The sequence below is a fragment of the Leiobunum rupestre genome, chromosome 4 (genome assembly GCF_980474605.1).
Source record: "Leiobunum rupestre chromosome 4, qqLeiRupe1.1.hap1, whole genome shotgun sequence".
Taxonomy (NCBI): domain Eukaryota; kingdom Metazoa; phylum Arthropoda; class Arachnida; order Opiliones; family Sclerosomatidae; genus Leiobunum; species Leiobunum rupestre.
Genome location: NC_143387.1, coordinates 9,719,380 through 9,980,867, shown reverse-complemented (window position 1 = coordinate 9,980,867; position 261,488 = coordinate 9,719,380). Strand labels below are relative to the sequence as shown.

Below are 261,488 nucleotides of genomic sequence, written 5' to 3'. Positions count from 1 at the left end.
AGAAATAATTCGCCAAAATCGGTTGAAGAACCTACCTACCTACCTACCTACCACCCAACCAACAGCTTTTTATTATATAGATACTCGATAACCCGATTCATTAAAAATATTACTCGAGGTTTTTTCTGAATTACTTAAGTCGAATAAGATAAAATTTCACCTTAATCAAGTACTCGATTACTCGACTCGACTTCAATATAACAAAAAATTTCGTACTCGATACCCGACTCGATTGCCTTAAACCACTACTCGCAGAGCCCTACAAAGCATGTATTACACGATCGTGTTAACACCACAGTTTGGTCCTGGGTGCCAGACAACATTATGAAGGTTTCTCATTCGTGACAGTGGAATGAACAGGATTCATTAAATTTATATCCGGAAATACATCTTATTGTGAAAACTGTGAGTGCGTTTTATTTACTGGCGTACTAGTAGGTTTCATGCACTGTGGAACCAAAGAAATTATTACACATCTAAGTACAAAATAAACCCAATTATCGTTCTTTTAAGATAAAATATTTACGGTTACTGGTTAATAAAATTTATATCTTTCAAAAAAATACTTGTTTGTTACTTTATCAAGAATATGTTTATTAAAAGTTCAAAAATAACCATATTGGTCTATTCAAGCAAAATATTTTCGCGTTTCTGACCTTTCTAGTTCTCAGGGGTGCCGAAGAAATATATAATTTACTAAATGTTAGAGATACATATCCACGCTTATAAGTTTAAAAATGTTAAGCTCCACTAATTTTCGACTTTTATTTTTGTTGTAATTTATGTATTGAAATATTTAACTTTCAAAATTGATACCGTTGGATATGCACTAATTGGGGAAACAATTTAAGCTTCTATAAGGCATGAGGCGTGGATGCCAGAGACTCGAATCTTGCAGAGTAAGAATAAATGGACTTTACTTAAACCCTTTATGGTCTTTTCATTTTGGTCAGAAAACCAGTCAGATTAGAAATAAATCAGTAAATGTTTCATTTTTATTTTAGGCCTTAATAAATCTCTTATTGGTTTATTTAAATACTCAAAAGGGCTTAGCATTGAACCCGAAAAGTGCTTACTGAGTACTCACAAGTTAATTATTACTTAAAAAAATAATTTCCTTTTAAGATATCCAAAAGGATTTAACAAGTTTCGAGCAAACGATATTTTGCTGTGTTATGGTAAATGAAATCGTACCTAGGATATTCAATATCCGGGGGATGTTTTAAATATTAAACATAACATGTGTTTTACTTTTCTTATAGAAGATATGTGAAGTATTTAATTTTCAGACGGTTAAAATCCCAAAGCTACGATCAAATACTAAAGCTTTTCCTGTCTGATTTGGATATGTCGCGTAAATATATATTAACTAGTAAACCATCTATGTTCACCTATGTATTAATGAAAGAATCGAACTGCTGTAGATGGCTCTTCATTGTTTAGTGTAAAGGTTAATTACATTTATGATTCATGATAAGCTGATTGATACCACTCACGTCGTCAGTTTCAAAAGCTGAGAAAGAAAACGGCTTCTATTGTTGCAAGACGAAAGTGCTAACCACTTTAATTTGTTCTTAAGGAATAGTTATAAACGGCTCATTGAAGCCGAAAACAGAGATTCCATTTTCTCGTGTGCGAATTTTGACCCCCAGATATCTGAACTTTCTCGAGGAGTGACAGCTTGGACAGCTTGACCGACGGCTCAGACTGTTTTTGAATTGTACAATATCCAGAATTGCCCAAGCAGTCACGCAATTTGTCAGAGCTGTCAGTTACACTGTCACTCGTTAAAACATTGAGTACAGGATTAGAGGGGTAGGAATTCGCCGTGATCTCGGTCTTTAAGTAAAACATGTCAACAGGAAAATTTCAAATTTTAAACGGAAACGTCCAAATTTAGGAAAATTAAGCTCTTATCAAAACAAAATTGAGATTTTTGAACATCCTCGAAAAACCTGAATTAAATATTCAACTTTTCTCTTTACGTCGATAATGGATTTGAACAAGCTTTTTCGAAATACTATTTGTACATTTATAAATGTTAATAAAACGTAAAATATAAAATTAATACCAAATTCTTTGGTGAAAATATTTTTAGTGTTTTTATATTTTTAAATATTTTCGAACCGCGTTAACCATTTTCATTATCGACAGATTTCTTGACCAAAATAAGATCCAAGTCTTTCAAGTGCGTACTCGTATGTTGGCTCCTATTTGCATCTGTGTTTTCTCGAGCGTATTCCGGAAACTTCAAAAGCGAACTTTTACTGCCGAAGAAATCTTTTATAAACACCTTTGAAGATGTGAAACGCAGATATCCAATGTACCTCCTTATGCCTTCAACTTCATTCTGCATTCAAGTAAGTTATTTTTTCAAGTATCATTCAGAGTCAATATTCCATCGAGGAAAAAACGACCTCTTGCTGTTGCATTCACCTCTTTCAAAGTAGCTGAAAGAAACTGATATCAATGAAACCTTTAATTCAAATAATAATTTTAGATTTGAGTTTTCCGTGTGTTTAAAAAGTTTCTCAAAATTGTAATCAAACAAATTTATTTCGGGTCATTTCTTTTTGAGCTAGATTGCATTTCCATTACTACCATTGTTTATTTTGTGTCGATAATAATCATTACTTATCCAGGAAAAAAACATTTGTTCAGAACTCGGCCACCAAAAGTACATCAAACAATATCATAGAGACGTTCTCGATACATTCGTTGAAAAAGGAAAACATTGCCTCTTACTTGCGGATCAGAAATCAAAGGAGACTCTATTGACAATTTGTAAGAAGATTGAAATGATGAAATCAAGGAAGAAAGTTTATCTGGGTGACAAGAAGTACGGCAGTGGTTACATGCATTTGAGCTACAGTAGGCGAATCCCAAATAAAATTCTTGAGGAAATTGATTACTTGTAAGCGCATTTATATTTTTTCTAATTTAATCATATCTTATAATAAAATAATAGTAAAAGAGACGGGATACTACATGACTAAAATTTTTAAAATTTTAGTCATGTAGTATCCCGTCTCTTTTATTATTATTTTATTATATTAAATAAGCCATGACTGGGAAAATTAAAATTTACTATTTATCAGATCTTATTGAGAAATATTTTGTTAATCAAGAATCCGTCACGTACATCAGAATAATTTTAGAAATCCAGAAAGACTAATTGGTATTTAATTCAAAGATCATATATCCTTGCATATTAAGTTGTTACAATCAATAAAAACGTAAAAATTCGCTGGTTTACGAGAGTTCAAAAATCTTAAATTTAAAGGCCTTCATCTAAAAGGAAATATTGAAAGTTCGCTTAAGCAGATGTTGTTTCAATTTTCAGGGTGGCTCGATTTGTGGAAACGGGCCAAACAATGTCAAGTTCAGAGACAAAATGGTTTAATATGAAGGAATGTCTTTACAATAAAAACGATGTAGTTGAATATCAGCCTCTGACCGTATCATTTATGAAGATCGTGTTTTGGTTTTTCGGTTGGGGTATGCTTTCCTCCATTTCGATTGGTATCATTGAAATTATCCAATCATGTACTCTGCTCAACAGATGAAAATTCGATAAAAAGAATGTTTGTTAAATTACCAAAACGTTTAAATTATATATGTATCTAACTGATCTATTTTACAGCGTTTTATAAACTTTAGTTTGTTATGGATCTCAATTTTCAGATTATTATCAAATTGGAATTAAATATTATGTATCGCTTAAATATAACTGCTATATGTATTCAATCAATAAACATAAAAAGCTTGACGGGAAACTAATACGAGAAAAATAAATGCTTTAAATTGAAATATGTATCTTGTAAAAAGATGCGAGTGAGTTCGGGAAATTCTTATTTCACTATAGGTCAGGCTTAGACTCTGACCAAATTCTACCATCGGCGTTTATAATTCTTTTAAGATGCACATAACTGACTACACGGTATATTTTTATTAAGGTAAAAAATTTACTTACTTATGGATTTGTTAAGTTTTTTTTAAGGTTTTGTTTCTGTACATGATGCTCCAGGTCTCGCAACATATAACGAGTTCGCATCCTAGCTTAATCCTTCCTTGGTGAGCTGACCACAATGCTTATCATTGAAATTGATTAGCGCGGAAAACAATTGAGCTCAAAATATCGCTCTGGCCTTTATAATACGGTTGAATTATCATTAGAGTCAGCTGCCCCTGGGGTTTTAGTGTGTTAATATATAAAATGCACTACACAGAAAAATAGTTTGTTACATAAATAAAACTTTACAATTTAAATTTTCGTAACTTTTTTTCTCGTTATTGAGTTAAACGGTTATCAGAAGTTTCAAAACATTTTAAACATGGTTGGAGAGTTGTTTTGGAGTCAATGTTCCCCTTTGCAATTTAAAAAAAGCTAATTCTTTAGTAATAGTAAATTACAAAACAGGCGATTTCGCCAAAAAAGCAAAATTATTACGGAGTTTTGGCACTTCTTTCCGAGTCTCTCAATTTGTTTAAAGACAACACGCTGCAGATTTTATACGAGACAAAAACCAGACGCCCCGATTCCCTTGAAGTGATTTTGAAAATTTTTCCTACAGCCACCCGATAGGTCACCGCTAGTCTGGTTTTTTTTTTGTTTTTTTTTTTTTATTTTTCAGCAAGTTGAAGTAAACGATTAGCCAATTTTTACATATTTTATATAGTCATTCTTTAGTTCACTAAAAATGTCACCAAAATTAAAAATAGGGGGGCTACTTAAAGTCTACCAGCACTGTCGCCCATTTTCTCGGTGCATCTCCTTATAGCACCTTCTATATAAATTAATTCCGTTTTTAAAAGTGCGCGTGACTTAATTTATAGCATCACTGAGGTCACAGATGCTAGTTAATTTGGCGGGCTCGTATGTAAATAAGATTTATTTCATGTCGCTAATGTATTCATTTAGACTACAGCAGCGCCAACCGTGAAATAATTATTCCCTGGTTGAAATGTTTCTTTCATACAGATGGGGTAAAGATAGTTTAATCCACTGGTATTTAAAACCATGATACGGTAATCAGAGCCCTCTATTTCTTAATGTTTAGTATGTTTTCACCGTACAACGCGATATAACTGGTCCTGGAAATTTGGCTTTTTAATTTTTAGGGTGTAGCCAAACGTAGCCATACGTAATCGTGACCTAGCCAATTGGGCGGTTTGAGTAAAATATATTTTGTTTGGCTTCTTCTACGTCACACATTCAAGATCTCGTGTTTTCAGGACAATTGAAAGCGGAAGTTTGTCTGCTAAAATTCATAGTTTCTATTCGGAATAACTAAAATAATTAATATTTTAATATGAAATTTTGACAGTGTTGACAACTATACATAATCTAATAAAATATTAAATTTTAATTTTTGGGTGCAGGTAGACTTTAAGTTATACACTTGAAAAATGCAATGTTATAAAGGCGTCTGAGGGTCTTTAAGTGGTGTGGTTGGGTGTACAGTCCCCCTTTAAGGAATAAAAAAGTTCTAAAAAGAGTGTCTTGAAGGAGGGAAAGAGCTTAAAAGCGTAGCAGTAAAGTGTTATAATATTTGTATAAGAATAAATGATCGTATATTTCTCCAATAACAAGTAAATAAAATCAGCAATTGTGCCGATAAGATATAATTTAATCAAAAATATAGGTGAAATAAAATTGAAATTTTGATGACGTTCGATCATATAGATAGCCGATCCATAAAAAGTGTATTTAAGAAATTGAATGAGCTCCATTTGAAGAACACAAAAGGCGTATTTGAAGAATACAAAAGGGTATTTTTAAAGGCACCATAGGAGTATTTGGGAGACACAAAAGTGGTATCTGAAAGACTACCAAAAGGGGTATTTGAAGGGCACGCAAGGGGTATTTGAAAGACACCAAAGGAACATTTGTAAGGAATAAAAGGGTTCTTTGAAAGAAACAAAAAGGTTAATTGAGAATACAAAAGGCTTATTTGAATAATACTAAAGGGGTATTTGAAAGACACACAAGGGATATTTGAAAGACAGAAAACGGGTATTTGAAAGACATAAAAGTTGTATTTGAAAGACATCCAAGGGCATTTGAAAGACACCCAAGGGGTAGTTGAAAGACACGAAGGGGTTCTTTAAAAGACACAAAAGGGTTCTTTTAAAGACAGAAAAGGTGTGTTTGAAAGACATCCAAGGGCATTTGAAGAACACAAAAGGCGTAATTGAAAGACAAGAAAGGCTATTTGAAAGACCACGAAGGGGTATTTGAAAGACATCCTAGAGGCATTTGAAAGACAAAAAGGGGGTATTTGAAAGACATCCTAGAGGCATTTGAAAGGCACCCAAGGGGTATTTGAAAGACACCAAAGGGGGTATTTGAAAGACGTTGAAAGGGCATATGCAAGACACCCAAGGGGTATTTGAAGGACACCCAAGGGTTATTTGAAAGACAGAAAATGTGTTTTTGAAAGAAACAAGAGGGTTCTTTGAAAGACAAAAAAGAGTTCTTTGAAAGACACAAAAGGGTTCTTTGAAAGACACAAAAGGGGTATTTGAAAGATATCCAAGGGGGCATTTGAAAGATATCCAAGGGGCATTTGAAAGGCACCCAAGGAGTATTTGAAAGACAAAAAATTTGTATTTGAAAGACACCAAAGGGGCATTTGAAAGACACAAAGGGGTTCTTTGAAAGAGACAAAAGGGGTATTTAAAAGGCATCGAAAGGGCATTTGAAAGGCACCCAAGGGGTATTTGAAAGACACCAAAGGGACACTTGAAAGACACAAAAGGGGCATTCGAAAAGCACCCAAGGGGTTTTTGAAAGACACCATGACGTATTTGAAAGACACAAAAGTGGTATATGAAAGGCACCCAAGGGGTATTTGAAGGACAACAAAGGGGTTTTGAAAGACACCAAAGGCGTATTTGAAAGACACAAAAGGGGTATATGAAAAGACACCCAAGGGGTACTTGAAAGGCACCGAAGGGGAATTTGAAAGACACCAAAGGGTAATTTGAAGAACACAAAAGATGTATTTGAAACACTTCCAAGGTGCATTAGGAAGGCACTCAAGGAGTATTTGGAAAAAAAGGGTTTTTGGAAAGACACAAAAGGGATATTTGAATGACACCCAAGGGGTATTTGAAAGACACCTAAGGGGTTTTTGAAAGACACCAAAGGCGTATTTGAAAGACACAAAAGTGGTATATGAAAAGGCACCCAAGGGGATTTTGAAAGACACCAAAGGGTTATTTGAATGACACCCAAGGGTTCTTTGAAAGACACAAAAGGGGTATTTGAAAGACACGAAAGGCGTATTCTAAAAGCACCCAAGGGGTATTTGAAAGACACCAAAGGGGTATTTAAAAGACACCCAAGGGTTATTTGAAAGACAAAAAAATGTGTTTTTGAAAGAAACAAGGGCGTTCTTTGAAAGACAAAAAAGGGGTATTTGAAAGACATCCAAGGGGCATTTGAAAGGCACCCAAGGAGTATTTGAAAGACACCAAAGGAGCATTTGAAAGACACAAAGGGGTTCTTTGAAAGAGACAAAAGGGGTATTTAAAGACAACCAAAGGGCATTTGAAAGGCACCCAAGGGGTATTTGAAAGACACCAAAGGGACATTTGAAAGACACAAAAAGGGCATTCGAAAAGCACCCAAGGGGTTTTTGAAAGACACCAAAGGCGTATTTGAAAGACACAAAAGTGGTATATGAAAAGGCACCCAAGGGGATTTTGAAAGACACCAAAGGGTTATTTGAATGACCCCCAAGGGTTCTTTGAAAGACACAAAAGGGGTATTTGAAAGACACGAAAGGCGTATTCTAAAAGCACCCAAGGGGTATTTGAAAAACACCAAAGGGGTATTTAAAAGACACCCAAGGGTTATTTGAAAGACAAAAAAATGTGTTTTTGAAAGAAACAAGGGCGTTCTTTGAAAGACAAAAAAGGGGTATTTGAAAGACATCCAAGGGGCATTTGAAAGGCACCCAAGGAGTATTTGAAAGACACCAAAGGAGCATTTGAAAGACACAAAGGGGTTCTTTGAAAGAGACAAAAGGGGTATTTAAAGACAACCAAAGGGCATTTGAAAGGCACCCAAGGGGTATTTGAAAGACACCAAAGGGACATTTGAAAGACACAAAAGGGGCATTCGAAAAGCACCCAAGGGGTTTTTGAAAGACACCAAAGGCGTATTTGTAAGACACAAAAGTGGTATATGAAAGGCACCCAAGGGGTATTTGAAGGACACCCAAGGGTTATTTGAAAAACAATTTGTTTTTGAAAGAAACAAAAGGGTTCTTTGAAAGACAAAAAATTGTTCTTTGAAAGACACAAAAGGGTTCCTTGAAAGACACAAAAGGGTTCCTTGAAAGACACAAAAGGGGTTTTTTGAAGGACACCCAAGGGGTATTTGAATGACACGAAAGCCGTATTCGAAAAGCACCCAAGGGGAATTTGAAAAACACCAAAGGGGTTTTGAAAGACACAAAAGGGGTTTTTGAAACACTTCCAAGGGGCAATAGGAAGGCACTCATTTAATTATTCAATTATTAATTATTAATTTTTAATAATAATCCCTTATCACTCAAGGAGTATTTGAAAGAAAAAAGGGTTTTTGGAAAGACACAAAAGGGATATTTGAATGACACCCAAGTGGTATGTCAAACACTTACAAGGGGTATTTGATAGACACCTAAGGGGTTTTTGAAGGAAACCAAATGCGTATTTGAAAGACACAAAAGTGGTATATGAAAAGACACCCAAGGGGAATTTGAAAGATACCAAAGGGTTATTTGAAGAAGACAAAATGTGTATTTGTAAGACGCAAAATGTGTATTTGTAAGACACAAAATGGGTCTTTGAAGGACACAAAATGGGTCTTTGAAAGACACAAAAAGGGTATTTGAAAGACACAAAAGGGGTATTTGAAACACTTCCAAAGGGCATTAGAAAGGCACTCAAGGAGTATTTGAAAGAAAAAAGGGTTTTTGGAAAGACACAAAAGGGATTTTTGAAAGGCACAAAAGACGTATTTGAAAGACACAAAAGGTAGCATGTGGGTGATAACACTACTTAGATCGAAAATTATTCAAAATTGATATATATTCTTTTTAGCTGGTGGACGTGTGGTTCAAGTTGTCTTTATTAAGAAAACATAACAGGTGACGATAAACAGGGCTGTAAAATATTTGGAATGTGTTAGTTTAAAATGATAAGAAATGAATATAAAGAGAATGGAATATCGGATAGAGCGTGATTTCGAATGATTTGTAAACGCGTTAAGTGAGGTTTTGAAGAAATTAAGAGTCAGTTGAGTTTTGAATTTTAGAGAGAGAGTTGACGTGTAAAGAATTAAGTACACAAATGAAAGAGTTATAAGCAGTTTAGCTTGTGTTACCCACTTATTTAACATTGGTGGCAGAAGTGGGATTCCTCGTTTATTCGTGAGTTTAAAAATACGACTTTTCCCCCCGTTAAAAATGCCACGTCGAGTCGAACGTAAACGCTGCCCCCGAAAAGTACAATGGTGAAGGAGATTTTGCAGTATGGATGAAGTATTTTGAAGTATGTGCAGCGGCGAACGAATGGGATGACGCTAGGAAATACAGAGCTTTACCTACGTTCTTATACGGTCGAGCGTTTAATATCTACGACAATTTAACACCGCAACAGAAGATTATGTACGCCTTATTGGTTCATACTTTGATGGATGCCTTTTTACAACCTGAACGACAAAGACTACAAGTAATGGGATTCCGAGCAAGATTCCAGCAACTGACCGAGCATTTAGATGATTTCTGTCAGGACCTTCGAAGACTCGTTGAGAGAGCCATGTCTGGATTGAACCCTAACGCGTATGAAATTTTGGTTTTCGAACAGTCTCTATACGGTCTGCAATCTGACCTACAAGATGGGGTACACCAAGCAAACCCTACTGATCTCGCTGAGGCGTTGTCGGTGGCAAAATGTCTGCAGGCTTTTCAAGAAGTGAAGCGAAATGATCCACGTCGACCGGAGACGCTTTAGGGTATAATTGAAAACTTACCGGATGACCCGTCTACGTCTTCGACAAACAGAGATTTCAACTCCTTGCAAGCTACCGTTTCTCAACTTGCCAGTGAAGTCGCCGCCTTGCGCCTTGAACGATATCATCAACCGGCGAACGCTCTTCACGATTTGTATCGTCCGAACAACCCACCTCAATACAGTTCCGCAAGTTACTACGGCAATCCATACTACCCCACTCGTTATAACGCGTCTCGTAACGCTGCACCTGGGTACTATTTTTCGCGTTGTGGATCCCGGAGGAACCGAAGTTCCCGACCCTACCAGCAACGTTACGCTGTACCAAATTACGGCCGGTCTCAGCAGGAAAGTTTGAATTCAAGACCCACATGTTTTTATTGTCAAGAGAAAGGTAACCTCCGAAGAGATTGTTACTACCGCTGGCGAATGGAGGATACCGATAGCGTAAATACTCGAGACCCAATTGAGCATCGTCAAGGAGCTTCAAGTGTTCTCGATCGCAATCAAGAAAATACCGAATCAAAACGTCCAAACCAGGCAATGCAGGTAATGCTGGAATTACCTATTACTCGATGGTGGAAGTCAACGGAACGCCAGTTTCTAGTCTTATAGACAGTGGGTCTTCTATTGGCATCATCAGGGCCTCTTTGGCTTCTGACCTTGGATTAAATTCAGAGCTTAGTACCGACCGACGAAAGTGAAGCTAAAATCTATTCAGTAACGGGATAAGTAATAAAGGTTTTGGGCAGTGTTACAATAGAGTACGGTTTCGGAAATATTAAACAGTCGTGGCCCGTCTACATCGCCGAAGGTCTTGTAAATAATTGCGTTATTGGATGTGACCTGCTCGACTTTTTGGAACTCAAGCTCGATTTTGAGAGAAAGGTACTGCAAATCAGAGATGTTGCGCTTCCATTGATTAAAACTTTGCATTCGGCTGATACGGTTATATGTAGAATAGCGTTAGCTGAGGAAATGGAAATTCCCGCAAATCATTAAATCGTGGTTAAAGGGACGATAGACAAGGACAACCCCAACTTTCAATTACGCAACTTTGGAACATCGTGCGGTGTGATTGAACCCATTGAAAGTTTCCGTCAAGTGAATACCTTGGACCTAGGTAGGAGTCTTGTCAATACGTCCACGGACTCATTATTCTTCATATTAATGAATACCGGCTCGGCGCCAACCAAAATATACAAAGACTGTGTAATTGGAACTTTACACGAAGTGCGAGAGGTTCAAGCTGCGTTGCCGCTGCCCACCCGAGAAATACAAACAACTACCTTTAATTTCGACAATTTAAATCTGGAAAATACTTGTTTACAGCCGCAAGAAACAGAGGACCTACTGAAATTACTCTGTCGTTACGACAATATTTTTTCGAAAAACGAATATGACCTAGGATTTGTGACACACGTCCAACATAAAATCAATACGGGGGGAGCTCAACCTATCAAAAAGCGACAGTATCGCGTTCCAGATTCGCAGAAGGAGATTGTTAACAATCAACTAAATTTAAAGTTGGAAAACGGAATATTATCACCGAGTTTCAGTCCTTGGGCTGCACCTGTAATATTAGACAAGAAAAAAGACAATTCATGGCGATTTTGCATCGATTTCCGTTCTTTAAACGACATGACGAAAAAAGACCCTTTACCTCGAATAAGTGAAACACTGGATTCTCTCTTGGGAGCTACGATTTTTACTACTTTGGATCTGGCGCCCGGATATTCGCAGATTGGAATGGTACCGAGAGATAAGGAAAAAACGGCATTTGTTACAACGAAATGTTTATTTGAGTTTAATAAAATACCCTTTGGACTCTCGAACGCCCTCAGCACGTCTCAAAGACTTATGGAGTGTATTCTACGTGGGCTTCAATGGGAGATTTGTTTGATATATTTGGATGACGTCATAGTGTTCTCGTTTAATTTTGCTGGACATTTGGAACGATTAGAAAAAGGTTTTCCTTCGTTTCGAGTCCAACGGTATAAAACTTAAACCAAGCAAGTGCTTTTTCTGCAAGACCGAAGTCGAATATTTGGGACATATCGTCTCTGGTTCAGGAATAAAACCTAACTTGAAAAATACATCGAAGGTTGCTGATTGGTTTACTCCACGATCAACCAAAGATGTACAGTCGTTTCTCGGTCTCTCGTCGTACTACCGAAAGTTTGTCAGAAATTTCGCTTACATCGCTGCACCACTTAACGATTTATTGAAACCGAAAAATGGATTTAAATGGACAACGGAATGCCAGGAAGCGTTTGACATTTTAAAACAAAGATTAATATCACCACCGATCTTAGCGTACCCAGATTTCCAAACTGAGTTTCGAGTTGAAACCGACGCCTCCTGTCGCGGAATTGGTGGAATACTGTCGCAAATTCAACACGAATAAGATTGAGTCATGGGGAATACCTTTGATGATGATCACAGATCAGGGTATTAACTTTGGTTCTGAAATGTTTAAAAAAAATTGTGAAAACCTGGGCATCCAAAGAAACCGAACGTCGCCTTATCATCCTCAGTCTGAACCGAACTTTGGAGGAAAAAATAACCATGTACATCGCCAAGGAACACAATGACTGGGAAGATTGGCTACCTTATATGTTGATGTCTCTAAGAGCGAGCACTCACAGTTCGACGGGAGTCACCCCGGATAATTTGGCGATTGGCCGAGAAGCGAAGCTTCCACCAGAACTCTTTCTTGAAGTAGAAATGAATAGACCACAATCACCGGCCACGTATTTGAAAAGTATGGAAGAGGAAATGACTCCTGTTAATGACTTTGTCGCTAGTTGAATTAATAAGAAACAAAACGATCAGAAGAAACAATATGACACTCGCGTCAATTTCACTGCCTATCAACCCGGAGATCGAGTTTGGCTTTACAATCCATACAGTTAAAGAAATCATCAGGATCGTGAGAGATTCCGATGACAAGATTAGCGTTGTCCATCACAACAGATTGAAGAAATGCTACGTTTAAAAGATGATTCGAGGAAAAATACAACTAACGATTTTGAAAATGGACTTAAAAATCGTATTAAAGGAAGAAAACTTTTCACAAAACTTAAGAAATGCATCGGTATTTGTTTTTGTGTGTTTTGAAATATATAAAAAAAAACAAACACGAGGACGTGTTTATTTCTGTTTAATACACTCTAAGAAATTACCGTAACCGAACGGTTATTACACAGTTAAATTTACAGTAATACGATTGTTTCAAATTGTGCCGTTAAAAAAACTGTCAAATTAATGTTGTGCTATTTACCAGTAATCTGATATTAAAAATTACGGTGAAATGAATCTTGGGTTTCTTTACCGTTAATTTAATGGTCAAATTAATTTTGCGCTATTTAACAGTAATTTGATGTTTAAAATTACGGTAAAATAAAAGTTGGATTTTTGTACTAATAAAAAACGGTAAAATTTTTGTTATGCCATTTAACAGAAATCTGACATTTATAATTACGGTGAAATTAATGTTAAATGCTACTTAAAGGTAATCTGATACACTGTTAAAAAAAATTGTTCTAATTCGAACAAATCGCCGTTCAGAAGGTTGTCCCTGTAACAGAACGCCATTTTGTTCTAATATGAACAAAAAATATTCGTTCGATAAAGAACGATGGTTGATGGTTCAATATTGAACTTAGATGTTCTATATTGAACAAACCTTCTTTGTTCAAATTAGAACGCTTTGTCGTTCGTCGTGGATGATTTTCTCGTTGGAATGCTTTATCATTATCCAATACAGAGGGAACATAAAGTTATTGCTTTCAAAATTATAGCTCATGTCTCCTGCCGGCGGTTCATCATGCTAAATAAATTAAAGTAACCTAACCTAATTGCCCACCGAAAAGGAAAAACCAGGCATATAACTGGATTATTTGAATTTAGTTCCAACCTTAACTACAATTATCTTATTAAGCGTATAATATCTACCATGAAAGAGATATGCGAAATATAAAAATGACCTTTACATAGCGCAATTGATATTACATTCTATTCTCAGCCGAAAAGCCGAGAACTGGTAACAAATGCTCTTTGAATTTATTTCTATGCTGAAAACGTCAAACCAAATTGCAGTATATTACGAAATATTTTCTGTAAATTTTATTTCTGGAATTTGGGCAATTACATTTCCGAACGAATTTCGTCTACCTTGCCAATCAAATAAAAATATACTTAAAAAAAAACGGTGCGTGTCGTATAAATTCGGACCTTTCACAACCATTTTTCGTTTTCCACTTCGTTAGGACACGGAGGTTATTTATATCGTTATTGGTGTGAAGTTTCTTTTCAATGGGTGGGGTACTTTCTGAGAAACAGCGTTACAGACCTAACGCCATTTGAGTCACTTTTGAAGGAGCTAGGCTCCAACAATGAAATTGAATCTTCGGTAAATTTCCAAACACACTGTACATACAACTACAAAAACAACTTCATTACAACATGTTCTAACTCACCCTGTAAATAAATTACTACGAGTAATAGTTTAATCAACCAGTACACTAACTTAAAACAACATAATAATGTACGAAACAACTACCTATAACAAAGCGCACTCTAAACCACTCATTTATTACTTTATGGATGTTATACTTGTTTGTTACTTTTGGCCATACGACATTTTCCGCAAAATAGTGTCACACTTATTTGTTACTTTTGGTCATACATTGGAAGTGTTACGCTTATATGTACATGTACATGAAACCAATACAAAGAAATCCATATAGGATTGTGTGTAAAACCTGTTCTAAGGGGAACGAATCTATTCTATTGTGTAGTTTACAAGCCTTCCTCCAGAGGGCGAAAGAGCATTCGTTCTTATTTGAACGAAATAAAATATCTTGAACACACCGTTCTCTGTTACATACCTTTAGAACGCTATCGTTCATTTTTGAACAGACTGTTCTAAGTTGAACGTCTTCTGAACGAATTTTTTTAACATTGTATTTAAAATTACGGTGAAATGAAACTTGCATTTTTAACGTAAAATTAACGGCCAAATTAATGTTATGCTACTTAACGGTAATGTGACATTTAAAATTGCAGTAAAATTAAACTGGATTTTTTTACCATTAAATTAACGGTCGAAGTAATGTTGTATTACCGTACTTAATGATAATCGGATATTTTTAGGTATGATGAAATCAAAATTGGATTTTTTACCATTAAATTAACGGCCAAATTAATGTTATGCTACTTAACGGTAATGTGACTTTTAAAATTGCAGTAAAATTAAACTGGATATTTTTACCGTTAAATTAACGGTCGAAGTAATGTTGTGTTGCGTCTCACGAGTCGAATCTATGAAGTATCTTGGCGTATTAATCGATGAAAGACTTTCATTTGGTCCACATACCGTCCATCTCTCCAAGAAACTGAACCAACGACTGTGGTGCATTCGTACTCTTAAGCCCGCCCTTGACATTAAACTTTTAAACACAGTTTTTAAAGCCCTTGTGCAGCCTCTATTTGACTACGGGGACTTATTCTACAATGTCGCTCCAAACTATTGTTTAAAACCACTTCAGATTTTGCATAACAGAGCCGCAAAAACCGTCATTGGAGCCAAAAGTCGATCCTCGTCTACTGTCGCCCGTTCAACTATTAAGTGGCTCACCATTAAGCAACGCTACGTCTTGCACATACTCGTCTTTATGTACAAAATCTACTACAATCAAGTCCCGGAGTATGTGGCTCGACGATTTACGCGTGTTTCGTCGGTACATAATTATAGAACTATGAACAGTGCGTCATCATTCTACTTGGAAAAATTACCTCCCGCGTTTGCCAAAGTTAGCCCAAGATGTCGTGGAATAATTCTATGGAACTCTCTTCCGTCTAAACTAATCTCCAGCAACCCCTCTCTTTCAAAGTTCAAAAATCTTATTCGTGACTTCATTTTAACATTTGACTAACTTATCTTTTATTGTTATGTCTATTGCTATTTGTATCTTAAAATTTTATGTACACTGGACCCAACTGGAAATCAGTATAGTCATACTGAGTTGGATATCCATAATAAAGCCTTATTATTTATTTATTTATTTATTTATTTACTTAATGATAATCGGATATTTTTAGGTATGATGAAATCAAAATTGGATTTTTTACAATTAAATTAACGGCCAAATTAATGTTATGCTACTTAACGGTATTCTGAAATTTAAAATTACACTGAAACTAAATTGCACCGTTAAATTAACAGTGAAAATAAAGTTTCTTTACTTAAATGGAAAATCATTTGGAACCCTTTTTCGTGTGTAGTGCCGGAAGTTTTAAATTTTTCATGCTCAACTTAATAGTTATGGCTGCATTCTTTTCAATTTTTTTTAAATTTCGCAGTCTTTTAGGAAACCTCAACGTAACTCTATAGTCCGTGTTGTTAGTCAAAAAAATATTTCACTTCCGATTACCAGTACCAAATTTTGCACAGTGCATAAATACCCCCTAAGGTTCCAACATCCGCCGGGAGTTAATCTCTCAGTGGTGGCTGACCCCCTGATGACGTCATCAGAATTTTGTGTCTGTATATAGCAATTACCGTTAGTTCTATCGAAAATATGCATACCGATGTTGTAGAGTATATTATTTCCTTCAAATTGATATACGATAAACTAACGTCGGATAACATGTAAATGAGATACGAGCGTTTAAAAATACGAAGGTTACGTCATCAGGTGGGGGTCAGCAACCACTGAGAGATTGTCTCCCGGCGGTTTTTGGAACCTTAGGGCCTTGCTTAGGGGGTATATATTCACTATGCAAAATTTGGTACTGGTAACCGGAAGTGAAATATTTTGATAAAAACTGAAGCTAACGCCACGGACTACTAGTTGACTCTTTTCAAGGATGCTATATTTTATCAAATGGAATCCTTTAATATAAAAAGAATACATAATTTTGAATCAGAAAAAAGTTAATAAATCGATCTAAAGCAGCCATAGAAATCTCATAATCTGGCACACTGCTCGTGAAGAAAACCAATTAACGTAAACAGTGTGGTTTTTTTTGGCTGAGTGGGCTAAAGTGATTTTTATGTGAAAATTATTAATTTTGTGGGATTTTTTTTTAAGGATTTTGACCTTTTTTTTTAGAATAACCACTATTTCGAAAAATTGTCTAGTTTATCTATTGCATATGATCTACAGATTTTTGTATTTTGTAAATAATTTTAATAATATTTGTTATTTTTCGGCTGACTTTTGGGAGATAGCGCGGCTATAATCGTTTTGGGGGTTTGGTATGGTTGAAAATTTTGTAACTCCAGCGTAAAGCAGAGTTTCTAGACAGTATTATCGTGCATCATGCATGACGATATTTTCAAGCTGGTTTCGAGGCGTACTACAATTTCAACTGTGTAGTACCATAAGTAACACAATAACAATAGGTATGACCATTAACGAGATTTACAACGGGACAATCAAGATTTTTATCAGCACAAAGCCCCCTAGTGTTTAAAACACCTAAGCCGAAATATCTGGTTTCGGATAGATCGGGGGAATATTAGGCCAAGCACTATATTTGAACTACGCCTATCATTTTCGAATTTAGCGGGAAACCGACTAAACTACTAACCAAAGATACGTTACGTGGTGGCATACCTAGACCCTTTGACGCCCGGGGCGGATCATGAATCCCGATGGAGGCTTCTCCCGCTAGTTTTGTAGCTTAAAAAATCTACCTATGTTACGATAAAAGATATGGCAAAAAAACGGTGATACTGTCTCATCTACAATGGACGCTTCAATAAAATATACTCGGTTTTTACTCCCCTCTCCCAATTCATCTGGGAAGGAGCTATTTCCGGTCAGTTGGTTGAACGGTTAGAATGGCTAGCCAAAATCATATTTAAGACGATTGGAGACGCGTTTTTGCCCTCACGAGATTTTTGCGTCAGATAAGAAACGCGTCGGCTCACGTGTATAAGGAACATACTAATGTAATTTTCGATAATATATTTTAAGGTAAAATATATAATGTTACTAAAACTAAGTATAAGAAGATAATATTACTATTATTATCATCCTCTTATGGTATAAATAATTAAAATTATATGTAATATTTTTATAATACACCTATCTTCATTTACTTTTGGGGAAGATGGAATGTAAGGGGTAGTTTCATTTAGGACAAAATTTTTACGATAGTTCCTACGTGAGATGGCCCATAAGTGAAAATCTCGTTTCGCTCTTCTCGAAGAAATCGTCTGCTTTTTTTTTCAAAGATGGCGAGAAATGTTAGTGGGTTAATTTTTCCTATTACAGGATATGTTTCTTCTTTCAAAGATCTACCAAATATTTCTCATATAGATATAAAAAACTATTACAAGTCAAAAAATGATACAGAGAACCATTTTAAAAAAAGGTTTTCGATTTTTCATCGAGGAGTACATTGAAAGGAAAACCTTGCTTTCATTTACCAATAGGTAAGCCTTGTCATTAACCTTAAATATGTAACCAATGTTGAAGGTCTTTACTTACATTAATAAAAATATTATTTATCTGTATTAAAGATAACGTGTTCTACGTTAAAGGAAAATGTTTTAGGAGTCAGTTAAGCACCATACACCGTTGTTGCAGCTCTAAATTTACAAGAAGGAATCGTTTTAGATTCATATTGTGAATGTGTTGCGGGTTTAGGTGGTACGTGTAATCATCTCATGGCTCTGTTGAGGCTTTTAGAATTTATAAAAAGTGAAGAACGAAACGGAATAGAAAACACTACCGTGTCTAAAACTTCGGTAAAGCAGACCTGGAATAGAAGAAGAGGTGATAAAATCCAGCCTTTTAAACTACTTGACGTGAATTTTCAATCACCGAAGGAGAACCGAGAGATCAAAGACATGAAGTGTAAACTTTACGAAAGTAGGAAAAAAACTAGGGGCAAGGATGATTTAGAAAATGCTGTGTCAAAACTTGCAATTCATTTTGAGTTTTTCGCCAATACATCTCAAGCCAATGTGGATTGGAAGGAAACAAAATTTGGTTGTGCTCCAAAAGGCTCGCCCTTATTTTATCATCTACAGACGGTTAATGGAGAAGTAATTCATAACCTAAAAGTGTACAAGCCTCAGCTTTCAAATTCACAGTATGAAGACATAGCTTAAGTAGTTATACCCGGACATTTTGTGACCACCACCCTACAAACAAACTTTTTCCCATTGCCAGAGAAGGAATCATCAATTGTTGAGGTAATTAATTATTTCAGATTTGGGGTCATTCACAAATTACATAACATGATAATGGGGTAGAGGGTATTATATTTAGGTCTTAGTTTTAAATTATTTTCATTTAGGCACAATTTAGAGATTGAATTTTTTTATTTAAAATAGGCACTGCAACTTTCACAAGAAAAAGGTGTACTAATGGAAAAAGTTACAAGAACCCAATCAAAATGAGAAGAGTGGCTAGCTGCGAGAAAATTCCGTTTAACTTCGTCATCATTCGGACCTGTTTGTGTTAACAAACGGAATGGTCGTTGGACGGAGAAAGGATTAAGAAATATTATATTTCCTTCTGACATTGGTAACCTTAGAGCGGTTAAGTATGGTACCAAAATGGAACCCATTGCGAGAGAGTCGTATTTCAATCATATGCATGATTTAGGTCACAATATTCAAGTACGGGAATGTGGAATACTAATAACTCCGGGAAGGGTTTGATTAGGATCATCCCCTGATGGTCTAGTTTATGACCCGAATGAGGATCCACCATTTGGTGTACTTGAAATTAAAAGCACGTACACACTAAAAGATTTAATTCCCTCCGAGGCAATTAGAGATAAAAGAGAGAAGGGTTACCCCTGGGGGATTGAGATAATGAATCTGATATCTTATCTCAATCCCCCAGCGGTAACAACAAGATTTTCTCTCTCTCTCTGCTCTCCCCCCTTTCATTCCCCCAATCCCCCAATTGTAATCGCAAGATTTTCTCTCTGCTTCCCTCCGAGTTATCACAATCCCCCAGATATCTTATCACAATCCCCCAGCGGTAACAACAAGATTTTATCTCTCTCTCTGCTCTCCCCCCTTTCATCCCCCCCAATCCCCCAATGGTAATCGCAAGATTTTCTCTCTGCTTCCCTCCGAGTTATCACAATCCCCCAGATATCTTATCACAATCCCCCAGCGGTACCAACAAGATTTTCTCTCTCTCTCTGCTCTCCCCCCTTTCATTCCCCCAATCCCCCAATTGTAATCGCAAGATTTTATCTCTGCTTCCCTCCGAGTTATCACAATCCCCCAGATATCTTATCACAATCCCCCAGCGGTAACAACAAGATTTTATCTCTCTCTGCTCTCCCCCCTTTCATCCCCCCCAATCCCCCAATGGTAATCGCAAGATTTTCTCTCTGCTTCCCTCCGAGTTATCACAATCCCCCAGATATCTTATCACAATCCCCCAGCGGTACCAACAAGATTTTCTCTCTCTCTCTGCTCTCCCCCCTTTCATTCCCCCAATCCCCCAATTGTAATCGCAAGATTTTCTCTCTGCTTCCCTCCGAGTTATCACAATCCCCCCAGATATCTTATCACAATCCCCCAACGGTAACAACAAGATTTTATCTCTCTCTCTCTGCTTTCCTCCTTTCCTCCCCCAATCCCCCAACGGCCCCACCGCGTTTACCATAATTTCCACTATCGCTTCCGAACCCCATAATTTCTAATCTCTAGGCAATAAAAACAAGTTATTTACATTTAATTTTTTATTTTAGAACTTTGTTTTACATGTTAGTAGGTACTATCAGATATTCCATTAGATGGTTATCTTGTACATTACACAATTTAAACAAATTAAAGTAGTTGAGTTTACAGGCATTTAAAGGGGTGAAACGATCTCCTGCAACTTAATTTAATTTACGTATTTGTAGTGTTTAGCAGCAGTATCGTCTGACATACGAGGGACAGTCACAAACGTCTTCTTCTTCTTCAGGTACAGGTGAGATGCATTTGTCAGAGACCGTAGTTACTTTTGGCGTCGGGGGCAGTGGCGTAGCTGATGGTCCGCAGGGCCCGCGGTGCGGGGGGGCCTCGAGCTTCAGGGGGCCTCGAGCTTCGGGGGGGGGGGGCGCTAACCATAAAAAGAATTAAAAAGGGGTGCCTCATAGAGATTTTTGCGGGGGGGCCTCTGAGTTCTCAGCTACGCCACTGGTCGGGGAATGTCCCATTCTAGCGAGATGTACTTTTTTTCCGATGGTGAATTATCCCTCGACGGACAGTTTGGAAAGCATCTGGCGTGTTCAAGTTCTGGTACGTCTCCTGATTTCCAGTGTTCTAAGATTCCATGGCATTTGTAACATCGTACTTCATCGCCCCGCTGAATATAGTAGAATCCAGCCTTCGCTAGTTGTTCCTTAGTGACGTGTGGATTTCTCCAGTGGTGAAACGTTTCAAGTCGATACGCTTCGATGTCCATACTGTAAACTGATAGTTTCTATAAGCTATTGCAGACATTCTTAAGCCTAATTGGTTAAGCCTAAATTTCAATAAATTATGTTTTTCTATTCAATTTAAACAAAGCATAATTAACCTCTACAGTAAAATAATAAAGTCACTTACTTTTACGGAAATCCTTAAGCCTTTGCCTGTAAATAGAGTCGAGAGGTCAGCGTACGGAGCGCAAAAATCTACGTGTCTCTTCTCGAGGGGGTCCAGGAACTAAAAGAACGCTGAGTCGTATATCTAGAGATCAAATAACACTCGAAACTACAAGTAAATCCTGATTTCTCCTTGGCTGAAACAAATTGACGTCACGGGAGATTGTAAAGCATAACCAAAAATAGAGGTTACTGCTCATCGGTTAGAGGACAGCACCAAGCCTGACGCATCAAGTATCATAAACCCGAAAACAATAAACAAAACCAAAAAAAAAACCAAAGTACCTATTGTTAAAAATAGCCCAAAGGACTTCGTTAACACGTGTGAAAAATTTACAATTTCAAGCATTTGCGAGGGTACGAAAAGTTCTTATCGACTGAATTTCAACTTGTGCAATCGAAAACAGACTATTGGCGCCACCCCAACCCCATTCTTGCTATCACGATGGGCCGTCTATAACGCGACCTAGAGGACATTACCTAGCCATAACGCATCAAGTATTCTCCAAATACGCGGAAAACTAAAATAGTTAATTTGTGTTCAATGCTTCACATTGGCCCAAATAATTTATTGATATTCAATTAGTATAGACCAAAATGAAAGTTTGTTTTCATGTGTCCTACTCTATCTCGGGGTAGAACAGCCAGTGAAATCTCCTGATAATACCAGTGAAAATTGAAAAATCCCATTCCCGATAACTTTTAATTTATATGTTTGCGGATAATAATTAATACACCATTAAATTCAGCGTAAAAAATGCTACCTATAAATCGAATAAAAATCGAAAAATAATAGGGGGGGCTATTTTTCACATTGGCCAAATAGGAAAGTCACTTACTTTTACGGAAATCCTTAAGCCTTTGCCTGTAAATAGAGTCGAGAGGTCAGCGTACGGAGCGTAAAAATCTACGTGTCTCTTCTCGAGGGGGTCCAGGAACTAAAAGAACGCTGAGTCGTATATCTAGAGATCAAATAACACTCGAAACTACAAGTAAATCCTGATTTCTCCTTGGCTGAAACAAATTGACGTCACGGGAGATTGTAAAGCATAACCAAAAATAGAGGTTACTGCTCATCGGTTAGCGATAAAAAATTCGTCACGTGTTAAATTAGGCAAATTAGAATAGCTGAAAATACATTGCGCTTACTTCGCCCTAATTTACTTCTGATACAACTTTGATAAAAATTAATCCTGTTTCGGGGCTCCCACGGGAGGAAATCTTAATGTTCCACCCTAGTCCTAAATTTACCTAATGTGTAATCAGCTAGTTTGTCTTACTCACTTCTTCTATATGATAATTATTTCATTAATTTGCCTAAAACAAAATAATAAAATTAATTTTTAACCCTAATTCAGATTCCTATCGGGTAGGCCTAAATTAAGCATACTTAGTATAATATGCCTTAAAGTTCAAATACTGACTAATACAATAAACATTAATGAAAAATACTTACTTTGTATGTACAATGAACGCTCCAGAAGATTAAAAATGTACAGAAAAACATGGAGCAAGAAAAGAAAAGAATTTCTACTCTAACCGTCCCGATTGTATAGCGTCAAATAATTCAAAGTTCAGTGGGAAACATGGCTCCACGTAACAACTCTTAAAGATCTAGTCCAACAATGGAGAACGAAGACTGTTACATAATTTTCTCTCAGAGATTCAGAAAAAATTAACATTTACCTATATACAATGATCAAAGGGATTACGTTATATTTGACGCGACCGATTCCTTAAAACGATATGTTAAGTCTTTTCTTCCATGGTGGAGGTAGGATTGAGGTGGGACTGAGCTTATGATTTTGACGGGAGATTTTTCCGAGTACCGACGCGTTTTCCGCGATATTTTCCGCATATGAGCGCGTTTTCCGCATACGGTAGGTGTACAGATAAATAAAAGAACTCAATCCTCATGGTATTACACTCAGCTAAAAAAATTAGTTGCATTATGTTTTTATATTTCTTTCTTAATTACAGTGATGTTTAAAAGCAAACCTCAAATCTAGAAAACGGAGAATTTGTATGAGAGCCTTATATTCCGCTAATATTTAATCTTCTTTTAATTAAACCACCATTTAACAAATAAATATATTTCATCATAATCATTTTTTAATTTCAAGTTTAAGATAATGTTTTCAAAGCTATAATATTTTCCATTGATAGCCCAACCATTCGACGTTCAATCTTAATGATTGAGATTTAATGAAAACACGTTTTAGAATGTCACTTAGAAAATGGTCCTACCTTAATAAAATAAAAAAAATGGTCCTACCATAATAAAATTTTTTGAGTTCGGTCCCATTTGCTCAAAAAGTTTCTTAATATTGACGCGCGTAGCTAAATGCACATCGATGTAGCGTTTACTTTGGTTAACATCAATTTTTATAAGATACCAATTTTGATAGTTTTCAACTATAATTTCAAGTGCTCGAAAGGTAAATTGGAAATCTGGTTTTCCCTCAACTGTTTCCTTAAGTACCGAAAATCTAAGTACCTGCTTCGTCACGTCCATGTCTACTGGTGTTGCTTCTCCCATGATGCTGCTGCTACTGTTACTTTCACTCGATAGAAGGGAAAGAATGAATAAATTTAATGAGGATTCGCGGCTTTTTATACTAAAAAAACCTAAATCACTTGAGAGGACAATCGGTCCCTTGAAAACTTTCCAATTAAATTAACAGCTCCAATGTCTTCGTCAAATGATGGAATCACTGTTTAAGTAGTTTTCTTTTTTAAATATGAAAGTGGATTTCTTTTTAAAGAATATTAAGTATTTTAAATAGCTTCAAAAGATAATCTCATATTAATTCAAGGAGATAAACACATTGACATAATCAAAGATAATAAAAACTTTCATGGGAGCACACCGCGCTCTGCTCAGACCCACCCGAGGTAACTTTTATCTCAGCGTGAGAGAACTATATCACGTGGTGGAGGTGTGGTGGAAGTGTATGTTAAATGTGCATAGAGTTTTGCTGGGTGAGAGTTCTAAATCAGGAATGGTTGAGAGTGAAATTTCGATAGAGCTAGGTGATAGTTCGAGACTATAGAGAAAAGTTTATAAGATAAGAACTTGATTTCGCGCGTGTATTTACTATGAGATAATACCGGTATATAAGACGCGTCGGGAGAGACAAAAACATCATTCCGTTAGCTTTTATAAATTATTCTTTAAAGAAAGCAAAGTGAAGTAAGTAAGATTCGCAACTATAAAGTTGCATTGTATATTTTGTAATAAAAGTTGTTCTTTCCCCTAGAAGATGCCGTGCATTATCGATGGGAACTTTCTTCGTGCGAACGGCGAGTACGCTGTAAAAGAGGTGGCGTTTTTCATAACGGAAACAGGAGAAAATGGAGTCTTCCACTTCAAAGCTCCGTTCCCATACGGAGACTTAACTATCAACGATAAACGTACAAATTCGTGGATTTCCCGTAATATTTGCCGTCTACTGTGGAACGAAGGGGAAGATGACTTATCAGGTGTATTCTCGCTCATTTCCGTTAAGTCGACGAAGTTTTACGCCAAGGGCTCAGAAAAAAGTGTAATTTTTTCCAAACTCTTAAATCGCAATGTGGGAAACTTGGAAGATAATGGATGTTCGAAATATAGTTATCTCAATAAATTAGATTTTAAATTTAATTGTAAATATCACACTGGAAATAAGAATTGCGCCTTGTATAAGTCGCTGCAATTAGCGCAGTTTTTCAATGAAAGTAGTAAAACCGAATAAAAATTGTTTATTCCATTTTAAATATTTTTTTAATTAAACACATTTTGATTGGCATACTATCAATTTATACCGCTAGAACCGAAACCTCCACATCCTCTTTCAGTTTCATCTAACAGCTGTCAATTAAAGAAATCACGTATAAGTCTTTTTTATGTTGATATTAAATTGAATAAAACTTACATTACATTCTACAGCTGATGGGTATATAATACATTCACAAATCAGTTGTGCTATCTTATCCCCCCTCTTAATTCTATATTTGGAATTTCCATGGTTGATGAGAATGACACAAACGTTCCCAGTATAGTCTCGATCAATTACACCCGCAAGTACATCGATGCCATAATGTAGCGCAAGACCGGAACAAGGTGCTTTAAATTATTATAATGATAATATTAGAAGCGTGAACTAAAAATCTTAACTAAATAGTAATGTAGCGCAAGACCGGAACGAGGTGCTTTAAATTATTATAATGATAATATTAGAAGCGTGATCTAAAAATCTTAACTAAATAGGAAGATAAATGCTAACCTATGCGACCGTACGTCCCCTGCGGTACTTTAATAGACAAATCCGTCTTCACCATAGTCCTATCCCCAACGCCTATCACATAATCATAAGCGGATCTCAAACCCATACCGGCCGACTGTGTAGAAGCGCTTGAAGGTGTAAACGCAAATTCAGTTAACTTAACGAAATTAACTTCCATTATAACGAAATTAACTTCCATTATAACGAAATTAACTTCTATTATAAAAATGAGAGAAAGAATAACTCGTTTTTTTAACGTGAAATCCTCATATACAGGTTTGGAGGAAAACTCAAGTGTTTTCCATTAACAATTGTATATTTTACGAGCTTAATAAAATGGTTCTGATTAATATGAGATTATCTTTTGAAGCTATTTAAAATACTTAATATTCTTTAAAAAGAGATCCACTTAAACCGCGATTCCACCATTCGACGAAGACATTGGAGCTGTTAATTTAATTGGAAAGTTTTCAAGGGACCGATTGTCCTCTCAAGTGATTTAGGTTTTTTTAGTATAAAAAGCCGCGAATCCTCATTAAATTTATTCATTCTTTCCCTTCTATCGAGTGAAAGTAACAGTAGCAGCAGCATCATGGGAGAAGTAACACCAGTAGACATGGACGTGACGAATCAGGTACTTAGATTTTCGGTACTTAAGGAAACAGTTGAGGGAAAACCAGATTTCCGATTTACCTTTCGAGCACTTGAAATTATAGTTGAAAACTATCAAAATTGTTTTCTAATAAAAATTGATGTTAACCAAAGTAAACGCTACATCGATGTGCATTTAGCTACGCGCTTCAATATTAAGAAACTTTTTGAGCAAATGGGACCGAACTCAAAAATTTTTATTATGGTAGGACCATTTTTTTTTATTTTATTAAGGTAGGACCATTTTTTTTTTCTATTTTATTAAGGTAGGATCATTTTCTAAGTGACATTCTAAAACGTGTTTTCATTAAATCTCAATCATTCAGATTGAACGTCGAATGGTTGGGCTATCAATGGAGGAGGCGAATCAGATGGAGACGGTTCTAGCCGTTTTTAATGGAGAAGGTACGAGCTCTTCGCATACCACCTCCGCTGCACCCGACGATGAGTTTGAGGACTATATTTCCCCAGCCTTAATTTCAGTAATCAACGAAATAAATTCACCCTCCCCACCAGGAAAGGATGGAAAAAAGAGACGCTCGGAAGATTTGCAAAACGACTCTAAAAATTTAAAAAACAAATATTGTAAATAAAAATCTTGAAAATATTATAGCTTTGAAAACATTATCTTAAACTTGAAATTAAAAAATGATTATGATGAAATACATTTATTTGTTAAGTGGTGGTTTAATTAAAAGAAGATTAAATATTAGCGGAATATAAGGCTCTCATACAAATTCTCCGTTTTCTAGATTTGAGGTTTGCTTTTAAACATCACTGTAATTAAGAAAGAAATATAAAAACATAATGCAACTAATTTTTTTATCTGAGTGTAATACCTTGAGGATTGAGTTCTTTTATTTACCTGTACACCTACCGTATGCGGAAAACGCGCTCATATGCGGAAAATATCGCGGAAAACGCGTTCGCATGCGGAAAATATCGCGGAAAACGCGTCGGTACTCGGAAAAATCTCCCGTCAAAATCAAAAGCTCAGTCCCACCTCAATCCTACCTCCACCATGGAAGAAAAGACTTAACATATCGTTTTAAGGAATCGGTCGCGTCAAATATAACGTAATCCCTTTGATCATTGTATATAGGTAAATGTTAATTTTTTCTGAATCTCTGAGAGAAAATTATGTAACAGTCTTCGTTCTCCATTGTTGGACTAGATCTTTAAGAGTTGTTACGTGGAGCCATGTTTCCCACTGAACTTTGAATTATTTGACGCTATACAATCGGGACGGTTAGAGTAGAAATTCTTTTCTTTTCTTGCTCCATGTTTTTCTGTACATTTTTAATCTTCTGGAGCGTTCATTGTACATACAAAGTAAGTATTTTTCATTAATGTTTATTGTATTAGTCAGTATTTGAACTTTAAGGCATATTATACTAAGTATGCTTAATTTAGGCCTACCCGATAGGAATCTGAATTAGGGTTAAAAATTAATTTTATTATTTTGTTTTAGGCAAATTAATGAAATAATTATCATATAGAAGAAGTGAGTAAGACAAACTAGCTGATTACACATTAGGTAAATTTAGGACTAGGGTGGAACATTAAGATTTCCTCCCGTGGGAGCCTCGAAACAGGATTAATTTTTATCAAAGTTGTATCAGAAGTAAATTAGGGCGAAGTAAGCGCAATGTATTTTCAGCTATTCTAATTTGCCTAATTTAACACGTGACGAATATTTTATCGCTAACCGATGAGCAGTAACCTCTATTTTTGGTTATGCTTTACAATCTCCCGTGACGTCAATTTGTTTCAGCCAAGGAGAAATCAGGATTTACTTGTAGTTTCGAGTGTTATTTGATCTCTAGATATACGACTCAGCGTTCTTTTAGTTCCTGGACCCCCTCGAGAAGAGACACGTAGATTTTTGCGCTCCGTACGCTGACCTCTCGACTCTATCTACAGGCAAAGGCTTAAGGATTTCCGTAAAAGTAAGTGACTTTCCTATTTGGCCAATGTGAAAAATAGCCCCCCCTATTATTTTTCGATTTTTATTCGATTTATAGGTAGCATTTTTTACGCTGAATTTAATGGTGTATTAATTATTATCCGCAAACATATAAATTAAAAGTTATCGGGAATGGGATTTTTCAATTTTCACTGGTATTATCAGGAGATTTCACTGGCTGTTCTACCCCGAGATAGAGTAGGACACATGAAAACAAACTTTCATTTTGGTCTATACTAATTGAATATCAATAAATTATTTGGGCCAATGTGAAGCATTGAACACAAATTAACTATTTTAGTTTTCCGCGTATTTGGAGAATACTTGATGCGTTATGGCTAGGTAATGTCCTCTAGGTCGCGTTATAGACGGCCCATCGTGATAGCAAGAATGGGGTTGGGGTGGCGCCAATAGTCTGTTTTCGATTGCACAAGTTGAAATTCAGTCGATAAGAACTTTTCGTACCCTCGCAAATGCTTGAAATTGTAAATTTTTCACACGTGTTAACGAAGTCCTTTGGGCTATTTTTAACAATAGGTACTTTGGTTTTTTTTTGGTTTTGTTTATTGTTTTCGGGTTTATGATACTTGATGCGTCAGGCTTGGTGCTGTCCTCTAGGTTGCGTTATAGTTGGCCCATAGCTTTTTTTAGTATGGGGTTGGGGAGGCGCTGCGCGCCCCCAGCGCTCGAGCGAAGTGAGTGCGCGGCGCCGTTAGGCGCCAATACTTAGAGTACATTCGACGTTGTATAAGTCAACATCACACAGAAGTCATAGTATGGTTAAAAAAAAACTAAAATGCGTTGAAATACGAGAAAAATTCCCAACCCTTAAAAGTTAGTACTGTTCTGCATTTCAGCCTTTTCCTTTTTCGTCATCAGTCCTACGTTCTCCAAAACGTATTAAAATCTAGACATTTAAAGAATCGTCCACCTCATCAGTCCTACGTCATCAAATAAACAAACAAATCTCGAAATATGTCGTATTTCCCGTTGTAAAAATTGCTGGCAAGTAACAATTTTACATTGATCATATCTTTTAAAACAATAAATTGCGATTAAAACTTTTTGCATTGTTAAAAAATCCCGTTCTTTGAGGTACATATCATTAACATATTCAGTTCCCTCCCAAATCTTTTATTTGTAAGAGTTAAGTATAGTCTACACTACCACTACAAATTTCATTTTCAGTATTACTCCTTAGTACACAACAAACTTAAAGTTTGATTTCACGTGTCCTGCTCTATCTCGGGAGAAAAAGTATAGAACTCACATTAAACTATTGTCGAAAATGCCTTGAAATTGACGGTTTTCAAAACGCGTTAACTTAACTAATTCTCATTTGCGGTAACTAAAAAAAATACCTTCGTACTCCTTACACACTGGGCTTTCATCTAAGAAAATAAAAAACCAATAAAAGGAGGGGGGGGCTGTTCTTCACTTTTGCCGCTTATAGAAACTATCAGTTTTACAGTATGGACATCGAAGCGTATCGACTTGAAACGTTTCACCACTGGAGAAATCCACACGTCACTAAGGAACAACTAGCGAAGGCTGGATTCTACTATATTCAGCGGGGCGATGAAGTACGATGTTACAAATGCCATGGAATCTTAGAACACTGGAAATCAGGAGACGTACCAGAACTTGAACACGCCAGATGCTTTCCAAACTGTCCGTCGAGGGATAATTCACCATCGGAAAAAAAGTACATCTCGCTAGAATGGGACATCAGATTCATTATCTCAATCCCCCAGGGGTAACCCTTCTCTCTGATAAAAGTTCGTATGTTAGCCTAGTAAATGGTAGCCCACACCTAAAAGAATCTCAGAAGTATATTATCAGCAAGTGATGGGGCAGCTAGGTCTATCAGGATTCAGCTGGTGTGATTTTGTGGTCTACTTTGAAAAAGGTCTGATAATAGAACGTATTAAATTTGATAATAATCTGTGGGAAGAGATGCTTGTGAAAATTGATCACTTTTATTTTGATTTAATGCTTCCTAAACTAGCTGAAGTGTGACTTTTCAGTTTAAAAAAAATTGTGATAATTCCTTTTCCTACTAAATACGTACAAATATACCCAATGTTTACCTTGTGGATTTTAACTAATTTCATATTAATGATCATTAATATGGAACTTAATATTAAATTGTCCAAAGTATTTAACAGGGGTATAAATAGTGATTTGTGTTAAAAATTTCAAAGTAATAAAGCTTTGTGATATTTTTTATAGAAGGAACATGAAGTTTATCCAAGATAAACACGTAACACTAATTGTACTTTCTGACACTCCAAATCGATACGCCAAATCTTTAACAAAAAGTCCTAGTCGCATCCTAATTAAAACTACCAAAAACTGGTCTAAAACATTCAACTTCCCAGGTCTTCCCGCTGGCGATGTAGATTTTACTTTAGTATGCTTGCCTCTCCACCATACTATATTTTCTCCATTTTCACCAGGATTTAAAAATTGGTACAGTGCTTGGTATAATTTGGAATTCTGGTACAGAAATATACATCCGAATCACTATCTTTAATAGTGTTTATAGCAAATTTCTTTTTTTTTAAATTGTATTTGAAGATTTTGGCAATTTATTCTCTCTTCTTCCAGTAGACGTTCAGTTTCTTTTAGTTTGTATTCAAGAACACTGGTACGCCTCTCTTGAAGCTTTAGCTTATCATTAAGATCATTCAATAATTTTTTCAAACTTTCATTTTCTTATTTTAATTCATTTTGTAGCGCTGAAACGGGTGGTTCTTTAGTACCCGCAGTCATTTCTATGTCAGAAACTTCCATTATTTCAATACTGTTATCTTCAGCTTCGGCTGAACATTTACTTCGACTATAAGGTGCTGAATTATTGGTAGACACTTCAGCTGTAGACTCAGTATCTACATTATCCGTATTGATTGAAGGTATAATTTGACTATCACTCCTTTCTTTCGCATACATTTTCTTGGTTTTCAAAAGGTTTCCATTTAAATTTGGATTGAACTACACCATCGAGAAGACGTCGTTTGTTATTAGCTACACCTTTCATAAAGTCAGCTTCGTCAAAATGAAGTGAACAAACAAATATATTAGATATTGAATTGTAGAGATTTTTCTAATCCACAGCTTCCTTTGGGGTTCATTAGATGGAACTCTATGATAGGTCACCTAGAAATGAAAACGAATTTAGAGAACTAGTTCGTAATTTTAATATAATTTTATAATGCATTTAGGTTCTTACTTTATTTCCAAATTTATCTGTGGGTCCTTTCTGCTGACAATACAAAACTCCACAGTACCTCGTGATTAGCCTTAACAACTGTGGCTTAAGCCTTATATCCCAATGTAAATTATATTATATTCTGATATATAAACGAGAAACCGGGTAGTTGAATTACTGTTCAAAATTTCTAAACGTATTGCAAACCAAAAATATTAAATTCATAGAAAATATCATACATTTAAATTTAAGAACAACAGTTAAAACATTTTTTACAAATAGGAGGAAAAACTGCTAGACTTGAAGTAGACAGTGATTTGAATTTAACCTATCGTAAGCTTGAAAATATTTTCCGGAAAATATGGCTCGCACTGCCATCTACACGCGGGACCATTCTTTAAAATATTGTCTTATATGGATACTGCCCCTGGAGTTCACATTACGTGTAGGGAATATGCGGATAGGTGTATACCAGGCAATTTCAAAGCTTATCATGGAGGCAGAGTTAATTTATTTCGTATAAAATTTTCTTTTGGAAAAAGATGAAAACTCTTTCCTTTAGAACTAAACATATTACTTTTTTCAGTACGGTATGCAACAAGTGTTTCCTTTTAACCAGGTAACCTTTTTGGCATGTTAAGGCTTAGCAATATACTGATGTTACGTTCGAGAAAGTATCCAGCTTTCTAATATTTCAACAAGCACTATATAAATAATAACTTATGAGTCCTGGCTGTCGGGAATATTACTTCTTGGTAATTTCTGGGAATATGTTTTATTTAAGCGCCTATTGCAAGAATTGTTCTAGTTATTTTCTGATTTCTATGGTTGTCATACATTTATTAATGAAAAACCAGTTCAACAACAAACATGTCTGGTAGTCCTGCTAAATTATCGTCTGCTACTTCAATTTCCTTCAAAATCAGCAAAATAGGAATAATGTACGTCCAGTGAAAAGTAACTTTTCTTTAAGCTTTTTCGGTAATAAAAAATGAAGATTACTCTTAAAAACACACACCAAAGCCAACGACACGCTAATAAACGGTCCAGAATTCATATTTAGAGCCAATTCTTGTTGCTTAGCGAAGGTGTAAATGTTTTTTAGGGTTTAAACGACTTACGGTCATTAGTACAATAATATGATTTTCGGGACCTGGCAGCACTGCCTCTCGTGTCATTTTTACTCCTCAAACATTGGCAACACTGAATGTGAGGAATTTACACACGTAACACGTTGGCGTTTTCTGTGCTGTGTGGCTATTTCAAATTAAGGTAATCATAATGATTTAAATTTTAAAATACATGTTTTATATTATAATATATTAATTTAACTTAAATTTAGGAAGGCTATACAACTAACAAAGTGTACTCATTTTAGTAGTAACTGGTAGAACAGATATTGTGCACTCCAGTGGACTCGTGGTTCGTTGTAAGTAATTTTAATTAAGGCCTATTATTAGAAAGGTCAGATTTCTTTAGCTCCTCAAAATTAGGCCCCTAAAAGTAAATCCGACAGCAACCTTACTAAAATCTTTCTGCTAGGCTACAGGAGGTAAAATATTTTATAAAAAATTACCAAGGGTTACTACCATTGGTAGTTCTAAACTTCTACACTACATTTTTTGTAGCTGAAATAGTTAATTAAATTATTTTACCTCTTCTTCCTCTTTAATTTCCCTAACAATATTGTATTACATGTAAGTGCATATCATTTAAGAAACTGAACGTCGGTTTCTTTAATTATAAATATAAATATATGAAATTATATTTTTTTTTGTTAAGGTACCTCAGTGGAGGTAGCAATAAATAGATATTGCTTTGTTTTTTTGGGAGTTGAGTTAGTAAAATATTTGATCTGGCAAAGGTACCAGAGTGGAAGTAGCTACTAAGTTAGTTTTAAGTACACCACCCTCGTGTGGTGGATATTAATTATTTTTTGGGAGTTGGGCGAATAAATTATATTTTGTTGGCTAAGGTACCAGAGTGAAGGTAGCAACTATGTTAGTTTTAAGTACACCACACATGCACACTAGTGTGGTTTATATTGCTTTCAGGGCCCTCTTTAGATATTTTGTAGCTTTGGGCTAAGCAATTTGCCGCCCTCTCTTTGTGGTGGCCTCATAGCATTGGACATCAACTGCTGCCTTTCGGCATGCGGTGCCCCTTGGCTGCAGCCCACTTAATCCAATGGATAATGAGGCCACGATTATTTTTTGGGGGGCATTTGGGTAAATAAAATAATTGAGTCTGCTAAGGTACCAGAGTGGAAGTAGCGACTACGTTAGTTTTAAGTATACCACACGGGTGTAGAGGATCGTAAGGGGGGGGGGGGTGACCCCTAAAAATGTTTCGAAATATAGATTCTCCTTAGGTGTAAATAAATTCATTCTTTGTAAAATATTAAATTATTGTATTAAAATGTTTTGGAAATAATGACTAATTTTTACTTCATTACGTTTTATCTAACACTTTGTATTTAATATCATGTTTATTGCCCCTCTCAGTGGAATAGTAAGGTTTATTTACATAAAGGTTCTATAATTTCCAGATCTCTTTCTTATATTTGTTACTCTTAATTACCTTGTCTAGAAGAATGAAAGTGTGTAGTTGTCTTCCTTATCTGTTGGTATATTTCTTACTTTATACATATTTTATATTTGCGCCGAGGGGCAGGTCACTTCCTTGATTAACGACGCACCCCTCAAAAGATTAAATCCGATTTAATCGTGATTATTTTGATTAAATTCAATTTAATCAGATTAAGTTGATTAAGTCGCGTTTCATCATGATTAGAATTTTTAAATCTGATTTAATCATGATTACATGATTAAATCTGTTTAAAATGATTAAATCCTGGTTAAAAAAATTATATCGTGATTAGTATGATTAAATCGTAGTTTACTTTTTATTTTAATGATATATTCTCTATTCGACCGATTATATTGATTAAATCGTGATTAAAATGATTAAATCTAATTAAAATGATAAAATATAATTAAAAAGATTAGATCATGGTTAGAATGATTAAATCTAGTTTAAATGATTAAATCCTGATTAAAAAGCACCCAAAATGGAAGTGACCTGCCCCTCGATTTGCGCTACTTATTGTGCCACAATAAGGTATCTATTCGTGATGATAACAGCGTAGTCTAGTCTCGTAATTTAAAGAATTATGACTAAAAGGGCAAATTTCGAAAAGGAGAGAGATCTGGTAATCATTACAAGCCTTTGTTCAAAATAATATGACAATTGTATTTTCAGAAGAAACTCGTGTTCCTGCAAATTTTGATGGCTATACTAGTTATATTTTTGTTTAATTTAAATGTAAAATTGTTGCATTAAAGGTTTTATTTACAGAAGATATGCAGTTTGATTTGTTTAATACCAAATTGAATATGGATCATATTTTGAATATATAATTATGATGTATTATTACTGTTGATCATGTAAAGCAAATGACACCAAAGTAATTACCCTTTTTGGAAAAGAATAATTTTAATTAACTAAAAATGTCATTTAATAATAATAATAATAATCAGCTAGGCTAATACCCAAGGCACCACCTTAGGCCTAAGTCGTCAAGCGACTTTTGAAGCCTTTAATTCAGGTGGCCGGGTTACAATGCGTAGGAGGGTGGTGGCAAGCCCTGCATGCCACGCGATCGAGCCACCAGCTCCCTACAATAACTATTACCGTTAACCTCAACAAGTTTTTAGGGAAGAAAACCGAAGAACTCGGGGGAAAACCCCTTAAACCAGTGGGGAGAGAACTTGCAAACTCAACGCGGAGGAGTTGTTCCGAGTTTTCACCCAGTGCCACAAGCTGGGATCGAACCCGGCTCCTCTTGCTGCGAGGCGAAAGTGCTAACCACTCTGCCACCCCATTTACAGTTCAGTTGCTTAACATGTCAATGTGTGATTGAAATAAGACGGTTTCATTTAAATTAATCATAGTTCTGTAGCTTTTATACGGTTTGATTAAAAATTGAATTAAGTATTAGCGTGAAATGTACAAATACATTGCAATTAACGGTTTTTATGATTTTAATGTTAAACATTGAAAAATGTAGGTTTGAGAAAAGGGTAATTTACAGTTTGAAAATATCTAATTTTACTGGTCAATGTGCAATTGATGTTACTATAACAGTAATATGAAACCTGTCTTAACCGTTACTTATACTGCAAAATCAATGTAAAATAACTGTTATTTCAACGTACAATGCATAATCACGTCACAGTAACATGCACAGTCATGGCACCGTACAATACACAGTCACGTCACAGTACACCGCACAGTAACCATACAATGCACAGTCACGTCTCCGTATAATGCGTAGCTTAGTAACTGTAAAATTCACAGTTACCGTGCAATGCACGGCCACTTCACCGTACAACGCACAGTAACCGTAAAATGCACAGTTAAGTAACTGTAAAATCTACAGTCACTGTGAAATGCACAGTCACGTCTCCGTGAAGTGCACAGTTATGTAGCTGTAAAATCCACAGTTGCCATACAATGCACAGTCACGTCAACGTGCAACGCACAGCTACGTCTATGTAAAATGCACAGTCACATCACCTTAAAGTGCACAGGCGTGTCACCGTACAATACAGAGTTACGTGAAGAGCACGTTTCTTTTGACACCTTTCTGTCCTGTGGTTAATGATATAATTTATTTTCGTTTGGCAGTTTTTAAAATTTTAACTATCACATGGTTTTACTTCAAACATTGGGACAATTTTAATTTCGCTCTGGCTTTTATAAACTTAAAATGTTAGGATTCATTGTGTAATATTGTACTGCCGCCAGGTCATATCTTACCCAAGTACTGCGATTTGAATTTTCTAAAAAGTCAGTGTTCTCAACTATTTTGAAATATAAGAACTTTTCGTCAGATCGCGTCATCGCGCATAGACTTTAATTTGGAAAATTTCCAAGATTCAACAAAATTGCCAGGTAACTCCTAAATGGCGGCTCCGTTTCATTTCGACAGGGGGCGGTGGCAGTAAGTGTACTCGCGTCTTTTATTCCCTCGACCGCATCTACCTCGGCCTGAACGCTTATTATGACATTGTGTGTGGTCACATTCTTTGTGGTTATTGTGAAAGAAGAAGGTACCGCTCTCCCATTTAACATTAGTCAACCATTACAGATGTAGTGAGCATAGTCAACCGGCAGGCCGTAAATATTGATACCCTCCTCAGAATAGAATCAAATATAATCAGTTTAAGCAGTTCATGTTAATGTGACTTCAAACTGATGCATTGAATGAGCCTTTTCCAATATTTAAATTTGGTTGTCTCTATTGAAGTAAGATCATTTCTAAGCTAGCTAATAAACGATTTAAATGGTTATATTACAAATCTTTATAAGCTGGCTAAAAACAATTTAAATGGATATTTTATAAATTTATTTGCTATTTACACGAATAGCACAAGCTATAATATCCGCCTCCGATTGCTCTTTTGATTTCCGAGATCGATGGTTACTTGGAATTAAAACTTTAGCAGCGTGTCTTCAAATTAGTCTGCATCGCTCTACGAATAAAAATTGTCGAACACAGAAAAATGGAGGCACTTAACGTATTACTACTGAAGTTATAAGAATCTGATTTGGGTTCATTTTCTGGCACCGATTTTTCGTCGTGAATATTTAATTTTTTTTCGAGTTTTTACCTTAACCCTCGTGAAAATTAAGAATATATTTATCACGCAATGACAGATGACTTTTGACTCCGAGGAAGGTTCCGATAAACTCGCGTACGGTTATACACTTTGGCCTCAAATATTTCAAAACACAAATTGAATTGTAATATTAGTGCTTTGTCAGAACAATGGTTTTGGGTATAAGGAAGTTTCCCTTTAAAACTTATTTGAAAAGTAAAGTAGTGTCTACAGTCCGCAAGAGTGTCAATATAACAACGTATCGTAAGAAATTAAAATCTTACAGTAAGATTACATCAAATGATTTCAAATTTGCAATAATAATGTTAAGAATTTGAAACGCAACACTGTTGATTTCTTCCCTATTTTTCGTTTCACCTGCGGGGCCAAAACATAATTTTAAGTGGACAGGAATTTAAGAGGAGTTCCAATATTATTTGTCTAATAGAATGACATTCGTAAGTAAACTAATTGTTAGGCGTACCTAATCGTAAATGACACCGACTATAATGTCCGCAGTAATTGTTATGAGCTCGGCGATTTATTAGAATGATTAAAAACTTAAGTAAATTAAATAAATTAATGTTAAAACCCATTAAATTACGATTCAAAGTTAGTCAATTCAAATTTGAATTTAACGAACGCCAATTTTTACCTATCCGACTGAACAAAGTCCCCTAGGAGGGATATCACAAACACCGTGTCTGTCGGTGGGTGTGTTGGTCTGTCTTGTCTGGGCTGAAAACGCATTCGCATTTTCGGAGCAAAGTGTAATCGCTGCGTCGACAGAAAAACACTTATTTGCCCTATACTCAGATAAATAAAAATAGGTACTACATTAAGAGTATCGCAGAGACTATTGGCTGTAAATGAATTAGCATTTCCGGAATACGTGACATAGACAATGGCGATCAAGACGAAATCTGTGGAGGTCTTTTTGCGTTACTATCCCTCTTTCAAAAAGATGCCAAATTGAAAGCAATAATCCAAACAATACCCGCCAACACTTCTTACCCTTCACCAGGAATACGACATGAAGTGATTCACATAATGTCTTCTATGGTACTTGAGCAAATCAAATCATTGTATAAGGAAAGTGATATAAACTCATTTTGTTTGAAAACTGATGAAACATTAGATACAGTTGGGATTGAAAACTTGTAAATTGTGGTGCGATTTGTGAAATGCGGTATGCCCGTGGAACGCTTTTTGGGTTTTTATAAAATTGTCTAACTTGAAAGCTGTTGATATGACTGACTACATAATGGAAATATTATGTAGATCTGGATTTGCGCCCGCAGAAATTATTTTTCAGTGCTATGACGGGGCCAATGTGATGTCGGGAAATGGCGGTTCAATTCAAAGGGTAATGCAAAATAAAATGAAGAAACCGATACCCTACGTTCACTGCTACAATCACCAACTCCATCTGGTGATAGCGCATGCGTGTAAAAGATTTCCGATATTGACAAATGTTTCACTCTTTATGGCTCTCTCTAAAACTTCTTTAGAAAATTCACAGTTAGTCAGGTCTACGAAGGCGTACGATTAAAGTGACTCTTAGATCAAATTTGGTTGGCTCATTTGGCCACATCTCGCGTCATTGTAGAAAACCTGCCCGACATTATGTCAGTTCTTAAATATTTACCTTCGCCCCTAAAATTCTTTAAGCTACTGGTCTTTTACACAAGTGTGGAAACTTATAATTTGTTGTACTAGCCATCATTATGAAAGAAACGTTAACCATTTTTGAACCGGCAAACCAGACACTTCAAGACAAAGAAATGCATTTGGCGGTTGCTGTACAACAAGTTTAATCGTGCATTAGTATCATGGAAGAAAACAGAAACATCGACTCAGTTTTCGAAAAGCAATATGAATACAAATCTGTAAAAATCTTAATATCACTGAAAAGACAACAAGATCGATTCCAAAACGAAAAAGAGCGCGATTGCCTATAGAGAACTCTATTAGACGTATTTCAAACGAAGTACGACGTCCCTAACGCAGAAGAATCTGAGCTGTTTTCTAGTCGAAATATTGATTATTTAAATGCACTTGACGCCCAGTTTCCATGTTCTTAATCATTTTTGGACCATATTTAACTAGAACCGCCTATTAAACAATCATTGGTGGACGCAACTGTATTTAAAACAGAATCTGCAGTATTGAATAAGTCTATATTTTTAGACCAGAAAATCAATTTAGAAAAGGAAAACAGTATTCAAAACGCACTAGTCACATTATGTCCATATAAAATCATTTTCCCCAGCGTATATAAGGTTTTCGCAGTTGCAGTTTCATTTGTAGCTTCTACCGCTACGTGCGAATCTACGTTTTCTTGTCTTTTGCTCCTCACCGACGCGGTATGTCACATGAAAGAAAGAACCAGTTAACTCTATTGGCATATGAAAAAGATTTGACAAGAGACTTTGATTTAGAATTGTTGTTGATAACTTCAAAAAAGAAAAACCCCATCGTCCCCGTTTATAAATGTAATTTAAAAGTTACTTTTTAAACTTTTAACCGCAAGAGATGTTACCGTACCTGAACAAAACATATAAATTCCAGAAACAAACGAAACCAGATTTTTGTTAATACCCCTTGCAGACGAGGCTTATAAAACCGGGTTTGGACTCCATTTATTTTCTATACTGAAATTTTAAAAATCAAACTACAGGTTTTGCAGTATAACCACCTGTAGCAAATTTTCGAATTTTTGATATTGGAAAGGTACAGCCCCCTCAAGGAAATTTTTCTGGTTACGGGCCTGATTCAACCGGCGACCGACACGCTTCAACTAGGTGTTTGGAATATCAAAAATGAGAGCACCTTTTTGATATTTCAAACACCTAGTTGAAACCTAACTTCACGCATCAGCCTGGTATTTAAATGTTACGCTTGGCCGCCCATGGTTTAGATATTTACATTCCACATTTTATTGAAGAAAATGATGATAGCAAGACCGTATAAAGGTCACTGAGAATGGAGATGTCAGTATTCCACACCAAATAATACGATCTTTTACCAAACGCGGGAATTCTGAGAAAAATTCTTTAAAATAAAGTAAAGAGTGAGCTAGACACCCCTCAAGTTACACCGTAAATAGCGTTTATACGAAAGAGGCGAGCGATCAATACTTTTTTTCTTATACCACCCCCATGAAAACACAACCCAGATTCACACTTGGTGTACGTACTCAGCGCAGTAGCTCAAATATACGACCCTGTTGGGATCTTAAGCCCATACACAATCAGGGCGAAGATGTTGCTTCATTACGAAACCAACGAATTCCGCAAATGGTGCCAAGAGATTCCAAAACTCAAGGACGTCAAACTTCCACGACACTACTTCGGTCTAGAAGACAAGATAGTAGATTTCGAAATCCATTGCTTCTGCAACGCATCAATTAAGGCGTACGCAGCCGTTGTCTACGTTCGATATACTACGTACTTCGAACTTGAAGTGTTACACACTGCTTACACATCTTACGTAAGCCGGGAGATGCGTAGGCCTAGTAAGTATGCACCTTCAGTTTGATCTTTTAAATTTCATTATTTACAACCTTTACAATTTTAAGATTGTAATAAGCCTAAGCCAAAATTAACTTAATAAAAATGGTAATGATACTGTACCATTTTAAGGCGATACCGATATGCAGCATATTGACAATTTTTTATATGGATTTATAACTCCACTGGTTTTCGAAATAGAGTTGTCTTACCATCTTGCGCTGTACTAAAAATTCGTGAAACATTTCCATCCACAAATTTAGTTTTTAACAATTTTATGTGCGAGTATTATAATTTTAATATTAGTTTTTACGTTCTATATTTAACATTTTGTCATAACGTGCTTTTAAATTATCTTTGTTGTATTAGTCATTAACCTATTTTTAACTAAGTAATAAATTAGAAGTAATTTTAAATGAACCTGTTATAAAATTAGTCATTTTTAATTTTCATTTGTGATAAATTAGTCATTTTAAAAGTTATTAACCCCTTAATAAGTATTAAATGTGATAAATGTACGTTATTATAAGTATATTTGTTAAAATTGTACGCAATTATTTTAAAGTCTAGACATTATGCGAAATTATTTATTTCCAGTTAATTTACTAATTATACATAAGGTTTATGTAAACATGGTTCTCTATTACCACTGATTTTTCAAGGTGCTCTTACGTACTAGACATTGGACGCGGTACCAAACGGTTTTAATTTAAGCATGTCTTCGGCAATTTTGTATGTAGGAGCCATTTACATGATCTTGGGAAAATGATATGCAAGAAAAAATCAACGAAAAGCTTATTCAGTTCATATTAACTTTGAAGGAGATCGTTTCCTCCTCGTTTTAACGGCTAAACACAAACAGAACGGCATGTCCAAACCAAAAGTTATATTTGTTTTTGCTTATAAATGACACTTCCTACTAAATTTAATATGATGTGAATATGCAATATGGAAAATAAAATTATACATTAATGTGATATTTGTGTAGTTTACATTATAAATACAGTAAATTTGCGTAATAGAAAATATTATTAGGGGCATTTCGCGTGATATCCGTCACTTATGCCACCATAAAAATCGATTTTGATAAAATTTGCTGCGCGTGTTAATGTGGTAAAGAAACGCTAGTTGGTAATACATAGGATCTCAAACACAGCTTGTACAAAAGTGGGCTTAAAGATTATAACCAGAGATAATTTAGATAGGAAGAGGTAGCTGATTATTATAAAGTACAAAAAGGCATGTCGCCCAAACACGGTCGCGTCGAGATTATCTGGCCAGGTTAACTTCCTGTCACGTGTCAACTCGATTTTCTCCTAGATTCTTAGTGGTTGCTTTTCTTTTGATTTTACGCGAATAACTGCATCACCATTTGATCATTTTCATCCGCATTCCATCGAGCGAGCGAATTTAAATTTTCTCTGAAATATATTCAAATTTGCTTACGAATTGAAAGGTTTATTTTCTAAAGGTAAATTTTCATTGCGTTTAAATATATTTCGACTTTTTCCAATATTAATAACATTATTTAATGGTTGTATCTTAAAGGCGAGTCAAATTTATTTAACTATCCAAGGCTTAAAAAAAACCTCGGGGTCTTGTAGTTCCAAACAAAACTCGACTAATAGACAGGTTAATGGAGCCCACGGAGTCTTTTTCATAAATTTTCCATCAGCTTAAAAGGAAACCGAGAAATGTAAACGGTGGGTTCAGGCATGTGGTCGAGAAGACTTTACTTTATCCGATGTTTCTCTATGAAAATGAAAACGATGAACGTTTGAACCTTAAGGTAAATGAAACCATTTTTCGGATGCTTCAAGAAAATAAATGTCATTTTTAAATTTTAGTGGCTAGGAAAAGACTTCATGAAATATTTAGAAGATTGGGAGAAAGATATTACCAATCGGCATGGAGATTTTGGAAACTGCGACAGGAAATGCTTTTGAGCGCAGCAACAATTAAGGGTCTACGAATGACTGGTACAGCTATAATAAACATTTATTATTTTAGTGATAGTAAGATTCTTTTTTCTCAATTACAGCCGTTAAATTCCTTTTTAGAAAAGGGGCAAAATAAGTGTTGATGCAGCACTTATATCAAGATCCTCTTCAGCAATACTTTGGGAAGCAGTGATGCTCGGGTGGTCGAATCAGTTATCCTTTCGTTGCGTTGTTTGAAGCCAACATGGATAAACTTAAAGCCTGATCAGGACTAGTCATAGAAGTGGTTAATGGCAATACCAGAATTTCCGAAAAAATTGTTACATAATTTTATTTCAATTCAACTCCAAACATCATCACAGTTTTGAAAAATAAAAAATATAATAGTGATTATTTGTGAATCAAAATAATGCGTTCTTTGTAAGGTAGTTTTACAATACAAATTTGATTATGTAAACAAAATTAGACTTAATTAATCTTTACATAACACAAATTGTAAAATTTTATATAACTAGAAATATCACTCAATATTTTCGTTGTAACACTATTCTGATTGTTCACTCAATCATTATGAATAGGAACATTTTTTAGGAATACATATTGTAGTGGGAAATTTCATGATGAAGGTAAAAATTGTTGAAAAAGTTCCAAATCTGGGTATCCATTTAAAAAATTATACATTGAATTATCTTCAATTTAAATTGTGCTTTGAGATGAGCTTGAACTGTTATTTGTTTTAATTTCTGGAATGTGAATGGTGAGAATTTCTTCCTTTGTTGGGGATCCTTTGCTTATTTTGTTTTTCATCAAAGGAGATTCTAGCTTTTCCTTCTGCGATTTTTTCTTTCCAATATTTTCCACTACAGGCTTTTTCTTTGGAGAGATGAGTTTCGTAGACTCTTTGGACGTTTCCATGATACTCTTTCGTAACGATTAATTAGCTTTGAGGGCTTCTTTGGTTTCATACTGATATTGCTCTAATATGTCCCGGACTAAACATTTTCCTCTAGTATTTACAAATACATCCAAAAATAATTTTGGTTCATTTAGCTTCTCGAAAGTATACTGTAGACAATAATATGCAGCTCCTATATAAGTAATATCATAAATAAAAGCATAACCAAATATTTAAAAATAAGAAACAAAATAATTATCTTTTAAGATGAAACACATGGCTGTTCAAGTTTGCTTAGGCCAGAGAGACGAATTTCAAATTTGATGCTTCTAACGTCAATCGTTTAACTGCACCTCTTTAAGGAGGTTACAAAAGCATCATACCGGAAACCGACCTGGCCTGTTATTTCACTGCTACGAATCTACTTTAACCGACTGCTGTGAGTACGCTACAATTGGAATTTGTGGGTAGGGATGAAATAAGGAGATTTATTTAAACATACCAACTGACCAATATCAATTACTAGTATATTCGCTACGACTACTACTACTATATCTAAATTATCTCTAGTGGAACAACTAAATGGAATTGAAATAATGCCCCAAAACCTAACTTGCAAATTAAAAGACCGAAGAACTAACCTAAATCTACCGAGACAAACGCGAAAAACACGAAAAACACGTGGGACGTTAGCGTAGCGTGCATTTTCAGAAAGGATGCATGTCCTAGTCAATGAATTGGGAATAGTACCGCTAGAATGACAATTTTATTCATATTTAAAACATTTTCTGTATCAAAAGTCAAGTCGACATGAAAGGTTGCTATCCGCCAACAAGTGCTAAGAGAAACATATTGTCTGAAATAGAAGCATTCTTTAGCTGTCAACTGAAACTGACATCGAGTGCGAAGAACTTTCGTTATGCTTAAAATCCGCGACTTTGGATTTTGTTTTATTGTCGTTTTCTTCGGAACCAATAGAACGGGTTTCAACTGGAAAACGGTTATGGAAAAGACATGCATCAGATTTATAGCCCGGTGTACCGGTAAGATTGAAACCACACCACCGGAGGTCCGTCATCATAATGCCCTACGCCAGCGTCCGCAAGCCCGGACAGGTGACAAAACCAGCATGGGTAGCAGAACCCTACTACTGACGGTCGCACCCTCGACGCAAGCTACTCAACCCAGCAGAAGGTGCAGCAATGAGTCGACCAGCCCCCACTTCGCACACAGCAGTGGGAATAAGAGCGGATGCTCTGGCAACTCCGGCCGGCACCCTACCTAGGAAGGTAGAGAGCCAAGCCCTTTGGAAAGAGCTCCTAAAGGGGAACGGTGGGCACACGGCAGCCCGCATAACCCGGCACAGCTGGCACCGGATATCCCGGTGGAACTCCAAAAGGCCTGGAGATGGGTCCGCCGTGCCCTCATACGGAGGCCTGCAGCCCCACAGCAGGCTACTCAATCCACCGAGACGGCCAGTTTGCCCGCCCCCTCTCCGTTAGCCTGGGGTTATGTAAAGAAAACAATACTGTGGAAGTAATGACGTGACTCACGTGCTCGAAGTTTGATTGGTTGTAAAGACAAATCTTTGGTTTCTTAAGCGTTGGCCGGGTTCTTCTATTTTTTTAAATTAGACAACATAGTAATTCTTGAACATGCCGGGAGTAGTGGCGTTCTACTGTAATACCAAGCGTCTGGGTAGCAGACTTTGTGGATGGCCATTTGAGGACGACTCCGATCCCCCAGCGGGTGGTCGGAATACTTCCGCCACGGGTGTCCCACCCCTGTCCGCTAGTATCCCCCCGTTGTCGTGGCCTTTGCCCCTGATTAATCGCATAGCGGTTAGTGGGCTGCATTGATCCATCTGATCTATAAAAAATGCTTGCATATGGATCACTTTTCGAACATATGAATTTCCTCTACAAGCGGTTGAAAAATATAGCGAAAGAAATAGGCGCAGAAATTTTTGTCCGGGACTGTACCAGCCAGCGAGGCCGAGAAAGCGAGCCTTGGAGGATTGGGTAGCCTGCTGTGGGGTGGTGGGTCTCCGTATGAGGCGCAGTGGTCCTGTTTCCTGGCTTTTTAGGGCACACCGGGATATCCGGTGCCAGCTGTGCCAGGTACGCCCTTATGAAAACTTTCTATGTTTTTCTATAGAACATTATAAAGTGCTTTAATCTAGTGAAATTCAAATACCGATAAGTACGACTTAAAAGGACGGAGTGATCATTATTTTTTCATTAAAAAGACAATTGGGCAACACTAATTTCAATGTAATAAGTTTTATTTCCACAAATAAAACTTTGAAAAATTTTGTAACGTTTCTCTTCAAGTAAAATTGATTTCAAAAGGAATTTGAAGGCATAATTAGCATAATTATTAATTAAATATCGCTTTTTGACAACTTGAAAGGTGTTTTCAATTAGCCAGTTTTCAAATTCTTGGAATACGCTAAAAAACAAAGATACAGAGACAACATTCAATTTTTAAAATAAATTAATTATGTTAGAAATGTTCGAAGATGCAATTTTTTTTTAAGTTCGAAAATGTTGACAACAAAGTATTCGTTATTATTACAGCTTACACAAATCATTTGCTAAAATGTGTTTTAACTGAACTACCTTTAACATCGTAAAAATATAAATTAAAAAATTATTTTTCAAATTATCTGGCGCCTTTTAAAGAGAGTAGAAATATTAAATGTGTTTTTTTTACAATTTCAATGAATTTTCGAGTTTTCAACAACCTTAATTTTCTTATGGTTTTGTACAAAAACATATTTGTATATCGTTTTCCGTTTAGTATAACCTTCTGAATGTTTAGTCACATTTTTTGGCAGCATATGGGGATGAAACCTCTCAGCATGGCGCTGTGACGTTAGGATAGCGCTCAATCAGAGGGGACGGTAGTCCCCACAGCAAAGTCCGGGAAAGTGACTAGCTTTTCGAGACCAAGCTAGTATTATCCCGAAGCAACTAAGGGACAATTTCAGCCCCTTGTATCTCCTCAACCACTCAGAGTAGCGATACAAGCAATAAACCATTGGAAAGACCAGGCGCATACGACAAACATACAATAAAACTATAAATCTAGGGCGGTTATGCTAATAATGCGACGTAGTTCAAAGATAGCCAAAATGTCAAAAAAAACTTTCTTTTTCTTGCAGACCGCTGTAGAGCAAAAACTACTTATCCGATTTGCATAAAAATTGGTGACCACCTTCCACTTGCTTCCCATTGTGGCGTTCCAAAGGAAAGGTCTCAGTGCATAACCGTCGTCGAGTTGATGAGGAAAACCATTAGCCCCACCACAATATTTTATCAAATTTTTGCGTCCAAACAGAACCTGTTTGTTTCCGTGGTTTCGTGTCTCCGCTATATCTACAAATGTATTATCATCACGATTTAGACCTAAACTATAGAACGCTTCGTCACGTTTCATTTTAAAATAGTATTTACGACTTTTTATTTAATATACCTTCTCAGGCTATTTTTAAGAATAGTACCTTTTGTTTTTTTTTGTTTATTATTATAGGTGTATTATTTGACAAGGATTACAGAAATGCCAAAAGTTTTAAGCGCAATTTATTGTTTAGAAAGATATGATAAATATAAAATTGTTACTTACCCCCAATATTTACCTCTGAAAATACATAATATTTCGAAATTTTTGTACGTATTGGGTGAGGTAGGACTGATGACGAATTAGATTTAACGGCAAGAAATTTAAAAAAATAAGTGCTAAGTGAAATGTGTTTTTTTACGGCGAATTCAATTCGCTAGATACTAGGTACGTTTTCACTGGATATGATGTCCGTATGTGGAGTTAATAGAAGGAGAAAGTGTTAAGTGAAATGTGTTTTTTACGGCGAATTCAATTCGCTAGATACTAGGTACGTTTTCACTGGATATGATGTCCGTATGTGGAGTTAATAGAAGGAGGGAAAACTCCTTCGTGTGGGATCTATTCATCCTCTAGGTTGCGTTATAGATGGCACAGCTTGATTAGCAAGAATGGGGCTGGGGTGGCGCCACGCGCCCGCAGCGCTCGAGCGAACTGAGTGCGCGGCGCCGTAAGGCGCCAATACGAGTCCAGTTTAACTTTTAGTTAGGAACTGTGCCCAAAGAATAATTCCCATTTTTCACATTTTCTAATTTTATCCTTCATCAGTGCTACTTTACCCAAAAGCTTTGTACCATTAAAAAGCCCATTTTTTCAAGATTGCAATTTTTTGGCTTCTTTATTTTCTTTGTAAAAACATGTTTCCGCAAAATAATTTTATTTTTTTAGATTCCTTGACCACTAATTAACAATTAGAAAAAAATTAATAAAAAAAAACAAATTGAATTCGCCGTAAAAAAAAACATTTCACTTAAAACTTTTTTTTAATTTAGTAGTATCTTGCCGTTAAATCTAATTCTTCGCCGGGAGTAGTGGCTCACTCCTGTAATCCCAGGCGTCCGTGAGGCAGAGTTTGTGGATGGCCGTGTGAGGGCGACCACTAATCCCCCAACGGGTGGTTGTCATACTTTCGCCACGGGTGTCCCAACCTTATCCCTAAGTATCCCCCCGTTGGCGTGGCCGTAACACTATCTCGCACCTGATTAATCAAATGGACGAGCGGACTGAATTGTCCCACCCGTTACAATCGCTCATAACGAGCTTCTAAAAAAAAATATATGTATATATATATATAATTCTTCATCAGTCCTACCTTACCCAATACGTACAAAAATGTCGAAATATTATGTATTTTCCGAGATAAATATTGGCGGTAACATGAAGGAACTTCATGGCGGTGAGTAACAATTTTATATTTATCATATCTTTCTAAATAATAAATTGCGCTTAAAACTTTTGGCATTTCTGTAATCCTTGACAAATAATACACCTAAAGACAATAAACCAAAACCAAAAAAAAACAAAAGGTGCTATTCTTAAAAATTCCCCATTCTCATATAATAAGAAAAGCTTGCCATAACTCCCACTATATTTATTTAGCTGAATAATTTGAATATTCAATATTATTATTGAAATAACAAGACGTGCAAGGTAAGAAATTGTAAAATGGTTAGTGTACTTTTAGAATCTAAAATCATACACGTTTGTTAAGGAGGGGGGTAGCTTAAACTCTCTATTGTCCCAAAATTATTTAATTTGGGATGTGGAAGTTTTAGGATCAGATTTCCAAACCGCAAAGAAAATTCACTCGCGTTGTCTAATTCTTTTCTAGAAGTGGCAATTCAGTAGGAGAGGTCTAGGTCCCAATTTCCCAAAGTGTCGGGATGATTGTTTGTAGTTTCTTATGATTAAAATAGATCTTGCAAATCATAAAAAAGGCCGCGCAAGGTCTATCGTAAATGATATCAAGTAGCGTGATATGCTAGCTTTTCTTTACCAAGAGTTATGATCAGGCCCATATAGAACTAGTCCATATTTCTTTTTTAAGACTTTGCCCATGGTTTGTTTTCACTACGTTCATTAGGACATAGATCCTTGTGGAAATCCGCAAGTGCGTCTTCATGTTCAATAAATGAATTTCCCTGATTTTTCCCAGACCTTAATTAGATCAGCGGTTCCCAAAAGGTGTTCCGCGGAACCCTAGGGTTCCGTGGAAGGATCACAGGGGCTCCGAGAATTCGCAACGCGGCCATCTTTGTTTGTGTCAAGAGTCTTTTAAGATAAGTAAAAAAATTAGTTGGGGTTCCACCAGAATTAGGTGGATAATTTAGGGTTCCATAGAAAAATAAAATTGGGAACCGCTGCTTTAGATACCTTTTTCAAATTCCCTGACTTAATGAGGTTATTCAAGTCGTGTACGAACCCTGTTCTGGGAAACCAAATCCTTGTACACCTTTTTATTCCGTATAACTTAAATGGTGCAGTTTACAATTTTGCCAAAACTAATTGTACCGTTAATTTCCAAGATTGTTGTAAATAAGGACGACGAATTTCAAGATGATGTAATTTTTTAAAATATAGACTCTGCCACATTAAAGCAGAGATGCAGCGGAGATGTAACGGAGATCTAGCAGGGATGTAGCCGAGATGAGGGAGTTTACTTTATTCGTGAATATCACGGAGTATGGATTGCACGGCGAAGACCGGTTGAAAATCCAGGTGGATCCCCTGTTTTCGACTTATTACTTTTGCGTGGGGTCACATTAAAACAGTCATTTATCAGACACCGGTCACGGACCTTGAAGATCTGGCAAGGATAATTGTGGGCTGCTGCTGAAATATAATACCAGAATTATTAATGCTTGGTCTCCAATAGCGCGCGTTATAATGGATTTTTCTTAACGTGTGATAAACGTTTGTATGTCTCAAAGTTGAGTGATGCACAGGTAAACGCGCTAGTGGAAACCAAGGCATAGTCAAGAAATGAAAAATTTGTTTTATTACTGCTTACAAATTAATGGATTGAAATTTGAATATTTATTCTATTACTTGAAATCCAAAGTAACAAATTTATAGATTTTATTTATTTATGTTTTATGAAAATGAAATCAAATGTTAAATAAAAAAGCTTATCCCCAATTAACAAATCATTCGTTCAAAATTTTAATTAAATCTTTATGGTGCGTAATAAATTAGTTTATTTACAATGCTAGGTTTCTTTCCAAAAAATAATTTCTTTACGTACATTATAAACACTGGTCAATAAAATAAAAATATTGTTGGTTCGCAATTTTCAAGTTTTTCATACCGCCAAACCTAATGAGCGAATGACATAATTAATAGGTTTTTAATTTTTGAACCACTTGGCCGTTTGAAATGATTCTTGCATCATTAATCTCCCAATGCGTCGCGCCATTCAGGGTACCTCACTTGACATACCTTTCCATTCAAAAGGTTTATGAAAAGTCTGCTGAAACAATTTAGCGCAGATTTTAATTTCCTAGCTTAAATATTAGAGTATCGAAATTCATAGTCTTCGTCTTTTGACGTTTCTAAATCAGAAAAATTGTTTTCGAAGGAATTGATAGGACTTTTGAGATAATTTTGGAACATCCGGTATATAAATATCGACGATGATAAATTTATATTTATAATTTTAAATAGTTTTTAATAAATAATTATGGTTCTTTATTAAAAAGTGTTCTGAACAGATTTTAAAATATTTATCGTTTATAAATATAAAACACCCATTTATCTCACGCCATTCTCATAAAATTTGGATTTATAAATTTATAAATATATTTATTGTTTTGAGTTCTTTCCTTAAGTTAGATAATGTTTTTAATGGAAATATTTCTAGTTTCAAACGTTTTAAGATATGCTCTAATATACTGATTGAGTTAATCGTTATAAGATTCATTAAATCGTGATTAGATTGATTAAATCGTTATTATATTGATCAAATCGTGATTAGATTAATTAAATCGTAATTAGATTGATTAAATCGTGATAAGATTAATTAAATCGTGATTAGATAAATTAAATCATGATTAGATTAATTTAATCATTTTACTTTTTTTATAACGCAACCAAACGAGGAGTGAGTTATCCCTCGATTTAGCCTTATACGAATCAAACTCTAAACGAACACCTGAAACATGCATGACTCATCCAAAATTTTCCATCACGTGTTTATTTTTCTTTCTTTTTGGCGAGCTTTAAATTAAAAAAGGTTCTAAGCTTTTTTTATACAAATTGTTAACTAAAAACGTTACAGGGCTAATAACTCCAAATGTGTTTTAACTAGGAATTTGAAATTTTCAGGACGCTTAGAACATGTAGGGGGCACTTGGAAATAGAAATTTCCATGACCTTAGCCAGGTTTTCAAGGTCTTTCAAAATATAATCGCGAGAACCATTAGAGATAAAAAGCTAGATTCAATTAGATAAGTGTTCACATTTTAGGATTAAATAATTTTGGGTTCACCTAATTTAATCAATAACGTAAAAATCTCGTTCTATATATGTGTTCCCTACCATATATTGGCATCCCTACCATATATTTGCGTTTATATTCAGTTTTTTCCGGTGATATAACATTTTCCTAAAAAACGGTATTTTTAAAATAAAATAAATTATAACTCAGCCCACCCTAATAATATAAAAATAGGTTTAATTAAAAAATTTAAATATAAAATTAAAAAAAAATTAGTGATGAAACCAAGAAAGACAATAAAATGTTAACAAACCAACTAATAAAATGTGATTATCCATCCTAAAACTTTATTAGAAGATATTTTAATAACAAGGTTATTAATAATGACCGATCTCTTAAATACAAAAAAGTAAAAGAGATAAAAGAAAAGCCTAAGATTGTCGTGCCATACTTAAAAGGAATTAATGAAAAACACCAGGTGGCAATTGGCAAAATATAATTTCAGCGTAACCAATAATAAATTTTCAAATTTCGGATCTATAATGTTAAAAAAAACGAAAATAGATGTTGACAATGAAACAGGAATACACAGTGTTCCAAAAGCCTGATTTTTTGGCCAAAATTCCAGAGAGTGCATATAATCAATATTTGCACATATTTCGTTTATTCAGAATCCTAATATTTTTTCATGCGACCCGTAGCGGCTAAGTAAGTTAGCTTCCTATTGCGTTTTGGACAATTGTTACTATTTATTATATAAAAAAAATTTGCCATAAAGTATCTTGTCTTTCAATTGAAATTTATTTCTAAATATTAAATTCCATGGCTTATAATAGGATAAAAATGTATGATTGTATCTGACAATTCCAATTTGAAGACCATTTGAAACAGTATTAAATCTTGTAAAATTTCATTGATGAACTTCTCTCAATTGTTATTAATTTTCTCGCCTCACCGATAAAAACCACTGATGATTGTAAACATACAATTTGGCTCATGGAAGAAGTCCTTAAGGCTGTGGATCGGTTTTCGGGGTAGTCCTTCGGGAGGTTATACATCTGAAACAAAACACTTAATGACCAATGTTCATTAAACATTTTCTACTCTATAGGATACATAGAACACGCCATAGAGTTTCCGACATATTTAACGGAAACACCCTGTGTTTGTTTTTGTTCTCATTTTTTCAGTTTCAAAATCTTTAAGAAGTATTCATTTATTGTAGTTCTTAACCTCTACACAATAGCTGATATTGCTAAAAAAAAGTAATAATAATTTTATTTTACAGCAGTGAGACATTAACCATATATAAAATTATAAAAACACAAAACGAATGCTATGCAAAAAAAGTAATCAAAACGCTTCAGATCAAAGAAATATAATTAAATAGAGAATAAATACAACCTTTTTACCCGGGTTAACGGCATTGCAGGATAAAGAAATAATAGCGATCAAGCCAATTAGCTATTACGCTACGTTAAAGAGGCCTGCTTGGAAACGACCACAAAATTATTTTTATTTCTGATGCACGCTTAGATATATGATTTAGTCCCGATAAAATAATTACTTTCTAAAATGCCATCTTTTATGCGATAGCTTTCTCGTAAAGAATCTTGTTTTGAGATTGTAATAATTTTAAAACGACTGAGGGACATTGTATTATTGTGACAGATGTTATTATTCCGATTAAAAAAGATAAAAAAAGCTTTATAGTTAATAAAAAATTACCCAATCACTGATTTACCGTTTTTAAGGAACAACTCAAGATTGCAATAACTAATTACACGTGTTTTATATCAGTCCATAATGTTGGAATGTGGTAGCTAGGAGCAACAAACACAACACCCCACACAAGGAGAATAGTCAGTTCTCAAACTTGAAAAAATCATGCGTTTTGTGATAAAAGCATGAAAATTTGTATACATACATATTTTTATATGCTAAATCGATTTAAGACGAGAGGCCATTCGTAACTATTACGTAACGGCTGTAAAAAGCCCATCGAAACGCTCGTAGGGTATGTCAACTTTTCAGAATGCGGTATCCTGACAGATTTCCCAGTCACAACACCGTTCTCGAAGCTTTTCGAGATTTCCAGAACCATGGAGATGTCAATCCAAGATACTGAGGAGCTGGTTGTCAAAACATCGACGAAGAAGAGCTAGTTTTAGCGTACTTCGCGGCATATCCTCAAGCAAGCATTCGAAGTGCAAACGTAAAGTTGGGTTCGCCCAGAATCCGCTTTCCATCGTTATCGAGCAACACTTTATTAAGCTCTCCATGGCGGAGATACCGTTCGTGGGTTTGACTTTTGTAACTGGTTAAGCAACATGGAGATCGAAATTCCGAATTTTTTTAATCTGCTCTTGGTGACCGGTGAGTGTTCGTGTGAGAGACGGACCATTTAACCACCAAAACAATCACATGTGGAGTGATGTGATTCCACGATGGGGATTTTCTCACGACCAACAAAAACAATTTCGGTTAAACGTGTAGGCGGGTCCGGTTGGATATAGGGTCATGGCTCATTTTGTTCTGCAAACCGTCTAAATGGGCCAAGTTAATTATCTTAACCAGGGAGTTGGGGTCCGGCTCTTGTAACCCATGAGGGCGGTGGTGCACTGGGAGATGTTAACTCTGATCAAATGGTCCTATCTCCACCTCCGACTTGGGTCAGGTTTGGGCTGGAAACTGAGCTTCGGTACAGACTAACGGAGAGGGTCCAGGCAAACTGGCCGCCTCGGAGGATTGGGTAGCCTGCTGTGGGGCGGCGGGTCTCCGTATGAGGCGCAGCGGTCCCTTTTCCCGGTCTTTTGGAGTCCACCGGGATCTCCGGTGCCAGCTGTGCCGGGTTATGTGGACCGCTGTGTGCCTGTCGTTCCCAATGTAGGTAGGGTGTCGGCTGGAGTTGCTAGAGCAGCCGCTCTTATTCCCACTGCTGTGTACGAAGTGGGGGTTGTTCGTCCCATTGTTGCACCTTCTGCTGGGTTGAGTGGCTTGCGTCTAAGGTGAGACCATCAGTAGTAGGGTTCTACTACCCGACACACTTTCGTTACTTCGATTAAAAATGATTTCTTTAGATTGATTGGAAAGTACTTGTTTATCTTTCTCTCACTTGTTTGTACCAAATAAATGTTTAACTTATCGTACATTGCCATGTTATTCTTAAAAATAATTAATTTAACTAAGCTTTGTAAAACAACCCTTTGACCTGCTATGGCGTACTTCATATTTTGCCGACCTCATTATCTAAGGGAAAAATTGTTCGTTTGTGATCGAACAAACGTTATTTGTAGGTTTTCAATTATGTTCTACAACTTTATCGTTGAAAATTGTTCCCTAGCACCTAGCGGTCAAAAAATAAATAAAAAAAACGTGAACACGTATTCGAGATTTCTGCGATTCGCAGTTCAAAGCGTTCCTAACTAAATACGCATACCCTGAAAATTACAAAATTATATCTCAATTAGTTTTTGAGCCCGGTCAGAGCAAATCGAGCCACCCTAAAGATATTTTTACCTCTCCGAGGGGACAAAGTCCCCTAGGAGGGGTTATACAACCACCGTGTCTGTCCGTGGGTCTGTGGGTCTGTCTGTCAGGCCTGCGAACGCGTTCGCATTTTCGGTGCAAAGTGTAATCAATGCGTACGCAGTTTCTCGAAGGGTTGGCAAAACCACCGCGTGACGGTGAGCGTTAACGGATTCATTTGCGTTTTGGTTTGGATGGTGTTTTTCGCTCACCGTCGTGACGGTTTGGTGTTTTACGTTTTTGTAATGTTTATGCGTAGGTTGTGAGTGTTGAATTTGTTGTGTTTGTCTTCTTCTTAATGACTTTGGGACGGACTGAGTGCTGATTGTAATGCTACCTCTCAACGACCAATGGCAGGGTTTCCACCAGTTGTACACGGTATTCGTCTTAGTATCAATTTGCGATCGCATCGGGCGGGATATGAACCCGAGACCTCCTGCTTGACAGGCGGACGTTCTACCACAGAACCACCGACACCAGTTACGCATTATTGAAAATTAGACCTTCAGCTTTATCGGAAGCGTATTTAATAGAGTACGAAATTTTGGTTTAATTGAAATAGAATTGAAATTGAAATTATTGCATCGAACAAAATCCTAATTTAGCGTTTCTCTAGTGATTAAAAACAAATGCGCCACCCAGGTTTCGAACCCAGACCATTCGGCTTGGCAGTCGAGCGCTCTACCACAGAACCACCGATAGCTCCTTAGATTCACTGAAATTAAGACACGCATCGTAAGCATAATAGGTAATAAAGTTTTTTTTATTAATGAATTTATGAAGGCCTAATCTGGTTTTTTTACGAATTAAATTTTAAAGGTTAAATCTTGTTTTAGCGCAGTCAGCCGAGATAAGAGGGTTAAAGGGTAGACCCTGTGGGTGGTCCACTTTGTTAGTTTTTTTGTTATTTATTTACGGGTATTCTTAACGACCTATATATAGTTGTGTTAATTCAAAGGATATAATTTAACGTTAATTGCTTCAAGAGCTGGCGGTTAGTCAAGTAGCTCTCTGTGCTTTGTTGATGGTAAGGTTTTTGCTTCTTGTAAATATATTTGTTGTGGATATTTGGATATCTACGATTTCTAACGCAGTCAATGATTTCCTGGGTGTGCGAGTCTTTATATGATATTGGAAATTGGACGGCATTGGTCTTTTTCATGCGGTATGTGTCACAACGTCAACTGGAAGTCTACGAGCGTTGAAATAAAATGAGCGTTAAAGATGCGGCAAGTATTTCGTAAGCGAGAAAAATACAAATACCATCTGTAGATATTTCTTTCATTAAAATTTGCGTAGTATTATATTCAACTGATAAACATGTACTGTAAAAAGGGTTAAATTCAATTGTGCATTGTTTTAGTAAGTCGAACTCGCTGTTGTAACTACTGAATTAATAATATTCTGAACAAATTAAACTCGATTGTTTCGTCTCAATTATTTAAATTAAAATTTTATACCGGGCAGGGTTTGAACCGAGAATACGTTTTTCGTAAATAACTCTGAATTGCGGAGATATCTTTGGGGGTCGTGTCGAGAAACTAATACCACTAGGGACCATTCTTCCGAGGAGAGGTATATTTTGGCTTGCCAACTTGTTTTAGATTAATATGTAGCATATACAAATATCTGGAATTTAAATATATAACGTAAATTAAGTGATAACTGTTATATTTGAGAAATTTCTAACCTCGATAAATAATGTATAATAATTTAAGAATATATATTCTTCTTTACAATTTTGTTTTATTTCCGATTTGAAAATTTGAATTATAAATTTACGTGTTTTATACTAAAAACCGACCAAGTAGAGAAAATGTACAAAATTTCTTTTATGGATGCCCCCTTAAACAAACCCCTCTCCTTCTCATACGAACGAGTCACGTGGTCAGGCGCTTTTAGAGTAGGACGATTGCACTTTACGACCCGTTTTAATCGCTTTTTACGGCCGTTACGTAATAGTTACGGATGGCCTCCCGTCTTAAATCGATTTAGCATATAAAAATATGTATGTATAGAAATTTTCATGCTTTTATCCCAAAACGCATGATTTCGTCAAAATCTTACAATTTGCGACCTGACTAGAACGCAACCCGTCAAAAGTCGTGGATTTTCTTGTGTACGTTTTTCATTGGCTAGACGCTTTAGCGCCTGCTGCCGTCGGAAGGGGAAAATTCGGAAATTGTCTTCCCCCCGCCCGTAAAACGTTTAGCGTAAAGGCTCGTGACGCTCGGCCAATGAAATTCGTACACAACCCTTCGTTAGCGTGTTTAAAGGCTAGCTGCGTTCTCCTTGTGTTTCTTGCTCCTAGGTGGCAGAAAGTTATTTATTACAATTAATACAATAAAAACAACTTAAATACTGAAGTTTCAATTATAACAATTCGTATTTATTGCAAAGATCTTTATTTCATTATTATATAGTAGGTATATCCATCATTTTATACCTTTGACTTATAAAAAATATATCCGGATGGTGCAACTAGTTATTGGCCTCTTGTAAAATCCATTTTTGGTTGTCATGGTCAACACACGAGTAAGTATGGACAGTGCCGCCATCTTCATGGGATTTGCCGGTAACATCGAGACACAGACCGCTGTGTTTCGCCTTAATTTCGTACACGGATCCGTTCTTGTTGACTAAAATCCAATGTTGATTATCTCGAAACTTGTAGTCATCGGTACGAACCACGGTTCTGTCGTTGCCCTGAACTTGCACCACCAGTCCGCTACTTTGCGCTATTATCTTAAACGTGTCAGGCTGAACCTCCTCGAACAGAAAACGGAAGTTATCTCCAGGTAGAAGAGTCCACTGCACCAACGGGCCTTTGTAGGTGGTTCTGCCGTTGACGGCTAAGGCCTTTCCACTGTGCACCGCGATGATATTGTACCAATGACCAGCTTTTGGTTTTCCAGCGTACATAGCCTGACCTTGATGAGGCCTGGCATTCAAATTCGCAATACCATTTGGTGCTCGATACCACGCTTCCGCGTTCGTTAAAGCAACATTCATTGAAAATGTTGCTAATATTAACGAAACGGCTATAATTTTATGAGGCACCTAATTTATACGAAAGGAAAATGATGTTTAGTAAAAATGTTGTAGACATACTGGAGTACGGTTACGAGGTTTAATTATAAAGTTTGTGATTATAAAGAGGTCATATTTTAAAATAATATACGCCTATATTCAAAGGTGGTTAAAAATGCCGACCCACGCAACAAAATCTACATTTATATGAAAGACCAATAAGAAACTGCTATTTCATTACAAGTCATCTGAAACGCGGATGATTTTAAACCGAAAACACGAAACTACGCGAGACAGGAAATTCGTCTCCATATAAATTCAAATTTCGTAGGGGGGGGGGGGCGACATTTTTACCCACCTTTTAATATAGGCGTATACGTGTTCATAAATATTTAAACCCATTAGAACGTACAATTCCCTAAAATCCTAGATACTATCGTCCACCAATTATTAAATTAAAATGTGCACACCAGGAATTGATAATTTTAATTTACATTTTCAAAATTGTCACATTTCGAGGGGCTAACCACTTCTGTAAATTCTGTACACCAAGTACAAAGAATACAGCCTTTGGTCGTACAGAGTACGCGTACTATTTTGAGTAAAGTCAAAGCTACAATTACGCGTAGTGGTCAAGCCTTCGCTAACGCTATGTTTATCTGCCATAAGCGAATTTAATTTTAGCTCTAATGGAAAACTTAAATTATATCCCGCTTAACCACATTTAAAAGTTGAAATAAATAATATTCCTTTCTAATGCCATAAGAATATCAAATGAGTAATTCGTTAAATAGAGCCAAGCTAATAAAAGCAACCAAGAAAAATAAATACCTCCATCAGGTTAGGCGTGGCTAAGAGATTATGATTTCGAAATCCGCAAAATTGTGCTAAATCATTCTTACTTTTTCAGATAAAAGAAAAATCGATATCGATAAATAAACATCTGTACCAACTTATTGATAACTTATGGAAACCGAAGCAAGTGTTTATCTTATTACGTACAAATTAAGATCTTTCAAATACTATTATTATTTATTTCATAAAACAACAGGTACTTGACGATTAAGATAATATTATTTCGATAATTTTGTTATGCTGGAATCTCTCTCTAATAGTTTGGAAAAGCCTTAACGAACGTGACTTTTACATTCTTAATGTTATACACTGCTTAATACTATATAATTCGCAAAATAAAACTAAGTTTATGTATTTTGAGTCTATTTTATTGTCAGATTATCAACTATTTGACGTCATAAAAAAATTAAAGGAAGTTTTCTGTGAAATATAAAAACGATGAACCAAGGATAGGCGCGAACAAGTATAAAATCTCTGGAATATTTTAGCTAACAACTCTAACAACACTAGATAAAAGGGCGCAAAGAGACCTACGAAAAACTAAAATTACTGACTAATCAATTTTATTCCGATGTAAAAGTATCTACGATCATTTTTCTAATCATTATGTCTCTTTAGAAAACCCAGCGAGAAAACGAGGAGAATGAATAAGCTGTTTAGAATAGTATAAACTTAATTCAAATAATATATTATAAACAAACCTTCTTAAATAAATCCTAGTGTCTTATGGAAATTGAAGTATTTTGACTCGTTTTATTCCTATTTTCTACATAAAAGAAAAATGTATTTGTTTCCGATCTAGGTTATCAAAGTGAATTCTTATTTCTCTCCCTCATTTAAGACAGTTGTTTTTGTCACAATTTAAAATTTTTACAATAAAAAGTATCTTTTTAATTAAGCCCACTTAGAAAAACGTTTTTAATTTCAATTAATTAATAAATTTCGACTTATTTTTGGAGTTTGAAGAATAAAGATTAGTAAATCGTTTGCTTAGTGGTAATACTAAAAATCTTTACATATCTAAATTATCACGGTGATTTTTCTAAAGTTGAATTGACAAACCTAATTTTTTTAATATTTTGTAATTTTCCTTTTTGGAAATTTATTAGAAACTTGGCAACGTAAAGTGGAAGGCCGTATCGTATAGTGGTTAGTACCTTGCGTTGTGGCCGCAATAACCCAGGTTCGAATCCTGGTCACGGCATTAAACCTTGTTTTTTAAATATTTTGTAATTTTCCTTTTTGGAAATTAATTAGAAACTTGGCAAAGTGAAGTGAAAGGCCGTGATCGTATAGTGGTAGGTATCTTGCGTTGTGGCCGCAATATACCAGGTTCGAATCCTGGTCACGGCATTAAACTTAGTATTATTTTAATAATTTGTAATTTTCCTTTTTGGAAATTTATTAGAAACTTGGCAAAGTGAAGTGAAAGGCCGTGATCGTATAGTGGTAGGTATCTTGCGTTGTGGCCGCAATATACCAGGTTCGAATCCTGGTCACGGCATTAAACTTAGTATTATTTTAATAATTTGTAATTTTCCTTTTTTGGAAATTTATTAGAAACTTGGCAACGTAAAGTGGAAGGCCGTGATCGTATAGTGGTTAGTACCTTGCGTTGTGGGGGGCGTTTTGTTTTTGGAGAGTGCGGTTCGTTTTTCTTTGCTCTCCTCGTCTTCTCGCTAAGCCTTAGTTTCGGTTCTTTTTCTAACATTTTGTTTGCTTAATTTAAAATTTACTAATTCGCGCAGTTTCTTTTTCGTTTTTCGTGCCCTCCTGGGTTTTCTTCTGAATTCCAGGATGGATGTTTTAAAACGTTCCATTTTTGTGGAATGCGTCGTGAAAGAAGTTTCGAAGCAAGAAAATTTGACGGCATGTATTTTGGATTACGGGCCTAATACGGTCTCGTCGGTTGTTGCTACGGAGGGTGGCTATTACGTCACCTTCTTACGCGAGGAAGAAGCGGAATTGTGTCTTGATGCTGGGATTGAAGTAGGAGAGACGCGTTTTGCTGTGTCTGGGATAGCGAGGAAAACAGTTATTGTCCATATCTATGGTTTACCTGAGTTTGTGAGTGACGAAGCGGTGAAGGCGAAATTGGAAAGCTTACAATGTGAGTTGCGTGGCGAAATTATCTGGACTAAAAATGACGCCGGAATTTATTTTGGAATTCGTTCGGTCAAGGTTCGCCTTGCCGAATGTGTCAGTTCGTTACCGTACGGTCTAAAGATCAAAGACGTTTTAGGTCGGGAGACTTTTTATCAGGTTCGTCACTCCTCTCAGAGTAAAGTTTGTAATGGGTGTCTCTCTTCGAGCCACCTGTATAGAGACTGTCCCTCTTTTATCTGTTTTCGTTGTAAGAAGCAAGGTCATGTGGCTCGGTCCTGTCCAACTCGCGCTGAAGTTGTTGAATCCAAGGATCCGGTCGCTGATAGGATAGTCGAAGAACAGGATGCGGGCCTGATTACTGATCCGGTTCTTTTAGCCAAAGAGTCCTCTCAAGGCATGGTTGCCCAGGGGGGCGACAATGTTGATCGGCCGAAATTTCCCAAGCACGTTACGAAGGACGTTGGTAAGAGAATTTTGACTTCGACGAGTGGCTCGGATGTTGATAAACGCCAGCCTCCTCCTAAGAAGACGAACGTCTACTCTACGGAATCGCATGCCATCGCACCTGCCAAGTTGTCTTCTACGTCCCTGCCAACCGTTGTCACGCCTGTCCCCGGTTCCTTTAATGCCGTTAAAAATCGTCTCTCTTAACGTTAATGGTCTTCGGAATGTTAATAAGATGTCGGAAGTGCTTATTTTTATGGACGCGTATGATGTGGTTTTTTTACAAGAGACACACTGGACGAATGAACATGTGAGTACTTTTCGGAAAATTTTTCGCGGCCGCGTTTTTTGGGATAATGACCCTACTACTACTTTTTGCGGCGTAGCGACCTGCTTTCGGGCTGGGCTGGATATTGTTCCTTCGCGAGTTTTTCGAAGCGACTGCGGCCGATTTCTTTCCGTCTCCGCGGTTGTTGACGATGTTCCTATGGATTTCGCGAATATTTACGCTCCGAATGACGCGCCGTCGCGTTCTCTTTTTATGTCTTCGGCGAAGTTGTGGTGTTCGCTTTTACCTCGTCCGATTATAGCGGGGGATTTTAATGATATTTTAAACTCATCTCTTGATCGTCGCCCCGTTTCTAATCTTCGTTCCGTTGTTCCGCCTACGAGTTTTAAGCTTTGGCTTACCAGTCTTGATCTTTATGATCCCTGGAGGGCTTCTCACGCCGATCATTTTGATTATACTCGTTCCGGTTTCGTATTCGGGAACTTTGTCATGTCGCGGATTGACTATTTATTTATTCGCCCAACGGATGCGCATAATTGTTCGCGGAATCTAATCTTGAATGTTCCTTTTTCTGACCACAAGGCCGTGTCTTTCGTCTTTGATCCCAGTGGCGTCCAGCGCGGCCCTGGGGTCTGGGCGTTTAACTCTACGTTACTTCAAGAGGAGCGCTTCCGTACGGGCATCCAGCGTATTGTTGATCGGAGTCGCGACACCGTCGAGTACCGTGTAGATATTTTTCAATGGTACGAAAATCTTAAAGTTTGTATTAAGGATTACGCCATGTTCTACGGCAAAGCTCGCGCTCAGAAGTTGAGAAGTTCTCGCGCTGCTTTATTGGTTCGGATTTCTCACCTCGAGTCTCGCTACGCGTCCGATCTTACTTGTTTGCCGGAGTTGCTGGACGCTAAGCAGGCATTGGCGGATTTCGATTCTGAGGTGCTTCGTGGCCAGGTCGTACGCGCTAAGACGGATTTTAAAGAATTGGGTGAGCGGCCCACGCGCTATTTTCTGCGCCTGGAGACTCATCGTCAGAGTATCAAATCGATTGGTCGTTTAGTGTCTCCATCAGGAGAGGTCTTTCGCGACGGGCGTCTCATCCGTCAGCAAATTTTTGATTTCTATAATGCCCTTTATACTCAGGAGCCTATTTGCGAGGCCCAGAGTCGAAGTTTTAGCAATCGGGTCCGGGACCGGGTATCGAAAGCTGATCGTGACGCGGTTGAGTTGCCTGTCACCTGGGAGGAATTCGAGCGGTCCTTGGGGTCTATGAAGCCCAATAAGAGTCCGGGACTTGATGGTTTGACGGTGGAGTTTTGGCGGTTTTTTCTTCCGCTTATTAAGGATGACTTTCTTCGCCTAGCCCATATCGCCCGTGACCAGGGTCAAATTCCGCGCAGCATGAAAATAGGTCTTATTATCCTTTTGCCCAAGACTGGTGATTTAACTCTTTTAAAGAACTGGAGGCCTATAACGTTACTCAATACTGATTATAAAATTTTATCCAAAGTTTTTGCTCTCCGAGTAGCGTCGCTTTTGCCGAACATTACGTCAGCTACTCAAACGGGTGCGGTTCGTGGTCGGGACATTTCTACCTCCACGAGACTGTTGTCAGATGTCGCCGAGAACCTCCGCCTTCGTGAAGAGGGTGGCATTATGGTCCAGCTGGACCTTATGAAGGCTTTCGACCGGGTGGCATGGCCATATTTATTTGAGCTCTTAGCGGCCATGGGGTTTGGCCCGTTTTTCTGCAAGTGGATTCAAGCTTTTGTCGCGGGTTCCAGGGCCTGTGTCAAAGTCAATGGTCATTTGACTGATGTCTTTTCGTTAGGGCGGTCGGTTCGCCAAGGGTGCCCGCTTAGCCCTCTGCTATATGTTTTAGCCTCGGAACCTCTGTTTTCCGCGGTCACGTCGCACGAATCCATCCCGCCGGTACGGTTATCCGCGCATTCGGTATTGCCGACTCTCTTTCAACATATGGATGACACCACGGTTGTAACCACAACAGCGGCCGCGATTCCCGCGATCTGCGACGTTTTTGCGAATTTCGGTCAAGCCTCCGGAGCGAAATTGAACCCGTCAAAGTGCCACGCGAAATGGCTTGGTCTATATCATGGTCGGGACCCTATCGAGATCAGCGGCGTAACGCTTTCTAGTTCACCTTTGAAAATTCTCGGTATTTGGATAGACTACGATTCTGTGCATTCGGCTCGCCTTCAATGGGAGGAGCGCTATGGCAAGTTCTCTCGGGTCTTACGGTCTTGGAAAGGTCGTACTCTCTCGGTCGTTGGCAAAGTTTTGGTTGTCAATGTGCTCGCTGCATCTATGCTCTGGCATATTTTAAAAACAGTCGATATTTCGCCTTTTTGGCTTCGTCAATTTCGGGAAGCCATTTTGAACTTTATTTGGGGCAATGGCCCTCATCTGGTCGCCTATGAGAGTCTTGTTCGGCCAACGCTGATCGGAGGGTTCGGGCTAGTAGACATTTGTACCAAAGTTAAGGCGTTTCGCGTTCGCGAAGCTCTTACGTTGTTTGCAGAGACTACTCCGGTTTTCGCTCGGGATCTTTCGTCGCAGATTCTTAATCTTTATGGCGGCGCCTTGCAATTGGGCCTACACGTTTTCCGGTTATCTATCACTTCTCGTTGCGCCGCCGGTCTTCCGTCTCGGTATGTTTCCATGCTGCTTGCTTGGAAGGATTTTCATCACATTCATGGCTGGACCTTTCCCGCTCTCTCGAATTTTTTGGACGAACCGCTTTTTTTAAATCCGCGTCTGTCGTTGCCACATTTCGGTCGTCTCGAGCGTGGGTTTTTTTCGCAAGCGGGTTTTCGGACAGTACGCGATCTGTGTTACGAGTACGTCCCCGGGTTCTTGCCGCCACAGGCGTGTTTCGACGCTACAGCCGATTCATCGCTCGTTTTGCCTCGGTCTCGGGTCTTGCTACTCTACCAAGAACTTATTGATGCAGTTCCTCCGATTTGGTCCATGAGCATTCAACAAGGGGGGCGTCAATTGCGTCGCCCTCCGGTCGCGCACGAGGTCGGTTTATCGGTTATTGACGTGTCGGGCGAAAAGGTGTCTCTCGCTATCGCAGTGAGGCCCATTTACGCTGCGTTCGCGGAATCATTGTCTATCGAGTCGAGTGGAGAAGAACGCTGGCGTCGCTTTTTCGGTGGCCCTCTTCAACGGATTCGCTGGAATTTCGTGCGCTCCAATTTTTTGGGTCCTTCGCTCTCTGCCATAAATTTACGCCTCATTCATCATGGTTTCTCGGTGAAGTCGCGTTTGGTGCACGCTCTAGTGGTACCGGATGATACGTGCATATATTGTCGGATAGACTCAGAGACGGTAGAACATCTCTTCGTAACGTGCCCCGTGGTTTCTCAATTATGGACTTGGCTATTCTGTGATATTTTGGAACTTAATCGTGATTTATATGGCGTTTCTTCGTCTACGCGAAATTCTTTCCTTATTTTTGGTTTAATTCATAAAGACTTGCATAACTCTAAAATGTTTTGGACAGTGGTCCAGTTCCTTTGTGCTGTAATGAAAAGAGAAATTTGGTTATACCGGTGTTATTGTTCTTTTAATGATATTCAATTTAATCACTTTTTGTGTCAAAAGAAATTCCATGCAGTTTTAAAACTAGAATGTCGTTATAAGCAACAGAAATTACATTTAGATTTACCGTCAGATTTAATTTTATACAACATGTTAAACAAAATATTTAAATAGAATGCTTGTTGATTGCTTGTCCTCAATTCTATTTTGTGTTTTATAACCTCCAATCTTTATGATTGTATTGTAATTTTAATACTGTGAATAAAGGGTTTTTAAAAAAAAAAAAAAAAAAACCTTGCGTTGTGGCCGCAATAACCCAGGTTCGAATCCTGGTCACGGCATTAAACCTTGTTTTTTAAATATTTTGTAATTTTCCTTTTTGGAAATTAATTAGAAACTTGGCAAAGTGAAGTGAAAGGCCGTGATCGTATAGTGGTTAGTACCTTGCGTTGTGGCCGCAATATACCAGGTTCGAATCCTGGTCACGGCATTAAACTTAGTATTATTTTAATAATTTGTAATTTTCCTTTTTGGAAATTTATTAGAAACTTGGCAACGTAAAGTGGAAGGCCGTGATCGTATAGTGGTTAGTACCTTGCGTTGTGGCCGCAATATACCAGGTTCGAATCCTGGTCACGGCATTAAACTTAGTATTATTTTAATAATTTGTAATTTTCCTTTTTGGAAATTTATTAGAAACTTGGCAACGTAAAGTGGAAGGCCGTGATCGTATAGTGGTTAGTACCTTGCGTTGTGGCCGCAATAACCCAGGTTCGAATCCTGGTCACGGCATTAAATCTTGTTTTTTAAATATTTTGTAATTTTCCTTTTTGGAAATTTATTAGAAACTTGGCAACGTAAAGTGGAAGGCCGTGATCGTATAGTGGTTAGTACCTTGCGTTGTGGCCGCAATATACCAGGTTCGAATCCTGGTCACGGCATTAAACTTAGTATTATTTTAATAATTTGTAATTTTCCTTTTTGGAAATTTATTAGAAACTTGGCAACGTAAAGTGGAAGGCCGTGATCGTATAGTGGTTAGTACCTTGCGTTGTGGCCGCAATAACCCAGGTTCGAATCCTGGTCATGGCATTAAATCTTGTTTTTTAAATATTTTGTAATTTTCCTTTTTGGAAATTAATTAGAAACTTGGCAAAGTGAAGTGAAAGGCCGTGATCGTATAGTGGTAGGTATCTTGCGTTGTGGCCGCAATATACTAGGTTCGAATCCTGGTCACGGCATTAAACTTAGTATTATTTTAATAATTTGTAATTTTCCTTTTTGGAAATTTATTAGAAACTTGGCAACGTAAAGTGGAAGGCCGTGATCGTATAGTGGTTAGTACCTTGCGTTGTGGCCGCAATATACCAGGTTCGAATCCTGGTCACGGCATTAAACTTAGTATTATTTTAATAATTTGTAATTTTCCTTTTTGGAAATTTATTAGAAACTTGGCAACGTAAAGTGGAAGGCCGTGATCGTATAGTGGTTAGTACCTTGCGTTGTGGCCGCAATAACCCAGGTTCGAATCCTGGTCATGGCATTAAATCTTGTTTTTTAAATATTTTGTAATTTTCCTTTTTGGAAATTAATTAGAAACTTGGCAAAGTGAAGTGAAAGGCCGTGATCGTATAGTGGTAGGTATCTTGCGTTGTGGCCGCAATATACTAGGTTCGAATCCTGGTCACGGCATTAAACTTAGTATTATTTTAATAATTTGTAATTTTCCTTTTTGGAAATTTATTAGAAACTTGGCAACGTAAAGTGGAAGGCCGTGATCGTATAGTGGTTAGTACCTTGCGTTGTGGCCGCAATATACCAGGTTCGAATCCTGGTCACGGCATTAAACTTAGTATTATTTTAATAATTTGTAATTTTCCTTTTTGGAAATTTATTAGAAACTTGGCAACGTAAAGTGGAAGGCCGTGATCGTATAGTGGTTAGTACCTTGCGTTGTGGCCGCAATAACCCAGGTTCGAATCCTGGTCACGGCATTAAATCTTGTTTTTTAAATATTTTGTAATTTTCCTTTTTGGAAATTAATTAGAAACTTGGCAAAGTGAAGTGAAAGGCCGTGATCGTATAGTGGTAGGTATCTTGCGTTGTGGCCGCAATATACTAGGTTCGAATCCTGGTCACGGCATTAAACTTAGTATTATTTTAATAATTTGTAATTTTCCTTTTTGGAAATTTATTTGAAACTTGGCAACGTAAAGTGGAAGGCCGTGATCGTATAGTGGTTAGTACCTTGCGTTGTGGCCGCAATAACCCAGGTTCGAATCCTGGTCACGGCATTAAACCTTGTTTTTTAAATATTTTGTAATTTTCCTTTTTGGAAATTAATTAGAAACTTGGCAAAGTGAAGTGAAAGGCCGTGATCGTATAGTGGTAGGTATCTTGCGTTGTGGCCGCAATATACCAGGTTCGAATCCTGGTCACGGCATTAAACTTAGTATTATTTTAATAATTTGTAATTTTCCTTTTTGGAAATTTATTAGAAACTTGGCAACGTAAAGTGGAAGGCCGTGATCGTATAGTGGTTAGTACCTTGCGTTGTGGCCGCAATATACCAGGTTCGAATCCTGGTCACGGCATTAAACTTAGTATTATTTTAATAATTTGTAATTTTCCTTTTTGGAAATTTATTAGAAACTTGGCAACGTAAAGTGGAAGGCCGTGATCGTATAGTGGTTAGTACCTTGCGTTGTGGCCGCAATATACCAGGTTCGAATCCTGGTCACGGCATTAAACTTAGTATTATTTTAATAATTTGTAATTTTCCTTTTTGGAAATTTATTAGAAACTTGGCAACGTAAAGTGGAAGGCCGTGATCGTATAGTGGTTAGTACCTTGCGTTGTGGCCGCAATATACCAGGTTCGAATCCTGGTCACGGCATTAAACTTAGTATTATTTTAATAATTTGTAATTTTCCTTTTTGGAAATTTATTAGAAACTTGGCAACGTAAAGTGGAAGGCCGTGATCGTATAGTGGTTAGTACCTTGCGTTGTGGCCGCAATATACCAGGTTCGAATCCTGGTCACGGCATTAAACTTAGTATTATTTTAATAATTTGTAATTTTCCTTTTTGGAAATTTATTAGAAACTTGGCAACGTAAAGTGGAAGGCCGTGATCGTATAGTGGTTAGTACCTTGCGTTGTGGCCGCAATATACCAGGTTCGAATCCTGGTCACGGCATTAAACTTAGTATTATTTTAATAATTTGTAATTTTCCTTTTTGGAAATTTATTAGAAACTTGGCAACGTAAAGTGGAAGGCCGTGATCGTATAGTGGTTAGTACCTTGCGTTGTGGCCGCAATAACCCAGGTTCGAATCCTGGTCACGGCATTAAATCTTGTTTTTTAAATATTTTGTAATTTTCCTTTTTGGAAATTAATTAGAAACTTGGCAAAGTGAAGTGAAAGGCCGTGATCGTATAGTGGTAGGTATCTTGCGTTGTGGCCGCAATATACTAGGTTCGAATCCTGGTCACGGCATTAAACTTAGTATTATTTTAATAATTTGTAATTTTCCTTTTTGGAAATTTATTAGAAACTTGGCAACGTAAAGTGGAAGGCCGTGATCGTATAGTGGTTAGTACCTTGCGTTGTGGCCGCAATATACCAGGTTCGAATCCTGGTCACGGCATTAAACTTAGTATTATTTTAATAATTTGTAATTTTCCTTTTTGGAAATTTATTAGAAACTTGGCAACGTAAAGTGGAAGGCCGTGATCGTATAGTGGTTAGTACCTTGCGTTGTGGCCGCAATAACCCAGGTTCGAATCCTGGTCACGGCATTAAATCTTGTTTTTTAAATATTTTGTAATTTTCCTTTTTGGAAATTAATTAGAAACTTGGCAAAGTGAAGTGAAAGGCCGTGATCGTATAGTGGTAGGTATCTTGCGTTGTGGCCGCAATATACTAGGTTCGAATCCTGGTCACGGCATTAAACTTAGTATTATTTTAATAATTTGTAATTTTCCTTTTTGGAAATTTATTTGAAACTTGGCAACGTAAAGTGGAAGGCCGTGATCGTATAGTGGTTAGTACCTTGCGTTGTGGCCGCAATAACCCAGGTTCGAATCCTGGTCACGGCATTAAACCTTGTTTTTTAAATATTTTGTAATTTTCCTTTTTGGAAATTAATTAGAAACTTGGCAAAGTGAAGTGAAAGGCCGTGATCGTATAGTGGTAGGTATCTTGCGTTGTGGCCGCAATATACCAGGTTCGAATCCTGGTCACGGCATTAAACTTAGTATTATTTTAATAATTTGTAATTTTCCTTTTTGGAAATTTATTAGAAACTTGGCAACGTAAAGTGGAAGGCCGTGATCGTATAGTGGTTAGTACCTTGCGTTGTGGCCGCAATATACCAGGTTCGAATCCTGGTCACGGCATTAAACTTAGTATTATTTTAATAATTTGTAATTTTCCTTTTTGGAAATTTATTAGAAACTTGGCAACGTAAAGTGGAAGGCCGTGATCGTATAGTGGTTAGTACCTTGCGTTGTGGCCGTAATATACCAGGTTCGAATCCTGGTCACGGCATTAAACTTAGTATTATTTTAATAATTTGTAATTTTCCTTTTTGGAAATTTATTAGAAACTTGGCAACGTAAAGTGGAAGGCCGTGATCGTATAGTGGTTAGTACCTTGCGTTGTGGCCGCAATAACCCAGGTTCGAATCCTGGTCACGGCATTAAATCTTGTTTTTTAAATATTTTGTAATTTTCCTTTTTGGAAATTAATTAGAAACTTGGCAAAGTGAAGTGAAAGGCCGTGATCGTATAGTGGTAGGTATCTTGCGTTGTGGCCGCAATATACTAGGTTCGAATCCTGGTCACGGCATTAAACTTAGTATTATTTTAATAATTTGTAATTTTCCTTTTTGGAAATTTATTTGAAACTTGGCAACGTAAAGTGGAAGGCCGTGATCGTATAGTGGTTAGTACCTTGCGTTGTGGCCGCAATAACCCAGGTTCGAATCCTGGTCACGGCATTAAACCTTGTTTTTTAAATATTTTGTAATTTTCCTTTTTGGAAATTAATTAGAAACTTGGCAAAGTGAAGTGAAAGGCCGTGATCGTATAGTGGTAGGTATCTTGCGTTGTGGCCGCAATATACCAGGTTCGAATCCTGGTCACGGCATTAAACTTAGTATTATTTTAATAATTTGTAATTTTCCTTTTTGGAAATTTATTAGAAACTTGGCAACGTAAAGTGGAAGGCCGTGATCGTATAGTGGTAGGTATCTTGCGTTGTGGCCGCAATATACCAGGTTCGAATCCTGGTCACGGCATTAAACTTAGTATTATTTTAATAATTTGTAATTTTCCTTTTTGGAAATTTATTAGAAACTTGGCAACGTAAAGTGGAAGGCCGTGATCGTATAGTGGTTAGTACCTTGCGTTGTGGCCGCAATAACCCAGGTTCGAATCCTGGTCACGGCATTAAACCTTGTTTTTTAAATATTTTGTAATTTTCCTTTTTGGAAATTAATTAGAAACTTGGCAAAGTGAAGTGAAAGGACGTGATCGTATAGTGGTAGGTATCTTGCGTTGTGGCCGCAATATACCAGGTTCGAATCCTGGTCACGGCATTAAACTTAGTATTATTTTAATAATTTGTAATTTTCCTTTTTGGAAATTAATTAGAAACTTGGCAACGTAAAGTGGAAGGCCGTGATCGTATAGTGGTTAGTACCTTGCGTTGTGGCCGCAATAACCCAGGTTCGAATCCTGGTCACGGCATTAAACCTTGTTTTTTAAATATTTTGTAATTTTCCTTTTTGGAAATTAATTAGAAACTTGGCAAAGTGAAGTGAAAGGCCGTGATCGTATAGTGGTAGGTATCTTGCGTTGTGGCCGCAATATACCAGGTTCGAATCCTGGTCACGGCATTAAACTTAGTATTATTTTAATAATTTGTAATTTTCCTTTTTGGAAATTAATTAGAAACTTGGCAACGTAAAGTGGAAGGCCGTGATCGTATAGTGGTAGGTATCTTGCGTTGTGGCCGCAATATACCAGGTTCGAATCCTGGTCACGGCATTAAACTTAGTATTATTTTAATAATTTGTAATTTTCCTTTTTGGAAATTTATTAGAAACTTGGCAACGTAAAGTGGAAGGCCGTGATCGTATAGTGGTAGGTATCTTGCGTTGTGGCCGCAATATACCAGGTTCGAATCCTGGTCACGGCATTAAACTTAGTATTATTTTAATAATTTGTAATTTTCCTTTTTGGAAATTTATTAGAAACTTGGCAACGTAAAGTGGAAGGCCGTGATCGTATAGTGGTTAGTACCTTGCGTTGTGGCCGCAATAACCCAGGTTCGAATCCTGGTCACGGCATTAAACCTTGTTTTTTAAATATTTTGTAATTTTCCTTTTTGGAAATTAATTAGAAACTTGGCAAAGTGAAGTGAAAGGCCGTGATCGTATAGTGGTAGGTATCTTGCGTTGTGGCCGCAATATACCAGGTTCGAATCCTGGTCACGGCATTAAACTTAGTATTATTTTAATAATTTGTAATTTTCCTTTTTGGAAATTTATTAGAAACTTGGCAACGTAAAGTGGAAGGCCGTGATCGTATAGTGGTAGGTATCTTGCGTTGTGGCCGCAATATACCAGGTTCGAATCCTGGTCACGGCATTAAACTTAGTATTATTTTAATAATTTGTAATTTTCCTTTTTGGAAATTTATTAGAAACTTGGCAACGTAAAGTGGAAGGCCGTGATCGTATAGTGGTTAGTACCTTGCGTTGTGGCCGCAATAACCCAGGTTCGAATCCTGGTCACGGCATTAAACCTTGTTTTTTAAATATTTTGTAATTTTCCTTTTTGGAAATTAATTAGAAACTTGGCAAAGTGAAGTGAAAGGCCGTGATCGTATAGTGGTAGGTATCTTGCGTTGTGGCCGCAATATACCAGGTTCGAATCCTGGTCACGGCATTAAACTTAGTATTATTTTAATAATTTGTAATTTTCCTTTTTGGAAATTTATTAGAAACTTGGCAACGTAAAGTGGAAGGCCGTGATCGTATAGTGGTAGGTATCTTGCGTTGTGGCCGCAATATACCAGGTTCGAATCCTGGTCACGGCATTAAACTTAGTATTATTTTAATAATTTGTAATTTTCCTTTTTGGAAATTTATTAGAAACTTGGCAACGTAAAGTGGAAGGCCGTGATCGTATAGTGGTTAGTACCTTGCGTTGTGGCCGCAATAACCCAGGTTCGAATCCTGGTCACGGCATTAAACCTTGTTTTTTAAATATTTTGTAATTTTCCTTTTTGGAAATTAATTAGAAACTTGGCAAAGTGAAGTGAAAGGACGTGATCGTATAGTGGTAGGTATCTTGCGTTGTGGCCGCAATATACCAGGTTCGAATCCTGGTCACGGCATTAAACTTAGTATTATTTTAATAATTTGTAATTTTCCTTTTTGGAAATTTATTAGAAACTTGGCAACGTAAAGTGGAAGGCCGTGATCGTATAGTGGTTAGTACCTTGCGTTGTGGCCGCAATAACCCAGGTTCGAATCCTGGTCACGGCATTAAACCTTGTTTTTTAAATATTTTGTAATTTTCCTTTTTGGAAATTAATTAGAAACTTGGCAAAGTGAAGTGAAAGGCCGTGATCGTATAGTGGTTAGTACCTTGCGTTGTGGCCGCAATATACCAGGTTCGAATCCTGGTCACGGCATTAAACTTAGTATTATTTTAATAATTTGTAATTTTCCTTTTTGGAAATTTATAAGAAACTTGGCAAAGTGAAGTGAAAGGCCGTGATCGTATAGTGGTTAGTACCTTGCGTTGTGGCCGCAATATACCAGGTTCGAATCCTGGTCACGGCATTAAACTTAGTATTATTTTAATAATTTGTAATTTTCCTTTTTGGAAATTTATTAGAAACTTGGCAACGTAAAGTGGAAGGCCGTGATCGTATAGTGGTTAGTACCTTGCGTTGTGGCCGCAATAACCCAGGTTCGAATCCTGGTCACGGCATTAAACCTTGTTTTTTAAATATTTTGTAATTTTCCTTTTTGGAAATTAATTAGAAACTTGGCAAAGTGAAGTGAAAGGCCGTGATCGTATAGTGGTTAGTACCTTGCGTTGTGGCCGCAATATACCAGGTTCGAATCCTGGTCACGGCATTAAACTTAGTATTATTTTAATAATTTGTAATTTTCCTTTTTGGAAATTTATTAGAAACTTGGCAAAGTGAAGTGAAAGGCCGTGATCGTATAGTGGTTAGTACCTTGCGTTGTGGCCGCAATATACCAGGTTCGAATCCTGGTCACGGCATTAAACTTAGTATTATTTTAATAATTTGTAATTTTCCTTTTTGGAAATTTATTAGAAACTTGGCAACGTAAAGTGGAAGGCCGTGATCGTATTGTGGTTAGTACCTTGCGTTGTGGCCGCAATATTCCAGGTTCGAATCCTGGTCACGGCATTAAACTTAGTATTATTTTAATAATTTGTAATTTTCCTTTTTGGAAATTTATTAGAAACTTGGCAACGTAAAGTGGAAGGCCGTGATCGTATAGTGGTTAGTACCTTGCGTTGTGGCCGCAATAACCCAGGTTCGAATCCTGGTCACGGCATTAAACCTTGTTTTTTAAATATTTTGTAATTTTCCTTTTTGGAAATTAATTAGAAACTTGGCAAAGTGAAGTGAAAGGCCGTGATCGTATAGTGGTAGGTATCTTGCGTTGTGGCCGCAATATACCAGGTTCGAATCCTGGTCACGGCATTAAACTTAGTATTATTTTAATAATTTGTAATTTTCCTTTTTGGAAATTTATTAGAAACTTGGCAACGTAAAGTGGAAGGCCGTGATCGTATAGTGGTTAGTACCTTGCGTTGTGGCCGCAATAACCCAGGTTCGAATCCTGGTCACGGCATTAAACCTTGTTTTTTAAATATTTTGTAATTTTCCTTTTTGGAAATTAATTAGAAACTTGGCAAAGTGAAGTGAAAGGCCGTGATCGTATAGTGGTAGGTATCTTGCGTTGTGGCCGCAATATACCAGGTTCGAATCCTGGTCACGGCATTAAACTTAGTATTATTTTAATAATTTGTAATTTTCCTTTTTGGAAATTAATTAGAAACTTGGCAACGTAAAGTGGAAGGCCGTGATCGTATAGTGGTAGGTATCTTGCGTTGTGGCCGCAATATACCAGGTTCGAATCCTGGTCACGGCATTAAACTTAGTATTATTTTAATAATTTGTAATTTTCCTTTTTGGAAATTTATTAGAAACTTGGCAACGTAAAGTGGAAGGCCGTGATCGTATAGTGGTTAGTACCTTGCGTTGTGGCCGCAATAACCCAGGTTCGAATCCTGGTCACGGCATTAAACCTTGTTTTTTAAATATTTTGTAATTTTCCTTTTTGGAAATTAATGAGAAACTTGGCAAAGTGAAGTGAAAGGCCGTGATCGTATAGTGGTAGGTATCTTGCGTTGTGGCCGCAATATACCAGGTTCGAATCCTGGTCACGGCATTAAACTTAGTATTATTTTAATAATTTGTAATTTTCCTTTTTGGAAATTTATTAGAAACTTGGCAAAGTGAAGTGAAAGGCCGTGATCGTATAGTGGTTAGTACCTTGCGTTGTGGCCGCAATATACCAGGTTCGAATCCTGGTCACGGCATTAAACTTAGTATTATTTTAATAATTTGTAATTTTCCTTTTTGGAAATTTATTAGAAACTTGGCAACGTAAAGTGGAAGGCCGTGATCGTATAGTGGTTAGTACCTTGCGTTGTGGCCGCAATATACCAGGTTCGAATCCTGGTCACGGCATTAAACTTAGTATTATTTTAATAATTTGTAATTTTCCTTTTTGGAAATTTATTAGAAACTTGGCAACGTAAAGTGGAAGGCCGTGATCGTATAGTGGTAGGTATCTTGCGTTGTGGCCGCAATATACCAGGTTCGAATCCTGGTCACGGCATTAAACCTTGTTTTTTAAATATTTTGTAATTTTCCTTTTTGGAAATTAATTAGAAACTTGGCAAAGTGAAGTGAAAGGCCGTGATCGTATAGTGGTAGGTATCTTGCGTTGTGGCCGCAATATACCAGGTTCGAATCCTGGTCACGGCATTAAACTTAGTATTATTTTAATAATTTGTAATTTTCCTTTTTGGAAATTTATTAGAAACTTGGCAACGTAAAGTGGAAGGCCGTGATCGTATAGTGGTTAGTACCTTGCGTTGTGGCCGCAATAACCCAGGTTCGAATCCTGGTCACGGCATTCAACCTTGTTTTTTAAATATTTTGTAATTTTCCTTTTTGGAAATTAATTAGAAACTTGGCAAAGTGAAGTGAAAGGCCGTGATCGTATAGTGGTAGGTATCTTGCGTTGTGGCCGCAATATACCAGGTTCGAATCCTGGTCACGGCATTAAACTTAGTATTATTTTAATAATTTGTAATTTTCCTTTTTGGAAATTTATTAGAAACTTGGCAACGTAAAGTGGAAGGCCGTGATCGTATAGTGGTTAGTACCTTGCGTTGTGGCCGCAATAACCCAGGTTCGAATCCTGGTCACGGCATTAAACCTTGTTTTTTAAATATTTTGTAATTTTCCTTTTTGGAAATTAATTAGAAACTTGGCAAAGTGAAGTGAAAGGCCGTGATCGTATAGTGGTAGGTATCTTGCGTTGTGGCCGCAATATACCAGGTTCGAATCCTGGTCACGGCATTAAACTTAGTATTATTTTAATAATTTGTAATTTTCCTTTTTGGAAATTTATTAGAAACTTGGCAAAGTGAAGTGAAAGGCCGTGATCGTATAGTGGTTAGTACCTTGCGTTGTGGCCGCAATATACCAGGTTCGAATCCTGGTCACGGCATTAAACTTAGTATTATTTTAATAATTTGTAATTTTCCTTTTTGGAAATTTATTAGAAACTTGGCAACGTAAAGTGGAAGGCCGTGATCGTATAGTGGTTAGTACCTTGCGTTGTGGCCGCAATATACCAGGTTCGAATCCTGGTCACGGCATTAAACTTAGTATTATTTTAATAATTTGTAATTTTCCTTTTTGGAAATTTATTAGAAACTTGGCAACGTAAAGTGGAAGGCCGTGATCGTATAGTGGTTAGTACCTTGCGTTGTGGCCGCAATAACCCAGGTTCGAATCCTGGTCACGGCATTCAACCTTGTTTTTTAAATATTTTGTAATTTTCCTTTTTGGAAATTAATTAGAAACTTGGCAAAGTGAAGTGAAAGGCCGTGATCGTATAGTGGTAGGTATCTTGCGTTGTGGCCGCAATATACCAGGTTCGAATCCTGGTCACGGCATTAAACTTAGTATTATTTTAATAATTTGTAATTTTCCTTTTTGGAAATTTATTAGAAACTTGGCAACGTAAAGTGGAAGGCCGTGATCGTATAGTGGTTAGTACCTTGCGTTGTGGCCGCAATAACCCAGGTTCGAATCCTGGTCACGGCATTAAACCTTGTTTTTTAAATATTTTGTAATTTTCCTTTTTGGAAATTAATTAGAAACTTGGCAAAGTGAAGTGAAAGGCCGTGATCGTATAGTGGTAGGTATCTTGCGTTGTGGCCGCAATATACCAGGTTCGAATCCTGGTCACGGCATTAAACTTAGTATTATTTTAATAATTTGTAATTTTCCTTTTTGGAAATTTATTAGAAACTTGGCAAAGTGAAGTGAAAGGCCGTGATCGTATAGTGGTTAGTACCTTGCGTTGTGGCCGCAATATACCAGGTTCGAATCCTGGTCACGGCATTAAACTTAGTATTATTTTAATAATTTGTAATTTTCCTTTTTGGAAATTTATTAGAAACTTGGCAACGTAAAGTGGAAGGCCGTGATCGTATAGTGGTTAGTACCTTGCGTTGTGGCCGCAATATACCAGGTTCGAATCCTGGTCACGGCATTAAACTTAGTATTATTTTAATAATTTGTAATTTTCCTTTTTGGAAATTTATTAGAAACTTGGCAACGTAAAGTGGAAGGCCGTGATCGTATAGTGGTTAGTACCTTGCGTTGTGGCCGCAATAACCCAGGTTCGAATCCTGGTCACGGCATTAAACCTTGTTTTTTAAATATTTTGTAATTTTCCTTTTTGGAAATTAATTAGAAACTTGGCAAAGTGAAGTGAAAGGCCGTGATCGTATAGTGGTAGGTATCTTGCGTTGTGGCCGCAATATACCAGGTTCGAATCCTGGTCACGGCATTAAACTTAGTATTATTTTAATAATTTGTAATTTTCCTTTTTGGAAATTTATTAGAAACTTGGCAACGTAAAGTGGAAGGCCGTGATCGTATAGTGGTTAGTACCTTGCGTTGTGGCCGCAATAACCCAGGTTCGAATCCTGGTCACGGCATTAAACCTTGTTTTTTAAATATTTTGTAATTTTCCTTTTTGGAAATTAATTAGAAACTTGGCAAAGTGAAGTGAAAGGCCGTGATCGTATAGTGGTAGGTATCTTGCGTTGTGGCCGCAATATACCAGGTTCGAATCCTGGTCACGGCATTAAACTTAGTATTATTTTAATAATTTGTAATTTTCCTTTTTGGAAATTTATTAGAAACTTGGCAACGTAAAGTGGAAGGCCGTGATCGTATAGTGGTTAGTACCTTGCGTTGTGGCCGCAATAACCCAGGTTCGAATCCTGGTCACGGCATTAAACCTTGTTTTTTAAATATTTTGTAATTTTCCTTTTTGGAAATTAATTAGAAACTTGGCAAAGTGAAGTGAAAGGCCGTGATCGTATAGTGGTAGGTATCTTGCGTTGTGGCCGCAATATACCAGGTTCGAATCCTGGTCACGGCATTAAACTTAGTATTATTTTAATAATTTGTAATTTTCCTTTTTGGAAATTTATTAGAAACTTGGCAACCTAAAGTGGAAGGCCGTGATCGTATAGTGGTTAGTACCTTGCGTTGTGGCCGCAATAACCCAGGTTCGAATCCTGGTCACGGCATTAAACCTTGTTTTTTAAATATTTTGTAATTTTCCTTTTTGGAAATTAATTAGAAACTTGGCAAAGTGAAGTGAAAGGCCGTGATCGTATAGTGGTTAGTACCTTGCGTTGTGGCCGCAATATACCAGGTTCGAATCCTGGTCACGGCATTAAACTTAGTATTATTTTAATAATTTGTAATTTTCCTTTTTGGAAATTTATTAGAAACTTGGCAACGTAAAGTGGAAGGCCGTGATCGTATAGTGGTTAGTACCTTGCGTTGTGGCCGCAATAACCCAGGTTCGAATCCTCTTCACGGCATTAAACCTTGTTTTTTAAATATTTTGTAATTTTCCTTTTTGGAAATTAATTAGAAACTTGGCAAAGTGAAGTGAAAGGCCGTGATCGTATAGTGGTTAGTACCTTGCGTTGTGGCCGCAATATACCAGGTTCGAATCCTGGTCACGGCATTAAACTTAGTATTATTTTAATAATTTGTAATTTTCCTTTTTGGAAATTTATTAGAAACTTGGCAACGTAAAGTGGAAGGCCGTGATCGTATAGTGGTTAGTACCTTGCGTTGTGGCCGCAATATACCAGGTTCGAATCCTGGTCACGGCATTAAACTTAGTATTATTTTAATAATTTGTAATTTTCCTTTTTGGAAATTTATTAGAAACTTGGCAACGTAAAGTGGAAGGCCGTGATCGTATAGTGGTTAGTACCTTGCGTTGTGGCCGCAATAACCCAGGTTCGAATCCTGGTCACGGCATTAAACCTTGTTTTTTAAATATTTTGTAATTTTCCTTTTTGGAAATTAATTAGAAACTTGGCAAAGTGAAGTGAAAGGCCGTGATCGTATAGTGGTAGGTATCTTGCGTTGTGGCCGCAATATACCAGGTTCGAATCCTGGTCACGGCATTAAACTTAGTATTATTTTAATAATTTGTAAGTTTCCTTTTTGGAAATTTATTAGAAACTTGGCAACGTAAAGTGGAAGGCCGTGATCGTATAGTGGTTAGTACCTTGCGTTGTGGCCGCAATAACCCAGGTTCGAATCCTGGTCACGGCATTAAACCTTGTTTTTTAAATATTTTGTAATTTTCCTTTTTGGAAATTAATTAGAAACTTGGCAAAGTGAAGTGAAAGGCCGTGATCGTATAGTGGTTAGTACCTTGCGTTGTGGCCGCAATAACCCAGGTTCGAATCCTGGTCACGTCATTAAACTTAGTATTTTTTTAATATTTTGTAATTTTCCTTTTTTGGAAATTTATTAGAAACTTGGCAACGTGAAGTGGAAGGCCGTGATCGTAGGGAGTTCGCTGCTAGGTTTGGTAGTGAACGGTTCGTAATTTTTCGCTCCGTTTTCGCTAAGCCTGTTTGCCGCCTTTAAGTTGTTATTTTAGTTCAAGTTTTTTTTTTTCTCTGTTAAAACCTTTTTTATCTAGTTTCGGTTTCTTGCGGGTGATTTCCCTCCTGGGTCTTCTGATCCAGGATGGATATTATTAAACGGTCGGTTTTTGTGGATTTTGAAGGAAAATTACCGAAGTTTGACGATGTTGCGGAGGCTGTGAAAATTCAATATGGTTTGGATGCGGTGAAATCTGTTGTTCCGTCCACGGGCGGCTACATTTTGGTATTTTCGTCTGAAACTTTGATTAATGATGCGATTGACACTGGGATGGAGGTAGACAGCATTACTTATGCCATTTCGAGCGTCACCAAAAAAACTGTTACGGCAAATTTTTTCGGCCTTCCGGATTATGTTACTGATGAGGCGTTGCTGGCGAAGTTGACGATGATGGGCTGCGAAGTCAGAGGTACGATTTCGTGGCGGGAAAAAGCCGGGTTCTATTGTGGTATCAGATCAGTCCGTTTGACGCTCCCGGAAGGTAAATCAGCGTTACCTTACAGTCTTCGAGTTCCGGATGTCTTAAATAGAGAAAATTCTTACCGTGTCACTCATGAATCGCAAGTTAAAGTCTGTAATATGTGTCTGGCATCCGATCATTTATATAAGGATTGCCCTCAATTTATTTGGCGTAAATGTAAAACACAAGGTCATGCTGTGCGTAATTGCCCTACTTGGGAACGCCCTGCAGTGGAGATGAAGGGACAGGAGCGTGGACAACCCCCTGTCATTGTCGCGGGGGGATCGATTGATGAATTCGCTGAGGGTCGTAAGGATGCCGTCGATGGTCCTGGTTCATTGGGTGCCGGACACGAAGAAGTTCATATTGCCACTCCTAACGCAACGCCGATGTCTCAGGGAATGGGCGCTGACCAAGTGGGCCGCGTCAAACCGACTGGTGAAGCTCAAAGGGGTTCCAAGCACCGGATCTCATCTGGTGACACCGATTCAGCTACTAATCCGTCTACAGGTCCTCCGCACAAGATATTTCAGAAGTTGCCATCGGGTAAATGGACCCAAATTAATTTGAATCCAAATGCCGGTGAAAATTCTGACGATTAATGTAGGCGGTTTGCGCGATGTAGAGAAGATGCGAAAGTTGGTTTTGTGGGCGAAGCATTATGATGTGTTGTTGTTGCAAGAGACTCATTGGGAGGCGTGTCATGTAAGTACTTTTCGGACTTTTTTTTCGGGTGCGGTCTACGTGGACTTGAACTTGGACACCAAGTTTTGCGGTGTGGCAATTTGTATTTCGCGGTTACTTGATTTTAAAGAATGTAATTTGATAAGTTCTAACGAGGGCCGGTATATTTTTATTTCCGCTGAAATTGAAGGCGAGAAAGTTGATTTAGGTTCTGTTTATGCCCCAACCGATGCGGTCAATAGATCTATTTTTATGCAAAATTTAATTCCCATTGTTCGTGTGTTAAATCGTCCGCTATTGGGCGGTGATTTTAATGATATTGTTTCTCGAGTTTTTGATCGGCGGTCGCCTGCCAAGATTACGGTGAGTGGAATGACGAATCTTCATCGCTGGGTCTCTTATCTCTCGTTGGTAGACATTTGGCGGTTGCAACATAAAAAAACATTCGATTATACGCGATCGGGGGTGGTTTTTGGTAACTTTGTGAGTTCTCGAATTGATTATTTTTTTGCTTTACATTCAGACGTATATAATATTTCAAAGTGTATGCATGTTTTTTGTAGTTTCTCTGACCATAAGGGTGTTTCTCTGATTTTTGAACCTAGTGGTATTCTTAGGGGGCCCGGTACTTGGAGTTTTAATTCTACTTTTTTAGAAGACGCACTTTTTTGCACGGCCATCGAGCGGACAGTTAAAAATAGTTATTCTTGGCCTTGTTATTTAACCGATATCTTTGAGTGGTATGATGCTTTAAAAGTTAAAATACGGGAGTACTGCATTTTTTACGGGCGTCACAAAGCGTTGATGAAGCGGGCTGTATGGGCGGACCTACAAAATAGGCTTCGAGACCTACAAGATTCGCCATTAAAAACAGATACGAATTTAGACGAAATAGCTGCGGTAACGAGTAAATTACGAGATATGGAAGAGAACGATTTGCAGGGTGCATTAGTTCGTTCGAGGTTGGAGTGGAGAGATTTGGGGGAACGCCCCACTCAGTATTTTTTGCGGCTGGAGAAATTTCGTCAGCGTCAACGTCAAATGACTTCTCTGACTCTCCCTTCGGGGGAGATTATTAAAGATCCTGCGTTAATAAGGGAGGAAGTGTTCCGTTTTTATTCGGAGTTGTATACACGAGGCGTTACGTCTCAAGCCGCTACTGACAATTTGAAGAATTTAATCTCAGGGAGGCTTACTGAAGGTGACCGCGATTCCTGCGAAGCCGTCGTGACCTGGAGCGACATTTACACGGAGTTAACTAATTTGGCCGGAGGGAAGGCCCCCGGTAGAGATGGCTTTACTAATGAGTTCCTGCGTTTCTTTATCCCTCTAATTAAAGATGACTTTATGCGCTTGGTTGCCGAATGCGAAGCCCGTGGCCTTTTGCCGAATAGCATGCGAGAAGGGATGGTGGTTTTGTTGCCTAAATCGGGGGATTTGACTCTTCTGAAAAATTGGAGGCCAATTACCCTATTGAATGGCGATAGGAAACTCCTTGCTAAGGTTTTTACTCGCCGTGTTTCGCCGCTTTTACCTTTAATTACGTCACCGTGTCAAACTGGTGGCATTCGTGGGCGTACCATTTCCGATACTCCCCGTTTTCTGTCTGATGTCATGGAGTTTTTAAAAATGGAAAATAGGCCAGGGATTTTTCTTCAACTCGATTTGTTAAAAGCGTTCGATCGGGTGGAATGGCCGTATCTATTTGCAATCTTAGAAGCCTTTGGTTTCGGCGCACGCTTCCGCGCTTGGATTCAGATGTTTTTAGTTGGCGCCAAGACAGCTATTAAGCTTCATGGATATGTTACCGATTCTTTTGTCATTAGCCGCTCGGTTCGTCAAGGGTGTCCGCTCAGTCCTTTGCTGTACGTTCTATCATCTGAACCTTTTTGCGCCTTACTCGAAACGGACAAACGTATATGTCGGATAATGCTCACGGACTTAACACCGTCCCCTGTGGTGTTTCAACATATTGATGACACTTCCATTCTCGTCACTGGGCCTAGGGATGTTACTTACCTTTTGGAGGATATTGAACTTTATTGCCAGTCTTCGGGAGCTGCCATCAATCTTGCAAAAAGTTCGGGTTGTTGGCTCGGCTCCTTGCGATTTCACGCGGACCAGACTGTGGCTGGGCTTGTTATTAGCGACCGTTCAATAAAGGTATTGGGCGTGACCTTGGGCTATGACCATGACGTCGTTGCCACGATGAACTGGGAGGGCCGGTATGAAAAATTTAAAAATGTCCTACACGTTTGGAAGGGTCGTAGTCTGACCATTTTTGGGAAAGTCATTATCATTAACGTGTTAGGAGCGTCGATATTGTGGCATATTCTGGAGGTTTTTGATTTACCGGACCGCTGGTTCTCTGATTTTAAGCGGCTCCTGTTGGATTTTATTTGGAAGGATCGCCCACATTCTATATCGTACGAAACCTTAACTCGCCATAAGAGTCAAGGCGGGTTTGGATTAATCAATCTTCGGATCAAACAGAAGGTACTTCGTCTGAAGGAATGTTTGAAGCTCGCTACCGGGTCCAAGCCTTCGCATGTCGCATGCGTTGCGTCTCGGTTCTTTGACGAATATGGCGGCGGACTTCGCCAGGGTCTCTCAATGCTACGGATTAGAATTGAACGTCGTCTGCTTTGCGCTATCCCGAAACGCCATGGATCAATGTTATTGGCTTGGAAAGAGTTCTTGGCTCTCACGCGATGGACCTTGGTTCCTTTGACCAACCCTATTATGGAGCCCCTATTTTATAACTCAAATCTTTTAATCACGAACATTTCTTTGGCTGAGCGGCGTCTTCTTGCTTCTTGTGGCGTGGTCTACCTGAAAGATATTTGCTACGAGGTCATCCTGGGGTTTCTTCCGGATGAAGCCTTTTTGGAATTGACCGCAGATTCCGGAATCGGTCGCCGTCGGTTGTTGCAAATTTTTCAAAGGATCAAAGATTCTCTCCCTCCCGCGGTACATCGAGTGATACATAGTAAAGAGGTCTACGAGCTTGAGACACGGCCAACGTTCGCGCTGGTCGCGGACACAGGGATATCTGTGGAATTGGACAAAATTACATCTACGTCAATTTCCAAAACTTTCAATGCCGTAACCCCGATTCCGGAATCGAATGGTGAAGAACGTTGGCGGGCTTTCTTCGGGGGCCCTTTACAGAAGTTCCGGGTTCCATCACTTGTCAATTCTACGTTGGGTCCCCGATTGTCAAGTATGAATCTCCGAGTGTATCATATGGGGTTCATGGTCAAGCAGCGGCTATTTCGCGCCGGCATAACAGACGATGATCAGTGCCCGCTATGTGGCCTTGAAAAGGAGTCAGTTTCGCATTTATTTTTGAAATGTCAAGATACGCACGAATGGCTCGATTGGTTATTTTCTTCAGTGTTGTCGCTGTACACGCTGTTTGGTGAAAAGGACATGTTGACGCGTTATATCGTCTTTGGACTCAAGCCTAAAACTGCGGACTCTAAAGAGCATTGGGAGGTCGCTTCCATATTAACTGCTAGTGCCAAAGAAGCCATTTGGAGTAATCGTTGTTTGTACAATTTGGGGCAGATAACCAATAAGCGTACGCTTTTTTCCCGTTTTCGTGCTCTCATAAAAACTGAGGCTCGGTACCGCGTGCAATGGCTACTCCTTCATAAGCCGGGTTGTACGGCCGCAATAGATATTTTTCGTAACATATGAGGGGTCAATAATCTTGGAGATATCCTTATGGTCATTAATATTTAAAGTACTTTATTGAAATGTGTATTTTGTTGTATTTGCAGTAGTTATTATTTTCTATAACTGAGGATTTTTTATCAATGATATTTTGCTTATTTATTTTTCATGTTGTTTCTAACTTCAATTGTGTAATGCTTTTAATAACACTGCTTCACATATATATAACATTTCTGGATGTACGTAGGTTTAAATTGTTAAATTTGTTTTAAATATTAACACTGTGCAATAATGCATGTAACAAAATAAAAATTTTATAAAAAAAAAAAAAAGTGGTTAGTACCTTGCGTTGTGGCCGCCATAACCCAGGTTCGAATCCTGGTCACGGCATTAAATCTTGTTTTTTAAATATTTTGTAATTTTCCTTTTTGGAAATTAATTAGAAACTTGGCAACGTGAAGTGGAAGACCAAGATCGTATAGTGGTTAGTACCTTGCGTTGTGGCCGCAATAACCCAGGTTCGAATCCTGGTCACGGCATTAAACTTAGTATTTTTTTAATATTCTGTAATTTTCCTTTTTGGAAATTTATTCGAAACTTGGCAACGTGAAGTGGAAGGCCGTGATCGTACAGTGATAAGTACCTTGAGTTGTGGCCGCAATAACCCAGGTTCGAATCCTGGTCACGGCATTAAACTTAGTATTTTTTTAATATTTTGTAATTTTCCTTTTTGGAAATTTATTAGACGCTTGTTAACGTGAAGTGGACGGCCGTGATCGTATAGTGGTTAGTACCTTGCGTTGTGGCCGCAATAACCCAGGTTCGAATCCTGGTCACGGCATTAAACTTAGTATTTTTTTAATATTTTGTAATTTTCCATTTTGGAAATTTATTAGAAACTTGGCAACGTGAAGTGGAAGGCCGTGATCGTATAGTGGTTAGTACCTTGCGTTGTGGCCGCAATAACCCAGGTTCGAATCCTGGTCACGGCATTAAACTTAGTATTTTTTTAATATTTTGTAATTTTCCTTTTTGGAAATTTATTAGAAACTTGGCAACGTGAAGTGGAAGGCCGTGATCGTATAGTGCTAAGTACCTTGCGTTGTGGCCGCAATAACCCAGGTTCGAATCCTGGTCCGGCATTAAACTTAGTATGTTTTTAATATTTTGTAATTTTCCTTTTTGGAAATTTATTAGACGCTTGTTAACCTGAAGTGGACGGCCGTGATCGTATAGTGGTTAGTACCTTGTGTTGTGGCCTTAATAACCCAGGTTCGAATCCTGATCACGGCATTAAACTTAGTATTTTTTTAATATTTTGTAATTTTCCTTTTTGGAAATTTATTAGACGCTTGGCAACGTGAGTAGGATATGCCCCAATCATCAGGGTTTTTCAATGTAGAGGTAGAAAGGGGGTCGGCACCGGAAGTCCCCGCTTCCTTCCCCCTTCCGGCAGGTGGCGCGGGGGGGTCGGCATTTTCCTCGGGGATCGGGGTCATTGACCTCCGCAGAGTAGCGCGCGCGCTGATTGGCTGGCGCGTAACTACGCGGCGCGGGAACCACGTGGTTACCTGCGCGCTGATTGGCTGGCGCGTAACTACGCGGCGCGGGGACCACGTGGTTACTACGCGCGTGTACTGCGCGCTTATTGGCTGTCGCGAAATTATTCAAAATGGCGCTGACTGGTTGGTGTTTTGGCGCGAAAAGGGGTCAGTACTCCTTTAAAGGAATTCCCAGGCTCGCTATACTCGGGCATTGTTAAAGTGGTGACAGGTTTGATTGATTACGAGCAGGTGTTTATCGAGGAATGCGCCGTTGCTAGGTTACCCCGCTCGCTGTTAGAGGAAACTCCAGATTTGTATTCGGGACGATTTCGTTGTATACGTAAATTTCGAAGAAAAAATGGCTACGGTAAATAGCCACGACGGTAGCTTACTTGGTAGGACGAACAACTTTGTAAACAGCAAATTCAAATAGTCACGAGTTCGAATCCCCTCCAAATAAGAAACCGTCATTCTTTTTATAAAAATGGACGACTTTTACGTAACTCTACCGAGTAACGCCTCTAGCGACCTCTATCCGGCGAATACTCAGTCAAACTTTAAAGTAAACTTGGGTCGTTCTATAACACTACCGGACAAATTTGTTGTTGGCGTGTCGGAAGTAATTTTGCCTCCCAACTAGGAAAATATCACGGATAAAACTAATAATTTTCAATTAAAAACGGTGGTAGCAGATTATTATAAAAAACGACCTTACATTTATAAAATCTCATTAAAAGTCGCTAAATTGGAAGCCGAAAAAGACACTGCCGGATTTGTCATCAAATATAGTCTGGTTAAAAAAGTTGTACGCGCTATTAACGAAGGAATAAGGGAAAATGGACTGGACGCCTACATTTCGTTCAAAATCTGGGAAAAACCCGATGGACTTTATTGGATTTACGATCCGACAATACATAATCCGGCTGACCCGACCAAGAAAAAGAAGACCAATTTCGAGTTATTTATTCCTGACGGACCTTTGAAAGAACTGTTATGTTTCGAGAGCAAGGATGACACGGGATATCAATCGGGGGTATATCAGCTGTCAAAACCGGTAACCCCCTATACGAGGAGCATAATTTTAAATCATCTAAATTATATTGAAATCAAAGAAAATCATCTACGCGATATGACTTTTACACGCAACGTAGAAGTTGACTGTAATATTCCGATTGGAACTTATTTAAGTATTCAAGCAATATTAGACGCCATGTCAAACACTATCCCTGATCACGTGAGAAACCTTGTTCATTTCGGTATAAACCCCAATGGCACAATCCATGTAGGAGCTGATCACGGGGCTGTGACTATTTTCTTCAAATCCAGTAAGAAAGGCTTAGGCGAATTATTAGGATTTACGGATTTTGATTTTGACCTGGTTGGTCACGACAGTACTTATCCGGCCGATTTATCTAGAGGCGCGAGTACGCTTTATCTATATTCGAATTTAATATATCCCCAGTATACCGGAGATACTTTCGCTCCTCTCATGAAAATTATACCGTTAGCGAGCAATGATCAGTCTAGTAATAAGTCTATTATATACGACAAAATAGACTATTACCCGGTTAAAGCAAGAGAGCTAGAGTTGATCGAGATAGACTTAAAAACTGATTTTGGAGAAAATTTGATATTTAACGCGGGGAAGACGGTCGTTCGACTTCATTTCAAGAAAGATGTCAGAGAGTGACAGTTATTTCCGTTACTATAAGTCTCAATATGGGGGGCGAGTGTTTGCCGGCCCCGTTTACCAGAGAGGGCGTGGTTTGGGTGGAATATTTAAGAAATTAATGAGATATATTACACCGATGGTAATACCTTTACGCAGCGAAGCGCTAGGTCTCGGAAAGCGTATGTTCGGTGATTTGGAATCCGGTGTAGATCCGCAATTGGCTATCCGCAACAATTTACGATTAGCCGGAAGCAATTTGTTACATAAAGCCGCTGACAGAATGAGTAAGCCCCAGTCAGGCAGTGGAACTCGTAAGAGACGCGCGCCTCCTAGACAACGGAAAAAGAAAACGAAAAAATCAAGGACGAAAGACGATTTTTTGGGATAAGAAACAATGGCGCTTCGAGAAGGCATGCTAAGTTCGTTAGACTTGTTCGAACGACCCGTGTTAAATACCAATATATTAGCTACAACCGAAATACGATATCTGCCCACGAATAACATAACCGACAATGGCCCTCTCGAATTTTTTATTCCGGCATCTGATGACTTATACATTGATTTATCCAAAACTATGCTCAAACTAAAAATGAAACTCGTGCATTTCGACGGTACAGACGTACCAGCCACTGAAGTGAAAGTCGGGGTCACGAATAATCTTAATGGAACTCTTTTTTCGCAAATCGACGCGTATTTGGGCGATACGTCGGTACAGTCTACAAATAATCTTTCGGCGTATAACGCGTACTTGGCGAAATTGCTGAATTTTGGTGAAGATGCTAAGAAAACGCAACTGGAGAATGGAATGTATTATATGAACGCGGCCTGTAACCCGCAAGACATGTGGGAACCTGCTTTTAACAATGATCGTAACGGAATGCTGAAGAGATGCGCGCGAACGAAAGAATCGACCACGTTTGAGTTAATGGGCCATTTACCCCTCGATATTTGTCACATGAATAAGTTTATTGTCAATCAACTACCCGTAAGATTCCGCTTAGTAAGAAGCCCTCGTTTAACTTGTATAATAGCTTTAGAGCAGGGAAAAGATTATAAGCTAATTTTAGAACAGGCGTATTTATACGTTACTAAAGTCAAGGTGGCTCCGCAGATAAGTTTAGCCCACGCTAGGATGCTAGAAAGCGGAATACCAGCGATTTATCCCATTACGCAAACAATTATGAAAAGTTTTTCTATCGCTCAGGGTCTAAAAAACATAAATCGCGATAACGTTATACTCGGGAAAATACCAAAAAGGGCAGTTGTAGTTTTTGTCAAAGAAGAAGCTTTCAACGGGTCATTGACCACAAATAGCTTGAAATTTGAACATTTAAATATCACCGACTTATCTTTGTCAGTCGGACCGGATAGATACCCTCCTGACGGCTTTCAAATGGATTATGCAAATTCAAATTACTGTTTACCTTACCAGGCTTTATTCGAGTCAATGGGCATAGCTTCCGAAGATAGGGGTAATTATCTAAATTTTGCGAATTTTAAGGAGGGGTACACCATCTTTACTTTCGATATGTCGCCGGACCAGAATGCTTCGGCTGATCATACGAGTATTCCTCGACAGGGGTCTCTACGTTTAGATGTTCAATTGAAAGACCCCCTACCGACTAATGTCGTGTGTATAATGTACTTTGAATTTGATAACGAGATTTTAATTACCCGGGACAGAAAGGTGATATATAGTATCGAATAAAATGAGCCACCCTGTTTTCTATGCGATTAGTTCGACGCGAGCTTTTGTTTGAGAATGACACGCCCCCATTTTCTCTCCAACCAACTCGACATTTTTTATCGGCGAATCTCGCGGAGCCTGAAATTTTAATTAACCGTCAAGGACATAGAAAATATGTCAATTTTAGCGTAAAAGTGTGGAAGAATCTCTGGAACTATGAACAAGAAATTGAAAGATTTTTCAATACCACTACCGAAGCTATACGTTTTCACAGCTGGTTGTCGGATAGTGTCAAGTTGGAAGGATTCTTCTGTCAGCGTGGAAGAATTATTGATATTCGCGGCTATATTCGCGGGTCTAATTCAAATTACGACGTTGTGTATTCCTCCGCCAACGGGGTCGCCCTAGATAAAGAAGCCTGGGACCGTTTGAAGATTATCCGTACGAGTCTCGACAAAGAAATAACTGACCGAAAAGACGCTTTTGAAGGAATGAAAATGTCTATTTTAGACGAATTAAAAAGTGTATTATTTACGTTAACCGAGGCGTGCCCAAACCTGCCCTGCCATAATCAATTGGCCCATCACATTAGCTGCAAACCGATCGCGTCACATTTCTGCGAAAGACTTGAAAAAAGTGTCAAGATGGCGATACCCCTTATGAACTATGACAACGTAATTAAGGCATTTTACGTCAACTTTCCCGACTATAAACTGGGGGTAGAAAATTTATATCATAATATCATGCAAAATGAATCTGAAATTTTATCAGAGCTGATGTATTAAAAATTTCCATTAAAATGTATAAAAATGTAAACTTTGCTGGTCTTTCATTTAATAATGTAGCACACTTTGAACTGTCAAGACATGAATATAGAATCTATTTATTTTGACCCAGAAAATCCCGGAAGTCTGGGAGGACTAAAACGTTTATCCGAACAATTACCCTCTATTTCCAAGAAAAAAATTAAAGATTGGGCGTTGACCCAAGACGCCTATACGTTGCACAAAGATAGAAAATTTAATTTTCCTAGAAATAGGACTTATGTCACGAGCTTGAACGAAGAACACCAGGCTGATTTAATCGAGTTAAACGAATTAAAAAATATTAATAAATTTAATTATATTCTTACTAATATCGATATTCTGTCCCGATATTTATTCGCTATTCCCGTGAAAACTAAGAGAGCGAGCGATATATTAGCTGCTTTCAAAAAAATCCACAAACAACGTAAGCCTTTGAAAATTAATACTGATCAAGGTTCTGAATTTTTAAATCGTAAAGTGCAACGCTATTTCAAGGACCAGGGAATTAAGCATTTCGTTTGTTACGGCGATAAAAAAGCAGCGTATGCGAGAGAGTGAAAAGGACGCTTAAAAATAAAATTTACAGATTTCTTACCAAAAGTAAAGGAAAAAAATTTATAAAAGAACTACCAAAAATTGTAAAGTCCTATAACGACAGCATTCATCGCACGACGGGATATAGACCTAGCGAAGTAACCTTAGCCAATGAGCATCTTGTTTGGCAAAAATTATTTGGAAAGAAAGCGAAAAGAGAGGAACCGAAATTCAAGAATGGCGATCACGTGCGCCTGTCAAAAACCAGCAAAGTATTTCGTAAGGGATTTAAAGGATATTGGGGTAAAGAGGTTTTCACCATATCGAAGGTGATAAATAAACCCCGCCCACTCTACCATATCAAGGACAATAATAACGAGAAAATATTGGGGTCATTTTACCCCGAAGAAATTCAAAGGGTTTTGCCATGAATACTTTTCAATTGGACGCTTTTTTAAAATGCGACCCGAGAACCAAACCTTTTTTTATGGGCACATTTTCCAAAGATACTTTACCTCGAGATTGTCCGAAAAAAAAGCCCTTTTGTTTGGTGGCCAATGTACAAGACTCATCAATGCCGGGAAGCCATTGGATAGGAATCTTCGTCAGTGCTAAAAATAGGAAAGGACAACGCGTGGGAGATTTTTTTTGTTCTTTCGGTCAACATTTTGATGTCTACGGTTTTAAATTGGATCATTTAGCTCAGAAATGGTTTTATAATAAAAATATAATTCAAGATATGAACCAAGAAACTTGCGGTTTGCACGTTGCTTCGTTTCTGTTAAATAGGTCTGCTGGATTAAGCTTTAAGAAAATTTTAAAAATGTATAATAATGAAATATATATGAACGAAGTAATTTCGCTATTGGCATTGTGTGTACATTTATTTAATCACGAAAACAGATTTTGTAATCAATAGTGTTTATTAAACATGGTTTTACAAAAAAACATTAATTTTCCCATTCATTAATTTCCCAATCATTAATTTCACGATCTTTAGAATACGCCCGGCGTCTTTCTTTGCGACCTTGTCGGGTTGGCAATTCCTTTCTTGTCAAGAGCGGTCCTACGAAAGGCAAGGAAACAGGTTCGGTCGTATTGCGAAGGGTGGATTCCGAAGGCTTATAGCTGCTGTCTTTGAAAGTTGGCGTGCTATATTCATCGAGACTCGTTTCGCTTCGAGATTTACGTAGCTCAGCTCGAGCGGGCGAAGTGAAAACGTTGCTAGCGCCGTTCTTCCATCTTCCCTTTTGGTAGCCTGGAGTACTCGCAAAGTCAGGCTTGAATGGAATATTTCGTGACGTCACGAGATGCTGTGGGGCTGCAATTAAAGTTTTATGGGCGTAATCGGGCGATTGACTTTCGTCCAACCCCGAAATGCCGGAGACACTCTGCCATGGTGTAGAAATTCCAGGATTTATCGGTGATGCTGGGAGGGGCCTGTTAATAGCCATTTCCAGTTGGTGGAGAGGTTGCTGTACGGCTCTTTGCACCTGTTGCGGCGCGGCGAATAGTTGATGGAGCTGATTTGGCGTTTGGGGAGGCGAAAAAAAACTTGGCGAGGCGAGCGGCGGGTTACCGAATGAACCGTTAGGTACAGCGGGAGGCTGGTAGATCGCACCGTGTGCTAACTGTATCGGCGCTAACGTACTCGAAGAAGGAGGTAAAGGGGGCGGTTTTATTTGAACGGCTGGAGCGCCGTCATAGTCTTTAATTCTGAGATACCGCGCCAACATTGCCAGATATTCTCGTAGTTTTTCTTCTTCACTACCGTCTCGAACGGGTTTGTTAAGAATACTATTCATGTGTTCTTGTATTAAATTTAGCAATTTTTCGGTATCGGATAAATAGCTATCCGCGGGTAGCAAGACAAATTTCTTCATCGCGCCGGATTAATTATACGACCCAAGATTGGCGGGATGAGCGAATCGAGAATCGCTCCCCAAAAACCGCCCGTTTGCGAGACTAGAATTCTTCGTCGATAACAATCACTGAGATCTCTTTGACCTAGTTTTCTAATAGATTTTTTATATCGTTGTAATTGCCGTCGTTTATGCTCGCCAACTGGTAAAGCTCCGCGGCAAATATTATGACAGATATTCGCGATTGAGCCAACCTGATCTCGCGTGGCGTTCTTCAGTAAAAATCGTCTTTGATTTGGGGAAGCCTTTTTTAATAAAGTTAGATACGGGCGGCTTTCTATAATTGACCTGGGCAAAGGCATTTTACAGAATGACGTAAAATTCGAATAAACACTTTGTTATATATTCTGATTATTACAATAATATACATTTTCCTCTACCAAAAATGATAAATACATAAAATAAAAAATTAATTTTCGGTAAATACTAACATTGGTCCTTCTTCCATGAGGCATTGCGTTCTAACTTTTAGAAATTCGGGAGTTTTTTGTTGCAGGTCAACAACCACGTTAGAATAGGGCGTATCCGACGTTACGTAATTATAAACGTTGCTCAGAAAATTAGGGTTATGCGGAAAGATCTGACGACTTAAATGTTTTATTTGTGATGGATCACGGGGGCTTCGGTACAGGACTATAAATGAGGCGTTAAGCGAAATGTCGCGAGAAAATCTGCCCTGACCAAAGACGTTCTGGCATAAGAATACAATACTCAGATTCAGATGATGCGAACACACTCGAAAAAGTTCAGATACCAGCGCGTTGTCTAAGCACTCGCTCGAAAGATCGTCTAGCACCAAGAGGTTGTTTTGTCTTTTGTCAAACAAATCTTCGGGTTTTTCACTAAAGAGTCCCTTATGGAATTCAATTTCGGGGGCGAGGGTTTTTAATTCGTCAAATTGATCGTTCCAAAGATTGTAGCAATATAAAATTTTTTGGGGTGGATTGTCGAACATTAAATTTTTATTTTTCAAGAGATTAAACGTCCAGTGACTTTTTCCCGACTTACTGGGGCCAGCCAAAAGAAAGGTACAGGGGGTTTGAAATTTTAGGCGTGTGAGTGACATGAATATCCGTAGGGAATAGAAGTACCGTCTTTGAAAAATATACGTTTCGTCGACGTAAATCCCACTAGTTTTTCGGCTTGTCTGAGATACAAGTGCCCGGTTTTTTGTCTTTTCACGTTAAAGGGAATCTCGACACGGTATTTTAATTCGCGGTTCTCGAGCGCCAACTGCTTTATCGTGTCAAAGTTTAAGATGGTCTGATTTTTTTTAGTAAGAGTGACGCCTTTTATCTTGGTTAAAATTTTGCCCGATTCGAACAAGATAGAGTAACCCTTGGGGGCTATCGTGGTAAAAGCTTTAATGGGGTCATTAGGATATTCATCCGTAAGTCCGCCCAAGCTGCTTGATAAAGTTAAATCTAATTTCTTATCGTGTATCAGAATACAACTGTCCGTATCGCCGTAGGCCAAATTAGGCCCGATTTTAGCCATTAGATTGTATAATTTAATACGCCCATAAGAGGCGACGAAAATGCCCACAGTTGGGGAACCTTTACGATAAGCCGGGACGTGGTCTTCGTGATATTTGGTCGTCACGAGAGCCATTCCGTTTTCTAGGAGTTTTAAATCGGTCAGCTCTTTCGTTTTATCAGTTAAAATTTTAACCAAGTCAGCGTAGGAGTTTATAAAAGAACTATTATTTTGACGTAATTGAATTAGGTGACGCCCCCAAAGCTGGTTAAGGGAAAGCTTGCCAAGCGCTTTGAGAGCCGGGTTAGAGCTAACCTCTTCTAGGCCTATTTTTATCCCGTCTTGTTCCCAAAAGTCGTTTAAATATTTTTGTTTTTCTTCTAAGGAGTCAACGTTTTTAGGAAAACCAGCGTATTGGGTTTTCATTTTGTAAAAATCTCTGACATAATCGTCAAAAAGGGGGCAGTCAGAGTCGAAAGTTTCGCGATAATGCTGCACTTCGTGAATTTGTAAAACTTTATAATTATATTGAAGGGATAAATAAAACTCGGGGGTAGTGTACGTATCCGTAATCGCGCGTTCCGCCTCGGTATGACGACAGTCGGCTAGATTATAGAGGGCGCACGTTCTGCATAGCGTAAACATTAATTTATCGCCAATCAGGGAGCCCAAGACGGGGAGATATAGATCTTGGGGTGGGAGAAGAGTCGCTTTGATTAGCCCGAAATAGAAATCGGGTTCGTAATTAAAGTTGCTAGTTAAGATTTCGGGGACCCCTTTGGGGTAGCGGTAATTTTTGGACATGGAGACCGATGGATACATACTGTTAAAATCGTAAAATTTAATCGGCCTCTCGGGGGTGGATTCTATATACAGTAAAAAATTTTCAACGCGCCCACCCCTCAGAGCGCTTCGCGAATTGATCGGATCGGAGAAAGCCAGTTCGTCGCAAAACGAATTTATTTCGGGGTTATCTTTTAAAAACGTGTCCCATTCACACTCCCATATGGTAATTAAACGCGCGTTGGGGTAATTTTGACGATAAAACTCGATTTTGTCGAGAGTTTTTAAGTAATTATTGATGTTAGATTCTTTAAGTTCGTAATTGTACCCATTATGGTCAGTGTGATTGTGACACCCGTGCCAGAAACACCCGAAAAATTCCCCAATTATTAAAGGGTCAGCGCTGTAAATGTCGGGGTGGTAAGGAGCTAAATACTTTTCTCCCTCCAACGATCGCGCCGTTTGAAACTTTACGTGCATTTTTTGCTCCAAGTAAGCCGCCCATCAGAGCTTTAACGGAATGCTTACCCCTGTACCCTGCTGGCGGGATAATAGCTATGGTATTTGGTTTCAGATACCGGCTCAAAAATAAATCGGTTAAAGCTCCGGGTAGAGTCACGCTTTTTCCCGCCAAAATGTCGAAATTGACCTTTTCTCTAAAAAGATTTCTGAACCGGTCAAAACCCCTCTGTAACAGCTTGACGTCATCAATGGCGTACTTTGTCAACACTTCTTTTAAATCAAAAACGGTACATTTTTGGGCGTCGTACCAAGTGTCGAAATTTGCCAATTGGTCGGGGGTTAATTTATCTACTTCGAAAAAGGATTTTTCCGGTACGACGCCGATATAGTCTAAGGTGTCTTTTTTTAAGAAAGAATACGGGAAAAATCCCTTGCTTTCGCTTAAATTAAAGGTTTTGGAGAAGCTTCTGAGAGGGGCTGGAAAATAAGAAAAGCTATCTATAAATCTTATATTGTATTTGGAAAGAAACATCGCGAGAAGTTTGCAGCCTTTAAAGATAACTTCGGGGATTATTGGCCGGGTCAGAACTCCTTTTAAAACGAGTAAACTATCAAATCCAGACCCAAAATGCGAAATGCACGTAATGTTTTTAAAAACTGGTTCGACCTTTGAATATTTGGTCTTACCCTTTTTTGCAACGACCTGACTCTCCAATAAGTAATCTAAAAACGTCTCGACGCAATTAAAGCCGGTAAAGGTACGGTAATCGTACGTTTCAGAGTAAGGACTGTCTTGCATAGCGGTAATTAGCAGAACGGGTTTAATCTCGTCATTGTCGACTAAAGTTTCAAAATCAAAGTAAAGGATTCTGGTGGAATTTTCTGGTAACGTGATAGGTTGAACAAAACACGCATTTTTCGGGTGCTCAATTTTGCAGTAATGACATTTCAAATCACATACGTGGTCTCCTTCAAACTCTTTACCGCAAGTTAGGCAACGTTTGAGTTTGTCGCACGTCCCTAATTCTATATGCTTTTGGAAGCACGTATTCCCCGCAAAATATCTAAAGCAGTTGGCGCAACGTTGACTAGTTTCGGTATGCGAAACATACGTGTCGAGACACCGCTTACAGCTAACGCCCCCCTCGCAATTGTGCTGCTTTTTTACTTTGTTATTCGTAAAAACTTTCAAACAAAATGGACAGTACCCTTTTCCCCCGAACATGGCGGCGTAAGACCTCACTACGTGAACGTGGTTTCCTAATTTAAGGAGAAAGATTTGTTTGGGTTGAAAGTGGCCTAAATAAATGGGGTCAAAATTGGAATCGGAATCGAGTAGGATAATTTGATAATCGGGCAAGACATTTTGGAATTTAGGAATGTCTTTTATTTCAACAGGACCTGGTGGCACTTTTGATAATCTGTGTAATGCTAAGGCCGCTTTTTTTTTGTTTTGGATGGTTGACATTACGAATATGATCTAGATCATTCATATTAAAATTTTTGGATTGGCCTTTATTTTTTAATTCTTGGTAGTCAGCGAGACACTGTCCTACCGCTACCGCCCTAGCAAAGCACAGATTATCAGAATTGCGAATTGGAATAAAGGTATTGCCCTGTTCAATATAATTATCTAAGCACTCTATAATCCTGCTACGAATATTTTTTCGACTACCACTCATATTGGTGTCTTGTAGAAGAATTATGTCGAATTTTAGGGGGGCCTTAAAGTATAAATTTTTATGGGACTGGGCTACCTGCTCGATACCGCTTAAAATTCTATCGGCCGTCAACTCGTTTAGGTTCATAAATTGGAAATTAATGGGCTCTTCGAGTTCGTCCGAACTGACCGCTATTCTGATACGACTATAACCCTGATTTTCATCGCTAATTTCGTTTAATAGGGATTGGAAAATTTGGTTTAATTGGGTTTCTATTCGCGCGTGGTTGAGATCGTCCAAGTTTTTGAACTCGCACTTGAATTCTAAAGTTTTACATTTGTATTTTTTGGAAGTCCGAGAGATAATTTTAGTAACCGAATAATAGTTCTCAGGTCGAAACCTGGTGCTTAAATCGAGAGGTGCTTCTTGAGTCATTGTAATTTACGAATTTCGTCGTAGCGTTGAGTCACTTCCCTCAATAACCGCAGGACGTCGTGAATGTCTCTTCTGCCGTATAGGGTCAGCGATTTTGCAAATGAGGAACCAGAATTTTTGGTCAAGCAAGTGTGACCGGTGGCCTGGCTATGGCGAATTTCTATTTTATCACCCTCAATTAGGTAAACGGCGTCTTGGTCCTTGACGTCTTCTAAGGCTGCTTTAAGCTGGGGTCCTGATTCTAGTTTAACGCATACACCCTGTTTAGTCGGTTGCGGAAGACTGGATGCTACGTGCGTGGCGTAACGCCTTATATCTATATATATTTTTTGGTCAAAGGTCGCTGTTTTAACGCCCAAATCTCCGAGCTCGGAGAATTCTAATACAATATCGTGCCAAGTGGTATTCTTTGTTAATTTTTCTATGTCTTGGTTAGCCCCTTTCGCCGCGAATAATTGTCGAGGTTTATTTTTTTAAATTACTTCGCCGACTTTTGATTTTCTAGCGTATACTTCGGGCAACTTCACTGGTGCTGTTGGGGGAGTGTCATAATCGAGCTTAATGTCGTCTCGGGCTGCCTAAGACATATAGAGATTAAAAACTAATCTCGCTTAAAAAATTTCAAAAACATAATTACCATCTTGCTGATCTTCTTGAGTCGTCGGAGAGTGGGTGCGCTGTTAGTCGCTTCTGCGAAATTGACCGTTGGGCGGTTTCTTTTATACTCGCAAGGTAAGGGGGGGGGGAAAGAACAAAATAATCGCGTGACAGTCCTATTGTCAATTTGTCAAAATGATTAATTACTTAACGAAAGCGGAATGAACCGGTTCTACCATGACTATGCGAAAGGATTGTTCACTAACGCATTTCCAGCGCGACTCAATTTAATTCGATGACATAATTAATAAGTTTTTCTCTCGGTATTGTCACTAAAGGTATTTGCGCCGCTAAGTTATTTCTACACCTGCTCAATCAATCAAACCTGTCACCACTTTAACAATGCCCGAGTATAGCGAGCCTCGGAATTCCTTTAAAGGAGTACTGACCTTTTTTCGCGCCAAAATACCAACCAATCGGCGCCATTTTGAATAATTTCGCGCCAGCCAATAAGCGCGCAGTACACGCGCGTGGTAACCACGTGGTTCCCGCGCCGCGTAGTTACGCGCCAGCCAATAAGCACGCAGGTAACCACGTGCTCCCCGCGCCAGCCAATCAGCGCGCGCGCCACTCTGCGGAGGTCAATGACCTCGATCCCCGAGGAAAATGCCGACCCCCCCGCGCCACCTGCCGGAAGGGGGAAGGAAGCGGGGACTTCCGGTGCCGACCCCCTTTCTACCTCTACATTGAAAAACCCTGATGATTGGGGCATATCCTACTAACGTGAAGTGGAAGGCCGTGATCGTACAGTGGTAAGTACCTTGCGTTGTGGCCGCAATAACCCAGGTTCGAATCCTGGTCACGACATTAAACCTAGTATTTTTTTAATATTTTGTAATTTTCCTTTTTGGAAATTTATTAGACGCTCGTTAACTTGAAGCGGACGGCCGTGATCGAATAGTGGTTAGTACCTTGCGTTGTGGCCGCAATAACCCAGGTTCGAATACTGGTCACGACATTAAACCTCGTTTTTTAAAAATTTTGAAATTTTCCTTTTTGGAAATTTATTAGAAAATTGTGAACTTGAAGTGGACGGCTGTGATCGTATGGTGGTTAGTACCTTGCGTTGTGGCCGCAATAACCCAGGTTCGAATTTTGGTCACGGCATTAAACTTAGTATTTTTTTAATATTTTGAAATTTTCCTTTTTGGAAATTTATTAGAAACTTGGCAACGTGAAGTGGAAGGCCGTGATCGTATAGTGGTTAGTACCTTGCGTTGTGGCCGCCATAACCCAGGTTCGAATCCTGGTCACGGCATTAAACCTCATTCTATAAGTATTTCGAAATTTTCCTTTTTTAGAAATTTATTAGAAATTCGGCAACCAGAAGTGGACGGCCGTGATCGTATAGTGGTTAGTTCCTTGCGTTGTGGCCGCAATAACCCAAATTCGAATCCTGGTCCGGCATTAAACCTCGTTTTTTAAATATTTTGAAATTTTCCTTTTTGGAAATTAATAAGAAACTTGGCAACGTGAAGTGGAAGGCCATGATCGTATAGTGGTTAGAACCTTGCGTTGTGGCCGCAATAACCCAGGTACGAATCCTGGTCACGGCATTAAACCTCATTCTTTAAATATTTTGAAATTTTCCATTTAGGAAATTTATAAAAAATTTGGAAACCTGAAGTGGACGGCCGTGATCGTATAGTGGTTAGTACCTTGCGTTGTGGCCGCAATAACCCAGGTTCGAATCCTGGTCACGGCACTAAACCTCGTTTTTTAAATATTTTGTAATTTTCCTTTTTGGAAATTTATTAGAAATTTGGAAACCTGAAGTGGACGGCCGTGATCGTATAGTGGTTAGTACATTGCGTTGTGGCCGCAATAACCCAGGTTCGAATCCTGGTCACGGCACTAAACCTCGTTTTTTAAATATTCTGTAATTTTCCTTTTTGGAAATTTATTAGAAATTTGGAAACCTGAAGTGGACGGCCGTGATCTTATAGTGGTTAGTACCTTGAGGTGTGGCCGCAATAACACAGATTCGAATCCTGGTCACGGCATTAAATCTAGTTTTTTAAATATTTTGTAATTTTCCTTTTTGGAAATTTATTAGAAGTTCTTCAACGTGAAGTGGAAGGCCGTGATCGTATAGTGGTTAGTACCTTGCGTTGTGGCCGCAATAACCCAGGTTCGAATCCTGGTCACGGCATTAAACTTAGTATTTTTTTAATATTTTGTAATTTCCCTTTTTGGAAATTTATTAGACGCTTGTTAACCTGAAGCGGACGGCCGTGATCGTACAGTGATAATTACCTCGAGTTGTGGCCGCAATAACCCAGGTTCGAATTTTGGTCACGGCACTAAACCTCGTTTTTTAAATATTTTGTAATTTTCCTTTTTGGAAATTTATAAAAAATTTGGAAACCTGAAGTGGACGGCCGTGATCGTATAGTGGTTAGTACCTTGAGTTGTGGCCGCAATAACACAGATTCGAATCCTGGTCACGGCATTAAACCTAGTTTTTTAAATATTTTGTAATTTTCCTTTTTGGAAATTTATTAGAAATTTGGAAACCTGAAGTGGACGGCCGTGATCGTATAGTGGTTAGTACCTTGCGTTGTGGCCGCAATAACCCACGTTCGAATCCTGGTCACGGCACTAAACCTCGTTTTTTAAATATTCTGTAATTTTCCTTTTTGGAAATTTATTAGAAATTTGGAAACCTGAAGTGGACGGCCGTGATATTATAGTGGTTAGTACCTTGAGGTGTGGCCCCAATAACCCAGTGTCGAATCCTGGTCACGGCATTAAACCTCGTTTTTTAAATATTTTGTAATTTTTCCTTTTTGGAAACTTATTTGAAACACAGTGACGTGTAGGAGACGGCCGTGATCGTATAGTGGTAAGTGCCTTGCGTTGTGGCCGCAATAACCCAGGTTCTAATCCTGGTCCCGCCATTAAACCTCGTTTTTTAAATATTTATAAATTTTCCTTTTTGGAAACTTATTTGGAACTTCGTGACGTGGAGGAGACGGCCGTGATCGTATAGTGGTTAGTACCTTGCTTGGTGGGCGCAATAACCCAGGTTCGAATCCTGGTCACGGCATTAAACATTTAGTAATTTTCCTTTTTCAAAATTTATTTGAAACTCGATGACATGTAGGGGACGGCTGTGATAGTATAGTGATTAGTAACTTGCGTTGTGGCCGCAATAATCCATATTTGAATCCTGGTCACGGCAATAAACCTCATTTTTTAAATATTTAGGTATTATCCTTTTTGAAAATTTATTTGAAACTCGGTAACGTGTAGGGGATGGCCGTGATCGTTTAGTGGTTAGTACCTTGCGTTGTGGCCGCATTAACATAGATTCGAATCCTGGTCACAGCATTAAACCACGTTTTTTAATTATTTAGTAATTTTCCTTTTTGAAAATTTATTTGAAATTTGGTGACGGGCAAGCCACGGCTGTGATCGTCTAGTGGATAGTACCTTGCGTTGTGGCTGCAATAACCCAGGTTCGAATCCTGGTCACGGCATTAAACCAGATTTTTTAAATATTTAGTCATTATCCTTTTTCAAACACACGCTTTCATCTGGTCACTCTGAGTCGGATGGTTTGGAACCACCACGAAAGAAACTGGACTCCGTGCTTTTGGACCGGCCTATTTCACCTGAACCCGGCGACGCTCTATTATTACGGTCTACGGGGGAAAAGTCTCACTTGTCTCTAACTGATGACTCTTCGAACCATCTCGCTTAATGTTAACGGACTTCGGAACGACGATAAGATGCTGGAACTTGTAACTTGGATAAAGGACTATGATATTGTATTTTTACAGGAAACTCATTAGACTGGTTTTCACGTAAGCCGTTTTAAAGATTTCTATCGCGGCCGTGTTTTTATTGACAATGACCCCGACACAACGTTTCGCGGTGTCGCCATTTGTTTTCGCGCAGGTCTCGAAGTCATCCCGCGTCGGGTTTTCCGGAGTGGCTATGGTCGTTTTCTACTTGTTTCCGCTGACATTGACGATATCGCTGTTGATTTTTTGAATATTTACGCATCCAATGATGCTCCGTCGCGTGCCGGGTTTATGTCCTCTGTTTCTCAGTGGTGTATTAATCTGCACCGTCCGATTATCGTTGGCGATTTTAACGATGTCTTAGATTTTCGGCTCGATCGGCGTCCTTTTGCCGATTCGCGTCACACTCTTCGGCCTACGCCTCTTAAGCTCTGGACTTCGGAGCTTAATTTGCGAGACCCTTGGAGGGCTACCCATAAAGATCATTTTTCACCCACTCGTTCTGGTATCGTCTTCGGTAATTATGTCATGTCGCGTATTGAGTACGTTTTTGTTCGTCCACCAGACCTTCATAATATTTCTCGGTGCACCATCTCGCCGGTGCCATTTTCGGACCACAAAGCCGTGTCTTTCGTGTTTGACCTGAGCGGCGTTCAGAGAGGTCCAGGAGTTTGGTCATTTAACGCCGCGCTTCTCGAAGAGGAACGTTTTTGTACCGCGATTCAACGAATTGTTGACCGCAGTCGGCATTCGTTGGAATGGCGGGACGACATCTTTCTTTGGTATGAAAACTTGAAAGTCACGGTTAAGGACTATTCAATGTTTTACGCGAAATACCGCGCTCAGCAACGCCGAATTCATCGCGCCGCTCTTCTATCGAATATCGCTACCCTTGAAGGTCAGTATCCGTCAAACAACACTATTCTTCCTGAGCTATTGGCTGCTCGTAACGCATTGCTGGAATTGGACTTGGAAGTTCTTCGAGGACAAATTCTTCGCTCGAAGACTGAATATCAGGACTTAGGTGAGAAGCCTACTAGTTATTTTCTTCGCCTAGAAAAATACCGCCAGACTGTCAAAGCTATTGGTACATTAACTTCTTCGTCCGGTGACCAATTACGTGATGGCCACGAAATGCGCCAGGAAATCTTTGATTTCTACCGTACTTTATATGCCGCTGAAGATTTGTCTCCTGCGGCGACCGATTCCTTTACAGGACTGGTCCGCAATCGTGTGATAGCCGCTGATAAAGACGAGCTTGATTTGTCCGTTTCCTGGGCTGCCATAGTAGACGCACTGCATCGCATGAAAAAGAACAAAAGTCCTGGACTTGATGGACTTACCGTTGAATTTTGGATATTTTTCTTACCTCTAATTAAGGACGAATTTCTCCGGCTGGTGTCAATAATTGACGACACTGGAATACTCCCTGGAAGTATGAAAATTGGTCTAGTTATTTTATTGCCCAAAACTGGGGATTTGTCACTGCTGACGAACTGGCGACCAATTACTCTTTTGAACGTTGATTACAAGCTTCTCTCTAAGATATTCGCCGCCTGCCTTAGTCGTCTCTTACCGTGGATTATTTCCCCCACTCAAACGGACTAGGACTTTTTCTGACGTGATCGATTTATTGAAATTACGCCAGGAGGAAGGCATCTCGCTCCAAATTGACCTAATGAAAGCCTTTGATAGGGTATCGTGGAACTATCTTTTCGGCCTCCTTGCTGCAATGGGTTTCGGACCCCGTTTCTGTCGCTGGTTGCAAGCATTCATTGTTGGATCTAAGGCTTGCGTCAAGGTAAATGGATATTTGACGGACATATTCACGCTCGGTCGGTCGGTTCGACAGGGATGTCCGCTTAGTCCCCTGTTGTATATACTTTCCACGGAGCCCTTGTTTGTGGCAATTAACGGTCATGGAAAAATACCGCCAATAATACTCGTGAATTCTTGTCCGCTGCCGAAGCTCTTTCAACACATGGACGACACAACGATTCTTACATCTTCGGTTTCAGCCGTGTCGTGGCTCATTTCGGTTTTCCGGGAATTCGGCGAGGCCTCGGGAGCTCTTATCAATCCGGCTAAATGTCGCGGCAAGTGGCTCGGTTGCTCTCACGGTCGTGTCGCTGTCTCGGAATGTGGCATCGAAATTACTAGTGCTCCTTTAAAGATTCTCGGTGTTTATATTGGGTACGATGTCGCTACGATCTCTTCGTTGCAATGGGATGAACGGTTACGCAAATTCGGCGGAGTTTTACGAACTTGGAAGGGTCGTTCTTTGTCGCTTCTCGGTAAGGTACTCGTGGTTAATACACTCGCGGCTTCTTTGCTTTGGCATGGATTGAAAACTCTAGTTATTGCTCCGTCCTGGGTTGCCAAGTGATGGACTTTTTCTGGGGTTCCGGCCCACACCACGTCGCTTACAACACTCTGGTCAGAACTCGGCAGACGGGCGGTTTCGGTCTTGTCGACATCGTCACAAACAAACGGGCGTTTCGGGTCCACGAGGCCCTCTCGTGGTTTTCGGATGCCTCGCCGACTTACGCGCATTATCTTTCCTCCGAGATTCTTGACTATTACGGTGGTAGTACAAAAGCCGGGCTACAAGTTCTACGTCTCACTATCACGGGGAACTACGCTATCGGTCTTCCGCCTCGATACCACTCCTTGCTTCTGTCTTGGAAGGAGAACTGTGCCGCCAACGTCTGGTCCTTCCCGGCGCTCAGAAACTTTATGGGCGAACCTATTTTCCTTAATCCTCGGGTCTCGCTACAGTCGTTCGGTCGATTGGAGCGTAACATTTTTTGTCGCGCGGGAATGTGTCGCGTCCGTGATATTTCGTATGAATTTGTGCCGGGCTTTCTTCCACTGCAGGCCATTGTTGACAACATTGCTGATATTTCAAGTACATTATCGCGGCACCGCATATCAATTTTGTTCAATGAGATAAAGCACTCGATGCCGGTTTCGTGGCACAATTCCATAACAACGCGTAGCGCCGAAGGTGATGTAAAAAGTCCTGATTGTAGTTACCCAATTCTGACTGCATCGGGTGAAAAAGTCTCAAGTAGTTCTGTTAAGCTCGTTTATATTAGTCTCACGCTTAAATTTGATGTGGAATCTAATGGGGAAGAACGTTGGCGTCAATATTTTGGCGGTCCGTTGTTGGCCGCTCGTTGGTCTCTATTGCGGTCTGGGTTTCTTGGCCCCCAATTGTCTGCCATTAATTTGCGTGTTGTTCATCAGGCATTTCCGGTCCGTTCCCGTCTTATTCACGCCAACGTTGTTCAAACCACCGAGTGCTTATTTTGTGGGGACAACCCAGAGACAGTTGAACATTTATATTTAAACTGTATAGTCACTCAGCAGTGGTGGCGATGGTTATTTTACGAATTGTTTGATTTGTCAACTAGCAGTTTTGGTAATGAAAAGTCGTTGTTAGAAAAATTTATAATTTTTGGAGTTTATCCAACGAAGTCGCTTAAGCCTAAAATGTTTTGGTTAGTTGTTATTTATTTATGTTCCGTTGTAAAACGTGAAATTTGGAAAACCCGATGTAATTTAAGTCTAAATGGTGACCTGTTTAATCAGAATGTCGCCTTTAAAAAATTACAAGCTATTCTGCGACGTGAGTGTCGATATAAACAAAAAACAAGTTGGCAAGCCAAAATATACCTCTCCTCGGTAGAATTGTCCCTAGTGGTATTAATTTCTCGAGATAACCCTTAAAGATATATCTCCGCAATTTAGAGTTATTTGTTAAAAATATTAACCCATTTCTATCCCACCCGGTATAAAATTTTAATTATAATTAAAATAATTGAGACGAAACGACCAATTTTAATTTATTCAGAATATCATAAGTTAAGTAGTTACAACAGTAAGTTAGACGTACTATAACAATGCACAATTGAATTAAACCCTTTTACAGAACAAGTTTATCAGTTAAATATAATACGAAGCAAATTTTAATGAAAGAAATATCTACAGAGGCTTTTTGGAATTACTCGCTTACGAAATACTTGCCGCATCTTTAACGCTCATTTTATTTCAACACTCGCCCTGGATGAAGATACCGTAGATATCTGGTAGTGGACGACTCGTTCACTTCCTGTTGACGTTGTGACGCATACCACATGAAAAAGACCAATGCCGTCCAATTTCCAATATCATATAATGACTCGCACACCCAAGAAATCATTGACTGCGTTAGAAATCGTAGATATCCAAATATCCACACCAAATGTATTTACAAGAAGCAAAAACCTTACCATCAACAAAGCACAGAGAGCCACTTGACTAACCGCCAGCTCTTAAAGCAATTAACGTTAAATTATCTCCTTTGAATTAACAGAACTATATATAGGTCGTTAAGAAAGTGGACCACCCACAGGGTCTACCCTTTAACCCTCTAATCTCGGCTGACTGCGCTAAAACAAGATTTAACCTTTAAAAAATACCAGATTAGGCCTTCATAAATTCATTAATAAAAAAAGACTTTATTACCTATTATGCTTACGATGCCTGTCTTAATTTCAGTGAATCTAAGCAGCTATCGGTGGTTCTGTGGTAGAGCGCTCGACTGCCAAGCCGAATGGTCTGGGTTCGAAACCTGGGTGGCGCATTTGTTTTTAATCAATAGAGAAACGCTAAATTAGAATTTCTTCGATGCAATAATTTCAATTTCAATTCTATTTCAATTAAACCAAAATTTCGTACTCTATTAAATACGCTTCCGTTAAAGCTGAAGGTCTAATTTTCAATAAGGCGTAACAAGTGTCGGTGGTTCTGTGGTAGAACGTCCGCCTGTCAATCAGGAGGTTTCGGGTTCAAATCCCGCCCGATGCGATCGCAAATTGATACTAAGACGAATACCGTGTACAACTGGTGGAAACCCTGCCATTGGACGTTGAGAGGTAGCATTACACTCAGCATTCGGTCCGTCCCAAAGTCATTAAGAAGAAGTTGGAGAGAAAACGCCCATATAAACACAACAGACTCAACATGCACAACCATCAGAACACAAACACAACAAATTCAACACTCACAACCTACGCATAAACATTACAAAAACGTAATACACCAAACCGTCACGACGGTGAGCGAAAAAACACCATCCAAACCAAACCGCAAATGCATCCGTTAACGCTCACCGTCACACAACCCTTTGAGAAACTGCGTACGCAGTGATTACACTTTGCACCGAAAATGCGAACGCGTTCGCAGTCCTGACAGACAGACAGACCCACCCACAGACCCACCCACAGACCCACCCACAGACCCACCCACAGACCCACAGACAGACACGGTCGTTGTATAACCCCTCCTAGGGGACTTTGTCCCCTCGGAGAGGTAAAAATGATTATTAAGGTCCCGTCTGATAAAGTTGTGTACCACCTTTTTGATTTAATATTCTAAAAAACAATATGCCTACAATTATGGTTTAGACCGCACATTCTAGTAGTACATGGGTTTGAAGGGAAAAATAACTTTTTATACCTTGTACATACTTTACTTGGTGTTTTAATAAAAAAAAAAGTGGTTAGTACCTTGCGTTGTGGCCGCATTAATACAGGTTCGAATCCTGGTCACGGCTTTAAACCTCGCATTTTAAATATTTAGTAATTTTCCTCTTTGCAAATTTATCTGAAAATCGGTGACGTGTATGGGACAGCCGTGTTCGTAAAGTGGTTAGTACCTTGCATTGTGGCTGCAATAATCCACATTTGAATCCTGCTCACGGCTTTAAACCTCGTTTTTTAAATATTTAGTAATTTCCCTTATTCGAAATTTATTTGAAACTCGATGACGTGTAGGGGACCGCCGTGATCGTATAGTGGTTAGTACCTTGCGTTTTGGCCGCAATAACCCAGGGTCGAATCCTGGTCACGGCATTAAATCTATTTTTTAAATATTAAGTAATTTTCCTTTTTGGAAACTTATTTGAAACTCAGTGACGTGTAGGGGACCGCTGTGGTCGTATAGTGATTATTACCCTGCGTTGTGGCCGCAAAAACCCAGGTCTGAATCCTGGTCCAGGCATTAAACCTCGTTGTTAAATATTTAGTAATTTTCCTTTTTGAAAATTTATTTGAAATTCGGTGACGGGTAACCCACTGCTGTTATCGCATAGTGGTTAGTACCTTGCGTTGTACCCAGGTTTGAATCCTGGCCACGGCATTAAACATTGTTTTTTAAATATTTAGTAATTTTCCTTTTTGAATTTTTTTTTGAAATTTGATGACGTGTAAGGGACGGCCGTGATCGTATAGTTGTTAGTACCTTGCGTTGTGGCCGCATTAACACAGGTTCGAATCCTGGTCACGGCATTAAACCTCGTATTTTAAATATTTAGTAATTTTCCTCTTTGCAAATTTATCTGAAAATCGGTGACGTGTATGGGACAGCCGTGTTCGTATAGTGGTTAGTACCTTGGGTTGTGGCTATAATAATCCACATTTGAATCCTGGTCACGGCTTTAAACCTCGTTTTTTAAATATTTAGTAATTTTCCTTTTTGGAAAGTTATTTGAAACTCAGCGACGTGTAGGGGACAGTCGTGGTCGTATAGTGATTATTACCCTTTTCAAAGCTGGTCTTGTGACAACAGATCGTTGTCCATTATGTGACAATGCCCCCGAAACGGTTGCACATTTGTTCCTGTCTTGCTCGGTAACGCGAAACACCTGGCACCAAGTATTCACAATGTTGTCTGTCTATTTGCAACAACGAGGCTTTCAATTCGGTAGCGAACATTTCGAACTTATTATTTATCACCGCGTTGATCGGAAATTGGGACAGTATAACGACTTTTGGCATTGCCTTTTTCTATTAATTAGTGTAATTAAGCATGAACTTTGGAAGTATCGATGTAAAATAGTCATTGAGCAGGAACTAAACAAACCTAGTGTGTGGTGCTCTCAACTATTTCTGGCCAACATACGGCGCGAAATTAGACTTCTCACCCTGGTATAGTGGTTATTACCCTGCGTTGTGGCCGCAATAACACAGGTTCGTGTACTGGTCACAGCATTAAACCTTTTTTTAAATATTTAGTAATTTTCCTTTTCCAAAATTTATTTGAAACTCGATGACGTGTAGGGGACGGCCGTGATCGTATAGTGGTTAGTACCTTGCGTTGTGGCCGCACTAACCCAGGTTCGAATCGTGGTCACGGCATCAAATATCTTTTTTTAAATATTTAGTAATTTTCCTTTTTCTAAATTTATTTGAAACCCAAGGACGTGTAGGGGATGGCCGTGATCGTATATTGGTTAGTACCTTCCGTTGCGGCCGCAATATCCCAGGTTCGAATTTCGCTCACGGCTTAAAACCTCGTTTTTTAAATATTTAGTAATTTTCCTTTTTGAAAATTTATTTGAAATTCGGTGACGGGCACGCCACGGCCGATTTTCTATGGTAGGCACATTAACTTGCCCGACTTATCGTATCGACAGCGCCTTCCTTTTTTGTCTCACGGTCTACTATGTCTTCGCGAGTTTTGTTACGAGGTTATACCTGGCTTTTTACCGGAAGTCAGTATGTTAGAACTGTGCGATATTTCTAACTCTGAAGTGCCCGCGTCGGCAGTCCTGCGTGATTATTCGGTCATTAAAAGTGCGCTACCCCAGAATTTTTGGCCCGGGTACACGCTATTTCGAATGTGCAGCTGTCCAATCCGGAGATTAAGATTGATGCTCCGAATGGATCTATCTACGACTATGTATCCGCTTCGGTAAAGGAACTATATCAGCGGTATCTTACGATTGGCGCTTCTGAATCGGCCGGTGAACTCAAATGGCGGGAATATTTCGGGGGTCCATTACCCGAACCAGGGTGGAATTGGCTAAAAGGACAATTGTTGGGTCCCGAACAACGAGATACTAATTATAAAATTGTCCATTGCGCTTATTTTCTAAATGCCCGTTTACATGCCTTTGATCCACAGACTTCTGCAGACTCTACATTTTGTAAGGGTGCGGAAGAAAATTTAGGGCATTTACTCTTAGACTGTCGCGTAGAAAATCGTTGGTGGTTGTGGTTGTTCGTTGAAAAACTAAAAATAAAAGTTCATTGGTTCACTACCCCGGGATATGTTCGAAATGTATTTCTTGTTTTTCAAGGTAAATGCCCTTTAAATATCAATCCTCTCGAGCGGAAAGTTTTGCACTTTTTAATATCCATATTTAAATATTTTATACTCGATAGTAGATCTTTTTATATTACCCATGATAATGTCCCGCTCTTTATTTTGAAAAAACGATTTATGGCTAAAATTAGGAGTGTAATAAGTAAAACCATAGCAATTTATAAAGATAAGGAAAAAGAATTTTGTAACCTTTTGTTAAAAATATTTTAAAACTCAACGGTGAATATTTTAATATTTAATTAATTATTTATTGGAAACAAAAAAGAGAAATGTCCAGATATCTTACATTTTGATTTTAATTGGGTATTGTAAAGAAAAATAAATTTGCTAATATGTTGTCAAAAATATTTAAAAAATTCTAATTTAACAGTGTCAATATTTTTTAAACGCAAATCAGACTTTTTTAAGGGGTTTAAATATTGTGCTTTAATTGCTTTCATATATATCGCATTCCAAAAGTGTATTTGTTTGTTTTTTTGGTTAATATATATCACCACATTAGCATTCCTGTATTTTTATAATAGTTGCTCTTGTTTTGTCAAAATTGCTTTCGAAATTTTTTGATATACATCAACAATGTATTTTTTTATGATATAATTAAAAAAAAAGTACCTTGCGTTGTGGCCGCAATAACCCAGGTTCGAATCCTGGTCACGGCCTTAAACCTCGTTTTTTAAATATATTTTCCTTTTTGGAAATTTATTAGAAACTTGGTAACGTGAAGAGGACGGCCGTGATCGTGTAGTGGTTAGTACCTTGCGTTGTGGCCGCAATAACCCAGGTTCAAATCCTGGTCACGGCATTAAACCTCGTTTTTTAAATATTTTGTAATTTTTCTTTTTGGAAATTAATTAGAAACTTGGCAAAGGGGAATTGGAAGGCCGTGATCGTATAGTGGTTAGAACCTTGCGTTGAGGCCGCAATAACCCAGGTTCGAATCCTGGTCACGGCATTAAACCTCGTTTTTTAAATATATTTTCCTTTTTGGAAATTTATTAGAAACATGGTAACGTGAAGTGGACAGCCGTGATCATATAGTGGTAAGTACCTTGCGTTGTGGCCGCAATAACCCAGGTTCAAATCCTGGTCACGGCATTAAACCTCGTTTTTACCTCTCCGAGGGGACAAAGTCCCCTAGGAGGGGTTATACAACGACCGTGTCTGTCTGTGGGTGGGTCTGTGGGTGGGTGGGTCTGTGGGTGGGTCTGTGGGTGGGTCTGTGGGTGGGTCTGTGGGTGTGTCTGTCTGTCAGGACTGCGAACGCGTTCGCATTTTCGGTGCAAAGTGTAATCACTGCGTACGCAGTTTCTCAAAGGGTTGGCAAAACTACCGTGTGACGGTGAGCGTTAACGGATGCATTTGCGGTTTGGTTTGGATGGTGTTTTTTCGCTCACCGTCGTGACGGTTTGGTGTATTACGTTTTTGTAATGTTTATGCGTAGGTTGTGAGTGTTGAATTTGTTGTGTTTGTGTTCTGATGGATGTGCATGTTGAGTCTGTTGTGTTTATATGGGCGTTTTCTCTCCAACTTCTTCTTAATGACTTTGGGACGGACCGAGTGCTGAGTGTAATGCTACCTCTCAACGTTCAATGGCAGGGTTTCCACCAGTTGTACACGGTATTCGTCTTAGTATCAATTTGCGATCGCATCGGGCGGGATTTGAACCCGAGACCTCCTGATTGACAGGCGGACGTTCTACCACAGAACCACCGACACTTGTTACGCCTTATTGAAAATTAGACCTTCAGCTTTATCGGAAGCGTATTTAATAGAGTACGAAATTTTGGTTTAATTGAAATAGAATTAAAATTGAAATTATTGCATCGAAGAAATTCTAATTTAGCGTTTCTCTATTGATTAAAAACAAATGCGCCACCCAGGTTTCGAACCCAGACCATTCGGCTTGGCAGTCGAGCGCTCTACCACAGAACCACCGATAGCTGCTTAGATTCACTGAAATTAAGACAGGCATCGTAAGCATAATAGGTAATAAAGTCTTTTTTTATTAATGAATTTATGAAGGCCTAATCTGGTATTTTTTAAAGGTTAAATCTTGTTTTAGCGCAGTCAGCCGAGATTAGAGGGTTAAAGGGTAGACCCTGTGGGTGGTCCACTTTTTTAACGACCTATATATAGTTCTGTTAATTCAAAGGAGATAATTTAACGTTAATTGCTTTAAGAGCTGGCGGTTCGTCAAGTGGCTCTCTGTGCTTTGTTGATGGTAAGGTTTTTGCTTCTTGTAAATACATTTGGTGTGGATATTTGGATATCTACGATTTCTAACGCAGTCAATGATTTCTTGGGTGTGCGAGTCATTATATGATATTGGAAATTGGACGGCATTGGTCTTTTTCATGTGGTATGCGTCACAACGTCAACAGGAAGTGAACGAGTCGTCCACTACCAGATATCTACGGTATCTTCATCAAGGGCGAGTGTTGAAATAAAATGAGCGTTAAAGATGCGGCAAGTATTTCGTAAGAGAGTAATTCCAAAAAGCCTCTGTAGATATTTCTTTCATTAAAATTTGCTTCGTATTATATTTAACTGATAAACTTGTTCTGTAAAAGGGTTTAATTCAATTGTGCATTGTTATAGTACGTCTAACTTACTGTTGTAACTACTAAACTTATGATATTCTGAATAAATTAAAATTGGTCGTTTCGTCTCAATTATTTTAATTATAATTAAAATTTTATACCGGGCGGGATAGAAATGGGTTAATATTTTTAACAAATAACTCTAAATTGCGGAGATATATCTTTAAGGGTTATCTCGATAAATTAATACCACTAGGGACAATTCTTCCGAGGAGAGGTATATTTTGGCTTGCCAACTTGTTTAAATATATTTTCCTTGAGCTTTTGTATAGTGCGGATGCCGATTTTTCCGCTCCGTTTTTACCTCTCCGAGGGGACAAAGTCCCCAAGGAGGGGTTATACAACGACCGTGTCTGTCTGTGGGTGGGTCTGTGGGTCTGTCAGGACTGCGAACGCGTTCGCATTTTCGGTGCAAAGTGTAATCACTGCGTACGCAGTTTCTCAAAGGGTTGGCCAAACCACCGTGTGACGGTGAGCGTTAACGGATGCATTTGCGGTTTGGTTGGTGTTTTTTCGCTCACCGTCGTGACGGTTTGATGTATTACGTTTTTGTAATGTTTATGCGTAGGTTGTGAGTGTTGAAATTGTTGTGTTTGTGTTCTGATGGTTGTGCATGTTGAGGCTGTTCTGTGACTTTGGGATGGACCGAGTGCTGAGTCCAATGGCAGGGTTTCCACCAGTTGTACACGGTATTCGTCTTAGTAACAATTTGCGATCGCATCGGGCGGGATTTGAACCCGAAACCTCCTGATTGACAGGCGGACGTTCTACCACAGAACCACCGACACTTGTTACGCCTTATTGAAAATTAGACCTTCAGCTTTATCGGAAGCGTATTTAATAGAGTACGAAATTTTGGTTTAATTGAAATAGAATTGAAATTGAAATTATTGCATCGAAGAAATTCTAATTTAGCGTTTCTCTATTGATTAAAAACAAATGCGCCACCCAGGTTTCGAACCCAGACCATTCGGCTTGGCAGTCGAGCGCTCTACCACAGAACCACCGATAGCTGCTTAGATTCACTGAAATTAAGACAGGCATCGTAAGCATAATAGGTAATAAAGTCTTTTTTTATTAATGAATTTATGAAGGCCTAATCTGGTATTTTTTAAAGGTTAAATCTTGTTTTAGCGCAGTCAGCCGAGATTAGAGGGTTAAAGGGTAGACCCTGTGGGTGGTCCACTTTCTTAACGACCTATATATAGTTCTGTTAATTCAAAGGAGATAATTTAACGTTAATTGCTTTAAGAGCTGGCGGTTATTCAAGTGGCTCTCTGTGCTTTGTTGATGGTAAGGTTTTTGCTTCTTGTAAATACATTTGGTGTGGATATTTGGATATCTACGATTTCTAACGCAGTCAATGATTTCTTGGGTGTGCGAGTCATTATATGATATTGGAAATTGGACGGCATTGGTCTTTTTCATGTGGTATGCGTCACAACGTCAACAGGAAGTGAACGAGTCGTCCACTACCAGATATCTACGGTATCTTCATCAAGGGCGAGTGTTGAAATAAAATGAGCGTTAAAGATGCGGCAAGTATTTCGTAAGCGAGTAATTCCAAAAAGCCTCTGTAGATATTTCTTTCATTAAAATTTGCTTCGTATTATATTTAACTGATAAACTTGTTCTGTAAAAGGGTTTAATTCAATTGTGCATTGTTATAGTACGTCTAACTTACTGTTGTAACTACTTAACTTATGATATTCTGAATAAATTAAAATTGGTCGTTTCGTCTCAATTATTTTAATTATAATAAAAATTTTATACCGGCCGGGATAAAAATGGGTTAATATTTTTAACAAATATCTCTAAATTGCGGAGATATATCTTTAAGGGTTATCTCGAGAAATTAATACCACTAGGGACAATTCTTCCGAGGAGAGGCATATTTTGGCTTGCCAACTTGTTCTAGTATCTTCCTGCGTTTAAGCCTAGGCTTAGTGTTTTTTTTAAATTTTTTTAGTATTCTATAATCCCAGTTTATTGAGTTGTTAATTAATTTTAATCTTTGACCCTGTATTGCAAGGTCCTTAACCCCTTTAACTAATTTAAATTATGGAAGTTTTAAGACGTACGGTTTTCGTCGCTTCTGAAGCGACGGCCGTTAATTTGGTAGAAGATGATTTGAAAGCGCATTTTGGTTTGGATTCATATTCGTCAGTGGTCGCTACATTGGGTGGCTTTTTTGTCACATTTATAACATTGGAAGATGCGGATGCTTGCGTTGAACATGGTATGGAGATTGGAGGCGTAAAATGTGTCGTTGCAAAGGTTGGGAGCCGCGAGGTTTTGATGACGTTATCTGGTCTACCGGAATTTGTCACTGATGAAGCGGTGAAAGATAAGTTTGTCAGCATGAAATGCGAGGTAAAGTCTGACGTGATGTGAGCGCGGGAAAATGGAAAATATTACGGTCAACGGTCGATAAAAGTGTCATTACCGGAGGGCGTGTCAAGTTTGCCTTATACTATCCTTATTCGTGATGTCTTGGGTCTTGAAACTAATTACCGTCTCCGCCACGACCGTCAGGCCAAGGTCTGTAACAAATGTTTTTCCACATCTCATTTATATCGCCAATGCCCCGATTTTCGTTGTCGAAAGTGCGACCTTCAAGGTCACGGAATCCGTCAATGTCCGGATTGGGAGAAGGGCGCCCAAGGCCGGCCTGCTCAAGTCAACGAAAAAGTGGGCCACGCTATTGTTCATGAATTGCCGATGGATCAGGGGGAAGCGGTGAATCCACAACTTCCACCCGACGTGGATGCGGTTACTCCTAAAGAAATGCCTGATAAAAAACCCTCCTCAAATTTATCGTTCAGCGCAGCTAAGAGACTGATTTCTACTTCCACTGGTAGTGATGATGGTGTCCGCCACACTGGTAATTTGTCTTTGTCCGCTTCGACTAGTAAATCGTCATATTCTAAAAGGCTCCGTGACAATAAAACTTTTGAGAAGGCCATAGCTATCAGGCGTTTTGGTTCGTGGGAAAAGCTTCGGATGGAGGCTCCAGAGAACGAGGATCAGTTGGCGGCGACGGAGAAAGTGGATGGCGGTGGGACCTAAGTCTCTATGATGCGTTTGGCCAGTTGTAATATTCGTGGACTGCGGGATGATCAGAAGATTTTAGAGTTTTTGGAACTTAGTAAGCCGTATGACATTATTTGCCTTCAGGAGACGCATTGGTTAGCGGAGCACGCGCATCGGTTTAAGTCTCTATGGCGTGTTTTCGGGAAGTATGTACAATCGCGTATCGATTATATTTTTGTCCCCAGTCGGAACGTAAAAATGTCCAGATTTGTCAAATTCTGCCGTGTTCGCTATCGGATCACAAACTTGTGGAACTGCGTTTTCATCTCGACGGGGTAGCCATAGGACCTGGTACGTGGTCTTTCAACGCAAGCTTTCTCGAATCGGATTCGTATCGTGACGCTGTGAGTCGCATTATTCGTCGTAGTCGTACTTGGCCGGAATTCTCCACGTCGGTCATTGCCTGGTACGAGAGGTTGAAGACTTCGTTGCGTGATCACGCTATGTTTTTTGGAAAATTACAAGCTACGCGTAGTCGCGAGCGTCGTACTGCGTTACGGTTAGCGGTAGACCAAGCTCATGTTGATTTCCGTAATGGTCTCATTGACGCGTCGGAGTTGACTTCTAAGATCGACGATCTTAATTTCTTTGATCGGAATTCCCTCCGGGGGGCCGTGATCCGTTCCAATCAATTGTGGCGGACGGACGGTGAACAGCCGACTGCCTATTTTTTACGCTTAGAAAAGTATCGCCAATGTAAGAAAAATGTACGGTATATCTATTCCGCGTCGCGCACTCTACTAGTAGATCCGTCGGATGTTCGTCATAGAATTTTCGAGCATTTTAGCGATATGTACAGAAGTCAACCTGTCAATCGCTTTTCGGTGGAGGAATACGCGGCGCATCTTCCAACTCGGTTATCGGACGACGCAAGTGCTATCTGTGATAGCCCGGTGACTTGGACGGATGTTACGTTAACCCTGGGGCAGCTTCCCAGTGGTAAGAGTCCAGGGAAGGATGGACTTACCAATGAATTTTGGAAATTCGTTCTTCCGCAAATTAAGGTTGAGTTTCTGGCGCTGATATCTTTTTGCCAGGCGGAGGGTTGCTTGCCTCCAAGTATGAAAGAAGGTATGATCGTGCTGCTGCCTAAGAGCGGCGACTTACGCTACGTTTCAAACTGGCGTCCCATCACGCTCCTCAATGCTGATTATAAGATTCTCGCGAAGATCCAGACGATGCGGCTTTCGGCGGTTTTGCCGACGATAATTTCGGATCGTCAGACCGGCGCGATTAAAGGTCGTGGGGCAATAAATACCCCTTCACTTTTACTTGACACTATCGATTACCTTCAAGGTGTAGACTCTGGTGGCATCCTGTTGAAGTTGGACTTGTCCAAAGCGTTCGATTGCGTGTCTTGGCCGTATCTCTTTGCTGTCTTGCGGGCTTTTGGGTTCGGGCCAACTTTTTGTGGGTTGATTCAAACGTTTCTCATCGGTAGCAGGTCATGTTTGAAGATTAATGGCTATCTAACCGATTTTTTCCAACTCGGACGCTCGGTTCGTCAGGGTTGTCCGCTTAGCCCCCTTCTTTACGTTCTAACATCCGAAGCCTTAGTTTTCGCGTTGGAGCGTCGACGGTCTATTGTCCGAGTTTCGTGGCCGGGCATCCATTCGGCTCCTCTTTTGCGCATTCACGTAGTCGTTCGCGACCGGCAGTCGGTGGAGGAGGTTGTTGCTGAATATAACCGCTTTTCGGAAGGTTCGGGCGCAGTTTTAAATTTGGCCAAGTGGCGCGGTTTATGGCTTGTCTCAGATCGTTCCAATGTCCCTGAAGTAATATCTGGGATAACTATTTCTTCGGATCCGCTAGAGGTTCTTGGCGTTTATGTTGGTTCGTCTCACAATGATACTCTGGAACTTAATTGGTCTTCGCGTTTAGAAAAATTTAAAAAAGTTTTACGAACTTGGCAAGCGCGGCATTTAACGGTTACCGGCAAAGTTATTTTAGTTAACACTTTGGCTATGTCCATTTTGTGGCATACTCTTCGATCGGTTCCGTTTCCTGACCGTTACGCGGCGGAGTTCCGCAAAGTGGCGTTGGCGTTCATCTGGGGTTCTAAGGCCCATAAGGTTTCGTACGATACTCTTACTCGCCTTAAGCGTTTGGGTGGCTATGGACTGATTGATTTGAAATGGAAAACGTGCGCGTTCCGTTTGAAGGAGTTGCAGGCGATTCTGTGCGCGGATTGTCCTTCTTGGCAGAGAGATCTTGCCGTGGCACTCTTGAATCCTTTTGACGGTACTTCCAGCCCGGAATTAATGTTTTACGGTGCCAGTTAACTCAGCCGTTATTAAGTCGTCTTTCTCCGCGTTATCGCGAAATGTGGATTGCCTGGAAGACATTTCTCACTTCGCAGAATTTACGTCTACAGATGGCGGCTGATCCGTTCCACGAGCCGGTGTTTTATAGTCAGCGTGTTGATCTATCTACTCTGACTTCGCGGTCACGGCTTCCGTTTCTTTCGCATGGCCTACTATGTCTCCGCGATTTTTGTTACGAAGTCATACCTGGTTTTCTTCCAGAGGACAGTGTATTGGAACTATGCGATATTGATGCCTCGATGCAGCGGGCTCTGGATGTCAAACGCGTTTATTCCGTTATTAAAGAATCTTTGCCGAAAGTTTTTTTCGACCGCGTGTACGCTTCTTCGTCGCGGGTTCCAGTCGAGAACGCAATACGTGTTTTTTCCAAAGACAACACCGAATTCGATTATTTGGCGGCCTCGGCTAAAGAACTATATCAGCGCTACCTTTCGGTTCGAAATTACGAGTCATCCGGTGAGCTTCAGTGGCGGGAATATTTAGGAGGTCCCTTACCGAAACCAGGATGGAGTTGGTTAAAAGGACGAGTTTTAAGTCCCGAACAACGCGATAATAATTTAAGAATTGTTCATCACGCGCTATTTCTTAACAAACGTATTCATTTGTTCGATCCGCAGATCTCTCCCATGTGTACTTTTTGTAAAAACGCAGAAGAAACATTATCACATATATTATTTGGGTGTAGCATTGTTGAGGCCTGGTGGTCATGGCTATTTAATGATAAACTTGGTTTAAAAGTCGATTATTTTACCAATCCCGGCTTTGTTCGAAATTGTTTTATTGTTTTTCAAGGTAAATGCCCGATATCTTTAAATGGTCACGAGTTAAAAATAATACATTTCATGGTATCTCTTTTAAAGTATCTTATTCTGGACTGCCGTTCCTTTTCTAATTTCAATCAAAACATACCTCTCGTAGTAGTTCAACATAGATTTTATGCAAAAATTAAATGCGAAATACGTAAAACCATTAAAATTTTTAAAGATAAAGATAAAGAATTTACTAACATGTTGTCAAAAATATTTTAAGAACTCTAATTTAACAGAGTCAAAAGTCTTTAAAAAGCACTCCAGTCTGTTTTAAGGGGTTAACTATTGTTCTTTAATTGCATTCATATATATATCGCATTCCAAGAGTTGGTTTTGGGTTAATATACACAAACGAATTAGAATTCCTGTATTTTTATGATTCTTGTTATTATTTTATTAATATTGGTCTCGCAACTTTTGTAATGTACACTAAAAAAAAAAGTGGTTAGTACCTTGCGTTGTGGCCGCAATAACCCAGGTTCGAATCCTGGTCACGGCACTAAACCTCGTTTTTTAAATATATTTTCCTTTTTGGAAATTTATTAGAAACTTGGTAACGTGAAGTGGACAGCAGTGATCGTATAGTGGTTAGTACCTTGCGTTGTGGCCGCAATAACCCAGGTTCGAATCCTGGTCACGGCATTAAACCTCGTTTTTTAAATATATTTTCCTTTTTGGAAATTTATTAGAAACTTGGTAACGTGAAGTGGACAGCCGTGATCGTATAGTGGTTAGTACCTTGCGTTGTGGCCGCAATAACCCAGGTTCGAATCCTGGTCACGGCATTAAACCTCGTTTTTTAAATATATTTTCCTTTTTGGAAATTTATTAGAAACTTGGTAACGTGAAGTGGACGGCCGTGATCGTATAGTGGTTAGTACCTTGCGTTGTGGCCGCAATAACCCAGGTTCGAATCCTGGTCACGGCATTAAACCTCGTTTTTTAAATATATTTTCCTTTTTGGAAATTTATTAGAAACTTGGTAACGTGAAGTGGACGGCCGTGATCGTATAGTGGTTAGTACCTTGCGTTGTGGCCGCAATAACCCAGGTTCGAATCCTGGTCACGGCATTAAACCTCGTTTTTTAAATATATTTTCCTTTTTGGAAATTTATTAGAAACTTGGTAACGTGAAGTGGACGGCCGTGATCGTATAGTGGTTAGTACCTTGCGTTGTGGCCGCAATAACCCAGGTTCGAATCCTGGTCACGGCACTAAACCTCGTTTTTTAAATATATTTTCCTTTTTGGAAATTTATTAGAAACTTGGTAACGTGAAGTGGACAGCCGTGATCGTATAGTGGTTAGTACCTTGCGTTGTGGCCGCAATAACCCAGGTTCGAATCCTGGTCACGGCATTAAACCTCGTTTTTTAAATATATTTTCCTTTTTGGAAATTTATTAGAAACTTGGTAACGTGAAGTGGACGGCCGTGATCGTATAGTGGTTAGTACCTTGTGTTGTTGCCGTAATAACCCGGGTTCGATTCCTGTACACGGCATTTAACTCGTTTTTTAAATATTTTGTAATTTTTCCTTTTTGGAAATTTATTAGAAACTTGGAAACGTGAAGTGGACGGCCGTGATCGTATAGTGGTTAGTACCTTGCGTTGTGGCCGCAATAACCCAGGTTCGAATCCTGGTCACGGCATTAAACCTTGTTTTTTAAATATTTTGTAATTTTTCCTTTTTGGAAATTTATTAGAAACTTGGAAACGTGAAGTGGACGGCCGTGATCGTATAGTGGTTAGTACTTTGCGTTGTGGCCGCAATAACCCAGGTTCGAATCATGGTCACGGCAATAAACCTCGTTTTTTAAATATTTTGTAATTTTTCCTTTTTGGAAATTTATTAGAAACTTGGTAACTTCTTAAGGACGGCCGTGATCGTATAGTGGTAAGCACCTTGCATTGTGGCCGCAATAACCCAGGTTCGAATCCTGGTCACGGCAATAAACCTCGTTTTTTAAATATTTTGTAATTTTTCCTTTTTGGAAATTTATTAGAAACTTGGTACCGTGAAGTGGACGGCCGTGATCGTATAGTGGTTAGTACCTTGCGTTGTGGCCGCAATAACCCAGGTTCGAATCCTGGTCACGGCATTAAACCTTGTTTTTTAAATATTTTGTAATTTTTCCTTTTTGGAAATTTATTAGAAACTTGGAAACGTGAAGTGGACGGCCGTGATCGTATAGTGGTTAGTACCTTGCGTTGTGGCCGCAATAACCCAGGTTCGAATCCTGGTCACGGCATTAAACCTTGTTTTTTAAATATTTTGTAATTTTTCCTTTTTGGAAATTTATTAGAAACTTGGAAACGTGAAGTGGACGGCCGTGATCGTATAGTGGTTAGTACCTTGCGTTGTGGCCGCAATAACCCAGGTTCGAATCCTGGTCACGGCATTAAACCTTGTTTTTTAAATATTTTGTAATTTTTCCTTTTTGGAAATTTATTAGAAACTTGGAAACGTGAAGTGGACGGCCGTGATCGTATAGTGGTTAGTACTTTGCGTTGTGGCCGCAATAACCCAGGTTCGAATCATGGTCACGGCAATAAACCTCGTTTTTTAAATATTTTGTAATTTTTCCTTTTTGGAAATTTATTAGAAACTTGGTAACTTCTTAAGGACGGCCGTGATCGTATAGTGGTAAGCACCTTGCATTGTGGCCGCAATAACCCAGGTTCGAATCCTGGTCACGGCAATAAACCTCGTTTTTTAAATATTTTGTAATTTTTCCTTTTTGGAAATTTATTAGAAACTTGGTACCGTGAAGTGGACGGCCGTGATCGTATAGTGGTTAGTACCTTGCGTTGTGGCCGCAATAACCCAGGTTCGAATCCTGGTCACGGCATTAAACCTTGTTTTTTAAATATTTTGTAATTTTTCCTTTTTGGAAATTTATTAGAAACTTGGAAACGTGAAGTGGACGGCCGTGATCGTATAGTGGTTAGTACCTTGCGTTGTGGCCGCAATAACCCAGGTTCGAATCCTGGTCACGGCATTAAACCTTGTTTTTTAAATATTTTGTAATTTTTCCTTTTTGGAAATTTATTAGAAACTTGGAAACGTGAAGTGGACGGCCGTGATCGTATAGTGGTTAGTACCTTGCGTTGTGGCCGCAATAACCCAGGTTCGAATCCTAATCACGGCATTAAAACTCGTTTTTTAAATATTTTGAAATTTTCCTTTTTGTAAATTTATTAGAAAGTTGGTAACTTCAAAAGGACGGCCGTGATCGTATAGTGGTTAGTACCTTGCGTGGTGGCCGCAGTAATTCAGGTTCGAATCCTGGTCACGGCATTAGACCTCGTCTTTTAAATATTTTGTAATTTTCCCTTTTGGAAATTTATTAGAAACTCATTAGCATGAAGGGGACGGCCGTGATCGTATAGTGGTTAGTACCTTGCGTTGTGGCCGCAATAACCCAGGTTCGAATCCTGGTCGCGACATTAAACCTCGTTTTTTAAATATTTTGTAATTTTCCCTTTTGGAAATTTATTAGAAACTTGGTAACGTGAAGTGGACGGCCGTGATCGTATAGTGGTTAGTACCTTGCGTTGTGGCTGCAATAACCCAGGTTCGAATCCTGGTCACGGCATTAAACCTCGTTTTTTAATTATTTTGTAATTTTCCTTTTTGGAAATTTATTAGAATGTTGGTAACTTAAATAGGACGGCCGTGATCGTATAGTGGTTAGTACCTTGCGTTGTGGCCGCAATAACCCAGGTGTGAATCCTGGTTAAGGCATTATACCTCGTGTTTTAAATATTTTTAAATTTTTTCTTTTTGGAAATTTATAAAACTTGTTAACGTGAAGTGGACTGCCGTGATCGTATAGTGGTTAGTACCTTGCGTTGTGGCCGCAATAACCCAGGTTCGAATCCTGGTCGCGGCATTAAACCTCGTTTTTTAAATATTTTTTAATTTTCCCTTTTGGAAATTTATTAGAAACTTGGTAACGTGAAGTGGACGGCCGTGATCCTATAGTGGTTAGTACCTTGCGTTGTGGCCGCAATAACCCAGGTTCGAATCCTGGTCACGGCATTAAACCTCGTTTTTTAAATATTTTGTAATTTTCCTATTTTGAAATTTATTAGAATGTTTGTAACTGTAATAGGACGGCCGTGATCGTATAGCGGTTAGTACCTTGCGTTGTGGCCGCAATTACCCAGGTTCGAATACTGGTCACGGCAATAAACCTTGTTTTTTAAATATTTTGTAATTTTACTTTTGGGAAATTTATTAGAAACTTCTTAATGTGAAGTGGACGGCCGTGATCGTATAGTGGTTAGTAACTTGTGTTGTTGCCGTAATAACCCGGGTTTGAATCCTGGTTACGGGATTAAAACTCGTGTTTTAAATATTTTGAAATTTTCCTTTTTGGAAATTTATTAGAAAGTTGGTAGTTTTAAAAGGACGGCCGTGATCGTATAGTGGTTAGTAACTTGCGTTGTTGCCGTAATAACCCGGGTTCGAATCCTGGACACGGCATTAAACCTCGTTTTTTAAATATTTTGTAATTTTCCCTTTTGGAAATTTATTAGAAACTCATTAGCATGAAGGGGACGGCCGTGACCGTATAGTGGTTAGGGGGAGTCGCGTTTGGTTTTTTGGAGAGTGTGGTTCGTTTTTCTTTGCTCTCCTCGACAGCTCGCTAAGCCTTAGTTTCGCTTATTTTTCTTACAATTTGTTTGCTTAATTTATAATTTACTAATCCACGCAGTTTTGTTTTCGGTTTCCTTGCCCTCCTAGGTTTTCGTCTGAAATCCAGGATGGATATTTTTAAACGCTCTAACTTTTTAACCTGCGCTAACCAAGATATAACAGAAGATGTTATTACGGCGATCCACCTGGCTTTTGGGTTGGAGGCCATCTCGTCGGTTGTTCCAACTACAGGAGGTTTTTTTGTTACGTTCGTCACTGTCAAGGACGCCGAGGACTGCGTTTTGCAGGGAATTGATATTAATGAAGAAGTCTATGCCGTGTCGAATGTTGCTGTTAAGGTAGTGGTAGCCTCTTTTTTTGGTTTACCGGAATTTGTTGCTGACGAGGCTTTGATGGAGAAATTGCAAATTTTCGCCGGGACCCGCATTATTCGTTACCAACCATGTCTGGCGAACTTTCATTGGTCGATGTTTGGCGTTACTACCATCCTTCGCAATTTGAATATTCGCGGGCTGGATTTGTTTTTGGGCGATATTTATTCTCCCGAATAGACTACTTTTTCGTTCGGCGGCCCGAACTAGCTCTTTTATCTCGTTGCACTTACATGGTTTCTCCTTTTTCTGATCATAAAGCCCTCATAGTGCAAATTGATCTGTCTGGTTCTCCGAGAGGGCCGGGAACTTGGGCTTTTAATTCCTCTTTGTTGGAGAATGATAACTTTCTCACTGGTTGTACTCGTATAGTGGAACGAAGCCAAACCTCACTTGCCTACCGGGAAGATATTTTTCGGTGGTATGAAGATTTGAAAATATCTTTGCGTGATTACGCTATATTTTACTCCAAACATTTGGCCTCGCAGCGTCGCGCGCATAAAACCAAATTGCAAATAGAGATTAATGCTTACCTTGCTCGTCGGAATTTGTCAGTTGATGAAGAAACCAAACTTATTGCTTTGACGGAATCCCTTTCTCAAGTTACCGCCCATGAGTTCGTTGGTGCCGCAGTTCGTGCGAAAGCCCAGCACCTTTTAGCCGACGAAAAACCTACTGCTTTTTTTCTGCGCCTCGAAAATTTTCTGCAGAGGAAAAAAACGATTCAGTCGCTTACATTGTCCAGTGGCGAGATCACCCGCGACGGTACCACTATTCGTCAGAATATTTTTGAATACTATGCGAGGCTCTATGCTAAGGCACCGGTAGATCCCGAAGCTGGCGGGATTTTTTCTTCCTTGGTACAGGGAAGAGTATCAGAGGACAAACGGCGGAGCCTGGACAATACCATTGTCTGGTCGGAGATTGTTACGGCCTTAAAATCAATGAAGCGGGGGAAAAGCCCTGGCCGTGATGGCTTCACAGTCGAGTTTTGGTCATTTCTCTTGCCTTTAGTCAAGGAAGGTTTTCTTCGGGTTTTGGCCACGATTGCTCGGGATGGTGTACTGCCCCGTACAATGACTGAGGGTCTGATTTTGCTTGTCCCGAAGTCCGGCGATCTCACTTTTTTGGCGTCTTGGCGTCCTATATCGCTGCTCAATGTAGACTATAAAATACTCGCGAAGGTCTTTGCTAATAGGCTGGCACCTCTTTTGCCGGATATAATTTCTCTATGCCAGACGGGAGCGGTGAGAGGCCGGGACATATCGCAGACGCCTCGCTTCTTGCTGGATGCGTCTGACCTTGTATCGGCAACAAACGCACCAGGAGTTTTGTTAAAACTGGATTTGGAGAAGGCATTTGATCAAGTGGACTGGTCCTTTTTGTTTGAAGTGCTTCGCAGTATGGGCTTTGGTGCTTTTTTCCTCAAATGGATTCAAGCCTTTCTAGTCCACGCCAAGTCATGTGTCCGGGTCAATGGCTTTTTGACGGATTTTTTTCCCCGGCGCCGTTCAGTTCGCCAGGGTTGCCCGCTTAGTCCCCTCCTCTATATCCTTTCGACAGAACCACTTTTCGCTGCGCTGTTGCGCAATCCGGCTATTCCACGGCTCCCGATGTTTGGTACCGGCCACTTACCTTTGCTGTTTGCGCACATGGACGATAATACGATTCTAACCAGTTCAACTGATGGTATGGTCGAGGCTATTCATGAATACGAGCGGTAGGGTCGAGCGTCCGGAGCCTAATTAAACGTAAAGAAATGTCAGGCGCAGTGGCTTGGGTCGTATCGCAATCGCCTTCCGATGGTGATCTCTGGGGTGTCCATAAGTGGCGACCCACTGAAGATTTTGGGGATTTATTTAACGAACGATGGTCAAGAATTGCTCCGTCTTAACTGGAACCCCCGAATGGACAAGTTCTCCGGCACTTTACGTTCGTGGAAACAACGTCGTCTTACGTTAACGGGCAAAATTGTCGTCATTAACGTGCTGGCGGCTTCCACGCTTTGGCATACTCCGAGCTCGGTAGATTTGCCATTAGCCTGGGCACAAAGATTTAAAGCGGCGGTGATGGATTTTATTTGGGGTCCTGGCATGCGTCACGTGGATTACCAAACATTAATTCTTCCGAAATCTGAAGGGGGGTACGGCCTCGTTGATTTCCAGCTGAAAAACCTCGCGTTCCGTTTAAAAGAAATTAAAGGCTTTATCGGCGACTCCTCTGATTCCGCGATGAAGGACGTCTCACGGTTTTTGCTCTCTTTTTATGGCGGTTATGAGGGCATTGGCTTTCAATTCTTTCGGCTTCAGTTCGACCAGAAACTATTACCAAGGATGGTTCCCCGGTATCGCAGTATTGTTAGCGTGTGGAACAGATTACTTGTCGCCAATGAATGGACTGTTTTACCGCACGCGAATCCTGTCTTTGAGCCGATTTTTCTGAACCCGCGAGTTACCGGTTTTTCCGCGTCGGCGCAAGAGAGAGCTACTTTCGCGCGCGCGGGGCTCGTTCTCGTGAGAGATATAACGTATGAGGTCATCCCAGGTTTCCTCCCTCATACCGTCATCTTGGACATGGTTTCATCGGTTCGACCGCGTTTACTGGACCGGTCAATACTTTCGCTCTATCATAAGATGTTGCGGCTCATTCCACCGGCCTGGGCTCATTTTGTGGACTCTTTGGATATTCTGGTTCATGAGCCACCGGTTTCCGAATTGGTTCGGGTCATCAACTCTAAAGAAGAGGCTGTCGTTTTCAGCGAGCTCAAATCATCCGACTTTTACCGTTCTTTGGTAAAGCAAGCGTGTTCCATGGAGTCTCGAGGCGAAGAACGTTGGAGAGGCTTTTTCTCTGCGCCACTTGTGCAAGTGCATTGGGGAAAAGTGTCCTGCCCTCTAATGGCCACGCGGTACGTGGACATTAACTTTCGTCTCATCCACCAAGCATTTCCGGTCAAAGAACGGTTACTCCATGCTGGTCTTGTCGCGGACAATATGTGTTTATTTTGTAATTCTCGGTGCGAAACAGTCAGTCATCTTTTTGTAACGTGTCCCGTAGTTCAGGAGTGGTGGACCTGGCTTTTTATCACAATTTTAAAGCTCCCAGTTTCAATTTTCGGTTTTATATCTGAGCCTCGTGCCCAGTTTATCGTTTTTTCGATTGTTCCGTCCACCATTAAGAGACCTCCAATTTTCTGGTCGGTGGAGAAATTGCTTTCCGCGGTCCTTAAAGACGAAATATGGCGGAGTCGTAATTTGAAAAGTGTCGGGAAAATAACACGGGTTCCGGTGCTAACAAGTCGTATTAAAGCATGTGTTCGCAAAGAAACTATTAACCAATTGAAACTTTTAAAGCCGGATACCTCTCAGAATGGCACTGTGTTAAAAAATATTTTATTGGGACTTTTTAAGTGAATTTATTCAATGCTAATGTTATGACTGCTTGATTATTTGGTGTCAAAAGTTTTATTGTGTTTCGATTTTTCATAAATGCTTGAGTTTTGTTTTATTTAAAAGTTTTTTAAATGTAAATAATACTTTTGGTCTTAATAAAAAAAGAAAAAAAAAGTACCTTGCGTTGTGGCCGCAATAACCCAGGTTCGAATCCTGGTCACGGCATTAAACCTCGTTTTTTAAATATATTTTCCTTTTTGGAAATTTATTAGAAACTTGGTAACGTGAAGTGGACGGCCGTGATCGTATAGTGGTTAGTACCTTGCGTTGTGGCCGCAATAACCTTGGTTCGAATCCTGGTCACGGCATTAAACCTCGTTTTTTAAATATATTTTCCTTTTTGGAAATTTATTAGAAACTTGGTAACGTGAAGTGGACGGCCGTGATCGTATAGTGGTTAGTACCTTGCGTTGTGGCCGCAATAACCCAGGTTCGAATCCTGGTCACGGCATTAAACCTCGTTTTTTAAATATATTTTCCTTTTTGGAAATTTATTAGAAACTTGGTAAAGTGTAGTGGACAGCCGTGATCGTATAGTGGTTAGTACCTTGCGTTGTGGCCGCAATAACCCAGGTTCGAATCCTGGTCACGGCATTATACCTCGTTTTTTTAAATATTTTGTAATTTTTCCTTTTTGGAAATTTATTAGAAACATTTTAACGTTAAGTGGACGGCCGTGATCGTATAGTGGTAAGTACCTTGCGATGTGGCCCCAATAACCCAGTGTCGAATCCTGGTCACGGCATTATACCTCGTTTTTTTAAATATTTTGTAATTTTTCCTTTTTGGAAATTTGTTAAAAACTTGGTAACGTGAAGTGGACAGCCGTTATCGTATAGTGGTTAGTACCTTGCGTTGTGGCCGCAATAACCCAGGTTCAAATCTTGGTCACGGCATTAAACCTCGTTTTTTAAATATATTTTCCTTTTTGGAAATTTATTAGAAACTTGGTAAAGCGTAGTGGACGGCCGTGATCGTATAGTGGTAAGTACCTTGCGTTGTGGCCCCAATAACCCAGGTTCGAATCCTGGTCACGGCATTAAACCTCGTTTTTTAAATATATATTCCTTTTTGGAAATTTATTAGAAACTTGGTAACGTGAAGTGGACGGCCGTGATCGTATAGTGGTTAGTGCCTTGCGTTGTGGCCGCAATAACCCAGGTTCGAATCCTGGTCACGGCAATAAACCTCGTTTTTTAAATATTTTGTAATTTTCCTTTTTGGAAATTTATAAGAAACTTGGTAAAGCGTAGTGGACGGCCGTGATCGTATAGTGGTAAGTACCTTGCGTTGTGGCCCCAATAACCCAGGTTCGAATCCTGGTCACGGCATTAAACCTCGTTTTTTAAATAAATATTCCTTTTTGGAAATTTATTAGAAACTTGGTAACGTGAAGTGGACGGCCGTGATCGTATAGTGGTTAGTGCCTTGCGTTGTGGCCGCCATAACCCAGGTTCGAATCCTGGTCACGGCAATAAACCTCGTTTTTTAAATATTTTGTAATTTTCCTTTTTGGAAATTTATTAGAAACTAGGTAACGTGAAGTGGACGGCCGTGATCGTATAGTGGTAAGTACCTTGCGTTGTGGCCGCCATAACCCAGGTTCGAATCCTGGTCACGGCAATAAACCTCGTTTTTTAAATATTTTGTAATTTTCCTTTTTGGAAATTTATTAGAAACTTGGCAACGTGAAGTGGACGGCCGTGATCGTATAGTGGTAAGTACCTTGCGTTGTGGCCGCAATAACCTTGGTTCGAATCCTGGTCACGGCATTAAACCTCGTTTTTTAAATATATTTTCCTTTTTGGAAATTTATTAGAAACTTGGTAACGTGAAGTGGACGGCCGTGATCGTATAGTGGTTAGTACCTTGCGATGTGGCCGCAATAACCCAGGGTCGAATCCTGGTCACGGCATTATACCTCGTTTTTTTAAATATTTTGTAACTTTTCCTTTTTGGAAATTGATTAGAAACTTGGTAACGTGAAGTGGACAGCCGTGATCGTATAGTGGTTAGTACCTTGCGTTGTGGCCGCAATAACCCAGGTTCGAATCCTGGTCACGGCATTAAACCTCGTTTTTTAAATATATTTTACTTTTTGGAAATTTATTAGAAACTTGGTAACGTGAATTGGACAGCCGTTATCGTATAGTGGTTAGTACCTTGCGTTGTGGCCGCAAAAACCCAGGTTCGAATCCTGGTCACGGCATTAAACCTCGTTTTTTAGATATATTTTTCTTTTTGGAAATTTATTAGAAACTTGGTAACGTGAAGTGGACAGCCGTTATCGTATAGTGGTTAGTACCTTGCGTTGTGGCCGCAATAACCCAGGTTCGAATCCTGGTCACGGCATTAAACCTCGTTTTTTAAATATATTTTTCTTTTTGGAAATTTATTAGAAACTTGGTAACGTGAAGTGGACGGCCGTGATCGTATAGTGGTTAGTACCTTGCGTTGTGGCCGCAATAACCTTGGTTCGAATCCTGGTCACGGCATTAAACCTCGTTTTTTAAATATATTTTCCTTTTTGGAAATTTATTAGAAACTTGGTAACGTGAAGTGGACGGCCGTGATCGTATAGTGGTTAGTACCTTGCGATGTGGCCGCAATAACCCAGGGTCGAATCCTGGTCACGGCATTATACCTCGTTTTTTTAAATATTTTGTAACTTTTCCTTTTTGGAAATTGATTAGAAACTTGGTAACGTGAAGTGGACAGCCGTGATCGTATAGTGGTTAGTACCTTGCGTTGTGGCCGCAATAACCCAGGTTCGAATCCTGGTCACGGCATTAAACCTCGTTTTTTAAATATATTTTACTTTTTGGAAATTTATTAGAAACTTGGTAACGTGAATTGGACAGCCGTTATCGTATAGTGGTTAGTACCTTGCGTTGTGGCCGCAAAAACCCAGGTTCGAATCCTGGTCACGGCATTAAACCTCGTTTTTTAGATATATTTTTCTTTTTGGAAATTTATTAGAAACTTGGTAACGTGAAGTGGACAGCCGTTATCGTATAGTGGTTAGTACCTTGCGTTGTGGCCGCAATAACCCAGGTTCGAATCCTGGTCACGGCATTAAACCTCGTTTTTTAAATATATTTTTCTTTTTGGAAATTTATTAGAAACTTGGTAACGTGAAGTGGACGGCCGTGATCGTATAGTGGTTAGTACCTTGCGTTGTGGCCGCAATAACCCAGGTTCGAATCCTGGTCACGGCATTAAACCTCGTTTTTTAAATATATTTTTCTTTTTGGAAATTTATTAGAAACTTGGTATCGTGATGTGGACAGCCGTGATCGTATAGTGGTTAGTACCTTGCGTTGTGGCCGCAATAACCCAGGTTCGAATCCTGGTCACGGCATTAAACCTCGTTTTTTAAATATATTTTTCTTTTTGGAAATTTATTAGAAACTTGGTATCGTGATGTGGACAGCCGTTATCGTATAGTGGTTAGTACCTTGCGTTGTGGCCGCAATAACCCAGTTTCGTATCCTGGTCACGGCATCAGACCTCGTTTTTTTAAATATTTTGTAATTTTTCCTTTTTGGAAATTTATTAGAAACTTTTTAACGTTAAGTGGACGGCCGTGATCGTATAGTGTTAAGTACCTTGCGATGTGGCCCCAATAACCCAATGTCGAATCCTGGTCACGGCATTAAATCTCGTTTTTTAAATATATTTTCCTTTTTGGAAATTTATAAGTAAATGGGTAACGTGAAGTGGACGGCCGTGATCGTATAGTGGTAAGTACCTTGCGTTGTGGCCGCAATAACCCAGGTTCGAATCCTGGTCACGGCATTAAACCTCGTTTTTTAAATATATTTTCCTTTTTGGAAATTTATTAGAAACTTGGTATCGTGATGTGGACAGCCGTGATCGTATAGTGGTAAGTACCTTGCGTTGTGGCCGCAATAACCCAGGTTCGTATCCTGGTCACGGCATTAAACCTCGTTTTTTAAATATATTTTCCTTTTTGGAAATTTATTAGAAACTTGGTATCGTGATGTGGACAGCCGTGATCGTATAGTGGTAAGTACCTTGCGTTGTGGCCGCAATAACCCAGGTTCGTATCCTGGTCACGGCATTAAACCTCGTTTTTTAAATATATTTTCCTTTTTGGAAATTTCTTAGAAACTTGGTATCGTGATGTGGACAGCCGTGATCGTATAGTGGTTAGTACCTTGCGTTGTGGCCGCAATAACCCAGGTTCGAATCCTGGTCGCGGCATTAAACCTCGTTTTTTAAATATATTTTCCTTTTTGGAAATTTATTAGAAACTTGGTAACGTGAAGTGGACAGCCGTGATCGTATAGTGGTTAGTACCTTGCGTTGTGGCATCAATAACCCAGGTTCGAATCCTGGTCGCGGCATTAAACCTCGTTTTTTAAATATATTTTCCTTTTTGGAAATTTATTAGAAACTTGGTATCGTGATGTGGACAGCCGTGATCGTATAGTGGTTAGTACCTTGCGTTGTGGCATCAATAACCCAGGTTCGAATCCTGGTCGCGGCATTAAACCTCGTTTTTTAAATATATTTTCCTTTTTGGAAATTTATTAGAAACTTGGTAACGTGAAGTGGACAGCCGTGATCGTATAGTGGTTAGTACCTTGCGTTGTGGCATCAATAACCCAGGTTCGAATCCTGGTCGCGGCATTAAACCTCGTTTTTTAAATATATTTTCCTTTTTGGAAATTTATTAGAAACTTGGTATCGTGATGTGGACAGCCGTGATCGTATAGTGGTTAGTACCTTGCGTTGTGGCATCAATAACCCAGGTTCGAATCCTGGTCGCGGCATTAAACCTCGTTTTTTAAATATATTTTCCTTTTTGGAAATTTATTAGAAACTTGGTAACGTGAAGTGGACAGCCGTGATCGTATAGTGGTTAGTACCTTGCGTTGTGGCATCAATAACCCAGGTTCGAATCCTGGTCGCGGCATTAAACCTCGTTTTTTAAATATATTTTCCTTTTTGGAAATTTATTAGAAACTTGGTATCGTGATGTGGACAGCCGTGATCGTATAGTGGTTAGTACCTTGCGTTGTGGCCGCAATAACCCAGGTTCGAATCCTGGTCACGGCATTAAACCTCGTTTTTTAAATATATTTTCCTTTTTGGAAATTTATTAGAAACTTGGTATCGTGATGTGGACAGCCGTGATCGTATAGTGGTTAGTACCTTGCGTTGTGGCCGCAATAACCCAGGTTCGAATCCTGGTCACGGCATTAAACCTCGTTTTTTAAATATATTTTCCTTTTTGGAAATTTATTAGAAACTTGGTATCGTGATGTGGACAGCCGTGATCGTATAGTGGTAAGTACCTTGCGTTGTGGCCGCAATAACCCAGGTTCGAATCCTGGTCACGGCATTAAACCTCGTTTTTTAAATATATTTTCCTTTTTGGAAATTTATTAGAAACTTGGTATCGTGATGTGGACAGCCGGATCGTATAGTGGTTAGTACCTTGCGTTGTGGCCGCAATAACCCAGGTTCGAATCCTGGTCACGGCATTAAACCTCGTTTTTTTAAATATTTAGAAATTTTTCCTTTTTGGAAATTTATTAGAAACTTGGTAACGTGAAGTGGACAGCCGTGATCGTATAGTGGTTAGTACCTTGCGTTGTGGCCGCAATAACCCAGGTTCGAATCCTGGTCACGGCATTAAACCTCGTTTTTTAAATATATTTTCCTTTTTGGAAATTTATTAGAAACTTGGTATCGTGATGTGGACAGCCGTGATCGTATAGTGGTAAGTACCTTGCGTTGTGGCCGCAATAACCCAGGTTCGAATCCTGGTCACGGCATTAAACCTCGTTTTTTAAATATATTTTCCTTTTTGGAAATTTATTAGAAACTTGGTATCGTGATGTGGACAGCCGGATCGTATAGTGGTTAGTACCTTGCGTTGTGGCCGCAATAACCCAGGTTCGAATCCTGGTCACGGCATTAAACCTCGTTTTTTTAAATATTTAGAAATTTTTCCTTTTTGGAAATTTATTAGAAACTTGGTAACGTGAAGTGGACAGCCGTGATCGTATAGTGGTTAGTACCTTGCGTTGTGGCATCAATAACCCAGGTTCGAATCCTGGTCGCGGCATTAAACCTCGTTTTTTAAATATATTTTCCTTTTTGGAAATTTCTTAGAAACTTGGTATCGTGATGTGGACAGCCGTGATCGTATAGTGGTTAGTACCTTGCGTTGTGGCCGCAATAACCCAGGTTCGAATCCTGGTCGCGGCATTCAACCTCGTTTTTTAAATATATTTTCCTTTTTGGAAATTTCTTAGAAACTTGGTATCGTGATGTGGACAGCCGTGATCGTATAGTGGTTAGTACCTTGCGTTGTGGCCGCAATAACCCAGGTTCGAATCCTGGTCGCGGCATTAAACCTCGTTTTTTAAATATATTTTCCTTTTTGGAAATTTCTTAGAAACTTGGTATCGTGATGTGGACAGCCGTGATCGTATAGTGGTTAGTACCTTGCGTTGTGGCCGCAATAACCCAGGTTCGAATCCTGGTCACGGCATTAAACCTCGTTTTTTTAAATATTTAGAAATTTTTCCTTTTTGGAAATTTATTAGAAACTTGGTAACGTGAAGTGGACAGCCGTGATCGTATAGTGGTTAGTACCTTGCGTTGTGGCCGCAATAACCCAGGTTCGAATCCTGGTCGCGGCATTAAACCTCGTTTTTTAAATATATTTTCCTTTTTGGAAATTTCTTAGAAACTTGGTATCGTGATGTGGACAGCCGTGATCGTATAGTGGTTAGTACCTTGCGTTGTGGCCGCAATAACCCAGGTTCGAATCCTGGTCACGGCATTAAACCTCGTTTTTTTAAATATTTAGAAATTTTTCCTTTTTGGAAATTTATTAGAAACTTGGTAACGTGAAGTGGACAGCCGTGATCGTATAGTGGTTAGTACCTTGCGTTGTGGCCGCAATAACCCAGGTTCGAATCCTGGTCACGGCATTCAACCTCGTTTTTTAAATATATTTTCCTTTTTGGAAATTTCTTAGAAACTTGGTATCGTGATGTGGACAGCCGTGATCGTATAGTGGTTAGTACCTTGCGTTGTGGCCGCAATAACCCAGGTTCGAATCCTGGTCACGGCATTAAACCTCGTTTTTTTAAATATTTAGAAATTTTTCCTTTTTGGAAATTTATTAGAAACTTGGTAACGTGAAGTGGACAGCCGTGATCGTATAGTGGTTAGTACCTTGCGTTGTGGCCGCAATAACCCAGGTTCGAATCCTGGTCGCGGCATTCAACCTCGTTTTTTAAATATATTTTCCTTTTTGGAAATTTATTAGAAACTTGGTAACGTGAAGTGGACGGCCGTGATCGTATAGTGGTTAGTACCTTGCGTTGTGGCCGCAATAACCCAGGTTCGAATCCTGGTCACGGCATTAAACCTCGTTTTTTTAAATATTTAGAAATTTTTCCTTTTTGGAAATTTATTAGAAACTTGGTATCGTGATGTGGACAGCCGTGATCGTATAGTGGTTAGTACCTTGCGTTGTGGCCGCAATAACCCAGGTTCGAATCCTGGTCACGGCATTAAACCTCGTTTTTTAAATATATTTTCCTTTTTGGAAATTTATTAGAAACTTGGTAACGTGAAGTGGACGGCCGTGATCGTATAGTGGTTAGTACCTTGCGTTGTGGCCGCAATAACCCAGGTTCGAATCCTGGTCACGGCATTAAACCTCGTTTTTTAAATATATTTTCCTTTTTGGAAATTTATTAGAAACTTGGTAACGTGAAGTGGACGGCCGTGATCGTATAGTGGTTAGTACCTTGCGTTGTGGCCGCAATAACCCAGGTTCGAATCCTGGTCACGGCATTAAACCTCTTTTTTTAAATATTTTGTAATTTTTCCTTTTTGGAAATTTATTAGAAACTTGGTAACGTGAAGTGGACAGCCGTGATCGTATAGTGGTTAGTACCTTGCGTTGTGGCCGCAATAACCCAGGTTCGAATCCTGGTCGCGGCATTCAACCTCGTTTTTTAAATATATTTTCCTTTTTGGAAATTTATTAGAAACTTGGTAACGTGAAGTGGACGGCCGTGATCGTATAGTGGTTAGTACCTTGCGTTGTGGCCGCAATAACCCAGGTTCGAATCCTGGTCACGGCATTAAACCTCGTTTTTTTAAATATTTAGAAATTTTTCCTTTTTGGAAATTTATTAGAAACTTGGTATCGTGATGTGGACAGCCGTGATCGTATAGTGGTTAGTACCTTGCGTTGTGGCCGCAATAACCCAGGTTCGAATCCTGGTCACGGCATTAAACCTCGTTTTTTAAATATATTTTCCTTTTTGGAAATTTATTAGAAACTTGGTAACGTGAAGTGGACGGCCGTGATCGTATAGTGGTTAGTACCTTGCGTTGTGGCCGCAATAACCCAGGTTCGAATCCTGGTCACGGCATTAAACCTCGTTTTTTAAATATATTTTCCTTTTTGGAAATTTATTAGAAACTTGGTAACGTGAAGTGGACGGCCGTGATCGTATAGTGGTTAGTACCTTGCGTTGTGGCCGCAATAACCCAGGTTCGAATCCTGGTCACGGCATTAAACCTCGTTTTTTAAATATATTTTCCTTTTTGGAAATTTATTAGAAACTTGGTAACGTGAAGTGGACGGCCGTGATCGTATAGTGGTTAGTACCTTGCGTTGTGGCCGCAATAACCCAGGTTCGAATCCTGGTCACGGCATTAAACCTCGTTTTTTAAATATATTTTCCTTTTTGGAAATTTATTAGAAACTTGGTACCGTGAAGTGGACGGCCGTGATCGTATAGTGGTTAGTACCTTGCGTTGTGGCCGCAATAACCCAGGTTCGAATCCTGGTCACTGCATTAAACCTCGTTTTTTAAATATATTTTCCTTTTTGGAAATTTATTAGAAAATTGGTACCGTGAAGTGGACGGCCGTGATCGTATAGTGGTTAGTACCTTGCGTTGTGGCCGCAATAACCCAGGTTCGAATCCTGGTCACGGCATTAAACCTCTTTTTTAAATATATTTTCCTTTTTGGAAATTTATTAGAAACTTGGTAACGTGAAGTGGACAGCCGTGATCGTATAGTGGTTAGTACCTTGCGTTGTGGCCGCAATAACCCAGGTTCGAATCCTGGTCACGGCATTAAACCTCTTTTTTAAATATATTTTCCTTTTTGGAAATTTATTAGAAACTTGGTAACGTGAAGTGGACAGCCGTGATCGTATAGTGGTTAGTACCTTGCGTTGTGGCCGCAATAACCCAGGTTCGAATCCTGGTCACGGCATTAAACCTCGTTTTTTAAATATATTTTCCTTTTTGGAAATTTATTAGAAACTTGGTAACGTGAAGTGGACAGCCGTGATCGTATAGTGGTTAGTACCTTGCGTTGTGGCCGCAATAACCTAGGTTCGAATCCTGGTCACGGCATTAAACCTCGTTTTTTAAATATATTTTCCTTTTTGGAAATTTATTAGAAACTTGGTACCGTGAAGTGGACGGCCGTGATCGTATAGTGGTTAGTACCTTGCGTTGTGGCCGCAATAACCCAGGTTCGAATCCTGGTCACGGCATTAAACCTCTTTTTTAAATATATTTTCCTTTTTGGAAATTTATTAGAAACTTGGTAACGTGAAGTGGACAGCCGTGATCGTATAGTGGTTAGTACCTTGCGTTGTGGCCGCAATAACCCAGGTTCGAATCCTGGTCACGGCATTAAACCTCGTTTTTTAAATATATTTTCCTTTTTGGAAATTTATTAGAAACTTGGTAACGTGAAGTGGACAGCCGTGATCGTATAGTGGTTAGTACCTTGCGTTGTGGCCGCAATAACCCAGGTTCGAATCATGGTCACGGCAATAAACCTCGTTTTTTAAATATTTTGTAATTTTTCCTTTTTGGAAATTTATTAGAAACTTGGTAACGTGAAGTGGACGGCCGTGATCGTATAGTGGTTAGTACCTTGCGTTGTGGCCGCAATAACCCAGGTTCGAATCCTGGTCACGGCATTAAACCTCGTTTTTTAAATATATTTTCCTTTTTGGAAATTTATTAGAAACTTGGTAACGTGAAGTGGACGGCCGTGATCGTATAGTGGTTAGTACCTTGCGTTGTGGCCGCAATAATCCAGGTTCGAATCCTGGTCACGGCATTAAACCTCGTTTTTTAAATATATTTTCCTTTTTGGAAATTTATTAGAAACTTGGTAACGTGAAGTGGACAGCCGTGATCGTATAGTGGTTAGTACCTTGCGTTGTGGCCGCAATAACCCAGGTTCGAATCCTGGTCACGGCATTACACCTCGTTTTTTAAATATATTTTCCTTTTTGGAAATTTATTAGAAACTTGGTAACGTGAAGTGGACGGCCGTGATCGTATAGTGGTTAGTACCTTGCGTTGTGGCCGCAATAACCCAGGTTCGAATCCTGGTCACGGCATTAAACCTCGTTTTTTAAATATATTTTCCTTTTTGGAAATTTATTAGAAACTTGGTAACGTGAAGTGGACGGCCGTGATCGTATAGTGGTTAGTACCTTGCGTTGTGGCCGCAATAACCCAGGTTCGAATCCTGGTCACGGCATTAAACCTCTTTTTTTAAATATTTTGTAATTTTTCCTTTTTGGAAATTTATTAGCAACTTGGTAACGTGAAGTGGACAGCCGTGATCGTATAGTGGTTAGTACCTTGCGTTGTGGCCGCAATAACCCAGGTTCGAATCCTGGTCACGGCATTAAACCTCGTTTTTTAAATATATTTTCCTTTTTGGAAATTTATTAGAAACTTGGTAACGTGAAGTGGACAGCCGTGATCGTATAGTGGTTAGTACCTTGCGTTGTGGCCGCAATAACCCAGGTTCGAATCCTGGTCACGGCATTAAACCTCGTTTTTTAAATATATTTTCCTTTTTGGAAATTTATTAGAAACTTGGTAACGTGAAGTGGACGGCCGTGATCGTATAGTGGTTAGTACCTTGCGTTGTGGCCGCAATAACCCAGGTTCGAATCCTGGTCACGGCATTAAACCTCTTTTTTTAAATATTTTGTAATTTTTCCTTTTTGGAAATTTATTAGAAACTTGGTAACGGGAAGTGGACGGCCGTGATCGTATAGTGGTTAGTACCTTGCGTTGTGGCCGCAATAACCCAGGTTCGAATCCTGGTCACGGCATTAAACCTCGTTTTTTAAATATATTTTCCTTTTTGGAAATTTATTAGAAACTTGGTAACGTGAAGTGGACGGCCGTGATCGTATAGTGGTTAGTACCTTGCGTTGTGGCCGCAATAACCCAGGTTCGAATCCTGGTCACGGCATTAAACCTCTTTTTTTAAATATTTTGTAATTTTTCCTTTTTGGAAATTTATTAGAAACTTGGTAACGTGAAGTGGACAGCCGTGATCGTATAGTGGTTAGTACCTTGCGTTGTGGCCGCAATAACCCAGGTTCGAATCCTGGTCACGGCATTAAACCTCGTTTTTTAAATATATTTTCCTTTTTGGAAATTTATTAGAAACTTGGTAACGTGAAGTGGACGGCCGTGATCGTATAGTGGTTAGTACCTTGCGTTATGGCCGCAATAACCCAGGTTCGAATCCTGGTCACGGCATTAAACCTCTTTTTTTAAATATTTTGTAATTTTTCCTTTTTGGAAATTTATTAGAAACTTGGTAACGTGAAGTGGACAGCCGTGATCGTATAGTGGTTAGTACCTTGCGTTGTGGCCGCAATAACCCAGGTTCGAATCCTGGTCACGGCATTAAACCTCGTTTTTTAAATATATTTTCCTTTTTGGAAATTTATTAGAAACTTGGTAACGTGAAGTGGACGGCCGTGATCGTATAGTGGTTAGTACCTTGCGTTGTGGCCGCAATAACCCAGGTTCGAATCCTGGTCACGGCATTAAACCTCGTTTTTTAAATATATTTTCCTTTTTGGAAATTTATTAGAAACTTGGTAACGTGAAGTGGACAGCCGTGATCGTATAGTGGTTAGTACCTTGCGTTGTGGCCGCAATAACCCAGGTTCGAATCCTGGTCACGGCATTAAACCTCGTTTTTTAAATATATTTTCCTTTTTCGAAATTTATTAGAAACTTGGTAACGTGAAGTGGACAGCCGTGATCGTATAGTGGTTAGTACCTTGCGTTGTGGCCGCAATAACCCAGGTTCGAATCCTGGTCACGGCATTAAACCTCGTTTTTTAAATATATTTTCCTTTTTGGAAATTTATTAGAAACTTGGTAACGTGAAGTGGACGGCCGTGATCGTATAGTGGTTAGTACCTTGCGTTGTGGCCGCAATAACCCAGGTTCGAATCCTGGTCACGGCATTAAACCTCGTTTTTTAAATATATTTTCCTTTTTGGAAATTTATTAGAAACTTGGTAACGTGAAGTGGACGGCCGTGATCGTATAGTGGTTAGTACCTTGCGTTGTGGCCGCAATAACCCAGGTTCGAATCCTGGTCACGGCATTAAACCTCTTTTTTTAAATATTTTGTAATTTTTCCTTTTTGGAAATTTATTAGAAACTTGGTAACGGGAAGTGGACGGCCGTGATCGTATAGTGGTTAGTACCTTGCGTTGTGGCCGCAATAACCCAGGTTCGAATCCTGGTCACGGCATTAAACCTCGTTTTTTAAATATATTTTCCTTTTTGGAAATTTATTAGAAACTTGGTAACGTGAAGTGGACGGCCGTGATCGTATAGTGGTTAGTACCTTGCGTTGTGGCCGCAATAACCCAGGTTCGAATCCTGGTCACGGCATTAAACCTCTTTTTTTAAATATTTTGTAATTTTTCCTTTTTGGAAATTTATTAGAAACTTGGTAACGTGAAGTGGACAGCCGTGATCGTATAGTGGTTAGTACCTTGCGTTGTGGCCGCAATAACCCAGGTTCGAATCCTGGTCACGGCATTAAACCTCGTTTTTTAAATATATTTTCCTTTTTGGAAATTTATTAGAAACTTGGTAACGTGAAGTGGACGGCCGTGATCGTATAGTGGTTAGTACCTTGCGTTATGGCCGCAATAACCCAGGTTCGAATCCTGGTCACGGCATTAAACCTCTTTTTTTAAATATTTTGTAATTTTTCCTTTTTGGAAATTTATTAGAAACTTGGTAACGTGAAGTGGACAGCCGTGATCGTATAGTGGTTAGTACCTTGCGTTGTGGCCGCAATAACCCAGGTTCGAATCCTGGTCACGGCATTAAACCTCGTTTTTTAAATATATTTTCCTTTTTGGAAATTTATTAGAAACTTGGTAACGTGAAGTGGACGGCCGTGATCGTATAGTGGTTAGTACCTTGCGTTGTGGCCGCAATAACCCAGGTTCGAATCCTGGTCACGGCATTAAACCTCGTTTTTTAAATATATTTTCCTTTTTGGAAATTTATTAGAAACTTGGTAACGTGAAGTGGACAGCCGTGATCGTATAGTGGTTAGTACCTTGCGTTGTGGCCGCAATAACCCAGGTTCGAATCCTGGTCACGGCATTAAACCTCGTTTTTTAAATATATTTTCCTTTTTCGAAATTTATTAGAAACTTGGTAACGTGAAGTGGACAGCCGTGATCGTATAGTGGTTAGTACCTTGCGTTGTGGCCGCAATAACCCAGGTTCGAATCCTGGTCACGGCATTAAACCTCGTTTTTTAAATATATTTTCCTTTTTGGAAATTTATTAGAAACTTGGTAACGTGAAGTGGACGGCCGTGATCGTATAGTGGTTAGTACCTTGCGTTGTGGCCGCAATAACCCAGGTTCGAATCCTGGTCACGGCATTAAACCTCGTTTTTTAAATATATTTTCCTTTTTGGAAATTTATTAGAAACTTGGTAACGTGAAGTGGACGGCCGTGATCGTATAGTGGTTAGTACCTTGCGTTGTGGCCGCAATAACCCAGGTTCGAATCCTGGTCACGGCATTAAACCTCTTTTTTTAAATATTTTGTAATTTTTCCTTTTTGGAAATTTATTAGAAACTTGGTAACGTGAAGTGGACAGCCGTGATCGTATAGTGGTTAGTACCTTGCGTTGTGGCCGCAATAACCCAGGTTCGAATCCTGGTCACGGCATTAAACCTCGTTTTTTAAATATATTTTCCTTTTTGGAAATTTATTAGAAACTTGGTAACGTGAAGTGGACAGCCGTGATCGTATAGTGGTTAGTACCTTGCGTTGTGGCCGCAATAACCCAGGTTCGAATCCTGGTCACGGCATTAAACCTCGTTTTTTAAATATATTTTCCTTTTTGGAAATTTATTAGAAACTTGGTACCGTGAAGTGGACGGCCGTGATCGTATAGTGGTTAGTACCTTGCGTTGTGGCCGCAATAACCCAGGTTCGAATCCTGGTCACGGCATTAAACCTCTTTTTTAAATATATTTTCCTTTTTGGAAATTTATTAGAAACTTGGTAACGTGAAGTGGACGGCCGTGATCGTATAGTGGTTAGTACCTTGCGTTGTGGCCGCAATAACCCAGGTTCGAATCCTGGTCACGGCATTAAACCTCTTTTTTTAAATATTTTGTAATTTTTCCTTTTTGGAAATTTATTAGAAACTTGGTAACGTGAAGTGGACAGCCGTGATCGTATAGTGGTTAGTACCTTGCGTTGTGGCCGCAATAACCCAGGTTCGAATCCTGGTCACGGCATTAAACCTCGTTTTTTAAATATATTTTCCTTTTTGGAAATTTATTAGAAACTTGGTAACGTGAAGTGGACAGCCGTGATCGTATAGTGGTTAGTACCTTGCGTTGTGGCCGCAATAACCCAGGTTCGAATCCTGGTCACGGCATTAAACCTCGTTTTTTAAATATATTTTCCTTTTTGGAAATTTATTAGAAACTTGGTAACGTGAAGTGGACAGCCGTGATCGTATAGTGGTTAGTACCTTGCGTTGTGGCCGCAATAACCCAGGTTCGAATCCTGGTCACGGCATTAAACCTCGTTTTTGAAATATATTTTCCTTTTTGGAAATTTATTAGAATCTTGGTAACGTGAAGTGGACGGCCGTGATCGTATAGTGGTTAGTACCTTGCGTTGTGGCCGCAATATCCCAGGTTCGAATCCTGGTCACGGCATTAAACCTCGTTTTTTAAATATATTTTCCTTTTTGGAAATTTATTAGAAACTTGGTAACGTGAAGTGGACGGCCGTGATCGTATAGTGGTTAGTACCTTGCGTTGTGGCCGCAATAACCCAGGTTCGAATCCTGGTCACGGCATTTAACCTCGTTTTTTAAATATATTTTCCTTTTTGGAAATTTATTAGAAACTTGGTAACGTGAAGTGGACAGCCGTGATCATATAGTGGTTAGTACCTTGCGTTGTGGCCGCAATAACCCAGGTTCGAATCCTGGTCACGGCATTAAACCTCGTTTTTTAAATATATTTTCCTTTTTGGAAATTTATTAGAAACTTGGTAACGTGAAGTGGACAGCCGTGATCGTATAGTGGTTAGTACCTTGCGTTGTGGCCGCAATAACCCAGGTTCGAATCCTGTTCACGGCATTAAACCTCGTTTTTTAAATATATTTTCCTTTTTGGAAATTTATTAGAAACTTGGTACCGTGAAGTGGACGGCCGTGATCGTATAGTGGTTAGTACCTTGCGTTGTGGCCGCAATAACCCAGGTTCGAATCCTGGTCACGGCATTAAACCTCTTTTTTTAAATATTTTGTAATTTTTCCTTTTTGGAAATTTATTAGAAACTTGGTAACGTGAAGTGGACAGCCGTGATCGTATAGTGGTTAGTACCTTGCGTTGTGGCCGCAATAACCCAGGTTCGAATCCTGGTCACGGCATTAAACCTCGTTTTTTAAATATATTTTCCTTTTTGGAAATTTATTAGAAACTTGGTAACGTGAAGTGGACGGCCGTGATCGTATAGTGGTTAGTACCTTGCGTTGTGGCCGCAATAACCCAGGTTCGAATCCTGGTCACGGCATTAAACCTCTTTTTTTAAATATTTTGTAATTTTTCCTTTTTGGAAATTTATTAGAAACTTGGTAACGTGAAGTGGACAGCCGTGATCGTATAGTGGTTAGTAGCTTGCGTCGTGGCCGCAATAACCCAGGTTCGAATCCTGGTCACGGCATTAAACCTCTTTTTTTAAATATTTTGTAATTTTTCCTTTTTGGAAATTTATTAGAAACTTGGTAACGTGAAGTGGACAGCCGTGATCGTATAGTGGTTAGTACCTTGCGTTGTGGCCGCAATAACCCAGGTTCGAATCCTGGTCACGGCATTAAACCTCGTTTTTTAAATATATTTTCCTTTTTGGAAATTTATTAGAAACTTGGTAACGTGAAGTGGACGGCCGTGATCGTATAGTGGTTAGTACCTTGCGTTATGGCCGCAATAACCCAGGTTCGAATCCTGGTCACGGCATTAAACCTCTTTTTTTAAATATTTTGTAATTTTTCCTTTTTGGAAATTTATTAGCAACTTGGTAACGTGAAGTGGACAGCCGTGATCGTATAGTGGTTAGTACCTTGCGTTGTGGCCGCAATAACCCAGGTTCGAATCCTGGTCACGGCATTAAACCTCGTTTTTTAAATATATTTTCCTTTTTGGAAATTTATTAGAAACTTGGTAACGTGAAGTGGACGGCCGTGATCGTATAGTGGTTAGTACCTTGCGTTGTGGCCGCAATAACCCAGGTTCGAATCCTGGTCACGGCATTAAACCTCGTTTTTTAAATATATTTTCCTTTTTGGAAATTTATTAGAAACTTGGTAACGTGAAGCGGACAGCCGTGATCGTATAGTGGTTAGTACCTTGCGTTGTGGCCGCAATAACCCAGGTTCGAATCCTGGTCACGGCATTAAACCTCGTTTTTTAAATATATTTTCCTTTTTCGAAATTTATTAGAAACTTGGTAACGTGAAGTGGACGGCCGTGATCGTATAGTGGTTAGTACCTTGCGTTGTGGCCGCAATAACCCAGGTTCGAATCCTGGTCACGGCATTAAACCTCGTTTTTTAAATATATTTTCCTTTTTGGAAATTTATTAGAAACTTGGTAACGTGAAGTGGACGGCCGTGATCGTATAGTGGTTAGTACCTTGCGTTGTGGCCGCAATAACCCAGGTTCGAATCCTGGTCACGGCATTAAACCTCGTTTTTTAAATATATTTTCCTTTTTGGAAATTTATTAGAAACTTGGTAACGTGAAGTGGACGGCCGTGATCGTATAGTGGTTAGTACCTTGCGTTGTGGCCGCAATAACCCAGGTTCGAATCCTGGTCACGGCATTAAACCTCTTTTTTTAAATATTTTGTAATTTTTCCTTTTTGGAAATTTATTAGAAACTTGGTAACGTGAAGTGGACAGCCGTGATCGTATAGTGGTTAGTACCTTGCGTTGTGGCCGCAATAACCCAGGTTCGAATCCTGGTCACGGCATTAAACCTCGTTTTTTAAATATATTTTCCTTTTTGGAAATTTATTAGAAACTTGGTAACGTGAAGTGGACAGCCGTGATCGTATAGTGGTTAGTACCTTGCGTTGTGGCCGCAATAACCCAGGTTCGAATCCTGGTCACGGCATTAAACCTCGTTTTTTAAATATATTTTCCTTTTTGGAAATTTATTAGAAACTTGGTACCGTGAAGTGGACGGCCGTGATCGTATAGTGGTTAGTACCTTGCGTTGTGGCCGCAATAACCCAGGTTCGAATCCTGGTCACGGCATTAAACCTCTTTTTTAAATATATTTTCCTTTTTGGAAATTTATTAGAAACTTGGTAACGTGAAGTGGACGGCCGTGATCGTATAGTGGTTAGTACCTTGCGTTGTGGCCGCAATAACCCAGGTTCGAATCCTGGTCACGGCATTAAACCTCTTTTTTTAAATATTTTGTAATTTTTCCTTTTTGGAAATTTATTAGAAACTTGGTAACGTGAAGTGGACAGCCGTGATCGTATAGTGGTTAGTACCTTGCGTTGTGGCCGCAATAACCCAGGTTCGAATCCTGGTCACGGCATTAAACCTCGTTTTTTAAATATATTTTCCTTTTTGGAAATTTATTAGAAACTTGGTAACGTGAAGTGGACAGCCGTGATCGTATAGTGGTTAGTACCTTGCGTTGTGGCCGCAATAACCCAGGTTCGAATCCTGGTCACGGCATTAAACCTCGTTTTTTAAATATATTTTCCTTTTTGGAAATTTATTAGAAACTTGGTACCGTGAAGTGGACGGCCGTGATCGTATAGTGGTTAGTACCTTGCGTTGTGGCCGCAATAACCCAGGTTCGAATCCTGGTCACGGCATTAAACCTCTTTTTTAAATATATTTTCCTTTTTGGAAATTTATTAGAAACTTGGTAACGTGAAGTGGACGGCCGTGATCGTATAGTGGTTAGTACCTTGCGTTGTGGCCGCAATAACCCAGGTTCGAATCCTGGTCACGGCATTAAACCTCGTTTTTTAAATATATTTTCCTTTTTGGAAATTTATTAGAAACTTGGTCACGTGAAATGGACGGCCGTGATCGTATAGTGGTTAGTACCTTGCGTTGTGGCCGCAATAACCCAGGTTCGAATCCTGGTCACGGCATTAAACCTCGTTTTTTAAATATATTTTCCTTTTTGGAAATTTATTAGAAACTTGGTAACGTGAAGTGGACGGCCGTGATCGTATAGTGGTTAGTACCTTGCGTTGTGGCCGCAATAACCCAGGTTCGAATCCTGGTCACGGCATTAAACCTCGTTTTTTAAATATATTTTCCTTTTTGGAAATTTATTAGAAACTTGGTAACGTGAAGTGGACAGCCGTGATCGTATAGTGGTTAGTACCTTGCGTTGTGGCCGCAATAACCCAGGTTCGAATCCTGGTCACGGCATTAAACCTCGTTTTTGAAATATATTTTCCTTTTTGGAAATTTATTAGAATCTTGGTAACGTGAAGTGGACGGCCGTGATCGTATAGTGGTTAGTACCTTGCGTTGTGGCCGCAATATCCCAGGTTCGAATCCTGGTCACGGCATTAAACCTCGTTTTTTAAATATATTTTCCTTTTTGGAAATTTATTAGAAACTTGGTAACGTGAAGTGGACGGCCGTGATCGTATAGTGGTTAGTACCTTGCGTTGTGGCCGCAATAACCCAGGTTCGAATCCTGGTCACGGCATTTAACCTCGTTTTTTAAATATATTTTCCTTTTTGGAAATTTATTAGAAACTTGGTAACGTGAAGTGGACAGCCGTGATCATATAGTGGTTAGTACCTTGCGTTGTGGCCGCAATAACCCAGGTTCGAATCCTGGTCACGGCATTAAACCTCGTTTTTTAAATATATTTTCCTTTTTGGAAATTTATTAGAAACTTGGTAACGTGAAGTGGACAGCCGTGATCGTATAGTGGTTAGTACCTTGCGTTGTGGCCGCAATAACCCAGGTTCGAATCCTGTTCACGGCATTAAACCTCGTTTTTTAAATATATTTTCCTTTTTGGAAATTTATTAGAAACTTGGTACCGTGAAGTGGACGGCCGTGATCGTATAGTGGTTAGTACCTTGCGTTGTGGCCGCAATAACCCAGGTTCGAATCCTGGTCACGGCATTAAACCTCTTTTTTTAAATATTTTGTAATTTTTCCTTTTTGGAAATTTATTAGAAACTTGGTAACGTGAAGTGGACAGCCGTGATCGTATAGTGGTTAGTACCTTGCGTTGTGGCCGCAATAACCCAGGTTCGAATCCTGGTCACGGCATTAAACCTCGTTTTTTAAATATATTTTCCTTTTTGGAAATTTATTAGAAACTTGGTAACGTGAAGTGGACGGCCGTGATCGTATAGTGGTTAGTACCTTGCGTTGTGGCCGCAATAACCCAGGTTCGAATCCTGGTCACGGCATTAAACCTCTTTTTTTAAATATTTTGTAATTTTTCCTTTTTGGAAATTTATTAGAAACTTGGTAACGGGAAGTGGACGGCCGTGATCGTATAGTGGTTAGTACCTTGCGTTGTGGCCGCAATAACCCAGGTTCCAATCCTGGTCACGGCATTAAACCTCGTTTTTTTAAATATTTTGTAATTTTTCCTTTTTGGAAATTTATTAGAAATTTGGTAACGTGAAGTGGACAGCCGTGATCGTATAGTGGTTAGTACCTTGCGTCGTGGCCATAATAACCCAGGTTCGAATCCTGGTCACGGCATTAAACCTCTTTTTTTAAATATTTTGTAATTTTTCCTTTTTGGAAATTTATTAGAAACTTGGTAACGTGAAGTGGACAGCCGTGATCGTATAGTGGTTAGTACCTTGCGTTGTGGCCGCAATAACCCAGGTTCGAATCCTGGTCACGGCATTAAACCTCGTTTTTTAAATATATTTTCCTTTTTGGAAATTTATTAGAAACTTGGTAACGTGAAGTGGACGGCCGTGATCGTATAGTGGTTAGTACCTTGCGTTATGGCCGCAATAACCCAGGTTCGAATCCTGGTCACGGCATTAAACCTCTTTTTTTAAATATTTTGTAATTTTTCCTTTTTGGAAATTTATTAGAAACTTGGTAACGTGAAGTGGACAGCCGTGATCGTATAGTGGTTAGTACCTTGCGTTGTGGCCGCAATAACCCAGGTTCGAATCCTGGTCACGGCATTAAACCTCGTTTTTTAAATATATTTTCCTTTTTGGAAATTTATTAGAAACTTGGTAACGTGAAGTGGACGGCCGTGATCGTATAGTGGTTAGTACCTTGCGTTGTGGCCGCAATAACCCAGGTTCGAATCCTGGTCACGGCATTAAACCTCGTTTTTTAAATATATTTTCCTTTTTGGAAATTTATTAGAAACTTGGTAACGTGAAGTGGACAGCCGTGATCGTATAGTGGTTAGTACCTTGCGTTGTGGCCGCAATAACCCAGGTTCGAATCCTGGTCACGGCATTAAACCTCGTTTTTTAAATATATTTTCCTTTTTCGAAATTTATTAGAAACTTGGTAACGTGAAGTGGACAGCCGTGATCGTATAGTGGTTAGTACCTTGCGTTGTGGCCGCAATAACCCAGGTTCGAATCCTGGTCACGGCATTAAACCTCGTTTTTTAAATATATTTTCCTTTTTCGAAATTTATTAGAAACTTGGTAACGTGAAGCGGACAGCCGTGATCGTATAGTGGTTAGTACCTTGCGTTGTGGCCGCAATAACCCAGGTTCGAATCCTGGTCACGGCATTAAACCTCGTTTTTTAAATATATTTTCCTTTTTGGAAATTTATTAGAAACTTGGTAACGTGAAGTGGACGGCCGTGATCGTATAGTGGTTAGTACCTTGCGTTGTGGCCGCAATAACCCAGGTTCGAATCCTGGTCACGGCATTAAACCTCGTTTTTTAAATATATTTTCCTTTTTGGAAATTTATTAGAAACTTGGTAACGTGAAGTGGACGGCCGTGATCGTATAGTGGTTAGTACCTTGCGTTGTGGCCGCAATAACCCAGGTTCGAATCCTGGTCACGGCATTAAACCTCTTTTTTTAAATATTTTGTAATTTTTCCTTTTTGGAAATTTATTAGAAACTTGGTAACGTGAAGTGGACAGCCGTGATCGTATAGTGGTTAGTACCTTGCGTTGTGGCCGCAATAACCCAGGTTCGAATCCTGGTCACGGCATTAAACCTCGTTTTTTAAATATATTTTCCTTTTTGGAAATTTATTAGAAACTTGGTAACGTGAAGTGGACAGCCGTGATCGTATAGTGGTTAGTACCTTGCGTTGTGGCCGCAATAACCCAGGTTCGAATCCTGGTCACGGCATTAAACCTCGTTTTTTAAATATATTTTCCTTTTTGGAAATTTATTAGAAACTTGGTAACGTGAAGTGGACAGCCGTGATCGTATAGTGGTTAGTACCTTGCGTTGTGGCCGCAATAACCCAGGTTCGAATCCTGGTCACGGCATTAAACCTCGTTTTTTAAATATATTTTCCTTTTTGGAAATTTATTAGAAACTTGGTAACGTGAAGTGGACGGCCGTGATCGTATAGTGGTTAGTACCTTGCGTTGTGGCCGCAATAACCCAGGTTCGAATCCTGGTCACGGCATTAAACCTCTTTTTTTAAATATTTTGTAATTTTTCCTTTTTGGAAATTTATTAGAAACTTGGTAACGTGAAGTGGACAGCCGTGATCGTATAGTGGTTAGTACCTTGCGTTGTGGCCGCAATAACCCAGGTTCGAATCCTGGTCACGGCATTAAACCTCGTTTTTTAAATATATTTTCCTTTTTGGAAATTTATTAGAAACTTGGTAACGTGAAGTGGACAGCCGTGATCGTATAGTGGTTAGTACCTTGCGTTGTGGCCGCAATAACCCAGGTTCGAATCCTGGTCACGGCATTAAACCTCGTTTTTTAAATATATTTTCCTTTTTGGAAATTTATTAGAAACTTGGTAACGTGAAGTGGACAGCCGTGATCGTATAGTGGTTAGTACCTTGCGTTGTGGCCGCAATAACCCAGGTTCGAATCCTGGTCACGGCATTAAACCTCGTTTTTTAAATATATTTTCCTTTTTGGAAATTTATTAGAAACTTGGTAACGTGAAGTGGACGGCCGTGATCGTATAGTGGTTAGTACCTTGCGTTGTGGCCGCAATAACCCAGGTTCGAATCCTGGTCACGGCATTAAACCTCTTTTTTTAAATATTTTGTAATTTTTCCTTTTTGGAAATTTATTAGAAACTTGGTAACGTGAAGTGGACAGCCGTGATCGTATAGTGGTTAGTACCTTGCGTTGTGGCCGCAATAACCCAGGTTCGAATCCTGGTCACGGCATTAAACCTCGTTTTTTAAATATATTTTCCTTTTTGGAAATTTATTAGAAACTTGGTACCGTGAAGTGGACGGCCGTGATCGTATAGTGGTTAGTACCTTGCGTTGTGGCCGCAATAACCCAGGTTCGAATCCTGGTCACGGCATTAAACCTCTTTTTTAAATATATTTTCCTTTTTGGAAATTTATTAGAAACTTGGTAACGTGAAGTGGACGGCCGTGATCGTATAGTGGTTAGTACCTTGCGTTGTGGCCGCAATAACCCAGGTTCGAATCCTGGTCACGGCATTAAACCTCGTTTTTTAAATATATTTTCCTTTTTGGAAATTTATTAGAAACTTGGTCACGTGAAATGGACGGCCGTGATCGTATAGTGGTTAGTACCTTGCGTTGTGGCCGCAATAACCCAGGTTCGAATCCTGGTCACGGCATTAAACCTCGTTTTTTAAATATATTTTCCTTTTTGGAAATTTATTAGAAACTTGGTAACGTGAAGTGGACAGCCGTGATCGTATAGTGGTTAGTACCTTGCGTTGTGGCCGCAATAACCCAGGTTCGAATCCTGGTCACGGCATTAAACCTCGTTTTTGAAATATATTTTCCTTTTTGGAAATTTATTAGAATCTTGGTAACGTGAAGTGGACGGCCGTGATCGTATAGTGGTTAGTACCTTGCGTTGTGGCCGCAATATCCCAGGTTCGAATCCTGGTCACGGCATTAAACCTCGTTTTTTAAATATATTTTCCTTTTTGGAAATTTATTAGAAACTTGGTAACGTGAAGTGGACGGCCGTGATCGTATAGTGGTTAGTACCTTGCGTTGTGGCCGCAATAACCCAGGTTCGAATCCTGGTCACGGCATTTAACCTCGTTTTTTAAATATATTTTCCTTTTTGGAAATTTATTAGAAACTTGGTAACGTGAAGTGGACAGCCGTGATCATATAGTGGTTAGTACCTTGCGTTGTGGCCGCAATAACCCAGGTTCGAATCCTGGTCACGGCATTAAACCTCGTTTTTTAAATATATTTTCCTTTTTGGAAATTTATTAGAAACTTGGTAACGTGAAGTGGACAGCCGTGATCGTATAGTGGTTAGTACCTTGCGTTGTGGCCGCAATAACCCAGGTTCGAATCCTGTTCACGGCATTAAACCTCGTTTTTTAAATATATTTTCCTTTTTGGAAATTTATTAGAAACTTGGTACCGTGAAGTGGACGGCCGTGATCGTATAGTGGTTAGTACCTTGCGTTGTGGCCGCAATAACCCAGGTTCCAATCCTGGTCACGGCATTAAACCTCTTTTTTTAAATATTTTGTAATTTTTCCTTTTTGGAAATTTATTAGAAACTTGGTAACGGGAAGTGGACGGCCGTGATCGTATAGTGGTTAGTACCTTGCGTTGTGGCCGCAATAACCCAGGTTCCAATCCTGGTCACGGCATTAAACCTCGTTTTTTTAAATATTTTGTAATTTTTCCTTTTTGGAAATTTATTAGAAATTTGGTAACGTGAAGTGGACAGCCGTGATCGTATAGTGGTTAGTACCTTGCGTTGTGGCCGCAATAACCCAGGTTCGAATCCTGGTCACGGCATTAAACCTCTTTTTTTAAATATTTTGTAATTTTTCCTTTTTGGAAATTTATTAGAAACTTGGTAACGTGAAGTGGACAGCCGTGATCGTATAGTGGTTAGTACCTTGCGTTGTGGCCGCAATAACCCAGGTTCGAATCCTGGTCACGGCATTAAACCTCGTTTTTTAAATATATTTTCCTTTTTGGAAATTTATTAGAAACTTGGTAACGTGAAGTGGACGGCCGTGATCGTATAGTGGTTAGTAGCTTGCGTCGTGGCCGCAATAACCCAGGTTCGAATCCTGGTCACGGCATTAAACCTCTTTTTTTAAATATTTTGTAATTTTTCCTTTTTGGAAATTTATTAGAAACTTGGTAACGTGAAGTGGACGGCCGTGATCGTATAGTGGTTAGTAGCTTGCGTCGTGGCCGCAATAACCCAGGTTCGAATCCTGGTCACGGCATTAAACCTCTTTTTTTAAATATTTTGTAATTTTTCCTTTTTGGAAATTTATTAGAAACTCGGTAACGGGAAGTGGACGGCCGTGATCGTATAGTGGTTAGTACCTTGCGTTGTGGCCGCAATAACCCAGGTTCGAATCCTGGTCACGGCATTAAACCTCTTTTTTTAAATATTTTGTAATTTTTCCTTTTTGGAAATTTATTAGAAATTTGGTAACGTGAAGTGGACGGCCGTGATCGTATAGTGGTTAGTACCTTGCGTTGTGGCCGCAATAACCCAGGTTCGAATCCTGGTCACGGCATAAAACCTCTTTTTTTAAATATTTTGTAATTTTTCCTTTTTGGAAATTTATTAGAAACTTGGTAACGTGAAGTGGACGGCCGTGATCGTATAGTGGTTAGTAGCTTGCGTCGTGGCCGCAATAACCCAGGTTCGAATCCTGGTCACGGCATTAAACCTCTTTTTTTAAATATTTTGTAATTTTTCCTTTTTGGAAATTTATTAGAAACTCGGTAACGGGAAGTGGACGGCCGTGATCGTATAGTGGTTAGTAGCTTGCGTCGTGGCCGCAATAACCCAGGTTCGAATCCTGGTCACGGCATTAAACCTCTTTTTTTAAATATTTTGTAATTTTTCCTTTTTGGAAATTTATTAGAAACTCGGTAACGGGAAGTGGACGGCCGTGATCGTATAGTGGTTAGTACCTTGCGTTGTGGCCGCAATAACCCAGGTTCGAATCCTGGTCACGGCATTAAACCTCTTTTTTTAAATATTTTGTAATTTTTCCTTTTTGGAAATTTATTAGAAATTTGGTAACGTGAAGTGGACGGCCGTGATCGTATAGTGGTTAGTACCTTGCGTTGTGGCCGCAATAACCCAGGTTCGAATCCTGGTCACGGCATTAAACCTCTTTTTTTAAATATTTTGTAATTTTTCCTTTTTGGAAATTTATTAGAAACTTGGTAACGTGAAGTGGACGGCCGTGATCGTATAGTGGTTAGTACCTTGCGTTGTGGCCGCAATAACCCAGGTTCGAATCCTGGTCACGGCATTAAACCTCTTTTTTTAAATATTTTGTAATTTTTCCTTTTTGGAAATTTATTAGAAATTTGGTAACGTGAAGTGGACGGCCGTGATCGTATAGTGGTTAGTACCTTGCGTTGTGGCCGCAATAACCCAGGTTCGAATCCTGGTCACGGCATTAAACCTCTTTTTTTAAATATTTTGTAATTTTTCCTTTTTGGAAATTTATTAGAAACTTGGTAACGTGAAGTGGACGGCCGTGATCGTATAGTGGTTAGTACCTTGCGTTGTGGCCGCAATAACCCAGGTTCGAATCCTGGTCACGGCATTAAACCTCTTTTTTTAAATATTTTGTAATTTTTCCTTTTTGGAAATTTATTAGAAACTTGGTAACGTGAAGTGGACGGCCGTGATCGTATAGTGGTTAGTACCTTGCGTTGTGGCCGCAATAACCCAGGTTCGAATCCTGGTCACGGCATTAAACCTCTTTTTTTAAATATTTTGTAATTTTTCCTTTTTGGAAATTTATTAGAAACTTGGTAACGTGAAGTGGACGGCCGTGATCGTATAGTGGTTAGTACCTTGCGTTGTGGCCGCAATAACCCAGGTTCGAATCCTGGTCACGGCATTAAACCTCTTTTTTTAAATATTTTGTAATTTTTCCTTTTTGGAAATTTATTAGAAACTTGGTAACGTGAAGTGGACGGCCGTGATCGTATAGTGGTTAGTACCTTGCGTTGTGGCCGCAATAACCCAGGTTCGAATCCTGGTCACGGCATTAAACCTCATTTTTAAATATTTTGTAATTTTTCCTTTTTGGAAATTTATTAGAAATTTGGTAACGTGAAGTGGACGGCCGTGATCGTATAGTGGTTAGTACCTTGCGTTGTGGCCGCAATAACCCAGGTTCGAATCCTGGTCACGGCATTAAACCTCTTTTTTTAAATATTTTGTAATTTTTCCTTTTTGGAAATTTATTAGAAACTTGGTAACGTGAAGTGGACGGCCGTGATCGTATAGTGGTTAGTACCTTGCGTTGTGGCCGCAATAACCCAGGTTCGAATCCTGGTCACGGCATTAAACCTCTTTTTTTAAATATTTTGTAATTTTTCCTTTTTGGAAATTTATTAGAAACTTGGTAACGTGAAGTGGACGGCCGTGATCGTATAGTGGTTAGTACCTTGCGTTGTGGCCGCAATAACCCAGGTTCGAATCCTGGTCACGGCATTAAACCTCTTTTTTTAAATATTTTGTAATTTTTCCTTTTTGGAAATTTATTAGAAACTTAGTAACCTGAAGTGGACAGCCGTGATCGTACAGTGGTTAGTACCTTGCGTTGTGGCCGCAATAACCCAGGTTCGAATCCTGGTCACGGCATTAAACCTCGTTTTTTAAATTTATTTTCCTTTTTGGAAATATATTAGAAACTTGGTAACGTGATGTGGACAGCAGTGATCGTTTAGTGGTTAGTACCTTGCGTTGTGGCCGCAATATCCCAGGTTCGACTCCTGGTCACGGCATTAAACCTCGTTTTTTAAATTTATTTTCCTTTTTGGAAATTTATTAGAAACTTGGTAACGTGAAGTGGACAGCAGTGATCGTTTAGTGGTTAGTACCTTGCGTTGTGGCCGCAATAACCCAGGTTCGAATCCTGGTCACGGCATTAAACCTAGTTTTTTTAAATATTTTGTAATTTTTCCTTTTTGGAAATTTATTAAAAACTTGGTAACGTGAAGTGGACAGCCGTGATCGTACAGTGGTTAGTACCTTGCGTTGTGGCCGCAATAACCCAGGTTCGAATCCTGGTCACGGCATTAAACCTCGTTTTTTAAATATTTTGTAATTTTCCTTTTTGGAAATTTATTAGCAACTTGGTAACGTGAAGTGGACGGCCGTGATCGTATAGTGGTAAGTACCTTGCGTTGGGGCCGCAATAACCCAGGTTCGAATCCTGGTCACGGCATTAAACCTTGTTTTTTAAATATTTTGTAATTTTCCTTTTTGGAAATTTATTAGCAACTTGGTAACGTGAAGTGGACGGCCGTGATCGTATAGTGGTTAGTACCTTGCGTTGGGGCCGCAATAACCCAGGTTCGAATCCTGGTCACGGCATTAAACCTCGTTTTTTAAATATTTTGTAATTTTCCTTTTTGGAAATTTATTAGAAACTTGGTAACGTGAAGTGGACGGCCGTGATCGTATAGTGGTAAGTACCTTGCGTTGGGGCCGCAATAACCCAGGTTCGAATCCTGGTCACGGCATTAAACCTTGTTTTTTAAATATTTTGTAATTTTCCTTTTTGGAAATTTATTAGCAACTTGGTAACGTGAAGTGGACGGCCGTGATCGTATAGTGGTTAGTACCTTGCGTTGGGGCCGCAATAACCCAGGTTCGAATCCTGGTCACGGCATTAAACCTCGTTTTTTAAATATTTTGTAATTTTCCTTTTTGGAAATTTATTAGAAACTTGGTAACGTGAAGTGGACAGCCGTGATCGTACAGTGGTTAGTACCTTGCGTTGTGGCCGCAATAACCCAGGTTCGAATCCTGGTCACGGCAATAAACCTCGTTTTTTAAATATTTTGTAATTTTCCTTTTTGGAAATTTATTAGAAACTTGGTAACTTGAAGTGGACAGCCGTGATCGTATAGTGGTTAGTACCTTGCGTTGGGGCCGCAATAACCCAGGTTCGAATCCTGGTCACGGCATTAAACCTCGTTTTTTAAATATTTTGTAATTTTCCTTTTTGGAAATTTATTAGAAACTTGGTAACGTGAAGTGGACAGCCGTGATCGTACAGTGGTTAGTACCTTGCGTTGTGGCCGCAATAACCCAGGTTCGAATCCTGGTCACGGCAATAAACCTCGTTTTTTAAATATTTTGTAATTTTCCTTTTTGGAAATTTATTAGAAACTTGGTAACGTGAAGTGGACAGCCGTGATCGTACAGTGGTTAGTACCTTGCGTTGGGGCCGCAATAACCCAGGTTCGAATCCTGGTCACGGCAATAAACCTCGTTTTTTAAATATTTTGTAATTTTCCTTTTTGGAAATTTATTAGCAACTTGGTAACGTGAAGTGGACAGCAGTGATCGTTTAGTGGTTAGTACCTTGCGTTGTGGCCGCAATATCCCAGGTTCGACTCCTGGTCACGGCATTAAACCTCGTTTTTTAAATTTAATTTCCTTTTTGGAAATTTATTAGAAACTTGGTAACGTGAAGTGGACAGCAGTGATCGTTTAGTGGTTAGTACCTTGCGTTGTGGCCGCAATAACCCAGGTTCGAATCCTGGTCGCGGCATTAAACCTCGTTTTTTAAATATATTTTCCTTTTTGGAAATTTCTTAGAAACTTGGTAACGTGATGTGGACAGCCGTGATCGTATAGTGGTTAGTACCTTGCGTTGTGGCCGCAATAACCCAGGTTCGAATCCTGGTCACGGCATTAAGCCTAGTTTTTTTAAATATTTTGTAATTTTTCCTTTTTGGAAATTTCTTAGAAACTTGGTAACGTGAAGTGGACAGCAGTGATCGTTTAGTGGTTAGTACCTTGCGTTGTGGCCGCAATAACCCAGGTTCGAATCCTGGTCACGGCCTTAAACCTCGTTTTTTAAATATTTTGTAATTTTCCTTTTTGGAAATTTATTAGCAACTTGGTAACGTGAAGTGGACGGCCGTGATCGTATAGTGGTTAGTACCTTGCGTTGGGGCCGCAATAACCCAGGTTCGAATCCTGGTCACGGCATTAAACCTCGTTTTTTAAATATTTTGTAATTTTCCTTTTTGGAAATTTATTAGCAACTTGGTAACGTGAAGTGGACGGCCGTGATCGTATAGTGGTTAGTACCTTGCGTTGGGGCCGCAATAACCCAGGTTCGAATCCTGGTCACGGCATTAAACCTCGTTTTTTAAATATTTTGTAATTTTCCTTTTTGGAAATTTATTAGCAACTTGGTAACGTGAAGTGGACGGCCGTGATCGTATAGTGGTTAGTACCTTGCGTTGGGGCCGCAATAACCCAGGTTCGAATCCTGGTCACGGCATTAAACCTAGTTTTTTTAAATATTTTGTAATTTTTCCTTTTTGGAAATTTATTAGCAACTTGGTAACGTGAAGTGGACGGCCGTGATCGTATAGTGGTTAGTACCTTGCGTTGTGGCCGCAATAACCCAGGTTCGAATCCTGGTCACGGCAATAAACCTCGTTTTTTAAATATTTTGTAATTTTCCTTTTTGGAAATTTATTAGAACCTTGGTAACGTGAAGTGGACAGCCGTGATCGTATAGTGGTTAGTACCTTGCGTTGTGGCCGCAATAACCCAGGTTCGAATCCTGGTCACGGCAATAAACCTCGTTTTTTAAATATTTTGTAATTTTCCTTTTTGGAAATTTATTAGAAACTTGGTAACGTGAAGTGGACGGCCTTGATCGTAAAGTGGTTAGTACCTTGCGTTGTGGCCGCAATAACCCAGGTTCGAATCCTGGTCACGGCATTAAACCTCGTTTTTTAAATATATTTTCCTTTTTGAAAATTTATTAGAAACTTGGTAACGTGAAGTGGACGGCCGTGATCGTATAGTGGTTAGTACCTTGCGTTGTGGCCGCAATAACCCAGGTTCGAATCCTGGTCACGGCATTAAACCTAGTTTTTTAAAATATTTTGTAATTTTTCCTTTTTGGAAATTTATTAGAAACTTGGTAACGTAAAATGGACAGCGTGATCGTATAGTGGTTAGTACCTTGCGTTGTGGCCGCAATAACCTAGGTTCGAATCCTGGTCACGGCATTAAACCTCGTTTTTTAAATATATTTTCCTTTTTGGAAATTTATTAGAAACTTGGTAACGTGAACTGGACGGCCGTGATCGTTTAGTGGTTAGTACCTTGCGTTGTGGCCGCAATAACCCAGGTTCGAATCCTGGTCACGGCATTAAACCTCGTTTTTTTAAATATTTTGTAATTTTTCCTTTTTGGAAATTTATTAGAAACTTGGTAACGTGAAGTGGACAGCCGTGGTCGTATAGTGGTTAGTACCTTGCGTTGTGGCCGCAATAACCCAGGTTCGACTCCTGGTCACGGCATTAAACCTCGTTTTTTAAATTTATTTTCCTTTTTGGAAATTTATTAGAAACTTGGTAACGTGAAGTGGACAGCAGTGATCGTTTAGTGGTTAGTACCTTGCGTTGTGGCCGCAATAACCCAGGTTCGAATCCTGGTCGCGGCATTAAACCTCGTTTTTTAAATATATTTTCCTTTTTGGAAATTTCTTAGAAACTTGGTAACGTGATGTGGACAGCCGTGATGGTATAGTGGTTAGTACCTTGCGTTGTGGCCGCAATAACCCAGGTTCGAATCCTGGTCACGGCATTAAACCTAGTTTTTTTAAATATTTTGTAATTTTTCCTTTTTGGAAATTTATTAGAAACTTGGTAACGTGAAGTGGACAGCCGTGATCGTACAGTGGTTAGTACCTTGCGTTGTGGCCGCAATAACCCAGGTTCGAATCCTGGTCACGGCATTAAACCTCGTTTTTTAAATATTTTGTAATTTTCCTTTTTGGAAATTTATTAGCAACTTGGTAACGTGAAGTGGACGGCCGTGATCGTATAGTGGTTAGTACCTTGCGTTGGGGCCGCAATAACCCAGGTTCGAATCCTGGTCACGGCATTAAACCTCGTTTTTTAAATATTTTGTAATTTTCCTTTTTGGAAATTTATTAGCAACTTGGTAACGTGAAGTGGACAGCCGTGATCGTATAGTGGTTAGTACCTTGCGTTGTGGCCGCAATAACCCAGGTTCGAATCCTGGTCACGGCAATAAACCTCGTTTTTTAAATATTTTGTAATTTTCCTTTTTGGAAATTTATTAGCAACTTGGTAACGTGAAGTGGACGGCCGTGATCGTATAGTGGTTAGTACCTTGCGTTGGGGCCGCAATAACCCAGGTTCGAATCCTGTTCACGGCAATAAACCTCGTTTTTTAAATTTATTTTCCTTTTTGGAAATTTATTAGAAACTTGGTAACGTGAAGTGGACAGCAGTGATCGTTTAGTGGTTAGTACCTTGCGTTGTGGCCGCAATATCCCAGGTTCGACTCCTGGTCACGGCATTAAACCTCGTTTTTTAAATTTAATTTCCTTTTTGGAAATTTATTAGAAACTTGGTAACGTGAAGTGGACAGCAGTGATCGTTTAGTGGTTAGTACCTTGCGTTGTGGCCGCAATAACCCAGGTTCGAATCCTGGTCGCGGCATTAAACCTCGTTTTTTAAATATATTTTCCTTTTTGGAAATTTATTAGAAACTTGGTAACGTGAAGTGGACAGCAGTGATCGTTTAGTGGTTAGTACCTTGCGTTGTGGCCGCAATAACCCAGGTTCGAATCCTGGTCGCGGCATTAAACCTCGTTTTTTAAATATATTTTCCTTTTTGGAAATTTATTAGAAACTTGGTAACGTGAAGTGGACAGCCGTGATCGTATAGTGGTTAGTACCTTGCGTTGTGGCCGCAATAACCCAGGTTCGAATCCTGGTCACGGCATTAAGCCTAGTTTTTTTAAATATTTTGTAATTTTTCCTTTTTGGAAATTTATTAGAAACTTGGTAACGTGAAGTGGACAGCCGTGATCGTACAGTGGTTAGTACCTTGCGTTGTGGCCGCAATAACCCAGGTTCGAATCCTGGTCACGGCCTTAAACCTCGTTTTTTAAATATTTTGTAATTTTCCTTTTTGGAAATTTATTAGCAACTTGGTAACGTGAAGTGGACGGCCGTGATCGTATAGTGGTTAGTACCTTGCGTTGGGGCCGCAATAACCCAGGTTCGAATCCTGGTCACGGCATTAAACCTCGTTTTTTAAATATTTTGTAATTTTCCTTTTTGGAAATTTATTAGCAACTTGGTAACGTGAAGTGGACGGCCGTGATCGTATAGTGGTTAGTACCTTGCGTTGGGGCCGCAATAACCCAGGTTCGAATCCTGGTCACGGCATTAAACCTCGTTTTTTAAATATTTTGTAATTTTCCTTTTTGGAAATTTATTAGCAACTTGGTAACGTGAAGTGGACGGCCGTGATCGTATAGTGGTTAGTACCTTGCGTTGTGGCCGCAATAACCCAGGTTCGAATCCTGGTCACGGCATTAAACCTAGTTTTTTTAAATATTTTGTAATTTTTCCTTTTTGGAAATTTATTAGCAACTTGGTAACGTGAAGTGGACGGCCGTGATCGTATAGTGGTTAGTACCTTGCGTTGTGGCCGCAATAACCCAGGTTCGAATCCTGGTCACGGCAATAAACCTCGTTTTTTAAATATTTTGTAATTTTCCTTTTTGGAAATTTATTAGAAACTTGGTAACGTGAAGTGGACGGCCTTGATCGTATAGTGGTTAGTACCTTGCGTTGTGGCCGCAATAACCCAGGTTCGAATCCTGGTCACGGCAATAAACCTCGTTTTTTAAATATTTTGTAATTTTCCTTTTTGGAAATTTATTAGAAACTTGGTAACGTGAAGTGGACGGCCTTGATCGTATAGTGGTTAGTACCTTGCGTTGTGGCCGCAATAACCCAGGTTCGAATCCTGGTCACGGCATTAAACCTCGTTTTTTAAATATATTTTCCTTTTTGAAAATTTATTAGAAACTTGGTAACGTGAAGTGGACGGCCGTGATCGTATAGTGGTTAGTACCTTGCGTTGTGGCCGCAATAACCCAGGTTCGAATCCTGGTCACGGCAATAAACCTCGTTTTTTAAATATTTTGTAATTTTCCTTTTTGGAAATTTATTAGAAACTTGGTAACGTGAAGTGGACGGCCTTGATCGTATAGTGGTTAGTACCTTGCGTTGTGGCCGCAATAACCCAGGTTCGAATCCTGGTCACGGCATTAAACCTCGTTTTTTAAATATATTTTCCTTTTTGAAAATTTATTAGAAACTTGGTAACGTGAAGTGGACGGCCGTGATCGTATAGTGGTTAGTACCTTGCGTTGTGGCCGCAATAACCCAGGTTCGAATCCTGGTCACGGCAATAAACCTCGTTTTTTAAATATTTTGTAATTTTCCTTTTTGGAAATTTATTAGAAACTTGGTAACGTGAAGTGGACGGCCTTGATCGTATAGTGGTTAGTACCTTGCGTTGTGGCCGCAATAACCCAGGTTCGAATCCTGGTCACGGCATTAAACCTCGTTTTTTAAATATATTTTCCTTTTTGAAAATTTATTAGAAACTTGGTAACGTGAAGTGGACGGCCGTGATCGTATAGTGGTTAGTACCTTGCGTTGTGGCCGCAATAACCCAGGTTCGAATCCTGGTCACGGCAATAAACCTCGTTTTTTAAATATTTTGTAATTTTCCTTTTTGGAAATTTATTAGAAACTTGGTAACGTGAAGTGGACGGCCTTGATCGTATAGTGGTTAGTACCTTGCGTTGTGGCCGCAATAACCCAGGTTCGAATCCTGGTCACGGCATTAAACCTCGTTTTTTAAATATATTTTCCTTTTTGAAAATTTATTAGAAACTTGGTAACGTGAAGTGGACGGCCGTGATCGTATAGTGGTTAGTACCTTGCGTTGTGGCCGCAATAACCCAGGTTCGAATCCTGGTCACGGCATTAAACCTAGTTTTTTAAAATATTTTGTAATTTTTCCTTTTTGGAAATTTATTAGAAACTTGGTAACGTAAAATGGACAGCGTGATCGTATAGTGGTTAGTACCTTGCGTTGTGGCCGCAATAACCTAGGTTCGAATCCTGGTCACGGCATTAAACCTCGTTTTTTAAATATATTTTCCTTTTTGGAAATTTATTAGAAACTTGGTAACGTGAACTGGACGGCCGTGATCGTTTAGTGGTTAGTACCTTGCGTTGTGGCCGCAATAACCCAGGTTCGAATCCTGGTCACGGCATTAAACCTCGTTTTTTTAAATATTTTGTAATTTTTCCTTTTTGGAAATTTATTAGAAACTTGGTAACGTGAAGTGGACAGCCGTGGTCGTATAGTGGTTAGTACCTTGCGTTGTGGCCGCAATAACCCAGGTTCGACTCCTGGTCACGGCATTAAACCTCGTTTTTTAAATTTATTTTCCTTTTTGGAAATTTATTAGAAACTTGGTAACGTGAAGTGGACAGCAGTGATCGTTTAGTGGTTAGTACCTTGCGTTGTGGCCGCAATAACCCAGGTTCGAATCCTGGTCGCGGCATTAAACCTCGTTTTTTAAATATATTTTCCTTTTTGGAAATTTCTTAGAAACTTGGTAACGTGATGTGGACAGCCGTGATGGTATAGTGGTTAGTACCTTGCGTTGTGGCCGCAATAACCCAGGTTCGAATCCTGGTCACGGCATTAAACCTAGTTTTTTTAAATATTTTGTAATTTTTCCTTTTTGGAAATTTATTAGAAACTTGGTAACGTGAAGTGGACAGCCGTGATCGTACAGTGGTTAGTACCTTGCGTTGTGGCCGCAATAACCCAGGTTCGAATCCTGGTCACGGCAATAAACCTCGTTTTTTAAATATTTTGTAATTTTCCTTTTTGGAAATTTATTAGCAACTTGGTAACGTGAAGTGGACGGCCGTGATCGTATAGTGGTTAGTACCTTGCGTTGGGGCCGCAATAACCCAGGTTCGAATCCTGGTCACGGCATTAAACCTCGTTTTTTAAATATTTTGTAATTTTCCTTTTTGGAAATTTATTAGCAACTTGGTAACGTGAAGTGGACAGCCGTGATCGTATAGTGGTTAGTACCTTGCGTTGTGGCCGCAATAACCCAGGTTCGAATCCTGTTCACGGCAATAAACCTCGTTTTTTAAATTTATTTTCCTTTTTGGAAATTTATTAGAAACTTGGTATCGTGAAGTGGACAGCCGTGATCGTATAGTGGTTAGTACCTTGCGTTGTGGCCGCAATAACCCAGGTTCGAATCCTGGTCACGGCATTAAACCTCGTTTTTTAAATATTTTGTAATTTTCCTTTTTGGAAATTTATTAGAAACTTGGTAACGTGAAGTGGACAGCAGTGATCGTTTAGTGGTTAGTACCTTGCGTTGTGGCCGCAATAACCCAGGTTCGAATCCTGGTCGCGGCATTAAACCTCGTTTTTTAAATATATTTTCCTTTTTGGAAATTTCTTAGAAACTTGGTAACGTGATGTGGACAGCCGTGATGGTATAGTGGTTAGTACCTTGCGTTGTGGCCGCAATAACCCAGGTTCGAATCCTGGTCACGGCATTAAACCTAGTTTTTTTAAATATTTTGTAATTTTTCCTTTTTGGAAATTTATTAGAAACTTGGTAACGTGAAGTGGACAGCCGTGATCGTACAGTGGTTAGTACCTTGCGTTGTGGCCGCAATAACCCAGGTTCGAATCCTGGTCACGGCAATAAACCTCGTTTTTTAAATATTTTGTAATTTTCCTTTTTGGAAATTTATTAGCAACTTGGTAACGTGAAGTGGACGGCCGTGATCGTATAGTGGTTAGTACCTTGCGTTGGGGCCGCAATAACCCAGGTTCGAATCCTGGTCACGGCATTAAACCTCGTTTTTTAAATATTTTGTAATTTTCCTTTTTGGAAATTTATTAGCAACTTGGTAACGTGAAGTGGACAGCCGTGATCGTATAGTGGTTAGTACCTTGCGTTGTGGCCGCAATAACCCAGGTTCGAATCCTGTTCACGGCAATAAACCTCGTTTTTTAAATTTATTTTCCTTTTTGGAAATTTATTAGAAACTTGGTATCGTGAAGTGGACAGCCGTGATCGTATAGTGGTTAGTACCTTGCGTTGTGGCCGCAATAACCCAGGTTCGAATCCTGGTCACGGCATTAAACCTCGTTTTTTAAATATATTTTCCTTTTTAGAAATTTATTAGAAACTTGGTAACGTGAAGTGGACGGCCGTGATCGTATAGTGGTTAGTACCTTGCGTTGTGGCCGCAATAATCCAGGTTCGAATCCTGGTCACGGCATTAAACCTCGTTTTTTAAATATATTTTCCTTTTTAGAAATTTATTAGAAACTTGGTAACGTGAAGTGGACGGCCGTGATCGTATAGTGGTTAGTACCTTGCGTTGTGGCCGCAATAACCCAGGTTCGAATCCTGGTCACGGCATTAAACCTCGTTTTTTAAATATATTTTCCTTTTTAGAAATTTATTAGAAACTTGGTAACGTGAAGTGGACGGCCGTGATCGTATAGTGGTTAGTACCTTGCGTTGTGGCCGCAATAATCCAGGTTCGAATCCTGGTCACGGCATTAAACCTCGTTTTTTAAATATATTTTCCTTTTTAGAAATTTATTAGAAACTTGGTAACGTGAAGTGGACGGCCGTGATCGTATAGTGGTTAGTACCTTGCGTTGTGGCCGCAATAACCCAGGTTCGAATCCTGGTCACGGCATTAAACCTCGTTTTTTAAATATATTTTCCTTTTTAGAAATTTATTAGAAACTTGGTAACGTGAAGTGGACGGCCGTGATCGTATAGTGGTTAGTACCTTGCGTTGTGGACGCAATAACCCAGGTTCGAATCCTGGTCACGGCATTAAACCTCGTTTTTTTTAAATATTTTGTAATTTTTCCTTTTTGGAAATTTATTAGAAACTTTTTAACGTTAAGTGGACGGCCGTGATCATATAGTGGTAAGTACCTTGCAATGTGGCCCCAATAACCCAGTGTCGAATCCTGGTCACGGCATTAAACCTCGTTTTTTAAATATATTTTCCTTTTTGGAAATTTATTAGAAACTTGGTAACGTGAAGTGGACGGCCGTGATCGTATAGTGGTTAGTACCTTGCGTTGTGGACGTAATAACCCAGGTTCGAATCCTGGTCACGGCATTAAACCTCGTTTTTTTTAAATATTTTGTAATTTTTCCTTTTTGGAAATTTATTAGAAACTTTTTAACGTTAAGTGGACGGCCGTGATCATATAGTGGTAAGTACCTTGCGATGTGGCCCCAATAACCCAGTGTCGAATCCTGGTCACGGCATTACACCTCGTTTTTTAATTATTTTGTAATTTTTCCTTTTTGGAAATTTGTTAGAAACTTGGTAACTTCTTAAGGACGGCCGTGATCGTAAAGTGGTTAGAACCTTGCGTTGTGGCCGCAATAACCCAGGTTCGAATCCTGGTCACGGCATTAAACCTCGTTTTTTAAATATATTTTCCTTTTTGGAAATTTATTAGAAACTTGGTAACGTGAAGTGTACGGCCGTGATCGTATAGTAGTTAGTACCTTGCGTTGTGGCCGCAATAACCCAGGTTCGAATCCTGGTCACGGCATTAAACCTCGTTTTTTAAATATATTTTCCTTTTTGGAAATTTATTAGAAGCTTGGTAACGTGAAGTGGACGACCGTGATCGTATAAAGGTTAATACCTTGCGTTGTGGCCGCAATATCCCAGGTTCGAATCCTGGTCACGGCATTAAACCTCGTTTTTTTAAATATTTTAAAAATTTTTCCTTTTTGGAAATTTATTAGAAACTTGGTAACGTGAAGTGGACGGCCGTGATCGTATAGTGGTTAGTACCTTGCCTTGTGGCCGCAATAACCCAGGTTCGAATCCTGGTCACGGCATTAAACCTCGTTTTTTCAAATATTTTGTAATTTTTCCTTTTTGGAAATTTATTAGAAACTTGGTAACGTGAAGTGGACAGCCGTGATCGTATAGTGGTAAGTACCTTGCGTTGTGGCCGCAATAACCCAGGTTCGAATCCTGGTCACGGCATTAAACCTCGTTTTTTTAAATATTTTGAAATTTTTCCTTTTTGGAAATTTATTAGAAACTTGGTAACGTGAAGTGGACTGCCGTGATCGTATAGTGGTTAGTACCTTGCCTTGTGGCCGCAATAACCCAGGTTCGAATCCTGGTCACGGCATTAAACCTCGTTTTTTTAAATATTTTTAAAATTTTTCCTTTTTGGAAATTTGTTAGAAACTTGGTAACTTCTTAAGGACGGCCGTGATCGTAAAGTGGTTAGAACCTTGCGTTGTGGCCGTAATAACCCAGGTTCGAATCCTGGTCACGGCATTAAACCTCGTTTTTTAAATATATTTTCCTTTTTGGAAATTTATTAGAAACTTGGTAACGTGTAGTGTACGGCCGTGATCGTATAGTGGTTAGTACCTTGCGTTGTGGCCGCAATAACCCAGGTTCGAATCCTGGTCACGGCATTAAACCTCGTTTTTTAAATATATTTTCCTTTTTGGAAATTTATTAGAAGCTTGGTAACGTGAAGTGGACGACCGTGATCGTATAAAGGTTAATACCTTGCGTTGTGGCCGCAATATCCCAGGTTCGAATCCTGGTCACGGCATTAAACCTCGTTTTTTTAAATATTTTTAAAATTTTTCCTTTTTGGAAATTTATTAGAAACTTGGTAACGTGAAGTGGACGGCCGTGATCGTATAGTGGTTAGTACCTTGCCTTGTGGCCGCAATAACCCAGGTTCGAATCCTGGTCACGGCATTAAACCTCGTTTTTTCAAATATTTTGTAATTTTTCCTTTTTGGAAATTTATTAGAAACTTGGTAACGTGAAGTGGACGGCCGTGATCGTATAGTGGTTAGTACCTTGCCTTGTGGCCGCAATAACCCAGGTTCGAATCCTGGTCACGGCATTAAACCTCGTTTTTTCAAATATTTTGTAATTTTTCCTTTTTGGAAATTTATTAGAAACTTGGTAACGTGAAGTGGACAGCCGTGATCGTATAGTGGTAAGTACCTTGCGTTGTGGCCGCAATAACCCAGGTTCGAATCCTGGTCACGGCATTAAACCTCGTTTTTTTAAATATTTTGAAATTTTTCCTTTTTGGAAATTTATTACAAACTTGGTAACGTGAAGTGGACTGCCGTGATCGTATAGTGGTTAGTACCTTGCCTTGTGGCCGCAATAACCCAGGTTCGAATCCTGGTCACGGCATTAAACCTCGTTTTTTTAAATATTTTTAAAATTTTTCCTTTTTGGAAATTTGTTAGAAACTTGGTAACTTCTTAAGGACGGCCGTGATCGTAAAGTGGTTAGAACCTTGCGTTGTGGCCGTAATAACCCAGGTTCGAATCCTGGTCACGGCATTAAACCTCGTTTTTTAAATATATTTTCCTTTTTGGAAATTTATTAGAAACTTGGTAACGTGTAGTGTACGGCCGTGATCGTATAGTGGTTAGTACCTTGCGTTGTGGCCGCAATAACCCAGGTTCGAATCCTGGTCACGGCATTAAACCTCGTTTTTTAAATATATTTTCCTTTTTGGAAATTTATTAGAAGCTTGGTAACGTGAAGTGGACGACCGTGATCGTATAAAGGTTAATACCTTGCGTTGTGGCCGCAATATCCCAGGTTCGAATCCTGGTCACGGCATTAAACCTCGTTTTTTTAAATATTTTTAAAATTTTTCCTTTTTGGAAATTTATTAGAAACTTGGTAACGTGAAGTGGACGGCCGTGATCGTATAGTGGTTAGTACCTTGCCTTGTGGCCGCAATAACCCAGGTTCGAATCCTGGTCACGGCATTAAACCTCGTTTTTTCAAATATTTTGTAATTTTTCCTTTTTGGAAATTTATTAGAAACTTGGTAACGTGAAGTGGACAGCCGTGATCGTATAGTGGTAAGTACCTTGCGTTGTGGCCGCAATAACCCAGGTTCGAATCCTGGTCACGGCATTAAACCTCGTTTTTTTAAATATTTTGAAATTTTTCCTTTTTGGAAATTTATTAGAAACTTGGTAACGTGAAGTGGACTGCCGTGATCGTATAGTGGTTAGTACCTTGCCTTGTGGCCGCAATAACCCAGGTTCGAATCCTGGTCACGGCATTAAACATCCTTTTTTTAAATATTTTGTAATTTTTCCTTTTTGGAAATTTATTAGAAAGTTGGTAACGTGAAGTGGACAGCCGTGATCGTATAGTGTCTAGTACCTTGCGTTGTGGCCTGAATAACCCAGGTTCGAATCCTGGTCACGGCATTAAAACTAGTTTTTTAAAATATTTTGTAATAGTTCCTTTTTGGAAATTTATTAGAAACTTGGTAACGTGAAGTGGACAGCCGTGATCGTATAGTGGTAAGTACCTTGCGTTGTGGCCGCAGTAACCCAGGTTCGAATCCTGGTCACGGCATTAAACCTCCTTTTTTAATTATTTTGTAATTTTTCCTTTTTGGAAATTTGTTAGAAACTTGGTAACTTCTTAAGGACGGCCGTGATCGTAAAGTGGTTAGAACCTTGCGTTGTGGCCGCAATAACCCAGGTTCGAATCCTGGTCACGGCTTTAAAACTCGTTTTTTAAATATATTTTCCTTTTTAGAAATTTATTAGAAACTTGGTAACGTGAAGTGGACGGCCGTGATCGTATAGTGGTTAGTACCTTGCGTTGTGGACGCAATAACCCAGGTTCGAATCCTGGTCACGGCATTAAACCTCGTTTTTTTTAAATATTTTGTAATTTTTCCTTTTTGGAAATTTATTAGAAACTTTTTAACGTTAAGTGGACGGCCGTGATCATATAGTGGTAAGTACCTTGCGATGTGGCCCCAATAACCCAGTGTCGAATCCTGGTCACGGCATTACACCTCGTTTTTTAATTATTTTGTAATTTTTCCTTTTTGGAAATTTGTTAGAAACTTGGTAACTTCTTAAGGACGGCCGTGATCGTAAAGTGGTTAGAACCTTGCGTTGTGGCCGCAATAACCCAGGGTCGAATCCTGGTCACGGCATTAAACCTCGTTTTTTAAATATATTTTCCTTTTTGGAAATTTATTAGAAACTTGGTAACGTGAAGTGGACGGCCGTGATCGTATAGTGGTTAGTACCTTGCGTTGTGGACGTAATAACCCAGGTTCGAATCCTGGTCACGGCATTAAACCTCGTTTTTTTAAAATATTTTGTAATTTTTCCTTTTTGGAAATTTATTAGAAACTTTTTAACGTTGAGTGGACGGCCGTGATCATATAGTGGTAAGTACCTTGCGATGTGGCCCCAATAACCCAGTGTCGAATCCTGGTCACGGCATTACACCTCGTTTTTTAATTATTTTGTAATTTTTCCTTTTTGGAAATTTGTTAGAAACTTGGTAACTTCTTAAGGACGGCCGTGATCGTAAAGTGGTTAGAACCTTGCGTTGTGGCCGCAATAACCCAGGTTCGAATCCTGGTCACGGCATTAAAACTCGTTTTTTAAACATATTTTCCTTTTTGGAAATTTATTAAAAACTTGGTAACGTGAAGTGGACGGCCGTGATCGTATAGTGGTTAGTACCTTGCGTTGTGGCCGCAATAACCCAGGTTCGAATCCTGGTCACGGCATTAAAACTAGTTTTTTTAAATATTTTGTAATTTTTCCTTTTTGGAAATTTATTAGAAACTTGGTAACGTGAAGTGGACGGCCGTGATCGTATAGTGGTTAGTACCTTGCGTTGTGGACGCAATAACCCAGGTTCGAATCCTGGTCACGGCATTAAACCTCGTTTTTTTTAAATATTTTGTAATTTTTCCTTTTTGGAAATTTATTAGAAACTTTTTAACGTTAAGTGGACGGCCGTGATCATATAGTGGTAAGTACCTTGCAATGTGGCCCCAATAACCCAGTGTCGAATCCTGGTCACGGCATTAAACCTCGTTTTTTAAATATATTTTCCTTTTTGGAAATTTATTAGAAACTTGGTAACGTGAAGTGGACGGCCGTGATCGTATAGTGGTTAGTACCTTGCGTTGTGGACGTAATAACCCAGGTTCGAATCCTGGTCACGGCATTAAACCTCGTTTTTTTTAAATATTTTGTAATTTTTCCTTTTTGGAAATTTATTAGAAACTTTTTAACGTTAAGTGGACGGCCGTGATCATATAGTGGTAAGTACCTTGCGATGTGGCCCCAATAACCCAGTGTCGAATCCTGGTCACGGCATTACACCTCGTTTTTTAATTATTTTGTAATTTTTCCTTTTTGGAAATTTGTTAGAAACTTGGTAACTTCTTAAGGACGGCCGTGATCGTAAAGTGGTTAGAACCTTGCGTTGTGGCCGCAATAACCCAGGTTCGAATCCTGGTCACGGCATTAAACCTCGTTTTTTAAATATATTTTCCTTTTTGGAAATTTATTAGAAACTTGGTAACGTGAAGTGTACGGCCGTGATCGTATAGTAGTTAGTACCTTGCGTTGTGGCCGCAATAACCCAGGTTCGAATCCTGGTCACGGCATTAAACCTCGTTTTTTAAATATATTTTCCTTTTTGGAAATTTATTAGAAGCTTGGTAACGTGAAGTGGACGACCGTGATCGTATAAAGGTTAATACCTTGCGTTGTGGCCGCAATATCCCAGGTTCGAATCCTGGTCACGGCATTAAACCTCGTTTTTTTAAATATTTTAAAAATTTTTCCTTTTTGGAAATTTATTAGAAACTTGGTAACGTGAAGTGGACGGCCGTGATCGTATAGTGGTTAGTACCTTGCCTTGTGGCCGCAATAACCCAGGTTCGAATCCTGGTCACGGCATTAAACCTCGTTTTTTCAAATATTTTGTAATTTTTCCTTTTTGGAAATTTATTAGAAACTTGGTAACGTGAAGTGGACAGCCGTGATCGTATAGTGGTAAGTACCTTGCGTTGTGGCCGCAATAACCCAGGTTCGAATCCTGGTCACGGCATTAAACCTCGTTTTTTTAAATATTTTGAAATTTTTCCTTTTTGGAAATTTATTAGAAACTTGGTAACGTGAAGTGGACTGCCGTGATCGTATAGTGGTTAGTACCTTGCCTTGTGGCCGCAATAACCCAGGTTCGAATCCTGGTCACGGCATTAAACCTCGTTTTTTTAAATATTTTTAAAATTTTTCCTTTTTGGAAATTTGTTAGAAACTTGGTAACTTCTTAAGGACGGCCGTGATCGTAAAGTGGTTAGAACCTTGCGTTGTGGCCGTAATAACCCAGGTTCGAATCCTGGTCACGGCATTAAACCTCGTTTTTTAAATATATTTTCCTTTTTGGAAATTTATTAGAAACTTGGTAACGTGTAGTGTACGGCCGTGATCGTATAGTGGTTAGTACCTTGCGTTGTGGCCGCAATAACCCAGGTTCGAATCCTGGTCACGGCATTAAACCTCGTTTTTTAAATATATTTTCCTTTTTGGAAATTTATTAGAAGCTTGGTAACGTGAAGTGGACGACCGTGATCGTATAAAGGTTAATACCTTGCGTTGTGGCCGCAATATCCCAGGTTCGAATCCTGGTCACGGCATTAAACCTCGTTTTTTTAAATATTTTTAAAATTTTTCCTTTTTGGAAATTTATTAGAAACTTGGTAACGTGAAGTGGACGGCCGTGATCGTATAGTGGTTAGTACCTTGCCTTGTGGCCGCAATAACCCAGGTTCGAATCCTGGTCACGGCATTAAACCTCGTTTTTTCAAATATTTTGTAATTTTTCCTTTTTGGAAATTTATTAGAAACTTGGTAACGTGAAGTGGACAGCCGTGATCGTATAGTGGTAAGTACCTTGCGTTGTGGCCGCAATAACCCAGGTTCGAATCCTGGTCACGGCATTAAACCTCGTTTTTTTAAATATTTTGAAATTTTTCCTTTTTGGAAATTTATTAGAAACTTGGTAACGTGAAGTGGACTGCCGTGATCGTATAGTGGTTAGTACCTTGCCTTGTGGCCGCAATAACCCAGGTTCGAATCCTGGTCACGGCATTAAACATCCTTTTTTTAAATATTTTGTAATTTTTCCTTTTTGGAAATTTATTAGAAAGTTGGTAACGTGAAGTGGACAGCCGTGATCGTATAGTGGTTAGTACCTTGCGTTGTGGCCTGAATAACCCAGGTTCGAATCCTGGTCACGGCATTAAAACTAGTTTTTTCAAATATTTTGTAATTTTTCCTTTTTGGAAATTTATTAGAAACTTGGTAACGTGAAGTGGACAGCCGTGATCGTATAGTGGTAAGTACCTTGCGTTGTGGCCGCAGTAACCCAGGTTCGAATCCTGGTCACGGCATTAAACCTCCTTTTTTAATTATTTTGTAATTTTTCCTTTTTGGAAATTTGTTAGAAACTTGGTAACTTCTTAAGGACGGCCGTGATCGTAAAGTGGTTAGAACCTTGCGTTGTGGCCGCAATAACCCAGGTTCGAATCCTGGTCACGGCTTTAAAACTCGTTTTTTAAATATATTTTCCTTTTTAGAAATTTATTAGAAACTTGGTAACGTGAAGTGGACGGCCGTGATCGTATAGTGGTTAGTACCTTGCGTTGTGGACGCAATAACCCAGGTTCGAATCCTGGTCACGGCATTAAACCTCGTTTTTTTTAAATATTTTGTAATTTTTCCTTTTTGGAAATTTATTAGAAACTTTTTAACGTTAAGTGGACGGCCGTGATCATATAGTGGTAAGTACCTTGCGATGTGGCCCCAATAACCCAGTGTCGAATCCTGGTCACGGCATTACACCTCGTTTTTTAATTATTTTGTAATTTTTCCTTTTTGGAAATTTGTTAGAAACTTGGTAACTTCTTAAGGACGGCCGTGATCGTAAAGTGGTTAGAACCTTGCGTTGTGGCCGCAATAACCCAGGGTCGAATCCTGGTCACGGCATTAAACCTCGTTTTTTAAATATATTTTCCTTTTTGGAAATTTATTAGAAACTTGGTAACGTGAAGTGGACGGCCGTGATCGTATAGTGGTTAGTACCTTGCGTTGTGGACGTAATAACCCAGGTTCGAATCCTGGTCACGGCATTAAACCTCGTTTTTTTAAAATATTTTGTAATTTTTCCTTTTTGGAAATTTATTAGAAACTTTTTAACGTTGAGTGGACGGCCGTGATCATATAGTGGTAAGTACCTTGCGATGTGGCCCCAATAACCCAGTGTCGAATCCTGGTCACGGCATTACACCTCGTTTTTTAATTATTTTGTAATTTTTCCTTTTTGGAAATTTGTTAGAAACTTGGTAACTTCTTAAGGACGGCCGTGATCGTAAAGTGGTTAGAACCTTGCGTTGTGGCCGCAATAACCCAGGTTCGAATCCTGGTCACGGCATTAAAACTCGTTTTTTAAACATATTTTCCTTTTTGGAAATTTATTAAAAACTTGGTAACGTGAAGTGGACGGCCGTGATCGTATAGTGGTTAGTACCTTGCGTTGTGGCCGCAATAAGACACGTTCGAATCCTGGTCACGGCATTAAGCCTCGTTGTTTAAATATTTTGTAATTTTTCCTTTTTTGGAAATTTATTAGCAATTTGGTAACGTGAAGTGGACGGCCGTGATCGTATAGTGCTTAGTACCTTGCGTTGTGGCCGCAATAACCAGGGTTGGATAAAAGCCGGCTTCTTTTGAAAAAATCCAGACCAGTGGCTATAACCGGTTTTTTTCGGTTATAACTAGCTAATATATAAACCGTTCCTTTTACTTATGTAAGTAGAAATTGTCTGCAGTTATTGTCGTAAATAAGAAACTAAACAAATAAAGCGAAATAACTATATAAAATAAATGAATTATTTTGATTTCCTCGGGAAATTCCCCCTAGTTTTTGTGTATGACAGAAGCGAGGCAGCGAACTTTGGAACTTTAAACCTACCGAAAAACTGATAAAATTAAACCGGTTTCTAAATAAGAAACAAAAAATAAAATAAATTTCTAAATAAAAACTATTAATTTACTAAAATATTCATATTGTAATTTTTTTTTTAAAAAACCACAAAAATCTGGATTTACTCAAGTGGCTATAACTGGATTTAACTAGGTGGCTATAACCGGTATGACGGGTTCTATGCCAACCCTGGGAATAACCCAGGTTCGAATCCTGGTCATGGTATTAAACTCGTTTTTTAAATATTTTGTAATTTTCCTTTTTGGAAATTTATTTGAGACTCGGTAACTTCAATTGAACGGCCGCTATCGTATAGTGCTAAGTACCTTGCGTTGTGGCCGCAATAACCCAGGTTCGAATCCTGGTAACGGTATTAAACTCGTTTTTTAAATATTTTGTAATATTCCTTTTTGGAAATTTATTTGAGACCCTTTATATTCAATTGAACGGCCGTGATCGTATAGTGGTTAGTACCTTGCTTTGTGGCCGCAATAACCCAGGTTCGAATCCTGGTCACGGCATGGATCCTTATTTTGGAATAATTTGTAACATTTTAGATTGATGAATTTAACCAGTGCCGTTACCATGGGTCAAAATTAAGTAAAAAATGTTTTAAATTCGATGCTTTTTAAACTAAGGTTTAATTTTGAATAAGTTATCTTTAAAGAGCATTTTACTTTCTTACTTCGATAACCGAATGACAAAATCTTTTAATAATAATATTTTTATCTATTTTTCAACGTGATCTGTGATGATAAGTTTTTAATTAACATTAGAAGTACTTACGATTCTTTGAAACTGACCAAATTTGAACTTCTATAAGAGCGGAATACTTTACTTACCAGCAAGAAATGATCGATGAAGATAATATTGAAATTAAAAACCAAGAAATTAGTATTCAATTAATGGAATCTGTTTTCAAAATATGGCTGTGTGGTATAACTGCATCTATCGTTATTATTCTAATAGAATGGGGTTTTTATAATAATTTTCAAAGATTTAAAACGGTAATTTGATCTTGGTTCGAAACTATTTTGAGTCTTTATAAAAAATTCATTTGTACTATTACTTTTTGTATTTGGTGCATGGCGATCATCTGTATGTGAAATTTGCATAACATTATTATCTTTGCTCACTTTACGCCATTTTCTGTTTTTTATTGCACTTGTATACAATGTCTGATTTATAAATGGTAGCTTACTAGTTGATATGCCGTTAAGGAAAATAAATATTAATAGACCCTTTATTGCACACGCATTCACAAGTCCTCTGGCGATAATAAAAATCAAATTTAAAAAATTAAAACCAAAAACGACCATATTTAGCATTTTTTGGTATTCGTAAATTTTATAGATTAATTTAAATTGATAGTTAACAAAAAATATATTTTTAATCGAAGATTAACTTTTGCTTTTATTTAATAACTTTTAATTTTCAACGGAGCATAAAAATGGTAGGGGGGGGGCAGTAGATTAGTTGCCAACTAAAAAATTATTGTAATGTGGTCTTACAATGTTAGTGTTTAACATTCGTGTTGCACCTACCAGTCCTGTTTTCTATTGAACGCTGAGCATGTTTTATTTTGAAATGCATATGTTTCTTAACTGCATGGCGGCTTTTTTGACAGAACGGGTACAGGTAAATTTCTAAATTAAAACATTTTTCCAGGTAAGTTTTTAAACTAACCACTAAATGTTTATCAAAACGGACTTTTCGTTGTAATAACTTTATAAAAATTAATTAAATTTCAATTATTTAAAATTAACTTAAGCCTGTGCTTCATAGAAGAAATTACCCCATAGATTCGGAAAAAAATATTTTTAAATTATATATTAATTATTAACCACTATCCAAGGCAGAATACATAAATTTAACGATATTATTTATACATCCGTGAAGAAATTATTTATTGTTAAAAGTATTTTGTGTTAATTCGCAGACAAACATTTACAAATCAGCAGGTGTGAACTTAAAGAATCAAAAAGAACGTTTAACGAAAATATCGTCGATTTGGTGTTTGTTATTTATCTCAATTCGCAAATTCATCGTAACCCTGAAATCACATTTCTCTGCTGCTTGGTTTTGCGCTTGTTGCAGCCTACTTCCAGGGGCTAGTATAGGCCACACTTTGAAGCTCTCTGGCGCTCTTTTAACTCATCGTAAGAAAACGGGGAAAAAACAGGCATACTTCTCAACTCACCCCGAACAACCATTTGAAATACTCTCTTTTTAACACGAACAACTGGCAACTGAATTAATGGCTTTAAAAGTCGCTTAATGATTTAGGCCTAAGGTGGTGCCTTGGGTGTTAGACTAGCTGATTAAAAAAATAATTTAAACGGGACTCAAGTGGTAACGGAAAAGTATGAAATTGGAATAATTCAGAATTAGAAAAAATGGAATTGAGATAGTGTGGAATACAAATAAAGAGGGTATAGGGGTCAAAAAAGGAGGAAGGTAAAATTGGAAGGTGTTCAAACAGGAAAGTGAATTGAATCTGATAAAGATGGAATCGGATTAAGGGGAAAGATAATAAAATAGTTTTTGGATGAAAAACATTTTGCGAGACTACGGAACTATCTCACGAGGAAGAACAAGTTCGACGAGCATTGTAAAATAAAGCTTTACTAACTTAATTAGATGAAACTTTTGACCGTGAGTTTTTTGGGGATCGACTATAGACACTAATGCTCTGCGTTACCCAAATTGTGGAACTACGGAAAGGATCAAGGCATGATTCCTTAGAAAATAGACCAGGTGACGTTATTTCAATCAATGAACTTATTTTTCCCCCTGTAATTTATAAGGAGGTATTCGTACATTAATGGTGTAGTAACTTTGATAAAAATTTCATGGAACATTTGGAATTCAAATGACCTCTCGAACCCGCCGACTTTCGGACCAACCACCGTTTTTGAAACACCCTGCAAAGCCTAGCGAAAACAAATTATTGATAGTTTTAGATTTGATACTCAACGTCTCTAATTAAGTTGAAACTTAAGTTAAACGAAACTATTTTCAAAATTGAGTGTTTCTCAAAATTTAAAAGTCATTCTTTTTTCCACTTTACAGAAAGTCGCGCACGAAACAATTTTGTGTTGTATATCGTTATAGAAGTATCATATCACCATCTCTATATAGTTTTTAACAAAGACTACTTTTTCAACTATATGCTGCATATTGGTGACATTTTACAAGAACAAACGATTCGGCGAGAAATTTCAAAGCTGGAGGAACATTTATTTAAGTGAATTAAGGCTCCTGGATTAAATTAAAGAGCGGTTCTCCGATTGGCCCGAGAAGAGCCAATGACAACTCAGTCTAGCTGGGGTTCTCACACTCTCACTCGGAGACAACGCCGACGATGCCGCAGCTAAACCGAATCGTCATTGGTTATTTTCAAGCCAATTTGAGAGCAATATTTACTGCGTCTTCAAAACGATAAAGTAAGTTCAGCCTCTAAGCAAAGCACATCGTGCTAAAGCAATTCATGGATGTATATGAATAAATTTACCAAAACCACCCCAAACCAAATTTTAAAAAGATTTTCGCAATAAGGCCAAAACTCATTTTTTTAATAATTTTTTATTGTACATACATTTGTTTTCTTGAAATTGTTTTTTGATTTTAAATGATCTATAACTTTAATATGGAACCTATAGGAAATGTTTATTTCTTCCGGTACAACTTAAATTCCAAGTATAAAATTTTGTCAATAAAATTTAATTATCCTATCTATATCATTATGCTAGAAGGACGTAAGGTATTTATAGGAAATATTTAGCTCCAATGGAAAAATTACTTAAGTGAAAAATAAGAACTTCGCCATCATTTAGTTGTAGCTCCAAGATTGTTTTGTGTATACACTGTAAAAACTAATTTTCAAGTATATAATATCCTGTACTTTAGTTCTTAAAATAGATTTGACAATTTAGTTACTTGAAAGGTATTTAACCTTTAAAATTAATTACGCAATTTAATTAATCAAAACTATTTTAAGTACTAGGTTTGAAGTATAAAGGTTATTGGGTGTACATGATTTTTCATGTGTTATATAAAAGTATTTTTATAAACTAATTTTATATGTCTTTTCCCAATCAGTGACGTCATCAACTTTATAGGTAACGAGTATATTTTCTGGAGCGATACAGTTAATGTATATTTTAGCTCGTGGCTGACATAATTGGATTTTGTTTCCATAGCTTTTCTAAAGCACAATGAACATAACATTCTTACTAACTGTCCATTAATTGTAAATTTCGTGTAAAAAATGTATTCTATTTAAATGTTAAACAGGACCTGGTGCAAACTTTTGATTTGCTTTCTTACGTATCACCTTAGTTCCTAAAGAGAAATATGGAATTTTGGTTTTAATTTATTTAAAACAATATATTTACTTCCATAAAACTTAAGTTACAATAGCTTAACGATTCTAACGAATAAAATTTTAAGAACAAGAAGAAAATTATATCAATACATTTACATACGAATATTTGGGCAAAAATTAACAGTTGTTTTAAGGGTTAAAAAATAATAATAGTAGCATATTCAATATATATCGTTACCCGAAAATGTATATTTGTCGACTCACTTGTCGATTTCCTCGCGAGACAGCAATCCGTCATTGTTGATATCTAATTTGGGGAATTCGATGTCAACGCTTCTCGATTGTCTTCGAGATATTTGCCTCTTATTACGATTGAGCCAATATCTGACCTCTGTGGGGTTCAGAAATCCATTTCTGTCCTGATCGGCCATTTCAAAAATAGACTCCAAATGTTCCTTCGATGGTTGAACGAAAGGTTCGACTGTCGAAGCGTTTTTCGAAGCGGACGGAACTCGGGTTCTGGTGCATCTCTCGCATTCTCCTCGAAGACATCCGCGGTCGCAGTCGCAGCCTAACAGATTGCACCTTCCACGACCGCAATACAGTAAAGTGGACGTGCAGTCTCCGCAGATCTTAAAGCCTCCGAGATAGCCGCAAGGGTTCAAGCCAGGACAGCACTCGCCTTTCACCCCGTTTCCAATGTCACAGAGCAAGATCACTCCAAAGACGAACGGAGCAATGCGAATGGAACGCATGATTCTAACAACGAAAAAAATAGGTTAAACAGGCTTTACCTTATTAAACATTCAGAGTGCCCTATATGTGAGCAGTCCATTGCAATTTATAATGAAATTCTTCGCCAATTATTGCATGGCGGTCGCTATTCTCTGAATGTTTATTAGTTTTTAATTTTAATTAGTTTAACTGATATCGGCAGATCTTCGAGTTAAGCCAGAGTTCCTACACAGTACTGATGAGCCCCAAAAGGGCGAAACCGGTCTACTGTTGGAATCTCTGGCTAAAATTTTGACTTTTGATAGGCTTTACCTTTTCCCAATTTTTTTATATTTATTTTTTTTTTAATTCATAGATACCAATCAACAAATATAGCCAACCGCCAAAAAATTTTTACTGAAATATTAATGGTGACTTAACTCTACAATTTTGAATTTGAACTCGTCAAAACGCGAATTGTTTCGGAAATAAAATATTATTAACAATAAAAACTTAGTTTTGGTGGTGATAAATGTGTATATGATGCCTTAAATATCTCGAATTTTTATTGTTATAATAAAACGTGTTAGGCTGGAGCTGTAAATTTTTAGGAAAAAATAGCGGTAAAAGACGATAAAAACTAGTCTACCGTTAAAATGATTTCATAACGTTATATGGCTAAGGGCGTAATATATTTACTCGTATTACGCTTTTCGTGAAAATCTTGTTACGCTTACATAAAATGGCCAATCATTGAGGCTTTCGCATTAAATACATGACATTTTAAATTTCTGGAATATCGATAGCTAACCCGTTTCGATAATGTTTACTAAGCAGAAGTTTTCAAAACGTTTTTTTGGCAGAAAAACATCAAGAAGGGGTGACATAACCGCCACCTCATTTAACTTGCAGAGACTGAAGCTCTGACTATTTTATTTAGTTTTTACATACACTCCAAGGGATTTGTGTGTATTGGTTTCAAGTATACAGTCTCAGCCGATGCCGCCACGTCGTACATAAATAAATTTCAACGATATCTAGTTCGATGCTACATTTAGCGATCGGTAACCCAATATATATATATTTTTAAATCTGAGCCCAAGAAGATAATCTTATTTTCATTTAAGTGGTTTTTCGCGATTTTCGACTTTAAATCTACGTACTTTTTTATAAAATAATTAAGATCAACTTGGTTGAAAATTATATTTTTAGTTAGTACTGATCGTTTCTGAACTAAGTTTTCGGTTTCGTTAAGAAATTTTTGTTTTAAGTGATATTTCGGGTCCATTCGTGGGACCTCATAACCCTCGTATCCACTATTGTGAAATTAAAATTTCGTACCAACTGATACTCCAAAAAACACAGTTCACTTATTTCCAAAACTAGGTAACTTGAAAAATTCGGTTTGTCTAAAAAATAATTTAAATAAACTTTCATTCCTTTTTTTCGATAAAATTTCTCTTGGGCTTAGTAAGTTGATGTACGAGATGATTGAAAATTGGTCAAATTGAAATTTATAATATAGTTTTGACATCGAGGGCATAATGTGTACTTAAATGTCCGTGATATCTTGTTTACTCCAAAATCTATTTGGTCTTTACTCGAGGAGCTATTGGTACGAGTTATTTTTTTTTAATTTCTTCAAATCTGTGAAGAGTTTAGCATTTTGATCCCTTTTCATTATGGACTATTCTACATATTCCGTATTTTATCATTATTTGCAATGAAGTCTATAGCCGTGGTTCTTAATATAAACTAGTACCTTTATTTCCGTAGAACTTGCAAGACGTCACCCAAAGTACTTTAACAAATCCGTTTTAAAGTTGCAATAGCAATCTTAAGATTCAGATTTACAATCCAAGAGCTACCTATAGGTACCAGATACAGTGCAGGCTGTGATACCTAAATTTATAACTTGTCAAAAACCACGTTATATTAATCACTAAATCTAACGATTTACTCTAATAATCTTAGACTGATTGACGATTACGTTATATTTAACCGAGAGATTTGTAATTAGGTTATTTATTTTATTTTTAAATAAATTAATTTAAAAGACTCACTTTAATAGAAAGGAGACATAAACAACGATTCTGTTTGATGGAAGCGTTTTGTCACGAATGTACGTGACACCATTCCCGGTACCGGATTAACGGAACGTGCCAAATTAATAATCTCTTATCCGGCAGCCTTCTGGCCCTTTCTAAACCATTCCGAGAGTTTTCGTTTTCAGTTCAAATAAAGCGGAAGCTCATCATTTATCGAAATAAATGTTTTGTCATTTTATCAACTATGTTGTAATATTAGTTTAAAAAAAATGTTTCATTATAACCACACTCCAATAATTTTCTTTAAATTTCGAAGATAAAAGAAAGATAATCTAACCAAATTTGAAAAGAGCGTTTAATAAGAGCAGTCTATAGTAATGAAATCACATTTTAAAGCAAAGACTCCTCTTTTTCGGTGTTCGAACTGTAATCGATAGAAAATATTTAAAAATATATTTGAGACTTGAAATGTCTAGAGCTCAAACGAGTATGAAATTGCCCCTAGCCAACCAATAGCCCAATAACGTTGGGAGATACAAAATTGTATCAGTTGATGATTATCTTATTTTCAAAAGACTTAATATTTTGGTCTATAAATAAGAGGCGTTCTTATATAACAACAAATTGTGGAGCGTCAAATTTCATTATGATAGAACAAAACTTGGGGTTTAAACTTTCGAAACTTCACGAAAATATTTTATGTTTTGTTATTTTATTTATATATTGTTACAATACATGGATGTCAACCCAAATAAAATTCTGGCGTCACGGCTGAAGCCTTAATAGTGGAGGGTTTATCGTGGCATCGTGAATCTCAAAGTGAAAACTAACTGCGATAGTCAATTACGGGGTGTATTGTATTGTATGAACAGACATTTAATTCAATTTATAATAAATATTAAGTTAATCTGTTGTTTTAATTTAAATGAGTTAACCAAAAAATAAAGTTCATTAATATTATTTCGTAGGGAAAGATGGAAAACCAAAATTTTTCTACAACTAAAGCTACGAGTTCAAATGCCATAAAATACGAGATAGGAAAATATATTGAAAATGAAGCGTGGCTATTCCACGTTCTAAGCCCAATTTGTACTACGCGTTGAATGGGTACTGTGAGTAAGTACAGACGAAGGGTTGTTTAGGCATTCACTATTAAACTAAAAAGGAAACCAACCCTGGTTCAATAAAGAGGTTCTCACCGGTGTTTATCGATTATAAGGGTCTTACCTATAGTCAGGTTCGGGTAGCGTATTTTTATTGAAGGGTCAAATGAGTATTTTCTACTAGGTTTTACCTTTTGGTATGCGAGTTTTCTCCTCAAATTATGAAAGTTTTTCGTTTAAATATAATGTTCTAAAAAGTTATATCTTTCAGATTTTATTGAAAGAGTTGATTAAAATAAAGTCACCTGATTAAAATAGAAACATTTCACTAACCTAATACCGGGAATTGAAAATTGACAGGCTGTGGTGACACCTTTGCCTGTTCAATCTCCAAGAAAGAAGTGAGATGTTAGAAAATTCGCTAGTTTTAAAAGAGCTGGTTGAACGCCAGAAAAAAGAACCGGTTAACCTTGTAGTGATGACGTCGGCGTGGAGGTCACTCCCAGAGATATTAATCTAAGTACAACACACCGGCTTAAAAACACCTTTATGTTGTATATGAAATAAGGATATTTTTACTTTTATGAAATTAAGAAGGATACACGTGAGGGGTTCCAATTAGTAAAAGTGTTAAAAAATAATTTATAAGAAATAAATCATTTTCATTTTTGAACCGTTTTAAGATAATTTAATAAAATCAATGGATTTCTAACAATAATTTTATGTCGACTTGTTATCGTGAGTGTTCGAACTTCATTTTAATAATATATTTTACTACAAAAATACCATTATATTTGTAATCAATATACTGCCTTCGATTCTGAAATTAGTGGAAAAAAATTTATTTAATAACAATAATAAAAATTTGGCAGATCAAAATTCGACCAATTAATTTAAAAATTAGACTTAAAATGTCATATTTGATTGTATTACAATGTAATCCAAATGGTTTTATTACCTAAGATAATGAAAAATTTCAGGAAGTATTTCACGAGGGGCTGATCACTCCGCGTAATCGGTGTACAAAGCCGTACCTTTGACTGTACTAATGGGATTACGCGTAATCTTTGAAGTCCCTGCCTTTGGCAGTGCTAATCTAAGCGTAATCCGGTGTACAGACTTTCTAAGAGTGGTTAGCCCCTCGGTATTTCAGAAGGGTAAAATATGCTACAACTAAGGTTAACGGTAATAGTTAGTGTATGGAGCTGTTGACTCGCGTGGCATGCAGTGCTTGCCACTACCCTCCTACGCATTGTAACCCGGCCACCTGAATTAATGGCTTGAAAAATTGCTTGATGACTTAGGCCTAAGGTGGTGTTTTGGGTATTAGTCTAGCTGAGTATTATTATGTATTATTAGGTCTACGAACAGGGAGCATTTATGATAAGCAAACTCCTCCTTGAATATGTAAATGATAGAAACACATCAAAATTTCATTTTATTAGTTTTTAAGTGTTATTTGATTCCTAATTTCATTTTCTGTGTCTAAAACTACCAAAATTTCGTTATTGTAGTATTACATCCCTTGAAATCTGTTAGTAACAATTAATATTACTCACCATTAACTTATAAATTATAAATTTTAGTATATTTAAAGTATTTCCATAATAGTCGCCAGAGATCAAAGATAAAATAAAATATAATCAACTAACAGCCAACGTAAGAACAATCTCTTTAAGAACAATAATGATGATGACTTAAAATGCAATTCAGAGTTTAGGGTTTAATTATTCTATTCAATAATAAATAATAATAAATAAAATAAATTAATTATAAATGAATTTCTATTATATGTTTCTAATTAAAATTTGTTTATATAGGTTTCTATTATATATTCATATGTTGGTTTCAATATAGCTGCCTATATACGGTTCTAAAAACCAAAAAAATGTCTAAGGTCGTATAATTCTGTATATTAGAACTTATTAGGCATAATGACTTAGTACAATGTCAATAAAAAATTAGTGGTTATTCTAGAAATGAATCTTAGTAAATTTTAAACAAGAGGACGATAAGGATCTGTTACATTAGTTTAGATTTATGGCACGGCATTATTTGGCTAAGTTTGTGATTCTTAGGCTCAACCAACCGGTTAAGAATAGACCCACCCACGTTAAATATCCTCGGACCATGCTCCCACTCCTTCCCCTACCAAAGACAATAAGAAATCATTCGCTGAACGATTGCCAAAGCTACATGCAGTGGCTTTGCAGGATGAAATTTTAAAAATCCGGATTTCGAAATAGTCGAATATATCTCGTTTTTTTCTGTTGGTATCCGGTAAAAAAAGTGTGGAATGGAGAGATAGTTTTATTACCTGGAAACGAGACAGTTTCCTCTTCTAATGGTGACCTAACTGACAGTAACACTAAATATATATAAACCATGTTCGCGTTTCTCGGCTATTCACTCGAAAGAAAATCATGGATTTGATCAAATTGTTTTTTTCCGATATGCTCGTTGCTATTGGTGCTTTTGGTAAGTTTGCGTTAAATTTTAAGTGAAACTCATTAATTTAATAAGTATAATTTTTGTTAACAATTTCAATAGATGCCCGAGGTGGAACTTGAGGTGGTAGTGAAGGTATAAGTAGGAGCTTACCTTCGCGAACTTCAGCCGTGATCGGTGCCGCTGTTGGGGCACACGCCATCCCCAAATTGCCCAAGATATCATTACCTAAACCACCCAAAATCACCGTGGTCAGTAAACCGCGTCCAATCGTCTTCGTTGAATCGCGTCCCACAATTCTCCCTCCCTTCAAATTTCGTAAGTTCATTTAACAACTGGTTATGCGTGTTTATAAATTTTAAAAATTATCATGTTCTCCCTTCTAATAAATTAATAGTTATGTTAATATTATTTCGTTTAATGATTAAAATGTTTTTTAATTTGCTACAAATACTTACCAGTATACGTTTTATCGTAATCCAATTTAATGCCAATGTTCGATTATCTTATAGAGCCTATATATCTAGCGTTGGTTAATCGTACGAAATGGACCAGCAACAAATTGAGCGAAATAAACATGAGGCCAGGTGATTCGTTCTCTAAGGTCATCGTCCATCACACCAGTTCCCCAGATTGCTACGACTTGTCCGCCTGCATCACAGTCCTCAAGGACGTCGAACGCCAGAACATAGAAAACAAAAGTAAGATATTTGAAGACACGCCATAATCTAACTGGCATATGTATAACAGAAGATCATTTTGTTTCAATAGAGCTTAACAATATCGGTTACAATTTCATGATTGGTGGCGACGGGCGGATTTACGAGAACTTAGGCTGGTCCATGTACAGCAAGTTTACCAATATTTCAATCCTAGACACCATTTCACTGCAAGTGGCTTTCATTGGTGATTTCAGCGTCCATCCACCCAATGACAAACAGTTGGACGCCTTCGAAGCTCTTATTAGATACGGTGACAAAAAGGTCAATTTATTGCATACCGAACAAAATCAGTGTTTTTAATATTCCTACGCTCTTATATTGTGCCAGAAATAATACCTTATATATTACTAATTTGAATTGGCAGAACTTCTTAAAGAAATATTTGATCCACGGGCCCCGAGACGTGCGTTGCTCGACTTCTCCCGGAGATGCCTTGTACGCTTTGTTGAAGAAGATGAACAGATATCGCCTTTTTTTCGACAATGACGAACTTTGCGGAGGTGAGCATTTGAGGAGAACGTGCAATAAGACTTAGGTTTCGTAGGAGTTAACAAAATGGTGTGGGTGGGAGATTTCATTTCATGAAGTAAAACAAGCTGATATAATTATTCTTATACACACGAACCACAGCTCAAGTTAAACCTTCAAACTTTGGAAATTATTTTACGCATTTCGAAACTAAGTTCTTAATTCCAAATTGATATTGAACTACCAGAAAACAAGTGGGGTGTAGAGCTGCCTTACCTGCTTATTCTTTTTCCAGAGTTTGCCCAAAGAAAATTTAGTGAACTTCCTTTGTATTGGTTTGATTTAAAAAAAGTTCTACATTATAAGTATTGCTGGCGAAGTCCGAAAATAAGTTGATGAAAAGTCCAAAAGACTCTCAGAAAAACGTGAATTTATTGTATTTAGATACACTTTTAGAGATTCATGGTTTTAAAATCCATGCATTTCTTTATATAATCATGGCTCTATTTTGAGAATACATTGATTAAAATTAAAGGAAGAATTATAACTTTTGTCCTTTGTAGAGATGACGGGAAAATACGTCGTTAGTCGTAGCGAGTGGAACGCTACCAGTCTGAGCGAATTTAACATTCGAGCGAAGAACTGGTCCACTAGAGTGATCGTTCATCACACGAGCTCATCCGGTTGCCACAATTTGACCACTTGCATTGCTGTCCTCAAAGACGTTGAACGAAAAAACATGGAAACCCTAAGTTAGAATCAAAGATGATTAATTTTGTTCGTTAAATCAATATTCTAAAAATCTTTTATATTTTTATAGAGCTGGACAATATCGGTTATAATTTCCTGATTGGTGGCGATGGCAGGATATACACAAATCTAGGATGGTCCAAGTACAGCAAGATTCTCGGTAGTGACACTTTTGATCCCATATCTCTACAAGTGGCCTTCATTGGCGACTATACTGTCTATCCACCCAACAAGAAACAGATGGAAATCTTCAAATTTCTCATTGATATCGGCGATGAGCAGGTATACTTACATTATTTTTATTTACAAAAAGGATTGTCGTCTTAGTACGTTGCAATAAATCGAAAATTTTTGCGCTGAGAGAAATAAAACTAATATTGTTTTTGATTTTCAGAATTATTTGAAGAACTTCCACATTCATGGGCACCGAGACGTAGCTTGCACAACTAGTCCCGGTGATGCCTTGTACGCGCTGTTGAAGAAAATGGACCGATATCAGCCGGTGCTGGACACGGCCACACTTTGCTAGAGAGTGGCTCTCGAGAAGACGAGCGGGAATAGGCTTTTATCGTAGCTTACTAATTGGTGTGTGCAATCTCTGGAAGTTCAAAACATCTTTTCACTGGCTTAGAAAATATTTAAGCACTCGATGCAGCGGATTTAGTTATATTTTCTTTGTAATTGATAATAAGTACCAAAACGGAAATATATGATATAAAAGTGTTTTAGTTTCAGCTGCACGTAAATGTTTTTAGTGATTTCCCTAAAAAATTATTTTCTTAAAAGGTTTTCTATATTATCTGCTCTTCCACAGTTATTTGAAATATTACGATCTAACTAAACAATTATAAAAATGTTTTGACAGTTAAAATAAACGTAGCGACAACGCGCAATGATTTATATTTTATATTACAAGTGGCGAACAAATTTATCGTACAATTCTGGTAGAATTGAACTAAATGCAGATTGCTATGATTATCATTAATTCTGTCCCCTTAAAGAAGTTCGTCGTTATAATAGTTCTCTACACAGAAAAATGATAAACGCTCAAACTGACTCATCTTTTCAGAGAAGAAAAATGAAATTCCTAGGTTTTTTTCTTTTTGCAATAAGAACACAATTTTCAGCCTTCATGACAAGAATTTAAAAACTTTTTCGCATTACTGCTGTACACAATTGAATTTAAATAAACATTAATTCTAAACCTTTATCATGAAAAGTGTATAGATATCAGAGGATTGGTTATAGCTTCACCAAGAAGTAAGATAATTAACTTGAACTTCAATATTTCAGCACTAGCGTGAACTTCAAGATATCGAAGAATGGGCCGTTGAAACCAGCGGAAAAAGAGGTCTATAAATAACGAAAGTTTAAACTCTATTTTGAAATAATCATTGGAGCACACTGTTTATTACAGCCGGGAAATTCCAAATTACCTTCGTCAAAGATTATTACATTTGATTCGGGTAAGCTACTTACCTTCACAAAGATTACAAAGATACGTAAAAGATACATGGAAAGAAGAAACGTGACCAAAACCACCCATTCCGTTTCCTATTAATCATTTACCTTCGAAACTTTTTCGTTACATTTGAATAAAATTTTCAATTTCCCTCCTTCACTCGAGTCACAGTATTAAGAGCAGAGTAAAATCCAATCCCGACCATTCGTTAGCTCTAAATAACCATTCATACGCATTCTCCAACTGATAATAAGATGTCTCAGCCTAATCGCACGGTATTTCCACGTTTACCATCGTAAATGGAGAAAAGCTTTTTCCACATACATAATTTACATGTATATAAACTTGACTTATTTGTATTCTCTAGGTCAAATTTTGATCGGTTTTATATTAAAACTGTCTACAGGAAAGTAAATTAAGAACGTTTAAATTTAATTTAGCTTCATTAAAGGGGAACGTCCAAGCTTTAACCAGTTAGATTGCCCTATAGCCCGTTAAAAAGTAAAATTTATGGCGAAAACCGCGTAAAAAATATTAAGTGGTTAATTTTTAATAAAATAAAGAAATTTCGGGAAATTGAAAAGTGCGCGTCCGCTGCGACACCTGGTGAGAAATTGGTGAGAAAGACCTTCACCCTTTGTAAATTCACTAAAAATGCTCCGAAATCATGAAACAGTTTTTGCCCACGCTAGAAAAATGAAGGGCAAACAGTGTATGCACAATGAAGTGGCGTTTACCATTGCTGGCTTACACTATCTTTCAGATTTTTTTTATTTTTACGCTAAAATATATTTTGCATATCTGCTTTCTAATGGCAAAACAAACTTTACGTCAATTCGAATATTTAAAGTTAGTAGTATATATAAGAATAAATGCGAATTGTACACCTTAATCGATGAGTTATACCAGTAAATGCCATAAGACGTAATAAATATCGAAATGAATACATTTAATTACTTCGAATTAAAAAATGTTGATTACTAGGTTTTGCCTAGATATCATATCGTTATTATAACTTTTGACCTAAAAAGTACAAGATCGAATGCACATTAGAAATAGCAAAAAACCGTAACTATTCGTCTTTCCATTGTTTAATTAATATAATATTTCTTGGTCAAAGAAATACCCACAGACTTTTTTTCGAGATTTTTTTAATTCTATAGCATTGTTTCTAATAGTGTTTGAAACTGTGTAGAGTTGATCGATTCTGGAAGTCTGTGGATAAAAATTCCTTTCGCCCTACTTTGTGAATACTTACTTTCCCTGTGTCTTTAGGTCGACTGTCCCGTCGTCTACACTACACTCTCCCACCTGTTTAGTTTAATTATATCTAGCCTAAGGTGCATTTTATAATAAGGTTAAATACTCGATGATTAAAAAAACCTCATTTACTAGACCTTGTTTACGTAGAAAATATATTTTTGTAAAAATTAAATCGGTATACATTTCAAGTTAACATATACTATTATTTCACGCATCAATTACAACGAACAATACAACGTGTTAAGTAATATAAGTTAATTCGACGCTTTTATAACAAGTTATGTGTCAACGACATTTCCCAGGTAAAAAAACAATTGTTTTTGAAATCGAAATTCGATCCAATTAACTTCCTACGAGCCACACTCGGTTTTCGTGACTTTTGATAAAACTAAATTATTTTGCTACTCTCTAGCAAAGTGTGGCCGTGTCCAGCAACGGCTGATATCTATCCATTCTCTTCAAAAGCGTGTACAAGGCATCTCCGGGGCTAGTCGTGCAAGCTACATCTCGGTGCCCATGGATGTGGTATTTCTTTAAAACATCCTGAAAATAACAAACGAATTTAGCTTTATTTCGTTCAGCGAATAAATAGCCGTGTGGTTGTATCTCTTTGAATATCATTCAGAGTTGGATAATTGTTTTTTTTATATATTTAAAATAATATATCGTAATACCTTTTTATCGCCGATTTTAATGAGCTCCATAAAGGCATCCATCTGTTTCTCGTTGGGTGAATAAACTGTGAAATCGCCGATAAATGCCACTTGCACAGAAATTGGATCCAAGGTAGCACTACCGATAATCTTGCTGTACATGGACCAACCAAGGTTTTCGTATATCCTGCCATCACCGCCAATCATGAAATTGTAACCGATATTGTCCAGCTCTATGAAAATATAACGAATTTTTATAACATTGATTTGCAAAGACTAAACGTGCCGTTTTTGTACTTACTTTTGGCCTCCATGTTTTTACGTTCTACATCCTTGAGAACAGAGGAACAAGTGGTCAAATTGTGGCAACCAGATGAGCTGGTGTGGTGAACGATCACTTTAGAGGATGAGCTCGTCGGTCGAATGTTAAATTCAGTCAGTCTGGTAGCGTTCCACTCCGTACGACTGACTTCTGTCTTATCAGTATTCTCTGCAATAGACCAAACAAATTTTTTCAATAATTTTACATAACATTATTTAAGGGTGATCCCCACCGATTAAGCACAGCTTTTTTAAGGGTAAATAAAGCTAACTTATCAATATAAGAATATACTACATTTATAGAGCATTACAAAATGAACGATAGAATATTAAGATAGATCAAGTAATAAACCATTAACATCCATTTGTATCTTTTTCTTAATATTTTTTTGAATTTAAATAAATATCAATTCAAAGAATATTAGTCCTATTTTTATATCGAGAAAACTGGGAATATAATATTGAGACAGCTGTCCACCACTCCCATGGCCTGTGGCTACATGTATATACATAAGGTTCAAGGTAAATTTCAATTTAGTTAGTATAGAAATATAGAACAAGGCTCGGCTACTTTACGGCCATAGACGATTGTACTATCTCTTATCAGGCGGGAAAACTTTTGCACTTTCTCAGTAAAGATTAATTTGCTCACCGATGCACAGAATGGCTCTGTAAAGAACAGAACGATATCTGTTCATCTTCTTCAACAAAGCGTACAAGGCATCTCCGGGAGAAGTAGTACAAGACACGTCTCGGTGCCCATGGAATACATATTTCTTTAAAAAGTCCTGCAAATTTGAATAATTTTGATTCAAAACACTCACCTCAGGCGCAATATACAGAACTTTGACTTGTATCGTTATTCAATAAATTTACCTTTTTGTCACCGTATCTAATAAGAGCATCAAAGGCGTCCATCTGTTTGTCATTGGGTGGATAAACGCTGAAATCACCAATGAAAGCCACTTGTAGTGAAATGCGATCTAGGGTAGTACTATTGATAATCTTGCTGTACATGGTCCAGCCTAGGTTCTCGTAAACTCGCCCGTCACCACCAATCATGAAATTGTAACCGATATTGTCTAGCTCTATTGAAACAAAATGATCTTCTGTTATACATATGCCAGTTAGATAATGGCGTGTCTTCAAATATTTTACTTTTGTTTTCTATGTTCTGGCGTTCGACATCCTTGAGGACTGTGATGCAGGCGGACAAGTTGTAGCAATCTGGGGAACTGGTGTGATGGACGATGACCTTAGAGAACGAAGCACCTGGTCTGATATTAATTTCGCTCAATTTGTTGCTGGTCCATTCCGTACGATTAACCAACGCCAGATTCTCTGAAATGTGCAAATAATAAAATTGAAAACATGACATTATTTCTAAAATTAGTTTAGTATCATTCTATGAGTTAATCATTATGAGAACTCTTTTTGACCATGTTGATAAAAGACTAATTACAATTTCGTCATTTTATGACAATTTACTTTTGATTTTCTAATGGAAGAATGTATTTAAGCTTTGTTTTAAAGATTTACTGCTCAGTATTCGAGGACTGTAGGAGTAATTCAAGTTTAGTGATTAAGAAATATTGTCCGATTTGTACATTTCAGTTGTTGAGAGAATATTTTTCAAAATAAATCGATATTTTTAGTGGAATATTTAATTGGTACCTGAGATTTATACATTTAATTGTTAAAGTTTGGTTTATTCAAAAACCATTCCGATAGCTTTGAAAAAACTAGTGCGATATGAAATTGAACGTTTATGATTACTACCAATATGATGCCATATGTTATTTTTTCCAGACTGATGGCTACTAACAAACTACCTTTATAAGATGTGACCGCGATTGTTCTAAATGTCGACGTCCTTGTTTTGAAGCGAGAGCAATTCAAACAAAAAATCAATTGGTAAATTAACTTACGTAATATTGATGATGTTCGAATCGTGGGCCCGGATCCTATTACCAAGACTGGACGAGGCTCACTGACCAGGGTGATTTTGGGCGCTTTGGGGGTAACTTTCTTGATTAATTTGTGAGTGGCGTATGCCCCAACAGCGGCTCCGATCACGGCTGAAGTTCGCGGAGATGAGCTCTTACTACCGCCTCTACTACCGCCTCTACCCGCATCTATTGAAACTGTTCAAAATAAATTATACCAAAAATTAAAAACACTTCATCTAATAAATTAGTCCACCTAAAAAAATTCACTTACCAATTAGCGCTAGTAGTACCGAGCCTAACAGTAAAAATAGTTTGACCAAATCCATCGTCTTCTTTCGAGTGACTAGCCTAGCAATGAGAAGATCGCTTATATATTTATTGATATAAATAGCATTGCTCTTATATAGGTCGCTGTTAGAAGAGGAAACGCTGTTCAATAATAATACCCTCGAATACAGGTTTTCCTTATTGCATAAAAACGGGCAAATTTCAACTCTTTCGCTTGAACCTGTTTCTTACGAACAAAGTCGCCTCGATTACCGAATTTGTTGTAACGTAGCCTTGGCAATAGTTTTGTGGATGATTTCATATCGTCTTTGGTGGGAGAGCGCGGTTACGCGTCCACGGTTTATGCTCGATTGAGTTTATTAAATTCGGTAGCGCTTTTGTATAACCTTATAACAATAATATGGATTTAATACTAAGAGGTCATCAGTGCTTTTTTCAAAATATAAAAATTGTAAAACAACATGGAAGCCATGGTTTAAACTACGAAGTGCTATTGGTCATAGAATTATCTTATTTTCCATAGTCCGCAAGTTTTACTGAGCAGAATTATTCTTGAATTTTTAATTGACGATAAAGGCTGTTTAATTTGTGCGGCGAAAACAATTAAACCTATCGTAACAATTGTGTTAGACAGTTAAATCTTATATAACAATAATTTTTGGTCATTCTACAAATATTTATCAGTAATTATAACAAAGTTTTCTTTGAGTATTATTATAATAACTATTATGGTAGTACACCTCGAAAGCCGAAGAGTTCAGAAATAATGTGTATTTAGGTCGGAAAAATATTCTACCCTATATATAGGAATTTATATTTGAAATTTTTGGTTTCCTCAAGTAGCCTTTGTAGAAAAAAATGTTTTATTCCTCTGCTATGAATTGTACCATTAAAAGTGGTCGTCAATGTTGTTAATCAAAAATGCTTTTACGTCACGTGCCAAAAATCATTTTCCGATGGCCGAAGGCATCTAGTTATTCTGATAAAAAAAAGTATCCGCTTTATTATTGTTTTAGCTTGAGTTTCTTCTTTAGGGAAGTCGAGTTGCATAATATTTAACATGAAATGAAATGTTAAAGACAGAATTTAATCGACGAAAAAAAATTACGGAATACAGACAAACGAACTGAAAAGCGCTAATAAGGAATAAATTTCAACGGATTGCTGAAAACATTAAGTAACTTTGATTTAAATCTTTCAAATATAATTTGTCAAGTTCGCAAAGAAAAATGTATATCCGGGATTTCTTGTTTGCTGGTGAAAAACCTCCTAAAGCGTAACCTTCACAGTACTTATAGTACTTTGGTAAGTCGTATCATTTTAGGAGAGTAAATTAACAAGATGGTAAAATTAAGCCTAATTGCTTATCAAAAAATTACATTTTATTAGAGTTGTTAATTTGCCGAAAAAATTAAATGCGAAAAAACTTCCGGAAAATTTTCCGCAAATCAGAAAAAAAAATATATAACTTTTTAAGAGTTTTTATTCTAGACTAGTCTAGACGTTTAGTTTTTCTTTTGGATTAAAAAAAATTATGCGAAAATTCCGTGACATTTAAATTGGTGAAGAATGTTAGGCTAGTCATGGAATTAAAACTTTTTTTCACGAAAAAATTAAAAATATTCCGTAAAAGAAGTTATCCGAGCGGGAAATTTTCAAACTTACAATCTTACATTTTATTAACTTTAATTTCGAAAACCGACTAATTGGTTTCCAAAGGTAAAGAGGGTATCCCAAAAATTTCCACCTATTTTTCAAATTGCAAAAAGGCAAAAAAACGTACACTAATTATTTGACTAAGCAATTTAAAATTGCACCTATCATAAGCAGGTTTTTAAATTTTCAATCGCTTAACCGATTTGTAACCATGGTTCTCAAAATGCGTCGCACTCTCCAACGGTATACTCGGCGTAAGTTGTCATCGAAAAGTTTAATATTGGGTCGCTGCGGTGAAACTGCTTAGCCCTTTCTAAACAAGGAAAATAGTTTTCGAAAAATTTGGTGGGGACGGGGTAAGCCACGGGATCACCCTGTATTTCCAAGTAATGGTATTAACAAGTTAGAAGTATAGTTACCTGAAAACGTTTCAAGGGTAAAATTGTTTCAGCGCCAATATCTTGATATTTTTATCTTTATGTAAATTTTGCAACAATAGCGCAAAAATGACGAGCCGAATATATTAATCACTTCAACCCTCCGTGATTTCATAACAACGAAAAATATCAGCATTTCACTTTCAATTCAAAGTTGTTTACAAACCGGTTTAATCTATTAAGATTGGTTCCTTGCGAAGCAATCTTTCCGATAACGTCGCCACTACAAGGTTAACCGGTTTTTTCCCGGCCGTGCCACCAGCTCTTTAAAAATGAATAAATCCGAACGTTAATTTTCTAGCATTTCACTTCTTTCTCACAGGTCGTTACTATTGATAACTGCCGTCATTTAGTCAGTAAAATGTCTCTATTATTAGACGGGTTAATTTTTGTCAACTCTATCAATAATTTCTGAAACATAATATTTTTATAACGATATTTAAGTAATATTATTAATCTATTGATTATCATTCCGTTTTTCGGGTCATTAACCTTTCAAAGTCAAGGTACATCATGACTTGAACTCGCAGAAGGTTACGTTGCAGTTCCAGTTAAAAATAAACAATCGCTGGTGATCGGTTTTAATCTAATTTATTTGGTGTAAATAAACATAATAAACTTGGATAATATTAAATAATTGTATTTTTCATAATTTTTATAGTCTTTTGTTCGCACAACTTGGCGCTGGTTTGCCGTATTGCTGTCTGAAATATCATATTTGAAATCATTCCAATCTCCACCGTTAAGAAAAAAAAACAAAACAAGATAAATAATAAAATTTATTTTAAAGCCTCACAAAAAAAATACAAAATATCAAATAACGCCATTTTGGCACAGATTCACTTTAAAGAAAGAAATATTACTCGGTGAAAAGGTTGGAGAAACATTAAATAAAAACCTTATACACTCAACCAAAATATATTGATAACAGAATTGCAAGAAAAGGAACAAGATATAGTTTTCCTGTTGTCGCGCTTGGTTTTGCAGGAAAAACCCCTTAAAGATGTGTTTTATACGGCTGGAAGCCACGAGGGTTAATTATTACCCGTTCAAAGGCAAAATATGGTGCCCTTTTATAACAGGGAGGAAACCATTTACTGGATTCGCGGGTATAAAAAACATACTAACCGCTCCACCGATAAAGTTCCCTTTTAAAAAACGGTTATTTAAATCCGCAATTGGAAATTTCTTCAATTTAGTGCAGCATTAAGCCTTTCACCGTTTTCATTTCATCTCCCAACGCTTCGATCAGCTCAAGAGCCCCGACGGGAGTCTGCGAAGGTCATTTGAACCACGTGACCACAAATTTTTAATATGACGATGCTATAATTGTATTCGATGTCTGTTTAATCTATTTTTCAGTGTTTATTTTTATATAAGCTCGAAGTTTTATATATATTTACTTGACAATGTACGCGTAGTACACAGTTGGTTTCTTAAATGCCGAAAATTTAACAGTGCATGTATTCTCTTTGCCAGAGTAACACGTATTCTACTAAGCCTCGGGCTGTTTACACCTACTTTATATGGTTCCCACGTCCGCGAAAATGGATTTCAGCATGTGGAAGATTTGACGATCGTTTATCCATTGAAAAAGCTCTCTAAGAGAAGTATCAGGGTGGTTACGGGCCTACTTTTAGGTCACTGCCAGCTTAATAGCCATCTGCATCTGATTGGTATCAGTGAGAGTCCTATGTGCCGGGCATGCCTTGCAAAGGAGCAAACTTCCTCTCGTGTCCTTTGGTGTCTGTGATTCTTATGCGGCTTAAAGGTTTGAGCATCTTGATATTTGATATTTTGTATTTTTTTTGTGAGGCTTTAAAATAAATTTTATTATTTATCTTGTTTTGTTTTTTTTTCTTAACGGTGGAGATTGGAATGATTTCAAATATGATATTTCAGACAGCAATACGGCAAACCAGCGCCAAGTTGTGCGAACAAAAGACTATAAAAATTATGAAAAATACAATTATTTAATATTATCCAAGTTTATTATGTTTATTTACACCAAATAAATTAGATTAAAACCGATCACCAGCGATTGTTTATTTTTAACTGGAACTGCAACGTAACCTTCTGCGAGTTCAAGTCATGATGTACCTTGACTTTGAAAGGTTAATGACCCGAAAAACGGAATGATAATCAATAGATTAATAATATTACTTAAATATCGTTATAAAAATATACAAAGGCTGGAAACGAGCGATCGTTCCAACATCTCGGTGAAGCAAATCTTGTGCTTCGTTTCGGAGACTGGGCTGCACAATGTGCCTCTGGTCGAAGTGCTAGGTTGGGTTTAACCCAACCACCCAATTCTTACTACAACGCTGCAACAATTGCACACCGGAATCCCTTACATTATCTTATGGTGGGTTTAAATTGTTTTTTTTTGGAACTGCATTAACGAAATTAATAATGAATATTGAAAAAGGGTTAATAACCAAATCTATCACTTTAATATCCCTCATAATTCATAGTCTTTTAAAGACCAATTATGGATAAATTGAAAATCCAAGTCACCCATTAGTTAAATCATTAACTGATGCAAAATTTGAAGATATACTTTTTGAATTTTTGATTGGTGTGGTCGTGGAACCACTGTGTACTGGAATACGCGAAAAACTTCCGGGAAAAACTGAAAGTCCATTCTTAATTTTGTGAAATAATTCAAAGCCGTGGAAAAATATCCAAACAAAATTATTTAACCAATAAATTCTTTGGTGATTTTGGCACCAATTATCGAAGACTTTTAATTAATAGTATATTACGTAAGAATAAAACCATTCCATCAGGACGTGGGGAAAAAAGACTTAGTATATTTAGTAGTTCATCCCGGTGCAAATAACTAAAATACAAATCAAAAAAATAATTGATCTTCGAAAAAAATTCAAGAAAGTTAAGATTATGATTAAAAGGAACTGCAAAAATCTGGTCCATTTTTATGTGATGAAGATAGTTCATTTATATGCAAGCAGCAAGAAAAGCGAAAAAAATTAAATTTTACTTTCAAATTCATCTAAAAGACTATTTGTGGAACACAAATTGAATATCCTCAAAACCAAATGTAAAAAAAAAACGACGGTGGCACCCAAAAAAAATCAAGTGGGTCCTTCACTTGTACAAAAAGTCTTCAGCAACGATATGTCTTCCAGTGGAATGTTTGAACTTCCTTCAAAGAGAACATTATACACAGCAGCTCTTACGTCGGACTTAAAGTCAAATTAACAAAGGAGTGTTCAGTTCAGGCTAAGAATATGCTCTACTCAAGTTGTTCTGACGAACACCAGCGTTACGTGTCTATAATTATAAATTAAATGAAGTTCAAGGAAGACATTCTTCACCGACAAAGCACTGGGGAGTTGCTCGGCTTCATTAATTTACATAGAACTGGAAATGCAATTTTCCAAATACAAAACGAAACTTGCGAATTACCAGAAGTAGCAGCCCACGTCCTACAAGTAATTATTAGGAGTATCACTGTAAATTTTAAGTTTCCTCTTGCTTATTTCAAATGGAAAGATATGAACACTAACAGTCTACACAGTATTATTTTGGAAACTGATACCTAGAAATTCTCATTTTAATAAAAAGTTCTTAGCTTGATAGCAGATGGAACTAGTACAAATAGAAAAATGTTTCGTTACTTTGTTGACAGTGGTTTCCGTTGGACAAATACCTTTACTAGCGACGAAGAAAGGTACATCTTTTCACATGTGATCCTCCGAATCTACTCAATACCAGTGGCGGATACAGAAAAAAATCAACCTGGGGGGCGCTAAAAGACATCTTGCGCTATGGGTGTCATAACAAATCATCAAGTCACATGAAAAGCTTAAGCGTCAAGGGGGGGCGCACACCCCCAGCTACAAATTCTTGGAGGGCAAAGCTCTCCAACCTGAAATTTCAACTGAGGGGCAACCCATGTAATTTACCACCCCAGCCAGTTGTTTCAATTAAACTCAGAATTAAGGACTTTAGCCGTTATAAATAAAATAATTGGTTTGTACCCTTAATATTTATGGTGAAATGTTTAACTCACGATTTTACTCGCGAGTAACAAAAGTAATTGCATTAACTTCTTAATCAGAAAAAATAGCATTCATCGGTTTTTAAAAACAAAACATTTCTGATTCTGTAAGTTTTAAACGATGCGCTAATGATAAAGCCACAGTCGTGGCGTGTGATTAACATAGCCCGTTTAGAGTCTCGAATAGTGTGTACTGTCGGAATAACAGCGCCACCACACTAGCTGTGTTGTTAAATTATAGAGACGGTCTCTAGTCCTTTCTCTCCTCCGTATTTGAGGGTCACGTGTTGGCTTCACTTTTGGACTGCACCTAAAAACAGAGACTACAGAGTTCGTCGCCATTAAAACAATACCACGTAACTTGAGATACGTTGTTTGGTCAAAATTGACATATTTAGATTTTACACCACAATTTACGTATATAACATTAAAAACATTTATAGGTTGCAATTGGATTTATTTTTTAAATCTAGAAAACATTTAAACGTATCTTTGATATTCACAACTTATTTCGCGCAAAAGCACATATCTTGCTTATTTTCAGCTCCTTCATGACACAAAACCACGTATCTCTAAAAATTCCCCTTTAGCAAAATATTTTTAAATTAAAATCCTCATAAAGAGTCAATATTCAAACGAAATTATTTAACTATAAAATTAACTCGCATGTAAAAACCTAACGCGCGATTTCACAAGTCCCTGCAAAATTAAAAAATCAATTTTTCTCAAAAAGGCCACCGAAAAGATACGTGGTTTTGTTTTAACGGCGACGAGTTGCCAACTCAGTAAATTTCTCGGTATTGTATTTCAATTCGCGGCAAAAGAATTACTCACGAGGAGACTCCCCCCTGTGCAAAACTTCAATAATAATAAAAAAATAATTAAAAAAAAATAAACAAAATAGTAAATTTAACATTTTTGGATTACTTTGGACAAATAGGGGGGAATAAAAAACCATTTTGGGTGAACTCGAGCGAATTTGAATAAATACGTCGAAATTTTAGGTATAATACAAAATATTTGTAAAACTTATGCCGTGATAACTGCCATATATTTACATCGGTAATCTTAAAATTTCTACATTACATTATCTGAACGATGTAAACAGATTTTTAGATTTCGATAGAAAAACGACGCCATTTTATAAAATGGCGGATACAAATATAAATCATGGTGCAATAAGTTAGGTAATTTGTATCCGATTAACCTAAGATTTTCTACGTTACATTATCTGCCCGAATGAATTCGTACTATAGATTTTTATAGAAATCCAAGTACATGTTGGAAAATGGCGGATATCAATAAAATTCATCGTGCGATAAGTTCCGTAAATATTCGTCGATTAATCAGAAATTTTCTACGTTTCATTATCTGCCCGAGTTAATTAGACCTATGGGCTTTCTAATAATAATCTGACGCCATTTTGAAAAATAGTGGATATAAATGTAACTTATGATGCGATAACTGCCGAAATTATTTGTCGATTTACGTGAAATTTTCTACATTACATTATCTGATCGAATAAATAAGCCCCTTACACTGTGATAGAAATATGACGCCATTTAACAAAATGTCAGATATCAATATCTCATAATGCGATAACTACCGAAATTATTTGTCCAATTACTTGAAATTTTCTACTTTACATTACCTATTAATTAATTAGTCCTATTAATTTTAATAAAATTCGAGGCCATTTTGTAAAATGGCGGATGTCATATAAGTTCCGTTATTATTCGACGATAAATCGGAATTTTTCTGTTTCATTAAATGATCGAATAAATAAGTCCTTTCTATTTTGAAAGAATTCCGAAGCCATTTTGCAAAATGGCGCATGTCTGAGAAGTTCCGTAATTATTCGTCAACTTTTCTGAAATTTTCTATTTCTGACCGAGTAAATTAGTCCTATTTCTTTTGAGAGAAATTATTGGTAACTCGGGGAATTATTGGTAACTCGGGAAATTATTGGAAACTCGGGAAATTATTGGTAACTCAGGAAATTAATGATAACTCGGGAAATTATTGAAAACTCAGGAAATTATTGGTAACTCGGGAAATTATTGATAACTCGGGAAATTATTGATAACTCGGGAAATTATTGATAACTCGGGAAATTATTGGTAACTCAGGAAATTATTGGAAACTCGGGAAATTATTGGAAAATCGGGAAATTATTGATAACTCGGGAAATTATTGATAACTTGGGAAATTAATGATAACTCGGGAAATTATTGATAATTCGGGAAATTATTGATAACTCGGGAAATTATTGATAACTCGGGAAATTATTGATAGCTCGGGAAATTATTAATAACTCGGGAAATTATTAATAACTCGGGAAAATATTGATAACTCGGGAAATTATTGATAACTCGGGAAATTATTGATAACTCGGGAAATTATTGATAACTCGGGAAATTATTGATAACTCGGGAAATTATTGATAACTCGGGAAATTATTGATAACTCGGGAAATTATTGATAACTCGGGAAATTATTGATAACTCGGGAAATTATTGATAACTCGGGAAATTATTGAATACTCGGGAAATTATTGATAACTCGGGAAATTATTGATTATCGATAATTTTCTAATAACCATCAAGATATATATTGTTATGCGCTATTTTGCGTACGGCAGATTTCAAATTAATGTACAAATAATTTCGGCAGTTATCGCATTATGAGATATTGATATCTGCCATTTTGTAAAATGGCGTCATATTTCTATCACAAAGGTTTGAGTGATGAAGGGCTAAGCCCGATGAAACCGGTCAGACGATATTTAATTGTTTTTACTATTAAATAAAAAAATTATATATGCAAATATAACGACGTTTCTTTTATTCTTCACTTAATTTCTATTACAGTGAAAGGGGCTTACTTATTCGATCAGATAATGTAATGTAGAAAATTTCACGTAATTTGACAAATACTTTCGGCAGTTATCGCATCATAAGTTATATTGATATCCGCCATTTTCCAAAATGGTGTTGGATTTCTATAAAAATCTATAGTATGAATTCATTCGGGCAGATAATGTAACGTAGAAAATCTTAGGTTAATCGGATACAAATTACCTAACTTATTGCACCATGATTTATATTTGTATCCGCCATTTTATAAAATGGCGTCGTTTTTCTATCGAAATATAAAAATCTGTTTACACATTTCAGATAATGTAATGTAGAAATTTTAAGATTACCGGTGTAAATATATGGCAGTTATCACGGCATAAGTTTTACAAATATTTTGTATTATACCTAAAATTTCGACGTATTTATTCAAATTCACTCGAGTTCACCCAAAATGGTTTTTTATTCCCCCCTATTTGTCCAAAGTAATCCAAAAATGTAAAATTTACTATTTTGTTTATTTTTTTAAATATTTTTTTTTTATTATTGAAGTTTTGCACAAGGGGGACCCTTAGAATTGGTCATTTTCGCATGTTATTTTACATAGATACATAGACTTTTTCTTATTTTATGTTGTCAAAAACATTTTTGGTCGCCATGGCAAAACGGAAGCCCAGCGTAACTTTTCCCTTTAACGGGTTTCATGTTACATCTAGGTCTAACAATCCCCCAACTTTGAACCAAATCGGTGAGAACCACCTCGGGTCGTCTCCTCGTCAGTAGCGGGTTTCAACGCGGTTTTTTTACGTTAGAGAGGTTAAGTAAAGTGCTCTGGAAGTTTTAACAACAACCTCGACGTTCGATGAGAACCTTTCTTTAAACTCTGACAAGAAATCAAGTACGTTTGCAATCGAATATTCACAAATTGCACACCTTTCGCTAACGCAGGGTACACGAAGAATTAATACTAAAACAGGCGTTTTTAATGAGTATTGTCGAAATACAAATATTTGTTTCTTCGTGTGCAAACGAATCTCTTTGTAACTCGTACAAGTTTGGAGCACAACGTAACGCCTATTTGATTCAGTCGCCGGCGGCGTTCGGCGCGCTGATTTTTAAAAAATCCTCGGTGGCTTTGTTTTTTTTCCGGCGGTGGCGGTGCGAAGACGAAAACGTATCTCCCTCCCTTTTGAAAATTTCAAACAAATTTCTGAAATTATTTTTAAGAAAAAAAATTATCGGCGAAGGTGTCGTTGGAATTTCGGCGCTAGGCTCTACTCTATTTCGCCAAATTCAGGGGCGTAGGAACCCGGAGGGGCAGGGGGGGCAATGCGCCTCCCTAGAATTTCGCTGGGAGGGGAAACTGATGTTATTGCCCCCTCCAACGTTTAGGTCAGTTGAAATCTTCAAAAGGCTCAAATTATCATTTTAAAAGCATATACAGTTTATAGAACCTCAACTGTGTTTTCCCGACATGCATTCGGAGAAGCTACACTCCATTAAAAATTAAAAACCATTCTCCAGACCCCTTTTCGTTTATCTTTGCCCCCTCCAACTTCTAGAACGTTCCTACGCCCCAGGCCAGATTCATCTGAATTGTATGTACAAGACTATAGGCGTATTTCAATTCACACAAGTATTTACGCCTATTAACTAGTACGCGGCTAGATAGGCTAGATAGGCTAGATAAATATTAAGTCATAACTGTCTCGATTTGTTGAGTTGGAATATTATAATTACCAATATATTTGGTAAAGCACTATAAAAATATTGCTTACTACAGGAAAATTAAATTCAAAGTGGCGTGTTTTGGGGAATAATTTGGGGCAAGCATTTCTCAACGTAATTACGTTCAGATATTTGTCCTGAGTATGGACAAAAAAATCCAAGCACCCTTGAAGCGGAACATGTCTATAAACGGCCGCCATTTTGTAATTTTTTTTACGTTAATAGGCTTATTGCGAAGAGATATCGCCTTACGTCACTGAACAATAGTTATAGCCCTTGTAATTCTCTATCGAATGGTTTACTTACTTTGAGATATTGCCAAGCGCACTAATTTCGAGCCCCTCCCAAATTTACAGGTATAAGACAAAATTACCTTTTTAGTCTTATACGCCGTTTGGTTCAGATTTGAAGGTTAATTTAGCAATATTTGGTACGAGCACGTTGATACCAATCGAATGATACCACTATCAGGTCATATCAATTTTCAAGGTCACTGGAAGTGACGTCACGTGGTTCGTATTTCCGGAAAGCCCCCCACTTTGACTCGTAAGACAAACAGTTCGTTGTTACAAATCACTAACCTAATTAAAAAATACCTTGACCCATCGTGTACCTTATCACATGCTTATTTTGTCATGGGCTCTTGGACTAAAGAAGGCTGGCCAAGAAAAACCACTAAATCCACTCTCTTAAAAGAGTTTGATATAATAGAGAAGCCTTTCAGCGGTGTACCTATGAACTTGGGTAACCAGTTTGTTGTTGATCAATAATTCAAATATTTATAAAAAATACATTAAATTAAAATTACTAAATTATCACTAAGCTAATAATACCACGATAGTATTCGATGGCTGCGAGCTGTGTCATTTAGCTACGGAGCTGTTGCGATTACGTAAACATAAAGAAAAAAAATAGAAAAACTCTAAAAAGGTTTAATTTAAAAGAAATAAGCGTTAGTTAAAATTAATGTTTATTATCTTGATAAGATAAGGTCGAACTCAATACTTTTTAATAAGCTGTATATAAACCCAGTTTCAATTGTAATATTCACTCATATTTTTCCATACAAAATGTTGTAACTTCAACGCAACTCAATGAAAGAGTTAAGGAAATAAATTTCGTTTTTAAAAGTAATTGCCTGTCTAGTCATTTCCAACAGCTATGTCACCTGTCCACTTATGATCCAGCGAAAGACGTGACAGGAGCAAAGGAGAAGAGCCATAACGTCGTTTACTGTTTTGAGTTAACCGAGTTTCATTTGCTATTTGCCGCAAGCCGACTTCTTATCTATATATAAAACAAGTTGCCAAAAGGCAAAATAGTCCAGCGCTAGTTATTAGTGGAAATATGTTTGATGCTTTGTGTATTGAACGGACTTTCGCGACCAAGCTAGGTTGAGGAATACTGGGGAATAAAAATTGTGATTTTTACTACTAAATAGCTACCTTCAATTTCTAGTAACAGAAGTAAACAAGATATCCTTTTACGAGAGAAGAATTAATCTCTATAAACTTCTAATGGTATTCACTTGAAACATGTACCCGGGCAGGCTAACATCGATATTTCAAAATAAGTTAGAAATAAATATTAGTGCATGGCAAAATTTATCATAACTATTACATCGATAAAATATGAGTTATAAAATAAGTAAATATCGCTACGCAATGTTATGATTTATATTGTCTTCTGCAAAACATACTATCATTATTAAAATTAGAATTTGTAGAATAGTGTTATACCTATGTTTATTATGTTACTTATGATAATTCAACAATTCTCAAGCCATACTCTTAAATGAAATCGTGAACTCTTGAGAATGGTTTTGATAGTATTCACAAGAGAAATGTCATATATTAAACCTGAAAAATAATTAGTATATCACCTAGATTTCCATGTGATATATACAAACTTAGATAGATGTAGATGGTCATGAACACTGTAAACACTTGGAAATTGTTTATTCAACACATAAAATCTTGAAAAAAATGTGTGTAAAACACACATGCTGTTCAATATATTATATATACACGGTAATACAATGTAAAATGTACAAATTCGTATATGGCTGTACAATGAGTACATATATGACTGTACAATGATTACATATACTGCTGCCAAATATGTAACGTATACTGTTGAAAAATATGGTACGTATAATGCTGCAAAATTTGTTACGTATACTGCTGCAAAATATGGTACGAATGCTGTTGGAAAATATGTTACTTATACTGCTCTAAGTTTACGGTGTTGGCACTATTAACTTTGGTAAACCAACTAAATTTTCTAGGAAAAACGATGGTGGATTAATTCAAATCTTTACATTTGAAAACGCATTTACTTTTTCCTCAAGTAGGGAAATTGTTAAAGTTGCTTAAAGTTAATCCAGAAACTTCTGCAACAACTGAATGCTCCTTTTCAATATTAAGGAAGGTTACTTCGTATTTACGTAGTATCATGACTCAGGCGCGATTGAATCACTTGCGTCCTCTTATAGTGTATATAGAACATGTTGATCCGATATTATTTCATAAAACGAAAACCGAATCGCAATTTTTGAATCTTAGAAAAATGTTAGTTTTTAAATTATTCAGTATAATAAAACAAATGTTAGGTAAAAGTTTCTGTTTCAAATAAAAATCCGATAAATAAATTTGGTGAATTGATATTTTTTTATTAAAGCTATAAGGTAGGTCGGAGTAATATAATATATAATATTATATTATATATTATATTATATTATATTATATTATATTATATTATTATATAATATAATAAATAGTTGTTCTCACCGAGACGTTTAAAATTAATGACATTATTGATTTTCATATAACTGGTTATAGGGCCATTTGTTCTGAAACTTATAAAAACCGAAATGATGGAGTAATAATATATATAAAAAATGATTTATCTTATCTTGATAAAAATATAAGTTTTTCTAATGCCACCATTAGAATTGCGGATATAAAATTCCCGAATAATACAACCTATAGAATTGTTGCTTGCTATAGGACGCCTAGCGCTAAAGTTATTGATTTTTTGAATGAAATGCAATGGGCCTTTCTATAAAGTCATAACGCTTGCCGAACTTGTTAAAATGTATCGCATTCGTCACGAGATACGTAGGAGTTCAGTTCAGTTTTGAAGGTTAGATCTCCATAAAAAAGGTGACTCGTCGAATTTTCGTAAGGCCAATGTTACTTTATAGAAAGGCCTATTACTCATACCAACATTATTTAATTTCCCAAATATTATTTGGCTAGGAGATATAAATATAGATAACCTAAATCTTAATGAGCGAAATTCTTCAGAATATTTAAATTTACTCTATGGAAGTGGTTTTTCTTCTTGTATTAATAATTATACAAGAGTAACACAAACGACCGAAACATGTATTGATCATATATTTGTAAAAACTGTGTGTGGAGTGAAGGTATCATCATTCATTGACAAATCAAAAATAACAGATCACCATGCGGTAACTGTCAACATTCCAAATCTAAGACCTAACAACACTGTGAAAACTCATGAAACATCTATCTGTAATTCCGTTTTAGACAATAGACTTTTATAACGTACTATCAAAGAAGAAACCTGGTCTTCGATAATTCAGGAAAATAATTGCAATGTCGCGTCAGAAGCTTTTATTGAAATATTACAAAAAAAAACATTAGGGCGGCCTCCATAAAAAATAAAGTGACGTTACGTCATAAAAACCCGAAACTTAAAGCGTGGATTACAAGTGCTTTATTAAATTCAATTCGGAAACGTAATTGTCTTGTAAAACAAGTTGCACGCGAGCCCTTTAATATCAAACTTAAAAACAAAATTATCAAATATATCGAAATAAATTGTCTAGCCTAATTCGTACTATAAAATATAATTGCTTTATGAACAAAATTCAATCAAATAATAGAGACCCTTAATAAGATAGTTAACACCTAGGTGGGGTTGCCAGCTAACGCCTCTTTTTCCGATTCTGGTAAAGTGTTGCCAGGCATCGCTAGTGTCAAACATTGCAGACGAAGTTTATCTCCGGGTTGTAAAGATAGCGTTTTTCCCATTGGGTCCAAGGCCCAGATATAAGCGTACGCTTGCCTTTCGGTCTCGGTTTGTTATATTTTAAGAATTATGGTTGTTTGTTCAATTTGAATTTGTAAAAGCCGAAGCGAGAAAGCAGAAGGTTTATCGTTTTACGTTATTCCTACCGTATTTAATAATCATGGAACTGTAGTACAAGAGGCATCTACACGGAGAAGAAATGCATTGATCTGTGCCTTAAACATAGAAAGCTTTTCAAGACCTAATTTCAAAATACAAAATTGGCAAAGAGTTTGTAGTAGACATTTCGTTACAGGTAATTTTTTTATTAGGACGTTCCAAAGCTCTGGTATATCTAGTCTCTAGATAATCTTGATTGTGGAGTACTCGTATTAAAGGAATTTTGGTATCCTAAATTTAGTGATGGGACCCAATCAGGGTGAAGTTCCTCATGTAGAAGAGATGGTTTTCTTAAGTATTTGAAAATGTTAGGACAATAATAAGATTTGAGCTATTAATAAAAAAATTACCTGTAACGAAATGTCTACTACAAACTCTATGCCAATTTTGTATTTTGAAATTAGGTCTTGAAAAGCTTTCTATGTTTAAGGCACAGATCAAAGCATTTCTTCTCCGTGTAGATGCCTCTTGTACTACCCCCAAAAATATATAGTGTCTCTATATATTTCCGAAAAAGCATATTTCTCTAACCAAAACGTTTGCCTATGATCACCCAATTTTTCTTTTAATAATATATTTTCAGCTAGTGCTAAACCCAAGTCCCATGTACTGTGCAGGATGGTAACCCCTTCATGCCACGTTAGCCAAAAGCTCCCTACACTAACTATTACCGTTAACCTTAACAAATATTTATGGATAGGGGAAGAAATTGGGGATAATCAGATGGAAGAGGTTTTTGCAAAATCAACGCGGAAGGAGTTGATTCAATAAATCAAAATCTTTTTTTTTAAATAAATAAAATACGAAATTTTACATTTTTGGATTACTTTGGACAAATAGGGGGGAATAAAAACCATTTTGGGTGAACTCTAGCTAATTTGAATAAATAGGTCGAAATTTTAGATATAATACAAAATATTTTTAAAACTTATGCCGTGATAACTGCCATACTTATATTTTCGCCGATAAATCTTAAAATTTCTACATTACATTATCCGATCGATGTAAACAGATTTTAAGATTTCGATAGAGAAATGACGCCATTTTATAAAATGGCGGATACAAATATAAATCATGGTGCAATAAGTTAGTTAATTTGTATCCGATTAACCTGAGATTTTCTACGTTACATTACTGTATCTGCCCGAATTAATTCGTACTATAGATTTTTATAGAAATCCGACACCATTTTGGAAAATGGTGGATATCAATAAAACTCATCGTGCGATGAGTTCCGTAAATATTCGTCGATTAATCAGAAATTTCCTACGTTTCATTATCTGCCCTAGTTAATTAGACCCATGGGTTTCCAATAATAATCCGACGCCATTTTGAAATATGGTGGATATAAATAAATCTTAATTATTTGTCGATTTATGTGAAATTTTCTACATTACATTATCTGACCGAATAAATAAGACCCTAACATTGTGATAGAAATCTGACACCATTTTACAAAATGGAAGATATCAATATCTCATAATGCGATAACTGCCGAAATTTTTTGTCCATTGATTTGAAAACTGCCGTTTGGAAAATAGCGCATAACAATGTATCTCTTGATTGTTATCAGAAAAATTATCGGAAAATTTATTTAAAATAGGTATATTTCGGCAAATTAAAATATTATTGAATACGTTCTTATATCATTGGGTTAGCTGAAATAATTAAGGTTAATTTCACATTAAATTAGGAAAGGAATACATTTAGGTAAATTCGTTTAATTTGGGTAAATTGAAATAACATTAAATTAGTTCAAATTACACTGTCGACATTCATATCCAAGAACTATTTACACCAGCAAACTTCATTCATGGTTATGCCACCCGTCATACTGTAAAAGGCTACCAAGTACCTTCAGTCCTACAAATTCATCTGCGGAACGTCCGTATAAAATACCGAGGAATCACTATCTGGTAACCTTTCACCGCAAATTCTACAGCAATGTTCTACCCTACGGCATTTTTGTAATGTAATAACGAAAATAGTATCCGAAACTTTGTAATTATTTAAGTGTTACTTAATATTTTGTTTCTTATTCGTCTGTCAAAATTTAACTTTAATTATGCTTTTCCCCTTTTCAATGTTCTAGTTCATTGGACCTAGCTGTAAAGCAGTCGACGACTGAGTCTAGTTATCCTAATAAAGCCGATTTATTATTATTATTATTATTATTATTATTATTATTATTATTATTATTATTATTATTATATAAATATTGAGAAATTCAAACTATATTTGGTGTTTTTAATAATATTCAGTAACTTCAAATAATTTTGATTACATTGGAACAATTTTTAGTAAATTCCAATAATATTTGGTTAATTGAAATAATAGTGGGCAAATTGAAATAATATTGTGTATATTTATATAAAATTGGTAAATTGAAATAATATTGTGTATATTTGAATATATTGAGAAAATTCCAATAATATTGTGCAAATACACTGAGAAAAAAAATCTTGTTAAATTTACAGGAAACTCTTGGACTCCGGTGAAGCCAAGAGGGTCCCGTAAATTTTACAAGTTATGATGTTATCTGATAATCCAAATTCGTAGGTGTAAATTTTACTGACAATATATTAGTCAATTTAACAAGACCTTGCTTGTATTTTAAATTAAAAATCCTGTTAATATAACAATCTAGATAATGTTAAATATACAGGTTGGCGGTAAAATTTATCTATTACCATTTATTAAAATTTCAACTATCTTGAAGTAGTTTTTACAATAGGATCAGTAATACTAATTTGAACAGAAACTAATTTTTACGGTTCCCCATCTAAAATGTACATTAGGTATTATGGTTAAATTTACACGGTAAAATTATATTAATGACATTTACGCTTTATAAAATAGGTCTTGCGAAACTATTTAAATTATCGTTGAAAAAGTCAATTTTACTGACAATATATTTGTCGATTTAACAAGACCTTGCTTGTATTTTTAATTATAAATCCTGTTAGTATAACAATCTAGATAATGTAAAATATACTGGTAGGCGGTAAAATGTATCAAATACCATATATTTCAATTTAAAACTATATTCAAGTGCTTTCTACGAGAGGTTCAGTACAACTAATGTTGAAAGAAGATAATTTTACGGTTCCTGGCTTAAAATTTACACCGATTAATTATATAAATAACATGTGGGCTTATCTTGCCGGGGTACCCAGTATTTCCCGGGGTGATAAGCCTATTACAGTATAAAGTAATTATTTCCCGAGGATATACGCCCATTTCAGGTAAGGGCAGGTTTTCAAAAGCAAATATGTGTCTTACCGAAATGTGCATTAATTTCCCGGGAAAATGCCTTATAAAAAAAAGTGCAGTTCTATAAAAACTATTCACAGAAGCAAATTCTGCAGTATAATGCCAGTGATGAAACCCCAACACATTACACTCGGTCACGGAACGCTGCCGTAACTCTCTCTACGCATGGCAGCGTACCCTATATAACCAACTGATTAATGACAATTGTAATCAATTATACGTTACTTACATAATAATTTGTCTTTTATTATACGGCTGAGTGTCTATAGAAGAAGGCCTTTAAATAATTGCTATAATTTAAGCGTTTTTCGTGTGTATGGCTAAAGAATAAAGAAACTCAGTCTTTTGGCTAAGACCAAAGTGTAGTATCTTTTATATATAATGCTAGCCCAGTTACATAAACAAAAATTAATCGTTGAAAAAAAAAAATTATCTGTAATAATATGCATTACAGAACTTATGTATAATAAAAATTTAAGTTGTAAAATTTAGTCTTTTGCTGTGTTAACTTACTAACCATACTGATGTACACATTACTAGTAATTAGTTGTAAAAAATACGAATGCTCATTTTTTATTTACAGTTAGTAAAAGTTAAAAACCAATTACAACTGCTTGTTTTAAGAAGAAAGGGATGGACTTGTAAAAACCACAATAATGTGGAGTAAAATATATAATATCAAAGGATATGTAGCCTATATTTTACACTATTGATTACTGTTTAAACAATTTTTTTCCTCAGTGTTTGTCGATTATCAAGAATTTGCTTGTACTTTTAAATATAAACCCTGTTAATATAACAATCTATATAATGTAAAATATACAGGTTGGCGGTAAAATTTATCAAATACCATTTATTAAAATTTTAAATTATCTTGAAGTAATTTTTACATGAAGATCAGTAAAAATAATGTTAAAAGAAAATAATTTTTACGTTTCCTCGCGTAAAATTTACACTTAAATTTTGTATCATAAGGTTTTCTGAAAATTTTATAAGGAAGTACAAAACGTATTTTTTAAATCAAGTTTGAAAACCCCTTTTCGAGAAAAACCAGTTTTAAGTTCGAAATCTAGCATAATATAATAATTAAAAATAATTAATATAAAGTGAAATATATATTGAAAATTTTGTACCAAGTCACCTTAATTTGGAAACCCTCTTATTCTTATTTTGAAATGTTTTCAAAAGTTAAGTATCTCGACTTACTTGACTCTTGCTCTTGCACAATATTATTTATTAAAACCGATTTTAAGCGAATAAACTAATTAAATTTAAATGGTTATATTTAAGTACATTTTATCTTAATTAGAATTAAGATAAAATATACCTCAATATAACCATTTAAATTTAATTAGTTTATTTGCTTCAAATCGGTTTTAATAAATAATATTGTGCAATAATATAAACAAGCCAATGTGTTTGTATTAAAATAATAATATATTCTTATTATCACTATTTTAATGATAATAAGAATATTAAAAAATACGTAATACCATGAAACTACATGCAATTTAAGGTCTACAGACCATGGCGTAACGAAAAATCCCCCCCCCCACAAGATTGATATTGATTTTTAATTCTGTGCATTATTATGTCTATTTGCATTCTAAACATATGATTTACTTCCTGTTTATTTTGATGATTTTTGGTCTAAAACTTGCGGATTCATTGTAATGTGAATTCCTCCCGGTTACAAAAGGGATTTATTTCTTGCAAAGAGTTCATAAATATTCATTCATCCATTCAGGGCCCTTTTATTTGTTATGAAGCATTTGCACCCCTCCCCCTCGAGCCTATTCAAAGCGTCTTCAATCGTTCAGATTGGCACGCCCCCCCCCCACACCCCAGTGGCGTAGCCAGGGGTGGCACAGGGGGCACATGCCCGCCCCGAAACGTATGGACGTACGTACAAATATTTTTATTTTGTAACTGTTTTTTCAATGGTGTGCCCCCCCCCCCGAAAAAAAATCCGGGCTACACCACTGCCCCACCCCCTTGACCTGCTTCGGTCGGCCCTTAAAGGGAATATAACCTGCAAAGCCATCTTTATGGAAGACCCCTTCAATATTTCAAATTTCCCTGCACAGTGGCGCCAAACATTTCTAATGCCAAAGGCAAGAGCGGCCAAAGCTGTAAGCGTTGGTGTTCCACACCAAATACCTGAGGTTATATTCCCTTTAAAACGAAAGGGCCTTCTATTTGTAATGGGCCCCCGGGCGGTCGCGGGCTCTGCGGGCCCTTAGTTACACCACTTTCTACAGACTTAATGTAAAATGAGCTTTACCGTGTAAAAATTTTAAAATATTTTTTGGTTTGTTTTTTAAAAAAGTAATATACCCATTTTACTAGTATTAAGTTAGTATACAATACGTACTATGAGGTAATATTTAGTGTGAATATACTTTGATATCTAAATAATGCCCAGTTACAAAAACAAGAATTAGTCGCTGAAAAAAACAGTATTAATCTGGAATAATGTATTACAGATCTTATGTAAAATCAAAATGAAAGTTGTAAGATTTAGTCTTTGGTTGTGTTAACTTACTAACCATGCCCATGTAAAAATTACTAGTAATTACTTGTAAAAAATACGAATGCTCATTTTTTATTTACAGTTAGTAAAAGTTAAAAACCCATTACAACTGCTTGTTTTAAGAAGTAAGGGATGGACTTGTAAAAACCACAATAATGTAGAGTAAACTATATAATACGAAAGGATTTGTATATTTTACATTATCGATTACTGTTGAAACTACTTTTTTTCTCTCAGTGTAACATAATTTTGTTTACAGTCTATTATTCTTCACTAAATCCAATTTATATAGTGTAAGTTCATTAACCATTGGGCGAATTATAATAATTTTGGTAAGTTTGTATTATACTATATTATTTGATTAAAATAAATATCGGAAAAATGTATATTACATTTTGTAAATAGACGAGTAAAGATATCAGCTTTTAAATTTTTGCAACGATTTTCCGAGGGAATTGTGGGAAGGAGAAGATAAAGTGATTGGCTATTTCAGGGGTCAACACATAACCTTACTACTCTTTAATCAAATTAGTAAATATATAGACCAATATTACGCCTCCTATAGGTGATACTTTAACCCTATTCTTTTGCTGTAGTGAAGTCCAAACGTTAAAATATAACTGATTTTGGCCATGTTTTGACATATTGGAATATAATCTCCCGAATTACCAATAATTTCTCGAGTTACCAATAATTTCTCGAGTTACCAATAATTTCTCAAGTTACCAATAATTTCCCGAGTTACCAAAAATTTCTCGAGTTACCAAAAATTTCTCGAGTTACCAATAATTTCCCGAATTACCAATAATTTCCAGAATTACCAATAATTTCCCAAATTAACCAAAATTTCCTGAATAACAACCATTTTCTGAATTACCAATAATTTCCCAAATTACCAATAATTCTACAATGCCAATTGAACTAATTTAATAATATTTCAATTTACCCAAATTAAGCCTAAATGATGAATTTAACCATTAATTATTTTCTATTAATCCAATGATATAGGAACTTTCCCAATATTATAGGATTTTGCCAAAATGTATTAAAATTTACCCATTTTATATGAAGTTTCCTATAATTTTTTATAACAATAACAATACGGAATTTATCGCACCAAGGGATACATTGATATTTTGAAAAACGGCGTATTTCTCTCAAAAGAAAGAGGTCTAATTTACTCGGTCAGAAATTGAAAATTTCAGAATAGTTGACGAATAATTACGGAACTTCTCAGACATGCGCCATTTTGCAAAATGGCTTCCGAATTCTTTCAAAATAGGAAGGACTTATTTATTCGATCATTTAATGAAACAGAAAAATTCAGATTTATCGTCGATTAATTACGGAACTTATATGACCGTGAGACATTTTGACATCGGCCATTATGCCAAATGGCCTCAAATTGTATTAAAATTAAAAGGATTTATTATCTTTAATAGGTAATGTAAAGTAGAAAATTTCAAGTAATTGGACAAATAATTTCGGCAGTTATCGCATTATGAAATCTGCCATTTTGTAAAATGGCGTCAGATTTCTATCAGTGTAAGGGGCTTATTTATTCGGTCAGATAATGTAATGTAGAAAATTTCACGTAAATCGACAAATAATTTCGGCAGTTATCGCATCATAAGTTATATTTATATCCACCATTTTTCAAAATGGCGTCGGATTATTATTGGAAAACCCATAGGGCAGATAATGAAACGTAGAAAATTTCTGATTAATCGACGAATATTTACGGAACTTTTCGCACAGTGAGTTTTATTGATATCCGCCATTTTCCAAAATGGTGTTGGATTTCTTAAAAAATCTATAGTACGAAATCATTCGGGCAGATAATGTAACGTAGAAAATCCCAGTTTAATCGGATACAAATTACCTAACTTTTTGCACCATGATTTATATTTGTATCCGCCATTTTAAAAAATGGCGTCGTTTTTCTATCTAAATCTTAAAATCTGTTAACATCGTTCGGATAATGTAATGTAGAAATTTTAAGATTTATCGGCGAAAATATATGGCAGTTATCACAGCATAAGTTTTACAAATATTTTGTAAAGGTTTAAAGGTTTAAAGGTTTTATTTTTGGCCGTATATGGGATACACCCTTTTGTATCAGGGCGGCTCCTCTCGGAGCACAGCAGGTAAAAAATACATAAAATAGTCTGAGAGAAAATACAGAAATTGGAAGATTTACAAAAATTGCCCATAAAACTGTCATTGAGCCATTATGCTGACATCAACACCAGTCTTGCTTTTATATTTTATATTGTTTATATTGCGAGTCCTTATTTTGCTAGAGTTCACATATCACCAGCATTTCTTTTAGACTATTTAGGAACCATTTTACTTTTTAACTTTATATATACAGGGTCTTTTTTTTTGCTCGGAAAAGTGTTTTTTTTTCAAAAACTATTTATAGTACCGATTTCAAATTTGGAAGGTCAATTCTCTATACCGGGGGACATCAGTTTGAGAAATTTGAGCGTTTTCGGTAATGTTTTTCACCAATTTTGAAAAATTATTTTTCGACCACTAGGTGCGAGATAAAAAATTTCTATTATAAAGTTGTAGGCCGTCATCGAAAACCCTTAAAAATTGTTCACTCGACGAAAAACAATTTATTTATCAGTGAAAATTCGAGCTTGAAAAATTTACAAGTTGGTGAAGCCAAATTACGATTGTTTGAAACGATAATTGAAACCGAATTACCTAATCCAGTTGAAACTTTGGTTAAAAAAACGACCGGATTTAAAAAACACGAGGCTATAGGTCAATCCTAAACATGCATTGGGTATTTAAAGGAAAACTTTGGGAGATTATTATCAGTGTTTGATAATATTTCGAACAATGCCTCGTTATTCAGTAGCTGAGCGTACCGAGATAGTTGCCATTTACTATGGAGAAGCAGCGCAAAACCTTAGAAGAGTGACTGAAATCTTCGCAGAAAGACATCCAAATGGAGCACCATCTGTAAATACAGTAAGACGAGCAATTCACGATTTCAATCAATTTGGTAACTTGCAACCTAGGTTTCGCGGATTGGGTCAACCGGATTTAGACTTCGAGAACAATGTACTCGCGTACTTTGTGGCATATCCTCGTCACATTTGCGCTAACGCCGCTGCTGATTTGGGTTGTTCTGCAAATCGTGTGTGGAAAATTCTTCGTAAGAATCGCTATCACCCATACAGAGCTACGCTCCACCAAGGACTAATTGACGGAGACCATCAAAGACGTTATGAATTTAGCAACTGGTTACTAAATGCTGTCCAAGAAGATAGACAATTTTTGCGCCATGTTTTGTTCTCCGACGAAGCGTCATTTTCTAGAGATGGGCCCTTTAATCATCAAAACAGCCATCTTTGGTCTGACATCAACCCACATTGGGGTTTTGAATATCATCACCAGGTTCAATTTGAACGGGTCAATGTTTGGATTGGACTTGTTGGAAACCGTTTGGTTGGTCCCTTTTTCTTGCCGACGAACCTCAACGGCCAAAGGTATTTACATTTTCTACAGAACGTACTGAGTGACGCAATCGACGACCTTCCATTGGCTGAAAGACGTCAGTTGTGGTTTCAGCAAGATGGCACCCCTCCGCATTTTTCCCGGCAAGTAACTGAGCACCTCAACAACGAGTTTCCTGAAAGGTGGATAGGGAGAAATGGTCACCTGACCTAACACCGCTGGATTATTTTCTCTGGTGATTCGTTAAAGCAAAGGTATACGCCACGCCCATTGAAACTAGGGAGGAACTCATTAGACGAATAATCAGTGCTTGCCGAGACGTCACACCAGAAATGGTAGAGAAAGCGTTTGAGAACTTAATTGTCCGCGCACAAACCTGTGTTGCAGCCAATGGTGATATTATTGAAAATGTTTTGTAAAAATTTATGTGAATAAAATATCTGCATTTAAAAACCAAACGTGTACATTTTTTCAAGTGTGAAAACTCTACTACGTTTGTATTAGACTTGTTCCCTTTTCAATTATCGTTTCAAACAATCGTAATTTGGCTTCACCAACTTGTAAATTTTTCAAGCTCGAATTTTCACTGATAAATAAATTGTTTTTCGTCGAGTGAACAATTTTTAAGGGTTTTCGATGACGGCCTACAACTTTATAATAGAAATTTTTTATCTCGCACCTAGTGGTCGAAAAATAATTTTTCAAAATTGGTGAAAAACATTACCGAAAACGCTCAAATTTCTCAAACTGATGTCCCCCGGTATAGAGAATTGACCTTCCAAATTTGAAATCGGTACTATAAATAGTTTTTGAAAAAAAAACACTTTTCCGAGCAAAAAAAAAAGACCCTGTATATATATATATATATATATATATATTTTAAGCAATAATAATTATTTACAATACTTAAAGGGGCATTTTATCTTTTCCAAGTTTAATTTACATTCGGGCCCTCTACGCTTACATATCAGCAAACCTTACTTATCAATTTAAAATTTGTTTAAATTCCAAACTCATATTTTACCAAGATTTCACATATCACTAACATTGCTTTTACACTATTTAGGAAATATTTAGCATTTTTACGTTTGACCCTTATTTCACTAGGGATCTACACATCACACATATTGCTTTGAAACTGCTTAAGGGGTCGTTTTCCATTTTACATTAGATTTGCATTTGAGCCCTTACACTTTTCTTTTGTCCATTTCACAAGTATACTCTGGATAATCTCTGGGCTCCAATTCTGGGATGTTAAACCCAGAATTTCATTATACCAAAAATGTCGACCTATTTATTCAAATTAGCTCGAATTCACCCAATATGGTTTTTATTCTCCCTATTTGTCCAAAGTAATCCAAAAATGTAAAATTTACTGTTATAATTTAAAAAATATATAAATATTTTTTTTGATTTATTGAAGTTTTGCAAAGGGGGGAAGGGACCCTTAGAATTTGTCATTTTCGCATGTTATTTTACGTAGACTTTTACTCATTTTATGTGGTCAAACACATTTTTGGTTGCTATGGCAAAACGGAAGCCCAACGTAACTTTTCCCTTTAACGGGTTTCATGTTATATCTAGGTCTAACAATCCCCCAACTTTGAACAAAATCGGTGAGAACCACCTGGGGTCGTCTCCTCGTTAGTGCATCTTGGTTCTAACAAGTTTAGTGTCATAAGCTTTCGGTATTAAATTTTATTTCTTACGAATTTAAATTGTGTATGCGGATTTTGTTGTACATTTGTCCTTAACTGTAGGACATCTCACTATAACATTTCTACGTTCAACTCGCAAAGCCAGATCCCCAGTTAGATTTGAAAAAACCCTAATTTTTACCTTACATTAAGTTTTAATTAAGGGCAGAGTTATTATAATAATAATAATAATCAGCTAGGCTAATACCAAAGTTAGATTCAATAGGGTAATTTTTGGTAAGCGTAAATGTAAACCTTCTAAGGTAAATGAAGTATAACATAAAAATATCCATTTATATCATTTTAAATACAAAGCCTCAACAGAGTTAGAAAATTTATAGCAGCTCCGATTACAAATCAGCTTGAGCCGAACTTCTACCAGTGCCAGCCCAACGATGCCACTTAAATCTGACACTGGCGGCATCAAAGTCCACTTGACGTTCTTGCATATTTATCTCAGTTTAAACTCCCACTTATGGTCACGTTTTATATTAAGCCAATAAAATGCGTTCTCTGGAGGGTATGAAATATGGAGCTGCCTGGAAGCGGGTTTTTACCATTTGCCACGTATGCAGGAATCACTCGGCAATCAGTTTGTTGGAGAAACATTTCAATGGATGAAAATGGTAATCTTTTGTCTATTTAATAATATAATAATATCTTCCAATAAATAATATAAAATTAAAAATAAGGTGATCTCGAGTTTTTGAAAGGTGACCATTATAATCGTACGGACGGGCACCCCTGCGATTAAGACTAAAAATCAAGTTTGGTCGTTTTAACAATGAGAATAGTTTTTATTAAGCAGGAATTAATATAATTAGAAGTTCCATTTAAACCAAGGAATACCTCTGCGTGTGGTTCCATATCAGAGTGACTGAGAAAAACCATACCACCTCGGGCAGAGGTATTCCTTGGTTTAAACGAAACTTCTAATTTAAGTCGTTTTCTTTATAAAAAGGTTTGATTTAAAATTTTCCAAACGAAAAATGTTTTAGAACCGTTTTTAATGTTTTTATTAATTTAATTAATTAATTACTTAATTTTAAGCGAAATGAAAGAAATTCAAATGAAATCACGAAATATTTTAAAAATGAAATAAACGTTTCTGTGGCCCCTCTAATTTTGAGTGTTTATTTTATTTAAAATCCTCGCGATTTCAATCTAAATGAATTAAGAACAAATCTGAGTAATTCAAGTTGAAATCTGGTTAATTTAAGCCAAAATCTGAGTAATGTTTATTTAGACAGACATTTTCACAGATAATATAATCCCATTTCAACAAGCAACGAGAGAACGGCTAAAGGGATCCCATAGATCCATATTCGAACCACCGCTCTCAAATTGGTCAGCGTCATCGGATGCACAGACATGATCGTGTTTTCTTCCGCCCAAAACCTCTTGAACTTGAACTTATCCAGTTCCTCTATCAACGCCGACTGAGCAGTTTCAATATACCTCACTACGCTAAACAAAGAAATTAGAATTATATTACATTATTTATCAACTTCAACTATTTTGTAAGAAGTGTGTATATTTTGCAAGAATGATAATTTCGAATTATAGTAAATCTTTGACTGAAAGGTAGATTCAATGTGATGGTCAAGATCAGAAAAAAAATTGCTTTCGGTTAAGTTTCCTGCACAATTAAGGTTTCTGTAGATCTATTACTGAAATGTTTTTTTGCTCCAAACCGATAATTAACCATCCTCTGAGGATGAAATGCGAAGCGTTTCGAAACCGGTTAGACACATCATTGTAAATAAACATTGATCTTTTTAAATATGCAAATTTAACGAAGTTAATCATTATTTTTACTGATACTATTCGGCATATTGAACTTACCACAACTTTTAACCTTTAGGATTCTTTTTATAATGTTTACTTCTACAACAATCAGTGTCAATGTAAAAGTGCCACAATCTTCAGGGTTAACCCTGCTAATGATTCTAGGCCGATAAGGTTTATATAGAAAAAATTTATTTTGAACATAAACCAAATCAATCAAATTGGTTTATCGCAATTTTTTTTATCAATTCTTAAGTTATTTTTTTAAATCTTTAACTTTTTTTATGAGAATGGCGGCAAATAAATGGATGGGGTTTGTTTTATTTTGTTAATTTGGAATTTAGTCAGACCACCTTAGATATTTTGTTAATTAATATTTTTTTACAATTTCGTAAAGGCTAAACACGTAACAATGGCAGAAAACGTGACTAATGTCATTCACAGGGTTTCCCCTTAACGTAAAAAGTTAGCTAGGTTGAAAGTGATTTGACTTAATAGAGTGTTTCAGATATGTATACGTTATCCAACTATTGGAAGTGAAAGGAAACTAGTTACCGCTTTATTTTCTTAAATAATACCATTTTAGTTTAGCTAATGCGCAACGCACCACCAAGTAATCTATCGACTTTTAATGCCATTATTTCAGGTCACCTACTATTACCGTTAAACTCAACAAGTTTGATGCAAGGGTAAACCGAAGAGATCGGGGGAATACCCCTTTAACCAGTTGGAAAAATCTTGCAAACTCAAAGCAGAAGGTAAATATTCTAAGCTATACCTTCTGCGTTGAGTTTGTGGCACTGGGTGAAAATTTCAAGGCTTGTCTAGCTGCGGGGCGAAAGTGCAAACCACTGGGCCACGCTGCGTTTTGTGAAAGTTTTGTGGAAATTGAAGTTGGAAACTAACAGCACATCGGCATTTTCCAAAATAGAAGCCGGGACGTTGGTGTTGAAAATTATGGTGCTGAATGACGGCGAATACTTTGACTTGCTCATGTGGATCTTGCGCCGAGTTTGAGATAGATAATTTTGAGATAGTCCTACGATTGAAGTCATGGTCGTAAAATCTTCAAACAGAGCCGCTTTCTCGCTCAAAAAAGTGTTCACCACCAATCGTTTAAAATTTCGAAAATAGTGGGCTTTGTTAGCAAGCTTTTGGTTAAAACTCTTCTCTACCTGCAATTAAAATTAAATATAGATAATACATAAGAAATATATATTTTAATTAAGTGGAACCTATTTTTAAAACCTAATGGAGTAAGCCAGTTTCGTAAGTATAGGACTAACGATGTTTATATAATAACTAGCTGAGATGCTCGCCTTACAGGCGGGTCCTCAGCTAGTGGTGTGTTTCGAGGCACTCTTTACCCCATAGTCGAACCCCCCCAGTAAGGCCTCCTCCCCCTTTTCCCCAGGGGATAACTTCCATGGTACTCTTTCCCCTATAGTAGAACCCCCCAGTAAAGCCTGCTCCCCCTTTTTCCCAGGGAATAATTTCCATGGTACTCTTTCCCCCATAGTAGAACCCCCCAGTAAAGCCTGCCCCCCTTTTTCCCAGGGGATAATTTCCATGGTACTCTTTCCCCCATAGTAGAACCCCCCAGTAAAGCCTGCTCCCCCTTTTTCCCAGGGGATAATTGCCATGGTACTCTTTCCCCCATAGTAGAACCCCCCAGTAAAGCCTGCTCCCCCTTTTTCCCAGGGGATAATTGCCATGAAACTCTTTCCCCCATAGTAGAACCACCAGTAAAGCCTGCTCCCCCTTTTTCCCAGGGGATAATTTCCATGGTACTCTTTCCCCCATAGTAGAACCCCCCAGTAAAGCCAGCTACCCCTTTTTCCCAGGGGATAATTGCCATGGTACTCTTTCCCCCATAGTAGAACCCCCCCAGTAAGGCCTCCTCCCCCTTTTCCCCAGGGGATAACTTCCATGGTACTCTTTCCCCTATAGTAGAACCCCCCAGTAAAGCCTGCTCCCCCTTTTTCCCAGGGAATAATTTCCATGGTACTCTTTCCCCCATAGTAGAACCCCCCAGTAAAGCCTGCCCCCCTTTTTCCCAGGGGATAATTTCCATGGTACTCTTTCCCCCATAGTAGAACCCCCCAGTAAAGCCTGCTCCCCCTTTTTCCCAGGGGATAATTGCCATGGTACTCTTTCCCCCATAGTAGAACCCCCCAGTAAAGCCTGCTCCCCCTTTTTCCCAGGGGATAATTGCCATGAAACTCTTTCCCCCATAGTAGAACCACCAGTAAAGCCTGCTCCCCCTTTTTCCCAGGGGATAATTTCCATGGTACTCTTTCCCCCATAGTAGAACCCCCCAGTAAAGCCAGCTACCCCTTTTTCCCAGGGGATAATTGCCATGGTACTCTTTCCCCCATAGTAGAACCCCCCAGTAAAGCCTGCTCCCCCTTTTTCCCAGGGGATAATTGCCATGGTACTCTTTCCCCCATAGTAGAACCCCCCAGTAAAGCCTGCTCCCCCTTTTTCCCAGGGGATAATTGCCATGGTACTCTTTCCCCCATAGTAGAACCACCAGTAAAGCCTGCTCCCCCTTTTTCCCAGGGGATAATTTCCATGGTACTCTTTCCCCCATAGTAGAACCCCCCAGTAAAGCCTGCTCCCCCTTTTTCCCAGGGGATAATTGCCATGGTACTCTTTCCCCCATAGTAGAACCCCCCAGTAAAGCCTGCTCCCCCTTTTTCCCAGGGGATAATTGCCATGGTACTCTTTCCCCCATAGTAGAACCACCAGTAAAGCCTGCTCCCCCTTTTTCCCAGGGGATAATTTCCATGGTACTCTTTCCCCCATAGTAGAACCCCCCAGTAAAGCCTGCTCCCCCTTTTTCCCAGGGGATAATTGCCATGGTACTCTTTCCCCCATAGTAGAACCCCCCAGTAAAGCCTGCTCCCCCTTTTTCCCAGGGGATAATTGCCATGGTACTCTTTCCCCCATAGTAGAACCACCAGTAAAGCCTGCTCCCCCTTTTTCCCAGGGGATAATTTCCATGGTACTCTTTCCCCCATAGTAGAACCCCCCAGTAAAGCCTGCTCCCCCTTTTTCCCAGGGGATAATTGCCATGGTACTCTTTCCCCCATAGTAGAACCCCCCAGTAAAGCCTGCTCCCCCTTTTTCCCAGGGGATAATTGCCATGGTACTCTTTCCCCCTTAGTAGAACACCTCAGTAAAGCCTGCTCCCCCTTTTTCCCAGGGGATAATTTCCATGGTACTCTTTCCCCCATAGTAGAACCACCAGTAAAGCCTGCTCCCCCTTTTTCCCAGGGGATAATTTCCATGGTACTCTTTCCCCCATAGTAGAACCCCCCAGTAAAGCCTGCTCCCCCTTTTTCCCAGGGGATAATTGCCATGGTACTCTTTCCCCCATAGTAGAACCCCCCAGTAAAGCCTGCTCCCCCTTTTTCCCAGGGGATAATTGCCATGGTACTCTTTCCCCCATAGTAGAACCACCAGTAAAGCCTGCTCCCCCTTTTTCCCAGGGGATAATTTCCATGGTACTCTTTCCCCCATAGTAGAACCCCCCAGTAAAGCCTGCTCCCCCTTTTTCCCAGGGGATAATTGCCATGGTACTCTTTCCCCCATAGTAGAACCCCCCAGTAAAGCCTGCTCCCCCTTTTTCCCAGGGGATAATTGCCATGGTACTCTTTCCCCCATAGTAGAACCACCAGTAAAGCCTGCTCCCCCTTTTTCCCAGGGGATAATTTCCATGGTACTCTTTCCCCCATAGTAGAACCCCCCAGTAAAGCCTGCTCCCCCTTTTTCCCAGGGGATAATTGCCATGGTACTCTTTCCCCCATAGTAGAACCCCCCAGTAAAGGCTGCTCCCCCTTTTTCCCAGGGGATAATTTCCATGGTACTCTTTCCCCCATAGTAGAACCCCCCAGTAAAGCCTGCTCCCCCTTTTTCCCAGGGGATAATTGCCATGGTACTCTTTCCCCCATAGTAGAACCCCCCAGTAAAGCCTGCTCCCCCTTTTTCCCAGGGGATAATTGCCATGGTACTCTTTCCCCCATAGTAGAACCACCAGTAAAGCCTGCTCCCCCTTTTTCCCAGGGGATAATTTCCATAGTACTCTTTCCCCCATAGTAGAACCCCCCAGTAAAGCCTGCTCCCCCTTTTTCCCAGGGGATAATGGCCATGGTACTCTTTCCCCCATAGTAGAACCACCAGTAAAGCCTGCTCCCCCTTTTTACCAGGGGATAATTGCCATTGTACTCTTTCCCTCATAGTAGAACCCCCAAGTAAAGCCTCCTCCCCCTTTTTCCCAGGGGATAATTTCCATGGTACTCTTTCCCCCATAGTAGAACCCCCCAGTAAAGCCTGCTCCCCTTTTTTCCCAGGGGATAATTGCCATGGTACTCTTTCCCCCATAGTAGAACCCCCCAGTAAAGCCTGCTCCCCCTTTTTCCCAGGGGATAATTGCCATGGTACTCTTTCCCCCATAGTAGAACCACCAGTAAAGCCTGCTCCCCCTTTTTCCCAGGGGATAATTTCCATAGTACTCTTTCCCCCATAGTAGAACCCCCCAGTAAAGCCTGCTCCCCCTTTTTCCCAGGGGATAATGGCCATGGTACTCTTTCCCCCATAGTAGAACCACCAGTAAAGCCTGCTCCCCCTTTTTACCAGGGGATAATTTCCATGGTACTCTTTCCCCCATAGTAGAACCCCCCAGTAAAACCTGCTCCCCCTTTTTCCCAGGGGATAATGGCCACGGTACTCTTTCCCCCATAGTAGAACCACCAGTAAAGCCTGCTCCCCCTTTTTCCCAAGGGGATAATTTCCATGGTACTCTTTCCCCCATAGTAGAACCCCCCAGTAAAGCCTGCTCCCCCTTTTTCCCAGGGGATAATTGCCATGGTACTCTTTCCCCCATAGTAGACCCCCCAGTAAAGCCTGCTCCCCCTTTTTCCCAGGGGATAATTGCCATGGTACTCTTTCCCCCATAGTAGAACCACCAGTAAAGCCTGCTCCCCCTTTTCCCCAGGGGATAATTTCCATAGTACTCTTTCCCCCATAGTAGAACCCCCCAGTAAAGCCTGCTCCCCCTTTTTCCCAGGGGATAATGGCCATGGTACTCTTTCCCCCATAGTAGAACCACCAGTAAAGTCTGCTCCCCCTTTTTACCAGGGGATAATTGCCATTGTACTCTTTCCCTCATAGTAGAACCCCCCAGTAAAGCCTCCTCCCCCTTTTTCCCAGGGGATAATTTCCATGGTACTCTTTCCCCCATAGTAGAACCCCCCAGTAAAGCCTGCTCCCCCTTTTTCCCAGGGGATAATTGCCATGGTACTCTTTCCCCCATAGTAGAACCCCCCAGTAAAGCCTGCTCCCCCTTTTTCCCAGGGGATAATTGCCATGGTACTCTTTCCCCCATAGTAGAACCACCAGTAAAGCCTGCTCCCCATTTTTCCCAGGGGATAATTTCCATAGTACTCTTTCCCCCATAGTAGAACCCCCCAGTAAAGCCTGCTCCCCCTTTTTCCCAGGGGATAATGGCCATGGTACTCTTTCCCCCATAGTAGAACCACCAGTAAAGCCTGCTCCCCCTTTTTACCAGGGGATAATTGCCATTGTACTCTTTCCCTCATAGTAGAACCCCCCAGTAAAGCCTCCTTCCCCTTTTTCCCAGGGGATAATTTCCATGGTACTCTTTCCCCCATAGTAGAACCCCCCAGTAAAGCCTGCTCCCCCTTTTTCCCAGGGGATAATGGCCATGGTACTCTTTCCCCCATAGTAGAACCACCAGTAAAGCCTGCTCCCCATTTTTCCCAGGGGATAATTTCCATAGTACTCTTTCCCCCATAGTAGAACCCCCCAGTAAAGCCTGCTCCCCCTTTTTCCCAGGGGATAATGGCCATGGTACTCTTTCCCCCATAGTAGAACCACCAGTAAAGCCTGCTCCCCCTTTTTACCAGGGGATAATTGCCATTGTACTCTTTCCCTCATAGTAGAACCCCCCAGTAAAGCCTCCTTCCCCTTTTTCCCAGGGGATAATTTCCATGGTACTCTTTCCCCCATAGTAGAACCCCCCAGTAAAGCCTGCTCCCCCTTTTTCCCAGGGGATAATGGCCATGGTACTCTTTCCCCCATAGTAGAACCACCAGTAAAGCCTGCTCCCCCTTTTTACCAGGGGATAATTGCCATTGTACTCTTTCCCTCATAGTAGAACCCCCCCCCCCAGTAAAGCCTGATACCCCTTTTTCCCAGGGGATAATTTCCATGGTACTATTTTCCCCATAGTAGAACCACCCCAGTACAGCCCTTCCCCCCTGTTAAAATGTGATAATTACCTTGGGACTCCCTCCCCCTTTTCCCATGTGATAACTACCGTGGTATCCCCTTCACCCTTTCCCCTTCCAGGGGATAATTTACATGGAACTCTTTTCCCAATAATAGAACCCCCCCAGTAAAGCCTCCCCCCCTTTTCCCAGGGGATAATTTCCATGGTACTCTTTTCCCCATTGTAGAACCCCCCAGTAAAGCCTCCCCCCCTTTTCCCAGGGGATAATTTCCATGGTACTCTTTTCCCCATAGTAGAACCCCCCAGTAAAGCCTGCTCCCCTTTTTCCCAGGGGATAATTTCTATGGTACTCTTTTCCCCATAGTAGAACCACCCCAGTACAGCCCTTCCCCCCTGTTTAAATGTGATAATTACCTTGGGACTCCCTCCCCCTTTTCCCATGTGATAACTACCGTGGTATCCCCTTCACCCTTTCCCCTTCCAGGGGATAATTTACATGGAACTCTTTTCCCAATAATAGAACCCCCCCAGTAAAGCCTCCCCCCCTTTTCCCAGGGGATAATTTCCATGGTACTCTTTTCCCCATTGTAGAACCCCCCAGTAAAGCCTCCCCCCCTTTTCCCAGGGGATAATTTACATGGAACTCTTTTCCTAATAATAGAACCCCCCCAGTAAAGCCTCCCCCCTTTTCCCAGGGGATAATTTCCATGGTACTCTTTTCCCCATTGTAGAACCCCCCAGTAAAGCCTCCCCCCCTTTTCCCAGGGGATAATTTCCATGGTACTCTTTTCCCCATTGTAGAACCCCCCAGTAAAGCCTGCTCCCCTTTTTCCCAGGGGATAATTTCTATGGTACTCTTTTCCCCATAGTAGAAACCCCCCCCAGTAAGGCCTCCTCTCCCTTTTTCCAGGGGATAATTACCGTAGTACCCCCTCCCCCGTTTACCATGTGATGACTACCGTGGGACCCCTCCCCCCTTGTCCCATGTGATAATTACCTTGGTACTCCCTCCCCCTTTTCGCATGTGATAATAACCGTGGTACCCCCTCCCCCTTTTCCCATGTGATAACTACCGTGGTATCCCCTACACCCTTTTCGCCATGTTATAAATACCGTGGTACCCCCTCCCCCCTTTTCCTATGCGAGAATTTCCGTGGTACCGTTTTCCCCGCTAAAATACCTTTTCCCATGCGATAATTTCCGTGGTACCGTTTTCCCCGCTAAAATAACTCCAAATCTCGCAGGCGTCCCAAACGACTCTTTTAAACCCCCTGTACCGAATGGCTGATTTACTCTCATGACGAACAAATAAAAATACGGTCGTCCTTGAGTCCCGATTTACAGTGCCAAATTTGAGCCACAGCGAAATCCGATCCGAAAATTCAAAAACAAACTTAATGACCAAAATAGATTTGACCTAGTATTAAGGCGAAGCGCAACGACCGCGGGTGAAACACAGAGAAATTACCTTCGGCGATGTCACGTTAGACCCGATTTCTGAAATATACTCAATGACCTAGTATTAAGGCGAAGCTTTAGGGATACCTTCGGCGTGTACCTCCGGGTAACCGCGGCACCGGGTACCCGCGGCAATGCCACGTTAGAGTCGCGATTAACAGTCTGAAAGAAACGCGACGAAAGGGACTTAGAGTTTTATTATATAGATTGCTAAAAAAGGAATAAAGGGAATGTTATATAAAACCAACGTTTTTCCTTTTTTGTGCCAAACAATTTATGGAGGTGTCTATCAACAGCGTTTACCCACTTCTTGTAATATTCATAAACCCCGGTAATCAACAATAGATTTTGCACTACAGCAACCAATAGAGCTCGAATTTTGGATGGTCACGTGTCAGAAGTTGGTAATCGCTTCGTTACAAAACCGTCATTTAAAAAGCTGTGCTTAGAATCTAGGATAGTAGGTCTACATAATTTTGGACTTATTCAAATTTTCGTTAAATCTGGCAAGTCTCACTGTAAAAGTTTCCTATATTAATAGAATAAAAGAGTACTTGATTATGGGACAACGACGAGTTTAGCAGCACTTCAAAAGGAGATCCATATCTCAAAAATGGTTTAACCGAATTCTTTTCCAACAAATCTTCAATCGTTTCGACGTATTTGGATTCTTCAATCAAAATTTCGTTGTTTAAATTACTCGAATACGCTTTCATGAGAATGGATGTTCCGAGAAGCCAGGCAATGAAAATTATCATAAGCGAGGGCGTTCGCTTCATGTTCACAGCTAAACCGGAAATTACGACGAATTAATTGAAAAATATGACTAATTATTTGGAAAATATCTCTTAAACTTTGATTTTAGTTCTTAAAGATCAATTTTCAATTTACGGCCACGAAAACGGCCTACTGAGAGATTGAAAATTCACTTCGTTACAATTTGATGAAAATCCCGATAAATTTCGGGATTATTATAATTCCAAATATATAGTACCTAACCACGATGTAACTTTGATTGATAATTTAAATCAAAATGTGTAATTTTTGATTATAATGTATGAAATTTTAATTTAAGACTAAATGTGCCTTAATTCCAGTTGGTTCAATATTTGTAAAAAAAATTACAATACTTGTATTAATAATACTAATCAGCTAGGATAATACCCAAGGCACCACCGTAGGCCTAAGTCGTCTAGCGACTTTTAAAGCTATTAATTTAGAAGGCCGGGTTACAATGTGTAGGAGGGTGGTGGCAAGCCCTCATACCAACAGCTTACTTACTTACTATTACCGTTAACCTGAACAAGTATTTATGGAAAGGGGGACCTGAAGAAATTGGAGGAAATCCCCTTTAACCAGTGGGGAGACAACATGCAAACCCAAGGCAAAAGGAGTGGTTCCGAGTTTTCACCTAGTGCCAAAAGCTGGGATTGAAACTGGTTCCTCTTGCTGCGAGGCGAAAGTGGCCAAATCAAAACCTCATTGATAGACAGGCAAGGGCAGCGCCAGGGTTTTCAGACAATTTGTTTTTTCCCATTTAAAATGAACCTATTTTTAAGTAGGTTATTTCTTTGCTTGACATAAAAAATAAAATAGGAGGCACATTTTTGTCGAATTGTAGGCGCCGATGTGGTCTATGACGAGATAACTTGCAAATTTGCTAGTATACAATAAACGATCCCTAGTGTCATAAGCTGGTGTTGAACCCAGGGATACTCTCTTATCCAATGATTATACATCCTATCATAAAATTATTTATCTAACAATTAAATTTGAAAGCAAAATAGTAAATATTAAGACGGTACTCAACAGCTTTGAAGAATTACTGACGAATAGATCCAAAGAAAGTGAAATAAATTGCTCGCAATATTTTCAAGGTTGATTCGAAGAAGAGACGACACGACAGAGATAACGACGACTGACAATGTAGTCGCAATCCACGTGTACTCATCGTAGCCTTGAATTGAGAAGTAATCCGGGTCAGTGTCACTATCGCTGCCAATGCAAGTGGCGATTCTGGAATAGCTCGCTTTAACGGCTGGGCAGAAATGAAGCGACCGAAAAGACTTCGAGTCAATTGTGTACAAATATGAATTGGTTTGAATAATCTTAAAAATTTAACAACATAATAATTTAAACGTAAAATTAAAATAAACTATTAAAAATAATAGTAACAAGGTGACAGATTTTCAATGTTTCATGGTAAAAGATAATTTTTATAAATCACCACGTTAACATAATGATAAAATAAGTATCTTACTCCTTTCATTACTCCAATACTTAAATCTGCAATTTCTTGAACTCCGGTAACAGTTGCGTTAGTAACAGCTGACGTTATTTCACTTGGTTGTATGTAGTTTATCCTTTTTGGAGCAAATAAACAAACAAACGTAATGTAGCATAAATTTAGGAAATAAACGGAACAGCAGAGAAACAACCGCTAGTTTTACATTATTTTCCGCTTAGAAAAGCTTTAAAGCCAACGATTAATATAATTACCCAAAATGTTTTATTTCATATAGTTTTCAATGCTAAAGATTTTATGAATGTTGCCATCAAGATTATACAGCACGTAGAAGGCTACTTTAGAATGGACTTTACAAAGCCTCTTACGTCTTTGTGTAGTTTTTGGTATTTTATAGCTTTAACAATAAATATAAATCTAAGAACCCATATCAGAGGCTATTAGTATAAAGGAGCATAATGGTCTGACTGAAAATATCAGAAATCAGGAATTCCAGCAAAAACTAGTTTATATAGGACAAACACGGTATTGCTGTAGTTGACAGCTGACCAGGTCACCTTGCTTTAGTTCAAAAGATTATAAGCCGCCTCAACAACTATATCAAAAGATCATTGTAGTTAGTCCTGTTGAATTTCTAGGTCCATGCTCATAGCCTTTTATGTCATCGTTGCTCTCAACAGGTGGTGCATTTTTTTTTAATTTCATTTAACCTTTTCACTATGAAGTTCCTTCTAAATTCCCGAAAATTACTTACATAAAATAATATTTAAAAAAACAGCTATTATTATGTCGATATTTCAAAAATATACGTGATTTGATATTGAAAGATGTTGAAATTACCCGCGAAAATATATTCTATTAGCTGTAGTTTCATGTTTCTTTTATTTTAATTATTTTAATTAATAATTTTTTCTTACTTTACTTTTTCTAAGTTATATAGAACGTACTGAACCACAGAATATATCAAGCTAATATATTTAAAATCTCCTTTAAGGAAACTCTCTCTTTGTACCAAGTCCTGAAAAATAATTTTAATATGTTACAAAATTTAAGATAAATAGAGTCATAACTTACTTAATTTAAAAATTATAAAATAATTGTTAATTTGAAAATAAAATTTTATTAATTTTGAGTTAGGGCTAATTATATTGATATATTAGAATCAATAAAAGATATCGGCCTCAACGAAATTTTCATAATATATGTTTGATGGTTGTGTACCACTGGTTCGTTCACAAACGACTTTATTCTTTAGAATTTCAAAATTAAGTTGAAAGTCAATGCACTTTGTATTTCATTTAAGTTTCATAATAATGGTACTTTACCTAACCCTTACAATTTTTCAGCCTTTATAACAAGCCTTTAAAAACGCAGCTGATTGTGAACAAGTAACAAGAAACGACTATAAGATGGTTGTAGTTGGTAAAAATACTCTTAATATTTACCAAACAAATTGGTTACAAAACTTTGAATTTTAGCATGTGTAGTAGATAAATTAAAACTTTGGGTTGACCTATTTTCAAGAACGTCACCTCATTTAAAAATATAAAAACTTTAAATGTAAATTAACAGGTATTAAATAAACAGAGTTTCAGTTTTAAATACACAATTTTTAGTGACGGATTTAGTACTCCAGGCCCACTAAGCTTGTGCTTGAGTAGGCTTTCTTGTCCCCCTACATTTAGGCACGTTTTCAGGCAACTTAGCTTAAGCCTACACAGCCTAGTGCTTAAATCACCACAGCACAGTTTATAATACTTACGGAAGGGATAGAAAAATTAAGATAATAATAATTTTTCAGAATCGCCATTTTATCTCTGAAATTGAAAAGTTATCTGCTGGTTACATTTTTATTTATAATATTTTGCAAATATACGTAAAAATTTGATTTTTGTAGTTTATTTAATGGGATCGTCAGGGGTCACCAACCATTTTAAATACTGAAATTAAAATTAAACTCTTTAAAATATGTTTCACTATTGTCCATAGGTCTTAAATTGTGGAATAAGTTCAATAGCGTTGGTACACGAAACGCTTCTTTATAATGTTAGTGCGAAATGGTGCGGAACCTAAACGTGAAACTAATTTTTTTAAGCAAATAACGAATTCACCAACGACGACATTCGATCGTCCACCGTCAGTGAAATAAAATATGAAAATTCATATTCTTAGGTATACTTGTAGTCAAACTATTCACAAAATACAATTCATCTTTAAAAAAGGGCTTTGGACAAAAATATCAGGCTCCAAATGGAATGGAAACTGTCGAAACAATTTTCCAAATTTAATTTATCGTTCATTAAACATTTTGGTTTCCGCTCATATTCATGAAAGGTATTTTAAAATTTTCTAATTGATTTATGATTAAGATAAAATTAATTAAGACATGCTAAATATCCATTCATCAAGTTTAAAGTGCCTGGTCTTTAAATATTTGCTTTAATGTTATCAATTCGAAATTTTAAATATAAATATCACTTCACGAGAATATGGTTTGCAATTTAGAATTTCAACTGTAGCGGAAGCTATCCATAATCCCTTAAAAAAATTTAAATATTTTTATCATAAAATTTTTTATTTTTGTTATTTAAATAGTAAGTTATAATGTAAATAATTTTTTGATAAATATCGGAAAAAGTAATAAACCGGAGATGTTTAAGAATTATCTAAATATTGAAAATAGTACAGAAATATTGATTTTAAGGAAATATGTGAAATATTTGAAACATTTAAGATGATATCTTAGAAGGAGACATCCCGAAGTGTAACCCACCGATTTTGTTCAAACTCGGGGGATTGGTAGACCTTCGTGTATCACGAAAAACCCTAAAGGGAATTTATTCAATGGGCAACCGTTTTGCCATGGCAACGAAAAATAGTTTTGACAACAAAAATATTAAATTTTCCCATTGAAAATAACATGGGATTTTGACCTCAAATTGATCAAAAGTTGATCAGTTTTTATGTTTTTTTGTAAATTTTTATCTACTTTTTGCATTTTTGGCATTTTCGAATTTTTTAAATTTGTTAAAATTTTTCAAAGGAGGGGGGGAGGGGCTAGGAATCGGTCAGAATCCCATGATGTTTTCAATGGGAAAATGTAAATTTTTTGTTGTCAAATTTTTTTTCGTTGCCATGGCAAAACGGTTGACCATTGAATAAATTCCCTTTAGTATTTTTCATGATACATGAAGATCTACCAATCCCCCGAGTTTGAACAAAATCGGTGGGTTACACTTGGGGATGTCTCCTTGTTAGTGGCTAGCCAATCAGCAACGACCAGTATAAAAAATGACCCTATAAAATCGACTTAAGCACGCTTCCCACTTTCAGAACGGTAGATGTTTGGAAATAAACATGAACAAACTTCCGCTAACTTACTCAGAAACTGGGCTGTGTTCTAAGATCGGCATTTCATAACGCTATTAGAAGCCGTAAGTGTGTTTGCTTAATTTGGTACACACAGAAAGAGTGACTGACCTAACTGACTCATTCCTGCCTGTGATGCTGACCTAACTGACGCATTCCTGCCTGTGATGCTGACCTAACTGACTCGTTCCTGCCTGTGATGCTGACCAAACTGACTCGTTCCTGCCTGTGATGCTGACCTAACTGGCTCGTTCCTGCCTGTGATGCTGACCTAACTGACTCATTACTGCCTGTGATGCTGACCTAACTGACTCGTTCCTGCTTTGTGATGCTGACCTAACTGACTCATTCCTGCCTGTGTTGCTGACCTAACTGACTCGTTCCTGCCTGTGATGCTGACCTAACTGACTCGTTCCTGCCTGTGATGCTGACCTAACTGACTCGTTCCTGCCTGTGATGCTGACCTAACTAACTCATTCCTGCCCGTGATGCTGACCTAACTGACTCGTTACTGCCTGTTATGCTGACCTTACTGACTCGTTCCTGCCTGTGATGCTGACCTAACTGACTCATACCTGCCTGTGATGCTGACCTAACTGACTCGTTACTGACTGTGATGCTGACCTAACTGACTCGTTCCTGCCTGTGATGCTGACCTAACTGACTCGTTCCTGCCTGTGATGCTGACCTAACTGACTCATTCCTGCCTGTGATGCTGACCTAACTAACTCATTCCTGCCTGTGATGCTGACCTAACTGACTCGTTACTGCCTGTTATGCTGACCTAACTGACTCGTTCCTGCCTGTGATGCTGACCTAACTGACTCATTCCTGCCTGTGATGCTGACCTAACTAACTCATTCCTGCCTGTGATGCTGACCTAACTGACTCGTTACTGCCTGTTATGCTGACCTAACCGACTCGTTCCTGCCTGTGATGCTGACCTAACTGACTCATTCCTGCCTGTGATGCTGACCTAACTGACTCGTTACTGCCTGTGATGCTGACCTAACTGACTCGTTCCTGCCTGTGATGCTGACCTAACTGACTCGTTCCTGCCTGTGATGCTTACCTAACTGACTCCTTCCTGCCTGTGATGCTGACCTAACTGACTCATTCCTGCCTGTGATGCTGACCTAACTGACTCATTCCTGCCTGTGATGCTGACCTAACTGACTCGTTACTGCCTGTGATGCTGACCTAACTGACTCGTTCCTGCCTGTGATGCTGACCTAACTGACTCGTTCCTGCCTGTGATGCTTACCTAACTGACTCCTTCCTGCCTGTGATGCTGACCTAACTGACTCATTCCTGCCTGTGATGCTGACCTAACTTACTCGTTCCTGCCTGTGATGCTGACCTAACTGACTCGTTCCTGCCTGTGATGCTGACCTAACTGACTCGTTCCTGCCTGTGATGCTGACCTAACTGACTCCTTCCTGCCTGTGATGCTGACCTAACTAACTCGTTCCTGCCTGTGATGCTGACCTAACTGACTCATTCCTGCCTGTGATGCTGACCTAACTGACTCACTCCTGCCTGTGATGCTGACCTAACTGACTCGTTCCTGCCTGTGATGCTGACCTAACTGACTCGTTCCTGACTGTGTAGCTGACCTAACTGCCAAGCTCAATTTTTCTCAGATGGTGCCGCTCTTCGTAAACGTTTCGAGGGAGCTCGCCTAGTCGGATCATCGATGGTCAATATTACCCGCGCCGCACCTTACCGTTTATCAGTGTAGGACCTCTCTCTCGCCCACCCCTGGAACTTCACCTCTTCGTTATCACTGGCCGTAAGAAATGCATAAACTTTAAACGCGCAAATCTGGTCAGTACCAGAGTGAAAAATTCCCCTTCTAAAATGTCGTTTACACTAACGTTGATGTTGATGTCGCTAAATAAGGGTAGTCGTTTCTATTATAAAATAAAATTTAATTATTTCCACAATTCTCTTATACTGGCACTTATTTTAAATTTTAAAGATTAATCTCCTAAAATTAATTACATATATTAAAAAGTGTCACAAACTTTCGGATTTATTTCCGTTAATGCTGCTAATAGCATAACATATGTAGGTAATTTTAACATCGAACCTACTTTTTCGATAATGGCGCTGCTTCTTTGATCTCATTTTCCTGTAAATGTGTTTGAAACTATGCTTAATCGCACGAGATAGTGGTAAATGGGTCGGTTTAAGCCGAAATATTATCAGATTAAAGATTTAGTCGTAAATATTTATATGCACAAACATATTTTAAATTAAAAACCTGTTTTCATCTGAGCATTTAATTCTTTTCTCTTTTGATGTGAAAATGTTTTACAACCAATTAAAGAGCTAATTGGATTTTTAAATGGGAGACACAGTGTATTTTGCACGACACACTCTCACACTAATTAAAATGCAGGTAGTAAAAACCAGAGTAGGCAATGCAGTGACTCAACAGTTGGAAAAACATATTATAAAATCAATATCCAGATAATGAAGCAATTAATCTTCAAAATATTAAAACATTTGGTTGATTAAGCTTTACTTATAAATGGAGAACTTAAACCCGTGAGAAAAAATATGTAGGATAACGCGTAGTTTGAACCCTTCAAATAAGAGATTGCCCAAGGCTAAGAAAAACAAAGCTGGCGTTTAGCCTCGTGAGTGATTTTTAAACTAAGAACCTAAATGAACACAGTCAATTTGAGTACAGAGAAAAACGTTGAAGTTTTAACGCTGATATTCGTTGTTATTTATGTAATATATATTTAATAGAAAAAAATAAAAAAAAATTCGCTTGACCGGGATACTACCAAATTTTATAAGTTCTAAGATTTAAAAAGCTCCCTATCGTTTTTCATATACGAAAATATGTAAAATGAGAAGAATAATGTATTGATTTATACAAAGGGATAACGATTATGTAGATACGATTTTCAGAATTTATCCCAATTATCCTTATACACAAAATCCGATTGGTCTGATATATTATTGGTGACGTCGTTCAGCCCACCACCGATGCCCACGGTTCAACTCAAAGTTTAAATAAGTAAATTCATGATAATAATAAAAATAAAGGAAAATTGAATCTAGAAAAGTTAAATATCGTTTCTAGTCGTAGCTAAATTAGTTTGTAATATTTTATAGAAATTACTCATCGCAATTAATATTTACTTGGATATATTAAATTTAAAAAGAATTGGAACTTTGAGTGAATAGCCAAACCATGTAATTAATTATTTTAATTAAGAAATAGTTTGAAAAACTCACCGATGCATGCGATGGTAAGACACTACAAATGATATCTATTCACTTCTCAGTCATGTTGGCTTCTAGCTGCATTCTTCTCAAAACAGGACGAGTTTTAGATTTGCGAAAAGCAATATTCGAAGTGATTTTTGCTAGGTTACTTAAAAATCCTGTTACAAAATGTATTGTTGTCGTAAAAATTGGATCAATGTTAAAAGCGTATTTTCACAATTTCTGAACACACTCTAAAGATAATTACAGGACTCCTGAAATTCTTTGTTCTTATTTTATTTGAATCGATTTGAAGGATAAATTTGCAATATAAATTCCCGAACTATCGATTTCGCGAGTAGTTTAATTTTGTCTTCTATTGCTTTGAATTCTAACGAGAGAAGTAAGTACCGTATTGCAGTGTTGACGATTCGCATTTGACTATTAAATTATGCATCTTTATGTTTAAAAAATACATAGAAATAGAAATATGGATGTTTGTAAATATTTGGGTGTTACGGATTAAAATTTCAGGGGCGTGTTATATGGGTCTGAATGAGTGAAAAATATATCCATAAGTGCTTCTTTTTAGGGATATGAGTTTAACAAAATCGACCCCAAAAACGGGTTCACTTAAACTGTTAAGCTTGATTCTTCCCTGAACATAGTGTTCTCATTAAATGATCAGTTGTTGTTTTATCAGCGAATAATTTGGATAATTTACTGAAAAAATAGTTTAATGTCCATAAATACAAAAAAAATCCGTTAAGATCTCCATTTCTAGAATAACTACCGTTCAAAATGAAGCTAGGGTTAATACTAGTCATTTTTAGGTTCTAGTTCCATAATGGATCGTTAAATAGCAAAAATAACCTATTTCAAGGTCCTTGTTTCCAAACGCAATAAAACATAAATTCAACGCTCGTATATTAAATTTTCCAAACCTAGAGAAATTTTTAAAATAAGTTAATCCTCCCAAAATTAAAAGGAGTCACTGAAAAAACAAATACACATTTAAAAATATCGCTATAAACTTAAAAAGTTAAAAACAGAAACCTTATTATCTATTTTAATCAAAAATAAACCGAAAATCGATAAAAGAAACAAAACAGGAATTGTCTATAAAAAAACATGTGAATATAAAAACAATATAATATAAAAAATGTATAAAGTTAGGTGAAAAACACAATCGAATTGCAGACCACATATGGAAAACAAAAGGTCATAATTGAGCGAAGCGAGCGTAGCTCTTTTAGCAGCGAGTTCTATGGGAAAGTGTTCTCCGTCCTTCCGTTAGAAAGTTTCAAAGGAGGTGGGGCCGAAGGGAAAAAGGAATGGTATTAGTGTTCGTACGGGGACAAAATAAAGTCGGGGTCGGGGTCGGGGTCGGGGTGGGTCTAACCCCGCGAAAAACCAGTCGGGGTCTGGGTCGGGGATGGAAAATTCTTTGAATTTATTATGAATAGAAAAATTATAAAAATACCCCAATTTTACTGAGCCTAGAGACTATTAGTAATAGTAACAATAGATAAGATAGGTAGATATTAAAAGAGAGGTCTATAGCTTAGGCAATTGTTTAAGTAAGTTGTTTCATAAATTCACAAGTTATTTACAAACGTTGTAACTCCTTAGCTGAGACTGAGACAGCCCGAAACAACGGAAATTATGAAAGTGAAACTAAAATTTAAAAAAGCTTCCCAATTCGGAGTTAAGCGTCGAGCGAGAACTACTTCAGCGGCATCAGCCGAAGGTCATTCGGATCATTCTATTGTCGCCCACGAAAAAAGGGAGAGAAGGAACCTATATATTTTATATATTTTTAGGATTTTAGCGGGGTGCGTTGGCGCGAAAATTTAAAATTACACTACGAAAACATAACCCCGAAAAATGGAAAACCCCGACTCAGTTTGCGACAGTCGGGGTCGGGGTCGGGGACGGGGACAAAAGTCGGGGATCCCCGACTTTCGGGGTCGGGGTCGGGGTCCCCGTACGAACACTAAATGGTATGAGCCACGGGTTGCGAGAGAGAGAGAGCGAGAGGGTAGGGGGGCGCTAGACGGGGCTAGGAGCGAGTTGTACGGAAACGTTTTGTAGAGAAGTGGAGGGGGATGGTAGAGGCACTAGAGGGGGTGTCAGAGGCGTTAGAAGAAGAGAGAAAGAGCGAGAGCAGGTGGAAATTTTGTCCGTTCGCGCTCCGAGGGGATGCTAGAGAAAAGGGGTAGATAGGTAAAGACTACATAAAACCATTTCGAATTTTTAGATTTTTTTCTACGATAACATGTGAATATAAAAACAATATAATATAAAAAAAACTATAAAGTTAGGTGAAAAACGCAATGGAATTGCAGACCACATATGTTAAACAAAAGGTCATAATATAGATTTCAACAACGGCGATATAGTAGCCAGAGAGACGCAGAATTTAAAAGGCGATTTTAGAGAAGCAATATGCAAAAAATATAGGTCAACTAAATCTAGACAAGGGTAAAATATGTATAAAAAATTGGGAGGATTTAAAAAAACCAATATAGTTAGGAGAAATGTTAGCGAAATGAAAATTTTATTTACACAAAATTAGTTTGTAAGAAATATTACATCTGACTAGCCGTTTGAAAAGGGGTTTTGGCCCGAAAGCTTGCTAAATTTTAAAAATGTTAAGTGGTTTTTAAAGTTAACTTACCATGAAGTATCCGTCGACGTAATTAATTTCTAATTGTTAAGGTATATACAGTTAGTAAGAATTTATAGAAGAAATAATTTATTTAAATAAATTCAATTCAGTTTTTGAATTTAAACCAGGTGTCAAAATTAAAAATTTAAATTCAAATTTTATTTTTGAGTTGAATATACAAGATGTAAGAGGGCTAAGTCTTTTCGCGAATTATATAATTTTTTTAATGAAAACAACTTTTTTTCGAGCTTTACCCACTCCAAGGCTATGATGAAAGTGTTAGGACTAAGAACCCATCAGCAATTGAATCGGTCCCACGTATTGGCGTTATTGAGACATAACATACGTGATAAGATAATAAATTTAAGGTGTCTAGGGGTATGCTAACGATTAAAAGTAAGGGAAATATGATTGCCAGTTAAATTAAGTAGAGCGTAAAACATATTTAAATCAACAATACTTAGCAAAAAAATAAAAATAGATTGATATAAAACACTAACAAATTACGAATATCAGAAGACCAGGTTGATTGATTATAAAGTTACATTTGCGGTTAATAACCGAAATTAAAATATTTACAAATGGTTCATTCATCGTTGGCAGTAAGGCCTAAAATAAAGAAATGATACTTGTATAAAATCTGCTGTCTCCTTGGTCGGTGACACGAAAAACTTTCGCGCACAGTTAGTGATGTCGGTCTCTTAACTCATCGCTTGTCGACTGTATAGTGTTCCGCAACCATGCAGCGGGAACTTTAGGTTCTCACGTATTGTTTCGCTTCGGCGCTTGCACTGCAATTGGCCCGGAGAAGAGCTGACTTGAACTCGAAGTCAAGTTAATTTCCTCGAGAGGACAGAGGAAATTCTGCCTCCTAAGGTCACGAACCTCACGTTTTGACCACAAGGTCAAGTGACTCGTTTCATACGGGACGGATGAATTTAAAAAATGAGTTTACAAATAAGTTCATCGTGTCAATAATTGACACAGCCGATTGGCTGTTATTAGAAGACCAGGGGACACCAGCTTCAGTGACCCCACAATAAGGTTGAAGAAAATCATAAATAGAACACATGCAGGAAACGAGAACTAAGTCAAAAGCGAGAACGGGGAAAAAATGACCATGTCCCTCTGAACCATTTCGGGAGGCAGAGTTTGTGGATGGCCGTGTGAGGACGACCACCAATCCCCCAACGGGTGGTCGGAATACTTCCGCCACGGGTGTCCCCACCCCAGTCCCCACTTATCCCCCCGTTGGCGTGGCCGTTACACATATCTCGCCCTGATTAATCAAATGGAGTAGAGGACTGAACTGTCCCACACGTTACAATCGAATAAAAAAAATTCGAGAAAACCAAATGGTAATCGATTAAAATACGCCTGAGAATACGACGAGCTAATACCGAGGCTGAGAGGTGGGCAAAAATTGTGAGCGCTCGATTTTAGGAAGCACGTCGAAACGAGCGAGCAGGTAAAATTCGAAGGTCAGCCGATCTTTTCAGCGAGAGAGAGAAACTGAGCAAGCTCACGGCGAGAGCCTAAAGTTTCTCTCAGGCAGTGAATTTTCACGGCGGGGTGAGCGAGCTAGCCTGCTCACTTTTAAGCGATCTCCCCTCTAGCGACGTCGTGGTTTGTTCAATACAAAGCGCTGGATGCGCGCCGAGAGAGATTTTCTCGAGCGACATAGGCCGTTCATTTTTGAGAACCGTCGGGGCGCGGACCCTTTTCACGTTGAGCGACGGGATTTTGTTCGCCGAAGGCCGCTCACGGGATGGCGAGCCAGTTTTTGAAATTATATAGGCTATATTATAACAAAATATCAATATTACAATTATTATGAATAAATAAATGAATAAATTTAGTGCATCCCGCGCCGATGTTGTTTATTGTTGTGTCAAGAACAAAGCCATATATACTAACACATGCAGATATTGGTTGATAACATATAAATATGTTGAAAGCCGAGTTTGTATACTTTAGTTAGAATAGTTTTAATCAGAGACGGTACGAATATTTTTTGTTAAGTAGTTACCAAATAAATTGTTTTTTTTTTATCGGGGAACAAAAACAAACGACTCAATTTACTACTTTCTGAAATAATTTTTGTGAGATAACAATATTACTATTACATGTATACATTTTATGCTGGGGCGTTAAACAGTTGGAGGGAGTGGAGAGAACAGTTCACAAATTACATATCGCGGGGAGGGGGTTGGTATTTAACCAATTTTCCGCGCTAGTTTCAACGTACTAAATTCGGGCCATATTTTTGAAACTCTGGTGTGGCCCTTTATTAGCATCGTATTATTACTTTTTTATTACTATTAATAAAAATTTAATAACAACAACCAGAGCTGAAAGATGATATAATGACGGTGATATTTATGTACGCGGGAGAAAACGGTTCAGTTGTAATTTTCAGGGTGTAATGAATTATCACGAGATATATCTTTCGTACCGTAAAAAAATCCATATCTTCAAGTCGCCAGAGGGACATGGCACTCTGCAGCTTCGACTTTTGGAAAACCGGTAGGCTATTCTGTAAAAAATCAATTTTGACCAAAATCGTGATCAAAAATGACCATGCGTATGCGCTAACGAAATATCAACCAATCAAAAAACTAATATTTCGAGAACAGCCTCTTCCTCACACGCGCAGTGCCATTTTTGACAGATCACGGTTAGAGAAGTATTTTAATAGATCACGATTGTTTTTGTAAATTTTTTTCCAGAATTATTTAATAATTTATTATTTCAGTTCCATATTGCGTATAAAAGTTCCGATTAAAGTGATATTTTGAAAACACGTGGGCTTAAGCACATGGGTATGTTTTGACATTCGCCTTTTACCAAAAAGGCTTACCCTCCTCCCCTTTCGGTCACGGGCTTTCTATTCTACAGTCGGAGAAAAGACAGCTGCGCTCAAAAGCGGAATATGGGGCTTAAAGAAATAAAAGGGGGTTACAATACTTCGTAGGTGCTAATAAGCCGGACTGCCGAAAGTGGTCGACTGGAAATATGTCGGGAGGGGGCATTTGGGGAAATCCGTTCATCAAATAATTATTCTTACTATTATTCGCTCTCGTCTATAAGGGCTAAAAACGTCTTACAATGATACTATAAACCTGGGCACTTTTTGCCTCATTGCTTAAAACCTAAGTATAATATTCTTTAATAAGTATGATTCTTTGGGAAATATTTTATTAAGAGCTATGCGCAGAGTGACGTCAATGAAGTAATTCATTGTATCAGGCCTACCATTGGTTTGTAAAAGAGGGATGATAGATCAGAAAGCGCCTATTTAAATATATTGTTGTTACTGTTGAAGTAAACAATGAAGATCTCCCGACACCGCCAAGAAGTTGAGCAAATACATGTTCACCCATATCTTCATTGAGGGAGAGTGTTGAAATAAACAATGAAGATATATTGTTTTCATAACATGCGTTATCTTATCTAATATGTTTAGTTTGTTTTTTAACAAGAAAAGGCATTACTATAAAACGTCACCGCAGTAATAGTCAGAGAGTCATTCAGCTTCTGCATTTTAAATAGTAATGTCGCTCACATATTAACTTAGTTATATTGTAAATAATTTTGTACATAATGTTTTTAACTTCGTTAATAAATTACTAGTTGGAATTTTATTACGTCGTCAGTTTATTCACTCTTCAGTGGCTCTGCTCCGTGTGCGTTGACACAAAACTCAACAGGTTATGGGCCCAGTACGCTCCCACTGCGCCCTGAAGATGTGGATCCGTTTATGTCGCCACTGAACTACCGGTTTCTGTCGCTGTTTGTTCCTGGTTTTCCGTGTCAGTTCCTGTTCACGATAGTTCCAGCACCTACCGTCGAGAATGGATAGTATACTACGCTATGACGTGGAGAAGTTGACTGGTCCTGAGAACTGGAGGAGCTGGAAGAGGCAAATCATCGACGTCCTTACAATACGAGACGTATTCGAGATTGTAACTGGAGAATGGAACGATCCAGCGTCATCCATAGCAGAGATGACTGCAACTGCAGCTGAGGTAAAGAAGTACAGGGTCGCATTCAGTAGTGCCCGCTCAGCACTCTGGACGTCATTAACGAAGCAGGTCCAGAATATATTTATGGATTGCGACACGCTGGAAGAGATGTGGAGGAAGCTACTGGAGATCTTCGAGCAGAAGTCTTCCAATCGCCTGAGGAAGCTGCTCGCCGTGCTCATGCGAGCAACGAAGTCACCAGAGGTAGATATGGCAGCACATCTTGCTCAGTTGCGTTCACTCTGGTCGGACATTCTCACGACAGCCCGCAAAGGGAAAGATGTAGTTTTTCACGAGTGTCTCCTGGTCCCATGCACATTCAAATCACTGCCGCAAGACGAGTACAAAGAGTTTGGTACCTTATGGGACACATTGCCCGAAGAAAAACAGACCATCGCTGAACTCGAGCGTCTTCTAATTTATCGAGCAACTTGGGAGAGTAACGCCTTCGAGGAGTCCTCTGGATTTATGGCCCGTAGAAAAACGAAGAAAGCTTCTGCCGGTAACTCAAGGAGCCGACCAACCAAGAAGGAGCCGAATTGTTACAACTGTAATAAGGTCGGTCACCTCTCTCGGGACTGTAGAGCGCCTAAGAAGAAGAACTCAGCCACCAATAAAGCTGGAGAGACGTCGAAGTCAGCCAGTATGGCTCTAGGAGAAGGCCTCTTCGCATCCGGCAGTTTCCTTGCAAACAACACCTTCGACTGCGTGGTATTTTGATTCCGGAGCAATCCAACACATCACAAACGATGCTACGAACTTCATCAGTTACCAGAAGTTCGGGAAGCCAGAGAGGCTCTAAGTTGGAAACAAGGCCGATACGCTGCAGACGGTGAAGGGGATGTCCAGATTGCGTTCAGAATCGGAAAGCGAACTGTCAGAGACGTCATACATCATGTTTGGTACATCAGCGAGTTACCTGCAATGTCTTCTCTCTGAAAGCAATACGAAGCTAAAGTTTGAAGCGACATCATCATCGCGTGGTCTCTATGAGGTCATCAAGAGACTGCGTAGAAGACTTCGGGTTCCTGGCAAAGTCGAAAAACTTTATCGCTTAGATGTCAAGATCGAGTAGCCTGGAGACTCAATCCTCGTGGCCGCTGATCAAAACAACGACAAGAAAGCCGATCTGCAGACGTGGCACGAACGTCTGGGACATCAGGATCGTGGTCATGTCGCTTCAACCTTGATAGACTCGGCTACGAAGTCGTTGATCACTCCGCTGGCCGACAATGCGAAGTTTGCATATACGGAAAGATGTCTCGTCATACGTTTGGCAGTCGCCTCGATAAACCAACGAAACCTGGCGAACGCATTCATTCGGATCTATGTGGACCTTCGCCGACTCCGTCATTGAGTGGACAGAGATACTATGTACTGTTCAAGAACGAGTACTCAGGCTTTCGCATCGCGTAATTTCTAAAGCAGAAGTCAGAAACCATCGATCGATTAAAGGACTTCCTGGCAAGGTGCAAAACCTATGAGCATACCGTCAAGGAACTTGTCACTGACAATGGCACCGAGTATGTTAATCACGATTTCTATCAAGTAACACGAGAAGCCGGTCTCAATCATCGAACGTCGATGCCGTATACGCCTGAGCAGAATGGAGTGGTGGAGCGAGACAATCGGACGATAATGGAAGCCGTCAGAGCGATGTTGTTGTCGAAGCCAGATCTTCCGCCAAAACTTTGGGCTGAAGCCGTCAACACTACGACGTAGGTCTTGAATCGCACAGCACCTACCCGAGTTAAAGGGAAATCGGCTTTCGAACTCTGGACTGGCAAGCCACAACCATCAATAAAGCCCCTTCGAGTCTTCGACACCGAAAGAGAAGAGACGAAAACTGTCAAGGAAAGCTCGCAAGGGGTTTCTTGTTGGATATGAAGAAGATGGCGATGGGTACCGAGTTTACCTACCTGCAATCGGCAACGTTATTCGGTCTCGAGACGTGAGATTCAATCCTGAAAAGTGTGTCATGGAGACACTTCCGGTTGTCGTTGAAGAGGTCCCTAACCAGGAAGAGTTGGTTGTCACTGATGTTGAGGAAGATGATGATGCTTCATCGTCAGATTCCAGTACAGACCAGACCTCATCCAACGAAGGTTCCGATTGCGGAGACGCGATCTCCAGATCCATCGAAACACCCAACGACGAGACCTCCAGATCCGTCCGACCAGCACAAGACGTGGCCTCCATACCCATTTCTAAAGGCAAGAACACAAGAACCGCGGGTCCTGTTCTCCGACACAGAACGAAGTTGAAACCACTTTCTTGCACGGCCTGTTCTCCTCCAAAAGACAAAGCGCTCTTGGTATGTGACCTGTTACCTACGACCGCTAAGGAGGCTCGCTCATCCGTTGACCATGTGCAATGGGAGAAGGCAATGAATGAAGAACTCGCAGTTATGGAGAAACTTGAAGTTTATAAGCTGGTCGATCTACCGTAGGGTCAAAAAGTGATCGGAAACAAATGGGTTTTTTGCACGAAAATCGCTGAGGATGGAACTATAGCCAGGCACAACGCACGTCTCGTAGCAAAAGGGTTCACTCAACGAGAAGGACTAGACTACCACGAGACGTTGGCTCCAGTAACACGCTTCGACACCCTGCGAATTTTTCTGAGCATCGTTGCCCAGAAGAAACTAAGCATGCAGCAGTTTGACGTTAAGACTGCCTTTCTCCACGGTACCTTGACGGAGAAGATTTACCTACGTCAACCTGAGGGATTCGAAGATGGAAGTGACAAAGTCTGGCTACTGAAGAAGAGTCTCTACGGTCTGAAGCAATCACCTAGATGTTTGAATGAAAAGATTGACAAGTCTCTTCAAGATTTTGGCTTCAGACGCTCGGAGGAAGACCATTGCCTTTATGTCTACTCGACTGATGATACTTACCGGATCCTGGTCTTGTACGTTGACTATGGTATGGTTGCCGGAGATTCCAATGAAGCGATTGATGGTTTCTTGGAGAAATTCAGTGAGGAATTCGAAATGGTCACTGGTCCGGCAACAACATATCTTGGACTTCAGATCGATGTCACGAGGGATGGGTCAATCTTCCTTCGCCAGAGCGCTTACGTTGAACTAGTCTTGGAACGCCTCAACATGACTGATTGTAAACCAGTAAAGACAGCAGCTACAGTTGCTGGTTCAATCCCAGAAGATCAATAACCGTTCGAGTCGTCAACCTTATACGCATCAGCAATCGGAAGTCTCCGATACGCAGCCATGGGTTCCAGACCAGACATTAAGTTCGCCGTAAGCCGCACCTCTCAAGCTATGGCAAAACCGACGGTCGCAGACTGGAATTCGGTCAAACGAATATGTCACTATCTACGAGGAACGACAAATCTTGGGCTGCTGTACAGATCAGATGATGTCTTGACCATAGTCCCTTATGCCGATGCTGACTATGGTGGATGCGAGTAATCCAGACGTTCAACTTCTGGTCTCGTTTGTCTCATGGGCTCTGCTCCGGTCACTTGGGCCAGCAGGAGACAGCAATCAGTCAGTCTTTCAACGACCGAGTCAGAATTGATGGCAGCTACCGAGGTAGCGAAGGATGTCTTATGGATAAAAGCAGTCATGGCCACAATTGGAGTTCCAGTACTTCGAATCAAGAACGCCGGTACGATAAAGCTAATCCGTAATCCTTGGTTTCATGGTCGGACGAAACATATTAACATTCGTCAATTCTACGTTCGTGAACTGGTCGTGGTGGGATGCTTGATGTCGTCTATGTACCGAGCGATGATCAACTAGCCGACATCTTTACGAAGAGTCTCCCAGCTGAAACATTCATTCGTCTTCGTCAGACAATGAATCTGCGAGCATTAACTCAAGCCGAGACGTGACATCCAGATCCGTCGAGGACAGTCAGAAGTCAAAAATGATCTACCGACACCACCAAGACGTTGAGCAAATACATGTTCAACCATCTCTTCATTGAGGAAGAGTGTTGAAGTAAACAATGAAGATATATTGTTTTCATAACATGCGTTATCTTATCTAATATGTTTAGTTTGTTTTTTAACATGATAAGGCATTACTATAAAACGTCACCGCAGTAATAGTCAAAGAGGGTTGTATACCATTCAACCGAATCCAATTTTACCGAAAAGTATTTTCGTTTATAGCCCAACATGGCGGGATTCAGTTGAATGGGAGATTTAAATCTGGTTCGTTTTCACTTCGGATAGGTTAGTTCAGGTTGGGTTAGGTTAGGTTATATTAGTTCGGGTTGGGTTAGGTTAGGTTAGGTTAGGTTAGGTTGGGTTAGGTTAGATATGGTAGGCAACTATTTCACGTCGGGTCTTATCAAGGTTATTTTCAAAAATGAAACCCGGAAAATATCAAATTTCAAGGGAAAAAGGTCTAGAAATACACGCCGGTACGAAATGATAAATATTTAAGACATAGTTTAGTCCAAATTAGATATACTATCGTCACGTAACCTACGATATATAAATATGTATCACTAACGGTATATTGAATGAAAACCGCGCAAACCTACTGATATGCCAGACATTATGGACAACCTCTTGATGCCACTTCTTCCCAATTCGGAACTTCATCGGGATGTCGCCTTCGCCGTCGGCAGACATCACCGCTTAGTGACTCTGGTGTGTCGAACTTCCGGAACCGGATATACCTTGTGGCGTCATTCGTTACATGATGGGTTGCTCCGGAGTCGAAGTACCACACAGCTTCACTGGATGTGTGTGCAACCTGGCCGTTCGTGGCGAGAAGACCTCCGTTTTTCTTTCTGTCGTCGATGCCGTAGCTGCTTTCTCACTCCGCTTCTACCATCTCTGGATGCTTTCCTCGGCTCAGAACAATTCTTTGATATATGTCCAAACTTGTTGCAGTTGTAGCATTTCATCCAATTTCTACAGGTTTCCTGTCGACTTCTCCTGGTCGATTTCAACGAATGCGTGTCGCTCCCAGAGTGCTACCAACCCAGAACAGGCTTCTATGGCATTATCTTCCCGTAACGATCGTCCAATGAGCAAGAGCTCCAATTCAGCAAGTCTGTTTTTCTTCAGCTAACGTATCCCAAAGCATGCTCAACTCCCGATATTCGTCTTGCGGCAAAGATTCGAAAATGCAGGCAATAAGAAGGAAATCATCAAAAGACACATCCTTCTCCCTCTTCGCTGTAGTCTGAATATCAGCCAATAGACACCGTATTCGAGCTATTTGGGTAGTCATGTCGACTTCCGTGGACATCGTTGCTCTCATCAGCTGCGCCAAAATCTTCCCGAGTCGGTTGGATGACTTTTGAAAATTTCTAGTAGCTTCTCCCACATCTCTTGCGGTGTGTCGCAATTCATTATCATGCTTTGGACCTTAATCGACAAAGCAGAGCAGATGATGGTACGCGCAGTACTGAAAGTAATTCGATACTTCTTCATTCCAGCCATGAAACTGGTCTCGTCAGATGCTGTAGCCGCTGGAAGAACTGCAATCGGCCAGGTTCATTCCTAAAGGACTACCTCATAGACCTCCCGTACTGTGAGGACATCGACGACCTGCCTCATCCAAATTCTCCAATTCTCGGGACCAGTCAATTTCTCCATGTTGTGGCGTACAAAGCCTTCCATGATTCCAGACACAGACTCAGCATATGGGAAACTGGAACGAGCAGACTTGTGTAGATCATCTTGGCGCAGTGGTAGCGTGCTGGATCCATAACCTGATGAAGTTTCATCATTTAGCAGCAAGCGCGATTGATGACCAAAGACAAAATAGTACTGGTAAAAAACTAGTTTACTTAAAACAACATATTTAACTAAGTAAACAATATACAGGGTCTTTTTTTTTGCTCGGAAAAGTGTTTTTTTTCAAAAACTATTTATAGTACCGATTTCAAATTTGGAAGGTCAATTCTCTATACCGGGGGACATCAGTTTGAGAAATTTGAGCGTTTTCGGTAATGTTTTTCACCAATTTTGAAAAATTATTTTTCGACCACTAGGTGCGAGATAAAAAATTTCTATTATAAAGTTGTAGGCCGTCATCGAAAACCCTTAAAAATTGTTCACTCGACGAAAAACAACTTATTTATCAGTGAAAATTCGAGCTTGAAAAATTTACAAGTTGGTGAAGCCAAATTACGATTGTTTGAAACGATAATTGAAAAGGGAACAAGTCTAATACAAACGTAGTAGAATTTTCACACTTGAAAAAATGTACACGTTTGGTTTTTAAATGCAGATATTTTATTCACATAAATTTTTACAAAACATTTTCAATAATATCACCATTGGCTGCAACACAGGTTTGTGCGCGGACAATTAAGTTCTCAAACGCTTTCTCTACCATTTCTGGTGTGACGTCTCGGCAAGCACTGATTATTCGTCTAATGAGTTCCTCCCTAGTTTCAATGGGCGTGGCGTATACCTTTGCTTTAACGAATCCCCAGAGAAAATAATCCAGCGGTGTTAGGTCAGGTGACCTTGCTGGCCAATGCACTGGACCATTTCTCCCTATCCACCTTTCAGGAAACTCGTTGTTGAGGTGCTCAGTTACTTGCCGGGAAAAATGCGGAGGGGCGCCATCTTGCTGAAACCACAACTGACGTCTTTCAGCCAATGGAAGGTCGTCGATTGCGTCACTCAGTTCGTTCTGTAGAAAATGTAAATACCTTTGGCCGTTGAGGTTCGTCGGCAGGAAAAAGGGACCAATCAAACGGTTTCCAACAAGTCCAACCCAAACATTGACCCGTTCAAATTGAACCTGGTGATGATATTCAAAACCCCAATGTGGGTTGATGTCAGAACAAAGATGGCTGTTTTGATTATTAAAGGGCCCATCTCTAGAAAATGACGCTTCGTCGGAGAACAAAACATGGCGCAAAAATTGTCTATCTTCTTGGACAGCATTTAGTAACCAGTTGCTAAATTCATAACGTCTTTGATGGTCTCCGTCAATTAGTCCTTGGTGGAGCGTAGCTCTGTATGGGTGATAGCGATTCTTACGAAGAATTTTCCACACACGATTTGCAGAACAACCCAAATCAGCAGCGGCGTTAGCGCAACTGTGACGAGGATATGCCACAAAGTACGCGAGTACATTGTTCTCGAAGTCTAAATCCGGTTGACCCAATCCGCGAAACCTAGGTTGCAAGTTACCAAATTGATTGAAATCGTGAATTGCTCGTTATACTGTATTTACAGATGGTGCTCCATTTGGATGTCTTTCTGCGAAGATTTCAGTCACTCTTCTAAGGTTTTGCGCTGCTTCTCCATAGTAAATGGCAACTACTGAATAACGAGGCATTGTTCGAAATATTATCAAACACTGATAATAATCTCCCAAAGTTTTCCTTTAAATACCCAATGCATGTTTAGGATTGATCTATAGCCTCGTGTTTTTTAAATCCGGTCGTTTTTTTAACCAAAGTTTCAACTGGATTAGGTAATTCGGTTTCAATTATCGTTTCAAACAATCGTAATTTGGCTTCACCAACTTGTAAATTTTTCAAGCTCGAATTTTCACTGATAAATAAATTGTTTTTCGTCGAGTGAACAATTTTTAAGGGTTTTCGATGACGGCCTACAACTTTATAATAGAAATTTTTTATCTCGCACCTAGTGGTCGAAAAATAATTTTTCAAAATTGGTGAAAAACATTACCGAAAACGCTCAAATTTCTCAAACTGATGTCCCCCGGTATAGAGAATTGACCTTCCAAATTTGAAATCGGTACTATAAATAGTTTTTGAAAAAAAACACTTTTCCGAGCAAAAAAAAGACCCTGTATACACAACATGATTAGAGCGTAGAGTGGTGATTAACTGAGTGAGAGTGAGGTATATATACATGGTTTAAAATATATGCGTTATCAGTCAAAAAAAGTTTCGTTAAAAACGCATGGGAAAAACCAGGCGGGAAACATGAAAAAGTCTACAATCGTTTTTTTCAACAAAACTAAACAACTCCGTCATTCTATTGGAGAAACGACATTAGATTTTACGGGGTTCGCTGTATGAATTAACTAAAATTTTAAAATATTTACCTTAATCTTTATAGCGACAGATGAAGTTCTGACTTCCCAAAAAATATGAGAGCAGAAAGTAACGAAAGACCGGCTGACGTCTAGGTCGCTACCTTACAGCAAGAGTCAAGCAAGTCTGAAAACCCCTATATGAGAAAAACCAGTTTTAAGTTCGAAATCTAGCATAATAACCATGATAATCTAATAATGAAAATAGATAAAAATAGAGTGAAAATATATATTGAAATTTTTTACTGAGTCATATTAATTTAAAAACACTCAAGGCGGCCATCATAAATTAACGAAGTTCAGCAGAACTAACAATACCAAAAGAAAATGAGTTGACAGGGCGATACCAATTATATTTTTGCCCTGCCAAATGGGTAGTGGGATTTCCACGAACCCTCACAAAATATAAAATATGGCAAAAGGAATATATTGACAACAATATAGGCAAATCTCAACGGGAAAATATGAAGCACTGGGTCTTCACCGTTTAACGCTAACGAAGGGGGGAACACAATAAGCCCAATAAAGTCTGTGCCGCGGCTCGACATAGATAACGAAAGTCAAAGGGGACAGTGGCGTAACTAAAGTACTCGGGCCCCCCCGCGAAACTCTTTTTGGGGTGCCCTTATGCGACTCTTTTTGCGAGACTTTTGTTTACTACTAATAAACAATGGCGTATTTAAGGAGGGTTTTGGGGATTTAGCACTTTCAAAGCTTTGCTTCCACCACCTTTCCTTTTCTCCTAAGCTTCCTGTAAAGCGAAAACCGCCCCGAAATTTGATTCGTAGATGCCCCTTAGCTATGAAAATGTCACTCAGGGAAGGACTCACTGCATATAGTTATGTATTTAAACAGAATAAAATTGTTTGCACGTGTTTGAACTTTCGGTATAGAGAATAACTATAAAGGGTTTCAAATTATATTCTTCCAAAATATTTTACGTAGAAACTTAGTTTCAATGAGAAAGTTGTAGAGTGCGGTCGAAAATGTTCAAAGAAATTGGTTTCATTGGAAAAGAACACTTTTCCACGAAAAAAAAAAGCTATCCATAGGGGCCAATAGCCTTCGCATTTTTGTACGTAAATGAAAGAAATGTCTGAAAGATTTAATTGAACATTTAATTCGAATAAACATAAGAATTTCCCAAGTGAGGTTCGATGATACCTCCGTTTGCCGCGAGCATGTTTGGGCACGATGAAACATGTTTTGAAACGAGCATCTGATCATATCAGGAGTGACAAGTTCGAAGGCGGAAATAATTCATTGACGCAAATCTTCGATATTCTCAACGGGCGTCTCGTAAACTTGTGATTTGGTGAACCCCCCCAAGAAAAAGTCGATCGGAGTTAGGTCCGGAGACCTCGCAGGCCATCAAACGTGACCGTTCCTGCCAACCCAACGCTAACTGAACTCGTTAAGATGTTCCACTACACATCTAGGTACGTGGCGTGGTGCGCCGTCACGTTGGTACCACATCTGTCTGTAAGCTTCCAGCAGAATATCTTCTAAAGAGTCTGATTTTTCGTTCTGCGAAAGCGCCAAGTAGCGTTGTCCATTTAGACGAGCTGGGAGGAAAAATTGGACCAATAACTCGATCCCCGGGCAAACCCGCCCAAACATTCAGTCGGAGTTGTTGTTGATGATGGTGAGGAAAGCCCCAGTGAAGATTTTCGTCACACCACATGTGGGCGTTTTGATGGTTGAAAGGTCCATCTCTCCCAAAGGAACACTCGTCGGTCACCAGCATTTGATTGATGTAATGTAATGATGTGTTCTCAGAAATTAAATCTACGTTCCATAATCTCCTTCGTGAAGAGCTTGGTGGAGGGTCGCTCCATACGGATGGAAGTTATGATTGTGAAGAGTGGTCCACACGTAATTCGTCGATAACCCGAGATAGTCGCTTGTACCTCCGACGCTTGCTCGAGGATACGCGACAAAATAGGCTAGAACGGTGTCTTCCATGTTGATGTCTTGACGACCTGGTTCACGAAATCTGGGATTGACGCTTCCGTATTTCTGAAAGTCACGAACAGCTCCGAGAACGGTGTTGTGGCTTGGTCTTCTATCTGGATATCGAACGGTGAACAATTCACTAACCTTTTGCGCGTTACGATTGGCTTCACCATAAAATAACTACTGATATGTTTTTAGGTATACTGTACGAATAAATTGGCGTTTTTGTAAATTACATGTACTTTTTTTAAGGAATTTAATCTTATAACGTGATTTCCTTCATTTACGTACAAAAATGCGAAGGCTATTGGCCCCTATGGACAGCTTGTTTTTTTAATCAGCTCATATCTTCGTGAAAGAGTGCTCTTTTACAATGAAACCAATTTCTTTGAACATTTTCGACAGCACTCTACAACTTTCTCATCGAAACGTTTTTTCTAGCACCTACCGGTGAAAAAATATTTTTTACAAAAACCCGAAATTATTTCCGATTTTTCTGAAATTTGGAACTAGAAAATTTGGGCCTCCAAAAAACTTTGCGACCGTACGCAGTTGCGTACCCCATTTCTCCATCCCTGCACACGTTTTTAAGAAACTCTGGCAATGAAGTTTCTTGACTTTCTTCATTTATACTTATCCTCGATTTATCGGAAATTATGGCCGAAATTCTTTTTCTACAGACTGAAAAGCTCGTGCCGTGATAGAACAAAAGCAAGGTTATAAAACGAACTAAAAAGGGGCCCCCTGGAACTCCGCCCCCCCCGCACCGCGGGGTTGCGGGGGCCCTATTTACGCCACTGGAACGGGACAATGGCCAGTAGTCCCAGAACGACTTTCAATAAGAAGGGGGGTTTGGAAAGGAAGGGGTAAGCTTATTAGCCTGTCACCTGGACGACCAGCGTCCTGGTAGGTAGATGAGTTCGCGGAAGTGAATTCATAAACAGAGCCATAAATTTAAGAATGTGGGAGATGTTTAAAAAAAATCATCTGACTTTCTAAAAAAAGAATATATAAATAATTTTAGCGTTACAAGTTTTTGTATTTTCTCATTTACAGTATTTACTATGTCGAGTTTCCTTAAAACTCCTTTGCCGAGTACTGCGAGTAGTAGTTCGACGTTTTCAATAAGTTGAAGTTCTTTTGAACTGGACTCACTGGAAGACTTGCAAGAAGTCCGTCCTCGCCTTGGACGTTGCCCTAAAAACCCTTTTTTTTAGGGGTGATTTTGGCAACAAAAACATACAAGAGCATGTTATTTATATAATAATAATAATAATAATAATAATCAGCTAGCTGATTATACCCAAGGCACCACCTTAGGCCTAAGTCATCATGCGACTTTTGAAGTCAATAATTCAGGTGGCCGGGTTACAATGCGTAGGAGGGTGGTGGCAAGCCCTGCATGCCACGCGTTCGAGCCAACAGCTCCCTACACTAACTATTACCGTTAACCTCAACAAGTTTTTGTGGAAGGGGAAACCGAAGATCTCGGGGGAAAACCCCTTAAACCAGTGGGGAGAGATATTGGTCGACAAAATCTGGAGTTAGCAAGACTGCTGTTGCAGGACGCAACTATTGCGACAAGGAAGTAAAACGACCCAAAACAACCCCACAGATTGGGCACGCCACGTGACGGTACGTTATTTACGATTAACTATATCCGAAAGACCCTCATTACCATATTTAATTATTTATTTAACGGCATACACAGATGGTCCATAAACAAGCTTTGCGGATGAAGAATCGCAAAGGCCTGGCGCCCAAAACCGCCTTTTTCCCCGAAGAGGAAAAAGTCCATAGAAAATGAAAACGTAGTAAAAGCCAAAAATATGGTTGCCATGGACGGTCTACCTTTCTCCGCGGTTGAAGGAAAAGGGATGAGGATGGCCTTTCAGTTCGCCAACCCGGACCTGAAAGTGCCATCGAGACGATCTTTGGCATCGAAAATACCGTTAAAACCGATTTGCTACCCAAAATGAAAATAAGTTTAAAGTGTATATTTTTTCCAACTATCTATACTTAATTAATTAATATACGCTCGATATTTGGAGAAGTCGACAGAGGCAATCAGTAATGGGAGTGAGGGTCCAGTTTATAGACCAGACTTGGACGTTCAGGAACCTCCTCCTATCAGGCATTCATTTTCCCGGTAGACATACCGCGGAACGAATTGCGGCTAAATTGAAAGAGATTTTGCAATCCGTTGGACTGACTCTTTCAATGGTGATTATAACTACATCCGTGTTTTATACTTGTTATATTTATCATTTCGAACTGCTTATAACAAATTTATTTTTCTTAGATATATAGTGTGTGTGCGGACAACGCCCAAAATATTTCGAAGGCCCTGAATTTGATAGACGTGCTGGAAACGAATTGGAGGGTAACCGGACTTACCCAAGAAAAAGAGCTGCGATGTAGTGAAAGGAATGATCGAACGCGTAAGCGCTTGGATTGCATCGCTCTCTTAAATGGACTGAAGCCTTTAAGCTGCGTTCTCCTTCAAATTTGGATGACCGCTCTATTGGCGGTGTACGGTGGTACGCCGTATATTTTTCACTGGAGCGATTGGCCGAAGTAAGATCATTCTTAAGCGCGCTTATTTAATTAAATTTTTCCAAAAAATCAGTTTAAAACACGCACGTTTTTATTCATTTTCTATAGGACGGAATGTTAAAAGTACTCCGAGATACAATTTTGGACGCGAGGGAAGCAAAGCAATGCCCAAACGACTTTGAAATCCCGAGCGTCGCCGACCAAAAAATGATGAGAGATATCCTCTCACTACTAAAACCAATTAAGGTGGCGACGGATGCTTTCCAAGTGAACGGACCTACTTCCCACCTGCTCATCGGTCAATTGATGACGGTTTTGTAAATCCTAAAATTCGTGGAAATTCCGTCATTGGGCGAATTTCAGACAAATTTATTGTTTAATTTGTCATCTCGTTTTGCCGAAGAAATTCGAGATAAAGTATATATCGCCGCTGCCATTCTAGATGCTTGGCAAAAAACCACCCCAATTCAAGGTATGTTAGTTTTGTCTGAAAGTCTGATAAAAAACACGAAATTAAATTTTTTTCCTATATAAATATTTACATCAACCCCGGAAATTTTCTTCTGGAAGACCTTCCGGATCTAAACAGTCAAACTGCAAAATTTCAAACTCCGGATATATACACAGCCACCGCTACCGTGTTGAACTTTTTAAAGTGCCTCCCCAACGTCAGCGAGGAAAATTCAAAAGACATAGTTACCACGCCGAAGAACTCAACATGTTTTCCTCATTTCATGGCACCGAGAAATCTGGCGGGAAAGTCAACCTGCCCTCAATATGAGAAAGAGCTGAAATCATACCTTGAGGAGAAGCTCCGTCATCAGGAGGAAATTCAAATATTGGACTATTGGATGATCCATGAAAAACGCTTCCCCACTCTTGCAAAACTGGTGAGGAGACTGATGTCGATACCGGCATCCTCCGCCGATGTCGAAAGGATGTTTTCAATTTCGGAAGCCATCATGAGATATCGGCGGAGTAAAATCTCGCTCGAGTATGTAGCTCAACTGCTAACATACAGGGAATACCGGTTATTTCACCACACGTAAGGTAAGTTGACAAATTCAAAATGAATAGACGCCAAATTATTTAACTTATCACTGTCTCTCTATCTTAGGAACAATTTGACGACAGCGTACGTCATATTTGACAAAAACAAAAGGCCTTTCTAAAGGCCATTAGAAAGTGTTCATCGTGTAAAATGCAAAATTATTGAGTTTATATTAAGCTTAGTTGTTTCGCATTTTACAGGATGAACACTTTCTAATGACGTACAGTATGAAGTTCCACGGAATAAGGTTTTAGTATCCGCCGTGGAGCATTAGCGGAGTTCATTGCCTCCCCGTTTGGCATATGTCGGTAACTAATTTAGGTTTCGCTATCATAGCTAAAAAAATGTGCGAAACTTAATTAGGCAAAAATGACACGCTCTAAAGAAATAACGCTTCTGTTTTAAATTTATTTACAGGTACGAGCAAAGATTTCAAGATTTTTCAATTATTAAATACACCATTCTTTTCGTGGATGTTAATAGAAATAAATAGCAATAAAAACTTGAAATGCAACCGTTTTGTTTTAGTTTTAGAATAGCCTACAATTTTAAGTGAAAACCGATTATTACCTTCCACCAGTAGTAAATAGAAGTAATGGCCCTTTTTACTTTCCGTTAGTGCAAGTCGTCCCTTCACCACAAACTCATTTTTGGCGGGAAATCGCGGATGAATACATTGTTTAATTTCCATTTAAATAGCAATATCATTATTTTTCACGTCGAAACGATGGTAATAGTATTGAATTTAATTAGGGTTAAGTTAAACTGATGTGTCAACATTTTGCTATCGTGAAATATTGCTACTGTTGTTTAAATAAGCTAAGGTGTATATAAAAAAAGCTAAAACGCATCAAGTTGCCTTTATACTCAGCTACGTATTTATTATACTTTATATATATATATTGGTTATGTCACCAACGCTGTGGGTTGCTCTGTATATCTTAAATAAACTTAACACATCAGGAGGATTGTGTGTATTCAGACCGTCGTACGTCTTGTTGTCTTTTCAATGACTTAAGAAATTTCACGGGGGAACATTATCGGAGTACGTTGCCTCCCCGTACCCCATTTGGCATATGTCAGTTAACTAATTTTGACTTTGTATAATTTCTACGAATGATTTCTAGGCCTAAATTACACGCTTCATAATTCTGCACAGGCAACGAACGAGCGATGTCTTACTTAATTATTCACAAAATTCGATGGTTCAGTAAATGAGTATAAACATGAAATTATCATTGTTTGTTTATACATAAAAACGTGAAAACAAATGAGCCAATAATCGCACCTCTATAAAATTCAGAAATAAATTTTAATCATGATTGTAGTATTTGGTTAGCATTTAGCAATTGCACTTATGAGTGCAACTTACTTACTATAGAGTTAATAAAACTTGGCAAAAAAATGCATAGGCACATACCACAAAAGGAAAAAAGTTTTTTTACTGACTCGTTGCGTCCAGCCGTTACAACGGGGTCTCGCATGCGGAAAACGATCGTAGACTTTATTTTCATTTTTGTTAATTTTATTGTTAATATGGGCACTCTGGCCTATAGGATTTTATTTAGTAAAACCATATAGATTGAATTAATTCCATCTTTGTAGGCGACCTGCGAAAACAAATGCATCGCATTTTTTCAATCTATGTTGTTATGCAAATAGTCGCTTTAAATGGTAATTTTTTTTCCTAGTACATTTGACGTTGTTAGCTTGTTTCCGGTTAAATCGGAACAATAAAGATCAAGTGAAAGTGTGAAACAACCATAGCGTTACCGGAACAGTGCTAACAGTCCAAATAAATACCACTATATAGGGTGGTGGCGTGTAATTCCGGACGCTTTTGTTTACATTTGTTTATTTTTAATTTTCATGGCTGTAGGCCTTCTTAAAAGGATGTATTTTAAGCCCTGGGACCCGGGCTATACGTAGAACACAATTTCAAAATCGTGTAAAACGTTCCTGATAATATATTATTGTTATTAAACGACAGGCCTAAAACGCCCGATTAAGATAATGGCAATTTGTGGGAATGCCGTCCCATGCGATTCTCGAAATAAGCTCTAATCTCGTCCACAGTGAGCGGGTGATAAAAACCTTTATTTCTGCTAAAAATTCAACTTTTTCCTTACAAAACTAACATACGTGGGGTCATTTTGTCCTAGAATTTAGTTATTTACAAGTAATTATAAAAACCTTTATGTAGCAGCTAATTCCGGACAACTTGAAAGGTCACTCGTTCATTCGTAATTTATAGAGAAAAAAATAAAATTAAACGATCATAATCAAGACTGTTTAGAACGTTATTATATCCGCAATAATACAACCACAAGTTTTCCCGCACTTTAAGAGCGGACGACGCGTTATTTCACCTCCCTGTCGCCCCCTAATTTTTTCCCGAACACGGCTAGAAATAAGCCTCTCCTCAACCCTAAAACGTCGCCTCTCAGTTAACGCGCTCAGTTTGAAATTTGACGTTCGTTCGATTCAATCCTTCTATTCACGATCATTAATAAAAAAAAGAATTTCACGATCAAAATAATGTATATAATTTATTTGCTAATTAAAAAAGTTTTTGTGGTAAATTTATCTATAATTTTAATTACTAGTTTTTATGTATTGTTCAGACGCTCAACTACTAGTTATTCAATTAACTTATGTTAATAGTTCCGGTCGATGTAAATATTCGCGAAGGGATAAAAAAACCCTTTTTTCCGTTTCTTCATTTATTGTGTATAATCTTTAACGTTTTACTATGTTTTTTTAACCATTGATTCATTTTCGGGCGATATGCTTTTAACGTTGAAATATGTTTTTTAGTCTACTCAAAGCTAACTTCATTTATGAAAAATAAAATATTGATCAGAGTTCATCCAGATCTGCTTTCGGTTACTTGCCTTTGCTGTTGCTGCTGCCTAGTTTAAGTCGCGCTAGTTCCAGGGTTTTGGGATGGCTGAATTCTACGACTAGACACGAACATTTTTGGTCCGTCGAGCCGGATTTCTAAGCCGGTTGTTTTACGTGGATTCTAGTCGCTGGGTTCACACCTTCGGATCATTCGTCTTCTCGGATCGGAAGCAAATTTCGTTCGCAATGCCGGTCACTGCTTTGGACAAAGCCATCGCCGAAAGATCTAAGGGCGAATTGGGTCTGAACAATATGGGCAGAAGAGTTCAGAGTCATTCAAAGATATCGCTAAACCTGCAACAAGTGGAGTTCTTCATCAACGAAGCAGATAAGTCTTGGCAAATGATTGATGACGCGCATCTCAAGATCATTCCGCTAGATTCCGACAAGGCTTTGGATCATTATACCAAATGGGACAGACTGTTCACTGTCTACACGGATGTCAGATGCGGATTGGAAGCCATCAAGGCAACGTTCGCTCCAATTCCTACTTCGCAGTTTTCGGTTCCGACGTCTCATTCGGAAATCAAGTTGCCGAAGATCAACCTCCCTACTTTTTCAGGGGAGGTGCACGAATGGATGTCGTTCCGGGATATGTTCCAAACAGCTATCCATTATAACAAGGACTTGTCGAATGCGCAGAAGCTTACGTACCTGAAGTCAAGTCTAACGGGAAATGCCGCCAAGTTAATCAAATCGCTCCCTATTTCGGACATCAACTACGGCATAGCGTGGGACATTGTTACGAAGAGGTACGAAAATAAAAGAGAACTTTATTCTTCCATAATAAAGCGTTTCATTGCACTTACGGCAATTTCGAGCGGGAATTCAACGGCGCTGCGATCCATCGTGAACATGACAATGGAGTGTACGAGAGCTTTGGACACGCTCAGTTTAGCGAATAAGTGGGATGCCATTCTGGTTTATCATCTGACGCAGAAGTTGGATCCTACTTCTAAGGAACAGTGGGAGCTAAGCCTAAAAGATACCGAGATACCCACGTCAAAGACGCTTCTGGAATTTATCGAACAGAGAGCACGATCGTTAGCCGCTTCGTCGTCAGGTATAAGTCAACAACCTAGAGAGCATCTTAAGAAATCGGTCAATCTGCACGCCAGAACGGGAATAATGCCTGCAGACGGAAGTTGTTCATTTTGTTCCGGAGCGCATTGCAATTTCAAATGCCCAAAATTTTACGGTTTGAAAATCGCAGACCGGCAGTTCTCGGCACAGGAAGCGAAGGTCTGTTTCAACTGTCTTCGATCCGGTCATCGAGTAAAAGATTGTCCACTTGAAAGGGGTTGTAAGACTTGTGGACAACGACATCACTCCCTTCTCCATTCGGATAGCCTAAATCAGAGATCCGGTAGTCGACAGTCCAGAGGAGGTCAATCGACTGGTGACCTTCAGCCTGGAAACCAGCAAACGATCCAAAGTCAACAGTCTGGTAACCACCAGATAAGTCAACTTCAAAATCAAAATTTCCATGTTCAAGAAGTCGTTCATTCTAAATACGACGCCATGCTAGCCACCGCCGTGATAAGGGTGAAGACGGTTTCCGGTGGATGTCTTCAATTCCGCCCGCTCCTAGACGGCGGATCGACAGTGTCATGCATCTCCGAAGCGTGCATCGGACAACTGGGTCTAGGACGGGAGATGGTCGATACGGAGGTCGTTGGCCTAGGCTCAGCTCAACTCGGCAAAACGAGAGGCCTCACTCAAATACATTTCAAGTCGCATATCGATGCTAAGACGATAGAGAAATTTCATGCAAGCGCCTACGTTCTCCAGAAGATAACGCG

The 261,488-nt window shown here is 38.3% G+C and overlaps 4 protein-coding genes and 255 non-coding genes across 260 annotated transcripts; 256 read left to right on the top strand and 3 right to left on the bottom strand.

The window, feature by feature from the left end:
* Positions 1-57,456: 57,456 nt before the first annotated feature.
* Positions 57,457-58,972, bottom strand: LOC149946283 (uncharacterized). The gene is made up of 2 exons (XM_090172633.1): positions 58,951-58,972; positions 57,457-58,149 (listed from the first exon to the last, which is right to left on the bottom strand). The coding sequence occupies exons 1-2, from the start codon at positions 58,954-58,956 to the stop codon at positions 57,571-57,573; spliced, it is 585 nt and encodes a 194-aa protein (XP_090028759.1). The 5' UTR covers positions 58,957-58,972; the 3' UTR covers positions 57,457-57,570.
* A 7,122-nt stretch (positions 58,973-66,094) lies between these two features.
* Positions 66,095-66,166, top strand: TRNAH-GUG (transfer RNA histidin (anticodon GUG)). Its single transcript has one exon. It is a non-coding gene; the product is annotated as a tRNA-His (tRNA).
* Positions 66,167-66,394: 228 nt separating this feature from the next.
* TRNAH-GUG (transfer RNA histidin (anticodon GUG)) lies at positions 66,395-66,466 on the top strand. The gene has a single exon. It is a non-coding gene; the product is annotated as a tRNA-His (tRNA).
* A 379-nt stretch (positions 66,467-66,845) lies between these two features.
* On the top strand, positions 66,846-66,917 carry TRNAH-GUG (transfer RNA histidin (anticodon GUG)). Its single transcript has one exon. It is a non-coding gene; the product is annotated as a tRNA-His (tRNA).
* A 379-nt stretch (positions 66,918-67,296) lies between these two features.
* On the top strand, positions 67,297-67,368 carry TRNAH-GUG (transfer RNA histidin (anticodon GUG)). Its single transcript has one exon. It is a non-coding gene; the product is annotated as a tRNA-His (tRNA).
* Positions 67,369-67,596: 228 nt separating this feature from the next.
* TRNAH-GUG (transfer RNA histidin (anticodon GUG)) lies at positions 67,597-67,668 on the top strand. Its single transcript has one exon. It is a non-coding gene; the product is annotated as a tRNA-His (tRNA).
* Positions 67,669-68,651: 983 nt separating this feature from the next.
* Positions 68,652-68,723, top strand: TRNAH-GUG (transfer RNA histidin (anticodon GUG)). Its single transcript has one exon. It is a non-coding gene; the product is annotated as a tRNA-His (tRNA).
* Positions 68,724-69,102: 379 nt separating this feature from the next.
* On the top strand, positions 69,103-69,174 carry TRNAH-GUG (transfer RNA histidin (anticodon GUG)). The gene has a single exon. It is a non-coding gene; the product is annotated as a tRNA-His (tRNA).
* Positions 69,175-69,402: 228 nt separating this feature from the next.
* On the top strand, positions 69,403-69,474 carry TRNAH-GUG (transfer RNA histidin (anticodon GUG)). The gene has a single exon. It is a non-coding gene; the product is annotated as a tRNA-His (tRNA).
* Positions 69,475-70,004: 530 nt separating this feature from the next.
* TRNAH-GUG (transfer RNA histidin (anticodon GUG)) lies at positions 70,005-70,076 on the top strand. Its single transcript has one exon. It is a non-coding gene; the product is annotated as a tRNA-His (tRNA).
* A 228-nt stretch (positions 70,077-70,304) lies between these two features.
* Positions 70,305-70,376, top strand: TRNAH-GUG (transfer RNA histidin (anticodon GUG)). The gene has a single exon. It is a non-coding gene; the product is annotated as a tRNA-His (tRNA).
* A 379-nt stretch (positions 70,377-70,755) lies between these two features.
* On the top strand, positions 70,756-70,827 carry TRNAH-GUG (transfer RNA histidin (anticodon GUG)). Its single transcript has one exon. It is a non-coding gene; the product is annotated as a tRNA-His (tRNA).
* A 228-nt stretch (positions 70,828-71,055) lies between these two features.
* On the top strand, positions 71,056-71,127 carry TRNAH-GUG (transfer RNA histidin (anticodon GUG)). The gene has a single exon. It is a non-coding gene; the product is annotated as a tRNA-His (tRNA).
* A 530-nt stretch (positions 71,128-71,657) lies between these two features.
* TRNAH-GUG (transfer RNA histidin (anticodon GUG)) lies at positions 71,658-71,729 on the top strand. Its single transcript has one exon. It is a non-coding gene; the product is annotated as a tRNA-His (tRNA).
* A 379-nt stretch (positions 71,730-72,108) lies between these two features.
* On the top strand, positions 72,109-72,180 carry TRNAH-GUG (transfer RNA histidin (anticodon GUG)). Its single transcript has one exon. It is a non-coding gene; the product is annotated as a tRNA-His (tRNA).
* Positions 72,181-72,559: 379 nt separating this feature from the next.
* TRNAH-GUG (transfer RNA histidin (anticodon GUG)) lies at positions 72,560-72,631 on the top strand. The gene has a single exon. It is a non-coding gene; the product is annotated as a tRNA-His (tRNA).
* A 228-nt stretch (positions 72,632-72,859) lies between these two features.
* Positions 72,860-72,931, top strand: TRNAH-GUG (transfer RNA histidin (anticodon GUG)). The gene has a single exon. It is a non-coding gene; the product is annotated as a tRNA-His (tRNA).
* A 379-nt stretch (positions 72,932-73,310) lies between these two features.
* TRNAH-GUG (transfer RNA histidin (anticodon GUG)) lies at positions 73,311-73,382 on the top strand. Its single transcript has one exon. It is a non-coding gene; the product is annotated as a tRNA-His (tRNA).
* A 530-nt stretch (positions 73,383-73,912) lies between these two features.
* TRNAH-GUG (transfer RNA histidin (anticodon GUG)) lies at positions 73,913-73,984 on the top strand. Its single transcript has one exon. It is a non-coding gene; the product is annotated as a tRNA-His (tRNA).
* Positions 73,985-74,212: 228 nt separating this feature from the next.
* Positions 74,213-74,284, top strand: TRNAH-GUG (transfer RNA histidin (anticodon GUG)). The gene has a single exon. It is a non-coding gene; the product is annotated as a tRNA-His (tRNA).
* A 379-nt stretch (positions 74,285-74,663) lies between these two features.
* Positions 74,664-74,735, top strand: TRNAH-GUG (transfer RNA histidin (anticodon GUG)). The gene has a single exon. It is a non-coding gene; the product is annotated as a tRNA-His (tRNA).
* An 830-nt stretch (positions 74,736-75,565) lies between these two features.
* On the top strand, positions 75,566-75,637 carry TRNAH-GUG (transfer RNA histidin (anticodon GUG)). The gene has a single exon. It is a non-coding gene; the product is annotated as a tRNA-His (tRNA).
* A 228-nt stretch (positions 75,638-75,865) lies between these two features.
* On the top strand, positions 75,866-75,937 carry TRNAH-GUG (transfer RNA histidin (anticodon GUG)). The gene has a single exon. It is a non-coding gene; the product is annotated as a tRNA-His (tRNA).
* A 530-nt stretch (positions 75,938-76,467) lies between these two features.
* Positions 76,468-76,539, top strand: TRNAH-GUG (transfer RNA histidin (anticodon GUG)). Its single transcript has one exon. It is a non-coding gene; the product is annotated as a tRNA-His (tRNA).
* Positions 76,540-76,767: 228 nt separating this feature from the next.
* Positions 76,768-76,839, top strand: TRNAH-GUG (transfer RNA histidin (anticodon GUG)). The gene has a single exon. It is a non-coding gene; the product is annotated as a tRNA-His (tRNA).
* A 530-nt stretch (positions 76,840-77,369) lies between these two features.
* On the top strand, positions 77,370-77,441 carry TRNAH-GUG (transfer RNA histidin (anticodon GUG)). Its single transcript has one exon. It is a non-coding gene; the product is annotated as a tRNA-His (tRNA).
* A 228-nt stretch (positions 77,442-77,669) lies between these two features.
* TRNAH-GUG (transfer RNA histidin (anticodon GUG)) lies at positions 77,670-77,741 on the top strand. Its single transcript has one exon. It is a non-coding gene; the product is annotated as a tRNA-His (tRNA).
* A 228-nt stretch (positions 77,742-77,969) lies between these two features.
* Positions 77,970-78,041, top strand: TRNAH-GUG (transfer RNA histidin (anticodon GUG)). The gene has a single exon. It is a non-coding gene; the product is annotated as a tRNA-His (tRNA).
* A 228-nt stretch (positions 78,042-78,269) lies between these two features.
* TRNAH-GUG (transfer RNA histidin (anticodon GUG)) lies at positions 78,270-78,341 on the top strand. Its single transcript has one exon. It is a non-coding gene; the product is annotated as a tRNA-His (tRNA).
* A 679-nt stretch (positions 78,342-79,020) lies between these two features.
* Positions 79,021-79,092, top strand: TRNAH-GUG (transfer RNA histidin (anticodon GUG)). Its single transcript has one exon. It is a non-coding gene; the product is annotated as a tRNA-His (tRNA).
* A 228-nt stretch (positions 79,093-79,320) lies between these two features.
* TRNAH-GUG (transfer RNA histidin (anticodon GUG)) lies at positions 79,321-79,392 on the top strand. Its single transcript has one exon. It is a non-coding gene; the product is annotated as a tRNA-His (tRNA).
* A 5,930-nt stretch (positions 79,393-85,322) lies between these two features.
* TRNAH-GUG (transfer RNA histidin (anticodon GUG)) lies at positions 85,323-85,394 on the top strand. Its single transcript has one exon. It is a non-coding gene; the product is annotated as a tRNA-His (tRNA).
* Positions 85,395-85,473: 79 nt separating this feature from the next.
* TRNAH-GUG (transfer RNA histidin (anticodon GUG)) lies at positions 85,474-85,545 on the top strand. Its single transcript has one exon. It is a non-coding gene; the product is annotated as a tRNA-His (tRNA).
* Positions 85,546-98,927: 13,382 nt separating this feature from the next.
* On the top strand, positions 98,928-98,999 carry TRNAH-GUG (transfer RNA histidin (anticodon GUG)). The gene has a single exon. It is a non-coding gene; the product is annotated as a tRNA-His (tRNA).
* Positions 99,000-99,825: 826 nt separating this feature from the next.
* On the top strand, positions 99,826-99,897 carry TRNAH-GUG (transfer RNA histidin (anticodon GUG)). The gene has a single exon. It is a non-coding gene; the product is annotated as a tRNA-His (tRNA).
* A 77-nt stretch (positions 99,898-99,974) lies between these two features.
* On the top strand, positions 99,975-100,046 carry TRNAH-GUG (transfer RNA histidin (anticodon GUG)). The gene has a single exon. It is a non-coding gene; the product is annotated as a tRNA-His (tRNA).
* A 226-nt stretch (positions 100,047-100,272) lies between these two features.
* On the top strand, positions 100,273-100,344 carry TRNAH-GUG (transfer RNA histidin (anticodon GUG)). The gene has a single exon. It is a non-coding gene; the product is annotated as a tRNA-His (tRNA).
* A 10,478-nt stretch (positions 100,345-110,822) lies between these two features.
* TRNAH-GUG (transfer RNA histidin (anticodon GUG)) lies at positions 110,823-110,894 on the top strand. Its single transcript has one exon. It is a non-coding gene; the product is annotated as a tRNA-His (tRNA).
* An 8,737-nt stretch (positions 110,895-119,631) lies between these two features.
* Positions 119,632-119,703, top strand: TRNAH-GUG (transfer RNA histidin (anticodon GUG)). The gene has a single exon. It is a non-coding gene; the product is annotated as a tRNA-His (tRNA).
* Positions 119,704-119,774: 71 nt separating this feature from the next.
* Positions 119,775-119,846, top strand: TRNAH-GUG (transfer RNA histidin (anticodon GUG)). The gene has a single exon. It is a non-coding gene; the product is annotated as a tRNA-His (tRNA).
* Positions 119,847-119,917: 71 nt separating this feature from the next.
* Positions 119,918-119,989, top strand: TRNAH-GUG (transfer RNA histidin (anticodon GUG)). The gene has a single exon. It is a non-coding gene; the product is annotated as a tRNA-His (tRNA).
* A 71-nt stretch (positions 119,990-120,060) lies between these two features.
* TRNAH-GUG (transfer RNA histidin (anticodon GUG)) lies at positions 120,061-120,132 on the top strand. The gene has a single exon. It is a non-coding gene; the product is annotated as a tRNA-His (tRNA).
* Positions 120,133-120,203: 71 nt separating this feature from the next.
* Positions 120,204-120,275, top strand: TRNAH-GUG (transfer RNA histidin (anticodon GUG)). Its single transcript has one exon. It is a non-coding gene; the product is annotated as a tRNA-His (tRNA).
* Positions 120,276-120,495: 220 nt separating this feature from the next.
* Positions 120,496-120,567, top strand: TRNAH-GUG (transfer RNA histidin (anticodon GUG)). Its single transcript has one exon. It is a non-coding gene; the product is annotated as a tRNA-His (tRNA).
* A 78-nt stretch (positions 120,568-120,645) lies between these two features.
* Positions 120,646-120,717, top strand: TRNAH-GUG (transfer RNA histidin (anticodon GUG)). The gene has a single exon. It is a non-coding gene; the product is annotated as a tRNA-His (tRNA).
* Positions 120,718-120,945: 228 nt separating this feature from the next.
* Positions 120,946-121,017, top strand: TRNAH-GUG (transfer RNA histidin (anticodon GUG)). Its single transcript has one exon. It is a non-coding gene; the product is annotated as a tRNA-His (tRNA).
* Positions 121,018-121,095: 78 nt separating this feature from the next.
* Positions 121,096-121,167, top strand: TRNAH-GUG (transfer RNA histidin (anticodon GUG)). Its single transcript has one exon. It is a non-coding gene; the product is annotated as a tRNA-His (tRNA).
* Positions 121,168-121,245: 78 nt separating this feature from the next.
* Positions 121,246-121,317, top strand: TRNAH-GUG (transfer RNA histidin (anticodon GUG)). The gene has a single exon. It is a non-coding gene; the product is annotated as a tRNA-His (tRNA).
* A 78-nt stretch (positions 121,318-121,395) lies between these two features.
* On the top strand, positions 121,396-121,467 carry TRNAH-GUG (transfer RNA histidin (anticodon GUG)). Its single transcript has one exon. It is a non-coding gene; the product is annotated as a tRNA-His (tRNA).
* A 228-nt stretch (positions 121,468-121,695) lies between these two features.
* On the top strand, positions 121,696-121,767 carry TRNAH-GUG (transfer RNA histidin (anticodon GUG)). Its single transcript has one exon. It is a non-coding gene; the product is annotated as a tRNA-His (tRNA).
* A 78-nt stretch (positions 121,768-121,845) lies between these two features.
* Positions 121,846-121,917, top strand: TRNAH-GUG (transfer RNA histidin (anticodon GUG)). The gene has a single exon. It is a non-coding gene; the product is annotated as a tRNA-His (tRNA).
* A 525-nt stretch (positions 121,918-122,442) lies between these two features.
* TRNAH-GUG (transfer RNA histidin (anticodon GUG)) lies at positions 122,443-122,514 on the top strand. The gene has a single exon. It is a non-coding gene; the product is annotated as a tRNA-His (tRNA).
* Positions 122,515-122,739: 225 nt separating this feature from the next.
* Positions 122,740-122,811, top strand: TRNAH-GUG (transfer RNA histidin (anticodon GUG)). The gene has a single exon. It is a non-coding gene; the product is annotated as a tRNA-His (tRNA).
* A 4,972-nt stretch (positions 122,812-127,783) lies between these two features.
* On the top strand, positions 127,784-127,855 carry TRNAH-GUG (transfer RNA histidin (anticodon GUG)). The gene has a single exon. It is a non-coding gene; the product is annotated as a tRNA-His (tRNA).
* Positions 127,856-127,926: 71 nt separating this feature from the next.
* On the top strand, positions 127,927-127,998 carry TRNAH-GUG (transfer RNA histidin (anticodon GUG)). Its single transcript has one exon. It is a non-coding gene; the product is annotated as a tRNA-His (tRNA).
* A 516-nt stretch (positions 127,999-128,514) lies between these two features.
* Positions 128,515-128,586, top strand: TRNAH-GUG (transfer RNA histidin (anticodon GUG)). The gene has a single exon. It is a non-coding gene; the product is annotated as a tRNA-His (tRNA).
* An 812-nt stretch (positions 128,587-129,398) lies between these two features.
* TRNAH-GUG (transfer RNA histidin (anticodon GUG)) lies at positions 129,399-129,470 on the top strand. The gene has a single exon. It is a non-coding gene; the product is annotated as a tRNA-His (tRNA).
* Positions 129,471-130,121: 651 nt separating this feature from the next.
* TRNAH-GUG (transfer RNA histidin (anticodon GUG)) lies at positions 130,122-130,193 on the top strand. The gene has a single exon. It is a non-coding gene; the product is annotated as a tRNA-His (tRNA).
* Positions 130,194-130,550: 357 nt separating this feature from the next.
* On the top strand, positions 130,551-130,622 carry TRNAH-GUG (transfer RNA histidin (anticodon GUG)). Its single transcript has one exon. It is a non-coding gene; the product is annotated as a tRNA-His (tRNA).
* Positions 130,623-130,693: 71 nt separating this feature from the next.
* Positions 130,694-130,765, top strand: TRNAH-GUG (transfer RNA histidin (anticodon GUG)). The gene has a single exon. It is a non-coding gene; the product is annotated as a tRNA-His (tRNA).
* Positions 130,766-131,130: 365 nt separating this feature from the next.
* On the top strand, positions 131,131-131,202 carry TRNAH-GUG (transfer RNA histidin (anticodon GUG)). Its single transcript has one exon. It is a non-coding gene; the product is annotated as a tRNA-His (tRNA).
* A 357-nt stretch (positions 131,203-131,559) lies between these two features.
* Positions 131,560-131,631, top strand: TRNAH-GUG (transfer RNA histidin (anticodon GUG)). The gene has a single exon. It is a non-coding gene; the product is annotated as a tRNA-His (tRNA).
* Positions 131,632-132,417: 786 nt separating this feature from the next.
* TRNAH-GUG (transfer RNA histidin (anticodon GUG)) lies at positions 132,418-132,489 on the top strand. Its single transcript has one exon. It is a non-coding gene; the product is annotated as a tRNA-His (tRNA).
* Positions 132,490-132,560: 71 nt separating this feature from the next.
* Positions 132,561-132,632, top strand: TRNAH-GUG (transfer RNA histidin (anticodon GUG)). Its single transcript has one exon. It is a non-coding gene; the product is annotated as a tRNA-His (tRNA).
* A 71-nt stretch (positions 132,633-132,703) lies between these two features.
* Positions 132,704-132,775, top strand: TRNAH-GUG (transfer RNA histidin (anticodon GUG)). The gene has a single exon. It is a non-coding gene; the product is annotated as a tRNA-His (tRNA).
* A 221-nt stretch (positions 132,776-132,996) lies between these two features.
* TRNAH-GUG (transfer RNA histidin (anticodon GUG)) lies at positions 132,997-133,068 on the top strand. The gene has a single exon. It is a non-coding gene; the product is annotated as a tRNA-His (tRNA).
* A 71-nt stretch (positions 133,069-133,139) lies between these two features.
* On the top strand, positions 133,140-133,211 carry TRNAH-GUG (transfer RNA histidin (anticodon GUG)). Its single transcript has one exon. It is a non-coding gene; the product is annotated as a tRNA-His (tRNA).
* A 364-nt stretch (positions 133,212-133,575) lies between these two features.
* TRNAH-GUG (transfer RNA histidin (anticodon GUG)) lies at positions 133,576-133,647 on the top strand. The gene has a single exon. It is a non-coding gene; the product is annotated as a tRNA-His (tRNA).
* A 71-nt stretch (positions 133,648-133,718) lies between these two features.
* Positions 133,719-133,790, top strand: TRNAH-GUG (transfer RNA histidin (anticodon GUG)). The gene has a single exon. It is a non-coding gene; the product is annotated as a tRNA-His (tRNA).
* A 71-nt stretch (positions 133,791-133,861) lies between these two features.
* On the top strand, positions 133,862-133,933 carry TRNAH-GUG (transfer RNA histidin (anticodon GUG)). Its single transcript has one exon. It is a non-coding gene; the product is annotated as a tRNA-His (tRNA).
* Positions 133,934-134,012: 79 nt separating this feature from the next.
* On the top strand, positions 134,013-134,084 carry TRNAH-GUG (transfer RNA histidin (anticodon GUG)). Its single transcript has one exon. It is a non-coding gene; the product is annotated as a tRNA-His (tRNA).
* A 71-nt stretch (positions 134,085-134,155) lies between these two features.
* Positions 134,156-134,227, top strand: TRNAH-GUG (transfer RNA histidin (anticodon GUG)). Its single transcript has one exon. It is a non-coding gene; the product is annotated as a tRNA-His (tRNA).
* A 79-nt stretch (positions 134,228-134,306) lies between these two features.
* Positions 134,307-134,378, top strand: TRNAH-GUG (transfer RNA histidin (anticodon GUG)). Its single transcript has one exon. It is a non-coding gene; the product is annotated as a tRNA-His (tRNA).
* A 71-nt stretch (positions 134,379-134,449) lies between these two features.
* On the top strand, positions 134,450-134,521 carry TRNAH-GUG (transfer RNA histidin (anticodon GUG)). Its single transcript has one exon. It is a non-coding gene; the product is annotated as a tRNA-His (tRNA).
* A 79-nt stretch (positions 134,522-134,600) lies between these two features.
* Positions 134,601-134,672, top strand: TRNAH-GUG (transfer RNA histidin (anticodon GUG)). The gene has a single exon. It is a non-coding gene; the product is annotated as a tRNA-His (tRNA).
* A 71-nt stretch (positions 134,673-134,743) lies between these two features.
* TRNAH-GUG (transfer RNA histidin (anticodon GUG)) lies at positions 134,744-134,815 on the top strand. The gene has a single exon. It is a non-coding gene; the product is annotated as a tRNA-His (tRNA).
* A 79-nt stretch (positions 134,816-134,894) lies between these two features.
* On the top strand, positions 134,895-134,966 carry TRNAH-GUG (transfer RNA histidin (anticodon GUG)). The gene has a single exon. It is a non-coding gene; the product is annotated as a tRNA-His (tRNA).
* A 71-nt stretch (positions 134,967-135,037) lies between these two features.
* On the top strand, positions 135,038-135,109 carry TRNAH-GUG (transfer RNA histidin (anticodon GUG)). The gene has a single exon. It is a non-coding gene; the product is annotated as a tRNA-His (tRNA).
* Positions 135,110-135,180: 71 nt separating this feature from the next.
* On the top strand, positions 135,181-135,252 carry TRNAH-GUG (transfer RNA histidin (anticodon GUG)). The gene has a single exon. It is a non-coding gene; the product is annotated as a tRNA-His (tRNA).
* Positions 135,253-135,330: 78 nt separating this feature from the next.
* Positions 135,331-135,402, top strand: TRNAH-GUG (transfer RNA histidin (anticodon GUG)). The gene has a single exon. It is a non-coding gene; the product is annotated as a tRNA-His (tRNA).
* Positions 135,403-135,473: 71 nt separating this feature from the next.
* Positions 135,474-135,545, top strand: TRNAH-GUG (transfer RNA histidin (anticodon GUG)). Its single transcript has one exon. It is a non-coding gene; the product is annotated as a tRNA-His (tRNA).
* Positions 135,546-135,624: 79 nt separating this feature from the next.
* On the top strand, positions 135,625-135,696 carry TRNAH-GUG (transfer RNA histidin (anticodon GUG)). The gene has a single exon. It is a non-coding gene; the product is annotated as a tRNA-His (tRNA).
* Positions 135,697-135,767: 71 nt separating this feature from the next.
* TRNAH-GUG (transfer RNA histidin (anticodon GUG)) lies at positions 135,768-135,839 on the top strand. The gene has a single exon. It is a non-coding gene; the product is annotated as a tRNA-His (tRNA).
* Positions 135,840-135,910: 71 nt separating this feature from the next.
* On the top strand, positions 135,911-135,982 carry TRNAH-GUG (transfer RNA histidin (anticodon GUG)). Its single transcript has one exon. It is a non-coding gene; the product is annotated as a tRNA-His (tRNA).
* Positions 135,983-136,053: 71 nt separating this feature from the next.
* TRNAH-GUG (transfer RNA histidin (anticodon GUG)) lies at positions 136,054-136,125 on the top strand. Its single transcript has one exon. It is a non-coding gene; the product is annotated as a tRNA-His (tRNA).
* Positions 136,126-136,339: 214 nt separating this feature from the next.
* TRNAH-GUG (transfer RNA histidin (anticodon GUG)) lies at positions 136,340-136,411 on the top strand. Its single transcript has one exon. It is a non-coding gene; the product is annotated as a tRNA-His (tRNA).
* A 70-nt stretch (positions 136,412-136,481) lies between these two features.
* Positions 136,482-136,553, top strand: TRNAH-GUG (transfer RNA histidin (anticodon GUG)). The gene has a single exon. It is a non-coding gene; the product is annotated as a tRNA-His (tRNA).
* Positions 136,554-136,623: 70 nt separating this feature from the next.
* Positions 136,624-136,695, top strand: TRNAH-GUG (transfer RNA histidin (anticodon GUG)). Its single transcript has one exon. It is a non-coding gene; the product is annotated as a tRNA-His (tRNA).
* A 71-nt stretch (positions 136,696-136,766) lies between these two features.
* On the top strand, positions 136,767-136,838 carry TRNAH-GUG (transfer RNA histidin (anticodon GUG)). Its single transcript has one exon. It is a non-coding gene; the product is annotated as a tRNA-His (tRNA).
* A 71-nt stretch (positions 136,839-136,909) lies between these two features.
* On the top strand, positions 136,910-136,981 carry TRNAH-GUG (transfer RNA histidin (anticodon GUG)). The gene has a single exon. It is a non-coding gene; the product is annotated as a tRNA-His (tRNA).
* Positions 136,982-137,051: 70 nt separating this feature from the next.
* TRNAH-GUG (transfer RNA histidin (anticodon GUG)) lies at positions 137,052-137,123 on the top strand. The gene has a single exon. It is a non-coding gene; the product is annotated as a tRNA-His (tRNA).
* Positions 137,124-137,344: 221 nt separating this feature from the next.
* TRNAH-GUG (transfer RNA histidin (anticodon GUG)) lies at positions 137,345-137,416 on the top strand. Its single transcript has one exon. It is a non-coding gene; the product is annotated as a tRNA-His (tRNA).
* Positions 137,417-137,487: 71 nt separating this feature from the next.
* TRNAH-GUG (transfer RNA histidin (anticodon GUG)) lies at positions 137,488-137,559 on the top strand. Its single transcript has one exon. It is a non-coding gene; the product is annotated as a tRNA-His (tRNA).
* Positions 137,560-137,630: 71 nt separating this feature from the next.
* Positions 137,631-137,702, top strand: TRNAH-GUG (transfer RNA histidin (anticodon GUG)). The gene has a single exon. It is a non-coding gene; the product is annotated as a tRNA-His (tRNA).
* Positions 137,703-137,773: 71 nt separating this feature from the next.
* On the top strand, positions 137,774-137,845 carry TRNAH-GUG (transfer RNA histidin (anticodon GUG)). Its single transcript has one exon. It is a non-coding gene; the product is annotated as a tRNA-His (tRNA).
* A 71-nt stretch (positions 137,846-137,916) lies between these two features.
* TRNAH-GUG (transfer RNA histidin (anticodon GUG)) lies at positions 137,917-137,988 on the top strand. Its single transcript has one exon. It is a non-coding gene; the product is annotated as a tRNA-His (tRNA).
* Positions 137,989-138,066: 78 nt separating this feature from the next.
* On the top strand, positions 138,067-138,138 carry TRNAH-GUG (transfer RNA histidin (anticodon GUG)). The gene has a single exon. It is a non-coding gene; the product is annotated as a tRNA-His (tRNA).
* A 71-nt stretch (positions 138,139-138,209) lies between these two features.
* Positions 138,210-138,281, top strand: TRNAH-GUG (transfer RNA histidin (anticodon GUG)). Its single transcript has one exon. It is a non-coding gene; the product is annotated as a tRNA-His (tRNA).
* A 71-nt stretch (positions 138,282-138,352) lies between these two features.
* Positions 138,353-138,424, top strand: TRNAH-GUG (transfer RNA histidin (anticodon GUG)). Its single transcript has one exon. It is a non-coding gene; the product is annotated as a tRNA-His (tRNA).
* A 78-nt stretch (positions 138,425-138,502) lies between these two features.
* Positions 138,503-138,574, top strand: TRNAH-GUG (transfer RNA histidin (anticodon GUG)). The gene has a single exon. It is a non-coding gene; the product is annotated as a tRNA-His (tRNA).
* Positions 138,575-138,645: 71 nt separating this feature from the next.
* On the top strand, positions 138,646-138,717 carry TRNAH-GUG (transfer RNA histidin (anticodon GUG)). The gene has a single exon. It is a non-coding gene; the product is annotated as a tRNA-His (tRNA).
* Positions 138,718-138,795: 78 nt separating this feature from the next.
* On the top strand, positions 138,796-138,867 carry TRNAH-GUG (transfer RNA histidin (anticodon GUG)). Its single transcript has one exon. It is a non-coding gene; the product is annotated as a tRNA-His (tRNA).
* A 71-nt stretch (positions 138,868-138,938) lies between these two features.
* On the top strand, positions 138,939-139,010 carry TRNAH-AUG (transfer RNA histidin (anticodon AUG)). The gene has a single exon. It is a non-coding gene; the product is annotated as a tRNA-His (tRNA).
* A 78-nt stretch (positions 139,011-139,088) lies between these two features.
* Positions 139,089-139,160, top strand: TRNAH-GUG (transfer RNA histidin (anticodon GUG)). Its single transcript has one exon. It is a non-coding gene; the product is annotated as a tRNA-His (tRNA).
* Positions 139,161-139,231: 71 nt separating this feature from the next.
* Positions 139,232-139,303, top strand: TRNAH-GUG (transfer RNA histidin (anticodon GUG)). The gene has a single exon. It is a non-coding gene; the product is annotated as a tRNA-His (tRNA).
* A 71-nt stretch (positions 139,304-139,374) lies between these two features.
* Positions 139,375-139,446, top strand: TRNAH-GUG (transfer RNA histidin (anticodon GUG)). The gene has a single exon. It is a non-coding gene; the product is annotated as a tRNA-His (tRNA).
* A 71-nt stretch (positions 139,447-139,517) lies between these two features.
* On the top strand, positions 139,518-139,589 carry TRNAH-GUG (transfer RNA histidin (anticodon GUG)). The gene has a single exon. It is a non-coding gene; the product is annotated as a tRNA-His (tRNA).
* A 71-nt stretch (positions 139,590-139,660) lies between these two features.
* TRNAH-GUG (transfer RNA histidin (anticodon GUG)) lies at positions 139,661-139,732 on the top strand. Its single transcript has one exon. It is a non-coding gene; the product is annotated as a tRNA-His (tRNA).
* Positions 139,733-139,803: 71 nt separating this feature from the next.
* Positions 139,804-139,875, top strand: TRNAH-GUG (transfer RNA histidin (anticodon GUG)). The gene has a single exon. It is a non-coding gene; the product is annotated as a tRNA-His (tRNA).
* A 78-nt stretch (positions 139,876-139,953) lies between these two features.
* TRNAH-GUG (transfer RNA histidin (anticodon GUG)) lies at positions 139,954-140,025 on the top strand. The gene has a single exon. It is a non-coding gene; the product is annotated as a tRNA-His (tRNA).
* A 71-nt stretch (positions 140,026-140,096) lies between these two features.
* Positions 140,097-140,168, top strand: TRNAH-GUG (transfer RNA histidin (anticodon GUG)). Its single transcript has one exon. It is a non-coding gene; the product is annotated as a tRNA-His (tRNA).
* Positions 140,169-140,246: 78 nt separating this feature from the next.
* On the top strand, positions 140,247-140,318 carry TRNAH-GUG (transfer RNA histidin (anticodon GUG)). Its single transcript has one exon. It is a non-coding gene; the product is annotated as a tRNA-His (tRNA).
* A 71-nt stretch (positions 140,319-140,389) lies between these two features.
* Positions 140,390-140,461, top strand: TRNAH-AUG (transfer RNA histidin (anticodon AUG)). The gene has a single exon. It is a non-coding gene; the product is annotated as a tRNA-His (tRNA).
* A 78-nt stretch (positions 140,462-140,539) lies between these two features.
* Positions 140,540-140,611, top strand: TRNAH-GUG (transfer RNA histidin (anticodon GUG)). The gene has a single exon. It is a non-coding gene; the product is annotated as a tRNA-His (tRNA).
* A 71-nt stretch (positions 140,612-140,682) lies between these two features.
* On the top strand, positions 140,683-140,754 carry TRNAH-GUG (transfer RNA histidin (anticodon GUG)). Its single transcript has one exon. It is a non-coding gene; the product is annotated as a tRNA-His (tRNA).
* A 71-nt stretch (positions 140,755-140,825) lies between these two features.
* Positions 140,826-140,897, top strand: TRNAH-GUG (transfer RNA histidin (anticodon GUG)). Its single transcript has one exon. It is a non-coding gene; the product is annotated as a tRNA-His (tRNA).
* A 71-nt stretch (positions 140,898-140,968) lies between these two features.
* On the top strand, positions 140,969-141,040 carry TRNAH-GUG (transfer RNA histidin (anticodon GUG)). The gene has a single exon. It is a non-coding gene; the product is annotated as a tRNA-His (tRNA).
* A 71-nt stretch (positions 141,041-141,111) lies between these two features.
* On the top strand, positions 141,112-141,183 carry TRNAH-GUG (transfer RNA histidin (anticodon GUG)). The gene has a single exon. It is a non-coding gene; the product is annotated as a tRNA-His (tRNA).
* Positions 141,184-141,254: 71 nt separating this feature from the next.
* Positions 141,255-141,326, top strand: TRNAH-GUG (transfer RNA histidin (anticodon GUG)). Its single transcript has one exon. It is a non-coding gene; the product is annotated as a tRNA-His (tRNA).
* A 78-nt stretch (positions 141,327-141,404) lies between these two features.
* On the top strand, positions 141,405-141,476 carry TRNAH-GUG (transfer RNA histidin (anticodon GUG)). The gene has a single exon. It is a non-coding gene; the product is annotated as a tRNA-His (tRNA).
* Positions 141,477-141,547: 71 nt separating this feature from the next.
* On the top strand, positions 141,548-141,619 carry TRNAH-GUG (transfer RNA histidin (anticodon GUG)). Its single transcript has one exon. It is a non-coding gene; the product is annotated as a tRNA-His (tRNA).
* A 71-nt stretch (positions 141,620-141,690) lies between these two features.
* TRNAH-GUG (transfer RNA histidin (anticodon GUG)) lies at positions 141,691-141,762 on the top strand. Its single transcript has one exon. It is a non-coding gene; the product is annotated as a tRNA-His (tRNA).
* Positions 141,763-141,832: 70 nt separating this feature from the next.
* On the top strand, positions 141,833-141,904 carry TRNAH-GUG (transfer RNA histidin (anticodon GUG)). The gene has a single exon. It is a non-coding gene; the product is annotated as a tRNA-His (tRNA).
* A 78-nt stretch (positions 141,905-141,982) lies between these two features.
* Positions 141,983-142,054, top strand: TRNAH-GUG (transfer RNA histidin (anticodon GUG)). Its single transcript has one exon. It is a non-coding gene; the product is annotated as a tRNA-His (tRNA).
* A 71-nt stretch (positions 142,055-142,125) lies between these two features.
* TRNAH-GUG (transfer RNA histidin (anticodon GUG)) lies at positions 142,126-142,197 on the top strand. Its single transcript has one exon. It is a non-coding gene; the product is annotated as a tRNA-His (tRNA).
* Positions 142,198-142,268: 71 nt separating this feature from the next.
* On the top strand, positions 142,269-142,340 carry TRNAH-GUG (transfer RNA histidin (anticodon GUG)). Its single transcript has one exon. It is a non-coding gene; the product is annotated as a tRNA-His (tRNA).
* Positions 142,341-142,411: 71 nt separating this feature from the next.
* On the top strand, positions 142,412-142,483 carry TRNAH-GUG (transfer RNA histidin (anticodon GUG)). The gene has a single exon. It is a non-coding gene; the product is annotated as a tRNA-His (tRNA).
* Positions 142,484-142,554: 71 nt separating this feature from the next.
* TRNAH-GUG (transfer RNA histidin (anticodon GUG)) lies at positions 142,555-142,626 on the top strand. Its single transcript has one exon. It is a non-coding gene; the product is annotated as a tRNA-His (tRNA).
* Positions 142,627-142,983: 357 nt separating this feature from the next.
* On the top strand, positions 142,984-143,055 carry TRNAH-GUG (transfer RNA histidin (anticodon GUG)). The gene has a single exon. It is a non-coding gene; the product is annotated as a tRNA-His (tRNA).
* A 78-nt stretch (positions 143,056-143,133) lies between these two features.
* On the top strand, positions 143,134-143,205 carry TRNAH-GUG (transfer RNA histidin (anticodon GUG)). The gene has a single exon. It is a non-coding gene; the product is annotated as a tRNA-His (tRNA).
* A 71-nt stretch (positions 143,206-143,276) lies between these two features.
* TRNAH-GUG (transfer RNA histidin (anticodon GUG)) lies at positions 143,277-143,348 on the top strand. Its single transcript has one exon. It is a non-coding gene; the product is annotated as a tRNA-His (tRNA).
* A 228-nt stretch (positions 143,349-143,576) lies between these two features.
* Positions 143,577-143,648, top strand: TRNAH-GUG (transfer RNA histidin (anticodon GUG)). The gene has a single exon. It is a non-coding gene; the product is annotated as a tRNA-His (tRNA).
* Positions 143,649-143,719: 71 nt separating this feature from the next.
* TRNAH-AUG (transfer RNA histidin (anticodon AUG)) lies at positions 143,720-143,791 on the top strand. Its single transcript has one exon. It is a non-coding gene; the product is annotated as a tRNA-His (tRNA).
* A 78-nt stretch (positions 143,792-143,869) lies between these two features.
* On the top strand, positions 143,870-143,941 carry TRNAH-GUG (transfer RNA histidin (anticodon GUG)). The gene has a single exon. It is a non-coding gene; the product is annotated as a tRNA-His (tRNA).
* A 71-nt stretch (positions 143,942-144,012) lies between these two features.
* Positions 144,013-144,084, top strand: TRNAH-GUG (transfer RNA histidin (anticodon GUG)). The gene has a single exon. It is a non-coding gene; the product is annotated as a tRNA-His (tRNA).
* Positions 144,085-144,155: 71 nt separating this feature from the next.
* TRNAH-GUG (transfer RNA histidin (anticodon GUG)) lies at positions 144,156-144,227 on the top strand. The gene has a single exon. It is a non-coding gene; the product is annotated as a tRNA-His (tRNA).
* Positions 144,228-144,298: 71 nt separating this feature from the next.
* Positions 144,299-144,370, top strand: TRNAH-GUG (transfer RNA histidin (anticodon GUG)). Its single transcript has one exon. It is a non-coding gene; the product is annotated as a tRNA-His (tRNA).
* Positions 144,371-144,441: 71 nt separating this feature from the next.
* On the top strand, positions 144,442-144,513 carry TRNAH-GUG (transfer RNA histidin (anticodon GUG)). Its single transcript has one exon. It is a non-coding gene; the product is annotated as a tRNA-His (tRNA).
* Positions 144,514-144,584: 71 nt separating this feature from the next.
* On the top strand, positions 144,585-144,656 carry TRNAH-GUG (transfer RNA histidin (anticodon GUG)). The gene has a single exon. It is a non-coding gene; the product is annotated as a tRNA-His (tRNA).
* A 78-nt stretch (positions 144,657-144,734) lies between these two features.
* On the top strand, positions 144,735-144,806 carry TRNAH-GUG (transfer RNA histidin (anticodon GUG)). The gene has a single exon. It is a non-coding gene; the product is annotated as a tRNA-His (tRNA).
* A 71-nt stretch (positions 144,807-144,877) lies between these two features.
* On the top strand, positions 144,878-144,949 carry TRNAH-GUG (transfer RNA histidin (anticodon GUG)). The gene has a single exon. It is a non-coding gene; the product is annotated as a tRNA-His (tRNA).
* Positions 144,950-145,020: 71 nt separating this feature from the next.
* Positions 145,021-145,092, top strand: TRNAH-GUG (transfer RNA histidin (anticodon GUG)). Its single transcript has one exon. It is a non-coding gene; the product is annotated as a tRNA-His (tRNA).
* Positions 145,093-145,162: 70 nt separating this feature from the next.
* TRNAH-GUG (transfer RNA histidin (anticodon GUG)) lies at positions 145,163-145,234 on the top strand. The gene has a single exon. It is a non-coding gene; the product is annotated as a tRNA-His (tRNA).
* A 78-nt stretch (positions 145,235-145,312) lies between these two features.
* Positions 145,313-145,384, top strand: TRNAH-GUG (transfer RNA histidin (anticodon GUG)). The gene has a single exon. It is a non-coding gene; the product is annotated as a tRNA-His (tRNA).
* Positions 145,385-145,455: 71 nt separating this feature from the next.
* On the top strand, positions 145,456-145,527 carry TRNAH-GUG (transfer RNA histidin (anticodon GUG)). Its single transcript has one exon. It is a non-coding gene; the product is annotated as a tRNA-His (tRNA).
* A 71-nt stretch (positions 145,528-145,598) lies between these two features.
* On the top strand, positions 145,599-145,670 carry TRNAH-GUG (transfer RNA histidin (anticodon GUG)). Its single transcript has one exon. It is a non-coding gene; the product is annotated as a tRNA-His (tRNA).
* Positions 145,671-145,740: 70 nt separating this feature from the next.
* Positions 145,741-145,812, top strand: TRNAH-GUG (transfer RNA histidin (anticodon GUG)). Its single transcript has one exon. It is a non-coding gene; the product is annotated as a tRNA-His (tRNA).
* Positions 145,813-145,883: 71 nt separating this feature from the next.
* TRNAH-GUG (transfer RNA histidin (anticodon GUG)) lies at positions 145,884-145,955 on the top strand. The gene has a single exon. It is a non-coding gene; the product is annotated as a tRNA-His (tRNA).
* A 71-nt stretch (positions 145,956-146,026) lies between these two features.
* TRNAH-GUG (transfer RNA histidin (anticodon GUG)) lies at positions 146,027-146,098 on the top strand. Its single transcript has one exon. It is a non-coding gene; the product is annotated as a tRNA-His (tRNA).
* Positions 146,099-146,169: 71 nt separating this feature from the next.
* TRNAH-GUG (transfer RNA histidin (anticodon GUG)) lies at positions 146,170-146,241 on the top strand. Its single transcript has one exon. It is a non-coding gene; the product is annotated as a tRNA-His (tRNA).
* Positions 146,242-146,312: 71 nt separating this feature from the next.
* Positions 146,313-146,384, top strand: TRNAH-GUG (transfer RNA histidin (anticodon GUG)). Its single transcript has one exon. It is a non-coding gene; the product is annotated as a tRNA-His (tRNA).
* Positions 146,385-146,455: 71 nt separating this feature from the next.
* On the top strand, positions 146,456-146,527 carry TRNAH-GUG (transfer RNA histidin (anticodon GUG)). Its single transcript has one exon. It is a non-coding gene; the product is annotated as a tRNA-His (tRNA).
* Positions 146,528-146,884: 357 nt separating this feature from the next.
* On the top strand, positions 146,885-146,956 carry TRNAH-GUG (transfer RNA histidin (anticodon GUG)). Its single transcript has one exon. It is a non-coding gene; the product is annotated as a tRNA-His (tRNA).
* Positions 146,957-147,034: 78 nt separating this feature from the next.
* Positions 147,035-147,106, top strand: TRNAH-GUG (transfer RNA histidin (anticodon GUG)). Its single transcript has one exon. It is a non-coding gene; the product is annotated as a tRNA-His (tRNA).
* A 71-nt stretch (positions 147,107-147,177) lies between these two features.
* On the top strand, positions 147,178-147,249 carry TRNAH-GUG (transfer RNA histidin (anticodon GUG)). The gene has a single exon. It is a non-coding gene; the product is annotated as a tRNA-His (tRNA).
* A 379-nt stretch (positions 147,250-147,628) lies between these two features.
* Positions 147,629-147,700, top strand: TRNAH-GUG (transfer RNA histidin (anticodon GUG)). The gene has a single exon. It is a non-coding gene; the product is annotated as a tRNA-His (tRNA).
* A 71-nt stretch (positions 147,701-147,771) lies between these two features.
* TRNAH-AUG (transfer RNA histidin (anticodon AUG)) lies at positions 147,772-147,843 on the top strand. Its single transcript has one exon. It is a non-coding gene; the product is annotated as a tRNA-His (tRNA).
* A 78-nt stretch (positions 147,844-147,921) lies between these two features.
* On the top strand, positions 147,922-147,993 carry TRNAH-GUG (transfer RNA histidin (anticodon GUG)). The gene has a single exon. It is a non-coding gene; the product is annotated as a tRNA-His (tRNA).
* Positions 147,994-148,064: 71 nt separating this feature from the next.
* TRNAH-GUG (transfer RNA histidin (anticodon GUG)) lies at positions 148,065-148,136 on the top strand. The gene has a single exon. It is a non-coding gene; the product is annotated as a tRNA-His (tRNA).
* A 71-nt stretch (positions 148,137-148,207) lies between these two features.
* On the top strand, positions 148,208-148,279 carry TRNAH-GUG (transfer RNA histidin (anticodon GUG)). Its single transcript has one exon. It is a non-coding gene; the product is annotated as a tRNA-His (tRNA).
* Positions 148,280-148,350: 71 nt separating this feature from the next.
* On the top strand, positions 148,351-148,422 carry TRNAH-GUG (transfer RNA histidin (anticodon GUG)). Its single transcript has one exon. It is a non-coding gene; the product is annotated as a tRNA-His (tRNA).
* Positions 148,423-148,493: 71 nt separating this feature from the next.
* Positions 148,494-148,565, top strand: TRNAH-GUG (transfer RNA histidin (anticodon GUG)). The gene has a single exon. It is a non-coding gene; the product is annotated as a tRNA-His (tRNA).
* A 71-nt stretch (positions 148,566-148,636) lies between these two features.
* On the top strand, positions 148,637-148,708 carry TRNAH-GUG (transfer RNA histidin (anticodon GUG)). Its single transcript has one exon. It is a non-coding gene; the product is annotated as a tRNA-His (tRNA).
* A 71-nt stretch (positions 148,709-148,779) lies between these two features.
* Positions 148,780-148,851, top strand: TRNAH-GUG (transfer RNA histidin (anticodon GUG)). The gene has a single exon. It is a non-coding gene; the product is annotated as a tRNA-His (tRNA).
* Positions 148,852-148,929: 78 nt separating this feature from the next.
* Positions 148,930-149,001, top strand: TRNAH-GUG (transfer RNA histidin (anticodon GUG)). The gene has a single exon. It is a non-coding gene; the product is annotated as a tRNA-His (tRNA).
* A 71-nt stretch (positions 149,002-149,072) lies between these two features.
* On the top strand, positions 149,073-149,144 carry TRNAH-GUG (transfer RNA histidin (anticodon GUG)). Its single transcript has one exon. It is a non-coding gene; the product is annotated as a tRNA-His (tRNA).
* Positions 149,145-149,215: 71 nt separating this feature from the next.
* On the top strand, positions 149,216-149,287 carry TRNAH-GUG (transfer RNA histidin (anticodon GUG)). The gene has a single exon. It is a non-coding gene; the product is annotated as a tRNA-His (tRNA).
* Positions 149,288-149,358: 71 nt separating this feature from the next.
* TRNAH-GUG (transfer RNA histidin (anticodon GUG)) lies at positions 149,359-149,430 on the top strand. Its single transcript has one exon. It is a non-coding gene; the product is annotated as a tRNA-His (tRNA).
* Positions 149,431-149,508: 78 nt separating this feature from the next.
* Positions 149,509-149,580, top strand: TRNAH-GUG (transfer RNA histidin (anticodon GUG)). Its single transcript has one exon. It is a non-coding gene; the product is annotated as a tRNA-His (tRNA).
* A 71-nt stretch (positions 149,581-149,651) lies between these two features.
* TRNAH-GUG (transfer RNA histidin (anticodon GUG)) lies at positions 149,652-149,723 on the top strand. The gene has a single exon. It is a non-coding gene; the product is annotated as a tRNA-His (tRNA).
* A 71-nt stretch (positions 149,724-149,794) lies between these two features.
* On the top strand, positions 149,795-149,866 carry TRNAH-GUG (transfer RNA histidin (anticodon GUG)). The gene has a single exon. It is a non-coding gene; the product is annotated as a tRNA-His (tRNA).
* Positions 149,867-149,937: 71 nt separating this feature from the next.
* On the top strand, positions 149,938-150,009 carry TRNAH-GUG (transfer RNA histidin (anticodon GUG)). Its single transcript has one exon. It is a non-coding gene; the product is annotated as a tRNA-His (tRNA).
* A 78-nt stretch (positions 150,010-150,087) lies between these two features.
* TRNAH-GUG (transfer RNA histidin (anticodon GUG)) lies at positions 150,088-150,159 on the top strand. The gene has a single exon. It is a non-coding gene; the product is annotated as a tRNA-His (tRNA).
* A 71-nt stretch (positions 150,160-150,230) lies between these two features.
* TRNAH-GUG (transfer RNA histidin (anticodon GUG)) lies at positions 150,231-150,302 on the top strand. The gene has a single exon. It is a non-coding gene; the product is annotated as a tRNA-His (tRNA).
* A 70-nt stretch (positions 150,303-150,372) lies between these two features.
* Positions 150,373-150,444, top strand: TRNAH-GUG (transfer RNA histidin (anticodon GUG)). Its single transcript has one exon. It is a non-coding gene; the product is annotated as a tRNA-His (tRNA).
* A 71-nt stretch (positions 150,445-150,515) lies between these two features.
* TRNAH-GUG (transfer RNA histidin (anticodon GUG)) lies at positions 150,516-150,587 on the top strand. Its single transcript has one exon. It is a non-coding gene; the product is annotated as a tRNA-His (tRNA).
* Positions 150,588-150,658: 71 nt separating this feature from the next.
* Positions 150,659-150,730, top strand: TRNAH-GUG (transfer RNA histidin (anticodon GUG)). Its single transcript has one exon. It is a non-coding gene; the product is annotated as a tRNA-His (tRNA).
* A 71-nt stretch (positions 150,731-150,801) lies between these two features.
* On the top strand, positions 150,802-150,873 carry TRNAH-GUG (transfer RNA histidin (anticodon GUG)). The gene has a single exon. It is a non-coding gene; the product is annotated as a tRNA-His (tRNA).
* A 71-nt stretch (positions 150,874-150,944) lies between these two features.
* TRNAH-GUG (transfer RNA histidin (anticodon GUG)) lies at positions 150,945-151,016 on the top strand. The gene has a single exon. It is a non-coding gene; the product is annotated as a tRNA-His (tRNA).
* Positions 151,017-151,674: 658 nt separating this feature from the next.
* TRNAH-GUG (transfer RNA histidin (anticodon GUG)) lies at positions 151,675-151,746 on the top strand. Its single transcript has one exon. It is a non-coding gene; the product is annotated as a tRNA-His (tRNA).
* A 78-nt stretch (positions 151,747-151,824) lies between these two features.
* TRNAH-GUG (transfer RNA histidin (anticodon GUG)) lies at positions 151,825-151,896 on the top strand. The gene has a single exon. It is a non-coding gene; the product is annotated as a tRNA-His (tRNA).
* A 371-nt stretch (positions 151,897-152,267) lies between these two features.
* Positions 152,268-152,339, top strand: TRNAH-GUG (transfer RNA histidin (anticodon GUG)). The gene has a single exon. It is a non-coding gene; the product is annotated as a tRNA-His (tRNA).
* Positions 152,340-152,417: 78 nt separating this feature from the next.
* TRNAH-GUG (transfer RNA histidin (anticodon GUG)) lies at positions 152,418-152,489 on the top strand. The gene has a single exon. It is a non-coding gene; the product is annotated as a tRNA-His (tRNA).
* A 378-nt stretch (positions 152,490-152,867) lies between these two features.
* Positions 152,868-152,939, top strand: TRNAH-GUG (transfer RNA histidin (anticodon GUG)). The gene has a single exon. It is a non-coding gene; the product is annotated as a tRNA-His (tRNA).
* A 78-nt stretch (positions 152,940-153,017) lies between these two features.
* Positions 153,018-153,089, top strand: TRNAH-GUG (transfer RNA histidin (anticodon GUG)). The gene has a single exon. It is a non-coding gene; the product is annotated as a tRNA-His (tRNA).
* A 78-nt stretch (positions 153,090-153,167) lies between these two features.
* On the top strand, positions 153,168-153,239 carry TRNAH-GUG (transfer RNA histidin (anticodon GUG)). The gene has a single exon. It is a non-coding gene; the product is annotated as a tRNA-His (tRNA).
* A 78-nt stretch (positions 153,240-153,317) lies between these two features.
* TRNAH-GUG (transfer RNA histidin (anticodon GUG)) lies at positions 153,318-153,389 on the top strand. The gene has a single exon. It is a non-coding gene; the product is annotated as a tRNA-His (tRNA).
* Positions 153,390-153,467: 78 nt separating this feature from the next.
* Positions 153,468-153,539, top strand: TRNAH-GUG (transfer RNA histidin (anticodon GUG)). Its single transcript has one exon. It is a non-coding gene; the product is annotated as a tRNA-His (tRNA).
* Positions 153,540-153,617: 78 nt separating this feature from the next.
* TRNAH-GUG (transfer RNA histidin (anticodon GUG)) lies at positions 153,618-153,689 on the top strand. Its single transcript has one exon. It is a non-coding gene; the product is annotated as a tRNA-His (tRNA).
* A 78-nt stretch (positions 153,690-153,767) lies between these two features.
* On the top strand, positions 153,768-153,839 carry TRNAH-GUG (transfer RNA histidin (anticodon GUG)). The gene has a single exon. It is a non-coding gene; the product is annotated as a tRNA-His (tRNA).
* Positions 153,840-153,917: 78 nt separating this feature from the next.
* TRNAH-GUG (transfer RNA histidin (anticodon GUG)) lies at positions 153,918-153,989 on the top strand. The gene has a single exon. It is a non-coding gene; the product is annotated as a tRNA-His (tRNA).
* Positions 153,990-154,066: 77 nt separating this feature from the next.
* TRNAH-GUG (transfer RNA histidin (anticodon GUG)) lies at positions 154,067-154,138 on the top strand. The gene has a single exon. It is a non-coding gene; the product is annotated as a tRNA-His (tRNA).
* A 78-nt stretch (positions 154,139-154,216) lies between these two features.
* On the top strand, positions 154,217-154,288 carry TRNAH-GUG (transfer RNA histidin (anticodon GUG)). The gene has a single exon. It is a non-coding gene; the product is annotated as a tRNA-His (tRNA).
* Positions 154,289-154,366: 78 nt separating this feature from the next.
* Positions 154,367-154,438, top strand: TRNAH-GUG (transfer RNA histidin (anticodon GUG)). The gene has a single exon. It is a non-coding gene; the product is annotated as a tRNA-His (tRNA).
* Positions 154,439-154,516: 78 nt separating this feature from the next.
* TRNAH-GUG (transfer RNA histidin (anticodon GUG)) lies at positions 154,517-154,588 on the top strand. Its single transcript has one exon. It is a non-coding gene; the product is annotated as a tRNA-His (tRNA).
* Positions 154,589-154,953: 365 nt separating this feature from the next.
* TRNAH-GUG (transfer RNA histidin (anticodon GUG)) lies at positions 154,954-155,025 on the top strand. Its single transcript has one exon. It is a non-coding gene; the product is annotated as a tRNA-His (tRNA).
* Positions 155,026-155,102: 77 nt separating this feature from the next.
* Positions 155,103-155,174, top strand: TRNAP-GGG (transfer RNA proline (anticodon GGG)). Its single transcript has one exon. It is a non-coding gene; the product is annotated as a tRNA-Pro (tRNA).
* A 77-nt stretch (positions 155,175-155,251) lies between these two features.
* Positions 155,252-155,323, top strand: TRNAP-GGG (transfer RNA proline (anticodon GGG)). Its single transcript has one exon. It is a non-coding gene; the product is annotated as a tRNA-Pro (tRNA).
* A 77-nt stretch (positions 155,324-155,400) lies between these two features.
* Positions 155,401-155,472, top strand: TRNAP-GGG (transfer RNA proline (anticodon GGG)). Its single transcript has one exon. It is a non-coding gene; the product is annotated as a tRNA-Pro (tRNA).
* A 77-nt stretch (positions 155,473-155,549) lies between these two features.
* Positions 155,550-155,621, top strand: TRNAP-GGG (transfer RNA proline (anticodon GGG)). Its single transcript has one exon. It is a non-coding gene; the product is annotated as a tRNA-Pro (tRNA).
* A 77-nt stretch (positions 155,622-155,698) lies between these two features.
* Positions 155,699-155,770, top strand: TRNAH-GUG (transfer RNA histidin (anticodon GUG)). Its single transcript has one exon. It is a non-coding gene; the product is annotated as a tRNA-His (tRNA).
* Positions 155,771-155,847: 77 nt separating this feature from the next.
* On the top strand, positions 155,848-155,919 carry TRNAP-GGG (transfer RNA proline (anticodon GGG)). Its single transcript has one exon. It is a non-coding gene; the product is annotated as a tRNA-Pro (tRNA).
* A 77-nt stretch (positions 155,920-155,996) lies between these two features.
* On the top strand, positions 155,997-156,068 carry TRNAH-GUG (transfer RNA histidin (anticodon GUG)). Its single transcript has one exon. It is a non-coding gene; the product is annotated as a tRNA-His (tRNA).
* Positions 156,069-156,145: 77 nt separating this feature from the next.
* Positions 156,146-156,217, top strand: TRNAP-GGG (transfer RNA proline (anticodon GGG)). Its single transcript has one exon. It is a non-coding gene; the product is annotated as a tRNA-Pro (tRNA).
* A 363-nt stretch (positions 156,218-156,580) lies between these two features.
* On the top strand, positions 156,581-156,652 carry TRNAH-GUG (transfer RNA histidin (anticodon GUG)). The gene has a single exon. It is a non-coding gene; the product is annotated as a tRNA-His (tRNA).
* Positions 156,653-156,880: 228 nt separating this feature from the next.
* Positions 156,881-156,952, top strand: TRNAP-GGG (transfer RNA proline (anticodon GGG)). The gene has a single exon. It is a non-coding gene; the product is annotated as a tRNA-Pro (tRNA).
* Positions 156,953-157,029: 77 nt separating this feature from the next.
* Positions 157,030-157,101, top strand: TRNAP-GGG (transfer RNA proline (anticodon GGG)). Its single transcript has one exon. It is a non-coding gene; the product is annotated as a tRNA-Pro (tRNA).
* A 77-nt stretch (positions 157,102-157,178) lies between these two features.
* Positions 157,179-157,250, top strand: TRNAP-GGG (transfer RNA proline (anticodon GGG)). The gene has a single exon. It is a non-coding gene; the product is annotated as a tRNA-Pro (tRNA).
* A 79-nt stretch (positions 157,251-157,329) lies between these two features.
* Positions 157,330-157,401, top strand: TRNAH-GUG (transfer RNA histidin (anticodon GUG)). The gene has a single exon. It is a non-coding gene; the product is annotated as a tRNA-His (tRNA).
* Positions 157,402-157,478: 77 nt separating this feature from the next.
* TRNAH-GUG (transfer RNA histidin (anticodon GUG)) lies at positions 157,479-157,550 on the top strand. Its single transcript has one exon. It is a non-coding gene; the product is annotated as a tRNA-His (tRNA).
* A 220-nt stretch (positions 157,551-157,770) lies between these two features.
* TRNAH-GUG (transfer RNA histidin (anticodon GUG)) lies at positions 157,771-157,842 on the top strand. The gene has a single exon. It is a non-coding gene; the product is annotated as a tRNA-His (tRNA).
* A 658-nt stretch (positions 157,843-158,500) lies between these two features.
* TRNAH-GUG (transfer RNA histidin (anticodon GUG)) lies at positions 158,501-158,572 on the top strand. The gene has a single exon. It is a non-coding gene; the product is annotated as a tRNA-His (tRNA).
* Positions 158,573-158,651: 79 nt separating this feature from the next.
* TRNAH-GUG (transfer RNA histidin (anticodon GUG)) lies at positions 158,652-158,723 on the top strand. Its single transcript has one exon. It is a non-coding gene; the product is annotated as a tRNA-His (tRNA).
* A 77-nt stretch (positions 158,724-158,800) lies between these two features.
* Positions 158,801-158,872, top strand: TRNAP-GGG (transfer RNA proline (anticodon GGG)). Its single transcript has one exon. It is a non-coding gene; the product is annotated as a tRNA-Pro (tRNA).
* A 77-nt stretch (positions 158,873-158,949) lies between these two features.
* Positions 158,950-159,021, top strand: TRNAH-GUG (transfer RNA histidin (anticodon GUG)). The gene has a single exon. It is a non-coding gene; the product is annotated as a tRNA-His (tRNA).
* Positions 159,022-159,670: 649 nt separating this feature from the next.
* On the top strand, positions 159,671-159,742 carry TRNAH-GUG (transfer RNA histidin (anticodon GUG)). The gene has a single exon. It is a non-coding gene; the product is annotated as a tRNA-His (tRNA).
* A 79-nt stretch (positions 159,743-159,821) lies between these two features.
* On the top strand, positions 159,822-159,893 carry TRNAH-GUG (transfer RNA histidin (anticodon GUG)). The gene has a single exon. It is a non-coding gene; the product is annotated as a tRNA-His (tRNA).
* Positions 159,894-159,970: 77 nt separating this feature from the next.
* On the top strand, positions 159,971-160,042 carry TRNAP-GGG (transfer RNA proline (anticodon GGG)). Its single transcript has one exon. It is a non-coding gene; the product is annotated as a tRNA-Pro (tRNA).
* Positions 160,043-160,119: 77 nt separating this feature from the next.
* TRNAP-GGG (transfer RNA proline (anticodon GGG)) lies at positions 160,120-160,191 on the top strand. The gene has a single exon. It is a non-coding gene; the product is annotated as a tRNA-Pro (tRNA).
* A 77-nt stretch (positions 160,192-160,268) lies between these two features.
* TRNAH-GUG (transfer RNA histidin (anticodon GUG)) lies at positions 160,269-160,340 on the top strand. The gene has a single exon. It is a non-coding gene; the product is annotated as a tRNA-His (tRNA).
* A 79-nt stretch (positions 160,341-160,419) lies between these two features.
* On the top strand, positions 160,420-160,491 carry TRNAH-GUG (transfer RNA histidin (anticodon GUG)). The gene has a single exon. It is a non-coding gene; the product is annotated as a tRNA-His (tRNA).
* A 369-nt stretch (positions 160,492-160,860) lies between these two features.
* Positions 160,861-160,932, top strand: TRNAH-GUG (transfer RNA histidin (anticodon GUG)). Its single transcript has one exon. It is a non-coding gene; the product is annotated as a tRNA-His (tRNA).
* A 220-nt stretch (positions 160,933-161,152) lies between these two features.
* Positions 161,153-161,224, top strand: TRNAH-GUG (transfer RNA histidin (anticodon GUG)). The gene has a single exon. It is a non-coding gene; the product is annotated as a tRNA-His (tRNA).
* A 220-nt stretch (positions 161,225-161,444) lies between these two features.
* Positions 161,445-161,516, top strand: TRNAH-GUG (transfer RNA histidin (anticodon GUG)). The gene has a single exon. It is a non-coding gene; the product is annotated as a tRNA-His (tRNA).
* A 220-nt stretch (positions 161,517-161,736) lies between these two features.
* Positions 161,737-161,808, top strand: TRNAH-GUG (transfer RNA histidin (anticodon GUG)). The gene has a single exon. It is a non-coding gene; the product is annotated as a tRNA-His (tRNA).
* A 658-nt stretch (positions 161,809-162,466) lies between these two features.
* TRNAH-GUG (transfer RNA histidin (anticodon GUG)) lies at positions 162,467-162,538 on the top strand. Its single transcript has one exon. It is a non-coding gene; the product is annotated as a tRNA-His (tRNA).
* A 79-nt stretch (positions 162,539-162,617) lies between these two features.
* On the top strand, positions 162,618-162,689 carry TRNAH-GUG (transfer RNA histidin (anticodon GUG)). Its single transcript has one exon. It is a non-coding gene; the product is annotated as a tRNA-His (tRNA).
* A 77-nt stretch (positions 162,690-162,766) lies between these two features.
* On the top strand, positions 162,767-162,838 carry TRNAP-GGG (transfer RNA proline (anticodon GGG)). The gene has a single exon. It is a non-coding gene; the product is annotated as a tRNA-Pro (tRNA).
* Positions 162,839-163,058: 220 nt separating this feature from the next.
* Positions 163,059-163,130, top strand: TRNAH-GUG (transfer RNA histidin (anticodon GUG)). Its single transcript has one exon. It is a non-coding gene; the product is annotated as a tRNA-His (tRNA).
* A 220-nt stretch (positions 163,131-163,350) lies between these two features.
* On the top strand, positions 163,351-163,422 carry TRNAH-GUG (transfer RNA histidin (anticodon GUG)). The gene has a single exon. It is a non-coding gene; the product is annotated as a tRNA-His (tRNA).
* A 79-nt stretch (positions 163,423-163,501) lies between these two features.
* Positions 163,502-163,573, top strand: TRNAH-GUG (transfer RNA histidin (anticodon GUG)). The gene has a single exon. It is a non-coding gene; the product is annotated as a tRNA-His (tRNA).
* Positions 163,574-163,650: 77 nt separating this feature from the next.
* Positions 163,651-163,722, top strand: TRNAP-GGG (transfer RNA proline (anticodon GGG)). Its single transcript has one exon. It is a non-coding gene; the product is annotated as a tRNA-Pro (tRNA).
* Positions 163,723-163,942: 220 nt separating this feature from the next.
* On the top strand, positions 163,943-164,014 carry TRNAH-GUG (transfer RNA histidin (anticodon GUG)). Its single transcript has one exon. It is a non-coding gene; the product is annotated as a tRNA-His (tRNA).
* A 71-nt stretch (positions 164,015-164,085) lies between these two features.
* Positions 164,086-164,157, top strand: TRNAH-GUG (transfer RNA histidin (anticodon GUG)). Its single transcript has one exon. It is a non-coding gene; the product is annotated as a tRNA-His (tRNA).
* A 71-nt stretch (positions 164,158-164,228) lies between these two features.
* TRNAH-GUG (transfer RNA histidin (anticodon GUG)) lies at positions 164,229-164,300 on the top strand. The gene has a single exon. It is a non-coding gene; the product is annotated as a tRNA-His (tRNA).
* Positions 164,301-164,371: 71 nt separating this feature from the next.
* On the top strand, positions 164,372-164,443 carry TRNAH-GUG (transfer RNA histidin (anticodon GUG)). The gene has a single exon. It is a non-coding gene; the product is annotated as a tRNA-His (tRNA).
* Positions 164,444-164,514: 71 nt separating this feature from the next.
* TRNAH-GUG (transfer RNA histidin (anticodon GUG)) lies at positions 164,515-164,586 on the top strand. The gene has a single exon. It is a non-coding gene; the product is annotated as a tRNA-His (tRNA).
* A 71-nt stretch (positions 164,587-164,657) lies between these two features.
* Positions 164,658-164,729, top strand: TRNAH-GUG (transfer RNA histidin (anticodon GUG)). The gene has a single exon. It is a non-coding gene; the product is annotated as a tRNA-His (tRNA).
* A 223-nt stretch (positions 164,730-164,952) lies between these two features.
* TRNAH-GUG (transfer RNA histidin (anticodon GUG)) lies at positions 164,953-165,024 on the top strand. Its single transcript has one exon. It is a non-coding gene; the product is annotated as a tRNA-His (tRNA).
* An 819-nt stretch (positions 165,025-165,843) lies between these two features.
* On the top strand, positions 165,844-165,915 carry TRNAH-GUG (transfer RNA histidin (anticodon GUG)). Its single transcript has one exon. It is a non-coding gene; the product is annotated as a tRNA-His (tRNA).
* Positions 165,916-166,289: 374 nt separating this feature from the next.
* Positions 166,290-166,361, top strand: TRNAH-GUG (transfer RNA histidin (anticodon GUG)). Its single transcript has one exon. It is a non-coding gene; the product is annotated as a tRNA-His (tRNA).
* Positions 166,362-166,886: 525 nt separating this feature from the next.
* TRNAH-GUG (transfer RNA histidin (anticodon GUG)) lies at positions 166,887-166,958 on the top strand. Its single transcript has one exon. It is a non-coding gene; the product is annotated as a tRNA-His (tRNA).
* Positions 166,959-167,332: 374 nt separating this feature from the next.
* TRNAH-GUG (transfer RNA histidin (anticodon GUG)) lies at positions 167,333-167,404 on the top strand. Its single transcript has one exon. It is a non-coding gene; the product is annotated as a tRNA-His (tRNA).
* A 374-nt stretch (positions 167,405-167,778) lies between these two features.
* TRNAH-GUG (transfer RNA histidin (anticodon GUG)) lies at positions 167,779-167,850 on the top strand. The gene has a single exon. It is a non-coding gene; the product is annotated as a tRNA-His (tRNA).
* A 381-nt stretch (positions 167,851-168,231) lies between these two features.
* TRNAH-GUG (transfer RNA histidin (anticodon GUG)) lies at positions 168,232-168,303 on the top strand. Its single transcript has one exon. It is a non-coding gene; the product is annotated as a tRNA-His (tRNA).
* A 221-nt stretch (positions 168,304-168,524) lies between these two features.
* Positions 168,525-168,596, top strand: TRNAH-GUG (transfer RNA histidin (anticodon GUG)). The gene has a single exon. It is a non-coding gene; the product is annotated as a tRNA-His (tRNA).
* Positions 168,597-168,969: 373 nt separating this feature from the next.
* Positions 168,970-169,041, top strand: TRNAH-GUG (transfer RNA histidin (anticodon GUG)). Its single transcript has one exon. It is a non-coding gene; the product is annotated as a tRNA-His (tRNA).
* A 373-nt stretch (positions 169,042-169,414) lies between these two features.
* TRNAH-GUG (transfer RNA histidin (anticodon GUG)) lies at positions 169,415-169,486 on the top strand. Its single transcript has one exon. It is a non-coding gene; the product is annotated as a tRNA-His (tRNA).
* Positions 169,487-169,565: 79 nt separating this feature from the next.
* TRNAH-GUG (transfer RNA histidin (anticodon GUG)) lies at positions 169,566-169,637 on the top strand. The gene has a single exon. It is a non-coding gene; the product is annotated as a tRNA-His (tRNA).
* A 223-nt stretch (positions 169,638-169,860) lies between these two features.
* TRNAH-GUG (transfer RNA histidin (anticodon GUG)) lies at positions 169,861-169,932 on the top strand. Its single transcript has one exon. It is a non-coding gene; the product is annotated as a tRNA-His (tRNA).
* An 819-nt stretch (positions 169,933-170,751) lies between these two features.
* Positions 170,752-170,823, top strand: TRNAH-GUG (transfer RNA histidin (anticodon GUG)). Its single transcript has one exon. It is a non-coding gene; the product is annotated as a tRNA-His (tRNA).
* A 374-nt stretch (positions 170,824-171,197) lies between these two features.
* On the top strand, positions 171,198-171,269 carry TRNAH-GUG (transfer RNA histidin (anticodon GUG)). The gene has a single exon. It is a non-coding gene; the product is annotated as a tRNA-His (tRNA).
* A 374-nt stretch (positions 171,270-171,643) lies between these two features.
* On the top strand, positions 171,644-171,715 carry TRNAH-GUG (transfer RNA histidin (anticodon GUG)). Its single transcript has one exon. It is a non-coding gene; the product is annotated as a tRNA-His (tRNA).
* Positions 171,716-172,096: 381 nt separating this feature from the next.
* Positions 172,097-172,168, top strand: TRNAH-GUG (transfer RNA histidin (anticodon GUG)). Its single transcript has one exon. It is a non-coding gene; the product is annotated as a tRNA-His (tRNA).
* A 221-nt stretch (positions 172,169-172,389) lies between these two features.
* On the top strand, positions 172,390-172,461 carry TRNAH-GUG (transfer RNA histidin (anticodon GUG)). Its single transcript has one exon. It is a non-coding gene; the product is annotated as a tRNA-His (tRNA).
* A 373-nt stretch (positions 172,462-172,834) lies between these two features.
* Positions 172,835-172,906, top strand: TRNAH-GUG (transfer RNA histidin (anticodon GUG)). Its single transcript has one exon. It is a non-coding gene; the product is annotated as a tRNA-His (tRNA).
* Positions 172,907-178,241: 5,335 nt separating this feature from the next.
* On the bottom strand, positions 178,242-184,924 carry LOC149946027 (uncharacterized). Of its 2 annotated transcripts, none has more exons than XM_090173096.1 (2): positions 184,859-184,924; positions 178,242-178,846 (listed from the first exon to the last, which is right to left on the bottom strand). In XM_090173096.1, the coding sequence occupies exon 2, from the start codon at positions 178,840-178,842 to the stop codon at positions 178,348-178,350; it is 495 nt and encodes a 164-aa protein (XP_090029222.1). In that variant the 5' UTR covers positions 178,843-178,846; positions 184,859-184,924; the 3' UTR covers positions 178,242-178,347. The 2 variants fall into 2 exon arrangements, with proteins under 2 accessions (XP_090029222.1, XP_090029221.1); XM_090173095.1 differs by lacking the exon at positions 184,859-184,924 and adding an exon at positions 182,286-182,370.
* A 53-nt stretch (positions 184,925-184,977) lies between these two features.
* Positions 184,978-186,987, top strand: LOC149946026 (peptidoglycan recognition protein 4-like). Its single transcript, XM_090173042.1, has 6 exons — positions 184,978-185,101; positions 185,172-185,394; positions 185,450-185,622; positions 186,154-186,342; positions 186,411-186,622; positions 186,735-186,987. The coding sequence occupies exons 1-6, from the start codon at positions 184,978-184,980 to the stop codon at positions 186,867-186,869; spliced, it is 1,056 nt and encodes a 351-aa protein (XP_090029168.1). The 3' UTR covers positions 186,870-186,987.
* A 1,905-nt stretch (positions 186,988-188,892) lies between these two features.
* Positions 188,893-194,397, bottom strand: LOC149946025 (peptidoglycan recognition protein 4-like). Its single transcript, XM_090172131.1, has 9 exons — positions 194,352-194,397; positions 192,260-192,336; positions 191,968-192,183; positions 191,198-191,380; positions 190,916-191,127; positions 190,692-190,827; positions 190,020-190,208; positions 189,740-189,951; positions 188,893-189,608 (listed from the first exon to the last, which is right to left on the bottom strand). The coding sequence occupies exons 2-9, from the start codon at positions 192,312-192,314 to the stop codon at positions 189,474-189,476; spliced, it is 1,338 nt and encodes a 445-aa protein (XP_090028257.1). The 5' UTR covers positions 192,315-192,336; positions 194,352-194,397; the 3' UTR covers positions 188,893-189,473.
* Between the last annotated feature and the right edge of the window lie 67,091 nt (positions 194,398-261,488).

Bases quoted from the DNA above. Each gene is read 5' to 3' on its own strand.
- LOC149946026 (XM_090173042.1), top strand. From the start codon at position 184,978: ATGAGGCCAGGTGATTCGTTCTCTAAGGTCATCGTCCATCACACCAGT. The intron at 185,395-185,449 runs GCATACCGAACA...ATATTGTGCCAG, and splicing joins GACAAAAAGGTCAATTTATT to AAATAATACCTTATATATTA. The intron at 186,623-186,734 runs GTATACTTACAT...TTTGATTTTCAG, and splicing joins TTGATATCGGCGATGAGCAG to AATTATTTGAAGAACTTCCA.
- LOC149946027 (XM_090173096.1), bottom strand. From the start codon at position 178,842: ATGCGTTCCATTCGCATTGCTCCGTTCGTCTTTGGAGTGATCTTGCTC.
- LOC149946025 (XM_090172131.1), bottom strand. From the start codon at position 192,314: ATGGATTTGGTCAAACTATTTTTACTGTTAGGCTCGGTACTACTAGCG. The intron at 191,381-191,967 runs GTAAGTTAATTT...TGCACATTTCAG, and splicing joins TCGAACATCATCAATATTAC to AGAATCTGGCGTTGGTTAAT. The intron at 189,609-189,739 runs GTATTACGATAT...TGTTATTTTCAG, and splicing joins TTAAAATCGGCGATAAAAAG to GATGTTTTAAAGAAATACCA.